General features: G+C 36.7%; 1 protein-coding gene and 2 pseudogenes across 1 annotated transcript; 2 read left to right on the plus strand and 1 right to left on the minus strand.

Annotated features, from left to right (window-relative positions):
* The first annotated feature begins 8,795 nt into the window (after positions 1–8,795).
* On the plus strand, positions 8,796–132,539 carry LMBRD1 (LMBR1 domain containing 1). Its single transcript, XM_003271088.3, has 16 exons — positions 8,796–9,139; positions 15,448–15,624; positions 26,050–26,110; positions 54,230–54,327; positions 57,001–57,068; positions 64,174–64,262; positions 68,040–68,113; positions 86,808–86,933; positions 94,404–94,556; positions 106,313–106,377; positions 106,718–106,820; positions 107,396–107,500; positions 109,071–109,220; positions 110,610–110,688; positions 131,804–131,895; positions 132,074–132,539. Exons 1-16 carry the CDS (start codon positions 9,071–9,073, stop codon positions 132,185–132,187), a joined length of 1,623 nt encoding a protein of 540 aa, XP_003271136.1. The 5' UTR covers positions 8,796–9,070; the 3' UTR covers positions 132,188–132,539.
* On the minus strand, positions 59,519–60,902 carry LOC115834429 (annotated as a pseudogene).
* Positions 101,961–103,640, plus strand: LOC100601185 (annotated as a pseudogene).
* Positions 132,540–255,523: the final 122,984 nt, after the last annotated feature.

The following is a 255,523-nucleotide window of genomic DNA, read 5'->3' on the forward strand; positions in this document are numbered from 1 at the left end:
TGAGACCATCCTGGCTAACATGGTGAAACCCCGTCTCTACTAAAAAAATGAAAAAAAAAAAAAAATTAGCTGGGTGTGGTGGCGGCGCCTGTAGTCCCAGCTACTCGGGAGGCTGAGGCAGGAGAATGGCGTGAACCCGAGACGCAGAGCTTGCAGTGAGCCGAGATGGCACCACTGCACTCCAGCCTGGCGACAGAGTGAGACTCCGACTCAAAAAGAAAAAAAAAAAAAGAAAAAGTGAACATTTATTAGTGTATATGGAAATGTTTGTTTTATTAGGAGAAGAAAAGTTTATAAACAGTAGCCATTGAGAGCTTATAATTATAGAAATATGGAAATGTAAAGTTTACAATCCACATTATGATACTGTGTGCAATCTAATTTAGGATAGCAAATTAGAAAGTTGTCTGTGTTCACAAATAAAACACCCAGATATTAACATTTCAGTGGCATTCTTCTTCTTCTCCCTGGCATTTTTTTTCTATTCAATGAAATAGAGGAACTAGGTTTTTTTTTATTTTTTATTTTTCTATTTATTTATTTATTTTGAGAACTAGTCTCTCCCTGTTGCCCAGGCTGGAGTGCAGTGGCATGATCTTGGGTCACTGGGTCACTACAACCTCTGTCTCCCGAATTCAAGCAATTCTCATGCCTGAGCCTCCCAAGTAGCTGGGACTACAGGCATGAGCCACCATGCCCAGCTAATTTTTGTATTTTTAGTAGAGATGGGGTTTCACCATGTTGGCTAGGCTGGTCTCGAACTCCTCACCTCAGGTGATACACCTTCCTTGGCCTCCCAAAGTGCTGGGATTACAGGAATGAGCCAGAAGTAGGTTTTTGAATATACTTTATATGTTGGGCCTCAAAAAAGCCATTTTGATTTTGAATAACAAAACGTAGACCATAACTCTTTAATTTTTCATAGATTGGCACTTGTGCAAAACTTTCGGCTTCCTACAGGATTATATGTAAATGAGCAAATGTTCTAATAGAACCAAATGTGTCTCTCAACCATACATTCCCATGACCTTATAAACACAAAAAGCCTTATCACAAAAGAAGAAATGTCTTAGGGTTGTGACGGTTTATTAATTAGATGACATGGAAGGATTAGGAGGGAAAAGGAGATCATGTAGTATGGGCAAGAAAAGGCAGGTGTGCTCAAACATCCTCAGCACCACATTTAACGTTCACCTTGGATCATTGCTAAATCCTTTTGACAGATCAAGTATAGGCACTATGTAGAACACAGCAGAACGCTAAATTCTAAATCAACATATTATGGATCATGACAGACTTGCACAAAGTCACCAAGATCTGAGGCCAGTAATGTTTAACTGTAGCCCAACTAAAGGAATTAAAATTGCTAAGGAAGGAATCTGTCAATCAGGAGGATTATTGGTTAGCAATGGAAGCACAGAAAAAAATGACAGTTGGAAAGAGAAATTTTAAGGTTTTCCAAGAGTTTTATTTGGACTTTGATAGTTCAATGTTTTCAGGTAACAAATTTTAAAAATTTGGTATATAATCATCAGGTATGTTTTTAAAACATCAGCATGTTAATATGCAATAGTACAACAAACATAGTGAATTTGGACGCATAGTTAAACTGTGGTCTAAATATATTAAATAATTTCAGATTACAAACTATATCCCTAGTTTAGTCCCCATTATGCAGTTAACTTGACCCCACTTTCAGGAGCTAAGTTGTGAAGTCATTTCTATAGGGCTCTTTTAGATTGCAGACCCTGAAGTAGGCTTGAGTCACCCACCCTTCTACAGTTCAAGCCCTAGTTAAGTCTCTATGTACTACTTCTTGGTTTTGGGGTTTTGATAAGAAAACAGTCTCCTTCCTGATTCTTTTTATCTCTTTTTTGTCTTGTTAAAATAAATTTATTCTTCCATGCTGTTCTTCTTTCCTGTTAATACTTTCAGTATTCTTTTTGTTCTTTCTACCAATTCCTATGTAAGATTATTTTTATAAATTTTGTCTCCCAGTTTATGCCACTTGATCAGAATCCTATCTTTAGTTTTTGTTTGTATGTTTGTTTGTTTGTTTTTTGAGACAGTCTCACTCTGTCGCCCATGCTGGAGTGTAGTGGCGCTATCTCGGCTCACTGCAACCTCCGCCTCCCGGGTTCATGCCATTCTTTCGCCTCAGCCTCCTGAGTAGCTGGGACTACAGGCGCCCGCCACCAAGCCCGGCTAAGTTTTTGTATTTTTAGTAGAGACAGGGTTTCACCGTGTTAGCCAGGATGGTCTCGATCTCCTGACCTCATGATCCACCTTCCTCGGCCCCCCAAAGTGCTGGGATTACAGGTGTGAGCCACCGCGCCTGGCTCTATCTTTGGTTTTCTAAAAGCACCTCATAAAGGGAATGAGACACCACTCATGCCTCCTGGCCCTCAAACCTACCCCCAATCCCCCAGTTCCTGAGGGGCAGTCATTGAATGCCATGGAGGGTAAAGATCAGGGGAGGATTGTCCTTACTTCATGAACACTTTTCTTAATAGCTTTGGCATCTATGTTCATGGTAGTCTTTTTTTTTTGGTTTTATCTTTGCCTGGTTTTGGCTTGAAAATGACCTTTCTGTAGGCCGCCATTGCCTCGTTCGGTTCCCCTGCTTGGGGCTGCTCCCCAACTTTCTGGTGTCCATGTGTGCCTCCCCTAGCAGAGGATGTTCCATCTCTCTGCAGCTTCCACAGGAATAAGCACATGAATAGGGTGATTCTCAGGGGCAATCCACCAAAGCATTCAGTGAGTTCAATGGGCGTGTGTGTGTGTGTGTGTGTGTGTGTGTGTGCGCGCGCGTGCGTGTGGTGAGAATATGGGGAGGAGCTAGTACATGTTCTTTCTGCAGCAAGATACTGGGAATTTCTGTGTGCTAGCCACCCACAGCAGTTACAAGAGGCAAGGCCTCTCCCAAAATTCAGGTCACACCCTCCCTTCAAATTCTGTGTCTTCCTTCAACTGGCTCTAGGGGAGGGAAACCATTCAAAAGCTGAGGGATGGAGAAACAAGGGCAGAAATAGTTGCTCCTTCATAAACTTTGCTTTTCTTCAAAGGCCACTAGCTCTCTTAATATAGCCAAGGGAGTCTAGGTTTTGATAGTTTTTCTGGAATGTTCTATGGCAGACACACCTGACAGCAGTAACTTAACTTGTGCATACTCTGAGAAAGACCCTATGGTCTAAGAAGAATGTACGTTCAGAATTACAAGCTAAGGAGTCTACAAGTGGCCAACTCAGGGATTCATTCCTTATCTATGAGGAATATCTGAACTCCCAGCCCATTCCTGTGAACACAGGCCATACAGGGGATTAAAGCCCTTTGTTTTGGGTTAAATGAAGGTTGCCCGGTGGTTGTTAGGGGGAGAGTGCTAAGTGAAAATGCTGTATAAACTGCATGCTTTTTACAAATGGTAGTGTTTCTCCTGTATGTTCTCCCTATATGTAAGTTCCTCAATAAACCCTATGTCTTGTTCGCTGGCTCTGGGTCTCTTCTTAGGCCTCTTGAACATAGTGCCATTCCTACTGAAGTCAATAGGGGTCTGGCATGACAGATACCTTCTCTTAATAAACCTCTTGGGGTTGACTAGCTTTTTTGACCATTTCTTTGAACTTAAAATGGAACAGAGTCCACAGAAATCCTGGTATCTTTCCATGAGTTGTTGGGTGAGGGGTTAAGTAAGTGCATTCTACAGTAACTACAGGCGAACAGGAAAGGGCTATTAGTTTTCTACATTCTCACTGAACACATCAGAATGTGTATACAAAAAGCCCCAGAAGCTCTTAAAGGGAAGTATTTTAGGGTAGGAAGGATTGTGTAAATTTATAAGAGTGATTTTTGTTTCTAAATTATTCAAATTGAAATATTTATAAATGAGCATGTATTCCCTTTGTAATTGTAAACAGCAAATAAAAATATTATTTTTAAAAAACTCTGGTCTGATTAAGAGTCTTCTTAGATTTAAAAACATCATTCAAGAGAATGTGTTCAGTCCTTGCTGGTCTGATTTATATGTTAAATGACTAGACTTAAGAATAAAGAGAAGGTTGATATGCATGCCTATACCTACCCAAAATGACTTTTTCTTCTCACTCTACTCATCTTGCTGATTCAAATTACTACTCCTCTGTAACTAGTCACTCTTGTCAACAACACAGAAATATGAGGCTTTTCTGATCTGAAATTCAAGCAACTGCCCAATAAAACTTTGACAGTCAGAGGCAGCAAAAGGGTTCAGCCAGTTTATTTAATGGACTTAATTCAATGGCGGGCACATCAGATGTTAAAAACATTTAGTCCAGATTCAGTAAAAGCTCCAATTTCACATATAATTTAAAGCAGTGAGGAAGATTTTTTATCATAATAATTTATTTGACCCAATATATCCCAAATATTATCATTTTAATATGTAATCAATATACAATTGTTAATGAAGTATATAGCTTTTGGTACTAAATCTTGGCAACTCTGTTTATGTTTTAAGTTTTCAGCACATGTCAGTTCAGAGCAGCCTATTCCATGTGCTCAGCAGCCCCACGTGGCTGGTGGCTGCCACACTGAAGTGCAGCTCTGAGGGCTCTGACTCTCTTGATCTAAGGAAGGTGAAGGGCCTGAAACACTCGTTTCTGCCAGAAGTGAGGGAACAGCCTCTGCCTCCCAACAACTCTCCTCAGGCCCAAGGGTGAGAGATTTTGCCCCTAGAAAGCAGGAGTTGCAAGAAGAAAGTGTCCACAGGTACCACTGCTGCCCACCTGGTGTCCATCTTCCTTCCAGAGATCAGACAGTAAACAAAGGATGACAAGGCCCCCGAAAAAGGAAACTCAATGATCTGTCTACATCCTTGATCTCCAAAGTTTAGGTATGGAGGAAATAGATTAAAGGTAAACTTCTTATTTTGCTATTTGCTATTTGGCCTTGGCCCTAATGGTCAGGCCGTGGCTGTTTCCTCCTGTGGCATGGGGGACTGTGTAATTTAAGCACCAATCACATGCACACATCTACATGCATTTCGGTATAACTCACCACCATCTAACAAGAGATCCAACTTTAAATAAGGGGGAAAATGAGATCTGTACCTGTAGGGTGCTTTCTGTTTTCAGGTAACTAGTAATCAACCTGTCATTGAATCCAGGCATCCCATTCACACTGGGTACATGTATTAGTTAGCTATTGCATAACAAACCATGCAAGACTTACTAGCTCATGATGGAGTTGCTCAGCCATTTGGGCAGGGCTCAACTGGGCCATTCTTCTGGGCTCAGGTGGGCTCCTTCAGGCATATGTGATCAGCTGCTGTTGACTAGGCGGCTCTGCGTCTGAGTGTGAGTTGGCTGTCAACTGGAGCAGTTTGGCTTTCCTCCCCATGGTATCTCATTCTCCAGTGGGCTAACATGGGCTTGCAGTCATGGAGATGGCAGGGTTCTCCAGAAATGGGACACTTCAGCAAATTTTGACCGTCCTCAAAATCCTTAGGGAAGTCTTTTTCCTTTCAGCTCCAGAACCCTTTCACTGGGTCCCTCCTCTGGGCTCCCTTTCTTACCTCCAGGTAGGCAGGAGACCTGGATCCCGGTCCCCAGAAAAAACAGAGGCCCCAGGGCTTCCATGGAGGAGGGACAGATTTTTATCTTTACTTGTCTGCATTCTAACTATGAATTCTCCCTTATATGCATACTTAAAAAGGGATTCAAGAATTTATTCTATAACTCTTAGACTCTCAGCCAAATAAAATTTCTACAAATGTATTAGCAAGAGGAGAAGATTCATATACAGATTTATTTAATGAGAACTGTTGCTGATCTGTGGAATTCCATCCTTAATTCCAAAGGGTGGTGTATTTGTGGGTGAGGTGGAGGGGTGGGTGGGTTGGAGTGGGGTGTTACCTTCTAACACTTAGCCTAGTAAGGGAGGCCTCAAGGGAGCTACTTGGAGAATTTGAAATATGTCCCCTGAAATTGAGGACACAGAGGGCTAGTGTCTGACCCAGGAGACAGAACTACAGTGGACTGTAGCGTCAGGGGCTGACTTTCTTGGGTATAATCAAAAAGGGCTGATTCCTTTGATTGTAGAATTAGGAGAATGGAGCTACATTGGGATTGGCCTGTGCTCCCAAAGCTGTTGGTGCAAGGTATGTATCATCATTCCTACAGAGGGGATTTAGACTATTTGGGGAAAGGGGAAGAACTGGCTTGGGGTTGTCTTAGGCCTCTCCTCCAACTTAAGTGAGCTTCTAGAAGAAGATTACAAGACCTCAGCAGGAAAAGGCATAATTAAGTACACCTCAGTATGCTCTGGGGCTTGTGGAGGAGATATAAGTGACTACCTGTCAGTGGCTCAAGTCCCTGCAAGTTTGTGTCTTTCCACAGTCAGACTTTCGTTGACGCTATTTCAATTATAAAAGCCATGAGCTGTATGGAGGTCTGAAGGAGATAATTTTCCTTAGTAGTACCCATTCATCTGGTAGTCAGAACCAAGGACACAGAGCTCTAGCCACTCCACAAGTCAGTCAGTAGTGCAAACCATACATAGTAGTATACTTAATCAACATATAAATATTATAGGCTAAACATTCTAAAAGAAAATAACATTTAACATCAAGAGAAAGGTTAGGAAAATGGGATTAACCAATCCAAGGAGAGCAACATGGACAAGGAGAGTGTCCTGGACTGATCAGGATGCATATTAACATTTTGCAAGGAAGAGTCTTTGATTTGAGCAGAGCCTTTGGTGGCAGATGCTAGATGCTGATGATGAGTGACAGTAAGACAGTGTCTGTTAAGATGGCTATCTCGAGCTGGTGAAGTTCTACTCTTTTTATAGCCTCAGAGTCCTCTGGTGATGACTGATAATAAAGAGTGTGCCTGCAATAGCAAAGACTTGGAACCAACCCAAATGTCCATCAATGATAGACTGGATTAAGAAAATGTGGCACATATATACCATAGAATACTATGCAGCCATAAAAAAGGATGAGTTCATGTCCTTTGTAGGGACATGGATGAAACTGGAAAACATCATTCTCAGCAAACTATTGCAAGGACAGAAAAACAAACACCACATGTTCTCACTCATAGGTGGGAATTGAACAATGAGAACACCTAGACACAGGATGGGGAACGTCACACACTGGGGCCTGTTGTAGGGTGGGGGAAAGGGGGGAAGGATAGCATTAGGAGATATACCTAATGTAATAGACTAGTTAATGGGTGCAGCACACCAACATGGTACATGTATACATATATAACAAACCTGCACGTTGTGCACATGTACCCTAGAACTTAAAGTGTAATATTAATAATAATAATAATAATAATAATAATAATAAAAGAGTGTGCCTGGTTATGTCCTTATCTGGTTGGGTGCAGTCTCTATTGATTAGGTGAGCATCTGGTCCCTTTTGGCATGATTCCTTTTGAAATGTAAACGGAGTCTTTTTCTAAGAAGTAGTTACTTATGTCAAGGGTGCGCTATACAACCTGGAATAGACATATCAACCTGGAAGCGATATCTCTCCTCACTTTAAGAAAGCTATGACGGAGGTCTCCAGGGATATGAATTATTAAGGGAGAAAGAGTGAAATTCAAACATTTGCAGGTCTAGAGGGCTTAAAGCCAGCTTATGATGGTACCAGTTCAAGTTAAAACTGTATTCTCCCCTATTCTCTTCTTCCCTTCTTATTCTGTCCAGACAGGAAGGACCATCCTACTTTTTCCCTACAGCAGGCTTCCAGTCGGAAGTAGATTCTAGGTAGAGGATAACTCATCACCACATAATACATTGGAAAAAGACGATGGTATTTTTTCTTACAGAGTTGTTTCTTGACTACATCACAGTGGTGAAACATGCACTCACACCCCTGTGGACTCAGGTAAGCCATCCCAAGAGTTTCCTCCTTCTTCTTCATTGTGGGCCTATGGCAGTGTGTTTTGTTTGCTGATGCATATACCTTTACGTACAAAGCTATCGTGGAAATTCACAGGCATGCATACATCTGAATAGAAACGCTATAACATCATGTGATAAGTTCATGTCCAGCCAACTAGTTATTCCGGCTGGGAACCAGTGCCAGTAGATTAGAGTGACTTGGGCACCTAGTCAACTTTTATTCAGAGTCAGCTGTCTTACGCGTTCCTGTGAAGAGACCACCAAACAGGCTTTGTGTGAGCCACATGTCTGTTTATTTCACCTAGGTGCAGGCGGGCTGAGTCTGAAAGGAGAGTCGGCAAAGGATGGTGGGATTATCACTGGTTTTTGTAGTTTTTCGGATGGGCGGTGGAGTTAAGAGCAATGTTTTGGGGGCCGGGGGTGGATCTCACGAAGTACATTCTCAAGGGTGGGGAGAATTACAAAGAAACTTCTTAAGGGTGGGGGGGGATTATAAAGAACATCGATAAGTTAGGGTGGGGCAGAAACAAATCACAATGGTGGAATGTCATCAGTTAAGCTATTTTCACTTCTGTGGATCTTCAGTTGCTTCAGGCCATCTGGATGTATACGTGCAGGTCGCTGGGGATATGATGGCTTAGCTTGGGCTCAGAGGCCTGACATCAGCCATTCTTGCAACCTGGTAAGGAGTTCTACTAATCACACACATTCTGCCTTGTACAGGAGGGCCAAACTTCCTTTTGGTGAAGAAGTATAAACCTCTAAAACTGACTTGGATCTCCAGGTCCACCTAGCCCATTCTTTGTGGAGTTCCCTTGTTGTTCCAGTCTATCAGCTTAGGTTGAGTCAAATATCCCAATAAGGTTGCCCTGCTATGAGCCAACACCCTGCTCTGCAGCCCTCCCACATCTCAGCTGGCACGGAAGCCAGCGCAGGCAGCGTGGTGATGTCACTGCGTCCGGACGCGCCCCGCCCCTGAGCAGTCGTTGCTGCCCCGCCCCCGCTCGGCTCGCCGCCAGGGGACGCTAGTGGGTCCAGTCTCCTTGGCAACCACTTGCTCCTCCCGCTCCGCCCTTTTAACCTTTAGGGTGCGCGGGTGCAGTGTGTCTCGTGCTCTTTCCCCTTTCCCCTCCCCTTTCCCCACCCCGGGCGCTCAGGTCGGTCTGGACCGTCAGCGAAGATGGCGACTCCTGGCGCGGCCTCGGCGGAGCTGGTGATCGGCTGGTGCATATTCGGCCTCTTACTACTGGTAGGGGAGGCACTTGGAGTTTTCCCCATGTTTGGACTGGCGGAGGAAGGGAGGGGCAGGCCCTGCAGTTGGCCTCTCCGGGCCCCGGTGATCCCCTTCGCCCCGCCCCGCTTTTAGCTTGGACTGTGGAGGGCTCCTTAGCGTTGGGGGCTTGGGCGGGCGGCGGGGGCAGGGGGGTGTCGATTTCCGGTCCCTTTTGCTTTCGTTTCACCGATGACGTCTAGGGTTGAAGGGTCCTTTTTGGAAGCTCTTGCCGTCATCCCTGACTTGGGCAATGGGGCCGGTGGGGTTTGGGGGGCGGAAGAGACCCTCGGGGTTGAGAAGCATGTGGTGGCCTTTCGTCCCCTGTAAAACAGTGGCACACGGTGTGGGGCGGCAGCGCTGGATCTTTGCAAGTTAAGTAGACGCTGGCGTTGTTTACTTGTCGCCTTCTCTGTATGTTTTTTCCCTCATGTCCCCTACCCTTGGGGCTAGTGAGTCTCCAACCTCTGTGCCCATTGTGTGATTCTGCCTTGATGACGTGAGTTGCTCGTTCTGACTTCCAGGTGTCACATTCTCTTCTAATCTTTTTTTGATTGGTGTAGATACCTGTGGAGGGCGGAGCTGTAGCCCTCTTTATTACCAGAGTGTATGCTACTACCTGTCTGACCTTAGGTGCTTTCTTTTCCAACGATCTTATTTCTGCATATTCAGTGAGCAAAGTATAGATAGAAATGGCTCAAAGTGGCCTGGCTGTTACTTCCCTATTCATATTAAAACCCTTTGGTTTATTTGGGAGTTCAATTTATTTCCTTTCATAACTTCTCTACCTTCTCAAATCTTCTCTTTTCTCATCGTCCGAGCCTGTAGTTACATTCTGTTCCCATGTATTTTGACCTTTTTGCATTGCAAAACAAAAACCTCCAGTTCTGGAAATCAGGCTTGTTTGGTTTTACTTTAATTGTCAGATCCAGTCGGTGTCTGGTACCTATGTAGTATGTTCTAGTAAATTTTTGCAGTAGAGACTGAAAAAGAAAAGAAAAGAATGGTGTGCAAATTTATGAAAAGGATCCTCTTGTTACTGCCATCACTGTCACAGATAAAAACACTGCCTTTACCCTGGAACATGTTAGTCCTCTCTTGGAGGAAATGAAACCCTAAAGGTTGACTGTGGTGTGGTCTCTGCGGCCACCCAGTCCTGTATTTGGAGAGCCCCCTGGCTTTTCCAGTCCATCAGATTTAGTTTGTTTAGAAGAAAATAAATAAGCATGTAATGTATGAAAGTAAAGTGAGACTATCTTGGCAGTTATAAATTAATAAACATTTACGGTACGGAAGTGGTGTGAATTGTAAGAGGATGTAAACCAAACAAAATACGGCTTTAAAGAGGGCCTGAAGATAAGTGAGAAAACTGAAATTCTTGAAACATGTATTTTATGGACCGAAAGCCAAAGTATGACTATAAATAGAATAGACAACAATATTGGAAGAAAATGAGAATTGTGGTAGAGTTTGGACAGATGAAGAAGAGAAGCCATTTAAGTTGGCAATATTACAGCAAGGACAAATAAAATCAGAAGGGAATTAGGAGTTTGACACTTGAATGTTGTCGTGGATAAAAGCATTAGGAAGAAGGACTTTTGTTTAAATTTCTGCAAATCTCTTTAAATCCTGGTTTATTAGAAGAAAGGCTGGTTTCTTTGTTGGCTTCTACATTCAGTCGTTTGGGGTATGTTATTTTAGTCGAAGTGTATGGAGAAAATACAGCTGCAATGATAGGTAGTCAGAAACAGAGGAGCATTTTTCAGATAATTGGGGATGTTTTTTGATACTACACCAAAGCTCAACAAGTGGAAGATTCTTGTCAGTTGCAAGGTGGAATCTGAAACCCTATCAATGAGCTTTTCATTCATTGTTACATTAAAATCCATTAGCCCATCTTGCACTTTGAAAGGATCTTTTACCCATGCATGGTTTTATAATATGATGCCATGGCCACTTAGAAAATGTTGGTTTACTGAGTTATGCACATCTTTTAAATATGGATACATTTCATTACACAATATCAAAATACCATATTTCATTAAATCACAACTGATCTTGTCAGAAATGTCTTATTGAAGAGTTGTCAAGCTCATAGTTGTGGATGTAAGTCTTTCAATCTCCAATTTTCATTTGAAGTTTGATTCATAATTATCATTGGTATCAAATACTGTCAGTTTTTCTTTAAGTGATAGATTCCCTTTGTTCATTTGACAAAATCTGCCAAAAAGCGAAGTCTGAATAAACAGTTCGACAGTTGTTCTTTCAAGTAAAAATGGTGTCCTTGAAGAGTGGTTGGTTTAGCTTTTAACTCTAAACTTTTCCTGGAGATAGCCGTCACATCTTGGTATGCAGCAGAAGGACTTTATGTATGCATGCTTCATATTTTACCCCACAAAGTATGAAAAAGAGTCAAAGGTTGAATTTCAATAAAATAAATTTATACTGCTTTGTGAAGCACAGTCTTAATTTAAATTGTCCCTTTTTGAGCTTGTGGTGAAGAATACAATGATTACTGGTGCAGTTTGGTGCCACTGTCTTGATTCACGCTAATGCACCAGTAGTTTTACCCACTGTGGCCATGAACCATGAGTGCAAATGTCAGCACAGTGAAAAAGGCAAATAGCATCTTAGTATTTATTATAAGAATAGTTTTCAACTTCTGAATCTCCAGAAAGTATTCTGGGGACTACCAGGGTCTAGGGATTTCACACTTGGAGAACTTCTGCCAATCATCTACTAAAGATTCAGGACATGGGCCAGGTGTGGTGGCCCACACCTGTAATCCCAGCACTTTGGGAGGCTGAGGCAGGTGGATCAGTTGAGCTCAGGAGTTTGAGACCAGCCTGGGCAGCATGGCAAAACCCCATCCCTACTAAAAATACAAAAAATTAGCCGGGTGAGGTGGCAAATGCCTGAGGTTCCAGCTACTTGGAAGGCTGAGCCCAGGAGGTGGTTTGTGGAGGCAGTTGCAGCAAGCTCTGATAGTGCCTGGGTGACAGAGGGAAACCTTGTCTCAAAAAAAAAAAAAAAAAGAATCAGGACATGAATGTTGCCTACCTTTGTGATTTTGGGCAAAAAGAATGGACTTCAGTTTCTTCACACATAAGGAATTGTTAGATTTGGTACCTCATGCCTGTAATCTAACTATGTCTGTCTTTACTATATCAAATCTAAACTGTTCTATCTAGCTTCAATGTCCTCTGTAATTTGGCTCACACCACCTTTAAATTGTATTTGCCATTACAATAGGAGACTCTCCATTTTTGTAAAGCAAATTTATTCTTGTTCCTTAAAGTGTGGGCATCATCTGGGAACTTGTTAGAAAAACCAGATATGTGACCCCAGTCCTACTGAATCAGAATCTGCAGTTTAACAAGATCCCATACAGTATATCATCTATTCTCATTAGTTTAATAAAGATTCATCTCTTCTCATTCCTTCTTCTGCCCCAGTGGTTCGCAACCTTGACCTTTCATCAGAACCACCTGGGGAGTTTTAAAAATCTCAATGTTCAGATCAATTTATTTTGAATCTTTTGGGAGAAGCTGGGGGGACTATTTGAAACTTTTCCTTATAATTGTTAACAGAGTTATATATTTGTTTCTTGTATCAAATTCTCTAATAACAACTACTACTATTCGTTAAGCAGTTACTATGGCCAGCCACTATGGTAAACCCTTTATATCTCATTTAATACTTATAACTTGTTATGAAAGAAGTATTCCTATAGACGAGGATACTTGGTTTTATTTTATATTGTAGTAATGATTGTTAACGTGAACAAAAAGCTCTTTAAGGTTATCAGTTTTAAAACCATTATAAAGGGATTCTGAGACCAAAAAGTTTGGGAATCTCTGGCTTAACTCTTCTGCCTGGTTGCCCTTTCCTAGCTTGTCTGCCTGATATTGGCAAAATCCTTTGTTTGCAGTAGTACCTACAAAATGCAGGTTTTCTTTCATTCTTGAAATCCAATAAATTTATTGGAACACTTTCTGTCAAGTACTGCTAAGGATATAAAGATGAGGCTCAGCTTTCAAAGACTTCAGAATAAATTTGGGGAATGTTAAAAATATTTATGAATTCCTTTAAAAACAAACTCAAATATTAATACAAAGTAACATTTTATGAAAAATAAATTTCCCAAAATCAAGAAATTGAGCCTAGATCCATTTTGTTTGTTTGTTTGTTCCAAAGTCTTAACTCCCTTCTCACTCAATTCTTTCATGCTATTCTGTCACCAGTTGAAGGGCCAGCAGTATGAAGGAATGACATGCAGCAGCTTGGATGGGTTTTAAATGCACTGTGCCAAATGACACTAGCCAGACTGAAAAGACAACATACTATATGAAGGCATTATGATATTCTAGAAAAGGCAGAAACTATAGGGACAGAAAACAGATAGTGGTTGTCAGGGTGATACTGGTGGGCTGAGGGAGATCCCCAAACACTGGTGGGATCTCAACCCCAGCTGGTTTTCAGGCTCTTGACACTGTCATGAGAAGACATTAAAGGGCAAGTCAGAAAATAGTGTAAGTGTGGAGATTTATTAAAGGGAAAAGTGCACACTCGTGTGGGCATTCTTGAGAGAGAGACACACAATGAGATTTGGAGTTTCTACCTTTATGGTTTTCTTTATCCAAGGAAAATATTCAAGAAAATTCCTGGAAAAAAGTAGAGACTTCTTGAAATTGTGGTGCCACCCATTTTTACATCAAATATGAGTGGTCTTGGAACTGCCATGGTGCTGGTAGGTGTGTGATTGGGCATGTTAATGAGCATATAATGAGGTCCTAGGTTAAACCTAGGTCAAATCCATTGCCATGTTGGGTCCAGTGGGTCTTAACCAGCTTGGTCCACACCCTGGTTTTTCAGGGTCTTATTAGCCCTTAGCCTCTAGTCATGGAAAACTGCTTTCAGGAATTTTTTAGCCCTTGTGACCACCATGCATTATTCCTGTCTCAAGGGCTGGGGGCAGAGAGAGGGGTTAACTACAGGGGGACAAAGGAATTTTCTGAGATGATGGAATTGTTCTTGTATCTTGCTTGCGGTAGAAGGATTTGGAAGCTGCAAAACTAGTTTGGTGGTTTTATTAGTTTCATTTGGGCCCTGGAACTGTAGGATGCTCAGAAAGAAAGTAACCAATGAATCTGTTGAAAAAGTGAAAGGTCAAAACAAGGCTTTTAAAACTACCAGAGCTCTTATTTAGAATAATGGTTCTCAAGTTTGGCTCAGATTGAAATCCTCAGGCATTTAAAGTACTGATGCCTGGAGGAGCCTTATTCTCCATTGATAGAATTGATTGGGGAATGTAGGGAAGGTATAAGGGTACTTAAAAGTTACCCAGGTGATTCTGACTCACAGTGAAGGCTGAAATAACATAGTCTCTGTCTGCAACTCCCTATGAGTAGAGTAGAAGTTCTCAAAATATAGCCCCGGACCAGCAGCAACCTCACCTGGGGAAGCTGTTACAAATGCAGATTTTCTGGCTCCACTCCAGACTTCTTGAATCTGAAACTCGGAGGATGGGGCCTAGCAATCTGTGCTTTAACAGTTCCTCCAAGTGATTCTGATGGCTCCTAACATTAGAGAATCATTAAAGTCCTATGCTCTGTGTTAGTCACTAGAATGGCATTGGGAACTCTTAAGAGTACCTGGCTGACTAGAGATGTCAATCTCTACCTCTGAGTGAACTTTTTTCACTGGAAAGCTCCTTGCTGTGCACATGTATCCATTTTCAGCATTGACTTTTCTTTGTTTCATGCTCTTTAAAATTTAAATTATAGTATAATGTGATAATTGCATGGTGATTACTGGCAGTTAATCTTTAGCTCAATGCTATTCTTGCACTGTCAGAACAGGACAGAGGTTAATTTTCATCCAAGTTATATTCTGTAATGCTTCAGTAATAAGCCTAGAATAGAACAGCTTCTACTCATATCTCCTTTAGGTTGGAAAGATCTACAGGGAAAAAATATTCAAAGCTAGTTATAACTGTGATGTGTGAAACCATTAGTGTTTGCACTGTGTTTGATGAGGAAATATGTAGCTGAGCACTGTTATTAATAGTATTGTGTGGGTATGCCTACGTGATGTACTGCATTCATGAAGTAGGCTTTGAAAATTATACATCTTGGACAAGTTTTTAAGGGATAGTGGGCTTTCCTTACACAACTAAAATAACCTTTACCTCACATAAGGTTTCCTGCTAGAAACTTTCAAACACATCCAAAAATCAGAGAAAATACATTGGGTAGTAACAAACATCTCTTTTTGTTCTATTTCAGGCTATTTTGGCATTCTGCTGGATATATGTTCGTAAATACCAAAGTCGGCGGGAAAGTGAAGTTGTCTCCACCATAACAGCAATTTTTTCTCTAGCAATTGCACTTATCACATCAGCACTTCTACCAGTGGATATATTTTTGGTTTCTTACATGAAAAATCAAAATGGTACATTTAAGGTAAATATAATCTTACTTTGCAGATTTTTTTTTCCTTTCAAATTTCTGGCACACTTGGCAGTCTGATATATATTGTGTTTTATTTTTGTATCTGGGAATGAATGAGAATGGAAATACAACATAGAGGCTGAGAATGTGACATCTAACCTGATAGACTAGAAGCAGACTTAAAACTGACATAAGAACTATTAATTCAGCAACCCTGCAAATGCTTTAAGTAATCATAATAGGTTATATATTTTTTGCTGCTTGTAACTCCCTTGAAGCTTATTTGATTTGCATTAATGCAATAAGTAAATAATTGAGAAGGGCTTTTGTTAGTGGCAGATCGGGATCCTAATCTCCGTTTCATATTGAGTACTTTGAGTCAGTATGGTGTAGTGAATTAGGCTGGGAATTATAAGATCTGAATTCTAGTCTTGACCCTTAACTGTCTAGCTGTGGACCTTTAGCCAAACCACTTAACTTTTCTGGACTTGAGGTTCCTCATTTTAAAAATGAAGGGTGTGGACTAAAGGTTTCTGAGTTTCCTTTAAATTATGCAAATTACTTTTAAGTTTCTTACTAGCTTAAGCTTCTGTGACTCAGGAACTGTCTCTTTTGTTATAGCCCCAGTATTTAGCTTTAGTACTTAAATATTTGAATGAAATAGTATTTCATTTATCTTAATAATGCATGATTATAAAATAACTTCCTGAATTGGGCTAAATTGGGTAAATAATTTTTATTTTATTTTATATATATATTTATATATATATATTTATATATATTTATATATATATTTATATATATTTATATATATATTTATATATATTTATATATATATTTATATATATTTATATATATATTTATATATATTTATATATATTTATATATATATTTATATATATATTTATATATATATTTATATATATATTTATATATATATTTATATATATATTTATATATATATTTATATATATATTTATATATTTATATATATTTATATATATTTATATATATATATTTATATATATATATTTATATATATTTATATATATATATTTATATATATTTATATATATTTATATATATTTATATATATATATTTATATATATTTATATATATTTATATATTATTTTATTGAGATAGAGGCTCACTCTGTTGCCCAGGCTGGAGTACAGTGGCATGATCTCGGTTCACTGCAACTTCCGCCTCCTGGGTTCAAGCGATTCTCGTCCCTCAGCCTCCCAAGTAGCTAGGAATACAGACATGCAGCCACCATGCCTGGCTAGTTCTTTTTGTATTTTTAGTAGAGATGGGGTTTCGCCATGTTGGCCAGGCTGGTCTTAAACTCCTGGCCTCAAGTGATCCACCTGCCCAGCCTCCCAAAGTGCTGGGATTGCAGGCATGAGCCACGATCCCTGGTCCAAATGGGGTAAATAATTTGAAAATATTTTTGTAGTTAGGTTTAAATTTATTCTGATTACTATGAAAATTAGATATACTCTGATTGCTGTGAAAACCACATTTTTTTTTTCTGTACACCATTTATTTAGCAAATTTTAATTGAGCACTTAGTGTGTGCCAAACAATATGTTATAAAGATAGTAACTAACATCTATTGAACATTTGCTATGTGTCAGACTCTATTTTTTTTTTTTTTTTTTGAGACGGAGTCTTATTCTGTCACCCAGGCTGGAGTGCAGTGGCATGATATTGGCTCACCACAACCTCCACCTCCCGGGTTCAAGTGATTCTCCTGCCTCAGCCTCCCAAGTAGCTGGGATTACAGGCGCCTGCCACCACATCCGGCTAATTTTTGTATATATTTAGTAGAGACGGGGTTTCACCATTTGGGCCAGGCTGGTCTTGAACTCCTGATCTTGTGATCCACCTGCCTCGGCCTCCCAAAGTGCTGGGATTACAGGCGTGAGCCACAGCGCCCGGCCTGTCAGACTCTATTTTAAGTGATTTACATTTAGTAACTTCCTTTGATCTCTCAAACAATCCTGTGAGATAAGTAGTATTATCTATGGTTTTCATGGGTGAAAAATCAAGGTTCAAAGAGGTGAAGTAACATAGCCTGTAAGTGCTGAAGCTGGGATTTGAAGCTCCGCAGTTTGGTTCCAGAGAGCTTTGTTCATGAGGTTTCTTGGGAAGATGGCTGGTAAACAAGTAAGAGATATTTTCGGGTAGCTTAGTAAATAGGATACCTACCAGTGATTCTACATTTTTTCAAAGTATAAACTTAATTCACATTTTATATTTTGGGTTGAAACATTATTTCTAGAGAAAATGACTAATTTTACTGGTATCATTGGGTTTTCTCTGCTTTTTATTATTGGGCAAGAAGAAATACACTTTTAATAATGTTAGACATAGATAATTAAATGGTTGATTGTAACATTATGAGGTCATTTTCTCTGAGAAATAAGTGTCATTTTAGAATTAAATTCTATAAAAATGTGTAATTTCTTTTGGCTCTGTATATAGCTGTGTTTCTTGGATAAGAGATGTTGACATTTTCAGAATTTCTGGATATTCTTTTTATTTTAAAACAGTGTAGTATAATTCCAAATGTACAGTACATAATTATAAATTTCTGGGATATTTTTCTTTCTGAAAGCTGTTAAGTTTAAATAGATAATGATATATATGTATATGTGTGTATTCTAATGTATAGAGGTCATATAATTATCCGTGGTATAATTACTGTTTGAATTGGAGATTTTTTTAGTTTAGAATTGAGGATGTTTGATTTATTTAGATTTTGTGGGAAAACATTTCATCTTTATACATATGTAACAAACCTGCACGTTGTGCACATGTACCCTAGAACTTAAAGTATAATTAAAATTTCTAAAGTATTTTCATGGAATTATGAACTTTCTGTTAGATTAAGTATTGTTTTGGGCCCATGCTTAAATTAGTGGTCACTTCCTGGGAAATAGGTTTGTTTTGTATCTTTGTTTTTGATATTTAAATCTATGAGATTGCATTGTACTTGTTTGAACAAGATTTTAAGAATCCATTCACTAAAGAAGCAAAAATATTAACTATAAAAATCTAGGGTGCTTGTTTTAATACATGTGCCCTTAAAAGAAAAAAAAAGTACGGCTGTAGTTAACACACTATATTTGTTAAATCTAAATGTTACACTAATATTTAGAAGGGGAATAAATCTGTTACAATTTTTCCCTCTACTTTTTAAAACTTTTTTTCATTATTAGGATATTAGTTATTCATCAATTGTTGGTTCTCGTTTTTTTCTACTTTTCTTTTTTTGAGACGGAGTTTCACTGCAACCTCTGCCTCCTGGGTTCAAACAATTCTTCTGCCTCAGCTTCCTGAGTGTCTGGGATTACAGATGCACACCACCATGCTCGGCCAGTTTTTTGTGTTTTTAGTAGAGATGGGGTTTCACCATGTTGGCCAGGCTGGTCTTGAACTCCTGACCTCAGGTGATCCACCCGCCTTGGCCTCCCAAAGTGCTGGGATTACAGGCATGAGCCACTGTGCCTGGCCTTTCCTACTTTTCGTTACTAAGTTGTCTCTAGTTCTGTTTGCTTTTAGCTTAGATAATGTATCAGTTTTTTCTTGGTAGTTTTTTTGATACCTTGAAACATTCTGTGTGTCTGTATTTTCCCTTCTCATTTTGGGGGGCTTGGTGAGGATTAGTGAAATTCATGAGTTTTTATTTGAAACTGGACTGTTTGCTGACACTCAAAAGTAAAACTGAAAAAATTTTTGAAAACATTTTCCTGATAAACTCTAGACAGTAGTTTTTCCTAAAGTTATTACTAAATTCAGGTGCCTAGTGAAAGATAAGTTTAAGTATTTAAGAATTAATTCTTCAAACTTCATGCCACGATTGTAAATGTAGTCAGAGTAAAAAGGATGCCGGCGTGGTTTTAGTCTATTCCAACTTTATTTGTAAGGATGAATGTACAAGTTGACATTGTTTTCCATGATGAGTGCTAATGTATACTAATATTTACAGTGTGCATTTGAAATTCCTAAATGAATATATGCATTCTCTAACTTTCTCTACTTCCACCTCAAATATTTTGAAGCCTCTCTCTAATTATGCACTTGGCTTGTAAGGTATAATTATTTGGAAACTCCACATATTAATGATTGCTAACATTTTTCTTAAAAACAGAAGGTGCCCAGGCTTTTCTGTGAGCAGGCAGTCATTGCTAGTTTCTTTATTTTTGTTTTAGTTAACCCTTCTAACTTTCTCTGCCTTCTTATGGCAGGGGTATGTTATAATGCCTGAGTTGTTTCTGTTTACCTTTCTTTCAACATGTGTCATTATTAATAATTTTAGCTAGATAATTTGTTTCTAGCTTTTTTCCAAAATAATTAACTTTTTAGATAACAAAAAAGAACCTTTTAGAGTATAGCTGGAAGTGCTGTCTTTAACAGTCTTTGATAGTTAGTCAATAACATTGGATGGGGATATACATGAAATATACTGATCCAATGGAAAAAAAATTGACATTAATATGAATAAATATTCTTTCTTTTATACAACATGTAAAAATAAAAAAATTAGTTAATATTAAGGTATGTCATGAAAACATTTAATGTTTTGGTGTTTGTTCATATCTTACTCCTGTTCCCTAATTATGAGTATCTTTATGGCCTGTTATTAGATGTCTGGGCTAAACTCTACTGCTGCCTCATTCCTATTTTCAAATGGTGGGAATTGTATCTTAGAACTTTGTGCTTTTTTATTGAACCTTACATATGTTTATTTATTTAATATTTACTAAGTATGTAGTATGTGCCTGACAGTTGTAGGTACTGGAGATTAATCATTAAGGCAAAAGAGGTTGCTTTTCTCATGGAGCTTAGTCTGCAAGGCCAGATCAATAGTCAACAAATAAAATAAGGTAACTTTATAGTGATAAATTCTATGAGGAAATACAACAGATTGATCTGAGAGTCTAGTCAGGTTATGAGTGTTTTGGAGAGGGGGATAGGAAGGCAAAACTGCTGAGGTTTCTTGCCATGATACCTGGATGAGGAGCCAACCTAGTAAAGAGCCGGAGGGAGAGAGCCTTCGGGGAGAAGCAGCAGCAAATATAGAGGCTTTAAGCCAGGATGAACTTGGCTCATTTGGCTGACATTTATTGTTGAGGGTTTTGCTTTGGTAAAAGCTGAGATCCAGAATAAGGCAGGAGCCAGATTGTTCATGACTTTTAAGTAATATTAGTAAGTTTTGATTTTCTCCTAACTGCAATATGAAGTTAATGAAGGTAAAAGATAAAGGTGACTTGGGCTAGAGTGGTGCTAGTGGAGAAAAATGATTAAAATTGGCATGTATTTTAGAGGTAGAGCCGCTGGGATCTGCTGATAGATTAGATATAGGGGGACAGGTGAAAGAAAAAGAAAACTGGAGCACCGGTGCCTAGGTTTTTGTATACCTTAGTGAAATAGGGAAACCTAGAGGAATAAGAGGGCATGTGCACGTGCATGGGCAAGTGAGGGGGTGCAGAGAAAAGACTTACAGTTCGGACAGGCTACCTTTAAAGTGTGTACTGTACTATCTATCCAGGTGGAGGTGTTAAGTAGGGAATTGAAGCTCTGTGAAGAGCTTAGGGCTGGAGAGAAATATTTGGGAAGCAACATATGGATGATATCTATGATATCTACAGTTATGGACTGATTAGGAGCTGGGAAGACTGAGTACTCAGAGAAGCCTTGACATTGGACTGAATTCTCTATTGTGTAGAAGGTCAGCTGAAGGGGAGAATCTGCAACCTGAGAGATAAGAAAAACAGAAGAAGGAGGCTTTATGGGAATCAGAATAATGTGTTTCAGGAAGAAAGAATGATAGCTTTTTTCAGTGGTGTTGAGAGGTGAAGTGAACGGGGTAGAGAAGTGACTGGTGGCTTTGGTCAGTGGTGACCATGAAAAATAATTTCGGCAGAACAGTAGGGTGGTTAGGTTGAGTGGGTTAAATATGGACAGAGAAGTAAGGAAGAAGTGATAGGGAATACTGACAACTTTTCAGGAAGTTTTTGCTCTATGAAAGTGAGAAGAGGAGTTAATGGAGGTGTTTTTATTTGTGGTGTTTGTGTATCTCTTTGTGTTTAATAGTTACTAGAATTTGTATACTTTAGAATTCAGTGCGGTGAGAGAAATTTTTGAGGGGAGAGAAGGTATCATTGCAGGTGCAGTTTCCTCCAGAAGGGTGAGTGAAAGTGAAAGGGTTGGGTGTAATAGGAGTATGGGTACTTCAGAGGAAAGAAGGTCTAGAATTTGGATACAAATGGAGATATGTTTTAGATTTAATAGTAAGTTGAGTGAGCTCCTGTCTTGGGGCTGCAAATTATTTTAGAGACCTCTAAATCAGTATTTCTCAATCATGGACATTTTGCCTTGGATAATTCTTTGTTAGGGGGCCTGCCCTGTGAACTGTAGGTGTTTAGTGGCGTCCTTGACCTCTTACCTCCTAGATTCCTGTAGTATACTGACTCTGCCCACCATGTCTCCGGACATTGTCAAATGCCCCATGGGGATCAAAATGGCTCCTGAATGAGAACCACCATTTTTATGGTGAAGTTATCAGGTAAAAGTGAGGAGAATCATTTTGGAGTTTTGGGTTATGTAGCAGGTTTCAAAAGTCAACTTGAAAAATGGGGAATGGAATTTACATATGCGACCACATTCTTGTTCTGTGGAATTCATATCTTTGTCTTCTGAAATATTCTTCGTTAATATTCTTTATTTAGTTCTTGATTGTCTCACATTCCTTTGTGTCCTAAATGACTCTGAAGTTTCTTTTAGTTTCTACTTTGACAGGCAATAGTTTATAAAACTTATCAGGGTCATAGTGGTTCCCAAAATTAGAAGGAAAGTTTTACAAACTAAGCTCTCTTGACAATACATCAAGTATCTTGGAGGCAAGAGAGTATGTAAAAGCCAAATACACTAACAGTACTTGAGTGATGTTGTATATCTTACACATATTTGTAGCTTTAAAATAGTAACAGCAATACTCTTGTTGCCACAAGAACTGGTTAGGCAAAAGATCCTTATAGAGTAAAAGATGCTAAATTTCAGTGATTCTTTTGCTTCAAGTTAACCTTCAGACTTTGTATTTTTAATTTTTTTTTTTGAGATTGGGATTTTGTCCAATTTTAAACTAATTTTTAAGTGATTCTCAGTGGAGACATTACTACCTCCTGGGGCTGTCTTGGAAATTGGTGGGAAGTTTGTATAACATATAAGAAGTAAAAAAAAGATAGTTGTCATTATTCTCTGGCCCATTGATACATTGTTCTTAATTTGCTCATCTTCAAAATCCTGTTAGTCCAGGCACGGTGGCTCACACCTATAAACCTAGAGGCTGAGGCAGGCAGATCACTTGAGTCCAGGAGTTCAAGACCAGCCTGGGCAACGTGGTGAAACGCAGTCTCTTACAAAAAATACAAAAATTAGCTGGGCGTGGTGGCATGCACTGTGGTCCCAGCTACTTGGAAGCCTGAAGGTGGGAGGATCACCTGAGCCTGGGAAGGTCTAGGCTGCAGTGAGCCATAATCATGCCACTGCACTGCAGCCTGGGTGACGGAGAGAGACCCTGTCTCAAAAACAAAGCAAAACCCACAAAAATACTTTTAAACTTCCGTTTTGATACAGAAGTAATCACTAAAGAAGCACAGCTCTTGGGAATTGAAGGTTTGGTTATGTACATATTCATTTGGATACTTGAATCATTGCTGAAAAAATTTTCAGTCATTGCACAGAATTCTCCCCAGTGCTTTCCCATTCTTTGTGGTAAGCGCTACTTACATTTTCTTTTCATTTTTTCTATAATATGTTTGGATATTTCTTTCATTACATTTTTTAGACAAAGATTACATGTGTTAAAACTTTTGGTTGTGATTTGTTCTGTTTCCTCCTACTCAAAAGTACTTCATAGATATCCCTCTATGCTAGTTTATATAGGTCTCATTGTTTTTAATGTCAACATGTTATTCTATGTTATGCATGTACAGAAGTAAATTTTACTATTTCTATTCTGGCATTTAGATTGTCTCCAGTTTCATTTTTCTTTTAAAAATATTTTAAACAACCCTACACCAAATATTGTTGGGTAAAGGACTCTTGGCCAAAAACCAATAAATGTTACTTAGTACAGGCTCTAATTTACCCTGACAAGGGTCAGCAAGTGCTCAGGTTCTTTTGTAACTTTACATTAGGCAAAGAGAGAGACTCTCCCAAAGTGCAGGTGCTTTAGTAGAGGCATATAACCTCCTAGTCTTTTCTCTCTCTCTCTCTTTTTTTCTTCTTGAGACAGAGTCTTGCTCTGTTGCTCAGGCTGGAGTGTAGTGGCATGATCTTGGCCCACTACAACCTCTGCCTCCCAAGTTAAAGCAATTCTCGTTCCTCATCCTTCCAAGAAGCTGGGATTATAGGCGTGTACTACCATGCCTGGTCTCAAACTCCTGACCTCAAGCAATCCACCTGCCTCAGCCTCCTAGAGTGCTGGGATTACAGATGTAAGCCACCGCAACTGGCCTCTTAAGAATGGTCTTGCAGATAGAATAAACACCTTGGACTTGGGTGCCAAAGAATATGAGCTGAGTAGGTACAAATGGTTCACTGAGTGCTAGGACATACCAATTGCTGAACACCTGGAGAGTCTGGGTCTCTTAGTCCAATTAGTAATGGAATTTGGTACAGCTCCTGCTGTGTGGGAAAGGAAGGGCCCATTTGGGCTAGCTTATCGCTTTGTAAGAGCTCTTGAGGTAATTTGTTGGACAAGTAGTATTGTCCAATGAATAAAATATCTATGTACTAATATCCATCCTAATTTGTGTGAATATATTTAGGATCGATTCAATAAAGAATGTCTACATGGTAGACTATCTTATTGTGTAGCAGATGGCTTTCCCTCCACATTTTGGCATTACTGGATGTTACTGTTTTAAATTATGCCAATAGGTAGGTGAAAGGTTATATAATAGTAGATTTTCACGTTTTATTAGTAAAGGATAGTAATTGGGAAATTCCTCCTTGTTGGTCTTTTTCAAATTTATTTTTGGCCCTAGCTTGTTTTGTCAGATGATTTTTAGAATCAATATGTTAATATACTCTACCTCCTAGCACAGTGGGATTTCGATTGGTGATACATATTAATTTTAAGATTAATTTGAATGGCAATTGGTATTTACAGTCTTTACATGTGGGAACAGGTGACTTTCCATTTATTAAATTTTTTATATCCTGTGATTTATTTTTTATATGGTTAACATAAATGTTTCTATTTGGCCTATTAAGGGTTTGTTACTATTCCTTTTTACTATTGGGAACATATTGTTTTTATTGTGCTTTGGATATCAAGGTTTTGCCTTTGTAGAAGTAAGTTTGGATTTTCTACATTTTTTTATATTTTACCAGCAAGAAATTTATAGCTACTCATTGCTAGAGGTGTTTATGGGCAAAAAAAAGGAGAAAAGAAAAGAAAAATCCTAAATTATCTTAAGAGAATTAAATATTGATCCCCTTTTTTAAGAGCACTCATAGAATGTTGACACTGACTTGAGCTCTTTAAGTGTTTATAAAACATTGACCTGGATTCTAAATTTTGCTTTATACTTAATAGCAGTGATAAGTCCTTTAGAGTCTCCACGTTTAATTTTTCACATGCACAGAATTTAGAGTATAGGCCAAAAGGCTTGACATTGTACCTTAGTTCTGACATAATAGGGTATAGATTTTTTTTTCTATCGGAAAAGATTAATTTGAATTATATTTTCTAAGCTTAGTAATTTGAACAACACTTGTGTGGGATGAATGCAAAGGAGATTAGACTGATTTTTCCTGTAGGTTTTTTTAAAAATGTATAATATGTTCAAATATGTTCTTTCTGAGGTACTAATCACGTTTGTTACTCTCTGCATAAAATTCATCACTATTTTCCATTGCTCTTAGGACAAAGTCCAAAATACTCAACATGACTCACAAGCCCCTGACATACATGTCCTTCTCTTCCCTCTCTCCACCTGCTTTCTCTTCCCTTTCTAAAAGCTCAGTTGAATCTATATTTAGCTTCTTGAAGTTTTTTTCAAACGTTCTGTGTATGTTCTTTTCTCCCTTCTTTCCTTCCTACTATTTTCTCTGTTTCCCTGAGATCATTCTCCCTCCTTTCAGGTCTCAGTTTAGTCATTTTTGAGAAGCCATTCCTGATCTTCAGTTTGGGTTAGGTGCCTTTTGTCTTTGTGTTTTGCCAGAACTGTGTTGTCTTATCGCAGCATTTACATACTGAAATTTGTCTATTGTCTGTCTCTCACTTATTGAAGACATAGATTGTTTTTATTTGAGTGGATAGATTTTGGAAGTGATATTCAGTCGTATTAAAACTTGACTCTTAATTGTTGGGCAAATGGATGTTTCATTAATATTTCTATTGTTTCCTTTTATCCTAGGACTGGGCTAATGCTAATGTCAGCAGACAGATTGAGGACACTGTATTATATGGTTACTATAGTAAGTATCTTTCAGTTTCTCTTCCTATTTGGACTGCTAACCAAAATATTGATACGGCTCCAATGAGTGGAGAACCCCAGGTTCTTCCTCTTGGGTCGAATTAGAAAAAAATGACATGGACACACATGGAGTAGTTTTAAGGAGCAGGGAGCTTAATAGGCAAGAAAGAAGGGTGAAGAAAGAAAGAAGAAGCTCTCCTGTACAGAGACAGAGGGAGGGGAGCTCCAAAGCCAAGAGAGGGAACCCCGCCTGCCACGGATACCAGTCAGGTATATGAAGAGGCTGGAGGTGGCAGTGTTTGATTTGCACAGGGCCCAGGGGATTGGTTTGACCAGGCATGTCATCCACATAGCCTGCAAAAAAAAACCAAAACAAAACGGACCCTCCCACCCTAGCTTTTAATATGCAAATACAGGGTGCCATGATGTTCTACACAGGTGGGGATATGTGGGGGCGGCCATGTCGCCAGGAACATGTGGGGCAAGGGCAAGAAGAAGAGTGCGGGTATTGCCATGTTTGGGTGGACCCAGTTTCTAATGGCTTGCATTTGCATATCAAAGGTTGCCGGCCTGGCTCTAAGAGCCAGGGAAGAAACTTTTCTGGAGATGCTTTAAAAAATGAAAAGGGTCCTTCCTAAAACTTTTTTCTAAGTATTGCCAATGGTAGACTGCAGTCTCCGGGGAATTTGTACTACCAACTTTATTCTCCACAGAGTCATTTTAATCCCGGACTTAATGGTTGCTTGGCTCCTCCTCCTTCCCTCCCTCAAACATCCTTCTCAGTATTAGATTATAAAAGCTTTATAATAATACAAAAGCTAAATGTTTCCAAAATTTTCCCTTTAAATAAACATGAAACTTGTGTTTTATTAAAAAAGTGTAATTGTTGAGTTAGGAGAGGGATGTCATTTTTTTCAGCAATAAAGATGCTGAATAAGATTTCAGTAGGACATTAAATGGGAAACTGAAAAAAATCTACAGAAGTTTCTATGGATAGGATATGTTTTCGAGTTCCATTGAATTTTTTTTTTTTTTTTTTTGAGACTGAGTCTCGCCCTGTTGCCCAGGCTGGAGTGCAGTGGCATAATCTCGGCTCACTGCAGCCTCTGCCTCATGGGTTCAAGCGATTCTCCTGCCTCAGCCTCCCGAGTAGCTGGGATTACAGGCACACACCATCACACCCAGCTAATTTTTGTATTTTTAGTAGACGGGGTTTCACGATGTTGGCCAGGCTCGTCTTTAACTCCTGACCTAGTGATCCGCCCATCTTGGCCTCCCAAAGTGCTGGGATTACAGGCGTGAGCCACCGTGCCCGGCCCCATTGAATTTTAATTCAGCTGCTTTGCTCCTTTGCCTTTATCCTGATCTAAAATCTGTAGGCCCCATGAAATTTTATTTCTTTTGGGTAGATTTTAGAATTTATGAAATTTCAAAATATAATTTAATATTTCTGATGAATATATTAAATATAATAAAATACAATTTTGACCTATTAAGTAAAAAGTTTTGAAATGGAGCTATATTAAGTAGAATGTTGCCTTTTTAGTATAAATAGAATATAAATACTTCTACACAAAGTTTTGGGGGGAGGTCTGTCACCTGTATGACACTAAAGTGTAGTGATTCTGTAGAAGATATGATGAGATAAGCCAATTTATACCTTAGTGAAGTCAAGGTCTGTGAACTGTATCTTATCGTTGAACCTAGAGGCCATTGGACTAATCCTTTGTAACTAAGTTCGCAAAAGACTTGTAAACTGGAATGTTAATTCATGCAGCCTTTTTCAGTTTGTTCTATGGAGAGAATTAAGCCCACAGAAAAGAATTTTAGTAAGTATTTTTCTTAGTCCTCCCAAAGATGGTGTGTTCTCAGTCCACTCAAGGATAATATGCCCTTAGTATCATTTTAAATGCCTGGGAGATAAGGTAATCATTACAAACAGTAGATGTCTTGGGACTTAAGGCTTGATTTCCTGTAGAACTTAATTTATAGTGAGAAATATAATTGCTTTGAATAGGATAGTTGAGACACTGATCTAGGAAAAAAATTTGTTTAAAAAGCCAGATTATGAATTGAAAAATTTGTTTTATGACCATGGAATCAAAACAAGAAAATTTAATTGGATAATATGAATGGTTAGTGGTATAATATTAGTCATCTCCATCTCAGCTATGGCTAATAGGCCTTTGGCTCTGACCCAGCGGTGACCTACAGCTAGGAGTCTGAAAGGATTCCACAGCTTTGAAGGTAGTTACTATCCTGAAGCTCCGCTGTTTCTTTTGAAATGCTAGGTACTATCTAACTGCCCTAATAGGAAACATCTAATATGTCTTCTCCTGGATTTTGAGGACTATACAGAGTTCAAATAGAAAACACAGTTTTTGTCCATCTCTTCTGTCAGAGGCTAAGTTCGTCTAATCCTTCCTATCCCTCCTAATATATCAACATATTTTCATGATCTAACCTTGCCAGGCCCTGTGTAAGACTTTTACATTCAAAATCTTATCTGGTTTTCATGAATGCCCTCTCTCCTTTTTTTTTTTTGTATTTTCTACCTTTCACAGATGAAGAAATTGATGTGGAGAGATGCTGAAGATCACTTTGTTAGTAAATGGCATATAGCCCAAAGTAGTTCTTATTTCCTCAGCTGTAGCTTCTTACTGTTAAGTGAGCTGCCTTTTGATAAATAGTACTGGGGATGTTACTTGTAAGAATGATTAGCAGCACTGAACTCCCAAGAGCAGCTTCAGAAATCATCTGGGGTCTTTTTTTTTTTTTTTTTTTTTTTTGGCGACAGAGTCTTGCTCTGTTGTGCAGGCTGAAGTGCAGTGGTGCAGTCTCTGCTCACTGCAACCTCCGCCTCCTGGGTTCAAGCAATTCTCCTGCCTCACCCTCCCTAGTAGCTGGGATTATAGGCACATGTCACCACGCCTGGATAATTTTTGTATTTTTAGTAGAGACAGTTTCACCATGTTGGCCAGGCTGGTCTCGAATTCCTGACCTCAGGCGATCCTCCCGCCTCAGCCTCCCAAAGTGCTGGGATTACAGATGTGAGCCACTCATTTTGCCCAGACCCCTTTTTTATTTTTTTGAGACGGAGCCTCCTTCTGTCATCCAGGCTGGAGTGTAGTGGCACAATTTCGGCTCACTGCAACCTTCGCCTTCCAAGTTCAAGTGATTCTCTTGCCTCAGCCTCCCGAGTAGCTGGGATTACAAGCATTCGCCACCATGCTCAGTTAATTTTTGTATTTTTAGTAGAGATGGGGTTTTGCCATGTTGGTCAGGCTAGTCTCGAACTCCTGACCTCAAGCGATCTGCCTGCCTCAAAGTGCTAGGATTACAGGTGTGAGCCACTGCGCCTGCCCACTGGGGACATTTTAAATAATACAGAATGGTAGATTGTATCCAGAGAGATTCTGATTTACTTTGTTGTGATAGGCAGCCCGTGAATCTATTACTAAAAAGTTAATGGTGCTGATTCTGATTTTAGCACAGCCAAGTTTAGAAACCAGTGGCCTAAGTCAGTGGCTTTTCTAAAGATGTCTCATGTGCATGTGTAATAAGATAAAGGTTTGAGGGATAAGGTGGCTAAGCATTGACTCCATGGGACCTACTTATGCTTTAATTGTCTTTTATGTTCGGGTTCCATGTGTGTTTTCAAAAGAAGAGCTTTCTGTTAACAGATCATGTGATAATCTCTTTTCTAGAATATTAAGATTAATGTTTAGATGCTTAATTCGTGATAACTTAGAGTAAACTGTATACATATTTTCCTTCATAGAGTTACTAATGCAGGGTTTTTTCTGTGTGTGTCAAGTTTTCTTAGGCACCAGTTTAGGTGCTGGTTTAGATGCTAGTTAGTTTTCCATAGAAGAGAAACTGATCAAAAAGATTTAAACTCTTAAAACTCCTAAAGAAATTTTAGTCATCTTCTTCAATGAAATTGTTTAGGAGTGTTAACTACTTTCAAACTACTGATTCAAATTTATAGTCTCACTGCTTTTTCATACTCCATGACATCGAAATCTATTGGCCTATTTGCACTTTGAATGGATCTTTTGTCCATTTGTCAAATGCCAAATAAGACAGTTGACATTATGCCTCACTCATTTGGAAAATACTTGTTCAGTGAATAATACAGATCTTCTGAATGTTGACACATATCGTTATACATTGAAAAAACCACATTTGTTAATACCGCCATTACTCTTATCAGAAAAGTATGTATTGAGAAGCTGTAAAGCTCAAAGATAGATTCAAGTTTTCCAACATTCTAATTTTCTCTTGAAAGCTTCAGTTTTATCATTGGTAACAAATACTGTCACTTATTTCCTTTGGAGTGACAGTCTCACTGTTATTTTTGAGAAAGCCTGTCTAATAATCAAGTCTGGATAACCATTGCTTATCTGTCAGTTGTTCTTTCAAGTAAAAATGATGTTCTTTGAAAAAAAAGTGGCTAGTGTAGCTCACAACTCAAAGAGCGCAGACAAAATTGAGATGCGAAACACAAGTACAGCATGGTTTATGTGTATTTCCTGTCACACAGAATATTGAAAGGATGTATATGCAAATGTGGACACTAGAATTTTTACTGCTTCAAAAGGGACTTTTGTGAATAAAAGGCTCAAATCTCCCTCCTCCCTGAAGAATACAATGACTGCTAGCGTAATTTGAGTCTACTATCTTGATTCCTGTAAAGGGGCAGCAGTTTTATCCACTGTTGTTTTTGCAGCATTAGTTTAACTGTAAACATAGTGGAAAGGCACATAACATCTTAGTATCATTATGCAAATAGTTTTGATGTTGTGAATACCCTGAAAGGATCTCTGCAAATCCTAGGGTCTGGAAACCACATTTTTAAGGATCTTCTGTTACATTAATGGAATTTGGGGTGTTTTGTTCTGAGAAGCTGGCAGAAATCAGGCTGCCTGCTGCTTCTCCTTGTGAACACTCCCCAGCTGTTGATTAGTTATTAATAATCCTCATTAACTGAAGCTACTTACAAAGCAGATTCAGTTTTCTGGAGCTTGTTGAAGTATGAGAGGGTAAAGTTGTTCATTTTCATCCTATTCCCTGCACACCTAAGTACTCTGTGATCAGGAGACTCCCTCATCTGGGAAGGTTATGCCCGCCCCAGGAACTTTAAGGATTCGTAATTTGTACCTTTTATTTCTTTTGAATGTTTTATTTAGTCCTCCCTCCCTCCCTCCCTCCCTCCCTCCCTCCCTCCCTCCCTCCCTCCGTCCCTGCCTCTTCCTGCCTGCCTGCCTGCCTGCCTGCCTCCCTCCCTCCCTCCCTCCCTCCCTCCCTCCCTTCCTTCCTTCCTTCCTTCCTTCCTCCCTGTATTTTGGGCAGGAGTGCAGTGGCGTGATCATAGCTCATTGTAAACTTGAACTCCTTGGGCTCATGCAGTCCTCCCACCTTGGCCTCTCAAAGTGTTGGGATTACATGCATAAGCCACCACACTCAGCCTACTATTTTCTTTTATAAAACTGCCCTTGTGTGAGTTTTTAGTTCTGAGTTTTGTTTAATTTCGTATTTAGACCTGCTATGCAGGCTTAGCAGTGACTTCTGAGTTCTGTTTAATTTCATATTTAAGCCTGCTATGCAGTCCTTTTATCCCTTATGTTGTCTGTGTTTTATTTAGCCTTTTATCTAAATTGTTTTTATTTCAAATTTATTTTTATCTTTATATTTGGCTCTCCCTATTTCTACAACCCCTGCAGGCATGCAAAAATAAGAAGTGAGAAAAAACATTAAGTAAAAGGAAATTCATGTAAAAGAAGTTAATGAAAGGCAGGGGGTAAATGAATTAAAACTGTCCCAAACCCTAAGCAGGAATTATTTGAGGCTATTTTTGATTAGTTCTTCTGTAATTGGCCTATCATTTCCTCATGTTATTAGCCTTTTCTCCCACTACTAATAAAGACATACCCAAGACTGGGTAATTTATAAAGAAAAAGAGGTTTAATGGACTCACAGTTCCATGTGGCTGGGGAGGCTTCATAATCATGGTGGAAGGTGAGGAGGAGCAAAGTCACATCTAACATGGTGGCAGGCAAGAGCATGTGCAGGGGAACTCCCCTTTATGTAAAACCATCAGATCTCGTGAGACTTACTGACTGTCATGAGAACGGCATGGGAAATACCTGTCCCTATGATTCTATTGCCTTGCACCGGGTCCCTCCCATGACACATGGGGATTATTACAATTCAAGATGAGATTTAAGTGGGGACACAGAGCCAAACCATATCATCCACATAGACTTTCTTCTCTTGACACTAGTTTTCAGGCTATCATCTTGTGTGTAGATGTAAATTGAATCATATAGTTCATAATGTTTTGTGTTTGGCTTCTTTAGTGCATAATATTATATTTGAAACCTCTATATTGATGCAGGCAACAGTACTCTGTTGATTCTTATTATTATATTAACATACCATAGTTTATTTATCCATGCTAGTGTTGATGAAAAATGGGGTTGTTGACAATATTTGGTCTTTTCAAATGCAGCTGTTAAGAAGATATTATCTATGTACATTTAAAAGATTTTTACTGCATTGCTTTCCATTGTATGGATGTTCATAGTCAAAAATCCAAGTTTGTTAGGTGTTTAATAACATTTTTTTTTTGCTGTTAAACAATTTTGTAGTAAAAATAGGAGTGAGTCAAAGTGTACACATATTTAGATGAATTAAGTTATGGAACTAAGGGAGAATAAGATGAACTGGGAAGCTTTTCAGTTCCAGTTTCTATGCCAGACTTTTAGAGCACCTAAGAGAGTTTTTTGGAAGTTTCTTTTCATTCCCTATTGATTAGGTGCTGATAATTTGTATCTGGAAACTTTTTTATGTATTTTGAACTTAGGTTTATCTTAGTGTGTTTTGTGCTGTTAGAATACTCAAAACTTGGTAATTTGTAAGGAACAGAAATTTATTGGCTCACAGTTCTGGAGGCTGGGAAGTTCAAGATGAAGGAACTGGCATCTGGTAAGGGCCTTCCTGCTGTCATCCCATGGCAGAAGGGCAACGGAGGAGAGGGCACACAGCCGTTTATAATGAACCCACTCAGGTGATAATGACATGAATCCACTCATGAGCGGTCACCCTTGCTACCCAAATACCTCCCATTAGGCCCTACCTCCCAAAACTACCATATTGGGTAGTGATCATGAACTTTGAGGGACACATTCAAATCATAGTAGGGTTTACAACTCCTAGAATCTAACTTAAGAAGAGTACGTGAGACCTTTGAAGTTGACTTCTTTGTGATTTCTCCACCTGTGAAATGGTGATAAAGTAGTACCTACTTCATAATGTTAGGAGTGTGAGACATGTGATTAGTGCTAAATAGGTGTTATTCACTGCTGTTTATTCAAATCAGATAAGAGAACAAGAGAAATTTTCTCTGTTAATGCAATGATATAGGAAAGTTAATATTGAAAGAACTGACTAGTATCTCATCAAAACTATTGTTTTGAAAACATCTCTAATAATATATTTCAGTGCTTTTCCAGACAAGATAGAAAGACTGAGACTGATTTTGAGATTTGTTTGATTCAAAATCCTTTTTATAAAATCTTGTTTGATAAGATACAGTTGTGTCCTGTCTCCTGCCCCTTTTCCCCCCTTTTAAAAGAAAGTATTCTTAATTAAAGGGGATGTTTTCTAAGTGGTTTCTGGTTAAGTTTGCCCAAGAGATTATCTAGATAATCTCTAGAGACCTACTAGCCTAAGAATTTGTTTCCAGTTGGAAATACTAAGAAAGCAAGTGATCTCTTGAACTTATAACTAGTGTGACTTGTACTTTTTGTCTCCAAATGAACTGGTGATTTCTCACGTTAATATCATAAACCTTCCTTCACACTCTAGATTTTGGAGATTGAGACATATGTTCTTGGTTTTTCTTCTTATGTTCTTGGTTGTGCCTTTTGAGTTTCCTTTCTTGGTTCATTCTCTTTTTTCTGACCTTTGAAAATATTTGTATGCCCCAGCGGTTAATCCTTGAACCTGTTCTGTTTCAGTTAACCTTCTGGTGATTTTATACCATTGCTTCCTTCTAAATATCACCTATATGCCCAATTCCCAGTTTCGAATCTTTGTGCAGACCTCTCTGGAACGTCACAATCCTATGTCCAACCGTTACAGAACTCTCTACCAAAAAATCAAAGACATCTCAGATTGAACATTTCTAAAGCAACTGACCTTTAATCTGTCATACAGTAGGTTTTTTTTCTTGTAGTGGATAACAACAAGAAGGATAGAGTTTCTCAGACTGAAAACCTTGGAGTCATCCTTGAATCTTTACTTTTTCACATTTTATGTCAAATATGGCAGAAAATTCCCTTGTGCTTGATTTTCAAAATTTATCTAGAATTTGACCACTTCTCACTACCTTTTTCTTTCTGGCTATAATCCTGTCTAAGACACCATTGTCTCTTTTGGGGTTATCACAGGAGTCTGTCTTTTCTACCCTTGTTTTATTCACAATATAGCAGTCAGAGTGATTCTTTAAAAATATGACACTTCTGTTCCTTATCTGCTCAAAACCCTGAAGTAGCTTCCCATGTAATTCACAGGAAATGACAAAGTCATTACTGAAGCCTGCAGGGCCTTATGTGATCTGACATTCTTCCCCACCCCACAAACTTCTTTGTCCTCATCTACTATTTTGCTGTGCTAGGCAAACTCTCATGATGGCCCACAATGCTGTCCACCTCCTAATATTCATGCCCTTATGTAATTCCCTCCTTTTGAGTGTGTGCTGGACCTCGAAATTTGCGTCTGCCAAAGAGAATGTGGCTAAAATGATGCTGATGGGATGTCACTTCTGAGATGAGGTAGAAGACAGTGACTTTGTCTTGCTTGTACTCCTTGGCTTTTTCTCTTGCTTGCTCATATTAAGCAAGCTGCCACTTTGTGTGCTGCCTCATGGAGAGGCCCACGTAGCAAGGAACTGATAGTGGCCTCCAGCCAACAGCTAGTGAGGAACTGAATCCTGCCAAAAACTCAGTGAGTGAACCTGGAAGCAGGTTCTTCCCCAGTCAAGCCTTGGGATAACTGCTGCATTGGCTAACATCTTGATTGCAGCCTTGGGAGAAGTTCTGAGCTTGGGGACCCAGCTAAACTGTGCTCATATTCTTGACTCATAGAATCTGTCAATAAATGTTTTTTTAAACCACTAAGTTTTGAGTAGCCTCTTACATGGTAGTAGACAACTGGTACATCTCTCCATCACTGTTATATTAATGTTGTTATTAATGTTCCTTGAACATTTCAGTTTCACTTCTACCTTAGACCCTTTGCTTTATGATCCCTTTGCTTAGAATGCTTTTCTTCCAGTTATTTACTTGACTAATTTAACTCCTTTAGCCTTTAAATCTTTGCTTACATGTTATCTGTGAAAGAGGCCTACCTTCAGTCTCTGGCTCATTTTATCCTAGTCTATTTTTTTTCTTTACAGCCTTTAATCACATTCTGATGCCTTATATAATTTAGTTATGTTCATTGTTTGTATCTCCCTGCTAGAATTTATACTGTGCTAGGGCAGGAATCTTTATCTCTTTTGGTCCTTGATGTGTTGTAAGCACAAAGAACAGATATTGGCACATAGTAGGTGCTCAAATATTTGTGAAATTCATGAATTTTTTATTTTCTGTGTAATTTAGGGAAACTCACTTGAATTTCTTACTTTGTTAATGAGAGAGAATAATGTGTACTTCCGTGTTGTTAAGATTGAGTGAGTGGGGTGGGATTTCAGCCATGGCCAAGTATGAAAACTGGCAGATTCTCTCACCAGAAAACAAATATGAAGTTGGACAAAACTGAACAGAAAACAACAGCTTCAGTTCTTTAGCAATCAGTGAAAAACATACAACAGTCTGAAAAGTGTTTATGCTTAAAAACTGCTAAGGGACAGTGGTAGTTTCCTGTATTTCAGCCTAGGGCTGTTATGTTTCCCTACCCCCAACTTCCAGCTTGGTTATTGCAGAAGATCTGCCAGGGCAGGGTGGGTCCAGGGAGGACCTACAGCTGTGCTGCTGTATTAGAAGGGGACTCACTCAGTTGGGTGGTGCTCACTTCTAGTGCTATCGTTTATGGAAGTGACAATCTTGGAGTCAGGTGAGTGGAGAGGACCCAGGATTCTACTAGCAAGGGATTGTGGTCATAATTGGGACAAGCATATGTCTGGCTGAAGCTGCATACATGTGTTTTGGAGACTGGAGAGGGCTCAACCTAGTCATGTACTCCTGGCTCCCCTAGAGGCTCTACACATGTGTGTAGGAGACCAGAAAGGAAAAGCCAGGGGCAATTGGCCTGAACTTTAATACACTCTCCTACCAATATGCAGGTTCATTGGCAAGGGCTGGAAGCCTTACTGGCTTGAGTTGTTTGAGAAAAGTTTCTTTCTGGTTATTGTCTGATTATTAAGCTATATAGACACAGGAGCAATCCCTAGGAAGCCAGGCTTAAAAACAGTAATTTAAATAAATATATATTTTTTTGAGCTGGGATAAAAACTAAAAAAATAGTTAAAAAAAAATAGAGACATCAGCAGTTGCACACTGTGTGGAAAACAGATTTTACAGACTTAACCCTGCCAAATAAGTGAATGAAGGAATTAAAGAGGCAAACTTCAGGAGCAAAAAGCACAATACAGAGTTGCTACAACATATTGTCTAACATGTCCAGTTTCAATAAAATTACAAAATATGCAAAGAAATGGGAAAATGTGAACAATGCTAAGCAAAACAGCATATAGTGGAAACAGTATTTCTAGATATTAGATTTAGCAGACAAAGACTTCAAAGCAGCTATTGTAAATCAGTTTAAAGCAGCAAAGTAAGCTAAGAATGAAAATAAAGTGTGACAAATAGAGATGTTCAAAAAGGAGATAAATGATTTTAAAAACAACAAAATGAAAATTCTGAGATTGAAGAATATAGTTACTGATGCGAAAAATTTACTAGAGAGTCTTACCAAAGGTTTGACATGACAGAAGAAAGAAGCAGTGAATTTCAAAGGTAGATGATCTAATCTGAAGATCAGAGAGGAAAGAAGATTAAAGAGAAATCAATAGAGCCACAGAGATCTGTGGGTCAGCATCAGGTTTACCTATGTATGTGTGATGGGAATCTCAGAATAAAAAGAGAAAAAAGAGGGCAGGAAACAAAGTTTGAAGAAATTATGGCCAAAAAGCAATCTACCCATCTAAGAAGCTCAGTGAAACCCAAGTAGGAAAAACAGAGATACAGACCTGGACAAATCAGTGTTAAATTATTAAAAGCCAAAGACAAAGAGAAAAATTTAAAAGCAGCCAAAAAATTACATGACAGCATCTTTATGATTAGTGACTAACTTCTAATGTGAAACAGTGGACACCGGAGGGCACTAAAATGAAAAGAAAAAAGAATAAAGATTTCTGTGTCCTCTAAAATCCTCTAAAAATGAAGGTGGAACAGGACATTCCAAGATAAAACCTGAGAAAATTCATTGCAAGAAGCCCTTTCTTACAAGAATGCTAAAGGAAGTCTTTAAGGATGAAAGGAGATGACACTAGGCAGTAAACCAAATTCATAGGAAGAAAGAAATCAGAAATTATAATGGTTAATGTTTAATATAAAGGCACTATATCTTTTCTCCTTTTCTTACCTTTGTAAAAGATTTAAGATTGTATAAAGCAATAATTATAACACTGTAAATGTTGGGTTTAGGGTTTATAATATGTAGACATAAAATACATGATGAGAATGGCACAAAGAAAAAGAAGTATTAGAGCTATTTTGGAGCTTGTTTTTAAAAAAATATATTTTGCCTGTATTGTGTGAATATTAATTGAAGGTAAATTGTGATAAATTTAGGTATGTAGTATAATCCCCATAGCAACGACTAAGAAAATGACTCAAAAATATACTTATTTTATAAATCTATAAATATCTATAAAATAAGTCAGGAATTGGTAATGTGGAAACTAACTTTTAATACAAAATAAGGTAGTAAAGGAGAAGCCTGGAACAACAAAAAAGACATAATAAAGTATAAAATGGCAAATGTAATTTCATCCATTTCAATAATTGTTATATTATGTGTAAGTAGTCTAAATACCCCCAATCAAATGAGATTGTCATAGTGGATCAACAAATGAAGATTCGTCAATGCGTTGTCTATAAGAGAAACACCTTAGATTCAGGGACACAAATAGTATATGCTTAAAGAAAAGGTTAGAAAAAGATGTCATGCAAGTAGTAACTCTGACAGCTGAAATGACTATATTAATATCAAATAAAATAGACTTTAAGACAAACATGGACATTTCATAATGATAAAATGGTTAATCATTAAAATGACAGAAAAATTATATATGCACCTATTAACAGAGCTTTAAAATACACAAATTCAAAATGGGCAGAATTGATAGGTGAAATAGATAATTCAACAATATTAGTTGGAAATTTGAGTAACCAACTCTTCATTGGTTAGGAAATAATTGTTTTCTGATAGAACAGTTAGAAAATCAGTGAAGGTTAAGAAGATGTAAACAACAATATTGATGAACTTACAAATATAGAAAATTGTATCCCAATGGATGCAGAACGCAATTGACTTAAAGCACACAAAGAACATTCTTCAGTATAGACTATATGATAGGTTATAAAATAATTATCAGTAAATTTAAAAGGATTAAAAATCATACAAAGTGCATTTTCCAATCATAATATAATTGAATTAGAAACCAGCAATGGAAAAAAATCTTGGCAATCCACAAGTATTTGGCATTTAAACCACATACTTCTAAATAACCCATGGATCAAGATGAAATCACAAGGTAGATTGGAGACTATTTTGAACAGAATGAAAACAAAAATGTAACATATCAAAATTTATGGGATATAGCTTAAGCAGAGCTCAGAGGATAATTTGCAGCTTTAAACTCCTCTGTTAAAAAAGAATTCTCAGCTGCCTAAATTTCTACCTTAGGAAAACAGATAAAGAAGAGCAAACTGAACTTTAAACAAGCAGAAGAAAAATAAAGGTCAGAGCAGAAACCAATGAAATAGAAAACAGAAAAACAATAAAGAAAATTCAAACCAAAGTAGGTTCTTTGAAAAAAAAAGAAATCAGCAAATCTTTAGCTAGACTTAGGGCATCGGGAAAGGGGGAGAGAAAGGGAAAAAGGATATAAATTATCAAAATAAGGAATGAAAGAAGTGGCATTACCAACTTTGCAGAAATTAAAAGAGTTACAAAGGAATGTTGAGTAACTTTATACCAACATATTAGATGAATTGGATAAATTCCTAGACAATTTTCCAATTGAATCAATTACCATAACTGATTTAAGAAGAAATTAGCACTGTAGCAGGCATAGAAGTTGAATTATTTATTTAAAATATTCCCACAAAGAGAACCCCATACCTAGATTTCGTCACGTAAGAAATATGTGAAGAATTTCACATATTATGTATTTAAATAATTATACCAATTATATATTTAAATAAGAAATTATACCAATTTCTATTTATGTATTATAGATAGAAATTATACCAATCCTTTATCAACCTTTTTAGGAAATAGAGGATGAAGGAACACTTCCCAACTCACTTGAGGCCATTGTTTCCTTCATACCAAAATCATGTAAAGACATCACAAGAAAGGGAAACTGTGGACTAATATCCCTCATGAATGTAGACACAGAATTCTTAAAATTTTAGGAAACTGAATCCAGCGTCATATAAAAAGAATTATGTGACAAAAATACAAAAATTAGCTGGGCATGGTGGCAGGCTCCTGTAATCCCAGCTACTTGGGGAGGCTGAGGCAGGAGAATCTCTTGAACCCAGGAGGCAGAGGTTGCAGTAAGCCAAGATCAAGCCACTGCACTCCAGCCTGGGTCACACAGCAAGACTCCATCTCAAATTAAAAAAAACGAAAAGAAATTGTATGACAAAAGTGAATTCATCTCAGAAAAGTAAGGTTGCTTTAATATCCAGAAATTAATTTACTTAACATACATGTTAGCATACATAGGACAGAAATGAATGATCATCTCAATAGATGCAAAAAAAAATTCCAGTATCGATCATCGATTAAAAATTATCAGCAAAGTAGTTACAGAGGAGAACTTCCCAAGCTGACAAAGGACATCTGTGAAAAACCTACAGCTACATTATACTTAGTGGTGAAAGATTGAATACTTTTCTTCTGAGATTAGGAGCAAGATAACTATGTCTGCTCCCAACATTGCTATTTAACACTGTACTGGTGATTCTAGCCAGTGTGATAAGTCTAAATAAATAAATACATATACATAATTAAATGAATAAATGTACTTAAATATTAATTTTTATTATTTAGTTATTTAAATATTTACTTAAATAAATACATCCAAACTGGAAAAGAAGAATTATTACTGTCTTACTTTCACAGGTGATATAAGATTCTATAGGTAGAAAATTTCAGGGAACCTACGTATGGACAAATACAACCAGTAAGTAAGGTTAGCAGGATCACAAGTATAAGATTGATATGAAAACTAGAAACAGACAATTCAGATGAAATGAAAAAAGCAATTCCAATCAGAAACCATCAAAAAGAGTGAAAAAGGTACTTCACATTTAACAAAAAAGTGTAAGATTTCTATGCTGAAAACTACAGAAAAATTGCTGATAGAAATTAAAGAAGATTTAAATAAACAATTCCATATTATGGGGTTGAAAACACAATGCTGTAAAGATGCAATTATGTCAGTTTTCTCTCAAACTGACCTATAAGTTGAATGCGCCTCTATTAAAATCACGCAGACTTTTAAAAATATTTTTGAAAAACTGACAAGCCAATCCTAAAATTTACGTGGAGGTCAACAGGATCTACAGTAGCCAAAAAACATTTGGAAAAGAAAAATGACATTAGAGAATTACATCCTCAGATCTCAAAACATAATATAAAACTCAGTAAACAAGACTATATATTATTGCAGATGGTCAGGCATATAGAGCAATGGAATAAAATTCAGAGTCCTAAAATAAACCTTTGTATTCATGGTCAGTTGATTTTCAACAGCTGTGCCAATTCAGTTTAATTCCATTCAATTAAAAAAAATTTTGTTAGGAAAGTTGGACTATTATATGCAAAAAAATGATTTTTTTTTGAGCCTTACCTTATACCATACTCAAAAGTCAGTCATAGACCTAAGCTGTAAAAGTATAATACTTTTAGAAGAAATTAAGGGAGGGTGGGCACAGTGGCTCACTCCTGTAATCCCAGCACTTGGGGAGGCTGAGGCCGGCAGATCACTTGAGGTCAGGAGTTCAAGACCAGCCTGGCCAACATGGTGAAACCCTGTCTCTACTAAAAATACAAAAATTAGCTGGGTGTGGTGGCAGACTCCTGTAATCCCAGCTACTTGGGGAGGCTGAGGCAGGAGAATCTCTTGAACCCAGGAGGCGGAGGTTGCAGTAAGCCAAGATCATGCCACTGCACTCCAGCCTGGGTCACACAGCAAGACTCCGTCTCAAATTAAAAAAAAAAAAGGAAAAGAAATTAAGGAATATAATCTTGGTGACCTTAAGTTAGAAAAATAGTTCTTAGATATGGCACCAAAAGCATGATTCATAGGAGAAACCTTAATAAGTTGTACTTCATCAATATTAAATCTTTGTCTTTCAAAAGACACAATTAAAACAAAAATAAGTATAAGCCATAAACAAGCCAAACATATTTGTAAATCATGTATAAATCATAAAGGGCTTATATTCAGAATGTATCTTACCAATCATTAATAAAACCATTCAATTAAAAAATGAGCAAAATATTTGAATAGGCATTTCATCAAGGAAGATTTATGAATGGCTTATAAACCCATAGAAAGATCTTCAGCATCATTAATGATTAGGGAAATGTAAATTATGTTTTCAATGAGATACACCAGCACATCAACTAGAATGCTGTCTTATTAGTTAAGGCTGCTATAACAAAATATAGAGTGGGAGTCTTAACGAACATGTATTTCTCATAGTTCTGGAGCCGGCAGATTTGGTTTGTAATGAAGGCCTTCTTCCATGCTTATAGGTAGCTAGCTACCTTCTCCCAGTGTCCTCACATGGCATAGAGAGAGAAAGAGAGAGTGAAGTAATGATCAAGTGCATGTACCCTGGTCTCTTTCTCTTCTTATAAGGACACTAATGCCATCATAGGGGCCCTAGCATCATGCCCTCATCTGAACCTAATTACCTCCCAAAGGCCTCATCTCCAAGTACTATCACATTGGGGTTAGGGCTTCAACATATGAATTCTGGGGGGACAAACTTACTGCATAACTTTCCACTCCTGGCAGCCCAGAATCCATGTCCATTTCCTATGCAAAATACATTTATTGCATCCTAACAGCCCCAAGAGTCTTGTTGGGGCATCAACTCTAAAGTACAAAGTCTTGTCTGAATATTTTCTAAATCAATATGTGTGTGACCACAAGTAAAATTTATCCTGAGTCATAATTCTTCTCTGGCTGTGAACCTCTAAAACCAGATAAGTTATTTGCTTTTAAAATATAATAGCAGTACAGGTATAGGATAGACATTCTAAGGGAAAATTCAGAAGGACAAAAAGGTTTCAATAAAGTAAAAAACCTAGCAATGCAGATACTATTAGAATTATAAGATAGCTCAAAAATAATCTTCTTTGGTTTGATGCTATGCCTTCAGGACCCACTGTGGTGATGGTCCTGCCTCTACCATTCTGTGGGGCAGGGTTAAACCTCAGCGCTCTGCTGGGTAGGAGTTGTACCCGCAAGGCTTCGAGGCAGCTATTCTCTGACATGTTGAAACCTAGACAATCCCCTCCCACCCCCTTTGAAATGAGGATGCAGCCTTGATCTCTTAATCACCTTTGGGGACATTCTTTTTTTGTCTTATAGAGTAGTACATTTTCATAGCCAAACAACTTTATGATCTGGTCCTCTAGGATCCAAGAAGCCTATCAGCCTTCCTTCATTTCATCCAATCTTCCTCCCCTTCAGTTCAAACTGGCAGTGTTTCTGCTGGGATGGCTGATTAGGTTCTTCTTGGTTCATATCTTCACTAATCTGCTTATCAAATACACCCTTAGTGTTCTCTTCAAGCTTTTCCATTTTTTTTTTGCAATGTGGATAGGCTGAGAATTTTCCAGATCTTCAAGTTCTGGCTCATTTTGTTTAACAATTCCTTTTTGTTTTTTTCTTTTTTCGTTTTATTCTAAGCAGACAGGAGGAATCAAGCCACTTCTTCAACACTTTGCTTAGGAATCTCCTTAGCTAAATATTCAGTTTCATCACTGGCAAACTTTGCCTTCTACAAAACACTAGAACACAGTTCCCAAGTTCTTTGCTATTTTATAACATTACTTTAAAAAAAATTGTCCAGTGGCATGTTCCAAAGTGACCTCCATATTTTTAGATACGTGTTAGGACAGCAGCCCACTTCTCAGTACCAAAATCTGTCTTATAGTCAGTTTGGGCTTCTCTAGCAAAATACCACATACTGGGTGACCTAATCAATAAACATTTATTTCTCACAATTCTGGAGGCTAGGAAGTCCAAGATGAAGGTCTCAACAACTTCAGTCCCTGACGGAGACCCTTTTCCTGTCTTGTAGATGGCCACCTTCTTGCTGTGTCCTTACATGGCAGAGACAGAGAATGAACTCTGGTCTCTCTTCCTCTTCTTCTGAGGACACCAGTCCCATGATGGGATCCACCTTGTGCCTTCATTTAATCTTAATTACCTCCCAAAGACCCCACCTCCAAATACTATCACATTGGGAGTTAGGGTTTCAACACATGGATTTTATGGGCTCACCAACATTCAGTCTGTAACAGGCCGTAATAAGAACCACAGATAATGCCCAAGTGCTGCCATGAATATAGGGAAACTGGCATCTTTGAATGCCGCTATTGGGAAGGTAATGTGGTATAGTTGTTTTGGAAAAACAGTTTGTAACTTCCTTTTTTTTTTTGGTAGAGACAGGGTATCTACTGTGTTGTCCAGGCTAGTCTCCAACTCCTGGCTTCAAGTTATCCTCCTGTCTAGGCCACACAAAGGGCTGTGATTACAGGCATGAGCCACCACACCCAGCCATTTGTAACTTGTTTAAAAAGTTAAATTTCCTATATGGTCCAGCAGTTCCACTCCTAGGAATTTACCCAACAGGAATGAATGCAATGTCTTAGGCAAAGATGTTCGTAGTAGCAGTTTTTATAGTAGTCCCGAACTGGAAAGTATTCAAATGTCTAACAACTGGTGAATGTTTAAATAAAATGTAGTATGCCCATACAATGGACTATATTAATATATTCAGCAATCTAAGTTACAAATCAGCAAATTATGGCATGGCTTCTATAAACCTGGCTGTGTCTATTTGTTTATGTGTTGTCTATGACTGCTTCGCTATAGCAGCACAGATGAGTAGTTGCAACAGAGATGTATAAGCTGCAAACGTGAAAAATATTTATTATCTGTTAACAGAGAAAAAGTCCCAACCCCTGTGCTTAGTGAAGGAAGCCACATGCAGAAGACTGCATCTTATATAATTCTATGCATGTAAAATGACCAGAAAAGGCAAATCTCTAGAGACAGCAGATCAGTGGTTACCTCAAGCTAGGGGTGGGATTGGGGATTATTTGTGAACTGGCACAAAACAACTTTTTTCAGAGTAATGGAAATGTTCTAAAACTGGATTGTAGTGATGGCTATAGAACTTTATAAATTTACTAAACATTATTGAATTACACAGTTATAATTTGTGAATTTCAGGATATGTAAATTGTGTATCAAAGTTGTTGGGAAAAGTATCGAATCAGCTAATGTAAGTGAAGATTGTGATACAGTTCTGTGTATATTATGGAGAGTCAGTAAAGGATAGTTGCTACTAATATGACTTAAAATCTTAGAGGATTTGCATATTTATTATTTGATTTTCTAGAGTTGTAATCTTATCCCTAATTCACAGATAAAAAAATGAGGTTAAAAAGTTATGAAGGACTAAGGCTTATACATTGGAATGTGATTCTTTGTTGCTATACAATTGTGAATTATAGCATGAATTATTTAGCCTTTTGTCTGACCATTTTATTTAACAATTTTTTTTTTGTTAAAAAAATGGCATTGCAGTGTAAACCTTGAATAAATACCATTGAGAGGGGGAAATAACCAAAAATATCCATGGGGAAAACGACTGTTCTTCAGAGTACGAAGTCTCAGTTCAACCCTGTAAATGATTTTTATTCTCAAGTTGTGTATTCTTAGAACTTACACAGCAGATGTCTGACTCACTTTGCTATACTGTCAGCAGTTGTACTAGTTATCTACTGTCATGTAACAAATTACCTCAACATTTAGCAGTTTAAAACAGCAAACTTTATTTCACGGTAGATTTGGGTGAGGAATCCAGATGCACCTTAGTTGGGTGGTTCTCTTGTAGGGCTACAAGGAAGGTGTCTGGTGGGACTGCAGTCATCCCAAGACTCCATAAGGGGGACGGTTGACATGTAAGCTCTTTCACATGGGTTTAGACAGGCCTCAGGTTTTATCTCTGTTGGCCTGTAACATCAGTTCTTTGTCACGTGGACTTTTCTATAGGGCAGCTCACAACATGGCAGCCAGGGCGTCTCAGAGTGAGAGCAGGATAGAGCAATAAGATGGAAGCCAGTCTTTTTGTCACCTAATCTCAGAAGTAACTTCCAATATTTTTGTTCATATTCTGTTCCTTAGCAGTGAGTCACTAGTGCCAGCCCACACTCAAGCTGAGATTACACAGGTCATGAATACAGAAGCGGGGTTATCAGGAGCCACTTTAGAAGCTGCCTACCACAGCAGTCTTGCCAATATCAACATCTTTGATGTTTACTTGACATACACTTTTATGCTTAGCAGACTATTTATTGATCACAGAAAGTATGAAATTTGAGATAGTCATTTTGAAGTCTCCTGTGTTTTTCCTGATGCTATTTCTTCTATTTCCCCCTTAGAAATACTCTAAATTTAGTTTGTGTTAATCCCTTGCTTTGCCTTTCAGTTTTACCATGTTATGTTCTTACTTAGTTTTACATTTCTGAACTTTATATGAAATGGCTTGCTTGCTTTCATTCATCTTCATGTTCCAGACATTTATACACATTATTGAAGAAAGTATAATTTCATTGTGTATGACTATGCTGCATATTAATCAGTGTGGACATTTAGTTTTTTGCTGTTAAAATTGTGCAGTGAACATTCTTGTGCATGTTTTCTGTTGTATATACAGAAAATATATGTGCAGAGTACATACATACATATATATGTGCAGAGTACATACATAGGAGTCAAACAGATAGATCATAAGTTATATACATCTTCAGTATTGTAGATAATGACAAGCTATTTTGCTGTTTGTACTAATGTAATTCTCATTAGAAGAACATAAGCCTTCTAGTTGCTCTATATTCTAAACTTTGATATTGTCATATATGTTTAGTTTTTGCTAGTCTGGTGAGTGTGAGAGTTCACTAGCCTATGTTTCACTTATTTGCAAATGAAGTTGTATGTTTTTTAAAAATTTGTTGGCTTTTCAGTTTTCTGCTTAAAGTAACTTTCAGTTGGGTTGTGTTCTTATTGATTTAAGAAATTTTTTAAAGATAATTTGAGTAGTACATACTGCAATTTTAAATATTGTGTCTTTTCCTCACTAGAATTAAGTCTCATGAGAGGCTTCTGTGTTTTGATTTAGCTGTATACCTCTCCCTAGAATGATGGTTGAATCATACTCAGTAGGTATTTGTTAAATGAATACATTTAAAAGGGACCTTTTCTGTATCTATTAAGATACAGAAGTCTCTATAAGATATCATATAAAGCTTTTTTTTGTTTTGGTTTATTCTTTCAAGTGGTATATTATGTATTACGTGGCTAGATGATACTTAAACTAATTTTGCATTCCTAGCATAAACCCAAATTGTCCATCTTGGTGTTTTTTTTTGGTTTGTTTTTTAAATGTAGTTCTGGATTTGATTTGCTGCTCTCTTAATTGGGATTCTTTTAAAAAATCAATTTGCAGGTGAGACTGGTCTGTAATTTTTCTTTGTCTTATTATTCTTGTCAGGTGTGAGTATTAAGACTGCTAGCCTTGTAAAATGAGTTGAAAAGTCTGTCTACATTTTAGAGAATGCTGGGGACCAGTGAGCACTTAATGTTTCTCTTTCTCCCATAAAATATATACTTGTTACTGGTAACTAAGAAGTAGAAGTGAGCATAGAAGTTTACACTATTATTCCTAATTCAATATTGAGTAGTTCATTTATTAGTAATTTTGAGTGGTTTGTTACAAAACTTTTGCTTCTTACCTTGCATACTGGTTTATAATTCTTACTAGACATCTGGGAGTACTTCCACTGTAGGATGAATAATGGTTCCCTTCAATTAGAAGGTATGATTTCTACCAGGCCACTTTGATCTTCTTATTCCAGTGAATAGTTACCATATCAGATGGAGTGTTTGACCCTATTAGGGGAAGTAGTGTTGCTGCTACACAGTTAATGCAAGGAGAAGTGATTCTTGAACCCATGGGATTCTGTGGCACCTCATGATATTACCATGTTCAGTGGCAAAAGTTAGTTGAGATTTATTATACCTACCCTTCACAGACAAGATGACCAAGGGCTTGGAATAGCTCAGGAATAAATATTTGAATTTGCCCATTTCTAGTACCAAATTCTGTTTCAGGAATTACATATGGCTGCTATTAGCAGTGCAGAAGTTCCTGGCTTAAATAGCCATATAGTATTTCAGTCTCACTTAAAGTATGGAGATAGGCTATCCAGGGCTGGTATGGCAGTGCCATAACATCATGAGAGTACTAAGCTCATTCCTTCTCTACTCTCCATCCTTAGGACATAATTTCCATCTTAAAAGTCACCACAGATTTTAAAATGGTGCTAAAGTTTAAGCCATCATGTATGAGTTTCAAGTAGGCTGCAGTAGGAAGGGGGAAGGTCAAAAAAGGGAGTGCCAGCTGAAAGGAAATGGGTATAGATATGCAGCTATCAGTCTTGACTCACGAGTTTTTCATCTGGGTAAATAGATAATTTTAGAAGGCTTTTAGAGTTCCCAGAATATCTTTATACTTTGACCTCTAAAACAAAAAGCTTTGTAATGACTAATTATTCTGTCAAAATATTGACTAAGTTTTTCTTTGTCATTGTGTTTTGATGTAAATGTTAGCTATTTTCATTGGTAGTTGGGAAGGATACTTTTAAAAAAATTTTAACAATTTAAAAGTCTAATGTATCCAAGTTAATTTTCATGTGAGTAATAATTTAATGATACGTGGCTTTTGAAAGGTAGATTGTTCCTTCGTGTATGTTTAAAAATTTTAGGAATTACTATGTATTCTTTGGTAGTTTTTGTCCATGACCTTTAAGTGGCTCTCTATTCACTTGTTTTTTGCTAGTTCTTGATAAGTTGTTTTAAAAAAACAACTTGTTTCATGAGTTTAATTTCGCTCAATTTCTGTGGACATGAGGCTTAAAAATTTTTTCTTAATGTGTTCTTTGATGTTAGTGGGTCTGCTAAACCAAAAATCTGTTTGTCTTTTATTTGCTAGTAGCAATCTTTTAACAAAAACATTTATAAGTAAAAGCATATTTTATAGAGATGTTAGGATATGAGGGTGTCATAACTTAGAGTTAAGAATAATTTGCCTTTGAAAATGGCTATGAGTTTGATGTAGAACTTTTAAAAAAGCAGTTTTTCCTGTTTCATGATAGTGGAGGCAGCAATATTTTTTCCCCCATTTACAGATATATAAACTCAACTTGACATTAGAACTGATCATATGATAAATGTTATAAAATGAATGTTCATTTAATTCTAATTCTCTCTTTGCAGTTCAACATTTATGCACTAAAAGAAGAAATCTTTATAAAGGACACTGAGAAAGAACAGTTAGATTATTAGAAGATAGCTTAGAAGGTTGTATCAGGGAAACAAATACTTAGAGCAGTTTTAAACCTATTTTGAATCATTGACTACTAGAGGGATATAGTCTGTTGAGAATTGTGTCTGTTCTCCACTTCATTTCCCCAGATGTTGATTGCTAAAAACTTTTGTGGGCACTCTTACCAGCAACATGAGAATTTTGGTTGCCATACATCTTTTAAGTCAATAGCTGCCCCATTTTTTTTTTTTGACTTCTCAGATTAGTGTTGTCCATTCTAGAACTTCCTTATGTTCAATCATAGAAAGGAACTCTTGTGTCTGGGCTTGTTTTAGTCAACACAAGGTCTATGAGATTCATCTGTTTCTCATGTTTCTTTTTTATTGCTGTGTGATCGTCTTTTATGTGAATATATCACTCCGTTTGCTTATCCGTCCACTTGTTGATGATCATTTGGATCATTTCCAGTTTTTGATCACTGCATATAATGTTTCTCTGAACATCATTCTTGTGAAAGAATTAATGCAGCAGACCTAATATTGCTGAATGCTTGTATGTTTTCAGGGAGGTCCTGCTTGTGTGGCTTACCTTTGACTAACTCCTAGGAACTTAGCCCTTGGTGTGTGTTCTCTATGTTACTAATTGAAAGGTGGTTTTGTACAGCTGGATATGGAACCATGCACTATCGGCTAGTTTAGATTGTGCAAAAACATGATTTTTGGTGAATTCTTGCTTTCCTTTTTGGAGTCTGTAGTTTTGGTAATCAAAGCTGGTCACTTAGGCAAATGTGCTTGTTTTGCAAGTCTCCAATAAATGCCCTGGACTCTGCAAATCAACCAAACTTCTCTGGGCAGAGGTCCTTTTACATAAGTTGTTGTCCTTTATTGCTGGAGTAAGAAAATTGTTGGGTCACGTGATAGGTACATGTTTAACTTGATAAGAAACTACTAAACAGTTTTTTACAGTGTTGTACCTCACTCCTACAAGTAAAGTATGATAACATTAGTTGTTCTGCATTCTTGTCAACACTTGGTATTGCCAGTTTAATTTTAGCCATTTAGATTTACTTTGCATTTTCCTGATGACTATGGTGATGAGCATCTTTTAAAATGTGCTTGTTGGCCATTGTGTATATTTTCTTTTTCTTTTTTTTTTTTTTTTTTTGAGATGGAGTCCTTCTCTGTCACCCAGGCTGCATGCAGTGGCGCGATCTGCGCTTACTGCAACCTCTGCCTCCTGGGTTTAAGGGATTTCTCCTGCCTCAGCCTCCTGAGTAGCTGGGATTATGGGTGCTTGCCACCATGCTTGGCTAGTTTTTTTGTATTTTTAGTAGTGACAGGATCTCATTATGTTGGCCAGGCTGGCCTGGAATTCCTGAACTCAGGTGATCTGCCTGCCTCGGCTTCCCAAAGTGCTGAGATTACAGGTGTGAGCCACCATGCCCAGAAATTGTGTATATTTTCTAATGTGAAGTATTGAAGTCTTTGCCCATTTTTTAAAAGAGGTGTCTTTTTATTGAGGTACAGGAATTTGTCTCATACTTTGCTATGCTAATTAAATATAATGCTAACTTAGGTGTTCAAAAGATTGTTTATCACACAAGATTAGGAGCACAAGAAATGCTTATAAAATAGTCATTATGCTGTTTTGCTATCTAAAGGCCAAGCCCACCAAGTAATAGACACAAGGGGCATACTCAGGCTGAAGCTAAACCTTACTCCTCCTATCAGTTTATCAAAGTTTTTGCTGTGAGGCTGTCAGCCTACTCAAGTCTGTTGTGCTAATTCAGTTTTTTTTTTTCTATTTTACACAAATTATTTTATTTGATTATTTTAATCCTAATATTGGCATGGTATTTAGGGTGATTTACAAATGGCATTTTGTGTTTAAGTTTTTAAAGCTTTGGAATACTTGTTACAGTTTTTTGTTTTTTGTTTTTTTTAATTTAAGTTCTGGGATACATGTGCAGAATGTGCAGGTTTGTTACATAGGTATACATGTGCCATGGTGGTTTGCTGCACCTATCAACTCATCATCTAGGTTTTAAGCCCTGCATGCATTAGGTATTTGTCCTAATGCTCTCCCCTCACCTTGACCCCACCCCACAACAGGCCCCGGTGTATGATGTTCCCCTCCCTGTGTCCATGTGTTCTCATTGTTCAACTCCCACTTATGAGTGAGAACATGAGATGTTTGGTTTTCTGTTTCCTGTGTTAGTTTGCTGAGAATGATGACTTCCAGCTTCATCCGTGTCCCTGCAAAGGACATGAACTTATTCTTTTTTATGGCTGCATAGTATTCCATGGTGTATATGTGCCACATTTTCTTTATCCAGTCTATCATTGATGGGCATTTGGGTTGGTTCCAAGTCTTTGCTATTGTAAATAGTGCTGCAGTAAACATATGTATGCATGTGTCTTTATAGTAGAATGATTTATGATACTTTGGGTGTATACCCAGTAATGGGATTGCTGGGTCAAATGGTATTTCTGGTTCTAAATCCTTGAGGAATCGCCACACTGTCTTCCACAATGGTTGAACTAGTTTACACTCCCACCAACAGTGTAAAAGCATTCCTGTTTCTCCATATCCTCTCCAGCATCTGTTATTTCCTGACTTAATAACCATTCTAATTGGCTCAAGATGGTATCTCATTGTGGTTTTGATTTGCATTTCTTATTGACCAGTGATGATGAGCTTTTTTTCATATGTTTGTTGGCTGCATAAATGTCTTCTTTTGAGAAGTGTCTGTTCATGTCCTTTACCCACTTTTTGATGCGGTTATTTCTTGTAAATTTGTTTAAGTTCCTTGCAGATAAATGTTTATGTCTGTTGGCTCTTAGATTTGCAATAGAAATGTTAAAACTCACTACTCTTTGGTTTGTAGCAGAAACACCAATATTCATTGCCCTAACAGACTTATTGTCACTATTAGTTGCTCCTAATATTAAAAGCCTGCATAAATTTCATTAAATGTGTATATTGCCAAATGCAGTATGTTGACATTTTGTGATTGCTAAGTATAAATTAACTCTGCCCCTCTGTTGATTATTTAGGGTCCTATTTGATTTGAGTTTCTTTTATCTGTTTCGCATGTAGTAGGGCTGTTTCATAAGTGTCCTCCAGATAAATGAGATAGTGCTAGCAAATGTTAAGAAAACTCTTTAAAGTCATTTCTTCCAACACAATAAGTAATTTAGATTTTATTATACATTACTAACATGCATTTTTTCCATGTTTTTTTACCATCTTAACCATTTCAAGTGTACTATTCAGTGGTATTAAATATGTTCATAATATGCAGCCATTGGTGCCATTCATCTCTATAACACTTTCCATCTTGTAAAATTGAAACTATACCTTTTTAATAGTAACTTTCTATTCTGCCCTTCCCCTCTCCTTCTGACAACCACCGTCCTACTTTCTGTATCCTTGATTTTGACTACTCTCAGTACCTCATATAAGTGGAGTCATGTCGTATTTGTCTTTTTGTGACTGGCTTATTTCACTTAGCATAATGTCCTGGTTATGCTAAGTTCATCTGTGTTGTAGCATATATCATTTCCTTCCCTTTTTTTTTAATTTTTATTTTTTTGAGACGGAGTCTGTCTCTGTCGCCCAGGCTGGAGTGCAGTGGCGTGATCTCGGCTCACTGCAAGCTCTGCCTCCCAGGTTCACGCCATTCCCCTGCGTCAGCCTCCTGAGTAGCTGGGACTATAGGCGCCCCCACCACGCCTGGCTAATTTTTGTATTTTTAGTGGAGATGGGGTTTCACCGTGTTAGCTAGGATGGTCCCGATCTCCTGTATAACACATTTTGCCTCTATCCATCCATCAATGGACACTTGGGTGGCTTTCATGTTTTAGTTACTGTGAACAATGCAGTTATGAACATGGGTGTACAAATAACTCTTCGAGAGTCTGTTTTCAACTCTTGTGTGCATACACCCGGAAGTGGAATTGCTGGATCATATGTAACGCCATTTTTCATTTTTTTTAGGAAACATCATACAGTTTTCCACAGCTGCTATACCATTTTACATTCCTACCAGCAGCACACAGGGTTCCAGTTTCTCCACATCCTTGACAACACTTGTCATTATTATTGTTTTTTGTTGGTAGCCATTCTAATGGGTCTGAGAATGTAACAGTTGCTTTCTTTTATAAAGGAATACAATGATTATCATTCTGTAATTGCTTTATATAATTATACTGGTACTATTATTTTTCATGAATATGTACAAACGAATGAATGTGAATATGCAGATTTTAAAAACAGGTTTCTTAGGCTTAAGTCTCAAATGTTCCTTATTCTGTTTTTATTGTTAAAGATACTATATCTTTGGCTTAAGCTCTATATTGAATTTAGATAAATATTTTGACTGACTGCCAGTTAAAAGTCTGTCAAATCTAACATTTTTTTTAAAAAAAGCAGATAAATAGTAATTCCTATCAGTTAATGTTGAATCTGATTTTGAATATAATCTAAGAATTGAAAACAGGGTCATGAAGAGCTATTTGTCCTTCCATGTTCATAGCTGCATTATTCACAAATTGCAAAATTTGGAAGCAACCCCAGTGTCCATTGATGGGTAAATAGAGAGTCTGATTTTACCGTTCTACTATTCTTTCTATCTTTTCTCTATTTTGATTTGTGTAAGATTGGTTATATAATACTGCATATTTTTTTAAACTTAAGATGAGAAAATTATTTATATCAAAAAGACAATATTATTTATAGCTGTTTCTTTAACTTGGCGGAATAGCAAATCTTGTGTTAGGTGTACTCAAATTTAAATTGGAATGAACACAAAAGTTAAAGTTCATTTAAATGAGATGGTTTACAGGAAGTTCTCAGCATTGTAGTTAGTACAGAGTAAGAGCTCATATGTCAGCTGCCACAATTGTTCTTGGCCCAGTTATTACTATTGTTAGAAATTGCTGTAAAGTTAACTTGAATTATGGGTTGTTATTCTGATAATACTGTTGATTTACTGGGACATGGGACAGAGAAGGCTATTTGGGCATCATGTACTATATAGAAAGAGTTATGAGAAGAGGGAATCAGGGGAGTGAATTTGTTAAGTGAATATATATACATATATATATACATGTAGATAGATAACGATGATTAAGTATGTATGTATTTAGTAAAACTCGGTTTATTATTTATTTCCACAGCTTTATATTCTGTTATATTGTTCTGTGTGTTCTTCTGGATCCCTTTTGTCTACTTCTATTATGAAGAAAAGGATGATGATGATACTAGTAAATGTACTGTAAGTATCTTTATTTTAGAGACCTTAGTTTAGGAAAGAAAAATAATATTTCCTACTTTTTCAGAGAATGAATGAATGGATTTTTTCTAGAGCAGTGTTGTCTAATAGAAATACAATGTTAGCTAAATTAAAATAAAAAGAAAGTTGAAATTAATTTTAATTATACATTGTATTTAACATAATATATTCCAAATATTATTTCAAATATAGTCAAACAAACTATTAATGAAATATTGTTTCTTTTCTTCACACTAAGTCTTTGAAATTTGGGTTGTTTTTTACACAACAATTCAAGCTAGCCACATGTCAAGTGCTTTCTAGCCACATGTGGCTTGTAACTATTGTTTTAGACAAAGCAATTCTAGATCAGGCATACACAATTTTTTCTGTAGAAGGCCAGGTAGTAAATAGTTTAGGATTTGTGGGCTATACGGTCCCTGTCTTAGCCACTCAAGTCTGCCATTATAGTGTTAAAAGTATCCAGAGACAATGAACATTTTATGATCCAGTGAAACAGAAGATGAATCAGATGTGGCACACTGAATGTAGTTTGCTGGCCCCTGTTCAAAAGCATAAAGAAGGAGCACTTGTAGGTTGTTCTTACTAATCCAGGATAAGGCTGACTTTTTTTTGGCTGGGCGCTGTGGCTCACGCCTGCCTGTAATCCCAGCACTTTGGGAGGCCGAGGTGGGCGGATCACCTGAGGTCAGGAGTTAAGAGACCAGCCTGACCATGGCGAAACCTCATCTCTACTAAAAGTACAAAAATTAGCTGGGCATGGCGGCGGGGACCTGTAATCTCAGCTACTCCGGAGGCTGAAGCAGGAGAATTGCCTGAACCTGCGAGGCGGAGGTTACAGTGAGCCGAGATCGCGCCACTACTCTCCAGCCTGGGCTACAAGAGTGAGACTCCGTCTCAGAAAAAGAAAAAAGACTGACATTTTAAAAACCTGACAAATACAGCACACATGCATGTTCAGAACTGCAGACCATTATCACTTAAGTATTGGTATAAACAACTAAAATAATAGTAAATATAATTCAGGAGCATCTTAGAAATATATTAATTTTATATAACCGAGTTGGGCCTCTCTCTCAATTGCATGGATGACTGAAAATCAGGAAATCTATTAATATATAGTAATTAATAGGTCAAAGAAAAAATATGTTAAAAGGTATATGTCAAAATCGAACACTGTAATTTAGGGGAACAGTTGTACAATAAGACTAAATGTCTTTTTGACTTACAGGATTTTGTTTTATACCTTGTTTACATTTGTATTTAAATACAGAATAAATGTATTAAGTCAAAAGCTAGCATCATGCTTAATCATGCTTAAAACTTCAAGAGCATTTGCATTAAGATTGGGAGCAAGTAAATTAACAGTATTTTAAATGACTCCTAGAGTGATAATCAATGCATGTTAGAGAAAAAAAATTAGATATTTAAATATTTCTGAAGAGAGTCAAAATTGTTATTTGCAGATACTATATTATTGTATATTTGGAAAAACCAAGGTATTTAAAGTAAGGTAGCTAGTTACAAATTTAACAAAATCTCCATGAGATTTATGCAGTCTCTTTCACTTCTTCCAAAGTGCACATTCTTCTACCCTTTGGTTGATCTTAGGATCTTCTTTACGTTTTCTTTAGTTTTTTTCCTAAAGAATATCTTACCCCCTTTGTGAATAAGAACTATGTGAAACATTAATTCAAATTTTAAAAGATGATTTTTAGATACTTCATTAGTCTGAGAGGACAAATGTTATTTCTGACTGATTTAAAATGAGATTATTATTAACTTTTTTATTTGTATTCAGAATGTCCAGCTTTGTCTTTATTTGCTTTTCTTAGCCTTTGGAGTATATTATAGGCACCAAGCAAAACATAGTTTTTAAATTCCCAAGTTCCTGGTCTTAAGTACTTATTTAATCACTTATGACCTATGTGCCTTAGGACAGATTATTAACTTCTCTGGACTTCATCTTCCTTATGTCTAAAGTACAGATGAGAACAACCTATCTTAGAGTTGTTATGAGAATTAAATGAGTTAACATATGTGACGTTCTTATCAGTGCCTGGCATGGTATATGTTATATATGTATAAAATATATATTAATGTATGTAAGTATATATACACATATATTTGTGTATATGTGAATATATAATTATATATGTATATATGAGTATGTATATATACAAATATATTTAATATATACTCATGTATATACTCAAACACAAACGTGTATATTGTGTTTATTATTGTTATAAACCATTTTGATGTATTGGGTTGGGGCATTGTAGATTCTGATTGCTGTCTGGGGGAATATTTTATTACATATTCTGATACTTTTACTAAAGATGCCTACTGGAGAATTAACTATGCTTTAGGTGGGTTGGTTTTTACAAGGGTCTAACTATTGAAAAGATTTTAAGAATCTCATGTTTTACAAAGATACTTAAGATGTAGTATACCCATTTTCTATAAATTTTAAGGTTGTTTTTCAACCTTAGTTTCAGTAGTGTAAAGTTTCAAGTGAAACTTGAAAGTGAAACTTTACACTATTGAGTGTAAGCGTGTATCTGATGTGAAGGTACTGTTAAACTGTTGCAAGGATATTTTATATTTTAAAGGGCTTGCTAAATGTTATACCTTTTTGTCTTTGGCACCTAGCAAATTAAAACGGCACTCAAGTATACTTTGGGATTTGTTGTGATTTGTGCACTGCTTCTTTTAGTTGGGTAAGTCTTGATTTTTTTTTTTTAACCATGAAATGGAAATAGAATTATTTGAAAAAAATAATAAAAGGATCATTCAGAAAAACCTAGGAAAGAAAAAAATGTAAAAAAAAGAACAATCCACTCTCTATATCTCTAAGGAACAATAGCCACAATTTAACAGTTTTGTCTATGTTGTTTCATCTAGACATTTTTATGTGCTTGAATGCATGCAGAGTTCACCTCTCTTCTTGCATGCACTCTACATGTTTTTTACACAAATGTGATTATGTTTTATATAATTCTTGGTAATCTGCCTGTTAACATATTGTGGGCATCTCTTCAGGATAGTAAGTGTAGATCCATCAGTTTTGACTACATTGCATTTCCTTCTGAGGATACAAAAATATATTTAACTGATCTTCTAGTGATGACTGCTTAGACATTTATAATGTTTCCCCATTATTATAAATAACACTTTGATGAAAATCCTTATCTGTGCATCTTTTCAGATTTGACCCTATCAGTCTTTTAAATCTTTGTCAATGAATTTCCTTTCTTAATTCTTTTTGTTTTTATACTAATATCAATAACATTTTGCTTATTTGTTTGTACATCTAAAATTTATCCTTGTTAATGGAAGACATTTATCTTTGTTAAAAATAGGTCATTAGTCTTTCATTTTTTATGTTAGGAAATACATTAGGAGTTAATAAATTTTTTAAAGTTTCTGTTTATAATTTAGTCTCACAATTTTCAATAAATAACTTTCCATAAATAAAAAAAATTACTTATTACATGTAACTTGTAATGGGAATAAAATTGTTGAGTAACTTTCTGTAGTTCCAGGAGTTCTTAGGATGCATGTATTTTATAGTCAAGTCATATTTTCAATTCTTTTTACCTGCCTTGATGTGTCATGAAAAAGAGTACTTTTTGTAAGCACTTTTTTTTAGTGGTTTTTCTATGTATTTTAGCTCCGGAGTATATTTCTAAAGTATGTTTTTGGCTTTTTAAAGAAAGCCAAATCTACTTATGTTAATTTCCCTTGTTAACATCGAGGTCTCTTGTATGTAAACCTGAATTATCTGGAGCGGGAATCAGCAAACTTTTCTTAAAGCATAGATAGTAAGTATTTTAGATGTATTGTCTGTATGGTCTTTGTGTCTCTCTTGTAGCTCAGAAGTAATCATAGACAATTTGTAAACAAAGAACATGACTGTGTTCTAGGAAAACTTTATTTATAAACACAGGCAGCCAATAGTTTGCCAACTCCTATTTTAGAACATGAGTGAGAATCATCAATAAAACTACAAATCTTTATAACAGTCAGAATAAGAAAATAGTGAATTAAAGACTGTTAGTATTTCAGCCATCTAGGACAGGGTTCTTCTCATCATATGTAAATATTTGAATGAGGTGTGCATTTAGGTTAAGTGATTGACAAAAGGTCTTGAAATATTTTTGAAGGTGGCATATTCAGAGTTTCTTTTAAGTGATATGCTTTTGCTAATAAAACTAGATAATTTTATGGCAAAGCTATGATCTAGATTTAACTAATTCATGTAGCTCATACGTTTTTGAAACACTTAATGTGTTGGATACTATGCTAGATCTTGGGGCTAAAGGTAGAGGACCATGGTCTCTGTCCTCTAGGTTTATGTTGTGGAGGCATGCAGATACATACCTTGAATTACAGTGTTTAAGTGCTCTGATAGGAGATACATACCAGATGTTGATGGTAGAGGAGCAGGTTCTTACTCTACCTTGCAGAATCAGGAGATCTAAGAGGATGTAATATTCGAGTTGAGATTTGAAGGGATGGGAATTGGTCAGCTGACTTGACAAATAAAAAAGATGAATAACATGTATAATGTTTTCGTCTGCTTTGGCTGCCATAACAAAGTATCATAGACTGGGTGGCTTAAATAACAGTGATTTATTTTCTCATGGTTCTGGAGGCTGGAAGTCTGTTAAAGGTGCTGGCAAATTTGGTTTCTGGTGAGAGTTCTCTTCCTGGCTTATAGAAGGCCACCTTCTTGCTCTGTCTTCACATGGCCTTTCCTTTGTGCTTGCAGAGGGAGAAGGTGAGGGGGAGAGTGAGAGGGTGGAGGAGAGAGAAGGAGCACTCTCTGGTGTCTCTTCCTCACCAATGCCATGGGATGATTAGGGCCCCACCCTTGTGACTTCATTTAACTCTAATTCTCTTGATAAAGGACCTGTATCCAAATACCATTACATTGGGGATTAGGGCTTCAACATATGGTTTTTTTTTTTTTTTTTGGAGAGTTGAGTACAAGGGACTTTATTGATAGTACATGACAAAGTGGTACTCCCTAGGTCCCTCCTTCTTCAGGGGGTCTGACACAGAAACTGTGTCCAGGGGAGATTCTCAGTGCAGCAGGGACTCCCCAGCCGCTGAGGGCCTCTCTCTCCCTGTTGTGTTCTTGCTGGGGCTGGTGACCCAGGGGCTCTTACCTGGAAGCCAGGTGGAACATGAGTTCCACCACCCTGTTGCTGTAGCCAAATTCATTGTCATATCAGAAAATGAGTTTGAAAAAGTGGTTGTTGAAGGCAGTGCCAGCCCCAGCATCGAAGGTGAAAGAATGAGTATCACTAGTAAAGCTGTAAGAGACAACCTGTTGCTCAGTGTAGTCCCGAATGCCTTTGAAGGGACCCTCCAATGCCTGCTTTACCATCTTCTTTATGTCATCATATTTGGCAAGTTTCTCCAGATTGCACATCAGGTCCACAGCCAACACATTGGCAGTGGGAACATGGAAAGTTATGCCAGTAAGCTTCCTATAGCTCAGGGATAACCTTGCCCACAGCTTTGGCAACACAGGCAGAGGCAGGGATGATGTTCTGGAGAGCCCCACAGCTGTCACACCACAGTATCCCAAAGGCGCCATCCATGGTCTTCTGAGTGCCAATGATGGCATGAACTGTGGTCATGAGTCCCTCCATGATGCCACAGTTGTCCAGGGTGGCTAAGCAGTTGTTAGTGCAGGAGGCATTGCTGACCATCTTAATGCCATTTTTCTACTTCTCATGATTCATGTCCATCACATGGGGGTATCAGCAGAAGGGGCAGAGATGAGGAACCTTTTGGCTCACTGCTCTAAGTGAACCTCAGCCTTCTTCATGGTAGTGAAGATGCTGGTAGACTCCACAACATAATCAGTGCCCAAATCACCCCATTTAATTTTGGTGAAATCTTGCACCTGTAAGAGGGTGATGGGATTTCCATTGATGACAAGCTTCCAATTCTCAGCCTTGACAGTGCCCTAGAACTTGCCATGGGTGGAATCATGCTGGAACATTTAAGCCATGTAGTGAAGGTCACTGAAGGGTCAGTGATGGCAACAATATTCATTTTGCCAGAGTTAAAAGGAGCTCTGGTGACCAGGCACCACTATGGCCAAATCCATTTAATCTGGCCTTCACTTTCACCATGATGTCTCAATGATGTGGCTGGTGCTGCTGAGAGGATGAGGCTCTCTGTAGAATGGGGGAGCAGAGAGCCAGCAACATATGAATTTTTAGGGAACACAATTCAGTCTATAAATTGTATTAACTGGGAGGCTCAGGTTAGCATGGAGTGTTTGAAGAATGACGTAAAAAATATGATGTGAATTTAGATTTCCCCTCCCCTCAAAAAAAGAAGGGTAATATGATGTTTCAAGTGTTCCTGTGGGCAAGTGACAGGATATGATGACATTAGCCAGGTAAGTAGACTCTGGGTCTTACATGCCATGTTTAAGAAATTTTTAATTTTGTCCTACTCAGTAATTGAAAGACAGTGAAGATGTGTATATATTTGTGTATATGAATGCATGAAAATAAATATATATGACTTTGCTTTACGAGTTACAGCACGGTGGGCCGGGCATGGTGGCTCCTGCCTGTAATCCCAGCACTTTGAGAGGCCGAGGGAGGTGGATCACAAGGTCAAGAGATCAAGACCATGCTGGCCAACATGGTGACTTCTACTAAAAATACAAAAATTAGCTGGGCATAGTGGTGCATGCCTGTAATCCTAGCTGCTCGGGAGGCTGAGGCAGGAGAACGGCTTGAATCCGAGAGGCAGAGGTTGCAGTGAGCTGAGATTGCGCCAGTGCGCTCCAGCCTGGCAACAGAGTGAGACTCCGTCTCAAAAAAAAAAAAAGAGTTACAGCACTGTGAAGGATGTATTGCAAGAGAATTTTGGGTGTTGGGTTGGAGAAGTGGTATGTAAATAGTAGGTAGGAAGATCAGTTAAGTAGCCATTATATAAGTTCAGGTGAGCATTGGAACTACAGTGGTTACAAAGAGAACAGAGAGGAAGAAACATAAGCTATTTGGAAGATAAATATGAATTGACTTGGTGATGGAGTGTAAGAAGAGAACGTCTTATTTTCAGTTCTGCTGAATTCATCATTTCCATTTCATGTCTACTGAAATTCATTAGCTTTTCCTTTGTCTCTTTCTGAAGAGATACTGTGTGTTAATTCAATGAATCAGATTGGGTAGAAAATATTTTTCTAAGCAGTTTTTCAGTTTTATTATTTTCAAGGGCATGAGGGAAAAGTATAATCTTACTAGGCTCTAGTTTGTATTTTAACCCATTTATGCCAGAGGTTGCAAATTTTTTTGGTGAAAAATCAGACCTTGGCGATGACCTTGAGTAGTAAAATATAAATAACTCTCACAAGCGTAGTATTCCAATAATGGAACACTAGGCATAAATGGCTTAATCTAGTACTTTGTGTTTTTGGAAGCTGAGGTGCTCTGTATACATTTTTTTTTAGAAAGGCTGAGATTTTAAAAGTATGTGCACCTTTCTACCATACAAATCTCATTGTATTCTAACTCTTGGTTACTTTAATGTCATCACCATTTCATTTAGTATACTTTAGTATACCTGATACTTTAGTAAATACTTTAGTATACCTGATGATCTTAACTGCTGTTTCTTTCCTCAGAACTGACATATCTATATTATAATTTTATTGGACTTCAATTGCCTTTTCATCTGTTGGGAAGTTATTTCTTTTTCTTTATAGATCTTTGTCTATGGGGCTGATATTTGGTCGATGAACAGTGGTTTGTTCCTTCTGGTGGTTAAAAGGTTGACATGCTTTTATACCAGTCAGGTGCTGCTCTGCCCTCTGGATCTTCTTACCCTACCTCAGCTCCATTGAAAGAGGAAAGCCTGGTTCATCAATGTCCTGCAGAATTAAGGCCAGGGTCTGTGTTGATTAATTAGTGCCTTTGCCGTATTTTGAGTTCTACTTATGGATGTTTTCTTAGTTTATGTGAAAATATTTTAGGTCTGTTTTTTAGGTTATAAAATCCTGATGGTAAAGTAATTTAAGAACCTGCTTTGAATTTGTGCTTTCGTTTATACCTAAAATACTAAGTGCTCAAATCTTTAACTCTCTGATGGATGCTTTCAAAGTATTTTCCTCAAGTCATTCTGATAGTAGTGTGGGTCACTTAACTTAGTCTTTTTAGTTTTTTTGGTTATATAAGGTTCCCTCTGGTGTTACTCTTTTTTGAATATTTGAACTGCTAGATAATTCTGCTCAGGAGTTGAATGTGTGTCATCAAGAGCAAGGGTTAATTTTCTTCTCTTTCTGTACAATATCTTTGATTACCTAAAACTGACATACTGAGTTTTAGAATATTGCATATTGAACCCTATGAGAATGAATGCTATTTTTAGATACCCGAATATGTATTTCTTTTTTAATAGTATGATAGGTGGTATTTTGTACAACATAGAAATTTTTGTTTTCCCACTCTCACAGATTGGTTAGTCCCAACTAACAAGTTCAGAACATACTTTTTGGGATATCAGAACAAACTGTCCAAATAAAGGAATATCATATAGGTAGTTTTTTCTTGCTTAGTTTATATTTCTGTTATGGATGTGTAATATACAAAAATGTTATAATTTTATTTCTTGATTCCACACCTCTGCTTTCATTTGTTTGATTTCATACCTGGGGCAACAAATAATAAACTTTCTACATTTATTGCTCTATGCCTGTGAATAAGCACTTTTTTTTCTAAAAGTGGTGATAAATAAGTCTCTAGGATTAAGAAGAATATAGTAAACTGAAGTCAATGCAGATAGTTAGAAATTTAAGTAACCTCCTGACACGCTGTGCCCGGTCATTTTTTAAATAACAGTTATCAGTAGCAACAGGAAATTCGGATTTTTTTTTTTAATTAAAAAGAAAATTTTAGAATAATTACTTTGTTTTACATGAAAACATTATTAGAGCAGGTACCTTAATATATTATTGAACTAATTCATTTCCTCTTTACAACAGAAGATAAATCTTATCACTTTGCTTACACTTAGGTTGGGAAGGATGTGGTATTAGAGTTACTTCCTACACATATACAACCTAAGGGATACCCAGCTCTTTACCTTAATCTCTTAATTATCTTCTTATTATTGATATGGGCTAGATAATAAAATGAACATTTGTTTATTCTATCTTTTCCCAGTCTAAGATCATAGAGCAGGTCCTAGGATGCTAGCTGTCTCTGCTATTTCTACAGTTCCCTTCACCTGCGGGTTGAAAAACAAATAGAAACTACTTTCATTGTGTCTGTTGGATAGAATCTTGAAAGATATATTAATAGAAAAATACTAATAAGAAAGCAGTAATCACTGCCGATTCCACAGTGAGACATTTACTGCTTATTCTAATGTATTTCTTTTGCTTCTTAAATAATTACATATATTTACATTCTGCTTTACTGATTTAATACAGATGTCCTTAACCTTTTTTTGTGGATTGTTTCGATCATCTTAAACCTGTGGTCCATTCTCAAAATATTATGTATTTATTTTTTGTTTTTTACCAGCTTTATTAAAGTATAATAAAGTATTTTAAGTGCAAAAAACATACGGGATTACAAAGGAAACTAATTTTACTGAATGCAGTAATACAACTATTAAAACAAATTTGCAGTGAAGTAAATGCGTAGATAAGAAACTTTTCACTCCCCTCAGTGCATAGTACAGATTTTATTTATTTATTGTTTTGGAGAAAAATAATTTGAGTTTCAAACCATTTAATTTAACTTTTTATCTTTAAAGCTATTAAAACAATTATTTTCTCTTTTGTAGTGCCTTTGTTCCATTGAATGTTCCCAATAACAAAAATTCTACAGAGTGGGAGAAAGTGAAGTTCCTATTTGAAGAACTTGGAAGTAGTCGTAAGTATTGTTTTTTTTAAAAAACATAGTAATTTATATTTCCTGATACTTCAGACTTTTGAGAAGCAGTTTATTTGTATTTTGTTAAGAATTTAACCCCAGCTGGGCGTGGTGGCTCATGCCTGTAATCCTAGCACTTTGGGAGGCCAAGGGGTGGGGGTGGATCACGAGGTCGGGAGTTTGAGACCAGCCTGGCCAACATGGCCAAACCCCGTCTCTGCTAAAAATACAAAAATTAGCTGAGTGCAGTGGCAGGCACCTGTAATCCCAGCTGCTTGGGAGGCTGAGGCAGGAGAATCACTTGAACCCAGGAGGTGGAGGTTGCAGTGAGCTGAGATTGCACCATTGCATTCCAGCCTGGGGGACTGAGCAAGACAGAGCGAGACTCCATCTCAAAACAAAACAAAAAGAATTTAACCCCACAGTTTTTCTAACTTGTTGTTTTGAACCTAATGCTAAACAAATTAGAAGTGTTACATTCTTAAGGCTTGCTTTTAGCCATGTAGCTATTACGTAGCTATTTTCTTGACTTCTTCATAAAATTACCATGTTGAAAGAAAATTTAATCTTTTCTTCAAAGTATTTTAGCAGTGAGGCTCTTATAATTTCTATGTGATTTTTTAATTCACTTAGGATAATATAAAATAATATGTTAAAGAAATATACTGGATATATTGGGTTTTATTTTTAATTAGTAACAGAGGACCTTATGTTTTTGTTTGAGATTAAATCATCTTTTATATAAAATATAAATTACAGAGGTTTTATATGAATTAAATAATGTTTTATTATAAATTCACCTCATGAAAATATTTTGGCATTGCTTTTCTAGAAGTTTTTCTTAACTTACTCTGTGTGACCTAGGTTTTTCCAGAAAAAAAAAAGGCTCACGGGTTAGGTTAAGAAAATTGCTTAATCATTAAAAAAATAACTTTGGCATTAGAAAGTGATATTAAAATACTGTGTATCATATTACTCAGAATTCCTTGTGCATTTGAACATAGTAACCTTATTTTCAAAGATACCTAGTGTATTTATTTCTATAAATACTATGCAGAAAAATTGCTTTTTTGACTATTCTAATAGGTACTGTACACTCTTTGATCAGCACTTCTTTCTTTTTGCCCAGGTACAATACTAAACGATGATTAAATTAAGTCTTGCAGTCTGCTGTATGAGTTCTTAATTTTCCTGCTTTCCACTTAAGATCTCATGTTGTAAATTGTGATTCATTAATATCTTACTGATACCAGCAAGAATAAGGGTAGCATCTACTAATACTGAATTGTCAGATTTATGTACCTTGATTCTATTGCTGATAAATTAATGGCTTCTTTTCTTGGAGTTAACTCCTTTAGATATCTTGAGTAACTACTCTTCTACCCCAAACATTATTTCATAAGTTATACTTTGAGTGTTAGTATAACTTGAATTGGTGATTAGATAGGTAGCATTATTCTGTTTTTTTGCAATTCCATTCTCTTTAGTCTTTATTTTTTTTGTCTCCAATGTTAAACACCGTATTCTAGAATACATGTTACTTAACACTCTGGATCAGCTATCTAAGTCCAAAACAATTACCCAACTATTCTTAATTTTTAGTTCTTTCGTCTCTCATCCCACCTCCTTGCATTGCATTTTTCAGGCATCAAGGGTATATGACCTTTTTATTGATTGATTGATTGATTGAGACGGAGTCTTGCTCTGTCACCTAGGCTAGAGTGCAGTGGCATGATCGTGGCCCACTGCAACCTCTACCTTCCGGGTTCAAGCGATTCTCCTGCCTCAGCCTCCTGAGTAGCTGGGACTACAGGCACGCACCACCATGCTCAGCTAATTTTTATATTTTTAGTAGAGATGGAGTTTCACCATATTGGCCAGGCTGGGTTTCGAACTCCTGACCTTGTGATCCACCCATCTTGGCCTCCCAAAGTGCTGGGATTACAGGCATAAGCCACTGTACCCGGCCTATATAACCTTTTTTAAAAAAATGCTTTATATGTAGTAAAATGCGTAGATCTTATGATACATGTATATAGTCATTGTAACTGATTGCAGTCAAGGTGTAGAACACATCCATCACTAGCAATTTTTTCACAGTATTCCGTTCAGTTAATATCATCTCCCATGAGAGGTACCAATGTTATAATTTCTGCCACTATATATTAGTTATATTAGTTTTGCTTTTTTTGAATATTGTGAGTAGGATTCTGATTCCATTTATTAATGATTCTTTTTTGTGTATACCTGGCATCTTTCATGAAATAATGTTTTGAAATTCATTTGTATTAGTAGTTCCTTTTTATTGCAGCAGAGTAATGCATTTTATGACTATAGTACAACTTGTTTACAATAGGATTTATTTATCATAAAGATGTGTGTACCCAGATCATAGACCTCCTAACATATAAAGAGAATGCATCTTCAAATATCTTCAGCACATGTTTATTCATCTTTTACCCAAGTGGGAATAATTAATAATGATCAATTTTGAGTTATTTGGTTCAGATGATTTTGACTATTAGTAATATTAACATTTCAATTGGCCAAATATATCAGCATGTCTATTTTATCATTTCTAAGACACATAATTTTTCAGATTTTTACATCGCTGTTTTGGAGATATATTTTACAATATATACAATATATTTTACAATAGTACCTTAAAATTATCAGCCAGATGTCAGACCCCTCCTAGTTGTATGAACACCTTCTCTTGATGCTTCTGGTATGATCAGTTAAGTAACAGCATCAAAATGTCTTTGATTTGATAAAAAGTAGTTTTAAAAAATTAAGACTTAAAAATTTGCCTTGCATGATTGTGAATTTGTTAATAATATGCTCTCTTTATGTAAAACTGAGACATGAGTTTTAAGATGATAGATCATTATAATTTTATTAGTACTCATAAAAGATTAATGTCAATACATTAAATTAATCAAAACTTTGTATTTGATTCCACAGGACTTACATTTAAACTCGATCAATACAGGCCTAATAGGACCTGTATTAAAACTTGAAAAAGTATTGCTCCTACCTAAGAATATTCAAATTTGCATAGTATTTTATTACATAATTTGATATATTTATGTGAAAGTGTCATTCCTGCCCCTCACTCTTTGACCTTCCTTTAGATAATTTCCTAAATCTAATGCGTTAGCATAGTATTTTGTGTGTGTGTGTGTGTGTGTGTGTATTTTTTAACCTATTTTCTCATTGCGTTTGCTTTTATTTTTCTGCCAAGTAGGCAAGCTTGTCCTTTCAAGTGAAAAAGTGAAATAAATCTTTAATTAAGATTTTAGTTTTTGATTATCTATTAAGAACTGATTTGAAAATTAAGAACAAAGAAACTGGAAGTCTCAGGACTGAGGGGAGAAGGGAGAAAGAGTCAAGGTCAGTAGCTTTCCTATGAAATGTTATTTCTCAGGGTCTGCCATTGAGAAAGGTCGTGTGATCTTTTTAATCACCTTTTGAGCATCTGATATTTTACTGATCTCTTTTTGGGCCCAATAATTAGCCAGTAATTTTCCTCTTAATTTTAAGAGGTGTAGGAAAGAAAATCTCAGCTTGTCCGAAAGATTTTTTAAAAATCAATTTTTAAAGAGTCCTTTAGAAACTCTTCTCCACTTGGAGTTAACACTTCAAGAATACGATAATACATATTGGTTTTTATTTCTTCAAAATGTATAAGCAGCTCAGCTTTCTATGTTGATTTGCTAAATATAAGGATTTGGGTAGTATATATGTACATTTTTAACACTTTTTCTTTCTTCACAGATGGTTTAGCTGCACTGTCATTTTCTATTAGTTCTCTGACCTTGATTGGAATGTTGGCAGCTATAACTTACACAGTAAGTGAAATGGGGATAATTGAGTTAAAATTGCCTTATAAAACAATTTTTTTACCTTAGTAATTTATTAAACTTTATTCTGTTTTCCTTTATAATATTTTGAGTCTTTTTCAATTTTTCTTCAGTTTTCTTTACTTAAGGGTAAGATTTTAACTACTTAGTCATCATCATTTTAGCTGTATTTCTGCAATTTAATAATCAGAAATTTTATAACTTATGAACCTTGAAGGTGGTTATATAGTGCTATAATAATCTATGCTTATAAATCTATGTAATAGATTTATAATATCTGATATGCTTATAAATCTATAAGCATATAGATTTATAATATATAATCTATAAGCATATAGATATATAATATATAATCTATAAGCATATTAATAGATTTATAATATAAGCATATAATATATAATATAAGCATATTAATAGATTTATAAGCATGCTTATAAATCTGTATGCATCTATAAACATACAGATTTATAAGCATATTAATAGATTTATAAGCATATTAGAACTCTGAACCATAGACCGTATCTGTTACTGATTTTGCAGATTTACTCTGCTTGGAGATATAGGGCTTTTAAAATCAGATATTTTATATAACTTGATACTTCTCTTTTGTATGAAATCTATTTTTATACTCTCAGACTTTTTTTCCCCTCAGTATTCCTGGAAGTGGTAAGGTGTGAATTATAAATGACTGACCAAGTTGTATACAGACTTCTCTTTCACATTATAGATAAAAAGCTAGTAATAAATGCTGCTTTATTACCTATCTTGTAAGTTGTATAAGCAGCATTAATATTATCTGGAACCTTTCAGATTAATGAAGTTTATGTTGAAGCACTCTTAATTCTTGCAAAGATGAAAATTCTGGTTGCAAAGGAAACATTTTTGGGTATTTTCTTAAGATGTCTTCCTTTAGACATAAAGGAAATGGCTATTATCGTAAGAGCAGAATCTAGTTTTGTCACATGATCATTCACGTGCTGTAATGTATAATAAAAGAACCCCAAAAGACATACATTTCAGTATCTTACAGGTGCTTATTTGGGTACTCATTTATTATTGTTTATTATTCATTGACATTTTTGTGTTTTTATGTGATACCACATAAGGAATTTGCCGTCTAATATCAGTGGGTGATTATCCTTCTATCTCATAGAATGTACAGCATATTAGTTGTCTTTTAAGAAGTAGTCACAAGTTAATAACAAATTAGGAATTAGACCTGGATTCTAATTGCTATTATTCTGTGACTGATCTGTTATGCTAATCTTGGGTTTGTCCTTTAAGCTTTCTGGATCAGTGTCTTCCCTATTAAATGGAAAAAGAAAATGTTCCACAGGGATTTTTGAAGGTCAGATGATACTGTTTGTAAAAGTGCTTTGAAACCTATAGAGAAGTGAGGATATAGCAATCAATGAAACATAAGTCAGCAGAAAAATATAGAGAGAAATTCAATATGTAATGTCAATGTCAAGAATTGTGAAGGACCTAGGATATTTACCCTACTTGTAACCTGCCAGTTTTATGGATGGCAACTGAAGATGTAAGACTTCTACTCACAGCAATAGCAGTAGCCATAGGATCAACTTTTTTGTGTGTTGGTTCCCTGAGTCCCAGTTCCCCTAGGGCAATGGGGAGAGAACTAGATGAGACCTGCACGTAATAGAGTGCATTGTAGAAGGGGAACCCTGAACTTAGGGAAGCTGAATCTTTTATAATGGATGGTAAGCATGCCTGTCCTTTGCTCCAGGGAAAGATATTTTCTGTATCTACCAAGACTATTTGCTATACAAAGATCTTTGAAAAGATAGTACAGAAAAAAAAATGGTGGGTCAGGGGGTCAGTTAGCTCCTGGCTTGCAAAATATGCAGAAATGAAAGATGCATGGAGATGTGTCTCCCAGTGGTCAATTGGTAGATACTATGAGGAAAAATAAGGCAGCATAAGGAGATAAACAGTAGTAGAGGCTGAGACTACTGTAAAGATCAGGAATAGTTTCTAACATCTGAACAGAGACCTGAATGAAGTGAAAGTAAGCCATGATGGAAGAGTAAATGTGAGGATCCTGAGGTGGGCACGTACGTGCTATATTCAGATACTAGCAAGGAGGCAAAGCCATTGTGGCTGGAATTCAGTTGACAAGGGGGAGTAGTAAAAGTTTCATTGAGAGGTAGCAAGAGGCCATGTCATGTGAGCTTTATAGTCCACAGTTAGGGTTTTGAATTTTATACTGATTGAGATTAGAAGCCACTGGAAGTTTTTAAATAGAAAAGTCATGGGCTCTGACAAACATTTAAACAGTATTACTCTGGTGGCTCCGAATTAAATAAGCTATGAGGGTAGCGAGTGGGAGTGGAGAAAATAAGTTGTTATTAAAACTATTTGAAAGAGACCTTCTTTGTGGGAATGATATTATTGAAAAGAAACATTTTAAACTAATATTTTATATTTAAATGGAAACTTTGAAAATGATTTAAGTCAATTAAACTAACATAATATTCATACTGAATTAGTTAAGCTATCCTTAAAAGAACTTCACTTTTCTAGAATACAGCAGGTCCTCAAATAACATCTTTTTCATGCTGTTTTCCTATAATGTTGATGTGAAAAAAGGACAGTTTCTGGCTAGGGCCACTGTGTGGAGTTTGCGTGTTGTTTCCATGTCCGCGTGCGTTTTCTCTGGGTACTCTGGTTTCCTCCCACATTCCCAAGATGTGCGCATTAGGTGAATTGGTATGTCTGAAATTGTGCCAGTAGGAGTTAGTGTAGGTATGTGTGAGTGCACCCTGCAGCTGGAATGGCATCCTGTCCAGTGTTGGTTCCTGCCTTGCAACCTGAGCTGGTGGGATAGGCTCCAGCCACCCGTGACCCTGAACTAAGAGTAAGTGGGTTGGAAAATGAATAAGTGTATGCAAATTATTGTAAAATTAAAAATTCATAAAGTATACTACATACAAATGCATAACAATAATTGCAATGCAAAAACGTTCAGCTAGCCCAACGTTGTTGTTTGTTTGTTTTTGTTTTTGAACTGTGTGGTGGTAGGAGGAGCTCTTTATAGTTTTCACTTTGCAAACATTTATTCCTTCATTTAACCTACTGCGACCACAACCATCGTCACTCACTAATTCACCAAAAGTTGAGTATTATTTTGTTTTTATTAATCTTTCCTAAATGTATGTAGAGCTTACATTTACTTCAGTATTTAATATTAGAAGTGCTTTGAATCTTTATTTAGAAGTTTGGTGATGTTCTTGTGACCAGAAATATGCAATAGGAAGTTAGCTCTTGTTTACATCAATTAGTCTGTAGTAAAATTGCTTTTGTTGCCAGGCGCAATGGCTCATGCCTGTAATCCCAGCACTTTCGGAGGCTGAGGTGGGCGGGTCACCTGAGATCAGGAGTTTGAGACCAGCCTGGCTAACATGGTAAAACCCCATCTCTACTAAAAATACAAAAATTAGCCGGGCTTAATGGTGGGCTCTTGTAATCCCAGCTACTCTAGAGGCTGAGGCAGGAGAATTGCTTGAACTCGGCAGGCAGAGGTTGCAGTGAGCCGAGATTGCGCCATTTCACTCCAGCCTGGGCGACAAGAGCGAGACTCCGTCTCAAAAAAAAAAAAAATTGGTTTTGTTATACATCATTTCACTTAAAGTCACAGTTTCCAAGAATCCATTGATGACGTTATGTGATAATTTACTGTACAGAGGGCTGGGCTGAAGGACGTTGATAAAACAGCCAGAGGACTTTATAATGGGGTTGAGGGTGGGAACCAGGAACACATAGAAGAGTTGCTAAATAGGTAGAGAGGGGCCACTTAAGGCCTAAGGCCAAGGGAGAGATTCCAATGTAATAGCCCACTAAGATCCAACTTCCTAGCAGTTATTTGTTTCCTTACGCAGCATAAACAATAAAATTAAAATAATTGGTATGGAGAGGCTGAAATGTGGATCTCAAGTCCATGGGCCTCCTGACCTACTTTCCCATCTGAATTTCTTCATCTTTATAGTGGTATAATATTTAAGTAATAAAGTAGTGAGGATTTAATTAAATAATCCACCATGTCTTGGAATCTACTGGCCACTTAATAGTCACTATTAGCTTAAACAGTTGAATATTCACAGTTTCATATGGTTCAAACTATAGTTCCCACCTCTTTCCTCTCAGTGAAAATAAACCAAATGCAAAAAGCAGTTGTATCATGATCAGCGAGAATGTTCCTTATTCAAAGGTAAGTCAAAAAGGCATTCATAATTGAATGGTGGTTAGTTGGGGTTGGGGGAGTGTGGATAGAGAGATAATATCATTCGAATAGCACTACAAGTACTCAAAGCTCAGGTTTTGCTACCAAGCCATGATTTGGCCAGTTTTAATACCTATGGTGTATAGTGGGAGGGAAGGGGAAGGTAGATGGTACCCTGTTTAAGAGGGACATCATGGTGTGTATAGCTGAGCTCCAGTCGTGAATGTGTTTGTTTAAAATCTATTACCTGATCCCAAGCTTCCCCATCTGTAAAAATGAGCCCATAATACTTACTGAAATTTTAGTAAAAATTCAGTGAAAACCAACAATTTGTAGATATGTGGTTTTATTGTAGTTAGGTGGTTAAATAGTATAATTATCATATTTGCTTGTAGTTGGGATACAAAGTTTTCTCCTAACTTACCTTGGAAAAGGTTGAGAACTGGACTTTCTTGTGGCAGCTTGAAAGAGGGTATAGAAAATATTCATGAGGAGTAGAAGAGGTTTAATCTTAAAATACCCAGAGTGGGAAATTAATACTTGAGTACTTTGACCCTAAATATAATATGAAATGTAAAAATCATGTTTGTTACAGAATTTGTAACTAAATTTTTTTTGTATTGAGGCTAGAGAAGTTTTTTTATTTTATGTGTCAGTCAAGTGTGAATTTCTTAGTTATGTGTTATTGTTTATTTTTGAAACTAGTTGATTATTTAAATTTTACTGATTCTGACTACTGTACCCTGTATTAATGAATGCCAAATAATTGGACAGTGAGCTTTAGGAGAAGAAGGTCAAACAGCATATTAGTTTGCCTATTATTTTAAGCTTACATTGAAAGGGAATTGATACTTATTAAATTTTAAAAAGTAAAACTTGTAGGCACAGATATATATGTAGATATTCTAATTTTTTGGTGCCACCAAGTGGGGAAATGTTGAATAATGATGTCTTCAGCAAAATGTATCGTATGGACCAGTGAAGTGCCTATAGAAGCAGTGACTGCTAAATTGTTTACTATATACCTTTATCTGTAAAACTTTAAATATGTCTACCAGGATATTTATGATTACAAATACATATTTACAAATTATTATGCTAACCTTTGTACATTTAATGTAAAATATAAACTAATTGGTTAAAGAAAATTAAAGTGATAAAGACTCAAATATAGAAATAAAACATTTAATATTTTCTTCTTGTACCCATCAAATGTTGGTTTGCCTCCATGTCTTAGTTCAGGTCAGTATAACAGATGTACCATAGACTGGGTGGCTCAAACAACAAACATTTATTTCTCATGGTTCTGGAGACTGGGAAGTACAACATCAGCGTATCTGGTGTCTGTTGAGGGCCCTCTTCCTTGATTTGCAGTTAGCCGTCTTCTCATTCTATGCTCATATGATAAAGAGCAGGGAGAGAGAGGAAGCAAGCTCTATTGTGACCCTTCTTAGAAGGGCATTAATCTTATTTATAAGGGATCCACCCTCATGACTCAGTTACCTCTCGAAAACTCCACCTACAAATATCACACTGGGGATTAGATTTCAACATATGAATTTTAGGGGAAAACAAACATTCAGTTCATGTTACAACACCTTATGAACCACAGCAGTGGTTCTCAATAATATTTTGAGAAAGAAATTCCCTTTAAAAGTCAAATTTCTCAGCCTGTGTGATAGCATATTTCACTGAATATATGCTACTGATTGTAAGGTGCACCATTACTTTATGTGTCACTATAAGGAAAAATCTGACAATTTTTTCTTAATCATTTATAATCTTTGTTTTATATTTAGTGAGTGAGATTTGTTGGATTTACTTGCATTCATAACAAGGAAAATATGAAATGAAAGGCATTCCTAAAACTTTATATTTGGAGTGTGAGAATTCAAAATCACTTTTTGAATTGGTTATTGATATTCATGTTTTACTATATGACACAGATGGTTTTTGACTTACAGTGGGGTTACATTCCGTTAAATCCATCATAAGTTGAAAATATTTTAAGTTTGAAAATGCATTTAATACACCTAAACTACTGAATATCATAGCTTAGTTTAGCCTATCTGAACACAATAGCTTAGTTTAGCATATCTTAAGCATGCTCAGAACACTTACATTAGCCTACAGTTGCACAAAATTATCTAACACCAAGCCTGTTTTACAATAAAATATCAAATATTTTCTTATGTAATTTATTGACTACTGTACTGAAAGTAAAAAAGAATGGTCTCATACCATCACAAAGTATGAAAATCCGAAGTTGAACCATTGTGACATGGGAACCAACTGTATTGTCTTTTATTTTTATTGATACATAATAGGTATACACATTTTCCAGGTACATGTGATAGTCTGAGACATTCATATAATGTGTAATGATCAAATCAGGGTAATTGGAATATCCCATCACCATAAACATTTATCTTTATGCTAGGAATATCTGAATTATTCTTTTCTAGCTATTTGGAAATACACAATAGATTATTGTTGACTGTAGTCACCCTACTGATCTATCGAACACTAGGTTGTATTTTGTCTATTTAACTACTTTTGTACCCATTGATCAAGCCTCTCTTCATCTCCCCTCCCTACTCCCTACCCTTAATGGCCTCTACTCTCTTAGTCATTAGTTTTAGTCACTATGTTAGGTGAAATAAGCTGGGCTCAGAAAGACAAGTTTCAGAAAGAAGCTAAAAAAGTGTATTGTCTTTTATGCTTTCAAGAGAATTGATGTGCAGCTTTTCTTGTATGTTCTAGTCTTATCTCTGGGATCTTTGTTGAAGCCACCAACACACCTATCCTGCAAATTTAAGGTGTTTTGTTGTTGTTTCTTGTCTTGCCATATGGAAGGGAATCCTTTTGCATATACCTAAGCAGAAAAATGCTTCTGTTTTGGATATCTCCCTTAAACTTATGAAGCACTTGACTGTTGCTTTTTAAGAAAATACAGAATTATGCCCATTGTTCTAATGAATATTTTCTTCACTACTGATGCATCTTCTCTTTCTCTTGACTTACACATTAACTTTTTGCTTTAATGTCAAATCATATTTCTTTTAAGACATAAGTGGCAATTAAACTCAATAAGTGTACCAAGAATGCATGTGATTTAACTGAATTGACGGTAATGTAACTTGCTGTGACCAAATTTGTGAATGTGCATGTAACGACAACTATGTCATGGCTTCTGCCTAGCCTTCAATTATATGATGCCTTCAATTTTTAGATGCATCCAAATTTCACTGATATGAAATGTAAGAAAATATATACGTCTTAGATTCAGTGAATACTTAAAAGGAAAGTCTTGAGTACCTGTGTTGTTTCATTAATCATAATAGCATGTACATCTTTGAATAGTAGCTTTCACAAATATGTGGAAGACATTTATTAAGTCTACAGGTAGTATTTAGTGTTGACCCTTTACAATAATCTGAGGCCTGCAGAGTTGGAAACCATCATTCCAGATAAAGGAGAGAGATATGTAAAGAAAACGTGCAGTTCTAAACTGAGCAGTTAAAGAAGTTATTAGGAATGTAGTTTGTATATATTATTTTAAAACATTTTAGTTTTCAAATAGACTTGGTGATTTATTCTTGGAAGTCAAAATAAATAAATTTGGAGACAATCATGGCCAACCTGTTAATAGAAGCATTTAAAACTATACAATCTCTTTAGTTTTCTGATTTTTTTTTCTGGAAATTCACTAGAGGGCAGTAGTAAGTAATAAAAGTTTTGTGTTTCTGAAAAGGATAGCCTTTTTGTACATTAAAAAAAAAAGTCTGAAGTGAAATTCGTGAAGTTCAAAAGATTGTTGTTTAAAGACCTTAAAAGTTGTAATGTTTTATATAAGGTCTATATCAAGCTTATCATAATCTAAATATTATAGTTAAATTTCCTGATAATTATTGAAAATGCAATCCAAAAACAAGCTAAAAGCTTGATAACCAAATGATGGCACCTTTCTTCTACTTGTTGTCTTCGGACAATTAAAAATTTAAAAATAGTGTTTTGTTCTGGTCTTATGTTACCACAAGTTGTTACCAGAAACTTTTATTTTAGAAAATATTTTAAATTAAGCTATTTAGAAATTCAGTTCAGCTCTTCTAATAAGTATATCAATTCCATTTAAGGAAATAACGTTGTGTGAATTAAGAGCTCTCTCTTCCTAAAAGCTTACTGGTCAATTATTATCTTCTTGGAGAAATTATTTTATTAATTTAATAAATTTTTGTTCTTGAAACAAAGGTAGGAGGAAAAAGAATTGGGATCTAGTCATTACATACCAAATAGTCTACTGTAGTTGTTATTAGTCTGGCCTAGAAATCTGTTCAGCCAAGTTTGGCAGATCTAGTGATAAAACAAACGTGCAGATGAATAATGTTAATATACCTATGCGTTATAATTGAGTTATAAGCAAGGGACATTTACAAGTCAGGGAAGGTTTCTCAGACATATTGTAATTAAGCCGAGACCTGAAGGGCATTGACAGTTGTTAATGAAATAAGATGAGAAGGTGGGCATTCTAGATGAGGGCACTACATGGAGTAAAATGTGTATGTTGGACAAAGCCTAAAGTAGCATAAAATTGTAGTGTTTTAAGAACTATGAACAATTCAGAAGCATGAGATAAAGTTAACAAGTTGGTAGGGATCAGGTCATGAAGTGCTTTATATGCAGAATTACATTAATTAGAGTCTATTCCCAATACCAACCAATAATTGTAACTTTTCATAAAAAAATAGCAAAACAACTTTTTAAAACAATTTTATATGTTCATATACATATAGAGGTTGGGAACAAGTAGAATTGCTCTGGTTAAAGTAGCAGCAGATTCCTGCATGGCTAGCTGCCTTATCTTCTGTAGTGGCCCTAGTGGCACCTTTCCAGATTCCTAGGAACTCATACCAGAATGCTTTGAAAAATATATTTATTAGTCCTGTAGAATCTTAAAGGATGTTAATTAGAGGAATGACATATACTGACTTGGGTATTAGAATGAGATCACTTTAGAAACAATGTAGAAGATGGATATGTAGAAATTGAGACCAGCAGACCAGTTTAGGATAATTCAGAAGGCCTTGTGTTTGACAGTAGATTGTAATTAAGGGCCATGTTGTTAATACTGACTAGACCAAAAGGTTCCTTGGGAAACAGTATTGAGTACTGCAGTTAGCGCATTCAGGGAACCTAATCCATCCAACACAGAATAACAAGCATTGAAGACAAATAGGCCTAGATTGGAGATGGTTGAGAGGACAGGGAAACATACCTGCATATAAACTGGGTTTAGCAAAATATTGCCATGGCATTTTGTTGTAAAAAGCAACATTCTATTGGATTATGGAAATAATATGAATGATATGGTTTGGCTGTCTGTCTCTACCCAAATCTCATGTTGAATTGTGATCCCGAGTGTCGGCGGTGTGGCCTGGTGAGAAGTGATTGGATCATGGGGATAGTGTCTAATGGTTCAGCACCATCCTCATAGTACTGTCTTGTGATAGAGTTCTCACGAGATCTGGGTGTTTAAAAATCTGTAGCACCTCTCACTTCACTCTCTTCTTCCTGCTCCAGCAACGTATAACGTGCTGGCTTCCCCCCTTGCCTTCTGTGACAATTGTAAGTTTCCTGAGGCTTCCCTAACCATGCTTCCTGTACAGTTGGTGGAATCGTGAGCCAATTAAACCTCTTTTCTTTATAAATTACCCAGTCTCAGGTAGTTCTTTATAGCAATGTGAGAACGGACTAATACAATGAGTAATGAGAATTGGTAAATAATCATATAATGCTATATATTAATCAGAGTCTTAAATTATTCTGTTACTTTTTATTAATAATGTTTAAAGAATATGGAAGTACTAGAATAACCAAATCAAATAGGTTAAAATGATAATAAGGATAGGAAAATCCTATAAGGAAATGTTAAAGGAACTATCAGGTACTTTGGTTCCCATAGGCTTTATTCTTTGTATTTTTCAATGTTTTGAGGATATAGAATTTAATATTAAAAATATAAACGAGATGCTTTTAATTTTTAAAAATATATTTAGAGGGTGAAAGTGCAGATTTCTGACATGCATATATTGCATTGTGGTGAAGTCTAGGCTTTTAGTGTAGCCATCACCCAAATTGTGAATGTTGTACCCAGTAGGTAACTTTTCAACTTTACAATATACATTTTAAACCCAATTATATATTTTCCTTTTATATTTTACCAAAGTATACATTTTGAAAGTATACATTTGATAAGAATTGAGGTAGAGGGAAATTACTCTACAGGTTGAGTATCCCTCCCTAATCTGAAAATCCAAAATCTGAAAGCTTTCAAAATTTGAAACTTTGAGCTCAAAAGAAATGTTCCTTGGAACATTTTTAAAAATTATTTTTAATTTTCGTGGGTACGTACTAGGTGTATAGATGGAGTACATATTTTGGTATAGGCATTCAATGCATAATAATCACACCATGGCAAATTTGGTATCTATTCCCTCAAGCATTTATACTTTGTGTTACAAACAGTCCGATTATATTCTTTTAGTTATTTAATTTAATTTAATTCAATTATTTATTTTTGAGACAGAGTCTCACTCTGTTACCAGGCTGGAGTGCAGTGGCGTGATCTCAACTCACTGCAACCTCCACTACCTGGGTTCAAGAAATTCCCTCTCCTGCCTCAGCCTCCCAAGTAGCTGGGACAACAGGTGCTCACTACCACACCTGGCTAATTTTTTGCATTTTTAGTAGAGATGGGATTTCACCATGTTGACCAGGCTGTTCTCAAACTCCTAACCTCAAGTGATCCACTTGCCTCAGCCTCCCAAAGTGTTGGGATTACAGGCGTGAGCCACCGTGCCCGACCAGTTATTTTTAAATGTACAACGAAATTATTATTGACTATAGTGACCCTGTTGTACTTTCAAATACTAGGTCTTACTCCTTTTTTTTTTTTTGTACCCAGTAACCATCCTTACCTGCCTCCCACTGCCTCACTACCCTTCCCAGCCTCTGGTAACCATCCTTCAATTCTCTGTGTCCACGAGTTCAGTTGTTTTGATTTTTAGATCCTACAAATAAGTCAGAACACATGATGTTTGTCTTTCTGTGCCTAGTTTATTTCACTTAGCATAATGACCTCCAGTTCTATTCATGTTGTTGCAAATGACAGAATCTTACTCTTTTTTATGGCTGAATAGTACTCCATTGTATATATGTACCACAGTTTCTTTATCCATTCATCTGTTGATGGACACTTAGGTTGTTTCCAAATCTTGGCTGTTGTGAACAGTGCTGCAACAAACATGGGAGTACAGATAGCTCTTTGATATATGGATCGCTTTCTTTTGAGTATGTGCCAAATAGTGGGATTGCGAGATCATATAGTAGCTTTATTTTTGGTTTTTTGAAGAACCGCCAAACTATTCTCTGTATTGGTTGTACTAATTTACACTCCCACCAACAGTGTACAAGGGTTCCCTTTTCTCCACATCCTCACCAGCATTTGTTGTTGCCTGACTTTTAGATAAAAGCCCTTTTAACCAGAGTGAGATGATAATCTCAGTTTTGATTTGCCTTTCTCTGATGATCAGTGGTGGTGAGCACCTTTTCATATGTCTGTTTGCCATTTGTATGTCTATTTTAAGAAATGTTTATATAAATCTTTTGCCCACTTTTTAATATTATTATTAGGCTTTTTTCTATAGAGTTGTTTGAGGTCCTTATGTATTTTGGTTATTAATCACTTGTCATATGGTAGTTTGCAAATATTTTCTCCCATTCTGTGCCTTGTCTCCTAATTGTGTTGATTGTTCCCTTTACTGTGCAGAAGCTTTTTAGCTTGATGTAATCCCATTTGTCATTTTTTGCTTTGGTTGCCTGTACTTCTAGGGTATTACTCAAGAAGCTTTATCCAGACCAATGTCCTGGAGAGTTTCTCCAATGTTTTCTTGAAGTTGTTTCATAGTATGAGGTCTTTGATCTTAGGTCTTCAATTCATTTTGATTTGATTTTTGTATGTGGCAAGAGATAGGGGTCTAGATTCATTCTTCTACATATGGATATCCAGTTTCCCTGGCACTGTTTATTGAAGAAGCCGTCTTTTCTTCAATGCATGTTCTTGGCACCTTTGTCAAGAATGAGTTTACCATAGGTGTGTAGATTTGTTTGTGGGTTCTCTATTCTGTTCCATTGGTCCGTGTGTCTGTTTTTATGCCATTACCATGCTGTCTTAGTTACTATAGCTCTGTAATAGAATTTAAAGTCAGGTAGTATGATTCCTCCAGTTTTGTTCTTTTTGCTCAGGACAGCTTTGGTATTCTGGGTCTTTGGGATTCCGTATACGTGTGTGTTTTGTGTGTGTGTGTTTGTGTGAAGATTGTCATTGCTATTTCGATAGGGATTGCATTGAATCTGTAGATTGCTTTGAGTAGTATGGACATTTTAACAATATTGACTCTTCCAATCCCTGAACATGGAATATTTCTTCATTTTTTTGGTGTCTTCTTCATTCATCAGTATTTTGTAGTTTTCATTGCAGTGATCTTTCACTTTTTTGGTTAAGTTAATTCCTAGTTATTTAATTTTATTTGGGGCTATTGTAAATGGGCTTTTTAAAATGTATTTTTCAGATTGTTCACTGTTGGCATATAGAAATGCTACTGATTTTTTGTATGTTGATTTTGTATCTTGCAACTTTACTGTATTTGCTTGTCAGTTATAATAGCTTTTTGGTGGAGTCTTTAAGTTTTTCCAAATATAAAATTATATCATTGCAAACAAAGGTAGTTTGACTTTTTCCTTTCCAGTTTATATGCCCTTTCTTTCTTTGTCTTGTCTGATTGCTCCAGCTAGGACTTTCATGTTGAATAACAGTGTTGAAAGTGAGCATCCTTGTCTTGCTCCAGAACTAAGAAGAAAGGCTTTCAGTTTTTCACCATTCAGTGTGATACTAGCTATGGACCTGACATACATGGCTTTTATTACATTGAGGTATATTCCTTCTATACTCAGTTTTTTGAGGGTTTTTATCATGAAAGGATGTTGAACATTATCAAATGCTTCAGCATCAATTGAAATGATCATGTGGTTTTCATCCTTCATTCTCTTGATAATGATGTATTACAATGATTGATTTGTATTTGTTGAACCATCCCTTGCATCTCAGGGATAAATCCCACTTGGTCATAATGAATGATCTTTCTAATGTTGAATTTGGTTTGCTAATATATGGTAAGGGTTTTTGTATGAATATTCATGAATATTGGCCTGTAGTGTTTTTTTTTTTTTTTTTAATGTGTCTTTGGTTTTGATATCAGGGTCTTATAGAATGAAACTAGAACTATTCCCTCATCCTCCATATTTTGGAGCAGTTTGAGTAGGACTGGTATTAGTTCTTCATTAAATGTTTGATAGAATTTGGCAGTGGATCAGCAGTAGGTCCTGGGCTTTCCTTTACTGGGAGGCTTTTTATTGCAGTTTTGATCTTGTTACTCGTTACTTATTACTGGTCTGTTGAGGATTTGGATTTCTTTGTGGTTCAAGTTTGGTAGGTTGTATGTGTCTATGAATTTATCCATTTCTTTTATATTTTCCCATTTATTGGCATATAATTAGTTGTTCATAGTAGCCACTAATGATCCTTTGAATTTCTGTGGTATCGGTTGTAATGTTTCCATTTTCATCTTTTATTTTATTTATTTGGGTTCTCTGTCTTTTTTTCTTAGTCTGGCTAAAGGTTGGTCAATTTTTTCTTTTTAAAAAACCAACTTTTTGTTTCATCAATCTTTTTTATTGTTTTATTCCAAATTCATTTATTTCTGCTCTGATCCTTATTTCTTTCCTTCTCCTAATTTTGGGTGTGGTTTTTTCTTTATTTTTCATTTCTCTAAAAGGCACTTAGAGCTGTAATTTTCCCTCTTACTGCTACTTTCGCTGTATCCTGTAGGTTTTGGTATGTTGTGTTTCCATTATCATGTGTTTCAAGAACTCTTTCAATTTCTTTTTTAATTTCTTCATTGACCCACTGGTCATTTAGGAGCATATTGTTTAATTTCCATGTGTTTGTATAGTTCTCTAAATTCCTTTTGTTACTGATTTGTAGCTTTGTTCCATTGTGGTCAGAGAAGATGCTTGATATTATTTCAATTTTTGTGAATGTGTTAAGACTTGTTTTATAACCTAACATATGGTTTATCCTTGAGAATGATCTATGTGCTGAGGAAAAGAATATGTATTCCACAGACACTGGATGAAATGTTCTTCAATTATCTATTAGGTCCATTTGTTTTGTAGTGCAGGTTAAGTCTGATGTTTCTTTGCTGATTTTCTGTCTGAGAGATCTGTCCAGTACTGAAATTGGGGTGTTGAAGTCTCCATTGTTAATGTAGTGGGGTCTCTCTAACTCTAATAATATTTGCTTTATATATCTGGGTGCTCCAGTGTTGGGTGCATTTATAATTGTTATATCCTCTTGCTGAATTGACCCCCTTATCACTGTAAAATGACTTTCTTTGTCTTTTCATACAGTTTTTTGCCTTGAAATCTATTTTCCCCAATATAAACATAGTTACTTTTGTTCTTTTTTTGTTTCCATTGGCATGGAATATCTTTTTCCATTCCAGTCTGTGTGTGTCTTTATAGGTGAAATGTATTTGTTGTAGGCAACAGATCAATGGGTCTTGGATTTCTTATCCATTCAAACAGTCTGTCTTTTGATTGGAGAGTTTAGTCCATTTACATTCAGTGTTGTTACTGATAAATAAGGACTTCTGCCATTTTGTTATTTATATTCTGGTTATTTTACAATCCTCTCTTCTTTCTTGTCTTCCTTTTAGTGAAGGTGATTTTTGTCTGGTGGTGTGCTTTAATGTCTTGCCTTTATGTTTTTAAGTATTCGTTGCATGTTATTTAATTTGAAGTTACCACAAGGCTGGTGTATGCTATTTTATAACCCATTATTTTAAGCTGATGACAACACTGACTACAAACACACAAAAAGAAAACAAATAGAAGCGATACAGTTTAACTTTATCCTCCTGCTTTTAAACTTTTTGTTGTTTCTCTTTACGTCTCATTGTACTGTGTGTGTCTTGAAAAGTTTCTTTTTTTTTTTGATTGGTTCATCATTTAGTTTTCTACTTAAAACAAGAAGAGTTTACACACCACCATTGTAGTATTATACTATTCTTTGTTTTTCTGTGTGCATACTGCTCCAGTGAATTTTGTACCTTCACATGATTTCTTCTTGCTCACTAACATCCTTTTGTTTGAGATCGAAGAACTCCCTTTAGCCATTTCCTGCAGGGCAGGTCTGGTGTTAACGAAGTCTGTTAGCTTTTGTTTCTCTAGGAAGATCTTTATCCTTCATACTTGAAGGATATTTTCACTGGATATACTATTCTAGGGTAAAATTTTTCTATCTCCAGCACTTTAAATATGTCATGTTGTTCTCTCCTGGCCTGTAAGTTTTCTACTGAGATGCTGTCCGGGAGCCAGGAATTGGAGTAAAAACCTTAGCAGTTTACCTGATGATCTGTGGCTAAGCTGACATTCACACCACCACAATACAAAGGCCTACTTGCTCTTCCCTCCCCTTTCCACAGGCAGAGGAGTCTCTCCCTGTAGCCACCATCGACACTGTTCCATGGGGTTCCACCAGGCCACCACTAATGTTCACTTAAAGCCCAAGGGCTCTTCTGACAGCTTGTGGTGAATGCTGCCAGGCCTGAGACTCAGCCTGCAGGGCAATGGGCTCCCTTCTGGACAGGGAATGTCGAGAAATGCTGTCCTCTAGGAGCCTAGACCTTGACTTGGGAACCTCAAGAGTCTGCTTGTTGCTCTGCCTTATTGTGGCTGAGCTGGTACCTGAGGTGCAAGACAAAGTCCCCTTTACTTTTCTCAGACAGAAGGAGTCTTTTACCATAGCCACCATAGCTGGGAATGTGCTGGGTCACCCCTGAAGCCAGCAAGTCCCAGAGCCCAAGGCCCTCAGTGTACTTGGTAGATTAACACTGCTGGTTATTCAGGGACCAGGGGCTCTTTAGTCAGCAGGTAATCAATCCTGCCTACCCTTCAAGGCAGCAGATTCCCTTTTGGTCCAAGGTGTGTCTAGAAATGTCATCTGTGAGCTAGGCCCTGGAATGGGGGCCTGACGACTCTGGCACAGTATCCTGCTGTGGCAATGCTGGTATCCCAGATGCAAAACAAAGTTCTCTTTACTCTTCCCTCTCCTTTCCTCAGGCCAAAGGAAAGAGTCAGTTTTGTTGAGGTGAGCTACACTTAATGGGTTGGGAGAGGGATGGTGCAAGCACTTCCTTAGCTGGTGTCTCCCTGGGTCACATGCCACCCTAGTCCACTGTAAGCCCAACCTAGCACTAGGAGTTGCCTAGGAATTGCAGTCCTTGTTTCCTAGACTGCCTTTTGAGTTTACCTAGGATGCCAGAGCATTTTGCCCACAGTGGCAAGGCTTGCCGAGAAACTCCAGTTCCAACCACTGGGATGAGTGATTCCCCTCTGGCTGGGGTTGGTGCACATGTTCCTTCTATGCGTGGGCACTAGCTGAGCCCAGCACGGCTGTATTGTCAACGGTGACAGGACAGCACTGAGTTCAATGTAAAGTCCCCCCAGTCACTGTGCTGTCCCTGCTGAAAGCGAAAAGATTCTCTTTCCATGATACCTCATGGCTGCTGCTGGGGGATGGCGGAGGGGTGGCATTGGTAATTCAAGACTGTCTCTCCTGACCTCCTCAATGCCTCTTTTAGTAATACGAAGTTAAAACCAGGTACTGTGATTGCTTACCGGAATTTTGGTTCTCGTGACAGTACTTTTCTGTGTGTAGATATTAAAATGTGGTGTTCCAGTGAGGATGACCAATGGTGTAGGCTTCTATTCCACCATCTTGTTTCATCTCTCTTGGAGCGTTTCAGATGTTGGAGTTTCAGATTGGGGATGCTCAGTAATGCAAATATACTAAAAGTTCAAAAAATTCTGAAATCCAAAACACTTCTAGTCCCAGCCATTTAGGATGAGGGATACTTAAAGTGTATGGTATCCAAATTGCATTTTCATCTAATAGTAACAGAATCTTCTTCCACCCCATCCTTTTTTGGGATAAAAGGGAAATAATGAGAATACTAACTTGCGTTTTACTAATATTTAAAGTGCAAGGTTTTTTTAAGTGTTTCTCCTTTGGAAATACAAGGATTTGCATATTGGGTAATAATTTCAGCTAGGTAAGTATCTAAATACAAAATACTGTAGAGTTGATATTACATGATAGAACTAGTTGATTTCGGGATATTATTTATTCATGTTTTTTTTTCCTCCCTTAATTAAAAAAACAGCTGATTTGTTAGAATTTATGCTTTGCTATTTGAATTGTGGTTTAAGCAATGTTTAATCATTGCATAAAAGAGACTTAATGAAGAATATTAGAATATTAAAGTAACTAAAATTAACACTAAAGGTATCTTAAGTCATTCTTGGAGTTGACAGCTAGGTAGCAGAGAGCAAGAGAAAAAGAATTCAGGATCACCCAGGATATTTTGGTGTTTGGGGTCATGCCTAAAAAGTGGCATTTATCACTTCTGCCCACCTTCATTGTCCTGAACTCAATCTCATGGCACATCTAACAGGGGGCACTGGGTAAAGTGTGCCAGAAGGAAAATGAAAAACATTTAAGTACATAATGTAGTATCCACTTCCGAGTTTGTTGCTGCCACCGGGAGGTGATAGTTGTCAGTGTTTCTGCTAAGGAAATATGGCCAGTAATGATTCTGAATAATGGTTTTGTAGCAGATGCCATTAAGTATTATTAATGGTTATATTAAAAAGCTGTCATTTGGGACTGGAATATGGAATTGGGTAGTACATATAATAACATGTTTATTCTTAATGCTGATTAATAAGTTAAAATTACTTGGAAAGTATTTAAAATACTTAGCAAAAAGATTGGTTATAAATATTTAGAACTTTTAAATAAACTTTATAATGTAGATAATTGATATGCTAATCAAATAACATGTATATATTAAAATACTTATTTTACCAAAGGTTTAATATATATACTTGGAGAAAATTGTTGTTTTTTATAGAAAATCATTTTTAAAAATTTTTTTACTAATTTATAGTATCTTAACCTTTGATTAGTCTGAATTTGTAATTTTACTTTGATATAAAGTATTGTACAGTAAGTTTACAGTAAATTTGCAACTTAACCTTTGAGGAATAGTATTATAAATTTGACTCTGTTTAAATGTGATGCAAAATAAACGGTAGAATTATGAGACAATGTAATGTTCACTCCCATATACCACGTTTTCAGTGACTGTACTCTTTCACAGCTGCTGACTCTTATGACTCTAAAAGATATTTTTAACCTAAAATTGTGTATAATATGTTTGAAACATTATTTCTAAAACATTTCAATTTTTTTTCTTTTAGGCCTATGGCATGTCTGCGTTACCTTTAAATCTGATAAAAGGCACTAGAAGCGCTGCTTATGAACGTTTAGAAAACACTGAAGACATTGAAGAAGTAGAACAACACATTCAAACGATTAAATCAAAAGTGAGTTGGTTTTTTGATGTAATTGGGAAGCATAAAACTACTTTGTCTTAGAACTGCTTTCTGATGTGACTTAGACATTGTCAACCCCATAACTTTTTACATTGTTTGAATTTTTTGCAGCATATCTGGTACAGTTTGGCTGTGTCCCCACTTAAATCTTACCTTGAATTGTAGTTCCAATAATCCCCCGTGTTGTGGGAGGGACCCAGTGGGAGGTAATTGAGTCATGGGGGCAGTTACCCTCATGCTGTTCTCGTGATAGTGAGTTCTCATGAGGTCTGATGGCTTTATAAGGAGGCTTTCCCTCTTTGGCACTTCTCCTTCCTGCCACCATGTGAAGAAGGACGTGTTTGCTTCCCCTTCTCCCATGATTGTAAGTTTCCTGAGGTCATCCCAGCCCTGCAGAACTGTGAGTCAATCAAACCTCTTTCCTTTATAAAGCACCCAGTCAGGCCGGGTGCGGTGGCTCACGCTTGTAATCCCAGCACTTTGGGAGGCCGAGGCGGGCGGATCACGAGGTCAGGAGATTGAGAATACGGTGAAACCCCGTCTCTACTAAAAATACAAAAAATTAGCCGGGCATGGTGGCGGGCGCCTGTAGTCCCAGCTACTCCGAGAGGCTGAGGCAGGAGAATGGCGTGAACCCGGGAGGCGGAGCTTGCAGTGAGCCGAGATTGAGCCACTGCACTCCAGCCTGGGCGACAGAGCGAGACTCTGTCTCAAAAAAAAAAAAAAAAAAAAGCACCCAGTCTCAGGTAGTTCTTTATAGCAGCATGAGAATGGACTAATACAGTGTCCTTACAGAACCGTGTCTATATTTTTAAAAATTTGTCTTCTATGTAATATAGGACACTAGCAATTTGAGAATTTCTATCGTTCTAACACTTAAAAAACAAAAGTTTTTCTTATGTATGATTAAGATCTTACTAGTTATCAGGTATCATCATTTAATATATAATATTATATTTTACTATAATATTTATGTTCAACTTTTATTTACTAGTTGAATAAGCTAAAGATTACATGTAACCCTTGCCAATTAAATGTACTTCTAAAAATAATGTAAAAAGTTTTTCTTCCTCTGTCATCTTCAAGGAACAGATAAATCTTATTCAAAGATCATGGTAAAAAAATGGCAAGTCCTGTAAGTTATTCTCCTAAGCGAGTATGATTCTGATAAATAAACCAGACAATAACAGCACACAAAAAAGAAAACCATATACTGGCTTTTTTACGAAAGTAGAAGCAAATATTTTAATACAAATAAAATATAAGTGGCCAGGTACATACTGGTGGCTCACACTTGTAGTCCCAGATTGCTTGAGCTTAGGATTTTGGTACCAGCCTGGGCAATATGGCAAAACCCCATCTCTACAAAAAAAAAAAAAAAAATACAGAAACTTAGCTAGGTGTCGTGGCATGCCTATAGTCCCAACTACTTGGGAGACTGTGTTGGGATGATCACTTGAGCCCAGGAAGTTGCGGCTGCAGTGATCCATGACTGTACCGCTGCACTCCAGCCTATCCGGATGATGGAGCAAGACCCTGTTTAAAAACAAACAAACAAAAAATAGCAATTCAAAACCTATGCTATAATAAGAGAATATTTCATAATCATCAGATTAGGTTTATCTCAGAAATGCAAACATGATACATCAGAAAATACATTAAAGTAGTTTAATATATTGAGATTAAGTGTGAAACATAAACATCTTAGTAGATGTTAGAGTATTTGCTAAAAGTTAATTTGTAGTTACATTTTTTTCAAAAGTCTTTTCAAAATAAAGATAAGAAAATATGGAAAGGAAGCCTCTAATGAGCATAATACTTAATAGTGAAAGAATAGAAACATTCCCATTAACGTCAAATACAAGAGTAATGTTAGTATCCTTGTTACTTTTAGCATATTTCTGGCAATCTGAGTCAGGTAAGAAATAATTCAGAATTTACATATAAGCATGGAGAGGGGGGGAAAAAAAGGAAAATAACGTTTTTTGTTGGCAAATATCATCTACCATGATAATCTAAAATAATCAACTGACAAACTATTAGAACTAATAAGAGTTTATCACGGTACCTAGATGTAAACATAAAAATCATTAAGTAGTTGGAAGATGTAATAGAAAATAATCCCATTCACAATAGCCACAAACTGTAAAATAATATGTCAAGAACAACTCAATATATTTTTAAAAAGTTCTTTGGACCTCTTTTAAATTTTTATCTATGTCAAATTTTTATCAGAATTTGGGGATTAGACTGTTTGTGAGTATATAAAATATACAACTTTTTTAAAAAAATTGGATGTTGTGACATGTGCCTGTACACATAAATACATACCTTTTAATAATTAAAGTTTAATCTAACAGTTTACCTCTAGGAAATTATCCTACTGAATTGTATGTACATGTTTGTACCCAGGTATATAAGGATGTTTATGGCACATTGTTAATGGCCCTCAACAAAAATTTAAAAAGGAAATAATCTACATGTTCAAAATAAGTTATTTGTTAAATCTAGATACCATCTTGTAATGTGCAACGATGAAAAGGAATGAGATATATTTATAAATCTATATGTAGCTTGAAGAATATGTCATGTAAAATCAGACTATCTCAGTTCAAAATCTAGCTCTACTGATCGTGCACATAACATCTGTAGGCCTTTTTTTCTCATTTAATAAATGAATATAATATTATCTGCCTCAAAGAGTTATTCAGAAGATTTACGAAAAATAAATATAAAAAGAGAAGACCAGTTTTATGCACAAGAAAGGTGCTCAAGACACTTCTCAAAAGAAGACATACATGTGGCCAAACAATCATATGAAAAAAGCTCAACATCACTGACCATTAGAGAAATGCAAATAAAAACCACAATGAGATGCCATCTCATACCAGTCAGAATGGCTGTTAGTAAAAAGTCAAAAAATAACAGATGCCAGCAAGGTTGCTGAGAAAAGAGAACGCTTATACACTGTTGGTAGAAGTGCAAATTAGTTCAACCATTGTGGAAAGTAGTATGGCGATTCCACAAAGAACTAAAAGTAGGACTACCATCCAACCCCAGCAATCCTATTAGTGGGTATATACCCAGAGGAATACAAAGCATTCTGCGATAAAGACACATGCACACAAATGTTCATTGCAGCACTATTCACAATAGCAAAGACATGGAATCAACCTAAATGCCCATCAGTGGTAGACTGCATAAAGAAAATGTGGTACATATACACCATGGAATAGTATGCAGCCATAAAAAAATGAGATCATGTCCCTTGCAGGGACATGGAGGGAGCTGGAGGCCATTATCCTTAGGAAACTAACACATGAACAGAAAATCTAATACTGCATGTTCTCACAAATGATGAGAACACATGGACACATAGAGGGGAACAGTGCACACTAGGGCCCACTGGAGGGCAGAGGGTGGAAGGAGGGAGAAGATCAGGAAAAATAACTAATGTATAACAAGAAATCATAAATACATTTGTATATGTGTTCTCTGTGTGTGTGTGTGTGTGTGTGTGTGTGTGTGTGTGTGTGTAAATAAAATTTGCTGAAGGATATTTAACTGCTTAACAGTAAAAACCTTAGGAAAGGGGAATGGTAATATGGTAATTGGAGACAGTGAGACAGTGTGAAGGGAAGCTTTCATGTTTTACTTTTTTTCTTAACCAGGGGTTTGTTATACCTTTTAACTACATTTTAACCTGTATAACTACATTTTTTCTTTCAAATGAGGTAGATGTTCACTGCTGAGTTTACATCTTAGTATTTGTTTCTCTGATCAAAATTATTCTTATATTCATTTAGTCAATTGGCAATGCAGAATGGAAATTCATCCCTCATTCCACTGAAGCATTCACCAAGTAGGCAGATAACTTAGGTTTGTTTCAAGTGGATCCTTAAATCAGTTTACTATTTTTTTTTTCTAAAATAGTGAACACCAGCATTGAGACAAAATTACCTCATTTGTAGTATCCTTTTGATACGATAATGGAAATTTTGGGGAAAATTGTTATGGTTAAGATATAAAGTGCCGAATCCTTCTCATACCACACACTTGAAGTATTGTTACCTGCATTTATCTTCCAGAAGGGAGTGTTCATTTTATTACTCTGGTCTTCAGAAAATCCCTCTTAGTTTTCATTTTCTGGGATCCAGTGATAATACCCAATGTACTTAGAGGAATGAAATATAGTCTGTAGTATGTAATGTGTGGTCTCTGGACTAGTAGCATCTGCATCTCCTGGAAATTTGGTAGAAATTCAAATTCTAGGCCCCACCCAAGACCTACAAAATCATATCCTCTGGGGATAGGGCCTAGAAATCTGTATTTAACAAACTTTCCAAGTGATTCTTATGCATGAAGTTTGACAAGCAATAAGATAAGGCGTGGAAGAGGATGATTGGTTCCAGAAGATCATAGTGATGCCGATATGTAAAGAGATTGTTGTAACTATGTAAATCTCTTTATTAAAGGTTACGTAGGTATTCTCTGCGTTACAGTTATGATTTCAAATTGAGGCTGCACTAGGATATATGGGAAGAGCAATATGTTGTGTATCTGCTAGGAACCTATTTAAACCTTAATAGAAATATTAAAGACATTCTAATACCTAATGTATCTACACTTTAAAAATGTAATCCTATACAAGTATTTTTCTTGTTCCTGCCAATAAAAACAATCTTATATTTTACCTTTTCTGTATTTAGTAGTTGTTTTATTTTTGTACCCAACTGAAGACAGGAGCAGGAGAGTTCAGTGTGAAAGTGTACCTATGAGATATGATGAGAAAGGTACTGCTCATGGTTACAGAAAGTATCACGTAAAAATAGATGGAACAGTATCCCTGAGGAATCGCCACACTGACTTCCACAATGGTTGAACTAGTTTACAATCCCACCAACAGTGTAAAAGTGTTCCTATTTCTCCACATCCTCTCCAGCACCTGTTGTTTCCTGATTTTTTAATGATGGCCATTCTAACTGGTGTGAGATGGTATCTCATTGTGGTTTTGATTTGCATTTCTCTGATGGCCAGTGATGATGAGCATTTCTTCGTGTGTTTTCTGGCTGCATAAATGTCTTCTTTTGAGAAGTGTCTGTTCATGTCCTCTGCCCACTTTTTGATGGGGTTGTTTGTTTTTTTCTTGTAAATTTGTTTGAGTTCATTATAGATTCTGGATATTAGCCCTTTGTCAGATGAGTAGGTTGCAAAAATTTTCTCCCATTCTGTAGGTTGCCTGTTCATTCTGATGATAGTTTCTTTTGCTGTGCAGAAACTCTTTAGTTTAATGAGATCCCATTTGTTGATTTTGGCTTTTGTTGCCATTGCTTTTGGTGTTTTAGACATGAAGTCCTTGCCCACGCCTATGTCCTGAATGGTATTGCCTAGGTTTTCTTGTAGGATTTTAATGGTTTTAGGTCTAACATATAAGTCTTTAATCCATCTTGAATTAATTTTTGTATAAGGTGTAAGGAAGGGATCCAGTTGCAGCTTTCTACATATGGCTAGCCAGTTTTCCCAGCACCATTTATTAAATAGGGAATCCTTTCCCCATTTCTTGTTTTTGTCAGGTTTGTCAAAGATCAGATAGTTGTAGCTATGCGGCATCATTTCTGAGGGCTCTGTTCTGTTCCATTGATCTATGTCTCTGTTGTGGTACCAGTACCATGCTGTTTTGGTTACTGTAGCCTTGTAGTATAGTTTAAAGTCAGGTAGCGTGATGCCTCCAGCTTTGTTCTTTTGGCTTAGGATTGACTTGGCGATGCGGGCTCTTTTTTGGTTCCATATGAACTTTAAAGTAGTTTTTTCCAATTCTGTGAAGAAAGTCATCGGTAGCTTGATGGGGATGGCATTGAATCTATAAATTACCTTGGGCAGTATGGCCATTTTCACGATATTGATTCTTCCAACCCATGAGCATGGAATGTTCTTCCATTTGTTTGTATCCTCTTTTATTTCATTGAGCAGTGGTTTGTAGTTCTCCTTGAAGAGGTCCTTCACATCCCTTGTAAGTTGGATTCCTAGGTATTTTATTCTCTTTGAAGCAATTGTGAATGGGAGTTCACTCATGATTTGGCTCTCTGTTTGTCTGTTATTGGTGTACAAGAATGCTTGTGATTTTTGTACATTAATTTTGTATCCTGAGACTTCGCTGAAGTTGCTAATCAGCTTAAGGAGATTTTGGGCTGAGACAATGGGGTTTTCTAGATATACAATCATGTCATCTGCAAACAGGGACAATTTGACTTCCTCTTTTCCTAATTGAATACCTTTTATTTCCTTCTCCTGCCTGATTGCTATAAATCATGCTGCTATAAAGACGCATGCACACGTATGTTTATTGCGGCACTATTCGCGGTGGCAAAGAGTTGGAACCAACCCAAATGTCCAACAACGATAGACTGGATTAAGAAAATGTGGCACATATACACCATGGAATACTATGCAGCCATAAAAAATGATGAGTTCGTGTCCTTTGTAGGGACATGGATGAAACTGGAAAACATCATTCTCAGTAAACTATCGCAAGGACAGAAAACCAAACACCGCATGTTCTCACTCATAGGTGGGAATTGAACAATGAGAACTCATGGACACAGGAAGGGGAACATCACACTCCGGGGACTGTTGTGGGGTGGGGGGAGGGGGGAGGGACAGCATTAGGAGATACACCTAATGCTAAATGACGAGTTAATGGGTGCAGGAAATCAACATGGCACATGGATACATATGTAACAAACCTGCACATTGTGCACATGTACCCTAAAACCCTAAAGTATAATAAAAAAAAAAAAAAAAGTTAAAAAAAAAAAAAAAAAAGTTATGATACATTGTAACTACTATACTGATCATAAAAATAGATGGAAATTATCTGTCAGATAGGTTGGCCAAAGAAAGCTTGACTCATTTGCCAAAGTACTTGCAAAACAAGGAAGTATCAGTTCTTAGCAATTGTTACAAAAACCTCTGCATGCCATCTGTGCTTGTGTTGCTTCATTCTGCTAGTATTTGAATTGGGCTGAGAAGCATCAGTTCAGGTAACATAACCACTTGATTATAGAGAGGGAAGGGGCAGAGCCAAATATATTGAAATAAGTGATACAGTGAGTTTGGAGAGGAGGGAGAATCATTGAGCAAAGTACATGGTAGTTAACACTTCTTATCAAACTTACTTTTTGTGGAATGTTTTTACAAATGGTTCTCTCTCTCCACATTCCTCTACCATGTATTGGGATCAAGAGGAAGGTAGGCATAAATGTACACACATCCACATTTTTATGCTGACCTTGGTTATCCTATGTTTATTGTCATATTGCAGTTGTCAGGTTTTTTTTAGTTTGTAAATTTGCCTAAAGAGTGTCCATCCTGAAAAGGTTTTGTCGCCTAATCTGCTAAATCCGCTGGGTACTTTATTAAGATGTTAATGGTAAAACTTTTATTTTGTTCTGTTATTTGCAGAGCAAAGATGGTCGACCTTTGCCAGCAAGGGATAAACGCGCCTTAAAACAATTTGAAGAAAGGTTACGAACACTTAAGAAGAGAGAGAGGCATTTAGAATTCATTGAAAACAGCTGGTGGACAAAATTTTGTGGCGCTCTGCGTCCCCTGAAGGTAAATTAAGTTTTTAAAAATTATGCTGTCACTCTTCTCCCAAGTTTATGTAGTACCTCTTGGAGAGATTGAGCTCTCCTTTTGAGGCATTACAGCATGGTACTTAAAATGGATTTGGGGGTTTAATCTGGTTTTAAATCACAGCTCTCTTTGGTAGTTTGGGTAAGGTGCATAACCTTTCTGAGCAATGCATTACAACAGTTGTTGGGAAATTAAAATAAAAATATAGATAAGTATTGCAATATGCTGCTAGCATATTCTTCAAGTTTATACTTTCCTATAAATTGATCTCGGACTCAGAGCTTAGAAGCCTATGCTTTCTCCTAGTAGATTTACAGTTTCAGGTCTTACGTTAAGTGTTTAGTCTATTTTGATTTGTTTTTTGTGTATGGTGTAAAATAAGGGCCCAGTTTCATTCTGTTGGCGTGGAGTTCATTTTTTCCAGCACTATGTTGGATTGACTATCCTTTCCTTAGTATGTATTCATGGTACCCTTATCAAAAACAAATTGACTAAGTTTGTGGATTTATTTCTAGGCTCTCTATTCTTTTCTATTGCTGTACATTTTTGTTTTCATGCCTTACTATACTGGTGTTTCCTCCCACTTTTATGGAGATACAATTGTTTCTTTTAAAACTGCACATAATTAATTAATGCAATTTGGTGAGTTTAGACATACATATTCATTTATGTTGCTATCACCACATTCTGGGTAATGGGCATATCCATCACCTCCAAAACTTTCTATATTTTCCTTTGTTGCTGTTGTTGATTTGTTAACATTTAAAATGAGATCCATTCTTTCTAAAATTTTATATGTACCACATATTATTGTTGACTGTAGGCCCTCTCATGGCAGACCTCTGGAACTTATTCATCTTGTGTAACTGCATGCATCTTTATATCCCTTAAATGACAACTCTTCTCTCTTTTCTGCATTCCCTGGTAGCTACTATTCTAATTTCTATATCTATACTTCTTCCTATTTTAGGAGTCTCACATAAGAATTGTGCAGTGTCTTTCTGTGCCTTATTTCACTTAGCATAATATCTTTCAGGCACATCCATGTTGTCACAAATGAGAGGATTCCCTTGTTTTTTACAAGGCTGAATAATATTCCAATTATGTATATGTGACATTTTCTTTATGAATTTATCTATTTTTATGGGTTGTTAAAACTGTGAGAAACAAAATGACTTTAATCTAAAAAACAAAAGAACATAGGAACTCTGACTGACAGTAATAGAATTTGCCTCATTGTTAGATAATGTTTCTGAAAGTATGTTAAAGATATTATTTGACATGAAAATTATTATTTTCTTTTTTTGGAAACCATTGTTTGCCAGCCTTGAATTCTTCGGACTATGGTACTTAAACCTAATTACCTAGAATGAATTAAGATCATTTTAATATGGCTCAGACTAAAAAGTAACAAAAACTATTGGCCACAGACTTCCAGATATGCTCATTGTATATCTGGAAGCATTTCAAACACCAGACCTTTGTATACAATAGCATACAAGTTGTAATTCAGAAAATTCAGTCAGTGGACTAACTTGAAGTTAGGCAAAATGAAGCTACAAAGTGGGTTTGGGCTAAATTTTAAAGAAGTGTTTCAACATGGACAGATAGAGGGGAACAACACACACTGGGGCCTTTCAAAGGGTGGAGGGTGGGAGGAAGGAGAGGATCAGGAAAAATAACTAATGGGTTCCTTGCTTAGTACCTGGGTGATGAAATAATCTGTACAACAACCCCCATGATGCAAGTTTACCTATGTAACAAACCTGCACTTGTACCCGTGAACTTAAATGTTAAAAGAAGAACAAGAAATGTTTCAAAGAACCATTCAAAGATGAGTCAGTCAGGTTCAATTTGGGTGCTGCTTTCTTCACCTTTTATAATTAGAAAGAAATGCCCTAACTGCTCACCCTAAAAAGCCCCTGGTTTGAAAGAGATTTTTAAAAATATACCATAATCAGTTAATTTTTCTATATAATCACTTTTTAAATCTTCTGTTAGAATAAATTTTTAAAAAATTTACCCCATTTTTTTTTCCTCAAGGTGATTTGTCTTCATAGCACTGAAAGTATGATGAAACCCTTTCCAGCTTTATTTTAATCCTAAATTGTTTTTAGGTTTTTATAAATATTTATAATCTGGTCTCTAACATCAGCTGCCTTCTTTTATATATGCTATGTTCCATTTCACCAAACATAAGTTTAGAAGGATTTTTAAATCAACTTTACTAAGTGTACAGATTGGTTTTGCCAAATATAGATAGATACGACATCCACATCACTCGAAAAATCTACGTCGTGCCCTCTCTTGCTCCCCTGAGCTCAGACTTTAGGTAACTATTGATGTCCTTTCTATCATTAGAGGTCAGTTTTATGTGTTCTGGAATTTTAAATAAATGGAATCATAGAGTGTACAATCTTTTGTCTGGTGGCTTCTTTGGCATGGCACAGTTTTTGAGATTTGCTCATGTTATTATTTAATACTTTTTTTGCCCAGTGTTTTATTCAGTTTTATTGTTCAGTAGTATTACAGTGTGTGTCTGTATCACAATTTGTTTATTCACTCACCCCTGTTGGTGGAAATTTGGATTGTTTCTGGTTTGAGACTATAATGGATAATGCCAATATGAACATTTTTGTACAAACCTTTGTGTAGATGTGCTTTCATTCATTTCTTTTGGATAAATACTTGAGTAGAATTTTTGGAGCTAATATTTAATATGTTTAACTTTATAAGAAACTGCCGAAGTGTTTTCCAAAAGGGTTACAACCATTTTGCATTCCCACAGCAATAAGAGATTGCCCATTGTTTCACATTCTTGTCAACTTTTATGTAGTGTCTGTAAGAGTTATTCTTATGAATGTGCAGTAGCATCTCACAGTTTTGCTTTGCATTTCATTGGTGACTAAATGATATTTAGCATCTTTTTGTATGCTTATTGTCTATTTTTTGTAAAATGTGTGTTTAAATCTTTTGGCCATTTTCTAAATTAGGGTTTTCTATTATGAGTGAGATGCAAGCATTCATTATATAGTATGAATCTAGCACTTTGTCAAATATATGTATTGTATCATCTCCTAGTTCATGGCAAGTTTTATGTTTTTGGTTTCTTAATACTATAATCCAGATGTTTCTTAAATTTTGATGAATTCTAATTTATATGTCTATTTTTGGTGCATATTTTTGTGTCCTCAGAAATGTTTGTCTATCCTAAGGTAACAAACATTTTCTTCTAGAAATTTTGTAGATTTACATCTTATGCTTGGAATCATGACCCCATTTAAGTTACTTTTGTGCTATGGTATGACTTAAGGGTTAAGGTTCATTTTATTTTCTATGTGGATATCCAATTGTTCCAGCATAATTTTTTTGTCAAGACTATCTTTTGCTCATTGACTTTCCTTGGAAGTTTTGTCAAATAAATGGATTGTAGTGTAAGTGTGGGTCTATCTCTGGAATCTGTATTCTACTCATTGATCTGTATGTCTTTATGCTAATACTTGATTAATAGAGCTTTATAATCTGCCATGAAGTTAGGTAGTATAAATTATTCAGTTTTCCTTTTCCAAAATTGTTTTGGCTTTGCCAAATCCTTTGCATTTTCATAATTATTTAAGAATCAATTTACAATTCCACAAAACATCCACTAGGATATCTATTGGGATTACTTTCACTCTTATAGATAAATTTGGGGGAGAATTGATATATTCTATCCATGAACATGATATCTATTTATTTACATCTTAAATTTCTCTTAGGAATGTTTTGTAGTGTTCAATGTAGAGGTCTTAAAAATATCTTGATAAATTTACCTCTAAGTATTTTTTATACTCTTGCAAATTATGTTGTTTAATTTCAGTTTTTAATATTTGTTGTTAGTATGTAGAAATTTGTCTTTGTCTCTTACCGTTATATCCTGCAACCTGGTTGAACTATTAGTTCTAGTACCTTCATTGTAGATTCCTTAGGAGGTTTTCTTTTGTACATGATCATATCAGCTGCTAAAAGACAGTTTTACTTCTTCCTTATAAGATTTGTAATTGCTTTTATTTTTTACTTTTCTAATTTCATTGGCTGAAACCTCCAGTACAGTTATTCTTTTTGTTAGTAAATGTGTCATTTCTGAATATTGATCTAAATTTTTACCCATCTTTCCATGTCTGGTCCTAAGTTAGGAATAGGGTAATAGGCATGCCTGAAGGAATCTCTAGGGGTACAAACTGATCGTTACGTAATTGAGGGTTTAACGTGTATTATGATGAGATAAACACTGCTTTTTTTCTTAAATGAGATATGAAAGTTGTTGTTCATTTATCTCTGTGTTTGTCTACAATTGGTGTAATTCAGAAAAAGAAAGCCAAATTTTCATTTAATGTTTCTTTTCTTTTTTTTTGTGAGGCGGAGTTTTGTTCTTGTTGCCCAGGCTGGAGTTCAATGGCGCAATCTTGGCTCACCACAAGCTCCACCTCCCAGGTTCAAGCGATTCTCCTGCCTCAGCCTCCTAAGTAGCTGGGATTACAGACATGCGCCACCACGCCTGGCTAATTTTGTATTTTTAATAGAGACGGGATTTCTCCATGTGGGTCAGGCTGGTCTGGAACTCCTGACCTCAGGTGATCTGCCCGCCTCAGCCTCCCAAAGTGCTGGGATTACAGGCATGAGCCACCGCGCCCAGCTCATTTAGTGTTTCTTCAACATTAGCATTCAAGTCAAACTAGAGGAAGAAAGTGGATCTAGGTCCACTTGCCCTTCTATACAGCTCTCTCTGTGTATACTGAAGGCAATTTAAGACCTTTGAGAAGTTTCTGACATTAAATTTCTTAGAAGTTATGTTCTATCTCAAAATTTTGTGCCAGTGTTAACATTTATTCTCTACTATAATTCGTTTGTCTTATTATGAAATGAATTAAATTTAAATTTTTGCATATGTAAAAAAAATTTACAATTTTTAAAATTAGTAGAGGATTTTTTTTTCATTCCCATGAAGATGCCTGTTGATCTTGTGATTGCCATGCATTTCCCTAGCATATACATAACTTATTTCAGAAGCATAGGCTTTGTGGTCACCTAATCCTGGGTTTGAGTCCTTGCTCTGCTCCTTACCAACTCTGTACCTTCTTACTTAAGCTTTTTGAACCTCACTTTTCTCATTCTTAAAATAGAATTATATACCTACCTTATTTTGTTGTGGGAATTAAATGAAATAATGTATGCAGTGCAGTTCCTTTTGATGTAAACAGCTCAGAAAATTGCAGCTGCTGCTGTTATAGTTCTATATGTAGGATGTTTCAAGTTCTTAAATCCTACCATGGAAATGAAGGGAGATTAGTTTTGTGCTGAAGACAATTATAAAAGTAAGCACCTAATTAGAATAAGTTAATAGCTCTTTAAAACAGCCTTTATATATAATACTGAACACATTTCTAAGCATACAGTCTGATGTTCATTAAATACTTGAATAAACTCTTCCCTGACAGAAGAGTATACTTTGAGCTTATACAGCTAATTGGCCTGAGTAACTTATAGATCATTAGGTTTTAAATGTAACTTGAGATTTTACCATATATACTTCTTATGCTTATACAGAAAATTATAAATTCATGTTTGTAATTACATTGCATATATTTTTTAGATTTTTTTATTGTAAAATATATATGCCTCAATCTATGATTTGGAATATTTTTAGGTGTATATTCACTAGCAGTTAAGTACGTTCACAATGTTGTGCAACCATCATCACTATTCATTTTCTGATCTTTTTCAAATGGAAACAATGTATTTATTAAACGGTAATTCTCCATTCCCTAGTGATTTCTCTTCTGCTCTCCATCAGTTTGCCTATTCTAGGTACCGAAAGTAAAGAACGCAGGAAATATACACAAAATTATCCAACAGTAAGATATTATTCAGACTAAATATGTCCATAATATCAACAAATGTGAATAGACCTCACTCACCATTAGAAGAAAATTTTTATTTTCTTCACAAAGAAGATACATCCAATGTATGCTAAAGACACACACCTAAAACAGTAGTTCAAAAAGACTAAAAATAAACGGGTGTTTAAAGACATACTAGACAAATGGAAACAATAAGGAAACAATGATCCTATTAGACAAAGTAGAATTCAAGCCAAAATACACCAATTATAACAAAGAAGGAAACATTTTGTGGTAGATACGGTGCCTTTTTCTTCACCTAATGATGCCCTCATCCAGGAAACCTGTGACATTAAGTGGCAAAGGAACCTTACAGATGTAATTAAGGTTATAAACTTTAAGATACAAAGATTATCCTGGGTTATTCAGGTGGGCTCAGTCTAATAACATGAACCCTTAAAAGCAGAGAACTTTCTGGACTAGAGTCAGAGAGAAGTGATAAAGGGTACATCAAAGATATTCAAAGTGTGAGAGTGACTTGACTTGCCATGACTGGTTTGAAGATGGAGGGGGAAATGTGATGAGGAATGCAAGCAGCCTTAAGAAATGCAGAGATGGTCCCAAATGATAGCCAACAAAGAAATGAAAACTCCAACTCTACAACCTTAAGGAACTGAATGCCAGCCAACAATCTGAAAGAGCATGAAAGTATTTCTTTCCCAGAGTCTCCAGAAGGGAACATAGCCCTACTCTCGGTTTTGGGCCTGTGAGACCTCAAGCAGAGAATCCACTGAGCTGCACTGTGCACAGACAGCTGACCCACAGAAACTGAGATAATAAGTGGATGCTGTTTTAGGCCACTGAGTTTGTGGTGGTGTGTCATTGGCAGCAGTAGAAAATTCACACACTTTTTAATATGAAAAGCCACAATTTAGAATGAAGATATAATAACTGTGGATATCTATGTACCAGTTAACACAGCAGCCACCTTTATGAAAGCAAAAACTATGGGAGATTCCAGAAGATAGAGATTGAAATATAATAGTAATAGGAGATTAACAACATACTCAGGGTAAGACATTTCAAGTGGATGAAATAGAGTAAGAATATAGAAGGCCTAATAATCAGTAAGGTATAACTTACAATTTTTAAACTTTACATTTAGATAATAGAAAATAACCTTTTCACCAAATGCACAGGGAACACAAAAGTTGATCGTATTATTAATTATATCTTGAAGAAAGTATCAGGAAGTTTCAAAGAGTAGATATATTACAAACAACTTTTCTCTGATTCCAGTGCGTTAAAACTAGAAATTGTAACAAAATCAATAAACTAACATACTTTTCACTTGAAAATTAACCTTATATTCAGCAACTTTTGAGTGAAGAAAGAGGAAATAAATTACAGAATTTCTAAAAGTTAATGATAATTGAAACATATTAGAATCTGTGGGATACCTTTAAAATAGAGATCGGTCCCTGATGTGATTCTGTCCTATGCGGCTGTTCTCTTGAGCAGTGGTTGTTTATCCCCGTCTGCCTTCTCTCCCACCTAAGTGTGTGCCGCCACCTGATGGAAGATTCGATGGACATGGACATAAGCCCCTGGAGGACCCGGAACTATCTTTTTGGTTGTGAACTACAGGCTGACAAAGATTATCACTATAAGGTGGATAATGATGAAAATGAGCACTAGTTATCTTTAAGAATGGTCAGTTTAGGGGCTGATGCAAAGGATGAATTACATATTGTTGAAGCAGAGGCAGTGTATTACGAAGGCAGTCCAATTAAGGTAACACTGGCAACTTTGAAAATGTCTGTACAGCCAACAGTTTTCCTTAGGGGCTTTGAAATAACACCACCAGTGGTCTTACGGTTGAAGTGTGGTTCAGGGCCAGTGCATATTAGTGAACAACATTTAGTAGCAGTGGAGGAAAATGCAATCAGTAGATGAAGAGGAGGAGGATGTGAAACTCTTAAGTATATCTGGAAAGTGGTCCGCCCCTGGAGGTGGTAGCAAGGTTCCACAGAAAAAAATAAAACTTGCTGCTGCTGCTGCTGATGATGATGATGATAATGATGATTTTGATAATGAGGAAACTGAAGACAAAGCACCAGTGAAGAAATCTATACGAGATACTCCAGCCAAAAATGCACAGAAGTCAAATCAGAATGGGAAAGACTCAAAACCATCATCAACACCAAGATCAAATGGGTAAGAATCCTTCAAAAAACAGGAAAAATCTCCCAAAACACCAAAAGGACCTAGTTTTGTAGAAGACATTAAAGCAAAAATGCAAGCAAGTATACAGAAAGGTGGTTCTCTTCCCAAAGTGGAAGCCAAGTTCATCAATTATATGAAGAATTGCTTCCGGATGACTGACCAGGAGGCTATTCAAGATCTCTGGCAGTTGAGGAAGTCTCTTTAAGAAAATAATTTAAACAATTTGTTAAATTTTTTCTGTCTTACTTCATTTCTGTAACAGTTGATATCTGGCTGTCCTTTTTATAATGCAGAGTGGGACCTTTCCCTACCATGTTTGATAAATGTTGCCCAGGCTCCATTGCCAATAATTTGTTGTCCAAAATGCCTGTTTAGTTTTTAAAGACAGAACTCCACCCTTTGCTTGGTTTTAAGTATGTATGGAATGTTATGATAGGACATAGTAGTAGTGGTTGTAAGACATGGAAATGGTGGGGAGACAAAAATATACATGTGAAATAAAACTCCGTATTTTAATAAAGTTAAAAAAAGAGAAATTCATAGCCTGAAACACGCTTACCAGTAAAAGTAGGAAAAAAAAAAAAAAGAACAAATGTCCAAGCAAGAAATTCCAATCCCAAAAAGCTAGCAGAAGAACAAAAGGAATCACACAGAAGAAAATAAGATAAAAGCAGAAAGCAGTGAGGTAGGGAGAAGAAAAACAGATGAATTACAATAGTCCCTCTATATCTGCAGATTCTGCATTTGCAGATTCAACCACCCATGGATTGAAAATAGAGTCTTAATTTAGTACTAATAAAGTAATGATTTCTGCATATGCGTATGTTTAAATTAATAGACAGACCACTACCTAACTTCATTAAAAGGAACCAGGGCTGCTTGGAGAAATGTCTGATTCTAGGACTATGGCTGGGAAAGCACTTAATAAGCTTGGAACATCTGATGCCAGAAAGTAAGAAGTGCTTAGAGAATAGTGAGGGTATAATAAAAGGAACCAGTTTGTAGGGGCTCCTATTGCCTAAATCTGGGACCATTTAGATATCAAAATAATGATAACAGATGATAACTAATTGAATAAAATAACTTATAAGTCTATATTGACATAAGTAAAGTAAATACATTAGTAATTGATGGGGAAGGGAAAGCTCTTCCCTACAGTAGAATTCCAACAAATAAATATAGAAGCAATTAAAAAACCAGCATTTGACAAATACCACAGAAAAAAACATTGTTTCTGGGAAGAGGCATCAGTGGATACTAAACTTGAAGTTAAACGTTTGGTGAGAACAAGATTTTGCATGTTTTCAAAGTATCTCACCACAAAACATATTAGTTACAGAGGGGGGAATAATAATTGTACAATGGAGAAACCTGACTGAAACCACCTTACTAGATGATTTAAGTTAAGCTCGTCAGTAGTGGGACAAATAGACATGACTGTGCCACTTGATATGATGTACTGAGAAGGACTCAACACTTCTCTGTCATTTCTGCAAAAAAGCATAATGTAAATATAATCATGAGAAAATAGGCAATCCAAATTGAGAGACATTCTACAAATTAACTTCCCTGGACTCTACAAAATGTCAAGGTTGTGAAAGACCTTGTTCAAGAGAAATTGATATTATATAATAATTAAGACTTGTTCAAAAGAGAATGATAAAGTAAGGTAAAATGTTAAAATTTGGAGAATATGAGTGAAGAGTATAGTGGAATTATTTGTATTGTTTTTGCATATGTCTTATTCCATTTTTATTGATGTTACCTCTATAGTTTAATTTTTATTTCAAAATTGGCATTATAGCTAGAGTATAATATGTAGCATTATATACTAAAGGTCAACCCATATAATATGTAGCATTATATACCTAAAGGTCAACCCAATGTGGTCATCACTGATATGATTTTGTAACTACTAATTTAAGTTCTAGTATTTAAGTATGTATAGTTTTCTTGGTCTTTATAAAATATTTATATTTTTTACATTTGTTCTGTGTTCTGTTAAGTCGCTGCTTAAGCAGTCTAACTCTGGGTCAGTCATCTCTACAGAGTGGGAAGATAGCTAAGAGGGTTTTTTTTTTTAATTTAAAATTTTTTTTTTTTTTTTTTTTTTTTTGCCAAAATGGATATCAAAGGGAGGGAATCTTAACTTCAAATGCTGTTTCTATATCATGTTCTCCTACTACTAATTGGCACTTCATAGTTATACTGCCTCATGCTACAAACTATTTTTTGTTAACAGCTATTAGGAAGGAATGTTTTTCACTTGAGAATCCTAAGTCTGTGTTGCCTTTCGGTTCACCACAGTACCAAATATAGATGCCTGAATCTAGTAGAAAAAAAAGTATAACTCCTTTATACCCTCTACTAATGAACATTTGTTACTATAAAGGAGTCACTTCAAAATCTTTTGCAATGAAACCCTTTTTAAATAATGAATTCTCTTGCGGAATCCCAGCATGAAAAATAGTACATGCAATATCACTCTGTTTTCAAGAGATGACTATAGCCTTCTTGGTCCCCTCTCATTGTCAACTCTCTCCTTCCCAGTGAGCCCCAAAGGCACCCTGCCATAACTGAAGAATTCCGCAGAGCACAGGCCTAAAATTACTTCCAAAAATCATCTTTTCAGGCTAGGAAGGTTCATACGTTACTTCTTTTATTCTCTCAGGATTCTAAAATTTACTTCAACAGTCATGTGAAATAAGATGAAAAAATCTCCCTACCATTCATAATTTCATAACATTCATTGATCTATTTATATCAATTCCAGTTAAAGGAGGAGCCCAACACACTTAACTGTGCTTTCTGGGACTCTTCTTTTTGGGTCTGGTCTTGACAACTCTTTAGCCCAGTTGTCCTTGGAACTTGGGGAAGATTTCGGGGGAGAAAGGGCTTAGGTTTTTGCTAACATAGATTTCACCTCTTTTATATTCTGAAACTTTTCATTAGAGACTCAGTTATAATATTTTTCTTCCTCTTTTTCTACCTTCTTTAATATAAAGTTCATACAATTGGGAGAAATGTGTTCCACTACTTACAGTGCTTAGGACATTTTTCCACAGAAACATTGTTTTACGTGACAATTTTTTCAGTATTGTTAGTACTCTGTTTCAGGAATAGTATCACTTGTATAGGCTTTTATGGATTGTAATATAATTTAACCACTATATATATCATTTATATATACTATTACTTCTATGGGACAATGTTCTAAATTTTCTATTTTAACTAACAGGGTAATATAACCTGCATTTCATGGTTTTGGGGTGTGTGTGTGTGTGTATGTGTGTGTGTCTGTGTGTTAGTCATAATGTACTTTTCAGTCTCATTTCAGTGTAATAGAATAAAAACTTTGTATTTGGTCTAACAAAGAGTTTCATTTGTTTACTTATTAGTGAAGACTTTTCAAATGCTTTGTCTCTTTTATGTACATGTTCTCGATCAAATAGTCTCATAATGAAAAATCAGGTATAAATGCCTGGAATTGTATACTAAATTAAAATGTATCTTAGGTTGTTTTTGTTAGATCATTGTCATATTCTAGCAACTCATATTGAATATAATGGTTTTGTGCTTTTAATATCAACTTTTAGAACTATATTTTAATGAATATAATTTTGCTTTTAGATCGCCTGGGGAATATTTTTCATCTTAGTTGCATTGCTGTTTGTAATTTCTCTCTTCTTGTCAAAGTAAGTACAGTAGACACATTTTCTAAAGCACTTATACAAATTCTGTGATAATATATATTTTGTTGCTGAATACCATTAGTGTAGGCTATTCATCTTAAGTAGCTTTTTTACTTGAAGTGTTCTATAGCATTAACTCAAAGAATGGCTAAAATGTCCAATAATAGAGTGTTTCTTTATTCTCCACCAATTGAAGAATAGCTGTGAGATATAAGTGAGGTTTAATTTGTTATCCATTGTTTTCTTTGACTCAGCTGTATTTGCATGCTTAAATTATATTTTTTCTAAATTTGCTGAAAATTTGATAGTATAACATAAATTTCATTCTTTATAATTTTTTTAGCTTAGATAAAGCTCTTCATTCAGCTGGAATAGATTCTGGTTTCATAATTTTTGGAGCTAACCTGAGTAATCCACTGAATATGCTTTTGCCTCTACTACAAACAGTAAGTAAAATATCAATCATTTTATACTGTAGCAGCTACAGTATAAAATGCTAGAGTCTAGCAAACATTCTGACATCCTGTTGCACATAAAATTATTATGCTAAAAACCTATGAATAGTTTGACATATGCTTATATTATTTTCTAGTTTTACTTTTTATTTGCCTGTAATTTATACATTGACATGTTGCTTTAAATATTATATTGATATATTCCTGGACTTTTAAGTTATACATAATTTGACTTGGGATATATTATATAACATGAGGTGACCCTCTCCAAATTATTTTTGGTATTAATATATAATCAAGTCTTTTATCTCATAGATAAATGCAATTTTAGTTTAATTTGCTTTAGTATTTTTCTTAGGATAATGGTATTAAAAATTTTGGTAATAGTTTGGTATTTGTTTGTTTTTTGAGGATTTTTTTTTTAAACACAGTAGCCTAATCTAAATCAAGGTTGATATTGTAAACATTTGCCAAATGGGAATAATGAAGTTTTTAGTTTATTTTATGTGACTGTTAGGAGTGCTTATAGTTTATATGTTAAATTTAATTTCATCTTTTTTTTTCAGGTTTTCCCTCTTGATTATATTCTTATAACAATTATTATTATGTACTTTATTTTTACTTCAATGGCAGGAATTCGAAATATTGGCATATGGTTCTTTTGGATTAGAGTAAGTATATATTACAGTATTATTTTTTTCTCATCATTTTGTGTGTAATGTCCATTATTACAAATTATCTTAGATTTAGAATATAGTAGCTGTGTCTTTATACCACAAGTGAGAGAAATACTAGCCTTTTCACTTAATGTTGACATAAAAGTACTTTTTATCTAGAGCAGTGGTTCTCAAACGGGGGTGATTTTGCCCCTCTGGAAACATTTGACAATATCTAGAGATATTTTTAGTTGTTATAATTGGGGAATGCTACTGGCATGTAGTGGGCAGGGGCCAGAGATTCTATTAAAAATCCTGTAGTGCATAGGGCAGACTTATCTAGCCTAAAATGTCAATAGTTCCATGGTTGAGAAACCCTGGTCCTAAAGTTATATTATTTCTTAGTAGAAACACATTCGAATATAATAGATACACTGAAGCTCAAAGATAGCCCTCCCTATTAGTAAAGATTACCATATCATTGGTTATTTTCTTCAAATGCTTATTTTGAGATAAATTAACAATTTTAAAATGAAACTGTATCAGGTAGACACTACTTCCAGCTGTGGGTAAAAGAGAACTCAGTTAAATAGTGGCTTGAACTAATGAAAGATTTCTTGCTATGGAAAAAAAGAATATAGTATTGCTTCAGTAGCTCAAAAAGTCAGATCCAATATCTCTGTAATTCTTTGAGTATCTCTGTCATGATTGTATTATGGCTGCTGCCGTTCCTTTTATCCTGTTCATATTCTGTGAAGAAAAAGGTAGTTAGGAGAAAGGGGTATACAATTATATCAATAAAACAAGACTTTTACAGAAATGCCTAACAGACTTCTGCTTTCCTTTTCGTGTTTGATATTTTATCACATGGCCACTACTGGCTGTGAAGGAACCTGGGAAATGTAAATTTATGAATGATCTTATTGTCATCCCATCTAGAATTGGAGTCTGTACTACAATAGTATAATTGTAGTATACTACAATCTACTAATAAAACAGGGAGGTGATACCTAAGTTGCTAAAATAAAAGTATTTGCTATGCTATTGAAATGAAGCAAGTTACCTGGTTCCTTATATTTCAGTTACCATATGTTTTCATTTCCCTTTAGTATAGATAAATGTGAAAAGCTCTTTAGTAAGATTATCAGAGTTTTTCATAAATTAATTTTTATAGCAAAGTATAAGGATGTCGCGAGTATTTCATAGAAATAGATGTTTATAAACATGACATTGTCTATTCTTATGCTGTATTATAAAAATTATATAACAACCATAGTATGTTACTGATACTTATAGTTTAAATTCATACTTCTAATCTTTAGATAGAACTAGAAGTAGTTCACAGTTAGCTCCATGAACTTCTAACAGATGCTGTTACACAATAAGTTTAGAAGATTTCTCTGGAAATAGACCATGTGAATAATCTTAAAATTATTTGGGATGATTAAGAACTTTTAGTATTTACTTTGGAAGAAAAATAATGGTTGATTGAACTGTGTAAATCATTTCCCATAACACAAGAACAGGATTTAATGCTTTACAAATGAAATATATTGCTGAAATTTTGTCACTCTTTTCTTTCCAGTTATATAAAATCAGAAGAGGTAGAACCAGGCCCCAAGCACTCCTTTTTCTCTGCATGATACTTCTGCTTATTGTCCTTCACACTAGCTACATGATTTATAGTCTTGCTCCCCAATATGTTATGTATGGAAGCCAAAATTACTTAATAGAGGTAGGTGAAATATTTAAAACTTGATTATTTTGACAGTTTAAAGATAGTGATATTTAAAATCAAATTTTAATTGTGATGGTTAGCATAAGCTATTAGCTCATCAGATTAAATTTAATATTGCTAAAACTGTTTTTTTATTTCTATTTTTAGCATATTTATATTTGTTTCATACTGTTGTTTTTCTGAAACACACAGAATTTCATTACAGTAGTTCCTTAAATAGGTCCTATGGTGCTCTGAGCTTTACCTTAGTACTTTATTGAAACTCATAATACTTCCTCTAAAATAACATTTTAACTAATTTTAATGACTCCCAAAGAACGTTTTGGTGAGCACAGCATGTCCGTTCATTGGTACTATGAATCCCCTAGAAGAGGCTTTATAAACATTTTATATGTAGATAACTATACATTCTTTTAACATGATGGATATCCTCATATACTGATTTATTGATGTTGTCCATCTCTCAAAAGCCAACTGTGGCTTTTAGTTTTAATAGAACAGTAAGTTTGGATTTTCTGACGTTTCAAAATATTCTGACCATATCTGATTCAAACTTTGTTTAGTTTTTTTCCTTTTTTTAAAATACCTTTTGCTCTACTTCTTAACTGTTCAAACCATATATTTATGTTTCAGGGCCTGATCAAGCATTGCTTTAGTGGAGTCTTTCATGATTAAATCAGTGTGCCCAGATCGTTTCTTTTTTATCCTGTTCTTCCTTCATTCTTTCTTCACTTTAACATGCAATTAGAAAGAAAAATCTAACAAACATATCAACCCTCAATCAGTACCATCCATAATATTGGTGAGTGTTAAAAGGCTGTTTGATTGAAAAATATTTAGTTATAATGTAGGTGAAACAGATAAAGCACAGATCATGATGGAGGTACATGAATGACCTGAGTTTGGGAAACACCATGCTGGAAAACCACCTGAACCATATTTCTCACTTCTTATACCTTTTTATTGTCTTCTTGACTCATACCCTTCACCTGCCTCACTAGGTCATGCTTATTAAACATCCTCCTGTGAAGGAATGAAGGAAGATTGTGCTTTTGCTTGGACAAAAGATATTCTTTGCATGTTCCACAGTCTGAAAATAGCATTCCTTTCAGGTGCTATACTTTGTACTAAAAATGGAATTTGTTTGTTCTGGGAAGAAGCCCTGTTGTTCAACACAGGACCTAAAGGATTATTGCAAAAAGCCTTAATGTTTAATTTGCCGTAGTTATTTTTCTTCTAAGAGCAATGTTGCATAAAATTTACATTTTGGAATGTTAGATAGATGTAGTTAGTATACAGAGTGTACAGTTCATAGTGATTACTTTTTAAATCCAAATGTATTTATTAATGTGGTTTTTATATTTTAGCTATATTTTTATCTTTCAGACTAATGTGACTTCTGATAATCATAAAGGCAACTCAACCCTTTCTGTGCCAAAGAGATGTGATGCAGATGCTCCTGAAGGTAAAAGCAGCTTGTTTTAGAACTTACAACTTTGTAGGAAAAGAATTTCCTGGCATTTTGCTGTGTTAATCATTTGATGCATTTGTTTTACTACGTGGTAAGAAGGAAACATTTAGCAAGTAGAGGTTGGTAAATCTCTTCAGTAGAATTTCTTGTTGATGAAAGGATTTGCATTAGAGAAAGAACCATTAAAATTACTTAGGAAGTAATTTTTTATTTATTTATCACATTTACTAGTGTAATAAGAAATCACTCTTTTTTTTTTTTTTTGAGGAGTCTTGCTCTTTCACCCAGGCTGGAGTGCAGAGTGCAGTGGCGCGATCTCGGCTCACTGCAGGCTCCGCCCCATGGGGTTCACGCCATTCTCCTGCCTCAGCCTCCCGTGTAGCTGGGACTACAGGCACCCGCCACCTCTCCTGGCTAATTTTTTGTATTTTTAATAGAGACGGGGTTTCACCGTGTTAGCCAGGATGGTCTCGATCTCCTGACCTCGTGATCCGCCTGCCTTGGCCTCCCAAAGTGCTGGGATTACAGGCGTGAGCCACCGCACCCAGCCAAGAAATCACTCTTAAGTGATTTTTTTCCTTAAAAAGATAAAGGAATTTGGTGGAATCTACAGTTCTTAGTACCAAGACCAAAAGTACTTATGACCTAGAACAATTTTTAATTCATCCATGTCTGGTTATTTAATTTAATAATAATAGTGTTAGTTATAGTAGCAGTTAACTTTAAAAACATACAGTTGTTTTCAAGGCACTGTGTTAATATTATATGTGTACACTGACAAAAATTGTGTGCTCTTAACCTCTGTGTATTTTTAGAGTATCTTTTTTTTTTTTTTCTATGTGAGTCGTTTAGGTGATTTTTTTTCTTTGAATGTTATAGTATTCATTTCTGATTAAGGATTCCTGATTTATTCTTTCAAAATTTGTAAAAGTGTTTTCGAATCTTGCCTTCAACATGCTTTTTTTTATGGTAAAGTAATGTGTCAAATATAGTGTATTTCTGCATGAATCATTCATGAATACCATTATGAAAAACACAAATTCTGAGTTTTTTATAGCAGGGTCAACTATGTAATGTAATAGAGTATTAGGAACAAGTATAGGGTACAGGGATAGGCCAGAGGAAGACGCAATTAACTCTGCCTGGTGGGGATCACTGTGGAGTAGTAGTCAAAAAAGAAACGTTTCAGAAAAGAGATAGCAGAGTTACATTTTAGGGTTATCTGGTATGCACATCAAGGGAAGGCTGTTCTAGGCAAAAGAATAAAGTGTGCAAACAATTACCTTAAATGGCACAGGCGTGTGTTCAAGAGAGTTTGAAACACTGGTTTTGTTTAGGGGTTGGAGGGAGGAAGGCAGAGTCATGAGTCAGATCATAAAAGGTTTTAGAAAGTGACTAAAGAAGTAATGAAGTGTTTCAAGTAAGAAAGTAGAAGTTATGATCTGATTTATTTTCAGTAAGTTAATTATAGCAGTTATCTAGATAATGGATTTGAGAAATTGAGACCAGAGTATGGAAATCACTTAGGGGAGGGAGAGCTATCTAAAATAATCCAAGAGAGTTGAAAGCCTAAACTAAACAGTGGTCATGAGGGTGTGAAATAAAGAAATTTAAGGAGTAAATTGGAAGAATTTCTGATTGGTTGTAGAGCAATGGTGAGAGAAACAGGAGATTCTAGAATGACACTGTAGTTACTGAGTACTTTGATTAATTTTGGTGTTACCAGCTGAGATAAAAAATATACTTGGAAGCCGAGGCAGGCGGATCACCTTAGGTCAGGAGTTTGAGACCGGCCTGGCCAACATGGCGAAACTCTGTCTCTACTAAAAATACAAAAACTAGTTGAATGTGGTGGTGCACCCCTGTAATCCCAGCTACTTGGGAGGCTGAGGCAGGAGAATCACTTGAACCTGGGAGGTGGAAGTTGCAGTGAGCCGAGATCATGCCACTGCCCTCTGACCCAGGCGACAGGGCAAGACCCTGTCTCAGAAAAAAAAAAAAAGTACTAAGATTAGAAAAATAGTAAAAAAAATGATTAGTTGACTTGAGATGTCTCAAAAATGTTCAGGTGGAGGTCTCATAAGCAGTTGGGTATCAAGTTAGCCCTCCATATTCATGGTTTCCAGATCCACGGATTCAACCAACTTTGGGTCAGAAAGAATTTGGGAAAAATAAAATAAAAGATAACAAAGCAACAATTTTAAAAAAACACAAAAAACAATACAAGTATAACAACTATTTACATAGCATTTACATTGTATTAGGTGTTATAAGTAATCTAGAGATAATTTAAAAGATGTGGGATGATGTGTATAAGTACATCATTTTATGTAAGGGACTTGAGCATTCGTGGATTTTGGTTTCCAACAGAGTCCTGGAACCAATCCCTCAGGGGTGCATATGAGTTCCTGTATATGTGAGAAACTCAGAGGGTAGAGAGTGAGAAGAGAAGGGACACTGGAACCCAGGATAATCATTATTTAAAGGCAAGCTGATAAGGAAGGTACAGAGAAGAAGGCTGAAAAAAGAGAAAAAAATTAATGTTAGAGATAAAAATTAATTCCATGAAGAAGATGTGCAGGGTCAAGAACTTTTTTTTTTTCTTTTAGTTAGGAGAGACTTCAGGGATAATGGGATGGAACTACTGGAGCAGGAAAGATTGAAGAAAGATGTCAGAAAGGATGAATGATGGACCAATATCATCCAATTCTGGGGGATATGGTATTAAGAATATCCAGGACAGAATGCTTTAGATAGAATGAGGGATATTTCCTTCTGTACATTGTAAAGAAGGAAGCAAGGATATGGCCTCAGATAGGAACAAGTTACTATCTGAGGGTAGGCAAGAAGTGGCATATCTGTATAATTGTCTCAACTGGCTATAAAGGGTGAGCTCAGGACATGTACTGAGAATTAAGCAGGCTGTGGGGTAGACAGCTGATGAAAGTAGCAAAAGCTTTTGATAGCCTATGAAGGGGATTAAGAGAGAGTCTAACTGAAGGTAAGTTAATGATAGGTAAATATGTCAAGGGACAGAGGTGAAATTATCAAGTTTATATTTTTATTGAACAAGTCTACACAACTTGTATAATTTTTCTCCATCAGTTCTTAGGTTGTTTAGGGGAAGGAATGGATTGAAGAACTGAAGGAAAATTGGGGATTTAAGGATGGAAAGCAAAGGACAAGTTGAAGGTTAGAAAATAAACAGTGACCACAGAGTCCAGGATTTGTAGGGAAATAAGGGAAGAGACTAAAACTGAGAGAAAGGATTAAAATCAAGAGATGAGATAGATAAACATCTGATGGGGATAGCTTTATTTTGCCTGAAGAAATAATAGTAAAATGTTGTTAGTATAAATAAATACAACAGAATTTTCCAGTTCTACTTAATGATGTTAGTTCAAGATTTTTTACTTTGAAATGTATACGTACATCACAAGTAGGGTTGATAGTTGAAGTGCTTTGAGTTGCCATATTTAGCTGGATGAAAACAGATTGAAAAATTAGTGTTTAATTGGTTTGTAATTTGTTTTTAAACAAGGAGTCAATGATCTTGAAGATCTAAAATAGATTCTGTAGTTCAAATTGTTCCAGTAGTATTGAAACATTAGCTGTAAAACAAAAACAAATTGTAGTTTCAAAATTATGTTGAACTGATAACGGGGCCTTTAAAATGCCCCGATATTACTGGACTGAGTGAATTTTTTATATTGTAGGTCAATAAGATTTAATCAAATAATACACTTGACTATAACTTTTTTATGAATCACATTCAGTATTTTTCTTTTTCAGTCTAATCTAATTTATAGTAGTTAAAAATGATTCCCTTTGAACTACTGAATATTTTTTCTTAAACATTTTAGTTGACTCATTCTTTGAAATGTTATTTTGCAGTACAAAAACATACCCTTTAGTTTTATGGGTTTATCTTTCCCAACTTTGTTTTGTTCTATAGCACATCTCTAAATGTTAAATTTGCCAGTACATACTTAGAAGAGGATGGTAGAGATAGTATAACTAAATTTGGGGTGGCAGGGTAGTTTTTTAAGTGAATAGTAATGATAAAGATAAGTAGATTAGGACATTGGATTAGACACATAAGGGTAGGGATGGGGTTGCATCCCTACTCTTAGGGCGAGGGATGGTGAGGGACTTATGTAGCAGTATACACTATTCTTTACAACGTATTTAGTGACAACATTTGACTAGAGTAAATGATACTATAATAAATAACTCATAAGGCATTTGATGGCAGCTTTGCAATGTGTCTGTTGCAAGTAACAGAATTTTAGAGAATGATTTTTAGATTTAAAAACAAAAATTTTAATTATCAGTGTTATAAAATTCTGAGAAAAGTTAATCTCCCTGGAGAGATACTAAAGCAGCAATTTCCAAAAATCCATGTGTTGCTGTCTTATCAATATTAAATATATTTTAGACTTTTAAAATTAATATTTTGTTTATATATGAGGCGATCTGACATTTTTTCAACAGAAAATATTGCTGGAATCCTAGTTGTGTTTAAAATGATTAGGTTTCAAATGAGAGTCATTTGTCTAAAAATGATTTAAGTACTTTGTGTTTAAAATAATCTGTTAAAGAATAGAATAATTTAGCAGTAATCCTATAAAGCATGCCTATCTTACTATTTTTATGAAGTTCTCTTAAAATGACAATATTACTTAATTCATCCTGACAGGTAATGCATAGTTTATGTTCAAAGTGAGTCAACTGAGCAAATTAGGAATCAAGTTTTAAATTTTACATGCTGTTACTCCAAGGGGACCTTTACATGTAGACAATTTGTGTGTAAATGTGAATACAATATGTAAAACAAATAATTATTTAAAAGACCATGTACATTTGGAAACTATAAATATTTGAGTCAAAATAGGAAGATGAAAGACCAGTGTACCTTAATGGACAAAAATAGAAGACATTGTCAGTACTGGGTTTGATTTTGGGAAAGAGAAAGTATCAGAGAAAACACGTGTACAGTACTTACCTTCAAAAAGCATGTAGTCTAATGGACTTGGATAGGAAAATAAATAATTACAATAAGAGAAAAAATAAATGGCAAGCTGTAATGAAATTAAAATCAAAATGCTGTGGTAAAGCAAAAGGAGATGGTGATTTATTCTGCCCTGGGGGGCAGTATAACCTTTCTGTGGACCCAAAAGAGTAAGTTAAATCTAAATGAATAAATAGAAAATAACATGTGGATATTTCAAGCAGAGAAAAAAACCTGCATTAACCAGGCATAAGGACATAAATATATTTGGTATGTTATAATAGCAATGAATGGTGGCAACACCATTGAATATTTGGAGACTACAGTTAGGGGTGAAGCAAGATAATATGTTTCCAAATGATCATTTATAAAAATTCATTAACCTAAATTTTTATTTCTGCTGCCCTGCTTAATTATTTTACCTTTGTTATTGTAAACTTATGTTGTCTTATTTGGACATTAAAGTGACTAGAAATGGAATGATCTCTATAAATCAAAGTTGATTTTTGTGGTTTTATTCAGATTAAGTATATTTGCTTACTATATATATGTAGAGAGAGACCGAGAGAGAGAGAGCGCGCCTTAAAAAATAATCACAGGACCAATAGGGTTAGGATTTAGCTTTAGGATACCATGTTACTAGGGCAGATGATTAAGACAACTCAGCAAATGCTAAAATGGAAACCTATGTGTTAAACCAAACTACATGAATTATAAACAAATGAGCAGACAAAATTAAAAGCTAAAGCAGGCTTATAATTATATAAATAGGAAGTACAAAGGGGGAAAATGAGAATTATTGTAAATAATAATGTAAGAAAGAATAAGTAAAATGTGTATTGATATCTTACATTAAAAAGTAATTGAACTTTAAGTTCTGGAGTAAAAAAGGCCATCATCAAGAGATGATTCAAAGTACAGTCTCTATAAATAAAACTTGTTTACCAAGCTGTCTTTTTTTTTTTTTTTTTTTGAGACGGAGTCTCGCACTGTTGCCCAGGCTGGAGTGCAGTGGCGTGATCTTGGCTCACTGCAACCTTCACCTCCCGGGTTCATGCCATTCTTCTGCCTCAGCCTCCTGAGTAGCTGGGACTACAGGTGCCCGCCACCACGCCCAGCTAATTTTTTGTATTTTTAGTAGAGACAGGGTTTCACCGTGTTAGTCAGGATGGTCTCCATCTCCTGACCTCATGATCTGCCTGCCTCAGGCTTCCAACGTGCCCGGCCCAAGCTTTCTTTCTTTAGGTAACAAGTGAGCACATTGACTTATGTTCACAGAATCTCAAGTACCTATCCTTCTGAAACCATTTGTCTAAGATATTATGTAAGTCAAAGAATCCCCTCATTTTTTGTATGAGAGTCATAGATATGGGAATAAGGGCCATAAAGAGCCACATAAGTTGTAAACAGTTTTAAAAACATGAACTAGAATGTTAAAGAAAAAGAACTTTAGAAAGATCATTTAGCTAGTTTAATCATTTTTGCAGATGGAGAAACTAGGGCACCAAGAGATAAAAAGAGAGAGGCCGTTGCTGCTTTTTAAATATAATGGAAATGGTTGTTTGAAGCAATAAAGGAATGAAAGTTATAGACAATATGAAGAAAAAACAAAGGTCGAAAGGCTAAACCTGGGTTATTGGAGGAGACATAAGAGTTTGGGAGAGGAAAGATAAAAAGCATACTGTGGCATTATAATATGCAATAAAGTATCATGTTTAGAGATCAATAGTGTTGATGCTTTGAAGAGAAATTTAGCACCTAGCAAGTCTTAAATTGTTAGGAAATCCAGTTTTAGTAGGATTGTATGGACTGAAGTAGAGAATTAAGAAATTTTTAACTGAGGAGAATCCCTTAATGTGGTTTTGGTTTGGGATTTTTTTCTTAAATTTTTGTAGATACATACTAGGTATATATATTTATGGGGTACACAAGATATTTTGATACTGGCGTGCAATAAATAATAATCACACCAGGGCAAATGTGGTATCCATTACCTCAAGCATTAATCCTTTAATTGTATTACATAACTAAAAAAGTATAAATGGATTGATTTGGGATTTTTTACCACATATTTAAAATCTAACCTTTAAAAATCCCACATACTGAATGCCACATGAACTAAAAGCATGAATTTATTACCAACAATTGTTGGTAAATCTAATATTTCATATGGAATCTTACTGAACAGCATTCAGGAGATTTCTTGTTGGCTAATTCCTCCTGAGTCTTTCTGCAAAGTAATTGTATTCTTTATTCCATCTTTCTATTGTTTACATATACGTATTGAGGGAGAACATAGAGTTTAGTTTTGAGCATTTTTGTTTGAGTCGTTCATTAAACATCAAGTGGAGATCTTGAGTGACAATTAAGTTGTATCTGGAGTTCTGGAGAAAAAATTTATACTGGATTACTCAGGAATAGATGGGAAGTAAAGTTGTGAGACTGGATGAGAGCTCACCAAGAGAATGAGTATAAATAGACTTGCAAAAATCTGTGTTAGAATTATCAACACAGATTATGACCCAGCCAACTGAAGGAAAGGAATAAGATCAGCTCAAAATATTGGCAGAGGACAAGAACTAGTTTAAAAAAAAAATGAATGAATGAATGAAACCCTTGCAGTACATTATATGCTAATACTATTCTGCTATATAAGGGGCTTGAGTATCCATGGATTTCGGTGTCTTAGGGTGGGAATGGGAGGGTGATTCCCGGAACCAACCCCCGTGGATATTGAGGGACTATTGTAAATTTACAATAGTAAATTTACCAGCCTTCCCTCTGGTTATTTTTCAGATTTACCTGTCTACTCCAGCACATCATTGCAGAGTACCAGATTTAATTTTAACAATTCATAATAAAGTCTAAAACATTTTTAAAGCTGATCAATAAATTTTAAAAGCTTTTTAATCCCATAAAATGGGGGGAGTTGGCGCCAATATAATATTACTATGATAAACAATTCTGGGGCAGGAATATTTCCATGCCTCTATGCTAAATAATACTTAGAACAAGCAAACATAGTTGTATGCTTGCTTTAGGAAATTCTCACTCATGATGGTGAAACAACTAAAATAGCTTATTTGTCAAGACTGATTTCCCAAAAAGACTTGCTTCAGGACTTCTCATTTCATCATCCTTACCAATCCAAAACTATTTTGTCGGTTCTAACCAGGTCCTCACCTTGAAAAATGTTGATTAAAGTGGTCCAGCCCACCCAACCCTAAAACCTTATAAATATCCTTCTCTGTCTTTCCTCTTCTTGTTCTTCCTCACTGAAGTTAGTCTGCTAAACTTAGCTTTGCTAGATCAATGAGGTTTTTTAGTGTTGTTTGGAGAGTTGACAGTATATAAGCTAGTTATGCTGAATAATATAAGGGGAATAAATCAAGAATTCAGAATCTTACATTTCTTATTTTTTAACTATCTGCTAGTTTATCTGTATGGACATGCATGTCTGACCAAGCTATGAAACCTCTATTCTTAGATTGAACTTCTTTCCTTCTCGCCTCCATTTATTTTTCTCATCTACCCCCACCCCAAGTCATGGGGTAGGGAGAGTTGTCCTATTCCTTTTAGTTTACCCTGATAGAAGTCTTGAAACCAGATTCATATTTTATCTCATTTTAGTAACTAGTATCCAAATCCCACCACGTTTACGTAAGAAATAGCAAAACAAAAGGAACCAACTGGGTATTTATCTACCAATGAAGATACTTTAAATAGCAATACATACAAGGTAATGATATAACTTTGTATGTTTTGACATAGAAAAGTAAACACCGTGATGGTAGGTGAAAGTGTATGTATTACCTCATTTTTAAATGCTTTCGTGCAGAAACAAAATCTAAAAGTCTGTGTGCCTCAGGAAAAGTAGATAATCACCTTATTTTTTTAAAATAAATATCTTGTATTACCTCTGCAGTTAAAAGTATTACACATTTTTAAGGATGAAACAATGAGAGACACAATGATGACATACATCTGCCAAGTAGATGCTGATTTTAGAGAAGACTTTTTTCCCAGTTTGTTGAAAAGTATGAGTTAGTAGGTAGTTACTGAAGGTAACAGAAGGTAGTTACTGAAGGTAGATACTGAAACTTTTAAAAAATTAAATTCTTAAAGTCTTGGTACCATCTTTTCCCAGAATATGGAATATATCTTTCTACTTGAACTTCTGAGATTCCTAAAGCAATACTGTTTAAACACTTACATTGTCACTAACAATGGATTTAAGCGAAAAAAAAAAAAAATCTCTGCCCTTCAAACTTTGGCCTGTGAGCTAAATAAATATATACAAATACATAAAGAATGTGTTTTGCCAGAGAGGCTTACTTTTGTTTAAAACTGATGATATTGAAAGAATTACTACACTAGTTGATACCTGATGTTGGATTTATCCAATTAAAGTTAAAATGTTCATGTTAAGAACAGCCAATTTTAACAGGCTAAAATGAAGCTGGTCAAGCAATTTCACTGAAACTAAGTCTTAAAGGGTGAAATAAAAAGTGACACTGATGCTTTGTGATGGCAGTCTCCTAATACCTTCGTTAATATCTTCTGTGGTGCTGTGAGCCTAATGGTAGTCCCTAAATATAATGCGAAATGAAATGGTGCTAGATTGTTCCTGTCTTAATTTAAAAAGCAGGTTTGAATATGGACTATCTACTTCACACTTCCTACCCCATATTAAGCTTTAGCTTTCTGAAAGTATGTAACTTTCTAAGAAGATAACCTCTTCAGGAGAATGTAGGTCATCTGGTTCTTTAGACGGAAGAACATGGGGCAGACACCTTTAAAAAAACTATGTGGTCCTTTTGTTATATGGTCCGAAAATTTGGTAGTGAGGATGAGAAAGTTAAGGATAGTTAGATTTAGCTTATAAGATTAATATAAGTCATCAACTCTACTAGAATTTTGATAATTTTGATAGCTTTATTTAGAAAGTTACCCTCTTTATTTGTGGAATACAATATTAAGTAATGACTGTGTTGCATTTCAGTCACCTTTCCAATATATTGACATATCTTCTTTAGTAATACTGAGAACCACAATCCTGTGAGTCATGAAATTCTAAGATAAATTTATAAATGTCTTAATTTCCAGTATTACATAGGTCATTTAATTTTACTCATCTATTATTATTGTGCTTTCTCATTTAACATATATTTATTGATGTCTGCTATGTGCTAGGTACTATTCTAGGTGCTAGGGATACAGCAGTGAACAAAACACTCTAGTATCCCTGTCCCCATGGAGCTTACTTAATATAAGGAGACAGACAAATAAATATGTCTGGTGACAAGTATGATGGAGAAAAATAAAGTGCCAAAGGAGATTAACTGGTGTTCAGAAGGAGGAATGGTTTGAAATTTTAGGTACAGGAGAAAGGGAATTCTTACTGGGAAGGTGACATGACTTTAAAGAAGTGAGGAGTAAACACAGTATCTGGAGAGGAGTATTCTAGATAGTGTTAACAGCAAGTACACAGCAGGATATGCTTGAGGAGGTAGAGGAATAGCAAGCAGATAATTTTAAGGACATCAGCTTTTACTTTCAAATGAAAAGTATCTGGAAGATTGTGAACAGAGGAATGGCATGATGTGACTTATGTTCTCACAGGATCACTCTGACTACTGTGTTGCATATAGACCAAGGCTTGGAAACTTTTTTCTGTAAATAGCCAGATAGTAAATATTTCAGGCTTTGTGGGTCATGCAGTAGTCTATGATAACCACTCAGCTCTTCCATTGCAGCATGAAAACTGCCATAGACATTACTTAAGGGATGGCTGTGGCTATGTTTCAATAAAACTTACAAATGATAGGCTTGATTTGCCCTGTGTGCCATAGTTTGCCTACCTGTGATACAGACCATAATGAGCCAAGGGTAAAAGCAGGTTGACAGGCGGCTTTTGCAATAATCCAAGGGAGAGCTTATGGTGGTAGTGGCAGTGGCAAAAAGTGGTCAGGATCTGGATATATTTTGAAGGTAGAGCCAATAGTATTTGCTTGATAGTTTGAGAGAGACAGAGAAGGGAGTCAGTGGTGATGCCCATTTTTTAAGAGTTTTAATTAGAAAGTATTTGTTTAATATTTCACATTATAATTTTGATAATATCTATAATAATTATCTTTAAAATTTATGTGTACCTAATAAGGTTATACATTTCTTTTTTCCTCTGGGCCTGTTTGACTTTGTTTTGTTCTGGATATTCCTTCATAGAGAACTAATAGTGTAACCTAATAAGTTCTGAGCACCGCAGCTGGTTATTGAACATTATCTCATTAGGTTTCCCTTATGGATGAAAGCATGTGTGTAGCTGTGATGCAGTATGTAGGTTAGGGTGTTACCTCAAGGTCAAGGAAGAAAAAATAAAGATGCTAACCTGTTAGCTCTGTATAGGAAACTCTAAATGAGAATTATTAATCATGTAAAACTAATATAAAGAACTTTGCTTTATTTTGGTAATGTATTTATAAGAATGTTTATAATGAATAGCTCTTGGGGAAGATAATATAAACTATTATATAAAGACTTTGGACTATACTGACTTAAGTATTTCTTATACTACCACATTCTTCAAAGTAGTTATTCACTTCTTCTCCACACCTAATCAGTTACTAAGAGCTGCAGAGTTTGTTTTGTTTTGTCTTGTTTTGTTTTGTTTGCCATAATGACCCTTACATCCCCTTTCCATCATGTCTCCCTTAAATTACTGTACCTTTTAGTGATTTTACCTTAACTTAGAGTAAAAGAAAGGTTATCAAACTTTTGCATGCATCAAAATCACTTGGAAGATTTGTGAAACTGAGATTGCAGAGTTGTGTGTGTGTTTTTGTTTGTTTGTTTGTTTTTGAGACGGAGTCTCGGTCATCACCCAGGCTTGAGTGCAGTGATGCGATCTCAGCTTACTGCAGCCTCTGCCTCCCGGGTTCCAACAATTCTCCTGCCTTAGCCTCCTGAGTAGCTGGGATTACAGGCACGTGCCACCATGCCCGGCTAATTTTTGTATTTTTAGTAGAGACGGGGTTTCACTATGTTGCCCAGGCTGGTCCTGAACTCCTGACCTCAGGTGATCTGCCCACCTCAGCCTCCCAAAGTGCTGGGGTTACAGGCATGAGCCACCACACCTGACCCAAAGTTTTTGATTTAGCGGATCTGAGGTGGGACCCTAGAATTTTCTGGTCTGGGAACCACACTGTGGAAACCACTCTTCCAAAGTACTCTGATAATGCCATTTCTCTAGTAAAAACTGTAAGTGCTCCCCTCACATCATCTGATAAATTTAGTCGAGGATTTAAGGACTACTACTATTTAACACAAGTCTCTAGCTTTTTTTCATACATGTTCTGGACATGGCCAGATTCTTATCTACCTTTGCTTTTCAATGATTTGTTTTTGAAATATCACAAAAAGTCTTCGCCCTACCCCTCCCATTTTCATCAGTCAGAATCCTGATCTTCTTACAAGGTTAATTTCTAACTCAGCCTTCTTTTTTGAATCTCCAAACGTGTGTGCTCTCTTTTTTCCTTTGAATTACCATAGCATTTATACTTTTTATAATGTTACCTTATTCTCTCTCAATGTATAGTCTTTATATATCTTAGCTCTATTCTACTTTTTATAGAAATGTAAGTTCCTTGAGGATAAGAAAATATATCTTTGTCTCCCTTAAACATGTGTAAAATTGAACCACATTTTAAAATTTGTTCCTTTGTCTTTTCTCTTTCTAAATAGTATTATTAAAGTAACATAAGATATTAGTATGCCTAATATTTTCTAGCTTCTTGCTCACTTTATCTGTTAGATGAAACCCATTGTAATGACCTGAAAACTTCCTTCTGGGAACCTACTGACTTCCTGTTTGTATTTAGATTAATTCCTTTCTGATTCTGCCGCTCAGTTTTATGAATCATAATTATATATTATAATGCTACAATTTCTGTCCATTAGACTTCTGATGCATTGTAAATCATATCTTCTTTCTTGGTGAATTCTCCCAAGCCCTTAGTTTTACTAGGGTAAAAAATAAAATTCTTTATATGAAATACATATCTGAAAACTGCTCATATATCTGAAAAGTATTCTGTCCTCACAATTAATGGATAGTTTGGTTGTGCTTAGAATTCTACATGAGAAGTCATTTCTTCTTAGAACTTTATCTTCTACTTTCATTTTAACTGGTAAGAAATCTAATGCCAATTTATTTTTTCTTCTGAAGCTACTTCATGGTTTATTTCTATTTTCTGTTCTCTCTTTGGGGAATTCTCTTTTATTATTTATTGAATATCTTCAATTGATCGTTTGTATTATCTCATTTTCATCTTTTCTGCCTACCATTTGCTCTATGTTCTTTGGTATGTATTCAGCTTCGTCAACCATATTATGAATTTTAATTTCATATAATAAATTGTTATTTTCCCTGAGTATTTTTTTGTTCTGATTGTTCTTTTCAAGCGTCTTTATTTTATGGATATAATATCTTTTATACCTGAAGATAGTAAATATTTTTCTTAATGGTTTCCTTTAAGTAAAATTATAATTTTGGTTATCCTAGTACAGTTGTTTATCTTGTTTTCTTTTTCCCTCATGCTGATTGTTTTCTACATATATTTGATGATCCGTTCACATTTATGCCAATTCGTATTTAAATATCAGGAACTGGGAAGCCTCATTGCTGGTAACTGTGCATGCATCTGGGACTTCTTGATCCTCATATTATATTTTAAAATAAATGGGAGGAAAACCGTCTGTTTTACTGGAGACCTTTTAAATGTGGCCTTCCATCTTCTGGATTATTGTTGGAACCTCTCATCAGCTGGTGGTTCTACTTCCATTCTCTTTGCTGATAAAGGATTGCTCCTGGCTTTGTTTCTATACTAGAACGGTAATGAGGTCCTGAGAAGAATAAGAAACAAATGACTGGACTAAGTCTGTTATCTTGAACCAGTAAGCTATGGTTTCAACAGGTTAAAATTTTTTTTTGTGGTTAAATACTATACATTTCTAATATTTTATTTGACAAATAATAAGTTTGTGTTGATAACCTCATTTGATTTGATTATAGTAAACCCATAAGATGTGTAGCACAATAGTAGGTAACGAGATCGAACTATTTCTAGAAAGTGCCATACTTTGGTCTCCAGCATCTATATTTAGCTTCATATGACTGAACAGAGAACAGCCAAGAATCTAATGTCACCCAAATGAAAGCTTATTAATTTACCCTAGAAAGTTTAACTATTAAATAAACTAGATGATCAGGGTTAGTGAATTATCACCAGAGAAAGAATTTGCATAGAAAATCAAATTTATAGTCATACAATGTCTAGGTAAACATGAAGTTAGAAAGAGGGCCTCAGTGATCTTATTGGCTGGTATCTAGCTGAGATAGCCTGATGTGTTATGTCTATTGTCAAGCAAGATTGTGATGCAGACTGGAAAATTGAGTATTGATCAGAGCATCATTTTTCTTGGATGTTGCTGGGGATCTAGAAAGTCTCCTGATGTTGAGGTTCTTTTTCTAGGTGACATTGCAATTGTGTTGATAGAAATTTAACTAAAATAGTATAGTAAAGTTGATTAGCTGTGTGCTTTCTAAGTTCTCCAGTATCTACACCAAAGCCAACCTACATAATTTTGTGTAACTTCTCAGCTACTCACAGATTATGGCTTAAGGTGGCTAACTCTGAAAACATCAATCTTTTCTTTCAAATGCAAATTTGTCTCTAAATTCCCAGAAATTTGGTCTAGCACCATATACCACACATATCTGTATGTTACTTACAAAGAAACTGATATTTAGAAGCTAAATGAATTACCTCAAGGGTCTCATAGTAAATTAGTGTCAGACTCAACTAAATCTCAGTTTTCTGTTTTTAACTTTAATATTTTCTAGTATATCCATTTAAACTACTTTTATTTTATCAAAAGATAAAGTAATGGAAGACAATTGCTTTATATCTGACTATCCTTGGACAATTACAACCAGCAGATAGTCTCAGTAGAGTTCACTCATACAGATTGTGATTATACCATTTCTACATTTTATATGCTAATACTTACCTTGTACTCCCTTTTAATGAATGTTATATGGCCAATTAGTAATAAAATGAAATTAGTAGCATTCTTTCTTCAAAGGCAAATATATATTATAGCACCTTGGAAATGCTTTAAACTTACTTAAATATAACCAGAGCTCAACACAAATTATACTTGTTCTTAAAAATGGTTTCTCTGAAGCTTATTCTTAAGTGCAAAACATCTGGCAAATATCTTTATTAGCCTGATACAGTTTGTGTATTCTTAAAGTATAAGAAAACTATGTCCTTCAAAATTTCTATTAGTTTTGACGTTCATCAGTTCTCTTCCCCTTTACCTATATCTCCCAGTGAGATTTAACAAAACATTGATTTAACTGTATGTCACATGTTAAATTTTAATATAAATATACAACTTTGGTTTTTATTATATATTTTCATTTTTTCTACCTTCCCATTTATTTGGATGTATTTCATTAGTTTCCTAAACCTTTTTACGTGTATGTATTCCATCTGACGATAAAACATTAGGATTTTAAATCCTAAAAATCTCTCAGATCCCAACTTTTTTCTTCCCATCCTTGAGCTCATTTTTCCAGTTGTATAGTCTTCTAACTTGGTAAACCTCTTTCTACTTTCAATCTCCTCTTCTAGTCTGTACTCCACTCATGTTATTCTTTCTTAAAACCATTTTATAAATAATTTCAAATCATATCACAATAAAATCCAAGCTCCTTAGCCTGTATACAGTTAAGATATATATGTTCATTATAAATATTCAATAGTAGCAAGACCCTAATCAGGAACCAACTGGCACAGTCATGGGCAGCCAAGAGCTATGAAGTGGCTTCTAAATAGTCTAGGTTTCTAACAGTTTTTTTGGTCACTAGTCAAATAAAATGCTTGTTTTAAAATTATTCTCCATGTTACATGAGTGTTCTCAAATGTCTTCTATATATATACACATATGTAACATAAGGCTTTGTTTTATAAAATGCAAAATTAATTAATTATAAATTGATTTCAAGTGAAGGTTTAACATGATGACTCAGTTGTGGCTTAAACATTAAATGTTTTTAAAATATATATTTAAAATAAAAGGTATTATTTATTCTACTTAACCAAAGTTATCTTAGTGGCAGTCAGGATACATTAAAAGTGACATAACAAAGGAAACAGGAAATATATAATATAAAATTTATCAGGCAAATCCTTAAAGACTGCTGTTAAATTACAAAAAAAATGGTGTACTTGCATTTCCTATTATTTTTCTGTTTGATGATATGTGAGAAGAGATGAAGGAATGGTGGTAGTAGCAGGATTCAAAAGTCTTGATTTTATTCATGTGCTTCAGATGCCCCTTTTCAGCCCTTTGAATTCTTTTTTGTATGGCCACTTTCTCATCAGAAAAAAAAATTATCTGAGCCTCCCTCCCCCATGTTTAGTTTTCATTGTTAACATCTAATCTTTAGTTTAATTGGAAGTTTAATCTGTAATTCAATTGTATGTTCTTTTGAGGAACAACAGTCAGAAGTTTCTGGAATACTTCTGATTTTAGAACACAATTCCTAAATGAAATGTCCAACAGTTTAAATTTACTTTGAAGGTAAAACCAAATTCAGAAACTTTATTGTGATTTTCTTAGTTGGATAATTGTAGAAAGAAATCTATAGATCTCCTAGATATCTGTGATTCAGGTGAGCAGCTGGAAGATGGCAGATGGTGAAGAACGGCACTCCCCTCCATTTGTTCAGTGTGGAATTGTCACTTGAATAGGAAATATATGCATGCATCTTATTAGCAAAAATTTTTATATGGGTATATCCCAGTTAATAGAAATAAAATTATATATATGTATAAAGATGAATATAAAGAGCTGTTACTTATTGTGTGTGTGGATTTTTAGCCTACTGTCATTTTTCAACAACAATGCAGAATGATGGTACCTTTTTATGGTATTTTAAAAGGCTTCCTTCAAAGTCCACAACCTTTTAAAAAGGTAAACATGTAAAATAATGTGATCAAAAAAAGATTTAAGATATGGTTTAGGTGGTGGGCAAGAGTCAGAGAGTATAAGCCAGTTTACAATGTCACTGAGTGGATTGTTAGATATCTGGAGAAGAATGATTTGAGTTATCTTGCTTCTGCCAGCTCAGCCTCTGTTTGTTAGCCCTGTTCTGGCCCTGAAATTTCTAATTTTGTCAAGTTCTGACTCCCAAAATATCTTTAAGTATGGAAATGAGTAAAATAACTTTTATTTTTTAAGTTTACAGCATTAGCAGTATTGAGAAAGTTGAGTTTTTCACAGGCTTGTAAAATGAAGCTAAAGTAATACTTAAACTATGAGTGATACCATTCTTGTTTTTAAAATAATTATGAACAGGCATTTTTTGGGTAGGTCCAAGCCTATGCCGCTCTTCATTTTTGAAACATTCAAATCGGTTATTTAAAGGTGTATTACTATTTAGCAGTGTATCCTGATACTGATTATACAAATTTGAATTTTGCCAAATCCATTTGTGTCTGTTTCAACTATAGAGACAGAAAAATAATGGGCATGCACAGAGTAGTCATGATATTAATGACTAACCAATTGTTTTCCTACTGTTGGACATGAATGTCTGAAATCTTAAGACTTGCAACCATTTGAGTAGGTCTTCACAATTGTTCTCTATACCTTTCAGAGGAAAAAGGAAGAAAATTAATATTAAGCGCCACTTTGCATGGGGCTTTTGATGTATATGTCTATGATCTTTATAGCAATTCTGTGAGGAAAGATGGTGATATCCCCTTTTTATAAGTCCACAGGCTCCACAATTCAGATCTGCCTGTACACATGGCAAAAAAGTGACCAAACGCTATTCACCTCCAAGTCTGTCAGAGTCTGGAGCCTGGGCTCTTTGTTCACCATAACTAAAACATTTTAGTTATGCTTTAATTTCAAGATATATTCAATTTTCTCACTTTTATACCTTTGGAATCTTGTCAGATTTTAATGTTTAAAAATTAGAAAATGGGCTATTTAACAATATGAATTTTAAATAAAATATCCCCTTTTAAATTTATTTTACATCAACAGTCATTGAATATGAATGGATTTGAGTACTCCAATGGTACTTTAGGATACTCAGTGTATCTACTGGAAAAAAAAATGATAAATTGAATAGCTATATCACAGTGAAGTAAGTTCTATAATAAAAGCGAGAATAAAATGTGGTGGAAGCACGAAGTAAACGACAAATAAATTTTCTATCTAGGAGTCTCTGCTGTGAGTCTGAACTCCCAGTACCTAGTGTAAAGCTGTACTCATCTATGGTAACTACAGGAGACAGAAATATGTCCAGCTAATGCCGCTTAAAGGCTTTCTGGGTTTCTTAGAAAACTGTGAATATTCCTTCTAGACTTTTCTGTTGATAAAGAGAAGAAAGACTCTGAAGGGAGCCTTTGGGGGATCAATAGATAGGAATTAGATTGGTAGTCCTTGCTCCTAAAAGGAAGAGGTTGCTTCTTTATTAAACTGTGTGTTTTTTTTGTTTGTCTGTCTGTTTTTGTTTGTTTTTTTGTTTTAACCAGAAAGAGACAGGTTTGTTCAGTTTGGTATTGAGCAATTCAGAAGTAAATGCTGAAGTACAGTGGAAGTGTTTAGAGTAGTAGATTATCTAAATCTTTACATAACATATCTGAAGCTTTATATAACAAGTCTTATATGTTGATAAAATATAACTTTAATGCTATTTTCAGAAAACCATGTGACAGGAACAAAAAAAGTGTTATTAGATCCCTTATGTAATAAGCTGGACTATGTAGCCCTCAGCTCAATTTTATGTTTTGAGAGAAAAGAACATTTACTTATTGAAGCTGAGAAGAGAGCTCAGAAAAATAGAAATAAAAGGTGTATTTTCTTGATTAGCAATAGGATATGAGATTGGTCTTCTAATTGCATGTAGGATCTTTTTGCCATTGTCCATTTTGAATAAAAATATGTAGAAATTATAATTTATTTTGTAATGAACAGACTGAAAAGAAGTAGGCCCTCTGAAATTTGTGAGGTTGGTGTCCTCTATTAGATGCAGCATATATAATTTTACACTGAATTACATAATGTAGTTGACCCTTGAACAACACGAATTTGAACTGCATGGGTTCACTTATGCAGGATTTTTTTTCAATAAAAGTTGCAGTTGCCTCTCCTGCCTCCTATTCCACTTCCTTCACCTCTTCCACCTCTGCCACCTGAGACAGCAAGACCAACCCCTCCTCTTCCCCATCCTTCCCCTCCCCATCAGCCAATTCAATGTAAAGACAATGAGGATAAAGACCTTTATGATAATCTACTTCCACTTAATAGTAAATATATTTTCACTTTTTATGATTTTCTTAATAACATTTTCTTTTCTCTAGCTTACTTTATTGTAAGATCACAATATGTAATACACATAACATACAAAATACGTGTCAATCAATAGTTCGTGTTATCAGTAAGGCCTCCAGAAAACACCAGGCTATTTAGTAGTTACGTTTTGGAGGAGTCAAAAGTTATATGTGGATTTTTGATTGTGTATGGTGGTTGGCATCTCTAACCTGTTTTGCTTGAGGGTCAACTGTATTGTGTTGCCACAGGCCTTTCTGAATGGCCTGAATATGTGTAGACGACTTTGTAACTAATGGAAATAATGTACTTGGACAAAACTAGTATGGGGTTTACACAAATATCAAATAACCAGTCTGCTACTTTCTCTTTAAGAGTTAACATTTTATTTGAAGGAGAAAAATGTATTATTTATTTTTAATTACAGCTATAATGCTGTCTAAAGTTCAAAGAGGAATCACATCAGTAAATAATGATTTTCTTATTTCTTTAGAAGAAGTAGTCATCCATTCAATAGCAATCATAAAAAGATAAAAGCTAAAAGAAACCTCTCAAGCTTGAGCTGCAGTGAGAATTGGTTTCTTAGAAAAGTCTGTTGGGGATAAGAAAATGATAGCACACACTATAACATGCTAAGTACTTTGAACTGAAGGATATTGGAAGACCCCCAGAAGCAAAGTATCCTTTCAGACTTCCCTTGCCCTTCTTTCTTCTGTTCCCCTTTCTCTCCCAAGGCAGACCATAGAAACTATAATTTCTCTTCCCCCAACCATGTCATAGAAATTAGAACCCCACTTCCCCAAAGCCAGCCATAAACCTAGAAATATTATTCTAACCTTCCCCTGCCTTTCTATATAGGAGCTGGCCATAAAGAAATTCTGTGACCTACCTTGTCTGATAGTAGGTCATAAGACCCTCATTCCAAAAGGAGTTCTACCCTATACCTTGAAGGAGGGGATGCTACGTAGAAAGACCAAGAAGAATCTGAACATATACAGACCTTGCCGGCTTTCCCTCCTCAGTCTGTTACCATTCCATTATACACTTTTGTCCAGTTACTCTCTATTCTTAGCTCTTAGCTCTCCATTCTTCATTGACTAAGCTTGAAAATACACAGTTTTCCCTTGGGTTTTCATTTCTGAAGCCTCCTGTGTCATGTAAAACTGATTAAATAAATTTGTTATGCTTTTCTCTTGTTAATCTGTCTCTGTTATAGGAGTGTTGGCAATGAAACTTACAATGGGTGAGGAAAGGTATTAGACCTTTCTGCCCCTACAAGTGCAACTTAATACTGACCACATCTGATTACTTTGTTCTTTTTTCTTGATGTTCATCAGGAAAACTTTTTTTTTGTTTTATATGTCTGACACTCCAGGTAAAAATGATTCTTCTATTTCCAATAAAGCAAACTAGTCAAAATGATTTTTTTATACTTAAGATCTGGATTGCATTGGTGGCATTCTTTTTTTTTAAATATGTCATATTAGTTGGCAGTTTTTAACACCACATTAAGGTGATTGAAAGAGTGGGCTTTGGAGAAAGACCTAAGTTTCAATCCCATCTCTGACACGTATTAGCCATATGATCTTAGTCATTAGCTTTGGTTAATAATCTTTTAGAGAAAGTATTAATCATCAATTTTATGAAAGAACCTATCTCACCATAGTGTTTTATTTCCTTTTACAGATCAGTGTACTGTTACCCGGACATACCTGTTCCTTCACAAGTTCTGGTTCTTCAGTGCTGCTTACTATTTTGGTAACTGGGCCTTTCTTGGGGTAAGTACAGATATCCCACGCATGATTTGACCTTCCTTTATAAATTATAGTTAAATATGTAAACTCTTTGTATCTTAGTAATCCATTTGTATCATAGTACTGTCATTGAATTTTAAAGCATTACTTTCCAAATGATTTTAAATTTGAAAAATAACACATAGCTTATTTAAATTTACAGGTATTTTTGATTGGATTAATTGTATCCTGTTGTAAAGGGAAGAAATCGGTTATTGAAGGAGTAGATGAAGATTCAGACATAAGTGATGATGAGCCCTCTGTCTATTCCGTTTGACAGCCTTCTGTCTTAAAGGTTTTATAATGCTGACTGAATATCTGTTATGCATTTTTAAAGTATTAAACTAACATTAGGATGAGCTAACTAGCTTTCATCAAAAATGGGAGCATGGCTATAAAACAACTATATTTTATTATATGTTTTCTGAGGTAACATTGTATCATAGATTAACATTTTAAATTACCATAATAATGCTATGTAAATATAAAACTACTGGCGTTGTGAGGGAATATTTGTGCAAAATTTTTTCCTCTAATGTATAATAGTGTTAAATTGATTAAAAATCTTCCAGAATTAATATTCCCTTTTGTCACTTTTTAAAAACATAATCAATCATTTGTATCTGTGCCTTAGGTTCTCCAGAGTGATGTGGAATTTTAAAGTGTGTCTCTCTATTGCCTCCAAATAATATTTACAATATAGCTGGTGAATGTTACTCCCATATGCAACTTGTTTTCAGTTTTCTGCATAAAATCCTTAGCACCACTCAAGTAGATTTCATGAAAAGATTTCAAACTCTACTTAGTGCTCTAAGAGCATGGCATTCCAAGATGTGTTATATTGTTCAAATATCTGTCCATTAGATATCTTACAACCTCTACAGTATTTAAGGCATACATATTGTTATAGGTAGCTTTTGTTTTGCATCTGACCTCAAAATTTGTGTTCCAATATAAATAGGGGTATTGTCAAGAATAATTAATCCTGGAAAAAAATCAGTTTGTGGATTAATTTAAGATATATGGCATCATATTTTGGTTTTAGAGATACTTTTTCATTCTAAAGATTTGAAATTTGCAAAAGATATAATGAAAGCTGTATGACATCAGTAGGGTATTTTGAACACATTCTGGATAGTGAGAAATAATAAAAAATTATATTCTAGTTTACTAACCTAAGCACATTAGAACTCGTAAAGAAGTATATATCATGATCCTTAAGGTAAAATATCGTTAAGTTTCTGAAAAAAGGTTTAGGAATTAACAACTACATCTAAGTTAATTCTCCTCTCCCTTAATTTTTGTGCCATTTTTCTCTGTTCTGATTCTTCATCTCTCTTGATAAACCTTCACAGCTTTCATATTTGGCTTCTGCTTCTGTTTCTGCTTCTGCAACTACTCTTTAGCATTATTCACCAGGATTTCATTCCCTTCTGTTCTTATTTTACATTTTCTTTTTTTTTTTTTAAGATAGAGTTTCACTCTTGTCCCCCAGGCTGGAGTGCAATGGCACGATGATCTCAGCTCACTGCAACTTCCCCCTCCTGCGTTCAAGCAATTCTCCTGCCTCAGCCTCCTGAGTAGCTGGGATTACAGGCGCGTGCCACCACGCCTGGCTAGTTTTTGTATTTTTAGCAGAGACGGGGTTTCACCATCTTGGCCAGGCTGGTCTTGAACTCCTGACCTCATGATCCACCCACGGTGGCCTCCCAAAGTGCAGGGATTACAGGCATAAGCCACCACACCCGGCCTTATATAATTACATTTTCTTTGTGGACAATCTCACATACCCTTGGCTTCTATTTATACTACTTGTTCTTAATCTCTGAACTTTGACTTATCTTTTAGCTAGAAATTACTGCTTCATCTGTAACATTTTGAAAATTGAAGTATTCATTTTTGGGGGGGCAAACTAAGCCTTATTCTGCATTCATTTTTTTGACAAATGGCACCAGCAGACACTTGATTGCCTAAACAAAAAATCAGGTAGGTCTCCATATCTCTTCTGTATAACCGACTCATCAAACAATCATGTCATGTTAATTTCTACTTCCTATCTTTCCATTTGTCCCTTCTCCACTTCTATGTTATAGGCTGAATTGTATCCCCTTACAATTCATATGTTGAAGTCTTGTCCCCTGGTACTTCACAGAATAATACTTTATGTGGAGATAGGGCCTTTTAAAAGTAATTAAAGTAAAATGAGGCTATTGTGTGAAGCCCAAATCCAATATGACTGGTGTTCTTATAAGAAGAGGGAGAGACATCTAGAATGTTTATGTACAAAGAAGAGGCCATGTGAGGATACAATGAGAAGGCAGTGGTCTGCAAGCCGACAGGAGAGGCCTCAGGAGAATCCAGTGTTGTCAACCCTTTAATCTTGAGCTTCCAGCTTCCACATCGGTGAGAAAATAAATTTCTGCTTTTTAAGCCACTGAGTCTGTGGCATTTTGTTATGGCAGCCCAAGCAGACTGATAAACTCTGGTTCTTGAAATTCCTCATTGGGCTTTCTGCAAAGTCTTGACTCCTTTCAGTCTTTTCTGAACATTTAAAATACAAGTCTGATTATTTCACTTCTTTACTGCAAAAAGCTTTCATTTATTTTAGAATGAACTCCATAAGCCTTCATGAGATAGATAATGCCTTTCTGGTGTGCATCTCTTCTGACTCCAAGTTCCCTTGCCATCCCCACACCAGGTATATGATGAGGCAGCTAACAAATGGCTCCTATTATTCACATGGCTATGAGTCTTCACATCCCCACTCTGTTGAACTATTCCTTCTGCTCGTGATGCCTGTCCCTTCCTTTTGTCTTTTAAGAAAATCCTTATTCTTCAAGTCTCAGCCTTAGCATTATCTCCCTAGGTCCCTCCTCCCCTAAGTTGCCCAGACACAGGTGCTAGCTCTTCCCTATCCACATGGCACCCTGTACGGTATATTGTGCTTTATTGCTTCATGTCTGCCTCCACTAGACTCTAAGTACTTAAACACAACATCTGGTTTTTCAACTTTGTCCTTGGTGCCTAGAATATCTTCTTCCACATGGAAGGTATTCAGTTGACAGGTGAATTTGTTAGAAAGAAGCCTTAAGCTTGTCTATATGGTTTAAGCATACAAAAACTATTTTGATTAAGGAGGAATATATATTTAGCCTGTTTTTGAGGCTGATTTTGAAACCTACAAGGTTAGAAGTATTGTATTTGTCTTGAATACTCCATATACTTTTCATTACTTTTAGGAATGTTTTGTCGGTTTCTGTCAGCCCAACTTCTTAGCTTTTGACTCTGTTAGTTGTATTTTTTAAATATATTTTTTCATCCTAGATTCTATAAACTTTCTACATATTTAGAAGTTTACTTTTATTCTAACACTAAGGTATTTTTTTCCTCCCAGTCATATGGAATGCCTTTATTAACTTTGTATTTTCATGAAGCTGATTTGTGTTATGAATTCCACTAATGAAGAACATATTTCCTTTGAAGTCCTTCTGAAAAATACCTAAATTAGAGATCATCTAGAATGACAGCTTTCCAAAAGGCCAAGGCTGTCATATTCCATGTGAACTTCAAACAAGTGATTATTCATCCGTGCAACAAGGTACTGGCAGAATGAGGACCCTGGAACTGACTTCTAGCTCAGTGCTACCATACCAAAGGAAACAAAAAATGCATATTGCAAAAGAAAAGGAAACACAGGAGCTTCAAGAAAGCAAAAAGCAATACAGAAAATAATGTTTTCAAAATACACTACTGAGCTCTTCAGTGAAAGATATGTACATAGTTCAGTAATGTACTGTTTTAGAATCATTTTGTAGGCAAAGCACAGTAAACACTGATTACAGCACAGAATTTAGGTATTGACCTTGACCACATAAAAAGACAGTTGTTAAAACCTGGAAGAATGAAGAAGAGGGGTGGAAAGAGACCTAAGGGGGAAAGAGTCATGTTGATATCCTCATTTTATGAGAGGGATGATGGGGAGAAGAGAGAAATTAAGAAATACGTCTCTGGTAGAGGGAGTATATATCTTGAAGGGTAGCAGAGTATGCCACCTCAAAATATGCCATTTGGGCATGCAAATTATTTTGAGCTTATAACAGCAGATGCAAGAAGGATGCTTTGACCACCCCTTTTTCTTCCTAAAAACCAGGACGTAAAACTCCCATATGGAAGATGTCCTGTCTATACCAGAAGGAAAGTAACATTTTTGTCACGAGGGCTGAAAAAAACCTGTACAAACAAACCTTGTTAAAGTAACCCTTATTGTATTAGTCCATTTGCGTTGCTATAAAGTAATACCTGAGGCTGGGTAATTTACAGAGAAAAAAGTTTATTTGGCTTACTGTTCTTCAGGCTATACAAGAAAGCTGGTGCCAGCATCTGCTTCTGGTGAGGCCTCAGGAGACTTAATTATGGTGGAAGTAGAAGGGGGAATCTACGTATCACATGGTGAGTGCAAGCAGAGGAGGTTCCAGGTTCTTTTAAACAACCAACTCTAGCATGAATTGATACAGAACTCACTACCACTAGGACAGCACCAAACCATTCATGAGGGATATGCCTCTGTGACCCAAACACCTCCCACCAGGCCTCTCCCCCAACACTGGGGATCACATTTTAACATGAGATTTGAAAGGGACAAACATGCAAAATATGTCTCTTATCTTCCCAGTTATGTTCCACCATTTTCTGCCCTAGCCCCAGCCCCTTTGTCTTGTCACATTTTCGTAATTTACTACTCTTTGTCCAATTCAGTATATAAGTATTCAACTCTTACTGATTTGTTTGCTTTTCTCCTGTTAATCTGTCTTTTATTACAGAGCCCCAGCTGGGGCTCCTAAAATGGACAGAAAAGATTTTTTTCCTCCCCTACAGTTGATTAAAGCTATGAAGGTAATCAATACAGCACAAGTTGAGTATCCCTTATCCAAAATGCTTGGGAACTGAAGTGTTTTGGATTTTGAGTTTTTTTATTTTAGAATATGTGCAGAATACATACCAGTTGAGCATTCCTAATAAAAAAATACGAAATCTGTAATGCTCCAATGAGCATTTCCTTCGAGCATCATGTTGATGCTAAAGAAATTTCAGATTTTGGAGCATTTCAGGTTTCAGATTCTCAAATTAGAGTTGCTCCATGTGTATAACAATGTTAGGAGATGGAATGAAAGGGAAGCAAGAAGAAAATGTCTCAAGAGAAATTCTCTTGAGAGAATATAAGAAGTCAGTAGACAATATTTAAATATATTAAAGATAAAAAATATTTAAAGGAGAAATTTTATCAGAAGATAAAATAATAGCCATTGTGATTATATGTAAATATGTCTTGGAATTTTCTGGCAGCCGAGAAAAAAGATGGTGGATAATGAAGATTTTACATTTGATAGAAGGAAGCACTCAGTTTTCCTCCTGATAATTTTTTCTGGCACCAAAATTTAGAAGGAAGTTACATTGTGAATTCTTATATAAAGAATGTTAACAAACAAATGTCTTTGCTAAAGTTTAAATAGAAAGACCATATGCAAGGAGACAGAATATGGGATCTCCAGGAAAATCATTTTGGCTATCAAGAAATCGCAACATGGATTAGCTTTGTGTGTATGTAATTTATTCACTCAGCAAACATCTAAATTTGTAGTTATTTCAGGCACTGGATCGTGGCTACTGAATTTCTACAGTTAAAGAAGATAAGACCCATCATTTCAGAACTTGATCTAGGAATTAGTAGTCAAACGGCCTTTGGTAGTAACTGGACCTTGTCAAGATCTACTAAGATGGTATGTGTCTGATATGATGAATAAATATACATAAAAGAAATCACTTTATCAAGTTAACAGTTATAATCAAAGATACTCCAATTACCAGAATTTTCATATCTCCAAACCACAATACATCCTCTCCTGGTAGCATAATCAGAAGGTTACTTCACGACTGTGGGATTGAAGTGATGTGAGATAGGTAGCAAGGGGCATTTCAGGCATTTTGTGATGATGCTTGATTAAATATCCACCCTTCTTCAGCAGAGACCACTCTAAGGGGACCAGATTGCCCAAGTTGCCCGGATTGAGCTGTGCTGCCTCGGACAGTTCTCAACACATATATTGGCTATGTTTAAATCTCAAGTGACATACTTTATTAGATTTGTACATATAGATTAAGCTACACCTCAGTTCTAGGAAAGTCACTCTTCTGACCTTTCTCCTCCTCCATGCATATTTTAATTTGGTAAGTTTTATTGGGGGCTACCTTATTCCTCTCTGGCAAAATCACAAGAAGCACTTCCAATACCACCCATAATCTTCACTTGTGATTTCACAGGGAATTTGAACACTTTCTTTGTAGAACAAAACCCATAAAGATTAACTTACAACCTAGGGATAGGATAGCATTTCTCTGGAGAACTAAGCTTTTATGGTCAGGAATAGTTTTCTGTGTGGCTCCCCCATAGGCTCATATCTGCTTCAGCTCTACACTGAAGCTGCTGGATAGTGCTCAAGACAGCTATGTGTGTAACGCAATGTCTTCTGTGGCCCTAGAAGACACTTTTGATAGCAGATAAGCAGACAACAAAGTTAACACTTGGGGAAATTAGGAAGCACTCAGAGTACCTCATTTCCACATCAAGAGGTGATGTTTCTGTTGACCAAAACAAAATTTGTATCTAGAAGAAATTTTTTTTTTACTTGTACAGAGTTCATTCAGTGGCTCCCCAGGAGCATCTGTGATATACTAGATTCTATTCTGGACCTTATTCTAATATTTAATGAAAAGCACTACCAAACTTGATATCTACTTCCCTTACCAGTTCAACTTCCACTTTCTACTATATTTACCTGAAGCTTTTTCAAAACCTGAAGTCTGTGTATAAGTAAATATTTATACACACACAAAATCTCCATTGATGTGAGGGAAGACCAGTCTTCCCAGTAAAAGAGTAATTTAAAGGAAATCTAAGTTTATCCCTGATGCATACAATAACTCAAATGCTGACAAAACTAATCAAGCCTTAAAAAACTTATGTAATAAATTTAGTGACTCATTCACTTGAACCAATACTTGAGTGCCTAGTATGTACTGGAAACTGCTATAAAATGGCGAAACAAATGAAAACACAAAATCGTGCCTATTTTCAAATGTGTTTCGAAGCCAGGGGGGCAAATAGACTCAGAAAATTATAATGTCACAAATGCTATAAATGAGAATGCAGTGAGGCTAAAAGTGATACTCCCTTGAGCTTAGGAAAGGCTCAAAACTCTTGAGATAAGCAAAGGCTAACCAAATTACAGGCAACAAATTGTCTTAAGCAGAAAGAATCTGGCTTTGGTTTAGTGAGTCTATAATGGCTTTAGACAGTGGCAAGGAAGTAACAGTGGGGAAACGTCCTGAAGGGGCTGTGTGACTAGGGGCTATGTGACTAGGGGGCTGTGTGACTAGGGGCTGCGTGACTAGGGGGCTGTGTGACTGGGAAGCAGGGCTGCTGCATTAGAGGTGAGACAGATGGGAAGCCCGGGAGAAGAGTAGGGCCGGTTTCAGCAGTACAAACATGTGAAACATGGTAACCAGATGTCTCCCTCAAAATTACACTCAACCCTGGGAAAAAGGGAAACCCCAAATCAACTGACATTAAGTTTCTGCTCCCTAAGTGGTATGAGAAGCAAGTTAAGTCACTACAGACATAAATTCTATTTCTTACATGCCTATGTTTGCAAAATAAAGTTGTTCATAACCAAAGCTAAATATTCTTAGTTACATCACTAGTAAATATTCTGATTTTAACTTGCCACTTAATTGTTCTGTAAATTAGTTACTCCACTAGTGGAATAGAGAAAACATTTTTATACTTATGTTGTCAAAGTAAAACCTCCTTAAGTTGTACTTATTATTTCAGAATGTTTGATTATTGTCAAGGTTGGTGAACTTTTTCTATGAAGGGCCAGATAGTAAATAGGCTTTTCAGGACCACACAAGTACCCTGTCCCCCCCGCCCCCACCTTTTTTTTTCCTTTTTACAACCCTTTAAAAATAAAAATAAATAAATAAAATGATTGGATTTGCTCTCCTGGCTGTAGTATGCCAACCCCTGAATTGTTCCATTAATCACTTTGCTTAAGGTAGTTTGAGCTTGATGGAACAAAGACAAGTAGGCTAAAGACAAATACAAACTTAGAAGGGAGATTGTTAATGAGAAAGAACTTTTTTCAAACACTTTTAGCATATTTCACAATTTTTTTAAAGGCCAAACAACTTTTATTCTGAGTTTAAAGGTGATAAGAACTTGTAAAATAATTCAAACTCAGAAATTGTGGCTGAACAAGAAAGTGAGCAGAATGTGCATTGATATTCAAATTTATTTGGGGACCCATTCGTCCCACATCTTCTCATATGGAACCCAGTTGGAGAAATGATGGACAAATTGATCTCTAAGTGACCTTCACCTCTAATATTTGTGACCGATTTCTTTCTTTTGGTTAAAGAGAATTATAAGTGAGACTCTAGGGTTAAAAATTGTTGAGTAAAAGGGGTTTTCCTCTTTGTGCCAGTTTCCTCATCTGCAAAATTGGGATAATAATACCGGTTCATGGGACTATTGAAGGCACTAAATTTGTATAAAGTGCTTAGTATAATGCCCATGAAGTGGTAAACTCAATATTTATTAGCTACTATTGTTACTATTTCTAAAATACTTTATTTCATAATGCTCTTCAACCATCAGGGCTTCAAACCCTTTAAGAAATGCACCTAACGACCCCTTTTTCACTTTGCTTCATTGCTTGTCTTCCTGTACCTTAAACCTAGGTTAAGTAACTAATGAGTCAAAAACAAGCACTTAGTTGTATTATGAGAGCTCAAAGCATAAAGAACCCTAAAGAGTAAATATTTTTGAGACTTAAAAAAAGGTTTTCGTAATGTAAATCATGCCTATTATCATCTCTATATTTTTTGTTTAATGATCTTATTTCCTTCAAACTGTATTTCAAAACTCCAAATAATGAAATGCAAGAATAACGCATTACAATTATTTCAAGCGTAGAAGCAGTCAGAGCACTTAATTACCAAGAACAAGCCGTTGTGTTCCACCTTTTTCGCACTGCTATCTTGAAAAGACCACAGTGTAGTCTTTGCCTACCAGTTTTGTTGTTCTGTTTAATATACGGAATGAAAGCTTTCTCTTCAATTCTTCGTGGGAACATTGTGAATTCACAACTAACATTTTTAAACCTTTTTTTTTCTCTTTTGAAACAGAGTTTCGCTCTTGTTGCCCAGGCCGGAGTGTAATGACATGATCTCGGCTCACTGCAACCTCCACCTCCTGGGTTCAAGTGATTCTCTTGCCTCAGCCTCCCAAGTAGCAGGGATTAAAGGCAACTGCCACCATGCCTGGCTAATTTTTTTGTATTTTTAGAAGAGACGGGGTTTCTCCATGTTGGTCAGGCTGGTCTTGAGCTCCTGACCTCAGGTAACCGCCCGCTTCGGCCTCTCAAAGTGCTGGGATTACAGGCACGAGCCACCGTGCCTGGCTTTGTAAAACTTACTTTTTTTAGGGAATGAATAAAAAAATTGTGTACATACCATCATTGCAGAGTACAAAAAGTAAAATGGAATGAAACATTTGCTGTCACTTGACAAGCAAAAATATGCAATTTAGTACATAAGCATCTGTTTCCTCATACACCTCCAGTAAGCTTACTGCCCTCAATAGGGTGGTAAAAGTAGAAAGAGAAGACTTACCTGTGACTAATGCCCATCCTCATACTGCTGTATGTATGAAGAAATACCCGAGACTGGGTAATTTATAAAGAAGTTTAATTGACTCATAGTTCTGCATGGCTGGGAAGGCCTCAGGAAACTTACAATTTGATGGAAGGGAAAGTAAACCCAACCTTCTTCCCATGATGTCGGTAGAGAGAAGTGCAAGGTGAAGGGGAGAAGAGCCTCTTATAAAACCATGAGGTCTCCTGAGAACTCATCATCACAAGAACAGCATGGAGGAGCTGCCCCCGTCATCTAATCACCTCCCACAATGTCTCTCCTTCCACACATGCGGATTACAATTCGGATTGCAGTTCAAGATGAGATTTGGGTCGGTAGACAGCCAAACCCTATCGATATCTAACATGGGTTGTTTAATAACTGAGTGATTTGGGGCAAGTTATTTTGCTTCTGTAAGTCTGTTTCTTCATCTGTAAAATGGAATCACATTACCTATGCTGTTGCATTATCAAAAGGATGTACAGCACCCAGAACATAGTAGACACTCAACCAATATCACCAAGAACCACTCTAAACATAAAGTTGGAGGCCTAAAATGGAAAAAATTGGAAAGCACAAAGTTGGAGGCTAAAATGAAATTGAATGCTTTTGAGTAGGGTATATAAACTCCAGTTGGCCACTCTCCCCACCCAGTAGTGTCATACATTTGCAAATACATACTCCATACTCCTAGAAGGATTTTGCCTTGGACCCTGGGTCCTTGGTTCTGTCCCTGGAATTCAAATGGATAATCCTCCCAGAGGAGTAGTTACATCAAAAACACTCAGATCTCATAATACCCAAAACACAGACACATAAAAACACAGATCTTTCCCCATCTAGCATTTTCTGTGAGCTGACTGAACAGAAGAAGAGAGCTACGAAGACATATAAAGCATGGGCCCTGCCCAATAAAGAACTTTTCCATTCACTGACTTTTTTTTTTTTTCCTGAAACTTGGAATTAAAATTACATACTATAAAGCTCACAGAAACAAAGCAGAAGGATGGTTACCGGGGGCCAAGGGGTGGGAAAAAGAGATATTAATCAAAGAGTACAAACTCTCAGTTTAAGATGAATACATTCTGGAGACCTAGTGACTATAGTTAATAATAATGTAAATTTTCTACATTGTAAGTATTCTCACCACAAAAACACACAAAAAACCTCTGAGGTGATAAATACATTAATTAGCTTGATTGTAATAATCATTTCACAATGTATATCAAAATATCACATTATACAACTTATATATAATTTTTGCCAATTATACCCCAATAAAACTAAAGAAAATAAATTTTAAAAGTTACATAGTATATTATGGCTAGGACAGAATTACATAGTATATTATGGCCAAGGCAAATAGATGCAGTAAAATAGAAAGGCAAAATATAATGAATTAATTCTCTGTCTTGTCTTTAATTCTTCTCAGTCCTAATCTTTTTCCTCTTTCTCCTAACGCTGTAAAAACTGAACCTCTCCTTTTTCATCTATGCTACTTAAGGTGTCAATTTTCTGTGTAAAAAATATAGTTTCACAGGAATCAAAGATGAACAACCCGCAGTAGCCTTTCTCAACGTGGTAGCTGTCTGTTATCTCAACCTCTCCCAATTTAGTTGTTGAAGTAATTTCCCTGGGGGATTTTTTGCTTCTCTCTTTCAAAACTGTCTTTCTCTTCCCTTTGGTTTGACAGAAAAAGAAGAAATTTCAACTACGGAAGTCCCACATTTCCCAGCATGACTCTATTTTTCTACTCAGTAAAAGCAGTTTCTCACCTTTTCTAAGCCACAGTCAACTCGATCTCTACTGGATTTCTTTATGCCTATTGCAAATTTTTGCATTGATCCAGGCTGCTCATATGTAAAAGGGCCATACTTTTCACTCAATACATATCAAAGCAATATTGAAAAATGTATCTACCTACTCAGCATATTTAACCTGTATATGAATTTGTCCCCCCGCCATAAATTTTTAAATAATCAAAAACCATCCAAACAAAAAACAGGGTTTGCTCTCACTACCAAAAAATCACAGCAACTTCAAAGTTACACTTTCTGTTCTGATTGTCCTTTTGAAATAGAGATATAAAAATTTATGTATTTATAAAACTGAGCGCTTTTAGAACCATCAAAGAAGATGAGAGTCATTAGGGGCCACAGAAATTTCTAAAGGCTCCATAAAAGAAAGCCAGGGGCAATGCCCTGGCTGTGACCTCAGAAGCCCCATGAGAGGAGTTTCCAGTTCTGCAGTAGCAATTTAAACTATTGGCCCAGGAGCTTGACTGGTTTTTAACAACTAGCATGAGCAACCTTGCCTTTGTCATTTCTCTTTGTCATATGCCTTTGTCATACCTGGTTTTTGCTTAGTCCTCCATCTCAGTCTAGGAGTCTCATTTCCACCCATTCTCAGCACCTTACCTCCATCCCCCTTTTGTTTGCTGATGCTCAGCAACCTCACTTGATCCCTCTTTCCACCTTGGCTTTACTGGAACAGCCCCTAGAGAAGTACACCAACCTGGAAGACCGTGGAGCCTGGCTGACCCTGGGCCTGGATGCAGCTCAGTTGCTTATTAACTCTGTGATCTGGGGCAATTCGCTCTGAGAATTCTCAATAATATATACATATCACCTACTGTAATGCCTTGGCTTTTAGTAGGCATCCAATAAAAGGTAGTTGCTATTATTTTACACATTGGTATTTCTCCAAACAGAACTAATTCTGCCCAACCGTCTCTCCATCTTAGTGGTTGGAATAATGGTTTGCTAATTTCTTTCATCCAAGCCTCCCCTCTCCCCTGCATCCTTGGATAAAAATTATGTCTGTTGGAAATGTTTAGTCATTTAGGCACAGCAGATGTTTTCCATGAAAATAAACTGGCAATTGTTTCAAGAGTCACAATTTTTGAGAGTGTAGAGGCCTTAAGGAGTCTCTTGTCTGATCTTCAGTTAATAGATACTGAAGAGGTAGTCTAGCTGTGATATATGAATCTTTCAGGATATATCTTTCTTTGTATTTACAGCAGCATTCCTATGATATTATTTGCCTGAGAACAACAATTCTTATAAGGAGTTACAGTCATCAAATGCAGAGCTCTCCTTCACTCAGAAACATGTGGTGAGCTTTTACTGTGTGCCAGATTCTGGATGAAGCTGGAATTACAAAGACTAGTAAGGACCACAAAACAGAATCCTGTCACACCTTTGAGGAAGTCACATTTCATAAATGGGCTCACTCAAGAGCTCTCAGAAAAGCACAGATGTGAGGACTCTAAATGACAGTGTGAGGCCAATAATATCAACAACCTTCATTGTGAAACCTTCTGTTCACATTTTGTTGGTGACATTGTTTCCAGAATCTCTCATCATCTTCACTGCAAATAATTTGTGACCTTCCCTCCAAAGAAGCTCTTTATATCATTGTGAGCCATTTGATCTGTGATGGTGTTTCTCAGCCATCAGCAGGTGTCCTAGACCCCACCTCGTGAGACATATGTATATAGTTTTATTTAAACTCATAGCTGTACCCAACAAGCAAGTAATCAGAAAATTCCTAAATTTTTTCTGACCAGAATGCCAAGTAGGGCTGTTTATTCCACCTCATGGAGAATCAGACATGAAAGAAGTAAGGATTTTTACAAACAAATAAGCAAGAATCCTTTTAAGTACAAAAAACTTTGGATAAACACTGTCAAAGGTAAAGGATTGGGAAATATTAATACTGGGCTTTGACTTACAATGTTAGGATTTTAAAAATAAATATTTACAGGCAGTAAATAGATTCCTTCATACTAGAGAAGCACACTGCTCCATTAGCTTACCTGCTGAAATCACTAACAGAGCGCTTCCACTCCTGTTCCCCAGTCTCTCTTATGTTCCTCAAGCTGTAAGGCTTTACAATTTGGGTATAGTGTAGTTAGTGCATTATTGTAAATAATGCTAAAAACATTACACAAATCCACTTTTTGAAAACATGCTTTTTACCTAAATGTTTAATCTTATTTTTCCATTTTTATTAAGATTTGGAATAAACAATTTTAAAAGGAAAGCATCTATAGTTAAAAGGATCAAAGTGGGGGCAGGATATGCCTTCGTTTTTTAGAAATTCACTATGAAAACAACTTTTTGGAAATTTAAGTTGTTCAGGGAGACACATCTGGGGTATACATAAGCATCAGTTTATGCTTTTGATGACTTAAAAAGTAATGGAATCTTGCAAACTTGGATAATACTTTCAAGTTAGACTTGTACTGTGTCCTCACTTTTGGAAAAAGGGAAAGGCTGGTTGGTATGGTGATTTGATGTTTCTGTGATCTTTCTCATTCTAAATATCTTCAAATTTCTACTTGGGTATGGGATATTTTTGTGTGTGTGTCTGTGAAGTTTGTATCATTAAAACTAAGTTACATTTACAAGGCAAAGAGGCAGCCTTTGTACTAACTATTTTGGTACTTACTTTGACTTCTGTAGCCTTGTGGTTTCCAAGTTTGGGCCTTAGATCAGCAGCACAAGGAAGTGGAGAAAGAAGGAAACTAATGGAGATGATTTATTCAGATGGCTCCCTGAAAAGGCTCCATATTTTCTAGGTTTTTAAAACAGCCCTTCCTTTGTCCTTTCTATTCTGTTCAGCTCTCTCTGTTTAGTTCTGTGTTTTTGACTCTTTTCCAGACTAATAAGACTGTTCTTGGCTTTGACCATCTTCTCTTTTAGTTTGTCTGTTGAAATTTTTAATTGCTTATTACACATATATATTATGTATGTATATATTTAAATTTTAATTAAATGATTGAGTTATACATGATTATATGGTAAATATATTAAAAGCAATTAAATTACAAGGTTTTTTTTCAGAAAGTCCATTTTGTGTTCTTATTTCATCTTCTTATGATTGATTTATTTTTTAAACTTTTAGGTTTGGGGGTACACGTGAAGTTTTGTTACATAGGCAAACGTGGCATGGGGGTTTCTTGTACATATTATTTCCTCACTCAGGTATTAAGCCCAATATTCAATAGTTATTTTTTCTGCTGCTCTCCCTCCTCCCAGCCTCCCCCCTGAAGTAGACACCCTTCTTTGTGTTCATAAGTTCTTATCATTTAACTCCCACTTATAAGTGAGAACATGCAGTATTTGGTTTTCTGTTCATGTGTTAGTTTGCTAAGGATAATAGCCTTCAGCTCCACCCATGTTCCCACAAAAGCCATGATTTAGTTCCTTTTTATGGCTGCATAGTATTTCCTGGTGTATATGTACCACACATTCTTTATCCAGTCTGTCATTGATGGAAATTTAGGTTGATTCTATGTCTTTGCTATTGGGAATAGGGCTGTAGTGAACATTCACGTGCATGTGTCTTTATGGTGGAATGATTTACATTTCTCTGGGTATATACCCAGTAATGGATTGCTGGTCTAATGATAGTTCTTCTTTTAGCTCTTTGAGGAATCGCCATGCTGCTTTCCACAATGTTAGAACTAATTTACACTCTCACCAACCATGTATTACTGTTCCCTTTTCTCTGCAACCTTGCTAGCATCTGTTATTTTTTTGACTTTTTAATGATAGCCATTCTGACTGGTGTGAGATGGTATCTCATTGTGGTTTTGATTTACATTTCTCTAATGATCACTGATGTTGAGCTTTTTTTCATAAGATTGCTGGCCACATGTATGTCTTCTTTTGAGAAGTGTCTGTTCACGTGCTCTGCTCACTTTTTCATGGGGTTGTTTTTCTCTTATAAATTTAAGTTCTTTAGAGATGCTGGATATTAGACCTTTGTCAGATGTATAGTTTGCAAATGTTTTGTCCCACCCTGTAGGTTGTCTGTTTGCTTTGTTAATAGTTTCTTTTGCTGTGCAGTAGCTCTGAAGTTTAATTAGATCCCACTTGTCAATTTTTGCTTCTGTTGTGATTGCTTTTGGTGTCTTTCTTGTAACAACTTTGCCTGTTTCTATGCCCAGGATGATATTGCCTAGGTTGTCTTCCAGGGATTTTATAGTTTTAAGTCTGTAATCCATCTTGAATTAATTTTTTATGTGTGGTGTAAAGAAGGGTTCCAGCTTTAGTCTTCTGCATATGGCTAGCCAGTTATCCCAGCACCATTTATGGAATAGGGAATCTTTTCACCATTGCTTATTTTGGTTTACAAGTGTCTTTTGAGGATTTTTGCATTGATCTTCATTAAGGATATTAACCTGAAGTTTTTTTTGTTGACGTTGTTGTGTCTCTGCCAGGTTTTTGGTATCAAGATGATGCTGGCCTCATAGAATGAGTTGGGGAGGAATCCCTCCTCCTCCATATTTTGGAATAGTGTCTGTAGGAATGGTGCTAGCTGTTTTTTGTACTCTGGTAGACTTTGGCTATGAATCCATCAGGTCCCAAGCTTTTATCAGTTGGTAGGCTATTTATTACTGATTCAATTTTGCAGCTCATTATTGATCTGTTCAGGGAATCAATTTTTTCCTGCCTCAGTCTTGGGAGGGTGAATGTGTCCATGAATTAATCCATCTTTTCTAGGTTTTCTAGTTTGTGTGTGTAGAGGTGTTCAAAGTAGCTTCTTATGGTTGTTTTTTTTTTTTTCTGTAGGGTCGATAGTCACATTCCCTTTGTCATTTCTAATCATGTTTATTTGGTTTTCTTCTCTTTTCTTCTTTATTAGTCTAGCTAGTGGCCTGTTTTATTATTTTTTTTCAAAAAGCAAACTCCTGGATTCGTTGATATTTTGAATGGTTTTACATGTCCTGATTTCCTTCATTTCAGCTCTAATTTTTGTTATTTCTCATCTTCTGCTGATCTGTTCTTGCTTCTCTAATTATTTCATTGTGATGTTAGGTTTTTAAGTTGAGATCATTCTAAATTTTTGATTTGGGCATTTAGTGCTACGAATTTTCCTCTTAACTTTGCCTTAGCTGTGTCTGAGAGATTCTGGTATGTTGTATCTTTGTTCTCATTAGTTTCAAAGAACTTCTTGATTTCTGTCTTAATTATTTACCCAAAAGTCATTCAGAACCATGTTGTTTAATTTCAGTGTAATTGCATGGTTTTGAGCAATTTTCATAGTCTTGATCTCTATTTTTATTGCACTGTGGTCCAAGAGTGTGTTTGGTATCAGTTTAGTTCTTTTATATTTGTTGAAGATTGTTTTATGTCCAATTTTGTGGTAGATTTTAGAGTATTTGCCAGGTGGTGATTAGAAGAATGTTTATCCTGTTTTTTGTTTGTTTGTTTATTTGTTTGTTTGGGTGGAGAGTCGTGTAAAGTCTTATCGGATCCATTTGGTGCAATGTTGAGTTTAGGTTCTGAATATCTTTGTTGATTTTCTGCCTCAATGATCTGTCTAATAGCATCAGTGGAGTGTGGAAATCTCCCACTATTATTGTATAGGAGTCTCTGTCTCTTGGTAGGTCTCTGTGATGGTTAATACTTAGTGTCAACTTGATTGGATTGAAGGATCCTGAGTGTGTCTGTGAGGGTGTTGCCAAAGGAGATTAACATTCCAGTCAGTGGGCTGGGAAAGGCAGACCTGCTTTTAATCTGGGTGGGCACCATCTAGTTAGCTGCCAGTGTGGCTAGAATATAAAGCAGGAAGAAAAATGTGAAAAGATGAGACTGGCTTGGCTTCCCAGCCTACATCTTTCTCCCATGCTGGATTCTTCCTGCCCTCGAACATCATACTCCAAGTTCTTCAGTTTTGGGACTTGGATTGGCTCTCCTTGTTTCTCAGCTTGCAGATGGCCTATTGTGGGACCTTGTGATCATGTCAGTTAATACTTAATAAACTCCCCTCTATTTATAATCTATCCTATTAGTTCTGTCCCTCTAGAGAACCCTGACTAATGCAGTCTCTAAGAATTTGCTTTATGAATCTGGGTGCTCCTGTGTTGGGTGCATATATATTTAGGATAGTTACATCTTATTGAGTTGAACCCTCTACCATTATGTATTGCCCCTCTTTGTCTTTTTTTTTTATCTTTGCTGGTTTTAAATCTGTTTTGTCTGAAATTGGGATTGCAACCCCTGCTTTTTTCAGTTTTCTATTTGCTTGGCAGATTTTCCTACATCCTTATATTTTGAGCTTATGGGTGACATTACATGTGAGATGGGTCTCTTGAAGACAGCATACTATTGGGTCTTACTTTTTTATCCAGTTTGGCACTCGGTGCCTTTGAGTTGAGCATTTAGTCCATTTACATTCAAGGTTAGTATTGACATGTGTGAATTTGATCCTGTCATTATGATGTTAGCTGGTTACTATGTTGGCTTGTTGTGTGGTTGTTTTACACTGACATTGGTCTGCGTGTTTACGTGTGTTTTTGTATTTGCTGGTAGTGGTCTTTCCCTTCTAGATTTAGTGTTCCTGTCAAGATCTCTTGTAAGGCAGGTCTGGTGGTAATGAATTCCCACAACATTTGCTTATCTGAAAAGGATCTTATTTCTCCTTCACTTAGAAAGCTTAGTTTGGCTGGATATGAAATTCTTGGTTGAAGATTTTTTTTTTAAGAATGTTGAATATAAGCCCTTAGTCTCTTCTGGCTTGTGGGGTTTTGGCTGAGGGGTCAGCTGTTAGCCTGATGGGGTTCCCTTTGTAGGTAACATGCCCTTTCTCTCTAGCTGCCTTTAACATTCTTCCTTTCCTTTCAACCTTGGAAAATCTGATGATTATGTGTCTTGGGGATGACTGTCTTGCATACAATCTTGTAGTTCTCTGTATTTCCTGAATTTGACTGTTAGCCTCTCTAGCAAGGTCAGGGAAGTTTCCATGGACAATATCTTGAAATATGCTTTCCAAATTGTCTGCTTTCTCCCCCTTTCTTTCAGGGATGCCAGTGATTAATAGATTTGGCCTCTTTACATAATCCCATACTTCTTGGAGGTTTTGTTCATTCCTTTTTATTCTTTTTTCTTTATTTTTGTCTGGCTGTCTTATTTCAGAGAACCAGTCTTCAAATTCAGAGATTCTTTCCTCACTTTGGTTTATTCTACTGTTAATACTTGTGATTGCATTGTGAAATTCTTGTATTGTGTTATTCAGCTCTGTCAGAACAGTTAGGTTCTTTTTTATACCAGCTATTTTGTCTTTCAGCTCCTGTATCACTTTATTGTGATTCTTATTTTCCTTGGGTTGAGTTTTGCTGCCCTCCTGAATCTCAATGATCTTTATTCCTCTCCATATTCTGAATTCTATTTCTCTCATTCTAGCCAGTTCAGCCTGGTTAAGAACTCTTGTTGGAGATTTGGTAAGGTCATTTGCAGGACATAGGATACTCTGGCAATTTGAGTTACCAGAGTTCTTGTGTTGGTTCTTTCTCATCTCCACATGTGGATGTTCCTTTAATTGCAGCATAGATTGAGCACAGACTGAAGGCCTTAGTGGAGTGGGTTCACAAGGAGATCTCCTGACTGGAGGGTTGCAAAGATCCATCAGAGAAGCATAGTATTCTGGGGTCACACATTCATTCACTACTACTTCCCTGGGCAGGAAGTTTTTTTTTTCTTCTTCTTCATTTCTGGATGTTTTCAACAGGCTGAGGTTTTGTGCAGGGTCTTTATTTGAAGCTGACTTCTTGTCTCTGGTTTCAGAGGGGCATATGTTAGTGAGGTATTTTTGGTGTTGAAGCTTTGGGGTGTGATCCAGCAGGTGGTGCTTAGACTTATTGGTCAGTTGGTGGACTCTTGCTTAGTTATGTGGCTCCCCTATGTTTTCTCAGTTGCAGCCACGTTCCCTTTCAATGCTCTGAAAGTGTGGATTCCTTTCCCCCTTGAGTGCTGGCTGTAGATTGTGACTTGGAACTCCTGGGGTGCCCACTGCAGCTCTGGACTGATCTCAGTATTTATGTTCCTTCCCCAACTTGGAGACAGTGAGCAAGAGACTTTAGTATGATTATGGCCAAGGGTTGTTTGCTTGTCTCCTGGGTACTCCACCTCAGGGAGATGCAGGTCAGTAATTGCTCAGTAATTGCCCCCAGGATGAAGGGTCTGTGCTGAGGGCCCCAGCCAAGGTTTTCCTGTCTAGTGTCAAGCAGCGGAGGGTACTTGGGACCCGTGGGAGATGGACTGGCTTCTTCTCCTTGGGCTGGCTGCAGCATGTTGGGGGTGTGGATAACACACTTTGGGTCTTTGCTCCTTTAATAGTCTGAGGGTGGCAAGGACAGTTCCACTGCAGAGGCAGTGGCAGAGGAGGCTTTCAGTTGCCCCTGGAGGCTCTGTCCAGGGAGTTGCTGAGTTGCTACTGGCTCAATAGCTCTAATGGGGGGTCGGGGGGGTGACGACTGGAAGTCCAGGCCTGGAGAACCTGCCAGGTGAGGAGATAGAGTAATGGGCACCCATGTAACAGTCTGGCCACTTTTCTGTAGGGCTGCTGTGGTATGCTAGGGGCCCACTGCAGTCCCTAGTCACCTTAGATTTTCCAGTATCTGGAAGTATCACCAGTGAACCTATGAAACAGCAAAGATGGCAGCCTATCCTTCCCTCTGGCTTTGTCCCAGGGAGGTACAGACCTGTTGCCATCCCAAAGGTACCTGTAGGAGGTGGGTAGATATCCTGTTTGGGGGGTCCCACCCAGTGAGGAGGAATGCAATTGGGGACTTACTTAAAAAAGCAGTCTGGCCACATTTTGGTAGAGTACCTGTGCTGTACTGTGGGTCTACTTCAGCCCTCGGTTTCCCCAGACACTCTGAAACCCAAAGGCTGGAACAGCTAAGCTGCCCAAACAACAAAAATGGTGGCCTGTCTCTCCCTCTGGGAGCACTGTCCCAGGGAGAATTCAACTCTCTGTCATCTGGAGAACACTGGCAGGGGTTGCTGGAGGCCCTGTTTGAGAGGTCCTGCCCAGTGAGGAGGAGTGGGATCAGGGACCTGCTTAAAGCAGCAGTCTCTGTTTTGGTAGAGCAGCTGTGATGTGCTGAGGGATCCCTTTCACCCACAGTGGGCTCAGACTCTCTGAAGCCTGAAAGCTGAAACGGCTCAGGCACCCAAACAGCAAAGATGGCAGCCTGGGCCTCCCCCTGGGAGCTCCTTCTTAGGGAGGTACAATGCCACTACTTGTGGCTGGCTGGAATTCCAAGCCAGTGAGTCTCACCTTGTGAGATGCCATGGAAGTGGGGCCTGCTGACTGTCAGTGCTCAGCCTCCTGGATTCCGCCTCTTTCCTATGGGTATGAATGGGGGTCTAACATCCCACTTTGCCAGAGTTGCAGCTACTTTTGCCAGAAAGCTCAAGTAGCTAATGCTCCAGGGTCTCCATGCATGCCTGAGTGGCTGCTTTGCTGAGACTCCACATAGCTCTGTCTGTCAGACAGGAGGCCCTAGTGGAGTAGGTTCACGAGGAGATCTCCTTACTGCAGGGTTGCAAAGATCCATCAGAGAAGCATGGCTTTCTAGTGTCACACATTCACTCATTACTTCCCTGGGCAGGGGAGGTTCCCCTGGGTCCATGTTGCTTCTGGATGGCCCGTAGTCCTTTTTTGCTTTTCTTCATTCTCCATGGGTCAAGTTGTTTCCTTGATTAGTCCCAATGTGAGTACCTGGATATTTCAGTTGCAGATGTATTTACTTGCCCCTTCCATTCCTCTCTGTGAGAGCCACGCACACTAGCTGCTTCTAGTCACCCATCTTGGCCACTCCCATCAAGATTTATTTTTAATTTCTTATGTCTTCACTTATTCTTCAAAAGGAAGTCCTTGTCCTATATAATCAATTTGCCTTGCTTTTTTGGATTACATGGTCCAAGCATATTCTGATTTTGCTCTTCTTGCTGAGGAGGTTATATTTCTTCAACATTCAAATTGTTTTAGACCCTCCATTACCAGCAGCAGTGAATGTCTATTCTTGTGGGCCAGTGGTGAATGAACTGTCCAATCATTGTACTTCTGCTGAGATTCTGAGAGAGGGAGCTTTGCTAATGGCTAATAATGGTGAGCAACTTTTCGTATGTTGATTTGCCATTTGAGAGTCCTTTATTTATTCCAAGCACAAGTTCTTTATGTGATTGGCAAATATTTTCCCCATTTGTGTCTTCACTTTTCATTTTCTTCTCTGTAACTTTCAAAGAGCAGTACTTCCTAATTTTGATGAAATCTCATTTATAAATCTATTCTTTTATGTTTGATGTGTCATGTCTAAGAAACCTTTGCCTAAATATTTTTCAAAAATTTCCCCTAAATTTTCTTCTTAAAGTTTCAGTAGTTTAGGTTTACTTTCAAGTTATTTTTTTATATGGTACAAGTTATACATCGAGGCTTATTATTCTGAATAAATATAGTCAATTTTTTCAGCACCATTTGTTGAAAAGACAATCCTTTATTCACTGAATTGCCTTTGCACTTCTGCAGGAAATCACTTGTCCAATACTTGGCTGTATTTCAGAACTCTATTCTATTGAACTATTTTTCTGTCTTTATGCCAATGTTACACTGTTTTGATTACTTTGCACTATTAAAGTAAATTATTGTAAGTTCTACAGCTTTTATTCTCTCTCTCGCTTTTTTTTTTTTTTTTTTTTTTTGAGATGGAGTCTCGCTCTGTCGCCCAGGCTGGAGTGCAATGGCACGATCTTGGCTCACTACAACCACCACCTTTGGGATTCAAGCGATTCTGTGCCTCAGCCTTCCGAGTAGCTGGGACTGCAGGTGCCCACCACCACACCTGGCTAATTTTTGTATTTTTAGTAGAGACAGGGTTTCATCATGTTGGTCAAGCTGATCGCAAACTCCTGACCTCAAGTGATCCACCCTCCTAGGCCTCCCAAAGTGCTGGGATTATAGCTGTGAGCCACCACGCCCAGGCTTACCCTCATTTTTTAAAGTTTTAGTTTCTTTGTATTTTCATAAATATTTTAGAATCAACTTGTCAATTTCTACAAAAAACTTCTACTGGGATTTTGATAAGATTGCACTGAATCTGTAGATTAATTTGGGGACAATTGACTTTATTTTATTTTATTTGAGACAGAGTCTCGCTCTGTTGCCCAAGCTGGAGTGCAGTGGCATGATCTCGGCTCACTGCAACCTCTGCCTCCTGGGTTCAAGCAATTCTCCTGTCTCAGCCTCCCTAGTAGGTTGAATTACAGGTGCCTGCCACCACACCTGGCTAATGTTTTGTATTTTTTAGTTGAGACAGGTTTTGCCATATTGGCCAGGCTGGTCTCAAACTCCTGACCTCAAGTGATCCACCCACCTCAGCCTCCCAAAGTGCTGAGATTATAGGTGTGATCCACTGCCCCCGCCTACAATTGACATTTTAAATGTTAAATATAAGTATTTCCTATTTTTAATCGTATTGTAAAATGACACTTGGTTCTATTTAAATTTCTGATAGTTTGTTGCTACTATAGGGGAATTCAATTGATGTTTATGTTGACTTTGAATTGTTCAACCTTATTTAACCCACTTACTTGTCCCAAGAGTTTTTTTGTAGATTCTATCTACAAAGATGGTTTTATTTTTCCTTTTCCAATCTGGATGCCTTTAATTTCTTTTTATTGTCTTTGCTGTCTCCCCTTTGAAGTGGAATTCAGAGGTCAGCCAATTACTTAAAAAAAGGTTTTGTTGTTCTTGTTGTTGTTTTTTATCTTACTAATTTGGGGGCTTCCTCCAAAGAATGGCTTTCTTATTTCAGATTTTTTTCCCTCTCAATTTTTAGCCATTCTGGTAGCCCCCAATTGTGTCCTTTGGCAACTTAAACCAAGATGTTTTCTTCTTGAGTTCCAGTGGCTGTGCTAAAGTGGGCTGAAGAGGGCCCTCAGAGAAAGTCTGTCTAAACTTGGGTCTTACCCAATGCACATCTTTTTTTTCAAAACTTGAATTCTTTGAAAATTTTGCCTGCTTTTCATCTCTCTCCAATGCCCTCAAATATTTTGTTTAATTTTTTACATTTTGTTTAGAATTTATAATTGTTCTTTTCAGAAGGATGTTGCAGAATAATTCTCCATGATGTTCCTATACATCTTATGATAGCTATTGTCCCAGAAAGCCTTTACTAGGATGTTTGAGTAGAAAATGGCCTATTGTGCCATGAATAAGAAAGTTGGTTTTGTTTTTGTTTTTGTTTTTTTTCTCAGAGTCTTGTTTCTTCTGCTAGCATCTGTGAAACTGTGGCAGGCTAACTTGTTACCTTGCAAATAGAATAAGGCTAAGAGCCACTGCAGCCCTTGATAGAGGGCCAGTCCTACATCTATTACTTCTCTATTACCAGAACCTAAACCAATTTCATTTTTATGTAGTGGATATGATATCCATGATGTGATAGTTGTATAAATATATTTCACTGAACCATTCCCATACTGATGGGCATTCTATTTGTTTTTGGTTATTTTTTTCTTTCTCCTTCTGCCACTGTAACCAAACCTAGGTTTGGCTGATAGCCTCTCAAAAGCCAGACACAAGAGAGAGAGTTGGTGGGAGGAAAAGCAGGTTTATCCAGAAAGGCAGCAAAACTGAGAATATAGTGAAATAGTGTTCTGAAGTATCATCTTAAATTTTTTTCAGTCTGGCTGGAGGGTTTTTATGGGAGAGAAAATGTGAGAAAACTAAGTTCAGGGGTTGGAATCAAAAGGGACCAAGGACCACAGACAACTGAGTGCCAATGAGGGTTTGTGGAGATTGGGAACTTCTTTGTCCTTGCTCAGGTCACAGTGCTTCTGTAAATCTTTAACAAAACACAGTTAGTTGTTTATATCCTTCCTTTTAATCCCAGCATTCATTTCAAAACTACATGATAGCTGTTTTTGAGTTTTATCTCAGTGCTTTAAAATTATCCTAGCCTATGTGCAGGAATGGGTAAAGGCCACTTAAACAAATATGGAGTTAGTTATGTTAGCTCTTTTGCTCTTTCACTGTTACACAACTACAAATAAGGTAGCAATAAATATACCCTCATTAAAAAAAATACTGTTTTGGTTTGGGTTTTTTTTCCAATTTATAGATTGCCATGAATATAATGATTTTGTCCTTATTCCAGTTCTGTTGTTTGTCTATTGACTATGTGCATGTTCTTTTTGGCCATACAAAGCATTTTTGTGTAGTCAATTAAATCTATCTGAGCTGGTTATTAAATGATTTTTTTTTCAGTTCTGAAGCCACTGAAAATGCTAGAGCTGAAACTCTATAAATCACTTTTCTTCCTTGCAACTCACTTCATACTGGATCTGAGGCTCGGGTTTGCAAGACTCGTAAGTTCCTATGTTTTGATAACATCAACCTCTTCTCTGTGTTCTTCCAGCCCTGGTTATGAGGTTGCAGTAGTAGCGGTGGTAATAGTGGTAGAGAAACTGCTTTCTGCAATTACTAACTCGAATTACCTCCCTCTATCCTTTCCTTTTCTCTTTTATTTCCTTATTTTTCATTGGGAGTTACATTTTCTGTTCCTGTTTATTTTACTTCATACTCTGAAAATTTAAAGTCTAGATATAATAAACATATTTATGCTTCTCTTAAACCAGAGATTGGAAAAATAATGTTCTGTAAATAGCCAGCTAGCAAATATTTTAGGCTTTTCAGGCTATAGGGTCTTTTTGCAACTATACTACATAAACAAATAGATGTAGCAGTGTTCCAATAAATATTTATAGAAATACATGATAAGCAGCCAGGAGGGCCCTCAGGGTGGGTCCTCTACTGCTGAGGGCCCAGGAGGTGGAGTATGAAGCCATGGACTTCTCCAAGTACAAAAAGATCTGTTGATGTCCTAAGTTTCAGGACCTGTGAATATTGCCTTATTTGGAAATAGAGTCTTTCCGGATGTAATCAACTTAAGATGAGGTCACACTGCATTAGGGTGGGTCCTAAATCTAATGATTAGCTTTTTTTATAAAAAGGCCATGTAAACACACAGACAGACACACAGAGGAAAGATAGCCATGGGAAGACTGAGGCAGAAATTGGAGCGATGCAGCCATAAACTATATAACACTGGAATTGCTGGTAACCACCAGAAGCTAAGACAACATAAGGAGGGATTATTCCCTAGAAACTTCAGAGGGAGCATGGCCTTGACAATGCCTTGATTTTTTTATTTCTAGCCTCCAGAATTGTGAAAGAATAAATTTCTGTTGTCGAAAAATAAAAGGAAATAGATAATGGGTAAGGTTTTGCCTAAGGCCTGGCGTTTGCCAATCCCTGTCTTAAACATCAATGACTTTAGAATGGTTCAATTCTAGTCATACCACCTGTTTCTGACTTACATTCAAATGTTGCTAAGCAACTTAGCTATATTCTTTAAAATTCTACAAATTGGACATAATTTTATTATTAATTCATATATTTTATATATATATATATATATTTTTTTTTAGACAGGGTCTCACTCTGTTGCCCAGGCTGGAGTACAGTGGCATGATCTTGACTCACTGCAATCTCCACTTCCTGGGTTGAAGTAATTCTCCTGCCTCAGCCTCCCGAGTAGCTGGGATTATAGGTGTTTGCCACCATGCCCAGCTAATTTTTGTATTTTTTGTAGAGACGGTGTTTTGCCATGTTGCCCAAGCTGGTCTCAAACTCCTGGCCTAAAGTGATCCGCCCACCTCAGCCTCTCAAAGTGCTGAGATTACAGATGTGAGCCACCACACCCAGTCCATAATTTTATTATTAATTTGTTGTTTTCATTTATCTATTTGTTGTTTTAAATTAACATTCAGATGTATCCACATGTTTATTATTTTCTTTACTTACTATTATTTATTTCCCAGATCTTACTTGTGGATTATTTTCTTTATCTTGAATTACAAACTTCTGGGTTTTTTTTACTGAATACCTTTTGGTATTATTATCTGCAAATGTTTTGATTTTACTATCATTCTCAGAAAGTAGTTTCACTGCGTACAAATTTCTAGGTTAAAAGTTAAAAATTACTCTACTGCATTCTGGTTTCTGTTGTTGATGTTGAGAACTCAACTGTTTACTAGTGCCCTTTCTCTCTAGCTGCTTCCAATGTCTTTGACCATTTCACTATGATGTGTCCTGATGTGGATTTCATTTATTTAATAAATATGTACTGTACCTACTCTTTGCTGGGAACTCTTAGGAATTTGGGATAAATCAGGGAAGAATAATAATAAGACATTAAAAAACATACTCTGTGAGAGTAGAGGGAGACACAAAATAAAAAACAGCATGTCAGAAAAGTGCTATGGAAGGAAAAAAGTAGATCACAGTAAAGAAGACCAGGACTGCTGAGAGGATGGGTCAGAGGTAGTCAGAGTATGCTTCATTCAGAAGGTCATAATTTAGAATCTACAATGAACTCAAACAAATTTACAAGAAAAAAACAAACAACCCTATCAAAAACTGGGCAAAGGACATGAACAGACACTTCTCAAAAGAAGACATTTATGCAGCCAAAAAACACATGAAAAAATGCTCATCATCACTGGCCATCAGAGAAATGCAAATCAAAACCACAGTGAGATACCATCTCACACCAGTTAGAATGGCCATCATTAAAAAGTCAGGAAACAACAGGTGCTGGAGAGGATGTAGAGAAATAGGAACACTTTTACACTGTTGGTGGGACTGTAAACTAGTTCAACCATTGTGGAAGTCAGTGTGGCAATTCCTCAGGGATCTAGAACTAGAAATACCATTTGACCCAGCCATCCTATTACTGGGTATATACCCAAAGGACTATAAATCATGCTGCTATAAAGACATATGCACACGTATGTTTATTGCGGCACTATTCACAATAGCAAAGAGTTGGAACCAACCCAAATGTCCAACAACGAGAGACTGGATTAAGAAAATGTGGCACATATACACCATGGAATACTATGCAGCCATAAAAATGATGAGTTCATGTCCTTTGTAGGGACATGGATGAAACTGGAAAACATCATTCTCAGTAAACTATCACAAGGACAAAAAACGAAACACCGCATGTTCTCACTTATAGGTGGGAATTGAACAATGAGAACTCGTGGACACAGGAAGGGGAACATCACACTCCGGGGACTGTTGTGGGGTTGGGGGAGGGGGGAGGGACAGCATTAGGAGATATACCTAATGCTAAATGACGAGTTAATGGGTGCAGCAAAACAACATGGCACATGGATACATATGTAACAAACCTGCACATTGTGCACATGTACCCTAAAACCTAAAGTATAATAATAAAAAATAAAAAAAAAGAAGGTCATAATTAATGAAGGAAGACATAAATGAAGGCATTGGATAAATAAACATGTAGGGGAAAACATTCTGGGCAAAAGAAAGAACTAGACGAAGGCTTCAGGCCAAAACATCCTTATTCTACTGGAGTAACAACAGTGAGGTCAATGTGGCTGGAGTCCAGCAAACACAGGATGACATAATAGGAGATCAGGTTAAAGAAGTGCAAAGGGCAGACCACGTAGGGCCATTATAAGAATCTGAGACTTGGGAATGGTGTGGTGGCTCACGTCTGTAATCCCAGAACTTTGAGAGGCCGAGGTGGGCGGGTCACCTGAGGTCAGGAGTTCGAGACCATCCTGACCAACATGGAGAAACTCAGTCTCTGCTAAAAATACAAAATTAGCCAGGCATGGTGGCACATGCCTGCAATACCAGCTACTTGGGTGGCTGAGGCAGGAGAATCGCTTGAACCCGGGAGGCGGAGGTTGCGGTGAGCCGAGATCACACCATTGCACTCCAGCCTGGGCAACAAGAGCGAAACTCCGTCTAAAAAAAAAAAAAAAGAATTTGAGACTTATTCAAGGTTCTACACAAAGGAGTTACAAGAAGTGATCTGTTCTAAAATAATCACTGTGATTGTGGTGTTGAAAATAGGTGTTGGGGCTGAGGGTAGAAGTAGGAAGAACTGTAGTAATTGAATACAGTAATTAGGTGAGAGATGATGGTAGTTGCAGCAGTGATAATGATGAGATGTGGTCAGATTCTGGATATATTTCGAAGGTAGGGCCAATAGGATTTCTATCAGATTATAATTGCAGTGTGAGAAAGAGAGAAGAGTTGAGGATCTGAGTAATCAATCAGTAGGATGGAGTAGTATATCAATCTCCCTTGGAATTCATGGACTTCTTCAAGCTGACTAATACTGGAGAATAATTCTGGTACATCCTCAGCCATTACCTGATTTCTTCTTTCCGTAACTCCAATAAAAGGTATTTTAGAACTTTCTGTTTTCCATGTTTTTACATCTCTTTGTTCCTATTTTTCATCTGTTTGAGCTTCATTCTGGATAATTTCTCCAGATTCATTATTTACCTTTGTGAATTTTGTCTTCATCCAGGTGTAATTTATTTGACCTATACACTGAGTTTTAATTTCATTAAAAAATTTTCATTCCTTGTTTTTTGAAACTCCAGGAAGTGAGATGGGACAATTTCAGTTATCTCCATTCGTTTTCTGGTTTTCAGAGATAGCTGCCTTTCATTACCTAAAACCAATACCTTAAAAACCAATGTTAATATTTTCTGTTTTGATTTTTAGTCATCTCTGTAGAAGAGTAAATCTGGTCCCTGTTAGTATGACTTAGAAGCAGAAGTGACCTCAAAAATGACATTTAACCTCCCTTAACAGTAAGTGAAAGCACATTAAAGACAGCAAATAAAAAGAGTTGGGATGGAAAGGAACTTGATGTGTTCTAATGACTAATAGAGGGGGTGTTCTAATAACTAAGCAAACAGTCAATAAGTGGAGAAGTGGCTTCTGATGAGCGTGAAAAGGAATGCAGGGCCCCGATCATGCAAGGACTTTCTTCTTGCATTTTTAGAGCTGTATATAAATTGACATGTATCGGATTGTGATTATTGTATCATCTTTATAAATTGTGCCTTTTACTTTTTTATAGTGTCCTTTGATTCTGCTTGGTCCTTTAAGCTTTAGTTCTACCTAGTCTGAAATTAATAGAATAACTACTTTATTTTTGTTGCATATGATGGAGATCTCTTTACTTACCTCTTTATTTGTAATACATTCATACATTGATCAATGATAGATTTCATATGATGATGGTCCCATAAGATTATAATACTGTATTTTTGCCGTATTTTTTCTATATATAGGTATGTTTAGATACACAAATACTTACCATTGTGTTACAATGGCCTACAGGATTCAATACAAAAATATGCTGTACAGGTTTGTAGCCACAATAGGCTATACAGCCAGGTGTGTAGTACGCTATACCATCTAGGTTTGTGTAAGTATATTCTGTGATGTTCACACAATGACAAAAATCACCTGATGACATGTTTCTCAGAGTGTATCTCTCTCATTAAGTGACATATGACTGTATATCTTTATAATTTTGTTTTTACTGTGGCTTTTATAAATCATACTTTGCCTGGGCTTGTTTTTTAAATAAATCTGACAATTCATTTATTTTTAAAGGCAATTTATTTGATTTGCTTTTTCTCTAAGAATGGAAATATTTTATTTGATGATTTGTTCTGTTTTATGATTTGTTTTCTGTTGCTTTTCCCTCAGTTTTTCTTTGCTTTATTTTTGTAGTTGGATCATGTATGGTTCGATTCATTTTTTTTTTGTTTGCTAATTTGGAAAAACAACTATACTTTTCCATTCCATTAATTATTACCTTACTTTTTTATATACTTATAATCTTCCATCTATTTTTCTGCTATTATTTAAAAATACATTAGCGGTTATTTAATCTAAGGTGTTCTATTACCCCCCCAAGTTATTCTGTTTTCCCCTGCTCCCACTCTTATTAGGTGAGACCTTCAGAATATCTTAATTTCTAAATTAATAAACTTAATTTCTGTCTACCTCATTCTATAAACAGATGTCTACCTCACTCTCAACTACATGTGGAAAAATTTTATCTTCCTCTTTCCATATCCACTGGATCAATTGTTAGATTTTGCTAAACTAATTTAGTATTTTTTAGGTGTAGATAATTATTGGAATTTCCACTGAGATTATCAGAGGCTACTCTGTTTTAGATGCTTGTTTTACATTTAAATAACATTAACAATAATGTCATTATTTAATATAATATACAATAACATTACATACATTTAAACAACACTTTCTTAGAAAATCTAAGAGACAAATCCAATCAGACTTACCTATCCACTGTTTCCTTCTTTCTCATCAGTGCTCACTTTGAGGTCTCTGTTTTGCATCATTATCTAGTTTGAGTGAAGTCTTTTCTGATATTTTTTTTTTTTTAGTTGGGGTATGTGATCTGTTCTCTGAATTTTTGCATATCTAAAATATCTTTCAGGCTCTCTGGTGAATAATTTTTTGGCTGGGTAAAGAATTTTGGATTGCAGTACTTTTCTCTCATTAGTTTCCCGTAGTCTGTTTAAAACTCACTTTATGTTGAGTTCTTTTAAGTGCCACTGGTGATAAGAAAGATGTGGACTCTCAGAGTCAAGATTTATTTTATTACCTTCTCCCACTACCAATGTTATATATGAAAGTCTGATGCTAACATGAGTCTTTTCTCTTCTAAGTAACTTACTATTGTGTTTAAAGTTTTTTATTTATTGTTCCTAATAGCTTAAAAGTTACCAAAATATGCCTAGGTGTGTCTTTTTCACCATCCTGCCGGAACTCATCAAGTCACTTGAATTTGCAAATTCAAAATTTCTTCAGTTTAGATAATTATTTTCGTATTACATGTTTAATCAATTTCTTATCCTCCATGTGTTCTTTTTTCTCTTACTGGAAACTCTTATTACTTTCATGTTATATCTCTTGACTCTATCATCCAACTCTCTTATCTCAAAGACGTCCAGGTCCTAATCCCTGGAACCTGAGAATATGCTACCTTGCAGATGTAATAAAATCAAGGATCTTGAGATGGGAGAATTATCTTGTATTATCTAGGTGGGTTGAGGTGACAACAAAGGTCCTTCTGTAGGGATGTTTCCTTTTACAAGGGAAGCAGGATATCAGGGAAGAGGGGGAGGATGCTACACTACCTGCTTTGAAGATGTAGGAAGAGGCCATGAGCCAAGGAGTGTAGGTGGCTTCTAGAAGCTGAAAATGGCAAGAAATACATTCCCCCTTAGAGCCTCCAGAAGGAACACAGTCTTGCAGACTAATTTTAGACCTCTGACTTCTAGAACTGTAAAATACATTTGTGTGTCCTTAAGCCACTATGTTTGCAGTAATTTGTTACAGCAGCAATAGGAAATTGATACACCATCTTTTTATATTTTTAAACTGTGGCTTGAAATTTTTTTATGTACTGATCACACATGCCTCTAATTCAAGTATCAAAAATGTTAGCCTCTTCTTCATGTCTCCTACTAAAGTGATTTTTTTTTAACTCCAGAATCTTTTTTCTATGTATTCTTGAGTCTCTGAGTGTGCTCATGGTTGTTTTATTTATGTTGTTTTATGCCTTTTTTAAATGAGTATCCGGTCTTGCCTAATATTCCTCTTTCTGGTTGTTCGGCCCTATGTGATGTGGTACTATTTTTCTTTGCCAGCCCACTGGGAATCGTGCAGGGTATGGGAAATACAGCTGTCTCTCTCCCTGGTCCAACTGTTTAGAAGCACGAAAGTTGTTCTAGCCAAGACACCTGGAGGAAGCCTCTCTACTTTCTGGTCTCCTTATACTCTTCCAGGCTCCAGGGTCAAAAGGACCCAGTCCACCATTGCAGCTCTTCCTTGGTCTGTTTGGAGCCAGAGAGATTCTTCACATGCTCATCCAGGGTTGTGTCAAACTTTCCACCAGGCATTCAGAAACAACTCTGGTTAAGATTGTCTCCCTGGGGCTTGCTGATGCTTGTTTCCAGAACTTACTCAGCCTCCAGGGGTTAGCTCCATGCCACTTCTTCCACCTAGGATGTCTACTGAGCACAAGGTTTCACTTGGATTTGGTTTTCTCTTGGCACCAGCAGCTATTTGACTCAAGTGGGGCAGAATGATTGGAATTAGTACAGGAGACGAAGAATGCTACATTATCTTCCTGGAACCCCAGGGTCTAGTATTATTTTTTTATCCTTTTGAATAATTATAATTTATGTGTCCCACTTTTTCCCATTAAGTTTAATTTATATAAGCACAATTATAATTTTTCAATGGTGTCATCTTCATTCAAAAATTAATCTTTACTCAGATCTCTCTTCACTTTGCTCCTCAGAGAAGGTTAATACATTTTCAGATATTTTGGAGATCTGGGAATTTCATTTAAGTGACGTTCCACATAATCAATGTCTTGAATCATTCTTTTTGACCGTTTATAAGAGAGATTGCTTCAGATATAACTCCTTCGTTCTGGCCTTGATTCATCCAGAGGAGAAAAAATGTCTCTGATTTTTCATTTCCTCTTCCTTTAAATATAATGCTCATTTCAGATTGTAAGTTTGCAAAATCATTTTTACTTGTTGCCAATTATTTTTTAAAACCTGATACAAGGTGATGCCTATTTTTAATCTTAGTTGCTATTTTATTTATGTTTAGAGATTTTTTCTATTTTACCTTTTTATCAGTGATCCTAACATCTGTTCATTCTGTGTTCTTTGGAATGTTGTTATTTGTAGGCTAGATTACTATGATTTACCCTCCTTGATTGACATCTTTTGCAAATTTTTAATATTTATATTTATTCCTTCAGTGACCAGAATATGATTGTCACTTTTGTCTTCTATTTGCTGATTGTTTTGTCACAAAGCCTGCATTTTTATGTGAAATGAAATTTTATGTTTATATGTGGAGTGCGTTTTATGTTTCAAGTGAAAAGAACATGTTTGAAGTGCCTACTATGTACTATGAATAGGTATATAATAGATTTTTTTTTTCATGGTAGGACTTTAGCCTATTATGTTATTCAACTCGAGGGCACCATCTACTTTATATTTCTCAGGGTTGTACAATGAGATGTTTCTGACCAGCCTGGAATGTACCATTAACCTCATTTTACATATGAAGAAATTTATACTCAAGAGGTTGATGGATTTTTTCATGATCATATAGTAAATAAATAACCAAATCAGTTTTAATTCAAGTATTTCGGAATTCGACTTCCACACTTTTTCCATTCCGTATCTAACAGCTTCCTGTAATAACCAGCTCTTGGCTGCTTTCAACAACAATTTTATTGGGTCTATTGTGGATTTCATTTTGTGTTTATTTTATCCTGAACTGTTCTTATTTAATAGCCTGTCCCATTTTATCTTTTTGAGAATAGATTTTATACCTTTTCTAAAATTTTCTTGCAGCAAATCTATTTCTGGGTTGTGCTTATCTCTGAGCTCCTGCAGTTTTGTTCTGCTTTAGTATAGACAAAACACTGCAGTGAAAAACAAGTTTTTTGATGATCCAGATTATTTTTTTCTGTTTACTCATACTACCTTGAATTTAACTGATGGAGCTTTGTGTTTCTGTTGAGAACGGTCTTTGTGTGAGCTATTTCACAGACATATACGTTTTTTAAAGGCAAGAACTGAGATGTAGCTATCTGTAGTTTTTGTGTGTTTATTTATTTATTTTGAGAAATCCACATCTGCATAACATGACAATTCCCCAACCTTATATTGATATTTCAATGTTTTGAAAAGGATGATTGCCCCTTGAAGAAACAATATTCTTTTTGCTGTGCATCCCTGAAATTTTCCAGCCCCATCTAAGGTAGGGCTACTTTCCTACAGGACAATCAGCATCCTGTGACTTCCAACAAGTTCTACTAATATTATTATTTATTATGATAATTTTTTGAATTCTGTATTCTAAAAAATGCCCTTTAAATAATGAAGGTTGACTTATTTTGGAAACTAGATTATTCTCAGTAGATGTTCTCATGTTACCATGCATAAAAACCTGCTCTGTATCTGCAAAATGTCCACTTACTTGACTTTTCTTCAAAATGGATATGGGTTTATTTTATTAAATTTCCTGCTTGTCTGATAATACCAGAGGAATATTCTATTTGTTCATTTAAACAACTTTGTTCTTAAGTGTTTGGCTTGGAGCAAAGGAACTAAATTAATCAGGGTTGCATGTTCCTGTCCAGTGACTTATACGAAATGAAATTGATGGCCTGGTCTTAAGTTATACAGGTGGCTCTTGCTATTAAAATAAATTCCACATATAAAAATTTACTTCAACCAGATACGTAAGGAAGGGAAACATTTGTCTATTGTTTCCAAACCCAATTTGTTTTTTAAGGTGTCTTTAGTTCAACCTTACTTCTGTTGTTAAACTGTTCTGCTAAAAATAGTTCAGAATAGTTCAAAGCCACATCTTTGCTGTTCCCATTTATAATCTGTTGAATTTACTTCATTGATGAATAAATGGATTAAATTTTAGGGATGAGTACTTTTCAACAAAGTAATTCAAACATTATTAAGCCCTTTGTAATTACATTTGTGACTTCAAACAACATTTCAATGTTTCATTTAAATAAGTTTTTAACCGAGATCAAATTTTGGTGTTTAGATTCCTCTTTCTTCCCTTCCAGGAACAATGAAATAAAGGTTTACTAAATCTACTAAGGTACATTACCTGCTAAATACGTGAATCAGGTCACCTAAAAATGTCAACTAGTTGGCCAGGCATGACAGGGATCTTGAATAGATCTATTAAAAGATGTGATGGGTAGTAAAGGCAAAATAGCAAAAAAGGTATGAAGAGCTGAGAGACAGAGAGTGACAAACCTCAGAATGGGAGGTTTTTTTTTTTTTTTTTTTTTTTTAGATGGAGTCTCACGCTGTCACCCAGGCTGGAGTGCAGTGGTACAATCTCTGCTCACTGCAACCTCTGCCTCCTGGGTTCAAGCAATTCTCCTGCCTCAGCTTCCGAGTAGCTGGGACTACAGGTATAAGTCACTATGTCTAGCTAGTTTTTGTTTTTTTAGTAGAGATGGGGTTTCACCACGTTGGCCAGGCTGGTCTCCAACTCCTGACCTCAAGTGATCCACCCACTTTCGTCTCCCAAAGTGCTGGTATTACAGTGATGAGCCATCGTTCCTGGCCAGAATGGGAGTTAAGTGATTGATAATGTGCTCATTAATAATGATGTCTGTAAGAGGCTGTGCCTATCTCAACCTCAGCTGACCTGGCCTTGTGAATCACCGCACCAGGCCAAAGCAAATGGGTCTCATAGAAATGAATGTGCACATCAAAGACATCAAGTATGAATAAGTTAAGAAACCTCTGGTACTTACATATATTGGTAGGGGCAGCTTAGATAGAATGGAAAGAGTATACAAAATTGAGGAATTCCTAAATGTGGAATTAATTGGGAAGAAGATTTCTTATAGGAAGTTTTAGTTTATCATTTATAAGAAGCTATAAACCACCTTCCTTACAGCAGTGGGTTTCCTTATGCAAAACTACACTTTGTGCAGCTTTAGTAAATCATGCCCCTTAACAGCACTGGCTACATACAGTTCATCACTCTTTGGAGATAAACAGGAAAACAAGAATGGAAACTTATGAATAGGAAATAGAAATAAAGCAAATGGTAAGAAGAAAAAATATTCCCTTAACAAAATATTGGCAAGATGAAGGAAGCTGAAGGTCCTAGAACTTAGATTTAACGGTACTGCTAGGATGCTTTCATGGAGACAGCTAAGCTATATAACCCTGGGGTTTAGAGAAGACCCTTAAGAAATAACTCTTAAAATATCCTGAATATCTAAAATGTTACTCCAATAATCTCACTATTTGTTCATATTTGTTCATATTTGACCCTTTCTGTTCATATCTGACCATTGGGACAGGCACTCCTCGCCCCTAAAGATGTCAGTAAATGAATAAAAATTCATGCAGGTAGCAAAATTCCCATAGGCCCTTTCAAACCATGACCACTTTTGCTTTTAAATTTCCCTTCCTAGTTCCTGTTCTCATTAGGTTTTGGTCAACAACTCTCAGTTTTGGCAACATCTTATTCCTTTACACCAGAACTTCAGCCAGAAATCCTCCCTCTTCCTGGTCTTTATCTTGGATGCTAAATTTGTGTAGAGGAAAAGCGAGTTCACAACTAAGACATCAAATCAGAAAGAAATCGCAAGTTTGTATGTAGAACCAGATACAGAAAAAATATCTCTCAGTATGTATTTTATTTTAAATTAAAAGTCCCACCTGTCTAAGATCCAAAATGTTAAAAGAAAAAAAAAGTTTGAGAGACATGAGTTGTATAGTTCTCTGTCTCCCAGATGGCCAGAGATGATACTTTTGGAGGAAACCATTGCCCTTATCCTTCCAAATCTCCATGATCAGTTCTGGTCTATAACACACTAAAAACAGAATCTTTGCTGCTTTTGGGAAAAAGAAACCCTAATTTTTTCTGCTTAGAGTTCTCTGGCTTTCTCTTGCATGACTCCCCTTAGCTGGGTTCTTTCTGGGGGTATTTCTTCACAGCCTCTTAGGTAAAATTGATGATAGAGGATCTCAAATTTGCCTAGAGTGAAAGACTTGACATTCATTGTAGAATTAAAAGCCCTACATGATTTTGCTCCTGCCTGTGTCTCCTACCTCGTCACTTACCTTGCTTGGGCCACATTAGCCATTTTTCCTTTCCTCAAAAATGTCACTTTTCCTCGTGGATCTTGTACTTGCTGTCCCTTTGCTTGGAATGCTGTCTCCAGCTCTTCACATGACTGTATCCTTCCCATCATGTTGTCACCTCTTCAAAGAAGCCTTTCCTTATCACCTTATTGAAAGCAGCATTTCCTCACCCAGCAGCGAGTTGTTTTCTGTAACCACTATTCTAATTTATAATCTTCATAGCAGTTATCAAAATTATTAGGCTTATTGATTATTTTCTATCTCTGCCCACTGAATTGTAAGCTTCCTGAGAGCAGGGCTCTAATCTGTCTTGTTTATGGCTGTATCCCCGGCACATAGCACAGTGCCCAACACATAGTAAGTGTTCAGAAAATATTTTTGCATGAATAAATAAATAAAGAAGTGAACACATGAGGACAGTTGCAACCTTTCTGTCCCATCTCATACAAGGTGAGGTCTTATGTGTTGGAGAACTCAGATGATCCTGAGAGCCTGGAGATACAGTCAGGAAAGGGCATCAACAGGACCCTTTAGTGAAGATGAGCACTTAGATGCTGTGTCTCCTCACTGCTGCCTCACAAATGGTAAATACAAAGAGAGTGGGCTGCTGGCACTCCATCCATCAAAAGGCGCCTGCATCTGTCTGGGTTCTTGCAGGAATCTGATGAAAATGGCTAAATAAAAGGAATTCTTCACAAAGGAGGGGGCCACATGTAAGAGAAGCAACAGGTGTGGTAGAACCTCAGGGATTGAGAACCACACCAGTCATTACCACCCCAGGCATGAAGGCACAAAGAAATACTCATTGAAACCTGACAGCGCCTGAGGCCTTCAGTACAGAGAAGTAGCTGACCTCCAGGGACATGGTGAGGGGGGCATGGAGGTGGTGGAGGAAAATACCTTACCCTTCTTTTCTTGCCTCCTGATCTCAGGACGGCAGGGGAGCCTGCTGAGGCATCAAACAGGATAAAGTGGATCTGGAGGAGCTAATGAAAGATCCAGAACAGCACCCCTCACTCAAAGTGTCAGTGAAAGCCAGGAACTCTGATATACTCACAGGGTATCTGGCTTCTGTATTAGATACATAATTTTTCCTGGCAAAAGCTAGGGAAACACAGTATACTGACCAAAAGGCAGGGCACTGGAGCTGGACAGCTGTTGAATGTTGGTTCCTTTACAAACTAGTTGTGTAACTGAATGTATCAATTCCCTCACAGGTAAAATGGGATCAGAGAGATTCGTTGTGGGGATTAAACACCTTGAGTAACTTAATATGTATAAATGCTTCGAAGAGTGCCTGACAAATAGTATGTCTTTAATAAGTGTTCATTTGTTTATTTTGTTGTTTCTATTTTTAGAGACAACATCTTGCTCTGTCACCCAGGCTAGATAGAGTGCAGTGGTACAATCATAGCTCACTGCAGCCTCTAACTCCTGGACTCAAGCAATCCTTCAGCTCAGCCCCCAGAGTAGCTGGGATTACAGGAGTGTGCCACCATGCCCATCAGTTTTGCTACAGGCTTCTTGACTTCAATGTCTTGACATAGTCTAGTCCCTAAGCTCTCAGAACTAGCATCAAGATATATAATAAATTGTTTGGCTGAGTTGGTAGCTTAGTTGTAGGACTTTAAACTGAACATTTGTCAAATCCTTCAGTTTGGGGTCCTGATTTGGGATTTCCTCTTTATTAATGCCTGTCTTACACTGTACAACATTACATTTGATAAAAAAAATGTGACTGACTCTCTTGGAATGTTCTTTTACAAACCTCCTACGAACACTGAATCCAGGACTACCTTTGACTATCTAAATTAATAGCTTGGATTCCATCTTTTCAGAATTGAAACTCATTTCTTGTAACTTCCTAATTTCCTGCAGATTTTCCTCGAGGCTTAGCAGAATGAGCATTTTTCAAAGGACAAATCCAAGGAAGCCCAGTGCCTTCAGGAGAGGATGATCAGGCTCTTCCAAGGTCCTGATGAGGACACTGATGTCATCTAAATTAATTAGCACTCCAATGAATTAATGTCCAGGTCTCTTTTTTCATTAACAACTAGAAGGTAGCAGAGTCCTCTAGGATCCTTTGCAGCATTCTTTCATATTCCCCAAAGCGAGATGAAAGCTGTCTTTTCCTGGCCTCTTCTACTCTAGACATTCACTAATGACTTCTCATCAGGTTGAGCACTAAATCCACTAAATTTCCAGCAGCCCTAGCATACACTGTAGAATGCCATTCCAGTGATCAATGATGCACACATACCTAGATTTTATCCATTTTTCTCAATTGTAAAATAAAAGCACTTGAGCATATACATTTTTAAAAAACACTGTAGTTTCTGATACGTGTGTATACATATACGCTGCAGCTGCCAGCCCCAAATACCACTTTACCTAACATCACATTGGAAGAAGATTAAAATTTAACAATGGATGGTAAATTGAATGTCAATTGTACAGACCTATTGTTAATTTGTGTGAAGGGTCTGTCTTGCCTTTTTAGTTAATATAAATATTTAGTTAAAATAAATATTTCTTGAATTCACTTCAAACATCAGACTGCTGATGCTGAATTCAATTCCGAAATCAGTTCAGGAGACTGATGTTGGAAGTGAATTCAAGAAAACCCTGTTACTGCTGTCTTCTAATTTAGGGGTTTTCAGAAATCTATCTTAGTACTGGGATTACTGTTCTTCCACTGGATAAACACAAGAAACCATCCTTCATAATTGATGGCTTAGGTTATAAGGACAATAGCCACAGAAGCCAAGAATCATGTGTTCATCAACCTGTGGGATCACCTGAGATAAGCATGGGAGGTGGGATGGAGCAAAGAGGATTAAGAATTCTTGAAGTCAGGCCGGGCGCAGTGGCTCATACTCGTAATCCCAGCACTTTGGGAGGCCGAGGCAGGCAGATCACAAGGTCAGGAGATCGAGACCATCCTGGCTAACACGGTGAAACCCCATCTCTACTAAAAATACAAAAAATTAGCCAAGCGTGGTGGCAGGCGCCTGTAGTCCCAGCTACTCGGGAGGCTGAGGCAGGAGAATGGCACAAACCCGGGAGGCGGAGCTTGCAGTGGGCCGAGATCGTGCCACTGCACTCCAGCCTGGGCGACAGAGCAAGACTCTGTCTCAAAAAAAAAAAAAAAAAAAAGAATTCTTGAAGTCAGAGTAAGACAAAAACAAAGATAATGATCCACAAATATCATTAATTATCAATATTTTAAACCCCTTGAGTTACAAAAAAAAGAACCAAATGTTCATTATCTAGCCAAGATATTAAAACATAATGTGACTAGAACAAGAAATCTTGGGAAACCAAAAATGTCAAATATAAATGAAATTTTGGTATAAATGTGCTCAGTATTTATATCTTCAGAACAGACAACGTACATGGTATTCTTTAACGACACATGAATACATTTCTTACCCCAAAATAAGAGACCATAGTTCAATAAATACAAAAATGTACATGTTACTCTACTTGCAATTTGTATATAATACATATTTTTAAATGTCAGCCTACAATTTGACTCAACTTTCTAAAATTCACAATTATGCAAACAGTAAGTACATTTAATTCTCTATATAATTACAGTGTAAAAATACTTTTCAAAAATATAAAATTTATTTTTATTATATAGGACAGATTTATTATTTTGGATTTAAAATGTAAGACCGCAGTTTCTTTATAAAAATACCAGGTTCCAATTTTACAAGTTATTCTATTGTCTGGAAGTAAGTAAAAGTTTGTCTTTAATGAGATATTTGATACCGAAGTTTAAAAATTCTTCTTAAGGCTTCAAGAAGCTACCCTTCTACAATATAAAACAATGTATTATTTTGATAGATTCTGGGAAAATAAGATAGAGATTAAAAGCTGAATAGTTTCTTTTCCCAGGTCTTAGCATTTGCCAAGCAACTGCTCTCTGATATTGACAACGATTTTAGAAAACTACATCTTCCTTTATATTTCTTTTCATCATAGGGATCCTATACACTTTCCTGAGTTGTTAGAAATTCTTTTTTGATCAGGGGCTTATTTCCTATTCTGCTATGAGCACATACACAAACATCTACTCTTTCCTCTAGAACAATTAGAGTCATTTGCTAGCTGGTAGTTTCAACTGAGCTTTAGAGTGGGGACTTAGGACACTTTTTATTGTTATCTAATTAGTTGGCTGCAAATTAAAGCGTGGATTTGGGTAGTCTTGCTTGGACTTCCTATACTTTTCCTATAAAGTGAGAATTCATTAATCTTCCTCTTTAAACATAGGGTCTGGTCATTTCCAGCAGGCGCAGTTATTTTTATGTGTTCAGTTTGCTAGAAAAATGCTAGCATGGGCCCATTTAATGCATCCTTTTATTCTAATTGTTGAACTGGGATGCATCAAAAGTAGTGAGCCTGTATACAGTTAGTCAGAAATAGTCTAAACCTAGAGTGTGTTAATAGAGAAGAGGAAATTCAAGTTGCCATTTATATCACCTTTTTAGGATTTAGGTATATAAAGATTTAAGGTAGTAGCTAGTGTCTTCTTCACATTATGACCTTCCTAATGCCTACTACCAAAAGAAAAGGAAAGGAAACAAGAAGGAGAAAGAGGAGGAGGAGGAGGACAACGAGGATGAGGAGGAGAAGAAAAAAAAGCACTTTCTCCTATCTGGGATGAGAATCAGCACAGAGAAGTAGGAGTAAGTGATTTTGGGTTAAGAAAACCAATCTGCTCAGGGCAACATTTCCCAAAGTGTCTGCCTTTTGAATTTGTTCAGAGAAAAAAAGATTTCATGTCAATTTAATGACCTTGGAACCTGGGCAATTTGCTTGACTTCTCTAAGCCTCAATTTCCTAATCTGAAAGATGGAGATAGTTTTCACCTGTGGCATTAGATTGTTCTGGGGATCAGATGAGATAAGGGGCTGAGCATGAGCCCCACACAGCATCAGCTTGAAAAATGGTAGAATTTTCAGGATCCTTGATATCCTATGTGCACTATAAACTTTCAGTAGACTGATGTATAATTTGCAGTATGTCTGTACTGCATTTGACAATAGCATTTCGTGTTTTTTTTTTTTTGAGACAGAGTTTTCGCTCTGTCGCCCAGGCTGGAGTGCAGGGGCGTGATCTCGCTCACTGCAAGCTGCGCCTCCCCTGTTCTGCTATTCTCCTGTCTCAGCCTCCTGAGTAGGTGGGACTACAGGTGCCCGCCACCACGCCCGGCTAATTTTTTGTATTTTTAGTAGAGACGGGGTTTCACTGTGTTAGCCAGGATGGTCTCGATCTCCTGACCTCGTGATCCGCCCACCTCGGCCTCCCAAAGTGCTGGGATTACAGGCGTGAGCCACTGCGCCCGGCCGACAATAGTATTTCTTATTTTATGTCATGCATTTGTGAGATTATTATCTTGTGTAAAAGTCTTTAGAAGATGCTTCTCAAATAAGTGTTTTATATAAAACATAAACATACATATTCTAATAAAAGAAAGTAATTTACAGATAAAACAAATACATTTAAAAATAAGTTATAAAACATTTAACAATAATATCAATTTATCTTAAACCTATTCCCAGTTATTTTAAACACTTACAGTACAACCACTAAAGTAACATATGAGTATTTATTTGCCAAGTCATCAGACAACATTCTCTCTTGCTTTGATTCCTTCTTGCTTCTCATGGCCCTAATCTCTATCACATACTGGCTTTCATTCTTAGCCACTTACAAAACTGACTATGGGCTTCCTTTTCAAAAAGGTCTGCAAATCTAGACTTTTTTGACATTATCTCCAAGGCTGTACAAATAGTCAATGTGATTTTGTGTTTGCGTTTATGGAAAGCATTAATTTATCATATAACTTTAAACTATGTTCTGTTTTGATATTTATCTGTGTTGTAATATACTAGCAAATGGGGAGGGGGCGTGGAAGTGCTCGGCTCTGTCTCCCTCTGAGTGGCTCTGTGCCTTCCACCAATTGTGCTAATATGCTAGCCCTGATGAGATCTCACCATGTTGCCTTCTAAACCTAACCTTCCTCCTTAGGGCCAATAGTGACTCCATCATCCCCGTAAATTTATTCACTTTTCCTCTAGGATTAAACAGAGGCCAAATGCTGTTGAGTCTGTCCTCCTATCTGCCTTTCCATCTGCATTGCTACAGTCACTGGGCTAATCTACAACTTTTTCCACCCCCCACCCCGCAATAACTTCCTACCTGCTTTCCTTGTCTCTAATCTCTTCCTACTCTTACCCTGTGTAGTGCTGATAGATTAAGATCTGCAAACATGGCCCTAAGCTTGCTACTTGCCCTGCTTAAAAGTTACCTGTGGCTCCTCACTCACTACCAAACAAAGCTCTTATAAAGTCAATGTAAGTCCCAGTACTTCATCATAGATATTGTTTCTCCCATATCTCCACAGATTGAAAAAAATTCATCCCCCATTATCCCGCTAAAATCCATTTCCTCTATAAAAACCACTTTGACTCTCTTTTCTTCTGCCACAAGCACTTTATCTTTACCTGGAAACACACACACACACACACACATGCACACACGCACACTATCTATCTATATATATTTGTATTTACCTGGCACATGCTGGTTTATTCTTACCTTTATATATTTACCTGGTGTGTGTGTATACATATGTGTGTATATGTATTTACTAGATGAAAAATACTTACATATATAAATGTATAATATGTATATATATTTACACAATACATATACTATATATATATGGTCTTATATGTATATATAAGCATATTAAAGGCAAGCTCTTATCCAAATCATTTTTGGTCTCCTCCACAGTGAGAAAGGTAAAATCTACTCGCAAGTAATTATATAAGGGAGAACGGACAGGCAAGGGAGAAAGCAAACTGGAGTGCTATATTATTTGATTAAAGGAACTAACATAAAAATAATTAATATGACTTTTCCAGTGTTGTCAGTTTAGACAATCACAATGCAGAGAGAATGTGCATGCTTGCCTCCTCCATTGTATGTTTTTTAAAAATCTCCCTTAATGACTCCTTATACTCTGGAAGCTCCAAATCTGGTTTTGGGTATCCTGAGCAAGCAAATTAAATGCTTCATATGTCAAGGCTCGAATCAATATTACTATTTTAGGCAAAGATTCGGAAACTCCAAATTGGGTTGAGTCAGCTCTTTTCACTGGAAAGGACTTTTTACACCTAGAAACAGATGAAGAATTGATGCCCAGAGACCTAACTAACCCAAGGCCACACAGCTATTTAAATTATCATGAGATGCAGCACCAGTATCCAGAACTAATGATTCATCTTTCAGTGGTCCTTCTCAATTGACAAACATGGCAGAAGCCATCTGCTTTGGATTTGCCTAGGCCTGCCTTTTCTTTTGTTTGTAATGCTAACTCTGGTACTAGTGCATCAGCTGCGACGTAGATTGGACAAGGACTGGAACATCGTGCTGTTTCTTCAAAAGTGAGGCTCTTGTCCCTTGACTGGGCGAAGTTGTATTTTTTTTTTTTCTTTTAGATTGAAAGTGGTTTATATTCCAAGGGGTTGAGGCCAGGTAAGAAATTATAAGACAGAACAGGAGAAACAATACTAGGTCCCAATCAAAGCACCAAAGAGAAAATGTTAGAAACTAGACCAAAAGGGTTTTTATTTTAGCTATATGAGGAAAGGAAGATTATTCAGTCTACATGGTAACTGGCCAGATCTGCTTTAATTATGAATTTTGAATCACCTTCTATGCCAGCCCAACCTCTGATTAATGAACTAAATGGCACTAAAATTAATTTGCCCATATTGAACATGGCTTAATGAGATTTCTTTATATAAAAAGATATTACTGGCCTCCCTCTTCCAAGAATTTAAAGAAAATCTTGAAGTCATATGATCGGTAGACATACTCCGTTTTTTTGTTTGTTAAAAAATTGCCCTGGTTTCTTTTTTATATTCCTTCATTTATAATCTATTGAGCACCTACTATGTAACGCCTACTCTTTAAAGCAGCACACATCATCCTTTTTATCAAAACTATGACTGAACAACTGCATTCAAGCTGATGTCTGCTATTTACTGACAAACAACTAAAAACAGTCACATCACTTCAAAGCTGGTTTCTCTTCCTGCGTCTCCGTCGGTGACACAAGCAAGCCTGCATCTTTCCTCTTTTTCTATCTCAACTCCTTGTCATGGTCTGCTGTGTTTTCTCTGTATCCCTTGCTGCTTTCGGTTCCAGGCCCTTCTTTCTTAAGATAAAGTTTCTGAATCACTGCTATCAGCAGGGAGTCAGGCAGCATGCAGAATAGTCAAAGGCAGATCCTTGGAAACTCGTGGCTTTTTAATTTAAAGGTTGACTAGATTTCCCTGTAGCAAAGAGGTGTGTTTTTTCATTTGTTTGTTTGTTTCTTTTGTGATTTTTCTTTTCATAGGTTCACAAAAAGGAGGTGAGCCAGATGGTTCCTGGAAAGAAAAGAACAAAGAAATTGCAGTAATCACAAGCCCTGGGCAGAGATAACCACAAAACCTCACCTTAAGAAGCAGATCTGAGCCACAGGAGTGAGGTTTTTCTTTTCTTGGATGATTTGGCAAGCCTCTCCCTGCAGAGCTTGTACTGCAGCCACAAATGTCTGCAGATCGGCCTCCAGCCCTCAGTGAGCAAATGAGAACCTGGGTCATCACCCGTTCCATTTCTGCTCCACTTTCTGCTTCCCAGGAGTTCAGGCTGGGCTCACATTCTCCCTCAGCAAGGACTCAATCAGTCCTCTTCCTTCTAAATGTTGCCTTGTGTGCAAAGCTGAAAAAGGATAGCTCTCTGTAGGGACTGATGGGGCATTGCCCTCAAGCCTGCCCTAGGCCCAGGATCTAGAGACTGTATGGTGAAATGTGTGTGGGAATAAAGGGAAGAAGGAAGTCTTTGAAGAGAGGAAATAAAGTGGTGGTGGGTAGGGAGTGGGGCTTTGGGAGGCAGGTATGGGTGACAAAACCTACTGCATTAATTAACATATTACTTGTTGCTGCAACAGATAAATCCATACATTTCAGTTGCTTAATCCTAAGAAAACTTATTTCTTGCTCACAGGAAGTCCAAAACAAGTATTTCTGATTGGCAAGCAGCTGTTTTCCTAAGCTATAGTTCAGGAACCTAGACTCCTTGAATTGTGTGGTCTACCACCTTTAATATGTGGCCTCTAAGTTCCTCTCCATCAAGCCAGAGGAGGGGCAAGAACCTGGAGGGTCAAGTGTGAGGGCTTTTATGATTCTGGGCTAGAAGTGTCACACATCACATTTTCTCACATTCTGTTGGCTAGAACCCAGTCACATGGCATGCATAATGGATAGAGAGGCTGGGAAATGTAGTCTAGTTGAGTGCCCAAGAAAAAAAAAGCGTTTGGTGAGCAACTAGCCAGTTTAACATTGCCTATTTAATTTTGCACAAGGAAAATCCTGAAGATAGTTCTAAAGTACAGAACTACAGGTTGGAGTTGTCATATTCCTGGAATTAAAGGAATTCTCAAAAGTCGAATACAATATGGAGAATCCTTGGATTGTATAGTTGACATTGATGTCTTTTGATTATCTTAGTGTTTCATGCCAAGATATTTTGGCTTCAACTACTGGTCATCAAAATGTTGCTGAATCAAAGACCTGAACCGATTATATTGAAATTTGCTTGTGTTGTTTGCTAAGAGGACCAAACACCCTGTTTAATTATGAGCAACAATGGACTTTTAAATATTTCCCCTTCAAGACAAACTATCACCACATATCTTTACGAAATTTTGACATATTATGTCGCCCTGCTTCCAGCAAGATGTACATGTTACCAATGTATATCTTTTTAAAGTTATTTTAAAGATAAAATGGTAAAAAGTTCTGATGCTGTACCCCAGAACTTAAAGAATAATAAAAAAAAAGTTCTGATGCCCTAGGAAAATTAATTCATCATCAGATTTAAAGATGTGCCTCATTATGTGCCAAGAATTGTGTTAATAGAGATACATTTCTCTGTCATTCAGTAAGTTTGCTTAGTCCAGGACAGAGCTCAGGAGTCTATTTCTAACTAGATATTTTTACTGAATGTAGAATTTTGGGTTGAAATGTCTTTTCTTTCAGCACTTGAAAAATGTGTCACTTCCAAGTGGTCTTCATGGTTACTGATGAGAAATCTGTCATTTATTCGAATTTTTTTTCTCCTGTAAGTAAGGTGTTATTATTCTCTGGCTGCTTTCAGGATGTTTTTCCTCATCTTTAGTTTTCAGAAGTTTAATTTTGATGTGTTTTGCTATGGATTTCTTTGGATTTATTCTTTTAGAATTTTCTCAGCCTGAATCTGTAGGTTAATGTCCCTTGCCAACTTTAAGAGGGTTTCAGCCATTATTTGTTTGAGTAGCTTTTTTAGCCCCTTCTTTCTTTACTTCCTCCAGGACTCTGATGACACAAATGTTAGAGCTTTTATCTTTAAATCTTTTATTTGTGCAATAGACACACAGTTCTCTGAGGATTAGTTTACTTATTTAATTTTTTTTTTTTTTTTGAGATGGAGTCTTGCTCTGTTGCCCAGGCTGGAGTGCAGTGGCGCGATCTCGGCTCACTGCAAGCTCTGCCTTCTAGGTTCATGCCATTCTCCTATCTCAGCCTCCCGAGTAGCCAGGACTACAGGCACCCGCCACCATGCCTGGCTACTTTTTGTATTTTTAGTAGAGACGGGGTTTCACTGTGTTAGCCAGGATGGTCTCGATCTCCTGACCTCGTGATCCGCCCCCCACGGCCTCCCAAAGTGCTGGGATTACAGGCGTGAGCCACTGTGCCTGGCCCAGTTTACTTTTTTTTTTTATGTCTTCTATTTGTTTTTCATATTGAGTGATTTTTATTCTTGTATCCTCTAGCTCATTGATTCTTTCCTCTCTCCCTTCCATTCCGCTGTTGTACTCACTCTCTGAACTTTTTATCTTGGTTATTATATTTTCCATTTCTAAAATTTCTATTTGGTTATTCTTTATGTCTTCTAGAGATCTTTCTATTTGTTGTTACAAGTGAGTTTTCACTGAAACTGGGACATTTTCATAGTAAGTTATGAGACTCTCAATCTCATTTGAACTGGCTTTCTTTGATACTGCTATGGCAGAGGAAGTGGGTGGTGGGGGAATGGGGGAGAATGCTGTCACCAAATGTGATCACAAGTCCAGATATCCCATGCAGTCTCCACTGACACCTGAAGCAGGAGCTCTTCATTAGTGCTGGACAAGGGTAAGAGTTCCAGCCTCCCACATAATTCCCACTGATGCCATGTTGGCATTGGCTGCACTATCAGTGGGCAATGCTGAAGCTCCTGACTCTCCTTCAAGCCTCCTCCGACACCCCCCAGCAAGGATACCTCCCAGAAGGGAGGGATGAACCCTCATTACTGCTGGGAGGCAGTGGAATCCAAGCTGCTAAGTGTTCTCCAGGGATACCATGGAATGGGGGTTGTTACCAGATGATGAGGATAAAAGTTCTAGCCCCTGGTAGGCCTTCTCTATAAAATCTTAGTAGGGCTGTTGGGAAGTCTTGTTGATAGCCTTTTGAGGGTAGAAGTCCCGGCTCCCATTTTGTTCTTGCTGAGTGAGTAGAGATAGGGAGATATAAATATATGCATGTTTAACCTGTGGTGTGGTGCTTGTCTGAAGTAGAACAATTATTGTCTGAAAGTTTTCTGTCTTCCTAGACTGGCTCTTTTTTTTTTTTTTTTTTTTTTTTTTTGATTTGCAACTTATGGCATTTCTGACTTACCGGCTTCTTCAGCACCAAGTCTAGGATATATGAGGCAAAAGGAAAATCCAGGGAACTTACCACTAAGTCATTTTTCAAATCAAGGCCCCTAACCTTTCTACCTTCTTCTCTCCATCTTTTGCAGTCTTAAGTTTTAATATATATAACATACAGGGGTTTTAGTTGTACTTAGTAGGAGAATAGGAAAAAAACTTTACTGCATTTTCCCAGAAGTGCAAGTACAATTTTTATGCACCTTTTAAACATGATCAGATTTATGTTACAAGGACCACTCTGGTTTCTCTTATGGAGAATTGACCATGAAGTGGATGGGGGGTGGGGGACAGTGGTGGGGAGCAGTAGAAGCAGGGAGACTAGGAAGAAGGCTATCATGGGCTTTTGGTCTAGGGATGATGGTGTCTCCTATTAGGATGCTTATGAAGAAGGTGGTGAGAAGTAGTCAGATTAAAGATATACTATATTTCGAATGTAGAGCCAATATGGAAAAGCTGGTACAACCACACAGAGTGAGAGACTGTATGTCCAAGTTCCTACAATTCCTGGGTTTACATGGAATACTTTGGAATATGTCTAACAAATTACATTTTTGACACATGTGGCAGGAGGGGTTTTCTTTCCTCCCCCTTCTTCATCCAATCTCTAGAAGAGTTTTAGTATGACAGAAAATAGAGATGAAAACCTTGTTTACAAAATGATGCAATAGCTATGCATTGAAAAGAAGGTCAGCATTAGCAAGAGAAATTTGACTTATAGATGCTTCTTCTCAAAACTTGGAGAGATTCAAGGCCCCCCTTTGATTGACAGGAGAGATAAAAATCACGGTTCCATCAGCTGCATTTCTAGTCTGGGTCTGGAACATGATGAAGACTTGGTGGCTCTCTTTCAGGATGTACAACCAGGTTGTGGAGTTGGGGAAGAGGACAGAGAGACAGAAAAGAAGGGAGAAAAAAAAAAATCAAAAGCAAGACCAGTGATACATACCCTTTTGAGGTATGTTCTGGATAAGTGTCTGGAAATGTAATAATATGAAAGGTTTTGCAACATTTTCTGAATTCCATGGAATATGTTATCTTCATATAGTAAGAGTGTCCCTGTTCACTCTTCTGATATTGTAAGCAAATTGAAGAGACATTCATAATTTGAAGTGGTCTTCTATAATTTGCAATCAAAGAGTTTTAAACTACAACAGTGCTTTGAAGTAAGACCAAAAAGTGTAATTCAAAGAAGGAAATAGAATACGAATATAAAGATCAATACCTCCTAATGAGATACAATAATTGAGTCACAAATTTGGCTCTAAACTTTCTGGTAACAGAAGTAAAAGGGTAAACATAATCTGTTATAGAGGTCTTATTTCCCATTAGGATATAGCATAACTAGTCCTAAAGAGAAATAAATGTTACCATACAATTTAACTCTGAAGGATATTTCTTACATACGTTCACAGAAGGTAAGCCAATTTATTGGAAGTCAATTTGTCAAGTGGCCAGTGTATTCTTGAATATAGTCTTTTTTTTTTTTTTGAGACAAAATTTTGTTCTTGTCACCCAGGCTGGAGTACAGTGGCATGATCTCAGCTTACTGCAACCTCCACCACCCGGGTTCAAGTGATTCTCTTGCCTCAGCCTCCCAAGTAGCTGGGATTACAGGTGCCCATCACCACACCCCGCTAATTTTTGTATTTTTAGTAGAGATGGGGGTTTCATCATGTTTCATCATGGCCAGGCTGGTCTCGAACTCCTGACCTTAGGTGATCCGCCAGCCTCGGCTTCCCAAAATGCTGAGTTTACCAGTGTGAGCCACTGTGCCCAGCCGAATATAGTCTTAAATGCATTTTTGACCATGAGGCAGTCTTAGGAATGAATGAAATGGTATATTCATAAGTGTTCTGCAACATTTTCTGAGAACATTTTCAAAGAATATTTAAAATGTTAATGTTTAAAGGTAACATTTAAACATTAATGTTTCTAAGAACATTTTTAAGAATATATTCCAAGAATATATTCTTTAAAAAATATTTGTAATAGACAAATAAAAATTGTATTTTTGGTATACAACATGATGTTTTGAAATATGCATACACTGTGGAACGGCTAAATGAAGTTAATTAACACATGTGTTAGAGTAGGCAGATATCCAGACATGGGCAGGAGAAAGGAGCCCCTGAGAAGGGAAGAGTCTGGGAAGGCTAATGCTTGAGGGACCACCCAAAATTTGCACACTAGTAGCTTCTCTAATTCTAGAGTGGGTGGGCTCTTAGTCAAATGTGAGCAGGAAGGAGAGGAGGTACCTATGAAGAAAGGGATGCCTCTTAAGATGCCCCAATAATCATTCCTCAGCAGTTAAAATGTTAGAATATTGCTAGCTACAGGCCGGGCGCGGTGGATCACGCCTGTAATCTCAGCACTTTGGGAGAGTGAGGCGGGCAGATCACGAGGTCAAGAGATCGAGACCATCCTGGCCAACATGGTGAAACCCTGTCTCTACTAAAAATACAAAAAAAGTTAGCGGGGTGTGGTGGCGCATGCCTATAGTCACAGCTACTTTGGAGGCTGAGGCGGGATAATTGCTTGAACCTGGGAGGCAGAGGTTGCAGTGAGCCAAGATTGCGCCACTGTACTCCAGCCCGGTGACAGAGTGAGGCTCCACCAAAAAAAAAAAAAAAAAAAAAAAAAAAATATCGCTAGCTACATGCTGGTAAGAAGGGCAAAGGGTGACATTCCTAAGAAAAACCTGGTGTCTTAAGTACAGATTAGGGCAGAAAAAGAAATTCCAAAGAATGATGCAGGCACAATAGATACAGACTTGGCTGCAACACAACCTTCCTGAGTTGGTGGTAATGAACAGGGCTGCCATCGGGCAGGATTTGTATGCAGCACGGGGCACATACATGCACACCAACTAACGATAAAGGAGAGTCCCTCAAGCCTGGGATAAGAGCTAGGTGGAGACAAGGCAGGGACTTAAGACAGGCGTGGCAAAACTAGACAAGAAAAAAAAGGTAGAGACTTGAGACAGAGGCAGAAACTTCAAGAAAGAGTCTGACACAATAAAAATCCAAGGCAGAACTCTCGAGCTGCTGCTGGCTCACCTCCTTCAGCTGCCCACTCTGCTGCATCTTTGCAGAATGTACTATCTCTTTAAGTAACTCTCTGCTCTCTATTTTGCTTCAGCAAATTCTCTTTTTGGCTAAATCAGTTGCTTGGCAGAATGCTTTCTCCAAATAAGACAAAGAACTGAGGATCCCTGCACTTCCCAGTAACATGCCTTACCTTACATACTTTTATCGTTTATTTGTGGTGAGAATACTTAAAATCTACTCTCAGCAATTTTCAAGTATACAATACATGGCTGTTAACTATAGTCACCATGTTGTACAATATATCTCTTTGAATTTATTCCTTCTGTCTAAATGAAATATTGTATGTTTAACCAGTATCTCCTCAGTTCCTCCCCTCAACTCCAACCCCTGGTAACTATCATTCTACTCTTTGCTTCTGTGAGTTCAACTTTTTTAGATTCCTCATATAAGTGAGATCCTATGCTATTTATCTTTCTGTGCCTGGCTTATTTCACTTATCATAAGGACACTCCAGGTTCATCCATGTTGCCACAAGTGATAGGATTTCATTTTTTCTTTTTTTTTTGTGAGACGAAGTCTCGCTCTGTCGCCCAGGCTGGAGTGCAGTGGCGCAATCTTGGCTCACTGCAAGCTCCGCCTCCTGGGTTCACGCCATTCTCCTGCCTCAGCCTCTCCGAGTAGCTGGGACTGACTACAGGCGCCCGCCACCACGCCTGGCTAATTTTTTGTATTTTTTTTAGTAGAGACGGGGTTTCACCGTGGTCTCGATCTCCTGACCTCGTGATCCGCCCTCCTCGGCCTCCCAAAGTGCTGGGATTACAAGCATGAGCCACCACGCCCGGCCGGATTTCATTCTTTCTTATGGCTGAATAGTATTCCACTGTATCTATCTACCACATTTCCTTTATCCATTTATCCATTGTTGGACATTTAGGTTGATTCCATGCCTTGACTGTTAGGAATAGTGCTACAATAAACATGAAAATACAGATTTCTCTTCAGCATGCAATTTCATTTCTTTTGGATATACATCTGGCAGTGGAAGTTCTGGATCATGTGACAGTTTTATTTTCACTTTTTTTGAGTAAACTCCCTTCTGTTTGCTTTCCATAACGGCCGTACTAAGATGTGAAGTAAAGGGAAGCCCTTTATTTTCTCAACATTTACCATCTTTTGTCTTTTTGATGATAGTCATTCTAATAGGTGTGAGGTAATATCTCATTGTGGTTTTAATTTGCATTTCCCTGATGATTACTGATGTTGAGTGTTTTTTCACATAATTCTTGGCAATTGTTTGTCTTCTTTGGAGAAATGTCTATTCAAGTTTGCTCATTTTTCAATAATACTGTTTTCTTTCTATTGAAATGTTTGAACTTCTTATATATTTTGCATAGTTACCTCTTATCAGATGTATGGTTTGCAAATATTTTCTCTCATTCCATATGTTGTCTTTTCATTTTGTTGGTTGTTTCATTTTCTGTGCAGAAACTTCTAATTTGATATAATCCCATTTGTCTATTTTTGTTTTTGTTGCCTGTGTTTTTGGGGCCATGTTAAAAAAAAAAAAAGTCATCGCTAAGACCAATGCCATAGAGCTTTCCCCCTGTGTTTTTTTAAAGTAGCTTTGCAGTTCCAAGGATGTATTTGTATGCCCTACATTCTCCCCTCTCCTTGTTCCTCAGTCTTCCTCCCTCCAAACTTGAGTGTTTCCACTCTCCGATCCTCAAACCCTCTACAACAGTGAGAGCTAAGCTGAAGACAATAGAAATATTTCTTATAATAATTTTGTAAACAAACATGAAATAAAACCTGGTAAATGAAAGCTAAACAGTTAAAGAAGCAAGTTATCTTGCAAATTAGACATTTCTTGAATTGACTTTCAGTGAATTGATCTATAACTGTTTTATGTAGGCCAAACAGTGAGATTTAATAGCTATGGTCTTTAGGAAAATCCAATAACTGATTTCGTGAGACTCTTTCTTGTCAATTCTCAGTATAATTTGATATCTTAACTCTAAAGTTCAACTCATGGAAAGCAATTTTGAAAAAATAATACTCATAACCAAACAATGATAACACTTATCAATCGCTAAATATGTTTAGTTACTGAAGTGCATGGGTTTCCAATGTCTGATATGATCCATTGACAATGGTTCAGGACATTTTCTGGGTCACTGACTCCTTCGAGAATCTGATGAAAGTTAAAGAAACTCTGGTGGAAACAGGCTCATGATATTTTAGCTGGGGCACATCATGTTTGCATAATGGCTGTCGGTTGATTAGATTGATCAGGCATACATTCTGACTGGATGATATCTGAGCCATACTGGTTGTTAAATATTTTAAAAATCAGCCCTGCATTACTGTTACAGACCACAGGCTGTTAGGCTCCCCATGTAATGGAAATTAACGCAGGGCCAACTGGATTTCCCAGACAAGGCTTTATTGTGGGGCTTGTGCTCAAGCACAAGGGGCACAGCAGAGGTACAAGGATTTTTTTGGCTGGCTCTCTAAAAAGAACCAATAGGAATTTTTCATTAGGCAAAGTGAGGGAATTGACATCAGGAGTAAGTTATGCCGGCTTGGCTGCAATGGTTGTCTTGAGTAATGGGCCACCTGGTGGTCTGACCAGAAGCAATAAGGCTGTAAATCAATTGCAGCATTCCTTCCCGAGGTGAGACCCTGAAACCTTGCTTCAATATTTGGATCTCCTAAAGCCAGTTTCTGGAATTCTTTAAGTAAACGGCATAGCTAAACATTATGAAAGCATAGAAAAAGGACTATTTTCTTTGTGTAACTAGAGCCTCAGGATCAGTGTCAGGTAGTAGCGTGGGTTTTGTGAAGAGAAGGAAAAAAATGTGAAGGAGGAGACACGTTCCACTCTTATTCTATCTCATTAGCGCCCAATTGTGTGTGAAGTGTCTGGAGATTCTCGAGCTTCTCCAAAAATCTATTTGGGGACCATTCAGGCACAATTGGCCTCAAGACAAGGGCTCCTGATCCATAGTCTGAGATAAGTGTATGGGCTACTTGACTTTCAAACTGATATAGGAGTTAAGAAGAAATTATTCGGGCAGATAGTGAGGGTTTGAGAGTTCTCGGTAAAGTTTTCATTTTAATAAAAAGCAGCCCCCAAAATATTTTCTTTTCTAACAAAAAGCAGCCTGTAAAATTTAGCTGCAAACATAGACAAGCAAGTTGGAAGCTTGCCTGGGTGGATGCCGGCAGTTGTGCCAATAGGAAAAGGCTACCTGGGACTAGGCATGCTCAAAAAGGCAGTTCCATCTTTCCTTCTCTTTGCCAGCCACGTGTACAGTAAGGAGCAGGCAACATGGCACCAGCCAGGCATTTGCATAATAAGATTAGGGTGGGTGCAGCCAGCTTCCCTGTGCATTATGTAAATAACACACCTGGTCCAACCAATCTTTGGGCCCTATGTAAATCAGACACTGCCTCCTCAAGCCTGTCTACAAAATCCTGTGAACTCTGTTGCAGGCTTGAATTCCCATTTAGGCACCCCTTTCTTTTGCAAGAGAGAGAGGTGTTCTCCTTTCTCTTTCTTTTGCCTATTAAACCTCCACTCCTAAACCCACTTCTTGTGTCCATGTACTCCTCAGGTATTTACCCCAGACGACAATGCTGCTTCAAAACCATTTTTTTTTTTTTGAGACGGAGTCTCGCTCTGTGTCGCCCAGGCTGGAGTGCAGTGGGGCAATCTAGGCTCACTGCAAGCTCCACCTCCCAGGTTCACACCATTCTCCTGCCTCAGCCTCCCGAGTAGCTGGGACTACAGGTGCCCGTCACCATGCTCGGCTAATTTTTTGTATTTTTTTTTAGTAGAGACAGGGTTTCACCATGTTAGCCAGGATGGTCTCGATCTCCTGACCACGGCCTCCGGAAGTGCTGGGATTACAGGCGTGAGCCACTGCGCCCGGCCTCAAAACCATTTTCTATAAATACCAATATTTTGACCTAGGTTTTTATTACTTATTTCAGGCAAAGGTTATGTACAATTAGAAACAGTTTCCGTATATTCTCAGTCAGTGCTTAATCAAATTTTGGCTATATTCCCAGGTTAAGCATAATTCACTTACCTGATTCTCAAGGCTCTTCTGAGACTTGAGTCCTTGACATTCAACAACTTTTCTTGGTATCAAACCTTGCACAGATTCACTAATATGGATTGCTTTACTCCAGTTCCTTGCTTATCAAAGAGTGGTATATGGACCACAGCAGTGTTGGAATCACCTGGGAGCTTGTTTGAAATGCAGAATTCATTCCTACTTAACCAGAATCTGCATTTTAACAAGATCTTAAAGTGATTTGCATATTTTTAAAGTTTGAGAAGCAATTCTCTGGTAAAGGTTACTTTGATTTTTTTTCAGCAAGATTGTGGTTGCCGCAAGTAACAGAGAAAAGTTAGTGACAGACTTTGAAATAGGATGTCAAGTTTCCCAGTGACTTTCTTCCCAAATAAATCTACTTATAACATCAACTAAGCTGTTCTGTCTGTTGATTTTGCTTTTCAGGTGAAAATTTGTTCTTGAGCTTGCTGTTGGAGAATGTATGTAGCTGAGTATCTCTTAACAACAATCCCCTTGAGACATTGCATGAGAATATTGCAGTTTTCCATCTGGCAAAAATAGAAGTAACTGAAATGATGTAAAAAAGGCTCAGCTCTTTTGTAAGCTTCAGAACCAGTGTCTCTAACGCTGATGTTGGGGAGGGCTGGGGTATCCAGATAAAATACAGGACACCCAATTGAAACCGAATATCAGATAATTAGCAAATTTTTTTTAGTATAAGTGTGTCAGGAGGTTCTCGAACACCCCCAATTATTGCATGAGACATATTTACACTAAATAGCCAAGGACATACCTATACTCAAAACCAAACCAAACCAAACCAAACAAAACAAAACAAAAAAATGGAAAACCATTCATTGTTTATCTAAAGTTCAAGTTTACTGGGTGTCCTATATTTTTATTTACTCAGCCTGGCAGCCATAGGGAGAGCAAAGCTTGGATGAGGCATAATTAATGGGAAATCAGAAGATAGTATTTAAATATCCATACTTGCACTTTGAAATAAAACATAAAGGTGACTTTTGAGACTTCTGAAATCATTTTCTGGGTGTTGGGACAGCCAAATTTATTCCTATCAAACTGAGAAAGAAAGCAGATGAAAAAAGACTTTGATTTTGCATTAGTACAGGTTTTACTTTTTAAGAATGCATATACCTTTGATGCAATACATCAAGCACCAGTCCAAATCTCAAATCAATTGCTGTGATGTTAGAAAACCAGGTATGCCACCAGGCAATTAGCTGTTGACAGCTGCTAAGTTCAGTAGATATTTTTGCAGCTATGTCCTTCGAGATGTTAAATTTTGGTAGCCTTGACTGAACAGCTGGAGAGGGTAGGATTACTCCAACACGTTACAATCAACTGTCCTGTAGAAGACACACCTGTGGCTCTTTAGGCACAAGAAATAGGAAAATGCTTGTTAATTTTGCCTTACAACTCAACCAAATTAAATTTGACAAGTATTCAAAAAATATATAATTTTCCAGGTAACCAGTTTCTTCAGCAGCTTAGATGATACGAGGAGTAATAAATTGAATGGTGATTAATTCCTTGGGTAACTTATTCCTATGAATTTAGACTAGCTTGGGCTATGAAGTGCTCCTGGGTAATTGTAAAATGAATTATGCCAGAGCAGTGTTTTGCATCAGCAGTTTTTTTATATATAAAATTAAATGCTGCAAGCAAACTGTTAAAGAGACTAATTCATTTCAGTGGACTGTGTTTTGCATCATCTAAAAATGGGGAAGTTTTGTCTATTGTAGATGGTAGAGTCGAATACTTAATTGAGAAATCCATACTTCAGTGTGTATTTCCCCTTAGGAATTCCTTTTTGTTTATTTCATCATCATTATTTTCATCGAAAAAAATTTACTCCTGTTTTTAAAAACTCTTTAGTGTGAAAAATACAAAACAATCACAAAAGTAGAGAATTACATAATAAAGCCACATATACCCATGACCAATTATCACAGCTTGCTCTCTGTCTTTATTCCTTTTCCAATGTGGGATCGCTTTGAAAAAAAATTCCAGACATCATATTTCACCTCTTTATATTTCAGAATGAATCCAAAAGACAAGACTTTCCCTTTAAAACAGCCACTATATTCTCATTACACCTTCTGCCAAATAATTTTAGTAAGTATTTAATATCAAGTATCTAGTGGTCTTATTTCCTCTAGTCTATAGACATTAAATTTGTTTTTGCAGTTCGTTGAAGTTGATATCAAAATGATGTTTCATTTAATGTGTAGGTTCTGCATGGCAGACGTACCTGACAGCAATAACTTAAGCATACCCTGAAAATGACCCTATGGTCTAAAGAGGATGTATGTTCGTATCTCTGGGCTAAGGAATCGGGGAACGGCCAACCTGGAGATTAATTCCTTATCTATGAGGAACCGTTGAACCCTTGGCCCATCCCATTGAAGTCAGGCCATAGAAAAGGGGAATAAGGCCCTTTGTTTTGAGTTACATGGGGGTTTCCAGGTAGACATTGCTAGGGGGAGGGAGGAGGGTCAAAGTGCCATATAAACTGCATGCTTTCTACAGCAGTTGTACTCCTCCTGTCTAGCTTGCCACTACTGGACTGCCCTGTTTGTAAGTTCCCTCGATAAACCCAATATCTCATTCACTGGCTTCAGTCTCTTCCTCAGCCTTTCAAACGTGGTGCTATTCCTATGGAAGCCAATAGAGGTCCAGTACAACGACTGGCACACTAGCCAGAACGTTGGAGAAAACCTTGTGAGTTCCGAGATGATGGGACTGGGGAAGTGGAAATCCGGGGGGAGCAAATCTCGGGCTGGCCATCCATGTCTGTGTGGCCCAGTAAGTCGCTATCCTTGATGGCTGGGGCCCAACATGTGAGTACAGGGATGCCTCTAAAACACTGAAGGGTCTGGAAGAGTTGTTGCGGGGGGTGGATCTAACTAAGTGAAAGTCAGATGCCTGAGCCATTTTAGCCTCAATTTTCTGGCCACTCCTGCTGCACTCTGAGCAGTCACCAAGGCGGCACTCACAGCACAGACGAGGGTTCATCACTTACAGCATGAAACTGAGTGTAAGGGAGAAAGGAAATAGGGAATGACAAAGAGAGAGAAATAGAAGAAAAAAATAGCAAAACATTGATTAGAAAAGACAAAAATCAAAGAGAAACACAAAAGGTGAAACCGGGGAAAGAGATAATGTAAAAAGGAAGAAAGAGTACAAGAGTCGGTGAGAGGATGCAGAGAGGTTGGCAAGGCTGGGTGAAGGTTCTGGGGCTCAATCGACAAGGAGGTGGTGCAGAGAAAGGGTGCAGTGCAGCCACTGAGGAGGGACAGAGCCCAGGACCTGGGGGATGCAAGTGAGAAAGGGATGTGGAGGAGAGTTTAGGATCAGGCTGCTTAAGGAGTAGTGGGTTGCCTACAACAAAGACTAGATGGCTGGTTTTTAGGAGGCGGTAGAAAGATTCAAGTTATGGAAGGGTAAATGGATGAGATAACCATTAAGGTTTTGTTGTTGTTTTGCTGAGAGGCCATAAGTCTGCCAGGGGCAGCTGTCACTAAGACTGCGAAAGGGATGGGGGTGCTACATAAGGAAAATCAAAACTAGGGTTGTAAAGTCAAATGACTACAGGGCCAGCAAATAAGAAGAAGGAAGGCTGCAGGGCTGGGTGGGGGAGGATCCTTGCAGCTGAGGAGGAGGAAAAGCCACTGACTGTCCTCCCAGAGCAGGATGAACCAAAGATCCTTTGCAGTTGCTGGGTCATCAGAAGGGGCGTCATGGAATACAGACCATGGGGGATTCAAAGCAAAGAAAGAGGGAGAGAGGGAGGAGCCAGGAATGCCTTTGCTAATGAGAATGCCCCTCAGGGAAGGTGCCACAGGCTGGCAGCTCTTCAAACCAGCAGCTCTTGGCCCAGAGCCAGACCCAGCAGGGCCCAGACAGAGGCACCCTGGGAGGCCAATTGGTTGGTCCCTTGCTTCCCCAGGTCCCTCCTGGGGTCCATGGGCCCTGGAGAGTTGCCTAACTTAACTCCAGCCAGTTTCTTATGGAAAGGAGAGGCGAGTAAGAAGACATCAAAACAAGACATGTTTAGATATCATAAAATATCAAACTAAAGTTAAACCAGACTTTAAAAGAACTTCACTACACAATGCCATAAGGCTGTTTGTAAGTAAGCCATCCCAAATAATAGATGGTAAAAGAAACAATGGCCATGCTGTCATTAACAGAAACAAACAATCCTTACGTAAATAAAAGGTAAATTACCCAATAACTGCTCAACCCAAACCTGTAAATTATATGCTGTTAACCAGGCCCTGAAGCCCCTAAAAGGCCAAGAAGGCACTATATATATATATAATATATACATATATATATTATATATACTAATATGCCACCAGCCAAATGGCTTGGGAAAACAGAATTGCATTAGACATGATATTAGCAGAGAAAGGTAGTGTATGCGTTATGTTGGGCAAAAAATGTACTTTCATTCCCAACAATACTGCCCCAGATGGAACTATTACAAGGGCACTACAGGCCAATGAGCTGGCAGCAAATGCAGGAATAGATGACCGTTTTACTGGTTGGCTAGAAAATTGGTTTGGAAATGGAAATAAATGGTAGCTTCAATTCTTACATCCCTTGTAATTGTGGCGGGAGTCTTAACAGCTATAGGATGTTGTATCATTCCTTATGTGAGGGGTTTAACACTAAGGTTAACTGAAATAGCTATCAGTAAGCAGATGCCCCTAATGGCCCAACCCAACAAAACAATCTACCATTACTAGAAACCAAAGTAAACTCATCTTCCTATGAAGAAGAAAGTAAACAACTTCTAGAACAGTTTAAAAAATAAAGTAATTGAAGTAAAAATGAGACCAGAGAGGGTAAAAAGAAAAAGAGGAGGGAACTATAGAAAATAATCTATATATGGTGGTCCATTTTCAATTCTAAGTGCCTTAGTGTAGGTTTAAGCAGGCTACATGGAAATAAGAAAATAAAGAAGCAGAGCGTACTGAGCCATCACCACCCCACCTTCTCCTTCCTGCTTTCCTTTCACACAGCTGCCAGGTGTCTATTGGTCAGATCCCTCTTAACTACCCTCTCCCCATCCTACCGAAGAATTTAGTTTAGGCTAGATTGCAACATAAATAATTGTACCCTTTCTTTTTTTTCTTTTTTTTTTTTTTTTTTTTGAGATGGAGTCTCGCCTTGTCACCCAGGCTGGAGTGCAATGGTGCGATCTTGGCTCACTGCAACCTCTGCCTCAGATTCTCCTGCCTCAGCCTCCTCAGTAGCTGGAATTGCAGGTTCCTGCCACCACACCCAGCTGATTTTTGTATTTTTAGTAGAGATGAGATTTCACCATGTTGTCAAGGCTAGTCTTGAACTCCTGACCTTGTGATCTGCCTGCCTCGGCCTCCCAAAGTGTTGAGATTACAGGTATGAGCCACAGTACCTGGCCAATTGTACCCTTTCTTATCATCTAAGTGCAGCCACTATGGCCATAAGTTAAATATTTGGAAAGTCCTAAGACAGTCATGATGCATGGTGGGCAGCAATAAAATGCAGCAGAGAGACCCTAAAGAACATACTTCAAACCTTAATCCAACTACCAATAGGCAATGACCAGGAAGATTGTAACCCCATAGTACTCAGCTAACAAGGAAGTAGGGGAGGGACCTGTGCACTAGGGATTATAAATTCACTGTTAAAACTGTGCTGGGTGTGCCTGCATGTCAAATACCCGATCTTGTAAGACTGTCGTTAAAAGTCTAACTTTCACTGTTCCCTGGGTCTCCAAGTCCATTCTTTGGGTTTGGTGGGTGAGTTTGTTTCTCACAAACCCACCACCCCTCCTGCAGATGGACAGCCAGTACCAATCCCTTTAGACTAAGATAAAAGCCAAGGCCTTGGAATTCCCATAAGAGCAGTGGGGGTCAGGGTGGCCAGGACCAGAAGCTACATGTAGAGCTAACTATTTATTGACATTGGTTACCCAGGAATAAACAGACTATGCTTGCCCTAGTGGACACTAGAGCCAAATGCACTGTCATATATAGTGACGTTCATATGTCCCAAGAGTCTATAACAGCAAAAGGTAGTTATGGGGAGGTGGGGCATGAAAGTCAGACAGATTGGACTAGTATTTCAAGCTGGAAGACTGCCACCAAAATCCTGATTAGAAAACATAGCTCCCATCCTGGAATACACGTTGGGAATGAATTTATTATCAGGCCTGAGCCCTCAGATAACTTGCTGGGGAACTTCAACAGAGTTAGGCTGGTGAAACTTGTGATCAGGGGAATGCAAAATGGCCACTGGTACTGTTACCCGTGGGTCTTTGTTCTTAGAACTTCCAAGATGGTGGCAAGCCTTTTGTTCTTTGACCTGGGGTTCTTGGCCTCACGAATTCTGAGGAATGGAACCTTGGGATATGCAGTGAGTGTTATAGCTCTATTAGAAGCTGTGGGTCACAGAAGAGAACCGTGGAACCCAGCTACTAGTGTTCAGCTCGATTGGGATGAACCCGGGCACTTAGCCATGCAAGAACAATGATGAGCCTCTAGCCCAATCAGGAGCAGCAATGGGCGCCTGGCTGGATCAGAAACGCAGTGGACACCCTGCCGGATCCGGAAGGGTTGAAGTTAGTGGCAGGTCTGCATGAGGGAGATCAGCATTGGTGGACGGCAAGCAAAAGCTCAACTCCAGCCAGAACAAACACAGACCAGAAGAGTGTGCAGTTGCAAGATTTAATACAGTGAAAACAGAGCTCCCATGCAACGCGAGGGGACCCAAAGGGGGTTGCCTGATCCGGCTCGAATGCCTGGGTTTACATCCCAATCATTGTCCCTCCCCCTGTGCTCTCAGGTGATAGAGGATTTGACCATTTCTTTACCTCCTATTTAGTGAGCTCTCTTTACTACCTGATTGGTCAGGTGTGAGCTGAATTACAAGCCCAGTGTTTAAAGGTGGGTGCGGTCACCTTTCCCAGCTAGGCTTAGAAATTCTTAGTCGGCCTAGGAAATCCAGCTAGTCCTCTCAGTACTGTTGCCAGCCCCACAGTGAGTAGTAGCACTGGAGCAATACTGAACGCTGGGGGTGCTTGATGAAATAAATCATGGGGTTGTTAAGGAGTTAGCCAGGGTAGGCAGTATAAGACCATTCCCTATACAATGGCCCTGTGTGGTTTGTGCAGAAGCCTGATGGGAAGTGGAGAATGACAGTAGATCGCCAGTAATTAAATAAGATGTTCCCCTTAATGTATGTAGCTATTCTCCATATCATCTCCCTTCTGATGAGGGTAGGAGAGGTGCTTGGCACATACTGTTTTGTTACTGATTTAGTGAAAGCCATCTTCAACATCCCAATTGCCACAGAGAGTCAAGACCAATTTGCATTCACCTGGGAAAAAGAACAATGGATCTTTACTGTCCTGACATAGGGATATTTACATAGCCCCACTATCTGTTATGGCCTAGTGGCTGCAGACCTCAGTTGATGGACCACCTGAGAGGGGTAATCAATGTTTTGCATTACATTGATGATATCATGTTAACTTCTGAGTCTTTTTCCAGCTTATAAACTGCAGCTCCCTCTTTACTTTCCTACTTGGGAAACAGAAGCTGGGAAGTCAACGCAGAGAAAGCCCAGGGTCCAGGCTTGTTAGTCAAACTTTATATTTGGGTGTCATCTGGTTGGGTAAGAATAAAGTCATTTTGTATGCTGTTATGGATAGGATGCAAGCCTACCCGTGTCCTACCACTCCAAAGCAGTTGCAAACCTTCTTTAGGCCTCCTAGGGTATTGGCATCCTTCTATCCCCCATTTGCCCACCTCGAGTTCCCTAAACCACTTACTCAAGAAGGGGGCCCACTGGGACTGGTCCAAAATAGAGGATGAGGCCTTTGCCACACTAAAGTCACAGTTAAAGGAATACAAACTTTGGGGGTTCTAGTGCAGGGATAGTCCTGTGTATTGGACATAGCCAGTTACCCTGAAAGATTTGGGTGGGGCCTGTGGCAAAGGCAAGGACATAAATGTGTGACTTTAGGATTCTGGTCCCAACTATGGAAGGGGGCTGAACTTAGATACAGTGTCAGCATCCCATCCTTCCTTTCCTTCTTCCTTTTTAACTTACTTTTTGTTGTTGCTGTTAATAAACTGGGTATTTGTCCAATAGAATTTGCTGCTCGCCTGCCTGTGTTATCATTTGTCGTGTTCTTCTGTCCCGTATTTTCTGTAAATTGGTAGAGCTGGAGGCTTCATCAGAGTTAGGCTTAATTATTTTGGCAAAATTACTTCATAGGTGATGTTGTGTACTTCTATCAGGAAGAACCTCAAGTCTGACGGTTTATGTTTGTGTCATAGTAGGTGTAAAATAGGACTGTGAAATAGTGATATGAAAATTCATTTAATAGCTAGAATAGTTCTATCGAGAGGAACTTCTCATTAACCATTTGCTTATACTGAGCTATAGTACATATAGAGGAAAGCAGAAAAATGCGAGATTCTTTCACTTTATTTACCAATTTTCAAAATATATATTTTTGCGATAATCCAAAGGTGATCAATGAGATTTTTTTAACTTTATCATTTTGTACCCATAGATTTAAACGTATGTCATGTGTTTTAATCCATTGTGGTTAGTATCCTTATTGGTGTTCTAACTGTCCCAGTGGGAGTCTATCCGAATTGACTCTGGGGTCCTTTTAACATGATCCTAGTAGTTTTTGTTTACCTCTTCTTTTTTTTTTTTTTTACCCCTCTAGGATACCAAGATGTTCCAACACCATTCTAATACATTTCAAGCCCCATACCTGAAACAAACCATTTCCCCAGGGATCCCTGATTTATTTTAGTGGAAATGTTATTTAGAGACAAGATGGGCACTAGAGTTATTCTTTGCTATCACATTTCTTAAGACATTTTTAAGAATTATGAAAGGTCTGATATTTTACCCATCTGAAAGATATTAATAATAAGTTAGCTTTCCACAGTTTCATAGATATTGGTGGAAGACAGGAGACTCCTGGTCAAAGATGAACAATTTATCACTCTGAAAGTAGCCAAGAGTGTCAGCATTTTTGCATCGGTATCTCAAACCTCATTTACCAGAAGTGTTATGAAGAAGGCCGGTGATACCTGCACGTGAGGTAAGCGTGGGACAGGAGAGGAATGCTGACTGTAGAGAATCTGAATGTTTTCTCATGGGCAATAGCATACCTGTCCATTGCTCTGAAGGGAGACCATGTCTATCTTCCAAGGCTGTTCTCTGTACAAATATCCTTGAAATGACAGTTGGGAACAAAAGGCAATCAGTTCCTCTGCTCATAACATGTGCAGAACCATGAGATACTTACACCAACAGGGGTTTTCAGTGGACATTTAAAACTGAATAATAAATTGGCACTGACATTTCCAATTCAAATTCAGAATGACAAGATTTTAACTTAACTTTGTTGATACTATATCTGCATTTTCTTTTTTTCCATGCCCCATTTCCCAGTTCTCATTGTCACTAACATAATTATCCATTTTCTTTATCCAACACAAGAGTGTCAGGGTAAAGACAACACCACCACCATGGAAATATAATTAAATATGATTACCATAAGAGTTAAACTATATTTTTTTCATTCAAAAAGGTATATCCTACAAGGGATAGACAGTCAAATTACTATGCACTAAAGTCACTTGGATTAGTTCCTCTTAATATGGTTATTACATCAACTGGATACACAGTATGCTTTTATGTTACTTTCAGTTTTTAGGGATTGCTCGTTTGAAATTTAATTTGGACTTTTAAATATGTAAAACATTTACATGGCTTCAAAGTAAAATATACCCACAAGGTAAATTCAAAGATGTCTAGCTTCTATTCCTGTTTCCTTTACAACAAATGTCATGGACATAAAAAGGCCTGTAGATTTATCTTTTCAGATTTTTGCCAGTCTAACTTAGGATAGATGTCTTGAAGTGGGATTGAGGAGTCAATGGGCAAATGTATATACAAAGCATCCCAGAAAGCTTGGTATGTTTTAAGCTTTAATGACAACAATAGAAATGTTAAAAACTTACAAAACCATACCATTTGCCAGTTTAATTATTTAATTTTGAGGAGTTTGAAATAAATATTTTTAATTTTAAATTTTAAGTCAATGCTCACCTTATTTGGAGGGCTTAAAAAGTAAATAAAAATTATTTAAATTTTACAATCCTAAGTGGTTATATAAGAAATATAAACATTCAAATTATTTTGTAATCTTTTGCATGTATATTTCTGAAACTGTCAACACTTTAACTGCCCTAACACTTCTGGAACATCCTTGTAATTTTGTTTGTGTATTAGTTTACTAGGGATGCCATAACAAAATACCAGAGACTGGATGGGCTTAAACAGCAGAAATGTGTCTTCTCACAGTTCTAGAGGCTAGAAGTCCAGGATTAAGGTGTCTGCAGGTTTGTTTTCTTCTGAGGCCTCTCATGGGCTTGCAGATGGCTACCTTCTCTCAATGTTCTCCCATGGTTGCTCCTCTTTGGGCACATTCCCCTAGTGTTTCTCAAATTTTCTCTTCTTAGAAGGACACCAGTCAGATGGGATTAGGGCCCAACCTGTTCACTTCTTGAAAGATCCTATCTCTAAATACAAACATTCTGGGGTACTAAGGGTTAGGGATTTAGCCAATGAATTTGGGTGTGTGTGTGGGGGGGTGCACAATTCAGCCCACAACAGATCGTGTCAAATTCTCCTCCATAGGGGTTGAGACATATAGCATTCCCACCAGCACTGCTTGGGAAGGCCCCTTTCTCCACAGCCTCACCAACATAGTACATTGTCCAACTTTTGAATTTTGACAAACCACAGGAGAAAAACAATATCTCAGTGTAGTTATTTCTGTAAATTATTTTATGGAAGTATGACGTGCATAGAGAAAAGTATACAAACCTAATGTACAGAACCCCACTAATTTTTCCAAAGTAAACACACATATATATTCACTACCCAGATCAAAACAGAATACTCCATTTTCCCAGAAATCTCCCCTGTTCTCCCACTCATTTACCTCTCCCTGAAATGATACTCATCTGACTTCTGTCATCACAGATTCTTTTTGCCATTTTTTTGTACTTACATAAATGATATCATATGGTAGGCACTCTTTTGTGTCTGGCTCATTTTGTTTATTTCTGTGAGATTCATTCACATGCTTAGGTAGCAAAAAAAAAAAAATTATCTTCATTGTTGTATAATACCCCATGATGTGGATATGCAAAAAGTTACTTATCCATTTTATTTGTTGATGGCATTTAGGTTGTTTCTACTTTTGGGCTATTATGAATAACGCTGATCTTAAAATACAAGGATGTTTAGCTTTAATAGATAATAATTAATTTTCCAAAGTAGTTGTACTGATATGCTGTTGGGACAACAGCAGGGATGATGACTTCCAGTATGTGTACCTCCCCACCAACACTCTGTACTTCTAGTTTTTAAAATTATATCCATGTGGGTGATTGTGAGATGATTTCTTATTATAGTTTCAGTTTACTTTCTCTTGATGAATAATAATGTTGAGCACATTTTATATGATTATTCACCATTATCCTCTGTGTGAAATACTCAATTACATTGACCATTTTTCCTCAGCAAGTTGTGTTTTTCATTATATATTCTGGATTCAGGTCTGTTCCACATATTCTTTATGAGTTCTTTCCTGAATATAGGTACTGCAAATATTTGCCTCTGTCCTGTGCTGTAAATTATTTTTAAAATAAACTTTTATTTTAGAAGCATTTTAAGATTACAGAAAAATTGCAGAGCACAGAGAGTTCTCATATATCCCCACATGGAGTTCCCTCTATTATTAACATCCTATAATAGTATGGTGCATTTGTTAAAATGAATGAATAAATATTGATACATAAACATTAACTAAAGTCCATATTTCATTCAGATTTCCTTGGTTTTTACCTAATGTTCTTTTTCTGTTCCAGAGTCCCATCTGGGTTATAACATTACATTTAACTGTCTTGTGTCCTTGGGCTCCTCCTGGTTCTGACAGTCTTCGTATTTGATGGCCCAGAGTGTTGAATACTACTGGTTACATATATTGCAGGATGCTCCTCTACTGGAATTTGTCTGATGTTTTTCTCATAGTTAGACTGAGCAGGAAGACTACACAGATAGTGCCATTTTCAACACATCATATCAAGAACAGCTACTATTAACGTGACGTATTATTGTTGACATTGACCTTAATCACTTGCTTGAGGTAGTGTTTGTCAGGTTTCTCCACTGTAAAGCTTTGTCCCTTAGGAAGGAGGACACTATGGAAGGAGGTCACTATGTGCAGTCCACACTTAAGGAGTGGAGGGTTATGCTTCCATCTTTGAGGGTAGAGTATCAACATAAATTATTTGGAATTCTTCTGCATGGGATAATTATCTCTTGTCTCTCATTTATTAATTTATTCAATCAATATCAATATGAACTTAAAGATATTTATCTTATACTTTGGATTATAATACAATAGTTTTTTTTTTTGCATAAATTGTTCCAGCTTTGGCAATTGGGAGCCGTTCAGCTGGCTCCTGTGTTCCTTTGAAGTACCCGCAGTTGTATGGGCTTTTCTGTTGTTTGAGCACTCCCTTAATTTCTGGCACTGCAAAGATGCTCCAGTTTCAGCTCATATATTTCCTGCCCAACTCCTGGAATTGCTTGTTTCTCCAGGACCTTTTATTAGAGAATAGTATTAGAAACCAAGATCAGGGTTTCTATGCTTGCTCCCAGGCCCTCTCAGCTGACAGAGCAAGTAAATATATATGTGTATAGTAACCTATTATATTAGTTCATTCTCACACTGCTATAAAAAACTGCCTGAGATTGGGTAATTATAAAGAAAAGGGGTTTAATTGACTCAGTTCTGCATAGCTGGGGAGGCCTCAGGAATTTAATCGTGGTGGAAGGTGAAGCAGGCACCTTCCTCACAAGGTAGCAGGAGAGAGAGCATGTGAAGGAGGAACTGTCAAACACAGAACCATCAGATCTTGTGAGAACTCACTCATTATCATGAGAACAGCATGGGGGAAAATAACTCCATGATCCAATCACCTCCCACTAGATCCCTCCCTCAACACATGGGGATTATGGGAATTATAATTCAAGATGAGATTTGGGTGGGAACACAGAGCCAAACCATATCACTTATGTATACACAATTATCCATAAATATTTCCATGTGTAAACGTGTATCTGTGACATGAAAGACTTCATACCAATTAGTTCACACTCATCTAAATGAGTTCATAGTCACACTTGAATTCATTACCACATTACTCGTTCTAGTTTCTTCCACTGGGTTATCAGTAACTTTCTACTCCAGCAGTGAGAAAGCAGGTTCTACCACCTACCATCCATTTAATTGTTCAATTCCAATATACATATAAAATGATATCAGAGTTGTTAAGTTGTTACCCCTGTGGCATACACTTTATCAAATAGAGCACAATTTATTTTGCCTTCAGTATTACAGACTTTAAGCATTTCCAAAGATACTTATTTCAGCACCCAGCTGCTTCGGTGAGGCTGTTTCACACATGGGTAATACAGTTAAATTGTTGTGTGACAGTGTGCAATCCATCAGTTTGTCAAAATCACCATTTAAGTTTATGGCTGCAGTGACTTTTCTAATGACTTGTGCTCTAGGAAAACTCATCTCAGGTGATGTATTTCTCTGCCTGGATCTGCTTATCCAGATTTTGGAGTGGCAATTTTCCCTGCTATCCAATTTCTCTGATGGGTTCAATAAAATTTGGTGATATATAGTTTATTCACCTTTTTCTTGTTTAATGATGGAGATGATGACTTCCAAGTTCTTTACACATTGGAACTCTGGTTTGACTTTTTACACTCTCAGTGATATCTTTTGATGAATTAGTGTACTTTTTTTTATACTTTAAGTTTTAGGGTACATGTGCAGAACGTGCAGGTTAGTTACATATGTATATATGTGCCATGTTGGTGTGCTGCACCCATTAACTCGTCATTTAGCATTAGGTATATCTCCTAATGCTATCCCTCCCCCCTACCCCCACCCCACAACAGTCCTGGGTGTATGATGTTCCCCTTCCTGTGTCCATGTGTTCTCATTGTTCAATTCCCACCTATGACTGAGAACATGCGGTGTTTGGTTTTTTGTCCTTGTGATAGTTTACTGAGAATGACGGTTTCCAGCTTCATCCATGTCCCTACAAAGGACATGAACTCATCATTTTTTATGGCTGCATAGTATTCCATGGTGTATATGTGCTACATTTTCTTAATCCAGTCTATCATTGTTGGACATTTGGGTTGGTTTCAAGTCTTTGCTATTGTGAATAGTGCCGCAATAAACATATGTGTGCATGTGTCTTTATAGCAGCATGATTTATAGTCCTTTGGGTATATACCCAGTAATGGGATGGCTGGGTCAAATGGTATTTGTAGTTCAAGATCCCTGAGGAATCGCCACACTGACTTCCACAATGGTTGAACTAGTTTACAGTCCCACCAACAGTGTAAAAGTATTCCTATTTCTCCACATCCTCTCCAGCACCTGTTAGTGTACTTTTAAATGAAGTCTGAATTATCAATTTTTCACTTTATTGTTATTGCTTTTTTCTTAATAAAACATTACTTTTTCAAGCTTATAAAGCCATTTTTTTCTGTGCTTTTGTCTAACAGCTTTACTATTTTGTCTTTCATATTTTGGTGTATGATCCATTTGAGATGGATTTTTGTGTGTGGTTGAGGTGGGGTTAAAAGTCTTTAATTTTTCATGTGGATTTCAGTACCATTTATTGAAAAATTCTTCCTTTCCCTACTGCATTGCAGTAGCAACTTTTTGAAAATTAGGTGATGATTTATTTAAACTCTGTTTCTAGATTCCTTATTTCATTCCAATGGTTTGTTTAAATGATATCACATTGTTTAATTACTGAAGCTTTATAATAAGTCTTAATATTTAGTAGCGTAATGTCTTTATATTTAGTAGTAGAAGTTACTTAATTTTATTTTTCATCAAGATTGTATTCTCTATACTTGGTCCTTTAAATTCCCCCCAAAAATTTAAAATCAATTTGTCAATCTTCACAAAAGTTTCTGGTGAAATTTTGAATAGAATTATACTGAATCTATAGAGCAAATTAGGGGAAACTGATGTTTTAAAAATATTGAATTTTATATTCCATGAATATGGTATATCCTTTCACCTATTTTGGTCTTTAACTTGTTTTTTATCTTTTTCCTGTAGTTATTTTGTGTATCTCTCAATAAATTAATTCCTAGGTAGTTAATATTTTTTATGTTAACATACATTTTTTAAAGTTCATTTGATAATTGTTTTTGGCTACTACAAAGAATAAAAATTTTTTAGTAGACTTTATTTTTAAAAGTAGTTTTATGTTTACAACAGAACTGAGCAGAAAGTACAGATTTCTCACCAATTTTTTATAATGCCCTTATATCTAGTTACATTGTTAATTTTACCTATTAATTTTAATAATTTATCATAGATCCTTTACATTTTTCCATATACACAATCATATCATTTGTGAAAATGGCATTTGTATTTCTCACTTTCTAGTCCTTCTGCATTCTCTTTGTTTTTCTTGCCTTATACGGCAAAGAGGATATCTATTATATTGTTGAATAAAGTCATAATAGCAGACACCCTTTTCGTAATACCAGAGGATAAAGTTACAATATTTTAACTTTAAGTAAGAAGTTTGCTATGCAGTCTTTTTTAATGAATGATATCACTGACTGTATTAACTAAGGAATTTCTGTTCCATTTTTAATTTATTAAAATTATATGTAACAAATTTTAAGTTTTTATTAAATATTTTTATTTAGATGATCCATATAGTTTTTCTCCTTATCTTGCTGATGTGGTTAATTATATTAATTAATTTTATATTTAAAAAATAATTATTATATAAATCCAACTTGATCACAATATTTATTATTGAATTTGATTTACTAATATTTTGAGATGTTTTACATCTATGATGTAAGGAAAATTATACTTGAATTTTCCTTTCTTGTTATATTCTTGCCAGTATTGGTATCAAGCCTATGTCGGCCTGATAAAATAATTAGGAAGTATACAATCTTTTAAAATCTCTAGAAGAGTTTGTTTAACATTGGTGTTATTTCTTTCTTAAATATGTGGAAGATTCACTAAGGAATTCTCCTGGCCCTGGAGTTTTCCTTATGAAAAGGTTCTAAATTATGGACTATTTAATAGATATATTAAATTATGGACTATTTAAATTATGGATTCTTTAATAGATATAAGAGTATTTAGATTTTCTATTCACTATTGTGTTAGTTTTGGTAAATTGGACTTGTAAAGAAATTTGTTCATTTAATATTATCTTTTTAATATCTGTAGGCTCTTTAGTGAATTCCTTTTTAAAAAATTCCTAAAATCGGCAATTTATGTCTTCACGCTCTCTTGTTTTGTCTTGATCAATTTTTCCAGGTGTTTACCAATTTCATTAGCTTTTCCAAAAATCGATTTTTTGCTTTTTTAAAATCTTCAATTAAAAAAATACTTTATCTGTTTCTGCTTTTTTTTTCTTTTAAGTTCTCCTTTCTAACTTTTTGGGGGTCTTTCACTTTTTCTGTCCTTCTCTGTGCCCTTTTTCTTTCGTTTGTTTGTTTAGCTCCTTGATTTAAGTCTACAAATATCTTTTTTCTCATTATCAGGAACTCAAGGCATCAATTCCCAATCAAGCATTAAAGAATGATCTGGGCCATACACACACATACACATACACATACACGTACACATACACACACACACACACATACACATACACATACACACACACATACACACACATACATATACACACATACGCATATGCATACACATACACATACATACTGAGACAGGTCTTGAGACCACAGCACTTAGGATCAATTGTCTTAGGATCATAGGGGTGATTACCTGTTAAATATTGTCATAAGAGAAACCCAAATATTTCAGGGTGAGAGGCAAATTTATAAAATGTTAATTTTTTCACTTAACAATACATGTCAATATTTTTACATAACAATACAGTAATTTTTACAACACAATTTTTTAAAAAAATTATTACACTTTAACTTCTGGGATACATGTGCAGAATGTGCAGGTTTGTTACATAGGTATACATGCGCAATGGTGGTTTGCTGCACTCATCAACCTGTCATCTAGTTTTAAGCCCCGCATGCATTACATATTTGTCCTAATGCTCTGCCTACTCTTGTACCCCACCCCCAACAGGCCCTGGTATATGACATTCCCTTCCTTGTGTACATGTACAACACAATTTTTAATGGTTGAATTGGTATCCTAGCATATGACTAAAACATAAACTATTGGTACATTTAATAAATAATTCTCTATTACTGGACATGTAATTGTTTCTAATTTTTACCACTATACATGAGTCTGATATCATTACAAAAACTGACTTGTATCTTTATCCTATAGGAATGATGTACATATCATGAAATTACCTTCAGATTTTTGTTTGTTTGTTTTTTTGTTGTGGTGTTAGGTTTTTTTTTAGAGATGGTCTCGATATGTTGCCTAGGCTGGAGTGCAGTGTCTATTCACAGACATAATAGCACACTATAGCCTCAGACTCCTGGGTTCAAGCAATCCTCCCACCTCATCCTCCCAAGTAGCTAGGACTACAGTATTGCACCCCCATGCCCAGCTTAGTTTTTTTTAAATATCATTTTTTAAATTGTAACTTGACAAAGTTAAATTTTCACAGCTGTTGTGAAATAATTTAATCAAGCAAATTAACATATCTATTACCTCAAATATTTATTTTTTGTGGTGAAAACAGGTAACATTTACTCTCAGCAATTTTGAAATTCAAAGGACATTGTTATTTACTATATTCTCTATGTTGCGCAATGTATCTCAAAGAAATAAAAATCTAATTGAGGCTTTTTACCCTTTGACTATCTCCCCGTTTTCCTCAGCCTCTGATTAGCACCATCCTACTCTCCTTCAGATGCTTTCTTTTTTTTTTTTAATTTAAATGGTTTTTAAATTTTTATTTATTTATTTATTTTTTTATTATTATACTTTAAGTTTTAGGGTACATGTGCACAATGTGCAGGTTTGTTACATATGTATCCATGTGCCATGTTGTTTTGCTGCACCCATTAACTCGTCATTTAGCATTAGGTATATGTCCTAATGCTGTCCCTCCCTCCTCCCCCCACCCCACAACAGTCCCCGGAGTGTGATGTTCCCCTTCCTGTGTCCATGAGTTCTCATTGTTCAATTCCCACCTATGAGTGAGAACATGCGGTGTTTCGTTTTTTGTCCTTGCGAGAGTTTACTGAGAATGATGTTTTCCAGTTTCATCCATGTCCCTATAAAGGACATGAACTCATCATTTTTTATGGCTGCATAGTATTCCATGGTGTATATGTGCCACATTTTCTTAATCCAGTCTATCGTTGTTGGACATTTGGGTTGGTTCCAAGTCTTTGCTATTGTGAATAGTGCCGCAATAAACATACGTGTGCATGTGTCTTTATAGCAGCATGATTTATAGTCCTTTGGGTATATACCCAGTAATGGGATGGCTGGGTCAAATGGTATTTCTAGTTCTAGATCCCTGAGGAATTGCCACACTGACTTCCACAATGGTTGAACTAGTTTACAGTCCCACCAACAGTGTAAAAGTGTTCCTAATTCTCCACATCCTCTCTAGCACCTGTTGTTTCCTGACTTTTTAATGATGGCCATTCTAACTGGTGTGAGATGGTATCTCACTGTGGTTTTGATTTGCATTTCTCTGATGGCCAGTGGTGATGAGCATTTTTTCATGTGTTTTTTGGCTGCATAAATTATGTCTTCTTTTGAGAAGTGTCTGTTCATGTCCTTTGCCCACTTTTTGATGGGGTTGTTTGTTTTTTTCTTAATAAATGGTGCTGGGAAAACTGGCTAGCCATATGTAGAAAGCTGAAACTGGTTCCCTTCCTTACACCTTATACAAAAATTAATTCAAGATGGATTAAAGACTTAAATGTTAGACCTAAAACCATTAAAATCCTACAAGAAAACCTAGGCAATACCATTCAGGACATAGGCATGGGCAAGGACTTCATGTCTGCAACACCAAAAGCAATGGCAACAAAAGCCAAAATTGACAAATGGGATCTAATTAAACTAAAGAGCTTCTGCACAGCAAAAGAAACTACCATCAGAGTGAACAGGCAACCTACAGAATGGGAGAAAATTTTTGCAACGTACTCATCAAAGGGCTAATACAACAACGTACTCAACAAAGGGCTAATATCCAGAATCTACAATGAACTCAAACAGATGCTTTCTTAAAAGGAGTTTAGAAAGCCACAAGCAATTTTAATGGGATAGCTTGATTGCCTTTCTTGGCCATCTGAATACATCCTTATTCTCTGACCTGAGAGAATAGCTATTGGGTTCAACATTGCTTCCGTGGGAAAATGTGTTCAAGTGTTATCAAATTTAAAGAAGGGTTTAGTATGCATGAAACTCCTTAAGAGATACGGTGATAATAATATCATCTCCGTGATCAAAATGCCCACAAGTTTTTAGAAACACCTTTGTACACGTTTAACTATAACACAAGGCAATGTCATAGATGTTTAAAGGAGATATGGTGTTTAGCAAACTGTAGGTGTTCAATTAATGTTGAAATAAATTGTATTAAACACAATTCTATGATATCCTAGAGGAGTGAGTGAATAGGATAGGGAGAGAACCAGTAAACTTTTTACGCAGCACCTGACCCTGAAGCTCTTCCGTTGCAAGAACTCCACAAGCGGAACAGTGTGACTGAAGCCAGAAGCGGAGGCTCCCAAGAAAAAGGATCTGCTGCAGCTGTGGATTATGTCAAACACAAGCCCTGAGACACGCTGTGCATGTATGAAGGATTCTGTTGAGGCAGCGAAACTTCTTCTGACAACCTATGTACAGATGTGTCTGAATTTAGTGAGTAGGTATGTTCCTAAACAATTATGTGAAACAAGTTTTTGTGAATTATATACTACAGGTAATACATAGAGAAAAAGCTTAGTGACTCCTTGTGTTAAAATGAAGAATTGGTTTTTTAATATGTCTGTACAGAAATCTAAATGTATACATAATTGTTTGGCCTAAAGTTGGCTACCTCTGTAATATTATGCTCTTCAATGCATTGAACAAAATTGGTGTTTTTTTCTCTCTCTCTCTCGAATACAACGATATACTGATTTATATATATATATATATATATATATATACTTTTTTTTTTTTTTTTTTTTTGAGACGGAGTCTCGCTCTGTCACCCAGGCTGGAGTGCAGTGGCACGATCTCGGCTCACTGCAAGCTCCGCCTCCCGGGTTCACGCCGTTCTCCTGCCTCAGCCTCTCCGAGTAGCTGGGACTACAGGCGCCCGCCACCACGCCCGGCTAATTTTTTTGTATTTTTAGTAGAGACGGGGTTTCACCGTGGTCTCGATCTCCTGACCTCGTGATCCGCCCGCCTTGGCCTCCCAAAGTGCTGGGATTACAAGCGTGAGCCACCGCACCCGGCCCACTGATTCATATTTTTGAATTTGGGATATTTACTTTATACACAATGATGCTATGCTGTAGAAGACTTGAATTATATTCTAGAATTTGTAAAAATTAGCACTTAGACGTAGGGATAAAGTGTCATAAATTGTAACAAGAAAAAAACACAACAGTAAAGAAAGTCTGTGCTTTTCATAATGTTTACCTCCTCCAACTCAGCCCCTCCTGTGGTGACTGGCAGGACATTTGGTTTGGAACCTGCTGGTTTCCCACTTTTCCCTGTGCTTTGGGAAGCACCTAACTTTGCCCCTTTATGGAAAGTTTCTATAGTATTATTCCAAGGGGTATGAAATCATCACCCTGTTACCTGATACCATAAGGTCAGTGCCCTTGAAGGGTTAATTAGAGCATATTTATAAACCACTTCAGAAATTAAAAAGTGTTCTACAAGTGCCAATGTTATTAAGATTTTGGCAGAATATATCAAAAAGTGGAAATTTTTATGCTGGCTTAGGTTTTGCTTCATCTTTAAAAACGAAGGTGTCAAGCACTCAAATTTCAACTTGAGTCACCAAATGTTTATTGAATACATGATTTTCAAAGTTTGTAGAGCAAAGATGAGTAAAACTTGTTCTTTCGCCTTAAGGAATTTGTTTAGTAGCTGGATAAACATATATACAGCTTATTATAATTCATGATAAGCTCCTAAATTTCCTCAGAGAGGCAAAACTGGGTACTGTGGAATATCAAAATTACAGGCTATTTCCAATTGGAATTAGAGATTGGGTCATGGAGGAGAGGATATTTGATCTGAGCTTTGGGGGATGGTAAAATTTTAATAGAGCAGGATACTAGGAAAAGTGCATTTGAGCAGAGGAAACTGTGAGTTGAAAAGTAGGAAAGGCATTTCAGGGAAAATACAAGTAGCTTGGTTTTGTGCATCAAGAGCAAAGGTGAGGCTGAGAAGGCAGGATGGGGGTCATACAAGAGAATCCCTTTGTTACCAGGCTACGGAGGCAGCAGAGAGCTGCTGAAGGCTTTTGAGAAGGTGGGTTGGTGAGCAGGGTGATACACCAGGCTAGGCTGGACAAAAAAAGTAGATACTTAGTAATTATTCATGGAGTAATCAATGAATTACATTTTCTTAGGTACATTTTAATGCTAACAGTAGTTTTTTTTTTAAAGATAATTCCTATTTTTCTTCAAGGCCTTAGGCCAAGTTTTTACTCAAATTCAAATTTTGTCTTAAATATATTTATCCCTTTCTTGGAGAAATACCTCTTTTTATCTTATGGTGCCCTCCAATTTTGATCCCTTCTAGTTTGATCTCCTGCTAGCTTCTCTTGGCCCTGTCTCCTCCCAACCCCCTTGAAGACTGGGCCGATTTCCTAGTCACTGAAGTGCTGGCATCTCTACTTAGGTCATTTTTCTTCCTGATTCTAGGTTCTATTATTTCCCTTCAGATAATGGAGAGCTAGATGTACCTGTGTGTGTGATTCTTTTCAAGTCTTCAATGCTTAGCATGAATCAGTATAGAGAAAAGTGAGTGCTAGAGGAACAAAAACAAAGCCCTGAGGGAGCATAGAGTAGGAGGGATATCTTTGAAAGCATTTTTTCCCTGACTAGTTATTAAACAAGATAGTATCACTCTGTCTCAGCTTCTTCACGTGTCAAAGGAGTGTAATAGATCTATGGCATGGGGTTGTTAACAAAGATTAAATGAGTTAACATTTTGACAAAATGTTTGCAAAGTGACTGGTGCATGGTTACCATTCAGTAAAGGTTAACTTAAAAAAATAAAGACTAGGCCAGGCATGGTGGCTCATGCCTGTAATCCCAGCACTTTGGGAGGCAGAGGCAGTCAGATCACTTGAGGCCAGGAATTTGAGACCAGCCTGGCCAACATGGTGAAACCCTGCTTCTACTAAAAAAAAAAAAAAAAAAAAAAAAAAAAATTAGCTGGCTATGGTGGCACATGCCTGTAATCCCAGCTACTCAGGAGGCTGAGGCAGGAGAATTGCTTGAACTCAGGAGGCGAAGGTTGCAGTGAGTGAAGATCGGGCCACTGTGCCCCAGCCTAGGTGAGAGAGTGAGAATGTCTCAAAAAAGAAAAAAGAAAGATTAACATCCCTTAGATACTCTAAAATAACTTTAACATAAAAAAGTTTACTATTTATACTGTCCCATTCTAGTTCCCCTTGTTTTTTTTTTCTTCCACTTTGTTCCAGATCCTTCAAGTATTCAACAACCCTTCATGCTAAAAACTCTCAATAAATTAGGTATTGATGGGACGTATCTCAAAATAATAAGCGCTATCTATGACAAACCCACAGCCAATATCATACTGAATGGGCAAAAACTGGAAGCATTCCCTTTGAAAACTGGCACAAGACAGGGATGCCCTCTCTCACCATTCCTATTCAACATAGTGTTGGAAGTTCTGGGCAGTCAGGCAGGAGAAGGAAATAAAGGGTATTCAATTAGGAAAAGAGGAAGTCAAACTGTCCCTGTTTGCAGATGACATGATTGTATATCTAAAAAACCCCATTGTCTCAGCCCAAAATCTCCTCAAGCTGATAAGCAACTTCAGCAAAGTCTCGGGATACAAAATCAATGTACAAAAATCACAAGTGTTCTTGTACACCAATAACAGACAAACAGAGAGCCAAATCATGAGTGAACTCCCATTCACAATTGCTTCAAAGAGAATAAAATACCTAGGAATCCAAGTTACAAGGGATGTGAAGGACTTCTTCAAGGAGAACTATAAACAACTGCTCAATGAAATAAAAGAGGATACAAACATATGGAAGAACATTCCGTGCTCATGGGTTGGAAGAATCAATATTGTGAAAATGGCCATACTGCCCAAGGTAATTTATAGATTCAATGCCATCCCCATCAAGCTACCAAGGACTTTCTTCACAGAATTGGAAAAACTACTTTAAAGTTCATATGGAACCAAAAAAGAGCCCACATCGCCAAGTCAATCCTAAGTCAAAAGAACAAAGCTGGAGGCATCATGCTACCTGACTTCAAACTATACTAGAACGCTACAGTAACCAAAACAGCATGGTACTGGTACCAAAACAGTATGGTACTGATACCCAAACAGAGACATAGATCAATGGAACAGAACAGAGCCCTCAGAAATAATGCCACATATCTATCTACCTCTATCTGATCTTTGACAAACCTGACAAAAACAAGAAATGGGGAAAGGATTCCCTATTTAATAAATAGTGCTGGGAAAACTGGCTAGCCATATGTAGAAAGCTGAAACTGGATCCCTTCTTTACACCTTATACAAAAATTAATTCAAGATGGATTAAAGATTTACATGTTAGACTTAAAACCATGAAAACTCCAGAAGAAAACCTAGACAATACCATTCAGGACATAGGCATGGGCAAGGACTTCATGTCTAAAACATCAAAAGCAATGGCAACAAAAGCCAAAATTGACAAATGGGATCTAATTAAATTAAAGAGCTTTGCACAGCAAAAGAAACTACCATCAGAGTGAACAGGCAACCTAAAAAATGGTAGAAAATTTTCGCAACCTACTTATCTGACAAAGGGCTAATATCCAGAATCTACAATGAACTCAAACAAATTTACAAGAAAAAAACAAACAACCCCATCAATAAGTGGGCAAAGGACATGAACAGACACTTCTCAAAAGAAGACATTTATGCCGCCAAAAAACACATGAAAAAATGCTCATCATCACTGGCCATCAGAGAAATGCAAATCAAAACCACAATGAGATACCATCTCACACCAGTTAGAGTGGCGATCATTAAAGTCAGGAAACAACAGGTGCTGGAGAGGATGTGGAGAAACAGGAACACTTTTACACTGTTGGTGGGACTGTAAACTAGTTCAACCATTGTGGAAGTCAGTGGCGATTCCTCAGGGATCTAGAACTAGAAACACCATTTGACCCAGCCATCCCACTACTGGGTATATACCCAAAGGACTATAAATCATGCTGCTATAAAGACACATGCACACGTATGTTTATTGTGGCACTATTCACGATAGCAAAGACTTGAAACCAACCCAAATGTCCAACAACAATAGACTGGATTAAGAAAATGTGGCACATATACACCATGGAATACTATGCAGCCATAAAAAATGATGAGTTCATGTCCTTTGTAGGGACATGGATGAAACTGGAAAACATCATTCTCGGTAAACTATCGCAAGTAGAAAAAACGAAACACTGCATGTTCTCACTCATAGGTGGGAATTGAACAATGAGAACTCATGGACACAGGAAGGGGAACATCACACTCCAGGGACTGTTGTGGGGTGGGGGTAGGGGGGAGGGACAGCATTAGGATATATACCTAATGCTAAATGATGAGTTAATGGGTGCAGCACACCAACATGGCACATGGATGCATATGTAACAAACCTGCACATCGTGCATATGTACCCTAAAACTTAAAGTATAATAAAAAAAATCCAACAGTTTGGAATAGTTTATTTATATAGCATGAGAGTCATCTTAATGTGTAACAAAACTTAATAATTATATCTATGGATCTAGTTTTTTTTTAGGATGACCTGTAAAGTTTTAAAGTTGTTTCTCTCTGGTTATTGGATTCTACCAGTTTTTTTTTTTTTTTTAAAGTTTGGTTGGATTTTAAAAGTATGCCTAATCAGAATGTGATGAACTGTCCTGGGCACATAACTTGAAGAAGAGAGAACTTGGTAGGCACATTATTTTTTTCTTAATCTTGTTTTCGGTACCATCTTCCTGTTCACAACAGTTCCTGACACCTGCCAGTCCAGTCCTCTGCTTTACCCTCTTTGGGGGGAAACCTCTAGTTTACTGCTGGGTGAGAGAAAAGCAGTTGGTTGGCTGCAATTAGGGAAGGAAACTGGGGATTTGTTCCTTAGTCTTACAACCAATTCTTTTGCTTTACTCTTGTCTTCAGAGGTATGTATATATAAGATATGGTATGAGCATCATCTTTTAGGTACTGTGGAACATTGAACATTAAGCCACTATAATAGAAGTAACTTAAAATAGTCTTTACAAATTAGGTATTCCCTGACATAAAATGGAAACTTTATTATGAGCTATGAATGATTCTTTTAAAATGCTGCCTATCGAGTTATTTCTTTCCAAATAATTTGCTACATTAGAGAACTGATCCTTAGTAAAATCTGATTAGGATGTCAACATGAAAGAATAATAGACAAAATCAAATCAGGAAACAACAGGTGTAATATTTTATTTATAAATTACCAGAAGGATCAAAAGTAACATTTAGAAACAATTAGCATTTATTTCCCCTGCCTTTTAAAAAGCACTTCTTGTCTGTCTTAGATTTTCTTTTTGACCCCAGTGGCTGATAATTTTTATGTTATATAACATACTGTCCCTTCTGCCATCATGGTGGTTTTGAGGTTTATGAGGCGGGGGGCTGAGAGGAAGTGAGAGGGAAGTCTCGCGGTAATGACACAGCCTCACCACCCACCACATTTAGGAATCCAGCTCTTTGCTGATCATCTTTTATGCTATAATTAGGTTTAGAAGAATCTGATTGTCACCTGTGAATGCCAAACATGCTTCCACACCACGTTTCACATTTTAGCTGCAGAGACAGTGCATCCAGGAAACAACCAGCTTTAAGAATGTGCAAATTCACACCACTGAACTGCTGAGAAATTCTTTAGCTCTAACTCAGTAACTGTCACAGTGAGCTATATTTGCTCTCCCTGACTGACATGTAACAGGAGTTCAAGAAGTCACTTATTTTTCATTTCATTATTACAAACGTGACTAAAAATAGAAGTAGAACTCCTGGTTTTCACTCTGCAGCGGAAGCAATCACAGTGAGGGGCACCTGCCATACAGGGCGTGGTTAATTAGCTTGGAGATTCCAGCTGGCCTTTCCTGGACTATTGAGGCCTTCCAGACAGCCAGTGAGGGTTATTTTATCCCCTGAGCACGAAAGCCAGTGAGGAAATGCTTTCCTTCAGCTAAGAGACTCACCAGCCAACGCGGGTGTTCTGGATAATTTCATTAAGACAGGCCATTCTTCTGCACAATTTCAATTCAGTCACCATCTACAAGATCTCTCTTCTGGTTTTGACATTTCCTGGGAGTGATTTGAAAGAGTGGAGGCATAATCAAGGAAATGAAATATTTCTAGTTCTCTACTAACTTTAGAACTGCAGAAAGAATAAATGCCAAGGCCGAAACCTTGCAGGAAGGTGGAATGTTCCCAGAAAAGAGGTGGTTGCCACTTGATGAGAACAAGAGGCAGAGACTAAGGAGAATGTCATCTAACCACAGACATCACAAAATTGAGCACAACATTAAGAACGTTGTGGTCTCAGCACATAACTTCAACACTGAGTCTAGATTTATTTCATAGCATGCAACGTGGCCAGAATTTAGCCTACAATCTGGAGGTGAGTGTGTATGGAAGCAGCTGGATCTTGCAAGATTACTCTTTTGCATTTTATGAGTCTTACTATGTTGACAACTCATATCAGGCAACCAGACTCCAGCCTAAGTAATGGTGGGGGAAAGGAACTAGTGTAATGAAGCTGAAAAGGACACAGGAAAGCAATTACTGCTTCTGAAATAAATGGGTGTTTTTCATAGCAAGTACATTGAATTTGCTGCTGGATTACATACTAAAGAAACATTTAAAATGTTCTTCCTCCCTCCTTTCCTTTCTCCCTCCCTCCTTTCTTCCTTCCCTTCCTTCCTTCTTTCCATTGTTCTTCCATCCCTTCCTCTCTTTTTTCTCTTTCCTTCCTTCCTTCCTTCCCTCCCTCCCTCCCTCCCTCCCTCCCTCCCTTCCTTCCTTCCTTCCTTCCTTCCTTCCTTCCTTCCTTCCTTCCTTCCTTGTCAGAAAAGCCATGATTTGTACTGCTTCCCTGCTAAGTGGTGATGTGTGTGGGTTGATCATTCGTTTAGTATTAAATTGAGGTCATGCTGGTTTCGTTCTACTGATAAAGGCTGTGTCTGCAAGCGTCATATTCCATTCTTTCTACCCTGTCCCTTCCAAATGCAGAATGGTCTTCTACTTTCTTTACTCTTTACCTCCTCCACAGGCTTGATCACTTTACTTATTAACTGTGACACTGTGCTCTAAATCAATCTCTCTAGAGCAGTGTTTTTCAAACTGCAGGTCCTGACCTATTAGTGGGTCTTGAAATCAATTTAGCAGGTTGCAACCAGCATTAAAAAAAAAAAAGAAGTAGGAGAGAACATATGATATTAGAATGCATTGCTCATAGGAATGAGTCTTGTTTTATTTAATGACTGGTTTAGTAAAACGTGTATGTATACTCTGAATACTATGCAAAATATATTACTTAATGTAGGACAAAAATAAGAAAAATTGAAAAACACTGCTGAGGGATGGTAGAGATTCATTGGTGGTCACTGCAAGAATCTTCAGTGACAGTGGCCATCGTGTCCCACAGACATTTTTTTCTGGATGACTTGAAGTGGTATCTTATTCATATGTTCTGCTTCCTGACCCTCTTGGAGTTGCATTAGTTTCCTTCTGTTTTCCAAGCCTTGTCCCTAGATTTTTTTTTTTTTTTTAGGTGGAGTCTCACTCTGTTGCCAGGCTGGAGTGCAGTGGTGCGATCTCGGCTCACTGCAATCTCCGACTCCCTGGTTCCAGCGATTTTCCTGCCTCAGCCTCCCGAGTAGCTGTTGGGATTACAGGCACGTGCCGCCACACCCAGCTAATTTTTGTATTTTTAGTAGACCCTGCAGCTTGTTACTTTCCAGGGTGAAATTTGGCCCTTGTTCCTTGGACCAAGTATATTTTGGCATATTGTGAGATGGCAGTGACATCTGTTTTATTATTTTGCATAGAGTATGACCATTTGTAAGTGTTTCTACAAATGGTGTGTATTTAAAACATAAAGTGTGCACAAATAAAAATCCCCAGAGATGGGGACTCAGTTGTTGTCATAATTCATTGGTGCTTCTGGCATGTTGGCCAGGATGGTCTTGATCTCCTGACCTCCTGATCTGCCTGCCTCGGCCTCCCAAGTGCTGGGATTACAGGCGTGATCCACTGTGCCCGGCAGCCCCTTGACATTTTTATCAGTTCCCAATATCCTTCTAGTAATTCTTTTGCTGCCTAAGTGAACCATAGTTGAACCATTATAGTTTGCAAAGGTCTCTGAAATGTGCTCTCAGATAGAGAAGTTAAGTGTTAATCTGCCTAATATTGGTGCTGCAAGAGTTCTGAAATAAGAAAGGTCATAAGTGATGCCACAAATCTATAATTAATGTGGTTTACTCCCTTCCACTTTTTTTTCCCCTAGAAAAGACATAGAAAGCCAAGTTGAGTTCACTAATTAGGGTCAAACAGATCCTCAAATAAAGGCAATATTTTGCATATTGGCAATGTCATTTAGAATTTTGATGAAATTTAATATGCCACATCACCCTTAATTACACTTCACCAAGAACCTACTGTTATACTTGGCAAGTGGAGTTGGAAAGGATTGTAAGGGGTAAAATCACCAGATGAAACGGTCTCAAGTATGACAATGTGCTTCTGTGCTATTTCAACCAATATATTAAATAATTAGAGGGTTTAGGATCTAAGCAGAGTCCAAGGCTAGAAGTATTTTATATATATATATATATATATATATATATAAAATACTTATATATATATATATATATATATAATACTTCTAGCCTTGGACTCTGCTTAGATATATATATAGATATATATATATATATATAGCTTTGTTTGTTTATAATATATATATATGTTATATAGCTTTGTCTATAATAGTACAAGATGGGAAGCGATCTAAATATTCATCAATAGGGAATTTTAACAATTAATTGGATACCTATATAATTGACCATTATGCAACAAAAAAGATTTTCCCTGTGTACTGACATGAAACAATCTCTGAGATAAATTGAGAAGAGCAAGGTGTAGAATGATGCATTTAGTGAGCCTCATTTAGTTTAATAAAAGGGAGAGAGAAGCATATATTTGCTTGCTTATGCATGGAAATGTATCTGGAGTGATTCACAAGAAACTGATGCCTTTGTCAAAGGAAACCTGCTAGGGGACAGGGGAGGCTATTTTTTTCCTATTACCTTTTGAATATTTTGAATTTTATATTAAAAAAGTAAATTTAAAATGAAAAGCACCTTTTAACATGATGATCTTTAACACTGAGTATCTGCTTTTTTTTTTTAAGCACAGTTTATTCTTTCTTTTTTTTTTTTTCCTGAGCCTTAACATGATGAGAATTATAATCTCCCAAACTCCTCATTTGGGAGAATGTGGAATTGAAGTGGAGTAATTAGCCTTGATGATTACTGAAATACTAGAGACCCTGCAGCTTGTTACTTTCCAGGGTGAAATTTGGCCCTTGTTCCTTGGACCAAGTATATTTTGGCATATTGTGAGATGGCAGCGACATCTGTTTTATTATTTTGCATAGAGTATGACCATTTGTAAGTGTTTCTACAAATGGTGTGTATTTAAAACACAAAGTGTGCACAAATAAAAATCCCCAGTGATGGGGACTCAGTTGTTGTCGTAATTCATTGGTGCTTCTGAAATAGACCATTTTGTGACATCCAGGATATCATTTGGGAATATTAAACTGTTGCTACTACTGTCCACTTCTTGTCACAGACATTGCTATGAATATATGCAGTGAAAAAAACTGTATTTCACATTTATAAAAAAATGAAAAATTCTGGTGCAATATGCTTATTTTTTTAAGGCACTGTAAACTACAGCTAGTCAAACAGCACTTGGACTTTGATCTTTTCAAGAACTTAAGAGAAAAGAAAATACTTATGTGACTTTTAGTGAGATGCATATCTATGCATTAGATGAATAATTAAAATGCCTATGCTCCCCATAATTTCTATGTTTCCATTCTCAAAAACTTTTCTAGTACCCAGAGTAATAATAAATACAACGTGGCTCTCTATGTTTTGAGCTCTTATTTAGATGATATTAGCATATTTGTCCCATAGAAATAAATATCATATTCATTCACAGTATATTTCAGGAGCCTGAGCTAAAGTGGTCTAAGTGGGTGTATTAATAATATTCTATATTCTGCAGAGTTTTATTAGTAGAGGTATAAGTGTAAGATAAAACCAGTTTAAACTTTCAGTTTCAACCTTATAACATCTAACTCATTATATGCATTTTAAAGAAGTGTCATATTTTCCACTGATACAACTTGCATGCCATCTGTTTGATGAGGGGATATTTGAAGTCATGCCAATTGGCAGCAATGCTTATTGTTGAAGCTGAAATTTGGCACTTAACACCCTCCTCTTCTCCTCCCCTTCCATTTATACATGCATCCACAAATAAATGTACCTGAGGTATAGTGGATAGGTTTAAACAGTTCAACCAACCACAGTTTTTCTCCCTTCCATCCTCTATCTTGTTTCCACCACCACCTTCTTCCACCCCACCCCACCCACCTTTCTCCCTCTCTCTCTTTCTCTCGCTTGTAGACAGTGATTGTGTAGACTCTGGAGTAAAGATAATTACCCCTTTCAACACTGCCTATAAATTTTGGAATAGAAGATGTTGTATTATTATGGGGTGAGGCTTCAGAAGAAAGCAATAAGAGACATAAAGCACTAATATTAGGATTAATGAAAATTCTCAGCTGAAGCAAACTGGTGACTCTAGAAAAATGAGGTGGGAAGAGGGAGGAGAGAGGCCATTTGCAGAGTAACAGATGTCTTAAAACTGAAATAGATCTTGGATTTGGCAAGAATTTATAAAAGCTTCAGAGTTAACCTCTCCCACCAAAGTGACATTATCTTTTCTTCTCTAGCAGTCGGTTAACTCCAGTTAACTTCAGCAGTATAGCACTTTGGGCCTACAATTTGATGAGGAATCTGATTTAACTAGAATATAGATATTAACTTTTAAATAGAAACATCTTTAGATTTTATATGGTTATAACATTATTTTAAATAATGCAAACAAAATTTCAAATTAGATATTGCTAATGCTATTATAATTTCAATTTCTTCTTGGTAGTAATACATGCCTAGTGGTACTTTTGCAAGTTCAGATTTTTTTTTTGCTCTTTTTTTGAGAGGGAGTTTCGCTTTTGTTGCCCAGGCTGGAGTGCAGCGGTGCAATCGCAGCTCACCGCAACCTCTGCATCCCGGGTTCAAGTAATTTTCTTGCCTTAGCCTCCCGAGTAGCTGGGATTACAGCCATGCACCACCATGCCTGGCTATTTTTTGTATTTTTAGTAGAGATGGGGTTTCTCCATGTTGGTCAGGCTGGTCTCGAACTCCCGACCTCAGGTGATCCACCTGCCTTGGCCTCCCAAGGTGCTGGGATTACAGGCAGGAGCCACCACACCCGGCCTGAGTTCAGAATTCTTTAGGTGGTTATTGTTACTTGATTTCTGGCTTCCTGATAAACTGTGCTATATAGGATGAAACAATATTCAAATGCAATAATGCATTTAATATTTTCTCACTGAGATATGTACATTTGTTTTTCCATTTGCACTCTCAAAACATGAACTCACATATGGGTAACATTGGACTATTTCACTAGCAAAAAGTGGTAAAAATACGCTCTGAACTAATTAGGTATAATGACCTAATCTAGAAAGGAGACTCAGAAAAATGCTACATCAATTCATCAATTACATGCGTAAAACAGAGTTTTCTTCAATTTTACTTTTGGTAGTGACATACTCTTACTGCTATATTATATATTTATGTAGAGATACACAACAGTATCTAAAAATACATAAGGCTTGGAGTAAACTAAATTTTTAGTTTAGATCTCAGCTTACTACTTATTGGCTTTTTGATCTTGGGCAATCTACTGATTTTCTCTGAGTGTCAGTTTTCATCTCTAAATTGGGGAAAAATTATATATGCATCAAAGATATAATTAAATGAGTTATGTGTGCTTTACCTTTTTCTCCTGTGGTCAGTACATTTCCTTTGATGTTTTTCATTTAACATCTTAATGTTTTACTTATTGATTTGTAATTGTGTTTTGTATACAATGCTAATAACTCCTTGTTTTATTTGTTGTTGATGATTATTCAAAACTCATGGTCTTGCATTTTGCTTATATTTTAAAAGTGGACTTTTAGAATTTTGATGCTGCTGACAAAATTGCTTCATCCTCTCCGGATTATTTCCTCCATTGTGCCTTGTGTGAAAAAAGTCCTTCCTTAACCAGGGATCAGGTCCTCCCAGATACACACACACACACACACCCCCACACACACCCGGACACACATGCACACAGACACACACAGATATGTATTTTTTTATTTTTATTCTTCAGTTTTACATCTCTTTCTTCAATTTAATTGTTATATATTTAGCATATGTGTCAGATAACATCTTAAATAAATGTTATTCCAAATAATTAGCTTACAATTTACTCAATGGCATTAATGAATAATCCCTTTACTTTTGCATGTTTTTGATATAATATATTATTTTGCTCAGATTGAATCTTAAGTGATTTTTTCTGTTGCACTGATCACTCTGTTAATTCTTCTGTCAGTTCTTCACTGTTTAAGTTTTTCTGTTTATAGTAGGTTTCACCATCTGGTAGGGTCAATCCTGCATTAGTCATTTTCAAAATGTTGAGCATTTTGTCCTCCTGTTTTTCCAGATAACGCTTTGGAATTTATGGAATATTTGAATAATTTTTGTTTGCATGTTTTAAAAAACTAATACATGCACATGGTAAAAAGGAAAAAAAAATAAGGTGGAAAATAGATATTTCTCTCAATCCTGATCCCCAGTTTTCCTTTGCCAAAGGTGAACTACTTGGTGGTTAAAAACACTGGCTCTTGAAACAGAATGACTGGATTCAAATTACAGCTTGCAATTGCTAGCTGTGGAACCCCAGGCAAATCACTTAAATGCTCTATGCCTCAGTTTCCCCATCTGGAAGATGGGGATAATAATTATACCTAACAGATGAATTGTTTCCATAATAAAATAAGTAAACCACTTAGAACAATGCCTAGTTCATTGTAAGTGTGCTGTAAAACTCAGCTATTGCTATAACTAGCAAAAGTTTCTTGTAAATACTTCTAGAGATAGTCTATGTAGACAAAAGCACATGTGCTTTATGCAAACAAACGGAAGCAAAGTGTGCATATTCTTCTGTACCACTTTAAAAACATTAATAATGATGTAGATCATTCTATATCAGTATATATCGATCTTTCTTATTTTTTCAAATTACTTCATAATATATCATTGTATAGATATATTATTGTTTATGTTAAAGGTCTTGCTAGTGAAAATTTAGGTTGTTTCCAGTATTTTACTACTACAAACATTGTCGCAATGAATAATTTTGTCTTTATGTACCTGTATATTTGTTGATCAATTCCTAGAAATAGAATTGCTAAATCAAAGCATTTTTCACTTGACCCCCCTAGATATTGTAGCAACTTGTACAACCATCAATAATGTGGAATAGATTCTGCATCAACAAACTATTATTAGTGCAAAAGATTGTCAAACTCTGTCTTTGCAAGTCTAAGATGGGAAAAATGATGTTTTATGATTTTAATTTGTATTTACTTAACTATGAGTAAGGTCTATTTCTTTTGATATGCTTTAAAAATTGTATTTTTTATTTGAAGAGTCAACAAATGTCTTTTTCCCATTTTTAATTGGGGTTTTGTCTTTTTCATATTGATTTGTAAGAGCTTTTGGATATTAAGAATATTGGGTCTTTGACACATATGTGGTAAACATATTTTCTCCAGTTCTTCATCTGTCTGTTACATCTTTTATAAATTTTGTTCGTGTGATCTAGAAATTTAAAGTTGCTATGTGGTTAATTTCTTCTGGATTTTGTTACTGGCTTCTGATTTCTTTTTTGAGTCACGGACTTGAGAGTAGGTCACATCTGTTGTTCTCTGGATCTTTTGTGTGATATTGAGGAATGTGCTTAAGAGAATCAAGGGTTAGAAGAAAGACGCTCGAGTTCTGATTGTGATCCATCACAATTTAATAGCTTTTAAGGCAACTAACCAGGAGATTAAAGGTTACTAAAGGTTAAAGAGGAAGGCAATTATTGTCACATCTGTCATGGGAGTGAACTTAGAGCTTTTCTCTCTAGACCAAAGATGCTTGCTGGTGGCCTAAGTCATGGGGCATTAGGTGAAACCTCCCATTTTGGTCTTCATCATTAGAATTTATTTCTAAGTTTGCCAAGGCATACCAGGGACTTTCAGTAAAATGTGAAAATCTCTTTTTTGGAGTGTATGTATTGAAAATATTTGTATATTTTTAATTTATATTATCGTTGTAGATGTAGGCAAAAATAGATAATGTCCCTCACTTTGCTTATCAAATAAAGTGTCTTTTTAGTGCATTGGTACTATTAGTGTTCTTGAGATTTTGTGATGTTTATTGCTCACTTTACTGAAGAGAAGATTGGAAAAGAAAATACAGAGTACTTGGATGGGATTTCTGCAGTACTGAGCAAGTATATCAAAGAAGATAGATTTATATGTCTTATACAGGAAAAAAGGGCTCATGTTTCTTTTCTACCCCAGTAGACCTGATGTGAGCATTAAGTTTTTTTTAATCCATGGACACTCTGTTCTTGGAACTGCTTCATTAAGCTATGGGCAAGTTTTTTCCCTGCTCAAATTTTTTAATATTTCTGTCCCCAACTCCTTTGTTCTTTACTGTGATATTTTACAAAAAAACCGTTCAACTTAATAAAAGTTAAACTCATTTAAAATAATCTTAGGAAATTGAAAATCAAAAAAGCTCCAATAATATAATAAATACATTATTAGCTCATTTCCCCCGGCACCATCTAATATTCATACAGTGTAACTGCATATGGTCTTTTATGACTTAATTAACCAATCTCTTTATTTAAATATTTACATTGTTTTCAAGGTTTTGGTTTTTATAATCAATATTGGAGATGTTTGTGCATATAAGATATGTGTACGTACAATATTTTCCCCACCCGGTGGCTGATTTTCTTCAGGCAAATTATTAAAAGTAGAATTTTGGATCAAAGAATAGGCATATTTTTAGGGCGTTTGATACCTATTCATATAGTGCCCTCCTTAACTTATGAAAACTGACACCAACAATAGATGGCATCCTCTTTCCTAGCGCCCTTATTAACACTGAGCATTCACATTAAAGATCTCTAGAAATTTGTAGATGAAATATATGATCCCATTGGTGGTAGAATTTGCATTTATTGGTTATGAATGAGGCTAAACTTTTTTTTGCTTATTTTACTTATTCTTTTAGAAAATGTACACTTAAATCATTGAAAATTTTGTGCTGCTTGATTTTTATTATTGACTTATGAGAGCTCATTGCATATAAAGGATATTTATCCTTTGAATGTCATGTAGTACACTGAATATTCAATAATCCAAACGTTCTTCTGAATTTTGCTTATATATGTATATACTGACACATATATATAGTACTTTTACTTGATTTTTACATATGTATGTACACACTCATCATTTTACTTTGTTACATGTCAATGATTATTCATGTATTATTTTATTTTAGATTTTAATTAACAATATAATAAAAAGGACATTAATTTATTGTGGTATATATAATATAATATATCTAATTTATATATATATATATATATATATATATATATATATATATATGTTTTTTTTTTTTTCCTGAGACAGAATCTTGTTCTGTTGCCCAGGCTGGAGTGCAGTGGTGCGATCTTAGCTGACTGAAACCTCTGCCTCTCAGGTTCAAGCGATTCTTGTGCCTCAACCTCCCGAGTAGCTACAGGCGTCCGCCACCATGCCTGGCTAATTTTTGTATGTTAGTAGAGAAGGGGTTTCACTATGTTTCCCAGGTTGGTCTTGAACTCCTGAGCTCAGGCAATCTGCCTGCATCAGCCTCCCAAAGTGCTGGGATTACAGGCGTGAGCCACCGCGCCTGGTTGTGATATATTTTTTGAAATATGTTTTTAAAATAGTATCATTGTAAATCCTTTTGTTACATTTTTTAAAGTAAGCTTTGGAAGTTCTATTCTCTTAAACTTATATTAAAGCATTAAGGATATTTTATCTCCATAATGTTGCTTCAGATGATTTCTTTTATTAACTCACTTAAATAAGACTGCTATATTTTGAAGTATGCTTCTTTAGGAATTCTGCTGCTTTGTGCCCAATTACTTCTATTTATATACAATTTTGAAACTGAAAAATGCTTCAAAAGATCATTCTTCATGCAATTGTACATGTACAATGCTCTCTTAGAACAAATCATGTTGGAAGCTTATTTATATAAGGTATTTATGTATCTATTTCATAATATGCTTTGTGGATCAATTTTAAGTCATTTTCCTGTGCTCTTTTTGATACTTGCCTCATGATTCTAAGGGTCAGTTTGTTAAATGCGACAGCAAGTATTATTAGTCCTAATATCCGCTATGTATTATGTAGTTACATGTGCCAAGTATTGTTACAGGTAATTCCAGTTCATTGCCATTTAATCCTCATAAAAGTTCTGTAAAGTAAGTCATATTATTAACAGTTTTATATTATATGACATATATGATATAATTGTAATTAATATATCATATACAATATATGATATATTAATATCACATATAAAAATTCTGTAAAGTAAGTTATATTATCAACAGTTTTATATTATATATGATATGTAATATATGATATTTAATTATAATATAATTATAATTAAATTACATATCATATATAATCTAATAATATATTGTTAATCCTGTTTTATATTGTATGTAAGGGAATTTAGACATGGAAAGGACAACTTGCCAAAGGTCATTCAGCTAGAGGAGCCTGAATTAGACCTTCAGAACCCCAAGTGAATCAGAAAATTATATTTTTACATAAAATCTCTAGATTTGTTAATGTTGCCAACTAATTCAGACACATTTTATATATTGTGTGACTCAACAAAATGCAGTCCAAAGATAAAATATCTGCACACTGAACACAGCCCATTGCTACCATTTTGTGACTTCTGACTTACGAGATCTTTTATTCAGGTACATCGTTCCAGTACTACTGGCTTTGTTCACCACTGCTGCCCTTTCTGGATCTTTCTATGAGGCATTTTATCATACTTTGGTCTCTACACTGTTAAATAGGGTTTATTTACTGGTTTCTTTTCATATTCTTGCAATTAATTAAAAAGGACAAACAGGCCCATCCAAAGAAGAAAGAGCGCGTGTGCACGCGTGCACGCGCGAAAGACAGAGAGAGAGAGAAGCTGTGTTCATTTGAGGTACAATATACTAAAATTAAAAAGCTCTTGATGAGTTTAGGAAAATGAAACTATTGTTTTGAGAAGAATCAGGTAATCTTATAAAGAAGTTGTTCTTTACCTCTTATCCTCATTGGAAATCTTTCACCCCAAATACTGCAATGCTCTGTTTCATTAGTGGAGTGTATTGTGTTGATTGCAGGGTTATGTTACCTCTCATCACCGTCCTGTTGTCTATACGCTCCTTTTTTTTTTTTAGCCTGAAAATTCCTCATTTGAAATTTTTTCCTCATTCATGAAATTGTTTTTTTGTGTGACATTGGTCCCATTTATGCCCTTTTCTCTTTTCTTGGTATATATATGTAGCTAGTGGTACTGGTCTTTGCATTTCAACTGCACTTTAATTGGTTGGGATATTTCATTTGAATCCTTAAGCTTGGAGTTTTACGCTGTCTTACTCACAACATTCAGCAGAGAAATCAGTCCTATCAGCCCTTTCCTCACACAGTTGACATGGTTGAAGTGCTGTACAAGCAATGGAAGCTTTTATTCCAGAAATAGAGAGAAACTTCATGAACTGAAGGACTGGTGTGTGACCTGCAAAATAAAAAATGAGATTGACTAAACTGGGACATTTCTGCCTCCTCCTGCTGAACTAAAATAGAATATATTCAGCCAATCCCATTTGCAGTCTGGTGTTGGAGTGCTCCTGTGATAAGGGCTACATAATAACATGGAATAAAATCTAAACAATTGCTAGGATTACCTATATATGTATATATACACATATGTACATACATATGTGTGTATGTGTATATGTATATATATTTCCTTTAAAGAGATATCTGATGTTATGTTATAATTTTTAAAAAGATATCATGATTGAGGATCTACTTTTGCAAAGTTAAAAACCTTCCCTTTCAATTTTTGTAAAAGATCCCTTTTGCCTCTTATACAATGTTAAGAAAACAGATATATAATACGTTTATATTTGTCTCAGGTTTAGAAGAAAAAAAAGACCTTTAAGGGCAAAGAAAAAGAGCTGGGGGCGGAGCAGAAAGGAGATCGTTTAAGTATCCTCATCTATTGTCCCCTGTAGCAGGCCTCCCCAGACAGCCAAATTACAAATTGCACAGAAGCTAAGAAATTTTATTCCCTTTTTAAATTGCTAAAAAAACAAACAAAAGAAGAATAATATTTTTTGGCTCGTAAAAATTACATGTAATTCAAATTGCAATGTCCATAAATCGAGTCATATTGGATTTACGTGTGGTCTATGGCTGCTTTTCTGCTATAATGGCAGAGCTGCGTAATTGCAAAAGAGACCATATGTGTCTCAAAGTCTAAAATATTTACTATCTGGCTATTTAGAGAAAGGTTTGCTGACCGCTAAGTCACAGTATTGTTTTAATTATAATATCTTGTTCTTAATTTAGAAAAATAAATGTTGTGGATTGCCAACTTGCTCTTCTAGTTCAGCTAGAGTTTTTCCTCCAAATTATTAATCTGTATATATCTGCTCTGCAATTCTTTTCAGTTTTGTCTTAACTTTATTAAGATATGCCTATCATTCCGATTTCTGTCTATATTTGTTTCAAAACAATATTGAGACTTTAATCAAGTGTAAAGGAAGAATTGGAAGTGAGATTGGTCCCAGTAAATGTACTCCTCAGCACGTATCAATACCTTTAACTCTTTTATTGAGTTACATTACCACCTAATAAAAATCTCTTGAAATGCCAACTTGTTGTCCAGCAATATTAAATAGCATTGTGATGTATAATACACATTTCATAGTCCTTATATTAGCATACAACACCTTTCGCAATGTTGCTGCAACATACCCTTATGTCATTTTTCAATCCTCTCCTGTTTATGTGTTCTCTTTTGCCACAGTGATCCTCACACTCTTCCCCAACCAGCTGTGTCTAATTTCTATACATTCGTTTTACCTGGAACTCCCTATCCACCATTATTCATCTCTAATTTTTAATCTGCTCCAAATTTGAGATGACACCACTCTATGGCCCAGATTACATATCACTTTAATTAATTTATTTTCAATGCTCTGAAAATTTTAGGTGTTCAAGATCAGAAATTCTTTAAGGTCTATGAGTTTTTACCCTTTGTCCGTTTGTTTTTCATTAATGGCCGTTTGTCCATTTATGTGTCTTTCATTAATGCCCATTTTCATTAATGTCCATTGTTCATTATTTGTTTTTCATTAATGCCCATTCTAGGAGTAGAAAATGAAACCATCCTAGGTCTAGATCTGTTGTTGCTTCAGTGTATACAGTGAAGCAGGGTGTATTAGTCAGGGTTCTTTAGAGGGACAGAACTAATAGGATAAATGTATATAATGAAAGGGAGTTGTTAAGGAGAATTGACTCACACAATCGCAAGGTAAAGCCCTGGGACAGGCCGTCTGGAAGCTGAGGAGCAAGGAAGCCAGCGGTGGATCAGTCTGAGTCCGAAAACTTCAAAAGTAGGGAAGCTGACAGTGTAGCCTTTAGTCTGTGGCCAAAGGCCCGAGAGACCCTGGCAAACTACTGGTGTAAGTCCAAGTCCAAAAGCTGAAGAACGTAGAATCTGATGTTCAAGGGCAGGAAGAATCCAGCATGGGAGAAAGACAAAGGCTGGAAGACTCAGCAAGTCTAGCCCTTCCATGTTCTTCTGTCTGCTTTTATCCTGGCTGCACTGGCAGCTAAGTAGATGGTGACCATCCAGACTGAGCATGGGTCTGCCTCTCCCAGTCCACTGACTCAAATGTTGATCTCCTTGGGCAACACCCTCAAAAACATACGCAGGAACAATACTTTGTGTCCTTCAATCCAATCAAGTTGACACTCAACATTAACCATCACACAGGGAGTTACAGGCCCTCAACTCCAGCAAATGAAGGTGATGTCCTGGTTTTCTCTCTCCATTTTTTGGGGGGAGGGCATAAAAGGGCTGATGTTGTGGCTGCCAGTGAAATTATTTACATCCTTCTTGAGAGTTAATCCCATTAACTCCTATCAGGAGGCAAAGATTTAAGTGAATCCTTAAACTGCTAGAGGGGACCTTGATACCAAGTTCCCGGAAAAAGGAACCTTAGGCAGAGGAATTTACACGTATTGGTCTTCCTTCTTTAGTGCAAGCATGCAAACACCTCACAGAAAATAATGGGTGAAGTAATTTTTGACATGCTCTGTTTTGGAATGATGGTCAGCTATTTATTATTATTTACTCTAATAAGAATAAAAAACTCATATAGCAGAGTGACAGGAAGTTTGAAATTTTCTTTAAAATTTCACATAGCAATTTGGAAAATACTACTTGTGTTTTAATTTCAGCTTTTATTATACTCCCTAACTCTGCCAGGCAGAATTACTTAATCTGTTCTGCACCATAGCATTTTGTTTAGTCATAGCACTTACTGTGATGTTTTGTAATTTATATTTCTCTCTCCTCAAATAGACTGTTGAGCTTCTTGAGGAATATGTGGTTTGCAACTCAGAGAAAAGGATCTCACTAAACTGTTAACAGTGATCACTTTTGGTAGTGAGGTTATTTGTGATCCTTTAAAAAATTCTTTTTGTTTCTGCTTATCTAATTTTCTATTCTTTATCTAACTTTAAAAAATTTGTTCAGCAAGTAAGTATTGACTTTGTGCCAGTTTACATTCTAAGCATTGGGTAATATGCAGTAACCAAAACAGAGCAAAATCCCTGTTCTCATGGAGCTTATATTCCTGTGAGGAGACAGAACAAAAGAAAAGTAGGGAAGAAAAGAAGGAGGAGGAGGAAAAAAGAAAAATATGGTGAGACAAAAGAGGAAGAGAGAAGAAGGAGAAGTGAAGGAAGAGAAAGTAATATTAGTAGTAGAGGGTGATCAATGACTGTTGGTTATTTGGAGGTAAATGCAAGGTAAAAGATAGCTCCTAATGGTTAAATCTTGTTAAGCAGAGAAGAATATATAGAAGATGTAAACATGTTAGTATGCCAGGAGTTTCTTTAACATCCTTTCTAGCAGTGAAAATTTCTTAAAAAAACAAAAAGTGCTGGAAACTCCAAACTCAAGATGTATAAAATTGTCTACTGTTGTGGAGAGTGTTGATGGATGAGGGGTTAGATGGAACCCTTTCAGTCACCTTCTGACACATCTACTAATTGCCTTTGCCTCTACGGAAACTTCAAGAAGACAATTATTTGTAGAATTACCAGAGGAGGTTAATGGACTATGTTTAAAATTATATATTTAAAGTATGAAAGAGGGGACAATTTATGGGTCAAATTCTTTGTAGGGATAGGATAGGATGTTAAGAACACAACTTTGGAAAGCACAATATAGCTCGTTGGGAGAGAAACAAATAAGAGAAAGGGAGAGGCCTACAAAAATGTTAGGACGATGGCAATGGTGGGTTGGAGTAGTTTTAACCTCATCTGCTAACGCCTAGAAGTACCACCAAAAGCAACATAAACAATAATAACAAATCTTTAAAATGAGTAATTGCTTTTGTTAATATTATGTAAAATTTGTGTAAATAGACCTTTACAAAGTTCTATGATTATAGATCCAAAATGTTATGATATAATTGAAACCAATGTGCTTGCTCGCAAAGGCAGTTTCAAGATTTGTCCCTTAGCCCTCCCTTTTAGCCAGATTACCATGCTAGGCCACTCCTGTTCAGTGATCAAAAGGAATGAGAAAAGAGAAGTCACATTGGTTGGCTTCATTTTTTCTCAGGAAAGTAGACGGTTGACTCACAGGTTGACTTATAAACTTGGAAAAAAAGGGAGCAATATCTGGAGTAGCAATGAAAGGCATGGCATAAATAAAATAAATTTGAATAATGTGGATTATAGACATTCTCAGCTCTCACTGTTATGGATAGGTGCTCTTTTTATTGCTTTTCTTCCTTATCAGTAGTAACAATAATCAATAATTTGCTACTCTACTGTAAAACTCAAACTACTATTTTAACTTTTGAGCTATTGCTATTATTCTTACTTATGTTATTATTATTTGAACCTATGTAACTATTAACTTACAACACCAGCAGAAGCAGTCAGAGTAGAACTACGTAGATGGATACCAGAATTCTGATAAAAGGAAAATTTAAATGTAGGGTAGAGATAATGTGGCCCCTTTAATACATTGGAAAAAAGTCAAGAATTGGACATGACAAATAATCCAATGTACTAGGTAGGTTTTTGCTGTTAGCATCGATTCTGTACTGGGACCAAAATGATAATAAATTACTACCCCTCCATCCAAGGAAGGTAATTGTTAAATCTAATGATTGCTTTAGGGAAGAATAGGATGGCAAATTCTTAGGTGAAATTGATGCTTCTATTCTAATGCAGGTCTGGGACAAGGAATTTAGTGGGTGTGACAGATCCTTTGCTATGGCACACTACTTATTAGCCCAGGAGTCAGGAGGTAGTTAAAAGAAACAGGTAACATTTGAGTTCTACTTTTTTTCACTCTGTGTGAGAGAGAAATTGCTTCTGTGTGGGGGAGAAGATGATGTTATCTAGTCAAGTATGGAAAAAGGAAATGATAAAACAGTCAGGCCTGAAATAAGAGACAAACTATGTATAACGGTAAGGTTCATCCCTCATAAAATCCCATCATATTCAGAGTTAAACATCAGCCTTTCCCACCTCTTGGTTATTCTCCTCCTTATTTCTAGTGAAGCTTTCTTCCTCTATGACCCGAGGTGCTAGAATTTCTCACTGGAATGCTTACCTTTAGATCTGCCATTTATAAGAAGTTTCTAGAACAAGTCTGCTCCACTTTCCTTATCAAATAACCAGGCTTTCTTCTTTCTCATCATGGTGACATAGTGAATGGCATGGTGTCACCTCTCATTCATATGTGGAAGTCATAACCTCCAGCGGCTAAGAATGTGACGGTATTTGGAAATAGGGTCGTTGGAGATAATCAAATTAAGATGAGGCTGATAGGATGGGCTTTAATTCAATATGCCTGTGGGCTTATAAATAGGAGAAATTTGGACACAGGGAGAATGAGGTGTGAAGATGAAGGCCGAGGTTGTGATGATGTTTCTGCAAGCCAATAAACATCAAGGACCAGCAGAAAACCACTAGAAACTAGGAAAGAAGCCTGGAACAGAGTCTCCCTTACAGACCTCAGAAAAAAACACAATCTTGATGACATCTGGATCTCAGCCTTCTAGTTTTCAGAGCTTGAGCTACTCAATTCATGATACATTCTTATGTCAGCCCTAGCTAACTAATACACTTGGAAAAGCAATTCCTCTCTAAAGTATTAACAACATGTAACAAAGGCATTACCAACCAAGAACTTTCAGTTTTTGACAATTTAAGATATATATATATATACACACATTTGAATGTGGGGGAGAAAGGTAGAGTAGAAAACAGGCACTTTGAAAAATCTGTACAAAAGCCAAAAGGTGACCTCTACCACTCACATAGACGTGCAACTATTCCAGCTAAAGCCAGGACACTTGTTCTCTAAGCAATTGACCCAGAGAAGCCCTGGGCTAAGGGGCAGAAAGCACAACTGAGGGGAAAGAAGAGACACTGAACAGAAAATTTGAAGTGTCAGTGAAAGTATATGCATTGAATGGTGAGACAACCTCATACAAACAAAATTCTCCCCTTTCTCAGCAACCAGAATACCAGGCTTTTTGTATCCATCTCCTTCCAAGTAGGAGACTGACTGTCTTTGGAATCTCTTCATTCCAAGAGAAAATATCTACTTTCTTGTAGCTGGGTTCCCCCAATGAATGACTACATTCTCTTCAGATTACTCTGCAGAAAATTCACAATAGATAATTTTTTTATTATACTTTAAGTTCTAATAAGCATGTGCAGAATGCACAGGTTTGTTACATAGGTATACACGTGCCATGGTGGTTTGCTGCACGCATCGACCTGTCATCTACATTAGGTATTTCTCCTAATGCTATCCCTCCCCTAGCCCCCCAACCCCTGACAGGCCTCAGTGTGTGATGTTCCCATCCCTATGTCCATGTGTTCTCATTGTTCAACTCCCACTTACGAGGGAGAACATGCGGTACTTGGCTTTCTGTTCCTGTGTTAGTTTGCTGAGAATGATGGTTTCCAGCTTCTTCCATGTTCCTGCAAAGGACATGAACTCATCCTTTTTTTATGGCTGCATAATGTTCCATGGTGTATATGTGCCACATTTTCTTTATCCAGTCTATCACTAATGTGCATTTAGTTGGTTCCAAGTCTTTGCTATTGTGAACAGTGCCACTATAAACATACATGTGCAGGTATCTTTATACTAGAAGAATTTATAATCCTTTGGGTATATACTCAGTAATGGCAATGCTGGGTCAAATGGTATTTCTGGTTCTAGAGACTTGAGGAATCGCCACACTGTCTTCCACAGTGGTTGAACTAATTTACACTCCCACCAAGAGTGTAAAAGCCTTCCTATTTCTCCACATCCCCTCCAGCATCTGTTGTTTCCTGACTTTTTAATGATCACCATTTTAACTGGCATGAGATGATATCTCATTGTGGTTTTGCTTTGCATTTCTCTAATGACCAGTGATGATGAGCTTTTTTTTCATGTTTGTTGGCAGTATAAATGTCTTCTTTTGAGAAGTATCTGTTCATACCCTTTGCTCACTTTTTGATGGGGTTGGTTGTTTATTTCTAGTAAATTTGTTTAAGTTCCTTGTAGATTCTGGATATTAGCCCTTTGTCAGATGGATAGATTGCAAAAATTTTCTCCCGTTCTGTAGGCTGCCTGTTCACTCTAATGATAATTCTTTTGCTGTGCAGAAGCTCTTTAGTTTAATTAGATCCCATTTGTCAATTTTGGCTTTTGTTGTCATTGCTTTTGGTGTTTTAGTCTTGAAGTCTTTGCCCATGCTTATGTCCTGAATGGTATTGCCTAGGTTTTCCTCTAGTGCTTTTATGGTTTTAGGTCTTACATTTACATCTTTAATCCACCTTGAGTTAATTATTGTATAAGGTGTAAGGAAGGGTTCCAGTTTCAGCTTTCTGCATATGGCTAGCCAGTTTTCCAGATGCCATTTATTAAATAGGGAATCCTTTCCCTGTTGTTTGTTTTTGTCAGGTTTGTCAAAGATCTGATGGTTGTAGATGTGTGGTGTTATTTCTGAGGCCTCTGTTTTGTTCCATTGGTCTATATATCTGTTTTAGTACCAGTGCCATGCTGTTTTGGTACCAGTACCATGCTGTTTTGGTTACTGTAGCCTTGTAGTATAGTTTGAAGTCAGGTAGCATGATGCCTCCAGCTTTGTTCTTTTTGCTTAGGATTGTCTTGGCTATATGGGCTCTTTTTTGTTTCCATATGGAATTTAAGTAGTTTTTTTCTAATTCTGTGAAGAAAGTCAATGGTAGCTTGATGGAGATAGCATTGAATCTGTAAATTACTTTGGGCAGTATGGCCATTTTCACCATATTGATTCTCCTATCCATGAGCATGGAATGTTTTTCCATTTGTTTGTGTTCTCTCTTATTTCCTTAAGCAGTGGTTTATAGTTCTCCTTGAAGAGGTCCTTCACATTCCTTGTAAGTTGGAATCCTAGGTATTTTATTCTCTTTGTAGCAATTGTGAATGGGAGTTCACTCATGATTTGGCTCTCTGTTTGTCTGTTATTGTTGTATAGAAATGCTTGTGATTTTTGCACATTGATTTTGTATCCTGAGACTTTGCTGAAGTTGCTTATCAGCTTAAGGAGATTTTGGGTTGAGATGATGGGGTTTTCTAAATATACAATCATGTCGTCTGCAAAGAGAGACAATTTGACTTCCTCTCTTCCTATTTGAATACGCTTTATTTCTTTCTCTTGCCTGATTGCCCTGGCCGGAACTTCCAATACTATGCTGAATAGGAGTGGTGAGAGAGGGCATCCTTGTCTTGTGCCGGTTTTCAAAGGGAATGCTTCCAGTTTTTGCCCACTCAGTGTGATATTGCCTGTGGGATTGTCATAAATAGCCCTGATTATTTTGAGATATGTTTCATCAATATCTAGTTTATTGAGAGTTTTTAGCATGAAGTCCTGTTGAATTTTGTTGAAGGCCTTTTCTGCATCTATCGAGATAATCATGTGGTTTTTGTCATTGGTTCTGTTTATGTGGCAGATTACGTTTATTGATTTGCGTATGTTGAACCAGCCTTGCATCCCAAGGATGAAGCCAACTTGATCATGGTGGGTAAGCTTTTTGATGTGCTGCTGGATTTCGTTTGCCAGTATTTTATTGAGGATTTTCACATCAATGTTCATCAGGGATATTGGCCTGAAATTTTCTTTTTTTGTTGTGTCTCTGCCAGATTTTGTGTCAGGATGATGCCGGCCTCATAAAATGGGTTATGGAGGAGTCCCTCTTTTTCTATTGTTTGGAATAGTTTCAGAAGGAATGGTACCAGCTCCTCTTTGTACCTGTGGTAGAACTCGGCTGTGAATCTGTCTGGTCCTGGGCTTTTTTTGGTCGGTAGGCTATTAATTACTACCTCAATTTCAGAACTTGTTATTGGTCTACTCAGGGATTCAACTTCTTCCTGGTTTAGTCTTGGGAGGGTGTATGTGTCTAGGAATTTATCCATTTCTTCTATATTTTCTAGTTTACTTGCATAGAGATGTTTATAGTATTCTCTGATGGTAGTTTCTATTTCTGTGGGATCAGTGGTGATATCTCCTTTATCATTTTTTATTGCATCTATTTGATTCTTCTCTCTTTTTTTCTTTATATTCTGGCTAGTGGTCCATCTGTTTTGTTAATCTTTTCAAAAAACCAGCTCCTGGATTCATTGAGTTTTTGAAGGGTTTTTTTTGTGTCTCTATCTTCTTCAGTTCTGCTTTGATCTTAATTATTTCTTGTCTTCTGCTAGCTTTTGAATGTGTTTGCTCTTGCTTCTCTAGTTCTTTTAATTGTGATGTTAGGGTGTTAATTTTAGATCTTTCCCACTTTCTCCTGTGGGCATTTAGTGGTATAAATTTCCCTCTAAACACTTCTTTAGCTGTGTCCCAGAGATTCTGGTACATTGTGTCTTTGTTCTCATTGGTTTCAAATAACTTATTAATTTCTGCTTTAATTTTCTTATTTACCCAGTAGTCATTCAGGAGTTGTTCAGTTTCCATGTACTTTTGCGGTTTTGAGTGAGTTTCTTAATCCTGAGTTCTAATTTGATTGCACTGTGGTCTGAGAGACAGTTTGTTATGATTTACATTCTTTTGCATTTGCTGAGGCGTGTTTTACTTCCAGTTATGTGGTTAATTTTAGAATAAGTGCGATGTGGTGCTTAGCAGAATGTATATTCTGTTGATTTGGAGTGGAGAGTGCTGTAGATGTCTATTAGGTCTGCTTGATCCAGAGCTGAGTTCAAGTCCTGAATATCCTTGTTGATTTTCTGTCTCATTGAGCTGTCTAATATTGACAGTGAGATGTTAAAGTCTCCCACTATTATTGTGTGGGAGTCTGAGTCTCTTTGTATTTCTCTAAGAACTTGCTTTATGAATCTGGGTGCTCCTGTATTGGGTGCATATACATTTAAGATAGTTAGCTCTTCTTCTTGCATTGATCCCTTTACCATTATGTAATGCCCTTCTTTGTCTTTTTGGATCTTTGTTGGTTTAAAATCTGTTCTATCAGAGACTAGGATTGCAACCCTTGCTTTTTTTTGCTTTCTATTTGTTTGGTAAATATTCCTCCATCCCTTTATTTGGAGTCTGTGTATGTCTTTGCACAAGAGATGGGTCTCCTGAATACAGCACACTGATGGGTCTTGACTCTTTATCCAATTTGCCAGTCTGTGTCTTTTAATTGGAGCGTTTAGCCCATTTACATTTAAGGTTAATATTGTTATGTGTGAACTTGATCCTGTCATTATGATGCTAGCTGGTTATTTTGCACATCAGTTGATGCAGTTTCTTCATAGTGTTGACAGTCTTTACAATTTGATATGTTTTTGCATTGGCTGGTACTGGTTTTTCCTTTCCATATTTAGTAGTTCCTTCAGGAGCTCTTGTAAGGCAGGGATGCTGGTGACAAAAATCTCTCAGCATTTGCTTGCTCATAAAGGATTTTATTTCTCCTTCACTTATGAAGCTTAATTTGGCTGGATATGAAATACTTGGTTGAAAATTCTTTTCTTTAAGAATATTGAATATTGGCCCCCACTCTCTTCTGATTTGTAGGGTTTCTGCAGAGAGGTCTGCTGTTAGTTTGACAGGCTTCCCTTTGTGGGTAACCTGACCTTTCTCTCTGGCTGCCCTTAACATTTTTTCCTTCATTTCAACCTTGGTGAATATGACGATTATGTGTCTTGGGATTGTTCTTCTTGAAGAGTATCTTTGTGATGTTCTCTGTATTTCCTGAATTTGAATGTTGGCCTTTCTTGCTAGATTGGGGAAGTTCTCCTGGATGATATTCTGAGGAGTGTTTTCCAACTTGGTTCCATTCCCCCCATCACTTTCAAGTACATCAAATAAATGTAGGTTTGGTCTTTTCACATAGTCCCATATTTCTTGGAGACTTTGCTCATTCCTTTTCGTTCTTTTTTCTCTAATCTTGTCTTCACATCTCATTTGATTAAGTTGATCTTCAATCTCTCATATTCTTTTTTCTGCTTGGTCTATTTGGCTGTTGATACTTGTGTATGCTTCACAAAGTTCCCATGCTTTGTTTTTCAGCGCCATCAGGCCATTTATGTTCTTCTCTAAACTGGTTATTCTAGTTAGCAATTACTCTAACCTTTTTTCAAGGTTCTTAGCTTCCTTGCATTGGGTTAGAACATGCTCCTTTAGCTTGGAGGAGTTTGTTATTACCCACCTTCTGAAGCCTACTTCTGTCGATTCTTCCAACTCATTTTCCATCCAGTTTTATTCCCTTGCTGGTGAGGAGTTGTGATCCTTTGGAGAAGAGGCATTCTGGTTTTTGGAATTTTCAGCCTATTTGTGCTAGTTTTTCTTCATCTTCATGGGTTTATCTACCTCTGGTCTTTGATGTTGGTGAGCTTCAGGTGGGGTTTCTGTGTGGACGTCCTTTTTGTTGATTTGATGCTATTCCTTTCCGTTTGTTGGTTTTCCTTCAAACAGTCAGGGTCTTCTGCTGCAAGTCTGCTGGATTTTGCTGGAGGTCCACTCCAGAGCTTGTTTTCCTGGGTATTACCAGTGGAGCTGCAGAACAGCAAAGATTGCTGCCTGTTCCTTCCTCTGGAAGCTTCGTCCTAGAGGGGCACCTGCCAGACGCCAGCCGGCGCTCTCCTGTATGAGGTGTCTGTTGACCCCTGCTGGGAGGTGTCTCCCAGTCAGGAGGCATGCCCACTTGAAGAGGCAGTCTGTCCCTTAGCAGAGCTCAAGCACTGTGCTGGGAGATCTGCTGCTCTCTTCAGAGCTGGCATGCAGCAATGTTTAAGTCTGCTGAAGCTGCGCCCACAGCCGCCCCTTCCCCCAGGTGCTCTGTTTCTGAGAGATGAGAGTTTTATCTATAAGTCCCTGACTGGGACTGCTGCCTTTCTTTCAGAGATACCCTGCCCAGAGAAGAGGAATCTAGAGAGGCAGTCTGGCTACAGTGGCTTTGCTGAGCTACGGTGGGCTCTGCCCTTTTTGAACTTCCCGGCAGCTTTGTTTACACTGTGAGGTGAGACCTAAAACCATAAAAACCCTAGAAGAAAACCTAGGCAATACCATTCAGGACATAGGCATGGGCAAGGACTTCATGTCTAAAACACCAAAAGCAATGGCAACAAAAGCCAAAATTGACAAATGGGATCTAATTAAACTAAAGAGCTTCTGCACAGCAAAAGAAACTACCCTCAGAGTGAACAGGCAACCTACAAAATGGGAGAAAATTTTTGCAACCTACTCATCTGACAAAGGGCTAATATCCAGAATCTACAATGAACTCAAACAAATTTACAAGAAAAAAACAAACAACCCCATCAAAAACTGGGCAAAGGACATGAACAGACACTTCTCAAAAGAAGACATTTATGCAGTCAAAAAACACATGAAAAAATGCTTATCATCACTGGCCATCAGAGAAATGCAAATCAAAACCACAATGAGATACCATCTCACACCAGTTAGAATGGCCATCATTAAAAAGTCAAGAAACAACAGGTGCTGGAGAGGATGTGGAGAAATAGGAACACTTTTACACTGTTGGTGGGACTGTAAACTAGTTCAACCATTGTGGAAGTCAGTGTGGCGATTCCTCAGGGACTTAGAACTAGAAATACCATTTGGCCCAGCCATCCCATTACTGGGTATATACCCAAAGGACTATAAATCATGCTGCTATAAAGACACATGCAGACGTATGTTTGTTGCGGCACTATTCACAATAGCAAAGACTTGGAACCAACCCAAATGTCCAACAATGATAGACTGGATTAAGAAAATGTGGCACATATACACCATGGAATACTACACAGCCATAAAAAATGATGAGTTCATGTCCTTTGTAGGGACATGGATGAAACTGGAAACCATCATTCTCAGTAAACTATCGCAAGGACAAAAAACCAAACACTGCATGTTCTCACTCATAGGTGGGAATTGAACAATGAGAACACATGGACACAGGAAGGGGAACATCCCACTCCGGGGACTGTTGTGGGGTGGGGGGAGGGGGGAGGGACAGCATTAGGAGATATACCTAATGCTAAATGAGGAGTTAATGGGTGCAGCAAACCAACGTGGCACATGGATACGTATGTAACAAACCTGCACATTGTGCACATGTACCCTAAAACCCAAAGTATAATAATAAAAAAAAAAGAAAAAAAAAAAAGAAAACCACCTACTCAAGCCTCAGTAATGGTGGACGCCCCTCCCCCCACCAAGCTCAATCATCCCAGGTTGACTTCAGACTGTTGTGCTGGCAGTGAGAATTTAATGCCTGGGGATCTTAGCTTGCTGGGCTCCATGGGAGTGGGAGCTGTTGAGCAAGACCACTTCACTCCCTGGCTTCAGGTCCCTTTCCAGGGGAGTGAATGGTTCTGTCTCACTGGCATCCCAGGTGCCACTGGGGTATGAGGAAAAAAAAACAACAAAACTCCTGCAGCTAGCTTGGTGTCTGCCCAAAGGGCCACCCAGTTTTTTGCTTGAAACACAGGGCCCTGGTGGTGTAGGCACCCGAGGGAATCTCCTAGTCTGTGGGTTGCAAAGACCGTGGGAAAAGTGGAATATCTGGGCCGGAGTGCACCGTTCCTCATGGCACAGACCCTTCTGGCTTCCCTTGGTTAGGGAAAGTTGTTCCCTGACGTAACGCCCCTGCTTCTGCTCGCCCTCTGTGGGATGCACCTGCTGTCTAACCAGTCCCAGTGAGATGAGCTGGGTACCTCAGTTGGAAATGCAGAAATCACTGACCTTCTGCGTTGATCTTGCTGGGAGCTGCAGACTGGAGCTGTTTCTATTTGGCCATCTTGCCAGCCACCTAGATAATTTAAAGATATTTCAAGTATCCCTTTAAGGCCTCACTCTTCCTGGCTAATAATGGTCATTATGTCCGATGATACTTTTTTCTTAACTTTAACACTGTTTTTTGTTTTGTTTTGCTGTAAGGCTTATTAATATTTGGATTTTAAAATGTATACATTTACTATTTTGAAACCAAATAAAGGAAGGAAGGAAGGAAAAGGGGAAGAAAGGAAGAAAGATAAGAAAGGAGAGAGGAAAAAAGAAAAGAAAGAAAAAAGTAAAATAAATAAATAAATAAATAAATAAAAAACAGGCAGGGAGGAAAGGAAGGAAAGAGAGAGAATGAGGGAAGGAGGGCAGGAAGGAGAAGGGCAGGGAAGTGAAGGAAAAAAGAAAGGAAGAAGCAAGTTAGCTCTAAGCAAATAATAGAGTGATACATACTTTAGACCTGCAGGATCACCTATTTGTGTGTGTTGAGGGTGTATGGGTAAAGAAGAAGGGGTGGTCTATTCTGTATTTTTTCCTTTTAGGAACTACTAATTCCCAAATTCTTGTGATTACGGTAAAAGAGTTCAACACCCAGCCCCACCTTCACTGAAACAGGGGAAGCATATACCATAGGCTAACCGGTGTATCTCATGATTCTGGACAAAGTAACTGGCTCAATGATAAAGACATAATTGATATAGATTGATAAGAATACTGGGGGAGAGAGTGTGTCTCATTCTTTTCTCTGGGTTTCTTAGCTGTAACCGTCGAGCTGCTGAGGATCATCTTTGCAATTATATAATTGGATTCTTCCTGGAATAAAACAAACACAGAGGAAATCAGAGTGTAAAAATAGATACAGCTTCAGATATATGAAGATATTGCACATGGATTCAGCCATGCCTAAAATGGGTCTAATATTTCTTGGTTATCTTTGCCAATGCATATCTTTTGCACTTTGGCTAGTTTGAGTTGGTTTCTGTTACCTGGCACCAAGAGTTCTAAGTAATACAGGGCCTTATCTCCATTTCCCAGTCCCTTTTCTCTTTGTCCCTGACTTGTTTGCAACACTAACTCCAGGCACCCACAGTACTCCTTTATAAAAATCTATATTAAAGAATCATAAACTTTGTTTTGAAGGTCAGTTAGTATGTTATCTGGGAATATTTGAATGTTGAATTGGCATGAAATGGAAGGTGAATAATAGGATGTTCTTTTGAATTTGGTTTTATTTCTTTTGGACATTTTAATCAACAATCCAGGTGATCATTATTCAAGCTTTATCTGTTAAATTGCAATTTTATGCAATTCTTTATAAAAGAGGCAGGAGTATGTTTAGTTATTGCTAAATAATTAAAATAAATTAGCAAAAACACAGATGATCTTTAAACCATTGGCTTCATCATTTCAGTTAAAGACAACTTAATTCAGCCAGTTATTTGTACTTTTTCAGAAACAATATTATATGACTAAAAATTTGTAAATAACAGTCTAATTGGTTTTTAAAAATTCAGATATATATACACATAGTGTACATAACTGTATTTTTCAAACACTTTCCTTCTCAATCATTCTTTAACCTCTCCTATCATTGCTACAAATTTTAAGCCAGGTGAGATACATTTTTTTTTGTTGCTTTACCTTCTCTTTCTTCCTCTCCTTTTTGTCCAGGATGAGGACCCCGATTTTGAGAGAAGGTGATGGTGATGAGAATATGTGTGACATTAGCTTCTTGGATTGTTACAATGTTTGACCTACAGGTCAGTTTCCTGAGTGAACTTTTCTGGCTAAAGTCAAGCAGAAAGAACACTTAAAGAAGCATTAACAAAGAAGCCACTTTGTAGACTTAGGCTCATTATATTAATCAAAGAAAATCACTGAATTGAGCTTTTTAATCTTTTAATTGGAAAGATCTTAGAAATCAGCTCTAATATAAATTCCCACTTTGAAAAACTGAAGATAAACAAAGTTGAAAAGCTTAACTAGATAAATGCATTCGTTTTATTTTACCCATTCTGATTATAATTATGAAATACTTATTATAAACAGGGTAAAATCTTTGGAAACAGCTTAATTGTACATGGTTACTGCTGACAGAGCCATTATTTAGATTTTATATGAAATTTATAATACTTAGTGACATAGCCTGAAACAACATTTTTGTTTGTGTGTATGGATGGGAGGTTTATCAACTCAAAACTCACAATGAGAGGTTTATCAACATTTTTGCAAATAGTACTGCTATAATCTCCTTCCTGTGCTAGGTAAAGGTCAAGCTCAGGAACTTCCTGCTGCTATTACAGATATAATTTTGTGTGTTCCATCACAGGAAAGACAAAGGTCAAAATGAAACTGAGCCATCACGCACTTTATGTGGAGGAAAAATGTAAGAACCAGACAGAGAATAGTGTAATTTATATCCATGATATAGGGGTGACATCATCACTCTTGAATGATACTACAAATTGGTAATGAGGAAACCTCTGTGGGTAATGAATGCCAATTTCTCAGCATACAATATTTGTGACACATTCAATTTACCAAGTTCTCCATCTTTAAGTTTCCCCAGAATTTAAATTTAGTGATAGCTGCTCCTCACTACTCACTCTTGAGATCCAGTATTGTGTGAGAAGTGACCTTCAGAATTACAGAGGAAAGAATGAGAAAGAGATGTGCTTTTTTCAAATTAACCTGTAAACGTAGAAAAGTTACTTTTAACAACGCTTTGGTTTCACATCTTGCTCTCTCTTCACATCATAGAGTTTTTAAATAATAAATACTTGTTTCTTAAAATAGCCAATATTCCATACACTGTTGAAATATAAAGTCATTATTATTAAGAAAAAAGCTTCCCAGAGTCACTGAAAGTAGAATTAGAGAATCTTAATTCTTAAGGGACCCCTTATGTGCAAACTGCTTGGACAATTTGCTTTGATATCAAAGCAACTTCAGATAGATTACCATGCATCCTATTCTAAGGCCTCACCCTCTCTGAGGGTGGAGATTGTATTTATTTCTGCAGAAGCCTCTTTCTGAATATTAGAATCTCTAAACAAACTTCCTTTATCTTTAGTGTAAATCTCCTTTCAATCACAACTTAAACCTGTTTTCCCACCTTATGTAGCTCTCAGAGTATGAGAAAAGCTGGGAAGTACCCTTTTTATAAAAATTATCTACTTTTTAAATTAGTTGTCATTTCACAACCTTCATTTCAGCAGATTGAATAACCTCACTTTCTTTATTCTTTCTTAACATGTTTTATTACCACTCTACTCATCATTTTGGCCTACCTTTTCCAGAGTCTTTTTAAAAATTCTCCAAATTGCTCCTAAAATATGGAAATCAACATTAAACTTATACAAGTGCAGTCATGGATCGTTTAATGACAGAAATATGTTCTCAGATATTTGTCATTTGACAATTTTGTTGATGTTTTCAAACAACATGGAGTGTATTTACACAAATTAGATGGTACAGCCTACTACAGAGGTAGGCTATAAGGGATAGCCTATTGCTCTTAGGCTACAAACCTGTACAACATGTTACTGTACTGAATACTGTAGGCAATTGTAACACAATGGAGAGCCTTTGTATATGTAAACGTATCTAACATAGAAAAGATACAGTAAAATACAGTCTTATAATATTATGGGACCACCACTATACATGTGTCTGTTTTTGACTGAAACATTGTTACATGGTGCATGATTGTAAAGGGCGTCATTGCTGGGTCTCATCTAGCCAACTGCAGTTTAAAATAACCTATTACTGACTCATAACAAACTCATGATCTGTTATCATTTCCAACTTTAAAAAAATGTGGTCTCAATGTCTAGCTAGTGTCTTCTACAATTAGAGTTGAGTTTGATTTAGGACACAAATGATTAGAGATAACTGGCAAGAAATCTTCCTTTTCTTCCAGCCTGACATGGCTAACATATTGTACCCCTGTTGAACTGTCACATTTCTTTATTTTACTTTGGTGAAGATGGCCTCATTAAGAACATTAAATGCTTAAATACTTCAGGAAAAGGAAAGCTGTATTTCAGTCCACTTGATATTGTGATGTAAAGATACTGTATTAGTCAGAGTTCTCCAGATAGACAGAACCAATGTTGGAGTGGGGAGTGGGGAGAGAGAGAGAGAGAGAGATGAGATAGGATTTAGTAGGGGAATTGGTTCATACAATTATGGAGGCTAAGTCCCGCAGTAGACCTCCGCAAGCCAGAGACCCAGGGAGGCCAGGAGCAAGGCTCAGTCCAAGTCTGAAAGCCTCAGAACCAGGAAACCTAACAGCATTAGGTCTGAAGCCAAAGGCCTGAGAACCCAGAGGCCACTGGTTCAAGTCCAAAGGCCAGAGAGCCAGGGGTTCTGATATCTAAAGGCAGGAGAAGAAGGTTGTCCAAGCTCCAGGAGAGAGAGAAAGAATTTGTCTCTGCTCTGACTTTTTGTTCCGCCTGGACCCCCAACTGATTGAACAGTGCCTGCCTACATTGAGGGTAGATCTTCCTCACTCCATCCACCAACTCACATACCAATCTCCTCTGTAAACACCCTCACAGACGTACAGAAATAATGCTTTACCAGCTTTGTAGGTATACCTTAAATCAGACAAATGGGAACCTAAAATTAACCATCACAGATACCTTCTCAATAAGTAGAAGGAAGCCAGTGGTTATGTCAAAAAATTTCCAGCCTGAAACTCTTTTCAAACTTCATATATATATATTATATTATGTACATATATACACAGATAATTTGTACCCAACTGTATTTATGAAATTAATATATTTGTGAATATATTTGTGTGTTGTGTTTATTGTGCATCTTTAGATTGCTATCCCTTTGATGTCCTGTCACTTTGCCAAATTGCAGCATGACACAAATAGAATACGGATCTATATAGTCTTATGTATTTTAAATATATAAATACCATGATTTTGCTTTTTCTATTCTGGACTTTACTTTTCATATTATTTTTATTAAGGAAATCTAGGTAGATATACAGAGCATTGTATGTCTCAGACACATGAATCTATCTCACTCCTTTCCGAACTCCTGTTTTTTTCTGAAACGAGCTTGAATTTAGGAAGATTTTTAATGAAGGAGAAATGATGGTTTAACAGATGGCAGATGGGAGCTTGTTCTGGCTTTCTGAAATAGCATAAATTGTCCTGTAAAGCTTCTATAGAAGGGGAGAGGCAGAAGGAAAGATGAGTGGTATTTCTTGATTAGCGTGTTGGAAGCAGGTGGAAAAAATGATGGAGGTGATATTGGTAGGCGGGGTGGGGAGAATAACATGGACACCCAGACTGATTGGCAATATAGGATGGAGTGCCACTGAACTTTTGAGGAGGAAGATAATTTCTGCAGCAGCAAAAGAAGAAGAACTAATTATTTAGTAAGTGAAAAGAGAACTATAGAAAGTAAAAAGGAGACTTAGCATATGGTGAATATTCAGCCCACAGGAAGGCATGCCAGCAACGTTTTCTAACTTCCCATTGTTGATTTCCCCACCTGGGAGTAGGCCTCTGATTTAAGTGCAATGAAAAGCAAGTTAACAGAAGAGTCTACACTTTTTAAAATCACATATTCATCAGCATTCCAACACATGCATTCTACAACTACATGGTACTGTGTTTACAATTGTGAACAAAATAGTGATGGTCCCAGTCCTTGTGGAGCTTCTAGTTTAACTGGGGTGGAATACAAAAAGAAAAGTAAGTAAACAAGTAAGTACTTTACAAATTGTGCTGGATGCTATGAAGGGGAAATAGCAATGTGCAGCAAGAGAGACTACATGGAAATGTAGGGGGCGAGAAAACTAGGCAGAATGATAACAGTAGTTTTTAGGAGGAGGTGATACTTGAGATTAGGCATGAAATTAGAGAAGTTGGCGCTCAGGGAAAAGAGTTCTAGTTAGAAGGAAGAGCCTTTGTGATGATTTTAAGGAAGGAAAAATCTTAGTGTGTTTCAGAGGTTAATGAAAGTCAGTGTGTCTGGAACATGGGGCTTAAGGAGAAGAGTGGTGAACATGAAACTGGGCCAGATCACACTGGGCCTTCTAGACCATATTTTTTGTTTAAATTATTTTATTCTAAGTGAAACAGGAGGTGACTGGCAGGTTTTTAGCAGGTGTCTGGCATGGCCAGAATTATATTTTTAAATGAGTGTCTTGGCCTTTGTATTAAAATTGATGAGGTAAAATAGGCAGAATTATAAACAGATATGATTATTTAGGCAAAAAGTGATGATGGATTTCATTATGGCAATGGCAGTTGAGATGAAGATAAGTGAATGAAATCAAGATATGTTTGTAGTTAAATTGACAGGACTTGGAGATGGATTAGATATAAGTGATAAGCAAAAAATGAGGAGTCAAAAACAATCCTCAGATTTGAGCAACTGGGTAAATGGGAAAAAGTTGGGGGATTGAGAAAATAGGCAGTATGTTTTAGAAAAATGAAATTCAAAATACCTGTAAGATATCCAATTGGAGATGTCAAACAGCTGCTTAATATGCGAGTTCAGAGGAAATGTCTGAGTTATAGATAGAAATTATTGACACATAGATGGTATATAAAATATTTATACAGACATACATAATACAACATACACTTATTCTGTAGATATTAAATATGCAGGATATAAAATCAAATATATTTTACCATAAAGTTAAATTGGCCATCTTTGATGTCTCAGGTAATATAAGCTTTAGCTTTTACTCTAGAATGGGCATTAGTACTTAGTCAGATTTCACTTAAACAGATATTTGTGCAGATATCAGAATACATTTGAAGACAGAAGACTTAATAGGTTTTTAAGATGATGTTCTGCTAGGTAAAAAGTGAGAGAGAATTCAAGTAGCATTCTCCAGTGCAAAGTTTTTAGCTCTCATCAATTTTTCATTTGCTTCCTTACCTCTGCTGTTGGGTCCAGAGGGTGTGGGATGTGTGTGTGTGTGTGTGTGTGTGTGTGTGTGTGTTTTCTTCTTTACCCCTTTCCTGGTTAAGGACGTGTTCTGTATTATTAAGTCACCAATTAGGATCACTGCATTATTTTTCGTTCCTCGTGGCTATTATAATAGTAATCACAATTAGCATTTTGGAGCAATCTTTTATACCTTCAAATTATTTTTGAAAACACTATTTCTTAGTACACTTCTGTGTAAAATAATAATTTTATGGATGCAAGAATGAACGAGCAGGTAAATTGATGACATTGTGACAGCTGTTGTTTATTTAAACAATCACTTAAATGATTTGATAGGTAGAATATCTTAGCTGGTGAGTTCATTGCATTTTTTTTTTTTTTTTTAAAGAATAGAATGGCAAATAATGAGTTCGTGGTCATAGGAAAGTTAAACTTCACTTATCCTATAGGCTGAGAGACTGAATCCTAGATACCTGGACTTCAGTCTAGTAAGTATATAACTAGGTAAGTACATAACAATATAAATAAATATATATAGCTAAATATTACTCTATATAAACTGTATAAATAGCTACATAATTATATATAACTTTATATATAAAGCTGCATGTTTGCCTCTATCAGACTTAGAACGTCAACCATTTTACATAAAATATTTTGAGACAAATCTTTCATCTTAATCAGATCAACACAAGTATAATTTGATCTTTTCTAGGTGATTTAGGATCAACATTATAAACATTTATTATTGTACTACACTAGAGTAATGTGAGGCCTACCTGCCAGAAGCTATGAAAAGTTTGCTTTCTGACCTCTCCACAGGAGGGCCACAGGGGAGTGCACTCTTACCTTTATCTGCTTTCAATATTCCTTATTACCCTGTTCCTTACCACAACTTTTTTCTTAACTTCTTCATTTGCTTATTTCTCATTGAACTCATCAGACTAAGTCAATGCTTAAGGAACTTAATTTTATTAAACCCACAGATTCCTCAGGGTGAGGTGGCTCACACCTGTAATCCCAGCACTTTGGGAGGCCAAGGTGGGCAGATCACTGGAGGATAGGAGTTGGAGACCAGCCTGGCCAACAAGCTGAAACCCCATCTCTATAAAACATACAAAAATTAGCCAGGTATGGTGGCGTGTACCTGTCATTCCAGCTACTTGGGAGGCTGAGGCAGGAGAATTGCTTGAGCCTGGGAGGCAGAAGTTGCAGTGAGCCAAGATTGTGCCATTGCACTCCAGCCTGGGAGACAGAATGAGACTCTGTCACAAAAAACAAAAACAAAACAAAACAACAACAACAAATTCATAAATTTGAGTACATTTAAATCTATTTTGGTTGCTTTTTTGCCTATTTGGTTTTTATTGAGCTCCTTACCTTTGTTTAGAGAAGTTAGTTATAATCAGAGTAATATAAATTCATCACATTACCTATCTACTTGCAGAATAATTCTAGATTATTTATATCTAGATTCTTATTTGGACTCTCCTCATGGTGTCAAAATCCTAAGCTGAGATAGTAATATAAAAACTGTCTGAAAATATTAAACTCTATAGGGCTATGAACAGAGCTAATTTTTTGCCAGTATGGGTTGCCATATGGGTTGATTCCAGGAATGCAAGTGTGATTTAATATATTTTTAAATCAATAAATAGAATTCACCAAAGTAACAGATTAAGGGATAAAAATAACACAACCATTTCAATAGATGTAGATAAATATTTGCTAAAACTCAACACATGTTCATGATAAAAATTCTCAGAAAACTAGAAATAAAGGGTAATTTTCTAAATTTTATAAAAGTATCTATTTAAGATCCTACAGAACACCACATACTTAATGGTGAGATATTGAATGTTTTCTTCTGAGGTTGGAAAAATGTCAAAGATGTCAACTCTTATAACTTCTATTTAGCATTTACTTTAGAAATGCAATAAAACAAATATAAAAGGAAACGTATAATGATTAGAAAGGAAGAAGGAAGACAGTGACATGATTACATTCTTAGAAGATCTTTAAAAACTACAAAAATAATAGAAATAAATAAAGTTAGCAGGCTCCTGAATACAAGGTGAATATACACAGACAATTGTATTTCTATTTACAAGCAAAAAACAATTAAAAATTAAATTGAAAGCAGTATCATTTACAATGGCACCAAAAAATCATATAGCTAGAAATAAATTAGTAAAAGTACACAAAATACTACAAAATATTGCTGACAGAAATTAAGAAAAGCCAGTATAAATAAAATGACATACTATGTTCATGGATTAAAAAATGTAATATTGATAAGATGTTGTAATATTGATAAGATATAAAATTTCCCCAAATTGATCTGTAGATTGAATTCAATCACAATCAAAATGTGATTGAATTTGATCTGTAGGTCAATTTTGAGAAAGCTGAAATTGATCTGTAGATTAGATTCAATCATAATTAATATGCTAATAAACTTTTTTATGGTAGAAATTGCCAAGTTGACCCTAAAATTTATATGGAAATTTAAAGGACCTAGAATAGGAAAGGCGATCTTTTCTAAAAAGGAAAAAAACTGAAAAACATACTACCAAATATAAAAACTTATAGCATTTACCTTTCAGTGGATACTGACTAGGAGGCAGGAGAGTGCTGGAAATATTCTGTATCTTTGTCTGTATGCTGGTTACATAGGTATATACATATGCAAAAATTAGTCAAGCTGAACACTTCATATTTGTGTATTTTACTGTATATACGTTGCTTAACTTAAAAATAGCATAAAATTGGTAATAGGGAAGCCTCCATAATCTGGAATGTGCATTTTGTTAAAGAGAAGTTCACAGACAAAATTACAAAGCACACACGTAATCCACCACCATAAGAGGAAGAATGTACTCCCAAAGAACAGAAAATAATAGAGCAATATGAAAAGATCGGTCGGGTGCGGTGGCTCACGCCTGTAATCCCAGTACTTTGGGAGACCAAGGCAGGCGGATCACGAGGTCAGGAGATCAGGACCATCCTGGCTATCACGGTGAAACCCCATCTCTACTAAAAATACACACAAAAAAATAATAATTAGGGGGCGTGGTGGCGGGCGTTTGTAGTCCCAGCTACTCGGGAGGCTAAGGCAGGAGAATGGCGTGAACCCGAGAGGCGGAGCTTGCAGTGAGCCGAGATGGTACCACTGCACTCCAGCCTGGGCGACAGAGCGAGACTCTGTCTCAAAACAGAACAAAACAAAACAGACAAGATGTTAATATAACTATGTTTAAACTGAGAAGAATAAATCATAAATCCAAGGTTTATCAAAGAGAAAAATGAAGACATAGAATCCATAAAATAATGACAAAATATATTCTGTCTATTTATCTGTCTATCCATCCATCATCTATTTATACCTATCTCCTCCCTCCAGGTCTGTTTAAATCTAAAATTTATGATCTGTTTCTTTATCCCACTAAATTGCCCTCATGAATTATTAAAGAGATTAAAGAATTTTAATGTCCATGTTGTTGGTGTTTAAGTTTTCAGAGTTAGATCTTAATAAAAGAAAGACTTAGTAAGTGTAAATCAGAAAGTTGAATCCTTTTTATTATCAAATCTAAGAAAACTGAATTTACTTTATATTTTTATTTAAAACCCTTTCATATCTTTTTTGTTTAAGAAAATGGTCCTATATATTTTAATTATTATAAAATATAGTGCCTATAAAATTGAAAGTATCTATAAGGTGCAAATATTCTTGCATATATTATTTCTAAAAGTATCAAGGTATTGGCCAAGATACAAACTAATGACATAGTTGCTATCAAATATAAATAGTTGAATCCAAATATATTATAAAATTAGCCTCTTTTTATCTTAAATTATAATCCTTAGGTGTAAATTGACAATTACAAGCTTATTTTTAAAATTGTGTCTTTTTAAACATAAATATTAATATTTTCCCAGGAAAATAATAATATAATAGGTAAAACATATAAACATGGTCAACACAGTATTTTGCTGTTTCTGGTACATGTACTCCAAAATATTTTAATCCATTTTGGCATTCTAATTTGGAATATGTGATCTGAACTGTACAAAGAAAGGCTGTAGAATTAGCACCTTGTAGTAGTTTTTCTGAAGGAATAGAAATAAAATATTTACAAGGTTCCAAAAGAGTTTATTCTTCTTATACCCGTATGCAGGATCCTAAGTCATAAGAATCCAGTAACGTAGCTATAAAAATAAATCAAAATGCAAATATTGGCCTTATACCCAGAAGATAAATCACTTGAAAGGCTCAGCAGTATAATAAACTGAAAATTCAAGAAATTGTCAAGATACATTCTTATCTTATGACACTGACAAACCATAAATTCAGACTAGAGGCTATAGTTGCCTTTTGTTTCTGTTTAGGAAATTGTTACTAAGGGTTATTTATGAAGAATATTTAAGCTCGATGAATTTTTTACATTAGTGATGAATGCTATAATTTGAAAATGTTGAATATAGCTCAGTTCCTTTTTTTTGTATCCTGAAGATTGTTGGTAAAGCTGCTCTCAGACCCAGAGAATATAATTAATCCCGTGAGAGATAACATCCATGTTTTCATATATGTTCCTTAACACTTCATCTATGATTCGTGTTAACTACTCTGCAAGGCAGACTGTGGTACACTGCAGCAGAGACAGCCAGGATTCACCCAGGGAGACCCGGGAGTTGAGTTACCTAGGATGGGGATATACTCCTAAGAAATTTCATTCCTGGGCTTGGGAAAATTAGTCCAGTATTAGGAGCACTGTGGGAAGAAAAGGCCTTCTTGCATTAACAGCTGACATTGTCATATCTGGCTATCTCGTAGTAAAGAATGAGGATTGATTTCATTAATTTTAGTTTTTACACATATTTTGGAGGACAATCAGGGTTGGATAACTTCTAGATACATAGTTTTACCCATTAGGAAGGAAAAATCATAGATTTTGGATCTGAAGCTTGGGTTTAAGACAAAGAGAGTAACACCCAATCATGAAGCCCTTCTGTCCTCGCTTTCCATATTGTTGAAAAACCCCTTAAAGTACAGGTAGAGGAATAATGATAATAATAGTATCTATTATTGAACACTGACTAGCAAAACCTTGTCTTAACTTAGTTGATCAAATAAAGTTGATCGATGTGGACTTATTTCAGTTTAAGTTTTTTTGTTTTTTGCTTTTGTTGTTTTATTTTTGCATATAGCTACAAAGCATGTTTATATTTATGTTCACATTTTTGATATAAATACATATAAACTTTACATTTTAAAGTAGAGTTTAAAGTGTACAGTAGTTGTGCCATATCTTTTATGGTCCAATGTGAAGCCCAGGGCAATATTGTCATTTAAATTATTTTTGAAACTGGTGTCACTTATTACTAGTTTTGTAATCTTGGGCCCATTCCCTATCTCTCTGACTGTGTTTCTTCATTTGCAGAATGAAGGTAATGATTTTGCCTACTTCATTGGGTTGTTGCAACACATTTAGTACAATTTGTGACAAGGAGTAATACACAGCAATAGACAGCTGTTAAGATTACTCTTTCTCGTCTCAAAATTTTAGCAAGGTCTTATTTTTGCAAACAAAATTTCCAGAGGTCAGGGATCACATTTAAAAAGAAGTCTCTTGGTAGAATTCCCAACATTACACAATGTGCCTGAAGGCTTCTGATAAATGCTGTTCGATTGTGTGATTCCGAATGACCAGGTAAGAAGGATTCAGAAATGAGCTTTCTGGTACCTCAGATGAATGAGACAGTAGAAAGCACAGCGGTAATAAATTCAGTGATTCCATGGCATAATTTAGCAGGCTTTAAATGATCTGCTAACTGCTCTTTAGTAATGGTATTGCCTTTCCTTAGCCAAATTTACTGCTGACATTAAGCGGGCGAATTAAATTCCTGTGATTATCAACGTCGTATTACTTAGTATCAAAAGAATGTGTGGTAGAAAGTGACTTCTGAGAACAGAATAGGAAGGGGCTCTCACTTTTAGGGGGCAGCATGGAGACCCTTTGTTGAACATAAAATGTTATTGGCAGCTATTCAGACATTTTAATGTCTATCTTTCCTTTGCAAAATAAGTAAGCTCTCTGCAAATTTGTACACAGTTTTGTGCTTCTCAAATAAAAAAAAGAAGAAATCCAAAACATTGGGATGGTATGAGAGGGAATGTCATGATAATATATTAGTTTTAGCTCTGCAGAGGTAGAAGACCTTCACGTTCTAATTTTGAGCACCTTGTAATTGTTCTCTTTAGAATAAACATTGTGGTTCCATTTTAGACCCAGGTATCTAATTCTCTTAAGATATTTTTATCATCCTGTTCAATTAGAAACATTAAGGTCTTGCAATGAGCTAATCTACAATTTACATGGGAAGTTCCTCTATTTTCTTGATTTCTTCAGCTATCTAGCCGTATACAGTGGGATAATTATTTATGTTGACTTGATTCTAAGGCTTTCTGTTACTTCCTATGCTCCAACTTTTCCAAAATCATATTCCTGATATAAAGTTTAGCTATTATATTCAAAATGAATAGAAAATTCTTTTGTTTTGATCATTTCCTAATAAGCCCTTGAGAATAAGCCCTCCTTGAGATTATTGTAGAGAATGACTCATTATGGCTAAAGAACATACATCTGTATCTATATTGCACATACATCTCAATATTACTTATGTTTATGTAGCACATCCATGCACAAAACAATAAATGTATTTAGCAGCAAGTATTGTACAGACATATCAACTTCATGGAGTAGGAGAACAGATGTCTTCTGGGTATACATCATACATTAAGGAAATTCTAGCCTTTCCTGTTTTACATGGGGAGAAACAGAAGGACCATACTCCAATTGCCAATATCTATTCTGTTTACCAGTTTCACCTTAACTCCTGGTATTCCTGGAAATAGATAAGAAAGAATGAATAACATGTTGGATTTATAGTCCATCTTATAATTCTGTCTTTTTCAACTCATTATTATTTAAATGTATTTTTGGAAAGTGGAATGGGGTCTATTTGAAACCTTGCTCTGCTTATAATTGAATCTATTGTGGAGCCCTCTTTTCCTCCTCTTATGAGAGTCAGCATAAAATTTTATTTCTGTGATTCTTAATTTTTATCTACATCTCCTATTTTCTCTTTCATTCTTTTTGTCTCATGCAGATTTGTTGTTGTTATTGTTCTGCCACCATTACACTTTAAATAAAAAAATTTTAAGGTAGTTTTATTATTATAAGTACACACTACCTGCTAATTGCCTACTCAAATGCCATTCTTTCCTACTTCCACAAAAGAAAACCTGGAATTTACTTCAACTAAAGACTCCAGTTCTCAGCTTGCAGATGGTGGTGGCCATGATATGTTGGGTGGGGCTTCCAGGAAAGCTCCTCAAAGGGGCTGAGTCAACTAGGAAGGAGATGTGTCCTTCACCTACCCTCTACCATCCTTTTCCTGCTACTAATGCAGATAGAATGGACTATGAGGTGACCCCTGAGGAAGAAAGCCATATTCTACTTGTGGAGCTGGGTCACTCTGTCTCTGATGTTGCCATATCTCCTCTGAACCTGTTTTAAGTGAGAGAAATAAACTTTTGTCTTGCTTAGGCCATGTAGTTGGGTTTTCAGCCAACTCAAACACTATATACACGTATATTCAGAATTTGTTTTGACTGCATATTGGCTCATTGCAACTTCCACCTCCTGGGCTCAAGTGATTCTCCCACATCAGCCTCGTGAGTAGCTGGGGCTACAGGTGCACATTACCTCATTTTAAAATTTTTTTGTAGAGACGAGATCTCATTATATTGCCCAGGCTGGTCTCGAACTCCTGGCCTCAAATGACCTTCTTGCCTCAGCCTCCCAAAGTGCTGGGATTACAGGTATTAGCCCAGTGTCAACAAAGTTTCCTTGATTCTTGGCATTTTTCTTTTGACATTAAAAAATAGGGACACAGGAAAAGGATGAATATTGGGTTTTAATAGGAAATAAAGAGAGGCATTCTGTTTTGCATAAGTTGTTTTGGGGGTGTTGGTAGTACATCTGATTGAAGTTGTGCACTATTTCTTGGTCTCCCAAGAGAGGTGTGGGCCCTCTTTGTGCTGAGAGAAGAAAATATTAGAACTACTATTTGTATTTCATTTTATTTGTTAGAAAACAAGCTTTACCTTTCATCACCTGTGGATGGGTGGCTCTGGCTGCCTCATGTGGTTCCTGTCTTGTACCAGAATGTATTATGTACAGTAAGGGAGGTTTCCTGCACCAAGAGTTTAATTTTGCACCAAGTATGGGCTGACAGTGGTACCCTTATGTGTCTAATCAGGGCTCTGCTAC

This window comes from Nomascus leucogenys, chromosome 3 (assembly GCF_006542625.1).
Source record: "Nomascus leucogenys isolate Asia chromosome 3, Asia_NLE_v1, whole genome shotgun sequence".
In the NCBI taxonomy this organism is placed as follows: domain Eukaryota; kingdom Metazoa; phylum Chordata; class Mammalia; order Primates; family Hylobatidae; genus Nomascus; species Nomascus leucogenys.

Excerpts from the sequence above, each read along its gene's own strand:
- LMBRD1 (XM_003271088.3), top strand. The coding sequence starts at position 9,071 with ATGGCGACTCCTGGCGCGGCCTCGGCGGAGCTGGTGATCGGCTGGTGC. Across the intron at positions 68,114-86,807 it reads TGGCAGCTATAACTTACACA|GCCTATGGCATGTCTGCGTT; the intron begins GTAAGTGAAATG and ends TTTTTCTTTTAG. Across the intron at positions 106,378-106,717 it reads ATTTCTCTCTTCTTGTCAAA|CTTAGATAAAGCTCTTCATT; the intron begins GTAAGTACAGTA and ends TAATTTTTTTAG.